A 248,440-nucleotide genomic window follows, 5' to 3' on the forward strand; every position below is an offset into this window, starting at 1 on the left:
GAGTCACTTAGTACCCTAAACTCACTTGAGCCCTTACTCAGCAAAGCATATGGTTAACTTTTTAAGCAAAGGAGTAGTCCTGCTGAAGTCGGAATGAAGTATGTGCATGTTCAGGTGCTTCAGAGAAAGGCAGCAATCTAGATCGGTGAGGATGCAGCACACTGTCAATGATCTGGAAGTCCTGAGATGCTCTCTGGCTCCTCGTATGGCTGAACTGTGCTTGCCAATCCTGACACTGTTCTTGCAGTCATGCTGCTGCTTGTCTCTTAGCTGCGTGAGAAGCACAGATGAGTATCGGTCTGAGTAGGGTTGCTTTTCAAGCTTCTGCCAAAATGCTTAAACTAGTAGTTTTGTGTCTGGGCTTACAAATCAAGTCTGAAGGGATAGATTTTACTTTTCTTTTTTTCTTGCAATTGGACTAGTGACAACACAGACGTCAGCACAGCACATTTGGATTGGAAAAGCTCTTGAAGCACCTCTACCAGGATCTGAACAGCTCACGGTTATTTACAAAGAGTTATAGGAAAGTGAAGTGCTCCTTCAAACTGGAGGAAGAGGTTAACCCAAAGCCCCAACCAAATTAACAACCTTTGCTTTGCTCCCTGAGATTGCCAGACTGAGGCTCGGGTGCACCAGCAGAGGGAGTGAGCCTCAAAGGCTACAGCCTACTGGTGGGGAAAAGTCTTGACCTCGATCAAGGAAACTACGCTGAGGATGAGGTGTTCTTGCTAGCTAGTCCTCTCTTAAGTGGTCTCCTAGGCTAGGTGGTCAGAGCTCCAGCACATTAAAGACTAAGCAATGTGTACTATTACACCTGAGGAAATTTAGGCAGACATAGCAGAGATGGAGGAGGAGCAAAGGAGTGTGCTCGTGAGTAACCCTATTGAGAGAACAGGTCTACGTGCAACCCTGAGAGGTAACCTTGCTGCTAGTTTACCTCAAGCTGATGAAAGCATGGGGTTGAAAAGTTTTGTGAGGATGAAGGAAACCCTCTGTGATAGCTGAAGTGTAGGAAGAAAGGGGCAGCCGTGGCAGTGATGGATCCAGTAGAACATAGAAACTAGATGTGTCTGGCAGCGAGGGTCACCCGCTATCAGCTGTTCTGGTGACACCTACATCAGTTCCATTTACACATCATTGCTGTCTAACCTAAGCCTGTGCATATGCTGGAGTCTTATTTGAGTGCAGGTTTGAGTTGAAACTCTGATTTTTACTTTTTGCCTCTCTTTAAGAGGCTACCTAAGTTCCATCGTGATAGACACCTGCAAGTAATCTCTTGGCAATGGAATATGCATTACAAAACTGGCAGGAGAAACGGAACAAACAGCTATGGATTCCTGGAATATGGTTGGTCAAAGTGGCAATTCAAGGAAGGAATCCTACTGCAGCCAGGAAAAATTATGATGCAGGAACTGGAAGAGGAACATCAAAAGGCTGCCTAGGTAAACACATGCACCGATTCCTTGAAAAGGCTTTAATTGACACAAGCATTGAGAGAAAGTGGCTAGGGCAGGCACACAGGCACGTATCTGGGAGAAAACGAGCAGAAGAGCCAAGGCATGATGGTGACCGTTTGCCACGGTGACCCGTTGCCATGGCAGCCTGTTGCCACGGCGACCGTTTGCCATGGTAGCCCTTTGCCAGGGTGACTGGTTGCCATTGTAGCCTGTTGCCATGTTGACCAGTTGCCATGTTGACCCGTTGCCATGGCGACCGGTTGCCATGGTAGCCTGTTGCCATGGTGGCCGTTTGCCATGGTGACCCGTTGCCATGGCGACCGGTTGCCATGGTAGCCCGTTGCCATGGCAACCGGTTGCCATGTTGACCCATTTCCATGGCGACTGGTTGCCATGTTGACCCATTTCCATGGCGACTGGTTGCCATGGTAGCCTATTGCCATGGTGGTCGTTTGCCATGGTGACCCGTTGCCATGGTGACCCGTTGCCATGGTAGCCCGTTGCTTTAAGCAATCTCAGTGTGTCATTTTAAGTGTCAGAGTACCCAAAAATGTCAGATGACGCTGGAAGTGCCGTATTACACAGTCGAGTCTTGTGTCTTGCAAGGTCTGTCCACGGGACGTGACTTTTCTAGTACTTAAGTAGCACACAGCTGCTCTTCCAGCAATGCAAGGCAGCTGCTGCGTGCATGACCACGCATGGACCCCGAATATGTCCCGTGTTCAATGAATCCGACAAGACGGACCTGAACCCCAGGAGATGGAGCCACCAAGGACTGACAAAAATAAAGATACTTACACCTCCTGGAGGTACAAGCAGACTTGGCGCCCCACTGGAGACCACAGTTACGGCCTCACTCCTGAATAATGAGCCAATTTTAATGGAACTGTTGTGAGACACGGTGCCCTAGGAAATACCAAGTTAACTGACACAGATCTGCAGCTATTTTGGATTTGTAAAGAACAAGCAGATATTAAAGTCTTACTTGAAATGATTGAGAATAATGTAAAAAATCCAGCAAATGAATGGCTCTCAGACAGATGTAGCTAAGACTGCTAACTGGTGGTCCAGCCCTGCCAGATGCTGTTGACAGCTGCTGAAAGCACATGCAATCATTTCCAAAGAAATCACCTTGAAAATAATCCTCCCTCAAGAAAGCTTATGATATTGAAGAAATATAAACCATTTTCAGACATCCGTAGAAAGAAGAGAACTGTAAAGATCTTGGAAAAGCAGTTATATAGTATGGATGCTGATCAGAGAAAAAAAAACAGTGAATGAAGACAAAGGCTGGGAGACTTGCTGACTCAAGTATGAGAAAGGGGCAAGCAGTCATCGATTTCTGAGCTTACACCACATTTAGCTGGCTTTTGTTGTGTGTGGCTGGTACTAGTTACCAGAGGATTTGCACTGTGTGTTGGAAGAAGAGCCAGCCCTAAATGCTATTATAGACAACAGACACAGAAAAGATCCATTCCAGACTGCATCTAAGCTGCTGAAGAACTGGATGTGAAGCTGTCATATCCTTTTAGGTGAGCAACTGATAATGAGTTTCTTTTGATCCGCCTGGAGCACGGAGAATTACCTTCAGTGCCTGCCTCTGACTGGCAGGGTGAGGCCTGAATGCAGAGTTTAAGTTTCCAATTCACTAGGAGTTGAAGAGAAAACCATTTCCATTATTAGAATGCAATTTTAGCAAGAAATTAGAACTTTACTGCTTAGCACACTGATTTCTTTTCTTAGTTTTTGCATTATTTTTCTGTTTATAATGTTTTGTAGTTAAGTCTGAGCAGACAACAACTACCATGTACCGTCTGGAACGGTAAAACATATACATAGGTCAAGTAGCTCCCCAAAACTCATGCTAATGAAAGACAAAGGTTCCACTGCAGTTAGCAGCAGGGAATTGCTTTTGATTTGGAACAAACACGCTGTTGATATACTGACTGGGAGGAGGGGACAAAGACATCCACAATGAAGCTATCAAAAAAAACCCCACGGTCATTGGAACCACCTCAGAAGTACCTGCCTCAGGAAATACACAAATAAAGGGGTAACTATAATTAGGAGAAATACATAGTTGTTTGGTTGTTTTGGTTTTTTTCCCAGCAGCAAGATGCAAAGAGCAATGGGTTGCTTACAAGCTTGGAAGGATTTTTTGGAAGATGGAACAAAGCCCCAAGTCCATACGCAGGGTAGCTAACAGAAATCTTTGCTGTTGACTTTGAGACAGGAATAAGACCATATAAACTGCTTTTTAAAAATTCCAACTGCAAAAGATGTCTGTATTGGCTCTGACCTGGCTTTGGAGCGTTTAACTGAGAGTTCTGGTGTTCTAGGACATACATTCATACATGTGGAAGGCAGAGAGGGTGCATTTTCCTCTTGGGTCCACACAGTGAGTTCTTAAATGACTGCTGAGAGGCAAAACTGATCCACTGGCCGATTATCCTGCAGTCTATCCTACCTGGAAGAAGAGTCTGACTGGGGCCACATACACAGGGCACAGTAAGGTTGACAGAGTAGCCAGTCCCTACTCCTGCACCTCTCTACCTGTTCCCAAAGAACTCCCCCACTGAAACTGGTGGATCCGGGCTGAGATGGAAACATTTGATGAGAAGGATGGACCAAAGTCAGAACTTGGGTTCAAACATGCTCAAGTTTCTAGCAGCATTTAGGTCTAAAACACGGATCCATTTTCTGGGCTTCTGAGCCTTAGACACAGAAACTGGAATCCAGATCTTCACCCATGCCTTGCACACGTTAAGCCTCCCAGCACTGGTCCAGATAATAGCAAAGAGTCACCATCTGGCTGGATTTTACGGTTTGATGAAGTGCTCAGTTTTAAGGCAAGCACGTGTCTGGCACCTGGGGAGCGCGGAGTCCTGATCCCAGTTCTGGCACAGTCTTTCTGTGGCCCTGGGCAAGTCACGTCCTCTTCAGAGGAGGGAATTCATCAAGTGCCCCATGGCCCCGCTGAATCGGCAACGGGCTGTAAAACAATCCTCAGCTCCAAGTGGAGGAGAGGCCGGCTGGAGGGGCCTCTCGGCAGCGCTGAGCCAGCTCTGTGCCACGGCCCAGAGACACTTGTGCTGGGACACGGCTGAGGAGGGCTTGCGCTCCCCACACCGCTCCTGCCGCTCACTGCGGGAAGGCTGCAAGCCACGCAGGTCGATTCAGGGCTTGTGCTCCCTCACGCTGGGGCCATCTTAGCCCTCATGAGCCTCGAGACAGAGGAAGCACAGACAAGTTTTCAGCCTCTCTGGTTTGGTTTTACAGCTGCGCGACACCAGTTATTCTTACCATCAGGCTTTACAGGTGTGTTCTGAGCAGGGCTTGCAAACACATTTTCAGATGCGCAGCACTATTCATTAGTTTGCCGTTTGTTATCATTAACCGGTGAAATATCCTTCGGTCTTTTTAGGCTTTTAATTATGGTGTACTCCCATTTTGCTATAAACCACAGGTATTTTTTTTTCTATTTACCATCAGAAAACTTGAGAAAAGACAGACGGTAATTTCTCATTGTCAGGGGTCTGGTTTTCATTGGTTTTCCTCCCTGTTTAAGCAACAAGAAGGGAGTCCAAAGAATCGAAGGCTCTCTTTGCTGCACATTGAAGCTTCTTTGTAAGTGAAACTTTGAACAGATACGGACATTACAAACAAACCCAATGTGCTTAGTGGGAGCCCTTTACTTTCCACATCTTAAAATTATTAAATCTCAGTACGCCTATATTTCATATTATAGCCTCTCTGAATGCCAAAATTGGCCAGTCTGGTTTCATTTTTCCTTACAGTTTGTTTTTCTAGTTTCTATGTTTGGAAACATTTACCTTAAAAAAAAAAAAAAAAAAAAAAGTAAAAAAATCATAAGGGTTATGTGAATGATTTGAAGTGAAGCTGTTTTTCTGAACAAGTGACCTACCTTGTCCACAGTTCCAGAACTGGCTAAAAGACACGTGCTTTGCTCTGCCCCATAGCATCCTGCAGCCCATCCCCGGCTTGATTCTGTTTCTCACAATAGAACAGTAGAGCTGGACAGGTATAGTGTTTGAAAGGGTAGCTTTTAATTAATGTCTTTGTTTTGCAGTGAAATAATAGACTTGATTACCAAATTCTAGGCCTGTAAATGCTTCTACCTTTTAACAGCATCTAATCCTTTATCTGCAAATTAAATGGCAACTTAAACATACTATATGGAGTTAGATATCTCTTCCAACAGCAGCATACACCTCTAGCTTATCTCGGAAAGTGGACCGTATTTGGCATTTTAGCTCAGACTAACGCTAGTGACCTCCATGCTGAATAGCCGTTCTAGAAAGCCCCTCTGGACACTAAATACAGGAGATAAAGGAGTTACAATGGAATGAAAACTTTATGGCAGTTTTCTAGCCACAGCTCCTTGTACCAAAGCCTTAAGATGCTGTCAAGTGCTGTTCAGAATATTGTATCTCTTTCAGCAATTAGAGTCATGGCAGGGTTGATTTGGGCAAGTCTGGTTACAGCAGTACAGCCGTTAGCTGACAGAAGACCTCTTTGTGAAGGCATTCACTGGATGAAAAAGGGGGGAGGGGAGGTTGGCTAGGAAGACAACTCAAGAGCTGCAAAGATGAGGCTCACCAGAGGAAAGTAGTATGGCAGCTCTGGGGTTCTGAGAAAGTATTTTACTTCATCAGCCCTTGCATCTGTCAGCATCACGCTCCCCAAGCACATACACAGAGTTGATTCCAGAAGTCATCTGTCAGCTTACTCCATATCCTGTCCTTCACCTATACGTATAGCTTCCTCAGGGGTGTTCATATATGTAACATAAAGTTAACATTTCCTGTTCTGATAATAAAGATGAGTAAGTGGGAAAGGGAAGCCAATACAGAAACAAGATCCTTCTGTTTCTTCCACGGGATTTGCCCAGTAGATGAAGATGGCAGAAACAGAGCTGGGAAGGAGGGTGGACAGAAGTGTGGGTTTATTCGGAGAGGAGGAGGCTGCTGGCTCAGGCAAGTAAGAAAATATGGAACCACTCACAGACTGCAGCCACTGCTAAAATATTCACTGCTAAAATACACTCACTGAGTGTTTGGCTGCTCCCAGCAATCTTACAGTCTGCGCAGAGATACATCGGATCCAAAAGGATCCCGAGATGCTGAACTCAGTCAGGTCCCTGGTATGGCAGACAACCGTTGTACATGACCCCTTTCACGAGCCATTCACGCTCGTTCCTAAAACTAATGCAGGTTCTTGTCCCTGACAGTCTACGGGAAAACTTCCCTAGAACTTCAGCCTAGTTAAATTCAGTCTAGTTAAATTACTAGGTAACAGTTTATACTTTCTTGTTCCTGTGCCAACAGTTTTCTGTTGTTGAAAAAGCTCTTCTTGGTGTTTACCCCCAAAATATTTATGTCAGAGTCTAGTACTGATATTTAGAGTCTGGTACCAGCATAAGGTGCTTTTTATGGCAAGGAAAGTTTGTGTGTTCACAGCCTATGGGCACAATCGACTGCAGAGTGAAAGACGATCATAGAAATGTGTTTTTGAAAGAGCTCAAATTATCTGGGTGGTAAGTTGATATTAACTGTCATGCTTCCACTCTGCCTCTGCTTTGCTAAACCATCAGCAGAAACTCATTAGCAGTCACCTAAAAGGATACGACAGCTTCACATCCAGTTGTTCGGCAGCTTAGATGCAGTCTGGAATGTGTCTTCTGTTCCCTTGATGACCCTGCTCTTCTCTCCATGCACCAGCACAAGTTTGTATTCTTTCTTGAAAAAAAGGTGTTCTTCCTTTCACAATAGCAACAGAGTCCCTCTCCACTAAAAATACATCATCTGATGCAGTGTAGGGTTATACTGTTTATTTTATGGCTTGTAGGTGTTCTGCGTAGGCAGGAACCTGGAGTGAAAATTCCCAACTGTATATTTTTTGCATCCTTGCTGAGACCTGCCCTTTACTCTGTCATCAAATCAAACCCTGCAGCCTACACGTGAAAAAAAAAAAAAAAAAAAAGGCGAGTGACTCGCAGTGCTTCCATCTGTAAGCGGCCAACCTGCTGTACAGGAGGAGGTGCTCCACACGTCCAGAAGAATAAAGTACTTTATCAACTGTCACATGGGATATCCAGGAGCATGAGATGTTTTTTAAAAAGGTAAGCAAAACCCAAACAAGTAAGGATGGCTGAGCTATGGAAGTCCACCAGGGCGATCTGACACACTGAGGGGGGATTAGGGAAGCGGGAAGACAACAGCACTGACGTATTCCACAAGAATGTGGGGAGAGGAACTCATCTGGAGGGGCAGGGAGTAAGCAGATCGCAACAAGTACCTCTGGCCTCACAGAAGCGCTGCCGATGATCCTGCCCATGCACCACCACCTATAGAGAATGTACGTCTTTGCGTCATGTCAAAGAAAAGCCCAAGCCTCTAGACATCCAGGCTGCGCTAAACCCCGTCCTTCTCCACCCCCTAGAAAGAACATATCCCTACGTTCACGCATCCCGTATTTTTATTTTGCTCATCTCTGGGACACCAACCGCACGGAAGCAGCTCTCCGAAGCTTTAACCTGGTGCAGACCCAACTTCCAGGAGCACGGAGTGCCTGCAGCGGAGGCCCGGCAGCTGCCCCTGTCGGTCTCGGACGCTTCCAGAGTCAGGCCCCTGCCTGCCGCTGCCCTCCTGCCCGCAGCCCGGCTTTGGCTGGTGTCTGCCAGGGCTGGGTGCCTCAGGCCCAGGGCCGCGGCTGGAAGCCCTTCGTGCACCAGGTAACCTCCCGGCTTACCGACAGCTCCCCGCAGCACGGTCAGCACTTTCCTGGTTTTATTTTTTTTTTAAAGTTAATGCTGATTTCAAAATCCCTCCGAGAAGAGCCCCGCTCAAGGCCAAAAACGTCCCTCATGTTTTCACGGGTGCCTACCCCAAAAAGGGCGGGCAAGGCCCAAAGGCCCCGCACCCCACGGACTCCCCTCGGGGCTCGCGCCACTCCACGGTAAAACCTTAAGACGAAAGGAAGGAAAAAAATTTAAAAAACCCAACCCTTAGAAGGGAGGGGGGCGGGAAATGCCCTCGGTTTGGCGGCGGCAATCAAAAATTTCCTCACACTCCCACCCCCAGGGGCGTTTGGCGGCGGGACCGAGCGTGTCCCCCTCACTGACAGGGCGGGACTGCCGGTCCCTGAGGAGGCGGCGGGAGCGGGGTGGGGGGGATCGGCGGCGGCGGCAGGCGGTCCCGCCGCGGGGCAGGGGCCCGGGGGAGGCCCGAGGAGGCGGAGAAGTGCGGGGCGGAGGCCGGCGGGAGCGGCGGGTCTCGCCGTCGAAGGGACGCGGCGGCCATAGGGCCCGGCCGTGCCCGCCCCGACGGGGGCCGCGGTCCGACGGCGGCTGGAGCTGAGCCAGCCCGGCAGCGCTCGGGCGGTGGAGGGAAGGGAGGGATGGGATTTCCCCGGTGGGAAAGCCACGGCCGTCGGGAAAAAGCACAGCCCTTGCTTTGGGTTGGAGTCGGGTTTGGGTGGGTTTGGGGGGGGGGGGGGATGTGTCAGCCTCCCCGGGCCTTGCTCCCGCCTCACAGGGCACGTCCCCGCGGCGGTGCAGAGCGGGCCGGCCGGCTTCCCTGCCGCGACCCCCAGTCCTTTTCAGTCGCCGCCGGCCGCGGACTCGTGGTTATTTTTTGCACCGTCTCACCCCGGTGTTATTTTTACCGGCCTACTCTTCAGGCATACTGGGCTCCCCGCGCCAAAACTCGGCCGGGGATGGCGGGGGGGGGGGGTTGGGGGGGGGGTTTGCACCGCCCGCCCGGCCCCGTCCCGGTGAGCGCGGCCGGCCCTGCCGCGGCCGGCCCGCCTGGGGATGCGAAGGCGCTGCGAAGCGCCGGGTTTGCTCTTTAGCAACTTCGCCGCTTGTTTTGCTGTGTGGGGTTGGTGGTTTGTTGTTTTTTGGGGGGTTGTTTTTTGGTTTGGTTTTGTTTTTTTTTTTTTTCCCGAAGGGGAGAGGGAAGGGGGGTAGTCTGGGTGTAGGGAGGAGAGAGGGGGAGAAGAGTGGAAAACGTTGGCTCTGTCCATGGTCAAAGTAATTCAGCTATAATCCCCCTTTCTCTTCCTCTCCTGGAGCTCTATTCATATTCTAATCACAGCTTTTCCTTCCCTAAACCAGCCACTTTTATCAGAGCCCTAGCTTTGCACTTTTACTTCCACTTCCAGCACATACAACCGCATGCAGAATAAGCAACTTTTTTCCAGCCTCCGTCCTGCCCCCCTCTCCCCCCGCAACGTGCTAACCCGAAAAGGGATCCTCGCATCCTCGGGCTAAAGCTGGAAGGGAACACGACTTTGCAAACGCACCCGTTTGGTTCTTCTCTTGGCAATCGGGATCTCCCCCCCCCCCCCTCCCTGCTTCCACCCCCCCAAGTCCCACGGCAAACTCTCCGGGCCAGCCGCTCTCCCGTGGGAGACAGGCCGGTGGCGGGGCGGCCCCCACCCCGCCTTACCCTCGCTCCCCGGGGCCGCGGGGAGACCCACGGGAGTCCCTGCCCGCCGTTCTGCAACGCCAGCACCGCTCGCCGAGACACTGGCAACTTCTCTCTCCTTCTCACACGCACCCCCCCCCCCCCCCCCGGCCCTTCCCTACCCACACACATCGCCCTGGTTTGTTGGTTTGTTGGGGGTTTTTTTCCCCCCAATAGACTAAGCTTACAAGATATTTGGGAAGCTGTGCAGCTTCCAACGCCATGTGCCCGCGAAGGATCCCAACCCAGAGCCCACCGGGAGGAGAAGGAGGAGGAGGAGGAGGAGGAGGAGGAGGAGGAGGAGGGGAGCTCGGCGGCGGTGCACGCACACCCGGCAGCCCCAAAGAGCACAACCCCAAACCTAGTGCCCGTTTGAAGATCTAAGCCAATTTTGATCTCGGGCTGTAATGAGCCAAGGACCTTGGGTGGGGGCTGGGGGAGGGAAGGGAGGAGTGGAAAGGCCGCTGGAACTTTAAATAAGAAAAACGTTTCTAATGCTCTAATAGAAGAGGGAAGTCGAAGTGTTGGGATTGCGTAGATCTAAGGCCCCCCTTTTTGGAGGAAAGCTTTTCTTATTCAAAACAGCATCACAATGGGCTTCACATTGAGCCTTGCCACATCCCCATCTGAGTAGCAGCCATTCATCAGGCTGGCTGGCCTATCAATGACATTTCTCCCATCAGGGCTTCTATAAAATGATGCTTTTTCCCATGAAACATCCGCAAACATTTTGACGGGTCTGGCTTTGCCCTGCTGGATTACGGAGTGTCCCTCTCTCCCGCTCTACCCACTCCCCCCCCCCCCCAACCCCCCAACTATCTGCCTCTACCCTTCCTCCCCACCCCCTCGCCGCCACCCTGCTCCTTCTCCCCCGAGCATCTCTGAGACAGGGGCTCTCCACACCCCGGGACCTTGGGGCTCCCGTCCCGTCCATGGGAAGAGCATGCATTGCGGGTTGCTGGAGGAACCCGATATGGACTCCACAGGTAAGTCCTGTGTCCCCGCGTGTTTGTGTCCCCGTCCGTCCGTCCGTCCGTCCCCCCCCCGCACACCAGGCAGGACTTTTCAACTTGACCGTGGCGGCCGGCGGCAGCCGGGGGATGGCGGGGGGGGGGGGTGGTGGTGGTGGTGATGGGGGTGGGCTGGGGTTAGGGGGGGCCGCCCGCCCGCTTTACCGGCCTCGCAGGCAAATGAGCCCGGGCGTGTGCGGGGGAGCGGGGTGCGAGGGGTGCGGGGGCCGCGGAGGGGGAGCTCTCGCTCCTGGGCTGGAGCCCTGCGGTTGCACTTTGCAGATACGATGGAGCAGAGGGTGGGTTCCCCCCCCCCCCTCCTTTCTTTTTCTTTTTTTTTTCTTTCCCTTTTTCTCCTCCATAGGCTGCCGGCCGGCGAACTAATTTCCGCGTCTAGTTTTAGGCGCTCGCTTAGGTTTGAGGCGAGCCTTTCAGAGGGGCGAGAAAACGAGGTTTAGTAGGGAAGATGGGTGGTGGGTTAGGGGCGAGCCCAGCACCGAGGTCGTCTTGTCCCGCAGGCAGAGCCGGGGCCGGGCTGCCTTGGAGGGGAGGGAGTTTGGGGAAGGGCTGGGTCCCTTCTCTTCCCCCGCAACCCCCAAACGATGACTTGTCCGGTCCGGTGACCGGACGGGAAAAAAAGGCGGCCGCAGTCCCATCAGCCACAGCCGCAAACGGGGAGAAGCCCCGGTGGGAGGCGAGGGGGACACGGGGGAGCGGAGGGGCCGCTCGCCCCGAGGGCCGCAGTCCTCGCCCCGACACCCGACGGCCGCCTCTCGCCGCCCGGTCCGGGACGCGGGGCGGCAGGACGCCGGTTCTCCCGGGGAATGGGGGGGGATAGGGCCCAGGCCTAGGGCTTCCCAGGGCGGCTGTCAGCCGGGCGGCTCCCGAAACCGCGGCCCCTTCTCTCCCGCTCCCCGCCGCCGGCCGTGCTCGCTCCCCCCCCCCCCCCCCCCCCCGCCCCCGAAACCCGGTTTCCACCGGCCGCAGCGGCCGCGCTCGGTCCTGAGCGCAGGCAACGGAGGGCAGGCAGCCGCCACAATCACCTCGACGCTTTTCATTTATTTTAGGAGCACCGGAAAACATCCCTTCTTCCTCCCCTCCCGCCCTCCCCCGACCAGGTGTTTCCCAGCCGGACGGGTCGCAGCCCGGGGACGGCTCCTGACCTGCCCCGTCCCCTCCCGCGGCCGCTGTGCCCGGCCGGAGAACCGGGAACCGGGAGCCGGGAGCCGGACTGCTCCAGCCCCGACGGAGCCCGCAGCGCGATCGGGTCCCGGCCGCGTCCCGGCCCTTCCCCGGGGCGTCCGCGGCTCCGTCCCGGCTCCAGTGGGGTCACCCGGCGCCGTGCCGGTGGGGACTGGTGCCGGTGGGGACCGGTGCCGGTGTGAACTGGTGCCGGTGGGGACGGTTCAAGGGGCGGCGGGGCAGGGAAACCCCGACCTCGGAGCCGCTGCGCTCCCCGACGCCCCGAGGCCGTCCGAGGGTTTTCTCACCCCCAGCGCGACCCGAAGGGCGTTTTGTAAAATTTAAATATTGATTTTAAAAGAGAAAAAAAAAAAAAAAAAGAGAGAGAGAGAAGAGGAGGGCAGGCTGCCCGGGTGCTCTTCTCGGCTGTGCCCGCCGCGGTCCCGGGCGGGCTCGACCCCTCGCCGGCTACCGGCGACACCAGCCGGGTTTGGGCAACTTTTACCGGCGAGTCCCCGGGACAAAACCCGGGGCGGGGGGTGTGGGGGGTCGTTCCGGGGAGAAAGTGCTCGGCGGGGAAGGAATCGTTGTGTTCAGGTCCGAGCGTGTGCAGGAGTGACTAGGGCGTAAAAGAAAGTTGCACTTCGGTCCGGCGGCCCCGCCGAGACGGAGTTGCGGGCACCGCTGGGAACTTCTCGTTGTCGCGAGTAACGGGTCTTTAGGGAAAGAAAAAAAAAAAAAAAAAAAAAAAAAACAAGCCAAAAAAAGCCCCGCGTTTTCTATCCCTGCATTCAAAATTGTCCATCCTCGGGCTGAGCCCCCGTACTATTCGTTCCTTAAATTCAGTATGGTTATAATAAATGGCAGCATGATTGATTAAGATAATATTAATCAGAAAACACTTTAGGCTTGCTAAACAGATGGCAAGAAAAGTGGAGCTTTGCAGTTGTCTCATTCAGACACCTTAACCTCCCTTTCAGAGGACTTAATCCAATTAGCTTTTCTCCTGAGTTTCAGTTGTTATGTAAAGATCCTTTTGCATTGTGGAGAAATATGGCTTCATTGAAAAAAATCGGTCATGTTTTAATTTATCCTTAACAGTTTTCCCCTAAACCAGCGGGATTAAAAAAAAAAAAAAAAAAATCAATCAATCACCCACGGCTCTAATTTTAGAGGCAGGGGAACGGTTTGGTTCCTTCCCCTTCCCCCAGCAGTGCTTCCATCGAGTCCAGCTCACGCTCCCCTAACCTGGGCAGTGACCCTCGGGGGGGGCCTGTCACCAAGCCTAAACCCATTTCTGGCCGTCTGGGGACCCGAGAAACCCCCAGCCCAGCCGCTCCCGGTCCAACACCGAGCTCCGGGGCGCTCGGCCCCGACGGCGGGGCCCGGACACGGCGCGGCCGCCCCGGCAGCGCTGTCGGGGAGCTGGGGGGGGGGGGGGGGGCAGCCCTTCTCGGGCGGTTTGCGCCGTCTTTCCTCGCACCCTTCGGCCACCGCCGTTAACTCCATAAGGCTCCCGGCCGGCCGGCCCCAGGAGCAGCGTCTAAAGCCCGTAACTCCCCCGAGCCGGGCCGGGAGAAGGCGAGCCGGCGGCAGAAGTTTGTAGCCCCCGTCGGGGTTCGCTCGCCCGCCCGCCCGCCCCTTCGCTGGGGGGGCCCCGGCTTTCGCCCCATACCCCCGCCGTCCCCGCAGCCTGCCTACCGGGGGGCCGGGGACCCCTGCACCGCCCCCCCCCCCCCCCCCCTTCCCCGTGTCCTCCCTCGGCAGAGCCCACCGGTGCCCGAGGGAGGGCGGCGGCGGGGTGGGTGCCCGGCCCCGGCACCCGGGGAGCCCCGGAGGGCGGCTGGGACGCGGGGTGGGGTGGGGGGAGGAAGACTTCGCGGGAGATCCGATCCCAAGTATTAATAACAGGTTTCCACAGCCGCAGCCCCCCCTAGTGACACCGGCCCGGTGGGTGCGAGGAGCTGCCGGCGGCGGGGGGGGGGTGCACGCCCGGGGCGGAGAGCCCTCGACCCGGTGCCCGGCCTCCCTCTTCTCCAAACCCCCGCAGCCCCGACGGAGCTCTCCCCACGCAGGACATCCCCCCTCTCCCCCCGTCCCTGCTGCCCGGCCCACGGAGCTGAGTGAGGGGACGCGTGGGGACAGGGATGTCCCGGGGGGGGGCTGCCACCCTCCCCTTCCCCGCGGCACCCCCGGGAGAGCTGCACCCCCTCAGGGAGCAGGAGGCGAAGGACACTTTTCTGCGTGACTCAATAAATATCCCTCGTTATTTCAGTGTCGGGAGCCGGGCAAAAACTCCGCTGGTTTCAAAGTGCTAGGTGGGTGGAGGAGATCCTTGGGACGTGAAGCTGAGACTTAGGAGCGGATCCAAACCCCATTAAAACCAGCAGAAAGCCTTTCAGTGCTGTCAAGGACGTTGGGATTAGGCCCTTAAAGCTGTTTGTGTGAACCACGAAAAGCGGGTTCCAGCGCCCGAGCCGAACGGGTCGTGGCGGTGGCCGGATTTCGGTCTATATTCTTATAAATACACGGGTCTTGCAGCAGTGGTGGGTGACCTTTACTATGAGCTTGCCATTTAAAAAGGATCTAGCGTATAAGTGCTCATTGAAGAGAATTAATGGCTTTCACATCCTGGTCCAGTTAATGAAGTTGCCAATATTGATCATAAATACTTGAATGCTAGTTGGGAAAGCAGTTGTGACGTTTCAGAACGTACATATAACGCTGAAGCGTGCGATCCTAATTTTTGATTTTTTGAGTGGTTGATTTTGCTGCCAAAAACTGTTTGCTTTGCTTCTTGCAACATAGTTTACTAATAGATAGAGGAACTTGCTATTGGCTTTTTTTCTTACTTTCCTGGAGTACTTTTCATACTCAAGCAAAACTGTGATTTATTTTTGTTCCAGTAAATAAAAAAATTCTTTATTCTTCCAGGATTTGTGTTTATGAAGGCTCTTACCTGCTGAGCAGTTAAGATGATCCAAGGATTCTACTGAATCCTAAATTTGATATGATATGGACATGCAAAAGAAATACCACTGGTCCTTTATATAATTGAACCTATTTGTCTTATGTCATTTCGTATCTTAAAAGACTTCGCACGTGAAAGAAATGGAACAAAACAAAACAAAAAAACCCAACTCAACAAAAATGTTTTCTTTCCTGCTGGCTGCGGAGTTCCTGCAGACAATGTTTGCGCAGTAGGGCCTGATCCTTGGCAGCTCCCTCTGCCCTCAGCAGCAGCAGAACTGAGATCTAAATGCAAGTCCCAGCACCGGATCAGGTCTTCATTCCTGAGGGGCTTTTAAGAACTTTGTAAAATCCTTAGGGATTTTTTAGAGGTTTGTAAATTGGTCAAAATTACCTTGAACTAAGAAGTTCCTCTTCTAAGTCTGACTCAGAGAAAAGAATGATTTTACAATTTATTAGTCTGCTAATGAATTAATTCTAAAATACTTAGGGAGGGGGAATTGTGACCTGCAGTAGAGAAAAGGTTTTTAAAAGGATGGAAGGAAAAAAGAACTAAAACAAGCTTTTGCATAAGAATAGCCAGACAACTGTAGGAAACTATTTCATTTATTTAAGTTACAGTTTACGATTTACAGTCCTCAAGATTTTGTTTGGGTAAAACCCTCATTAAAGAAGGGACTCTGGATTCAGACAGATAAAACTTTTGTCTGTGAGATTGTAAAGAAACCTGTAGCCTCAGTTGGTCTGTCGCAGCTGCACCTTTACTGTAGTAAATGTCTACCGAGCAAAAGATCTTCTTGGAATTAGAAGACACCATTTTGCGCTAAGATACTTGTGATGCCGTTTGAGCTGTCCCACAGAAAGTCAGCGGTACAGTACCATGCTTCCGTCAGGATCATTGGCTTGTCTGCTTTTAGAAAATAACGCTGGTTTTCAGCCACTAGTGCAGTGAGTGTGCAGGCAAGGAAGAAAGTTACCGTAGCCGTAAAATCTGCAGCATCTCCCAATGTAAACACCTTTGCATTTCTCTAGCTTAATTTGCAAGTGGTTTGCCAGTTAGGACAGCCATAAGGAGGTGCATCCCCTGGGATACTATTTCTATACATAGGATTTCACCATAGCAAAATAAAGACGAAATCGTGGGATCACTGAAATCCGTGCTGTGATGAAACATCAGTACCTCTTCAGATTAAGACTTTTGAAGAGGTGGCCTTAAATACAGCCGGGGCTTGATGGTTCGTGACAATGCCTTTAGAGCAGCAGCGGGCTGTCATGTAACTAATACAAATATAAGGTCAGTCCTTTGGGGATACTTGATGTGACATTCGAGTCCAAATAATTAGCTCACAATTCGGTGAGCACTGAGATTTGCGAATTTTCTGAGTTCACCCACTTGTCTGTTTCCCTGCAACTGTGCTGGATTTTCTATTTGTTTCATTGTGTCTGAAAATTAATACCCCGTACGATCCAACCCTGCTGGAGCCCAGCGCCCCGGCGGCCAAGGGGATTTGATTGCTAACATTCTAGTTAGGAAGATGGATAGCATAAAGGATATTTGATGGCTGAGCGATCCTATAGATAACAAGTACAGGACGGAAGACGACCTGGTGATGATTAAGCCAGTGGAGGCCCGTGTAGGTTTTTTTTAATACATCTGTACTAACAACATGTTTACACACATCTTTTAGGTCCTGTAGGATTGTATATATGTGTCAGGGAGTTTCTGTGAGCATTTAAAACTGTAACACAATTTGCCGTTAGAGACGGGTCCCGATCCTGCGATGGCTCCGTAAGGGAAGCACCTGTTGAAGTCCGTGTGGTGCCTCGGGGAGGGCAGGTGCCCAGGGTTAGCTCGTAATGACCCCTCCCTACGGTTGGGAATGTGTAATAACTTAATTGCAGCTATTTTACATGCATAACTAGCAGTCCTGGCCTGTCTTCATTCCCATTTATTTTCTCCCAGGAGATTTGCAGCAAGAGCAGTTTATTGGCTGTAAAATATTAGCCGAGTGTTAGAAGTGGTGCTTAAAGTCAGCGGCAGAGGCTTTCTGGGTTGCTGCGAGAGCTGGGCTTCCATTCTGTGTATATAAATAAGTGCTGAGTTAAATACTTTTGGCCTGTTCTTCCCTTCCTGATAAACTTGAAATCAGGAAAAGTGGTGAGGGTTAAATAGAGCCTTGGCTCTCGCTGCACCCCGTAAGGAAGAAAAAGCTCATTTGCAGCTTAAATTGCCTCAAGACTGAAACGCAGGGCTCAGCGCTGTCTCGTTTCCTTCGCTTCAGCTACAGTTAAGCACTTTGTTTTCTTTTATTGGTAAGTGAACTTAATTTCTCTGAGATGGAATTTGTTACAGAATCCAAGGAGTTGATTCACAGCTATGAATGATGGGTTTGCAATTAATTAGCAGCTTATCCTGAGCATTTTTGCGCAGGATCCCAAATATTATGGTAATGGGAAACAATTTTAGATAGCTGGAACATTGTCTGAATGAGCAATTCCCTGAAACTTACAGCCCTGGGAATTAGAGGCATTAATTTTAGAGCAGCAGGCTGGGGACATATGCTGGGATTTCTTTGGTTTTCTGGGCTTGCTGTAGTCTGATGCTGTGGTCATCGCTCTGACAAACTTCCTGCTGGAGCTCTGGGTGCTCATGAACCCCATGGCATAGACTCAAACACTTAAAAACACAAAATCCTTTCCTCTAGGGGTTTTGGTTTGCTTGCTGAGATTGTATCTAGAAACAAGGAGATTTGCCTGCAAGTAAGGACTACAAGTTTTGAGTGTTAGAAATTATTGCCTTTTTTTAAGCATACTGTCACTAGAAATAGAACTACTTTTTGTTGCTTACCTTCTCTTTTTTTTCTCTTTTTAAACTTTTAATCCTTAGAATAATGCTATTAGACTATCCTGTTTTTCTCAATGTGGCCATTTTTACTGGTTTGGCTACTTGGGGCAAGGCTTACACACGTGTTGAGTCAGGTAGAACTCGTGTGAAAAATGTCTTACATGCAAATGTAAGTTTGCAAATGAGACCCCTAAGGCCACAAAACAGGCATGAGCTTTCTGTTCTTGTGTAGGTCTGTAAATTCAGTTCCAGCTTGTGCTAAACTTGTACAGCAATAAAATAGCAGAAATGCAGTGGCAAGAGGAATTTAAAAGTAGTGAAAAAAGCCAAATGTAGGGGTAAATACAAGTACCACTAAATGCAAGGATAGAAGGGTTAACATTTTTTTTTTCCCCCTAGAATCCTATTAATTGCTAAACTATTTCAGAAGTGCTAAAACTACCTCAGCTCAGCTGGTCATCCACTGCCGGGTGGAACCACCTGTGTCCCGCGGCCGGGTCCTCCATGAGGCAGCAGTGCGTACCCAATTCAAAAGGCCTCACAGAACATCCTTGCTACAACCCATGACACTTTCCAGCACCCTGTAACAAAGGTGCAACCTGCTGCAAAAGACCAAAAGCTCCCGTGTGTCAGAGGACAAGCAGGAAAGGCTGTGTGTTTTGCTGATATTATAGGATCTTGCAGAAACAGGCCATTTGTTGATTAAAATTTATGGATGGTTGTAGGAAGTAGACCCAATCCTATCCTTCAAAGGGGGGTGGGGGAAAATAATCTTCAAGAACCTGACTTGTGTGGTTCCCACCTCATCTGACATTCAGTTTAACCATGAACATGTGGCAGATGTCCTAATTAAGCAAATGAGTATTTAATGCTGTTAGCTTCTGCAGCATAGCTTGTAGGTACCCTGCTCTTGGCTGTTGCCATCTGATGCTCAGAGGAAAGTAAAATTCTTCCTGTTCCTCTACCCCCTACAAAACTTAAGCAATATGGGGAAACAAAAATTCCTGGCTGGTCCTTAAGGTGACAGTGACCTGATAGACACTGTAAAAAAAAAAAAAAAAAAAAAAAAAATAGCGCAAGCAAATGTGGAATTGTGTCCTGCTCCACAAGTGCTATGTGACAGGGCGCAGCAGTAGCGTGCCGTTCTGTGATGAGAGATGGGTGTTCCCTGGGTGCATGGGCTGACGTGGTGGCTGGAGGGAATGGGCTTCTTTGCAGAGCCTCACCCACCCCTCCGCACAGCCCTTCAGCTCCAGGTCTCTCGATGTCAGACCTGGCCGAGCAGTGGGTTGGAGATTTGCTGGCTAACACGTTCGGCACCCCAGGGTCAGCAGGAGGGGAGCTGTGCCCGGTGCTGTGTGTGAGACGGAGATCCCGTCGGGGACAGACGTGGTGCAAGAGCCAGACCAGAAATTCTCATGCTGAGCTCGACAGGTCTGCAACATGTGCGTCCTGTCCATAAAAGGCTGCTGCTCCTGGGTGTCTCGGGGTCAAGGGTAGAATGAGATATATTTTAGTTATCAAGGAAAATTTGGCTTTATGAGAGGCTGTGTGCAAATGACACATTTGCGAACTGGCGCGTTGTGTTTGCATGCCAGCCTGTGGCCCAGCTGGGCCTCCTGGGCGCTCGCTGCGTGACACCGTAACACACTAACTCGGAGGAGGAGCGCGTAAGAGACCTCCGAGGTCCACGGCAGAACAAGGCAGCTGCCGGGTGAGATTTACTCTGTGCCTTGTGCAGGCTGAGAGCAGAGACACCCAGCAGGATGCTCTGCTCCTCTGTAAACTGCGTCCTGTTCTGCCGTCCTCCGGAGCGCTGGCAATAACGGATCCCGCTGGTGGGATTGACTGGCTAGCACAGGTTTCCCAACGTTGGAGCTCACATTCCTCTCCTAAACGCAGAGTCACGGGGACAATGCTGATGCGGGGGCCCCTCTAATGCAAACATTTTTATTTTTTTTTAAATGAGTTGTGGTGGGGGCAGCAAATGGCCTCCATTGTAAGGAGGTGGGGAGAACTGGGGAGGACTGCATTTACAAAGCGGCTTAATCACATGGATGGAGCAGCGTGTTCACCTCTCCTCCTTGCTGGGTCATTTCCACTTTGAGCTCTGCAAACAGACCGTCTATTGAGCAGTTAGTATTCAGTGCTGAATATTCAATACTAGACTCTTGTTTTGGTGAGTCTTAGGCAAAAAAAGGAGGAGGAAAGAAGACTTCTCTTTTTTTTCTCATGTTCCCTCCCTGAGTTTGCTTTGCATATTGTTCAGAGGAGACTGGAGGCTTCTCAGAAAAGCCAGGCTCCTAGTTTTAAAAGCACTGGTCTACTTTCATAGTACATTCTAAGGGGAGGGAAGAGACAGTGTGGAATGGACTAAATTCATACAAGGCTCATGAATCTCTAAGTCTAGGCAGAACAGGACTGAGTGAAGACTTTCTGACAAACATGTTTAGGTTGTAAAATTAATGGCATGAAATGCTTGCTCTGTATACACAGATGAGTTCTGAGAGGTACCAATCTTTGAGGGAGTATGTTATGATGATTTATTAATGTTCTCTCTGCTAGTTTTGGTATGCAGATATTCTCAGGGTGCATTGAGAGCCGAAAGAATCGGCGTTCTTTGTTTCTGTCTAGTTCATGCCATATTTGCTTACAAAATGGTTGTGAATAATGTAATGGCTGCGTCCTTTGACAGTAATGAGCAACAGCTAGATTTGGAGTAGATGTCCATAAAGTGAGGAAAAGTGGCCACCATGTGAGTAAATGTAGTATTTTTTTCCTTTGATTCACACTCTTCAGTCAAGTGGTTGTCTCTTTCTCGCTGCTATGATTATGTCCTGACACCTGAGTTTTCTTTGCACATACGTGTCTATCTGTCTTCTCTTGTTCTTTCAGTCTGCCTGACTGGATGCTGTTTCTAATGAGAAATATTTACTGTAGTCCCATTCCTTCAGGAGCTGACCTCTTTTCTCCTGATTTAAAAACAAACAAACAAAAAAACCAACCAAACCCCACTCCTCTCTATAGTTACTTTCTTTCCTCCTATCCTTTATTTCTGACCATGCCTTTTTCTTTGCCGTTTATTCTTTTGTTTCTTTTCCTTTTCTTTTTCACCTCCTTCTCAACAACCAGCCTTCTCCCTCTTCTCTTGCCTCCCTGAGCCCCACAACCAGTGTTTCATGTATCTCCCACCCATATCTCACATCTTTTTGTTTTGTCATCTTTGTGGCCCTGTCTTACCGATGTACTACCATTTCTGTGCCAAATTGGCCTCTCTGCTGGATTCATCAGCTCCTGAGGCAGAGAGAAGTGTTTTGTGGGTAGTTGATGCAAACCCCTGTTTCTCGTTGAGTCACAGACTTCCTATTCGGCCAAATGGCTGCAGCCTCATGCACTGGTGCAGTGGAGCTGAATTAAGGATTTGAGGACTCCATGCCTTCTCTGAGTGAGCTGAGGGACCATGGTAGCAGCTCGGAATGTTTAACCCAAAAGCTAGTGATCAGGGACTGCCACAGGGTATGAGCATAAGAGGTGTTGTGGTAGGTACCTCGAAATGAAGGCCCTGGGAGCTCTCTTGTGTGTCTCACGTTAATGCCATAGCATAAGAAGTTAATGAAGTCTGGGGCAAAAAGGCCATCAAGAGACTCTGACCTTTATTCTGGGAGAGAATAGGACTGGCAATAATCAAGGGTCATGTTTGCATTTCCTTGGAGGGAAACCCTGCAGCTAAATCGGAGGCAATGATAGCATTTACATTGGTTCATGCAGCAGATCCTGAAGGACTGAGGATCTATAACACATCATGTTGTGGAAGCAGGAGGGTGCACTTTGCTGTATGCAGAGCTGGTGCTTGGAAAGCACATGATGTGTGTGATTATCTTCCTGATGAAAAGATTGGCTGCATGTTGCACAGCCGTGTAAGTTAAATGCGCTGGAAGAGCTGAATCGGTCAGATATTGGTGCCGCTAGCTTAAATGATCCTAGGTAAAGGTGAGGAAATGTCACTGCACTGAAATGGGACCAGGTGAGGTTCTCTTTGCTGTTAGATGAGGAATGGCCTTGATAAAGCAAAAATCAAGTGGCTATTTACTGGTCTGGTGAAACTTAATTTTCAAAATAAAACAATAGATAGCATCTGTGTGTGACTGGGTGAGGCAAAGTGCTACTCCCATTTAACATGCATACTGAGTTGGAAATGCAATAGCAATAAGATATACGATTCCAGAGAGGGGAAGATAGGACTTCAGAAGTCCTGTCTGATCCAGGTTAGAGGCTGCCCTAAACGCTGGAATCAATATGCAGAGGAATCTTGTGTTCTAGGGTTCCTGAGGGTGCTTGATCTACATTTGGCATGCAGCTTCTTAAGAAGAATACTGTTGACAGAGTACTTCAACAAGAGTATTACATTTAGATGAACTTCTGCATAGTACGCAGGGTAACAAGAATGCAACATCTCATAAATTCCAGTTTTCCTACTCAAGTATTCTAGAGGAGTTAAAAGATGATGAATTATGGTGCTTCTTGTTATAGTAGTTTAAATACAGCATGCCATTTTTTAATATACCTTATCAAATGGGTTAGCAGAAAATCTTCAGGAGTCAAGACCTGGCTAAACAAAACAAAAGAGGTCTCACAGATTCAAGAGAGTCATTCTCTGCATTCTTATGATATCATGGCAGATCTCACAATGTTTTACCAGAATCACGAGTCAAAGAAAAAAGAACAAAAACATTCCTGCCAACATCTAGTAAGCGCCTTGGACCAATGTTCATTAACCCTGAAACAGTTCCAAGAGAACTGTATGCCAAGAAACAAGAACAAAAGAAAGGACTGCAACAAGAGTGCCCGACATTTTCCCCTCTTGGAAATGAAATAAAAAGTTAGATTAGCAAACAAAGCACCAAGGTATCTGGCAGCTTGTCAGGGTAGCGGCTCTACCATCTGCACCAAGGCCATGTGTCAGTGTCATCCCTGAGGAGCAGGTCTCTTGGAAGAACAGAGGATGGCTATGCAGGACCAAGGAGGACACCGGCATGATTTCCTGTGGAGCTTGAAGATGTTCCTGACAGCTCGCATGCACCGACTGAAGGATATGCGCCTTGCCAGCCGATGGCACTGTATGAGGCAGCGAGGAGCAAAACCAGGCTCTGTGTGGCAGGTCCACCTCGATGGTTGAAGAGGAGCTGTTCTGTGAACTAGGAGTGTCTATGTGATGGGGTAATCGGCGGGAACAGCGGTTGGACGATGGCCCTGATATGGTCTCATAAACTTTTCATTTGACAATGGAGAGGAGGGAGATGACATCGCTTATGAAAGCCTAAATCTTAGAAAATCTCCATGTGTGTGGTTAGCTGTCCCTAATAGCTGTCCCTTGTTGTGCTTGATTGTAGTTGATTTTAGTAAGTTTAATGCCCTCCATGGGAGCCAGTAGCTGCCGAGCCCTGTCGCGTTACAAGCACACAGTTGTTCGTAACGTTGTGCAGAGGCCAGGCTAGGAGATCTTGCTTGGGTCTTGGTTTTACAGTAGATTGAGGTTTCAGAGAAAAGGCGAATTTTTTTTTGTTTGCTTTCTTTCAAGCAGTGCGGTCCTTGAAAAGCTTTGAATGTTCTGCTGTAACCAGCCCTCCCAGCACTCCAGCAGCATTACACTTCTCAGGTGGCAGATGTACCCGTAACCAGCAGTGCTGTGCTGCAAGGTGTGTGGGAGATTCAGAACACGAATCCTCTGCTTCTAGTCCTGTGCAGCAGGTACGAGAGCAGGCTGTTAATAGTTTGAGGGCCAGACATCAGGTTTATCTCCTAATCGTTACCTCTGACAGGAAGGGATAGTCTCTTTTGCCTTTAAGGGACTGTTTTAAACTAGTGATTTGTCTTCTAAGTTGGCATGACTAATTGAACCAAGACATTGAAATGTTATAAGGTGTAGTTTTCACTTGCACCAGAGAAAATATTAGATGTACTGGCTCATTTTTTTGCTTTACTTTCATTCATACGGCAGTTAGAAATTAGGTTTGCAGCATGCTAAGGGATAGTCAAAGCAGACAGACTGTTCAGACATTATGAATTTAACATCTGTAGAGGTTAGAAGTTCTCTGGCCACAGCAATGGTGCAACACAGACAGCATGAACACAGGGTTTGTTGGGTGGTGGCAAGTCTCAGCCATGTTCAGCAAGATAAGCTCTGCAGAGAAAAGCCTCGATGGATCATGCAGACCTCAGCATTTATTCTGAGCCAGACAGCAGAAGAAGCTGTCAGGGCAGTGATGGTTTTCATAAAAAAGAAAAGCTATAGAATATCATCCCATCAACTCCACTGAAAAAATTTGTGATATATATGTTATCTGGTTAGTACCATAGGCTAGCAAGCTGGAAACAGGAGGTTCCATGACCTTCAGCCAGCCTCCTGAGCTTTTGAGATACTGCTTTTACCTGCTAAATCTGCTGTTTGCAACCACTTTCCCTTGGCCTAACAGATCAGATAAGCAGCTAGGCAGTATTGCTGGCCAGCTTGGTACTGAGACACTTGGCAGAGACACTGCAGGAACTGATGAGTAACTCTTCCCTCTGAGAACGATGAACAAATAACTCGGAGGGGTGCTAAGACTCCACATGCATGACAGGAGTTCCTCCTCCATCACAGGAACTGTAAAATTAAGTCTGTCATCAATTCTGAGTATTCATTTTTCCAAAAGGTCCTCCTGTGAAGCCACTGAAATTTGGTAGTCCCTTTATATTTCCATTATCTACATTTGATATACCTTTTCTCACAGTTACTTTCTACTTTTTTCTACATCTACCTTGAGAAACTGGGGGGGGGGAAATTACAAGAGCAGCCATGAATAAAAATAAGGAGTTGGACTGTTGCAGCTGCGCCATCCAAGTTGGTACTCAGGTAGTAGTTTGGGTCCTGGCAAATCTCTAATTCTTATTCCACAGGTAGCTCTATTTCAGTGATGAGCAAACTGCAGAAGAAATGCTGTTGCTTCTGCAGAGCACTAGGTAAATTGTCATGCTTGTTGGCAAGCTGCTTTAAAATGTGCAGTATAGGAGCCAGTTTAGAGCTGAAGGTGTATGAGAGGGATTTCTGTGCAACTGCTAGGACTGTGGTGAAATAAGCATATGGAGATTGTGCAGACTCTGATCCTGTGATTACTACCAGCCTTAGCTATGTTTCTAGAACATGGGGACTCTCCTCTCGTACGATTTCAGTAAAAAATAGCAATTCACAATTATGCCAGTGATATGACCACATCCAGATCAGATGATATGGCATAACTGGGGAAAACCAGTGTAGTTAGTACCACTGTAGGGTACTGAGGTCGGGCAAAATGCACCTCAGATTGGGTGACCACGGTTTCATTCTGTCTGTAAAATCTCTTAATCTCCCTTCAGGACTCACACACATGCTCACAGGGCTGCAGCCAGTGGCTCTGGGTATGCTCACCTCCCAGCTGTGCGGCACGGCCCCTCCAGCTGCTTTTGCCATCCTGCTTGGGTGCCGAGCAGGACACTGGGGCTCTCAAAGGCCAGAAGAGGCTGTGATTACGGGTTGTGCTAATACTGCAGCATCTCTTAACCCTCCTGGCAGGACAGCAGCTGCAGAAGCTGCTGCTGGCTGTGATCAAGCCCACCTCCTCTTCCTCTTCACAGAGCGGAGCCCAGGTGGCTCACTCGCTGCTCTTGCTATGGCCATGCACATGTGGGAGCAATGAATGCTTTCTTTTCTGGGCTGTAAATATGCTAAGCCAATAACCATTATACAAACAAGAGGGAGTAATTATCTCATTAAACGTACTGGCAGTACGCAGGCACCTCTGCTGTATTCTCTCACCTCAACTGAGGCTCCGTAGGGTGTCTTCCAGGAGCAAGCCCTTCCTTCTGAAGGAGATAATGTATCAAAATAATTTGTCAAAGAAACACTTAAAAACCAGTTCATGCTTCTCTTTTCTGATAGTTCATGAAAGCTGCTGCCCCTGAGCAGCTCTCGTGTGTTTGCCTCTATTTCGGGGAGTCCCAGGTCTGCCTTCCCAGCTCAGTGTTTGAAGCACCATACAAATAAAAATGTTTGTTGGTGTGAAGAGCCTTGGTGAGGACAAGGGAAAGCCACGCAGGCCTCCGTTCTGCCAGCTTTTGAAAACAAGCTCAATTTAAACTTCTGTTATTAAAAGTGTGGTGGACACTTTTAATGGAAGAGGAATACTCTCATGCTTGAGGTTCAGTGGATGTGTCAGTCTTAGCAAGATCAGGATCAAAAAGAGAAGAGGCAAAATGAGGACCAGAAGTAGTTCCATAGTTCTTTCTAATCCATCTTTCATTGGGAACAATTTATATTTTTTGTTTGTGTCATAAGTTATTCTGTCAGAAAACTGACACTGGAAAAATTACTGTAATTTGAATAACCACCTCCTTTCCCTCATGCTGGAATCCTGCAGAAGATAATACAATGGATTTGTATTCAGTGGTATACAAAATTATGTAACAAAAATTGAAAGGCTGAAGGACATAGTTATGTGCTTCGTTATAATTCACTTTTGATCTTTGTGAAATGAAACAGTTGGTATAATATTTAAAAGTGCATGTTCAAAATGCCATTAAATACACCTTATTTGCATTCTTTGCTAATAAGTTTGTAATAGTTCCCATACTGTGCCTCAGTACAGAGTTATCAGTATGTGGCTACACTACATTTTACTACTAGATATTAATTAATCTATTTATTGTGCCTGGATGTTTTTTGGCTAGCACTGATCCTTGCTCAAACCACTGTGCTGGTACAACTGAGGGTACAGTATGCTGGGGCTCAGGGTGCGAAGGAGTCCTAGAGAGCAGGCAGAGGATATGCCTTAGGACTTGATACACTGAAAATGCAGCAAGTAAAAATACATCCTGTATATGTATTTTCTTTTGCGCTCACAAGTGCTTCCCACTAGAAATTTGTTTTTACTACAAGTTGTGTTAATGATTCATCATTGTTATCAGGTCTGATACGCACTTCAGCTTAATCACCACCTGAACTCTCCATTATTCTGTGACTGTTCCTGATGTGAAATCCTGTCTATGAGAAGTTTGTAAGGTCCAATCACAATAATTTAGGCTTTAATCACATAAACCCTTCCACAGCATGTGACTCAATGCTTGTCTAGAACAGTGGTGTAGTATGATTGGCATCAGCCTTGGGAGCAAGTGGTGAAACCTCAGCCTAGAGACACCAGGGGTTAGCCATGGGTCTCTTCCTCCGGCTCTGCAGCCGGAATGCCTGGGAGAGGCCGCAGTGCAGCCGGGTTGTACACCCGCGTGTCGTGAGGACAAGAGCGTTTGATGTGTACAGGGCTCTACCCAGTGGGTTTGTTGTGCTGGGGCAGGATCTAATGGTATTAACTCTGAAAGAACTTCTAAAAGTCAGACTTAGTTTTGACTTTATTTTGTTTGTTCTGCCTCTTTCTCTTTTCTTTGTTTTTGTTTTATTTTAGGCAGGTGCTATCATATCTGGGATCTGCGGGCTCCTGAAGGGAATATTTTAAGTTTCTGCAAAACTGTGGTTGTAATTTCTTTTAATACCTGAAGGCATTCTTATTAATATTGGGAGTTTAAAAGCTTTGTAAAAACTTTTTTTCTTTATACAAACAGTAAAAAATATCTACTTATTCAGTGAAGGTATTTATTAGAATACTTATTTATTTATACCCACATCACTCAGTTTCTGAGATAATACAGCCTTTAAATAGCTAGTTGGTTTTGTCACATTTTGTCACCTGCCAAATAATTTGACAAATTTGCCATAAACTCCCTGACATTTTCGCTCAAAAGAGTTAGTTTTCTTCATTCTTTGCTGCCAGACAGGTCATGTATCTTTTCAGGCTTGAAGAATTTCTATCAGCTATTTAAATGCAAGACCACAAAGACAAAGCCAGACTCAGGCTGCAGCGAGTTGAACCAGGGTGATTCAGGACCAAAGGAGTTGCAGCACATAATTAAACAGTAACTGCACCCTGCTCCAGAGACTTTATATCTTGCAGCGTAAACTGCCTGCTTTACCAATGAAAAAGGGGTACATGTGCAGTTTTTGGAGACAGTAAGTGAACAGGGATGGTGAAAATTGTTACCGAGTGACACTTAAAAAGTTTTTTTCCTACTATTTAGGCAGGGAACGTGACTAAAGATGGCTGCTGCCAGTTCCCTGTTGCCGAGGGAAGAGGATGCGTCCCAGCTTCCCAGCTCTCAGTGCCGGGAGGAAAAGAAAGGGCAGAGCTGGGCATCGGTCTCTCCTTGGCGCTAATGGCAGCCGCCTTTGCTTTTACTCCCTGCAGCTGGGCTCAGAGCCAAGGGAATTATATACAGCCATGGCTGTGTGCTGAAAGGAGGAGGAGGTAGGGTAATCTTTCTCAAGGCTTCTCACACCTCTCTCTGATGTTGTCCTCAGCAGCAAGTTTCTCTTCACTTCGTAGTGATCTGTGAGGATCCAAGCTCCTGTCCCGCAGCTCGTGGTGCTAAAATGGGAGAGGAGAGAGGCTCTTAGTTCAGTTTTAGGGCAGTAAAAGAAATCTGGCACGAAGCAGCCATATTGTTGTGTTGGCCTTTAGACAAGGAGGTGATACACCCCCACCCGATGCAGCCGAGCAGCATGAGAAGAAAAAGCCTCGAAGTTAGAGTCACCGCAGACTTGTGCGTTAGTAACTGAGCAGGAGCTGATCAGACAGCACAGGCCTCTGGCAAGTTTTAAGTTGCGGTGTCAGCAACCTTAAAGTGTTTTTCTTGTACAAGGCTGTGTTGAATTTGATGGGAGAAGAAATATCCTGAAAAAGCTACTGACAAAAAGAGGTATTTTTGCTGATTTTCAGAGAAGTACCTCAAAGGAGCGGGCTATAGGGAAGAGGCAGCGTGGTCATGAGGCTCCTTAGGCACAGGACAGTTTGGTGGTGAGAGGAAGACGCATGCAGGGACATGCTTGTACTGATGAAGGCAGCATCGCCGCGTGTTCCTGCTGTGAATACGCGGGCAAACAGGCAGAGGGAAGGGAATGGCCTGGAGCCGCCACAACCTCTCTTACGCTGCCTGAAAACCAGAAGCGCACAAAGCAACGCTGCCTGGAGTCTTATGGCAGGGCCTGGAAATCGACTCTGAAGGGCTCTCGGCAGACCCCTTCTGAAGTCCTACACAGATGCCATTGCCCTTTTGTTTGTGTGGCAGTGGAGTGTGTGTACAGAGGAATATATGTGGGTTTGTGCAACTGCCTGGGTTTAAAAAGCATTTTTTCTGCAGGATGTGTTTGGCCATGACTATTCATATATTTATTTATTGGCATCTAGTGCTGAAATGAAGTCATACCAACTTTTACCTTCTATAAACCAGATGGCCAGCTTTCCCAAGACACTGGGCTTCTGCTTTCCCTTCAAGCCTGCTGCTGTGATGGGATTTTTCTGGCTGGTGGACTGCTGCCTGCCCTGTGCAGGTAGCCTGATGTGTCTGGGGGTGGCTTATGAAAAGGAATCTGCAGCCGTTTCCGTGTCTTTGAAGGTGTTTCTGGTTCTGGCAGTTTGCTGACAGTGAGGCCTGTTTCCCCTTATTTCTTGTAGATCTCTTCACTCAGTGGGGTTATTTCCTGTCATAACTTGTGGGGTTACCTTGCAGCCTTCCCACCTTTCCCTTCTTTTTTTTTGCTTTCACTACAGAGAGCTCTGTGAGCATAAGTTCATTTCTGCCCACGTGCTTGCCTTTGAAAAACAATCTTATGAGGGAGGTCAGTTTATTGTAGCAATATCCAGGGACTCCAGGCAAACTCAAGGACTCGTATTTCATACTTTGTCCAAGGAAACATATAGGAAGGTACAACTTTTGCCCTGAAGACCTGTAACAGTAAATTCTGCTGAGCCTGGTACCTCCTCTAAAGTAATCGGGGATGTATGTTATAGCTTCCAGAAAGAACAGCAGAGTCAAATCAATGCAATGCTCTCTCTCATCTGACTGGTGGGAATAAATTGGAAGAGGGAGGACAGGAGTGGTTGAGCACCCACCACGGGTTGATGAAGGTTCGAGTAGCTCAGTGGCTGCTGACTCGCTATGTTGGACTCGTACCAGCGTGGAAAAGATCTCGGTAGGGCCTGGGACTTCACCAGGGTGAATGGGGTTGTAGGACTGGACTTCAGAGAGCACAGTTTGAGCCCTGCTGTAACAAAAGTTCACACGAATGATTGATTTTACACACATGAAGAGTGCTTTCAAAACCAGTGGAAATTACTCAAGTACATAAGTCTGCCAGACTAAGACTCAGAAATTAATGCAATTTTTGTGTTTCAGTTGCCCACATGAGATGATTTTTTCTCTTTTAAATGCATCATGTGATGGGGAGGGGAGACACTATCCTGAGGAGCTTTATTGTGTGGATGGAAGTGTTTCAGCCTCTGTCGTTTAAAACCAACCAAACAAAAAATGAAACTAAAAAGCAACAGTTAAGTTTGAAAGCAAGAAAGGACTTTCTTTTTAAATAACCTCAGACTGAGCATGTTTTAATAGAAATGCTAAAGAACACCATCTGTTGAAAACCGGTTTAGTTTTATATGTTGGAACTTTATTTTTATGCAAAGACAAACACAAAAAAAGAGCATCTTTGTTCTTTTGCAGAGAGTTGGATTGAACGATGTCTCAATGAAAGTGAAAACAAACGTTATTCCAGTCACACCTCTCTGGGGAATGTTTCTAACGATGAAAGTAAGTAACTTGTCGTTCATTTAAAATGAATGTGAACATGTCCAAGTGCTAATTTCCTGCTATATAAGTTGCTACATCTTGGTGATATTTTTAGTACTCTGTAGTTTGAAGAGTCCACTCACTTGACACAACCAATAGGTTGTGGGTTTTTTTTTTTCTGGAATATTTGCTATTTTGCATTACTTAAAAGGAAGTAATGCTATCTGTTAGTTAAAACAACCAGAAGCATTTGTGTGTCACTGAGTAAAGGTTGGATGACCTCTAAAATGTGCTGTTAGTATTAGCTCATGAGTAAAACAATCTGTTTTCCTTTTCACTGGTGAACACCATGTGGCTGAAATACAGGAAAAATTGTGCTGTTTTTCAATACTATTATATGTTATCATACATATAAATCTTTCTTTAAGAATTAAACAAACGGATTGAAAAAACCCACATATTAAATAATGATATTGTTTCCTTTTTAGAGGAAAAAATTATAAACCTAGCTGATTTTAAAATAGCTATTTTTTCTTGTCTCTTCTAGTTATACTAATTTTAGATCTTGACTTTTAACAACACCAGGTAATTAAAAAGACCCCAAAATACCTTAAAATAACCTAATTTATTTTAAAATTATAAGACATTTTTTAGTTTACCATTTAGTTTTCCCTGTTTATGCAGTTTCTGTTCTACTTAATTTGCCTAAAACAAAATACTATTTGCATTTGTTTTCCTCTCTGTGCTTCATATATTAGTTCATGTTACAATATATTAATGTGGACTGAATTATTTAATTCATGAAGACTCACATTTTCATAATATTCAAGCATGTAAGTTAAGAAAAAGTATTTTTAATAACTTCTTAATTGCTGAATGTCCCTTTTACATTTTTTGCATTTGAAGAGAACTACTTTATTTTGATGTTACAGTAAAATGATATGCCTTTCAGCAGAGTGTTTTAGTGGATCATGAAATTTGCTATATTGGGGCCCTACTCTTATTTGTCCAGGGATCTCTTTTGAGGCAATATCTCTTCTGAAGGAGAACAGAGGTGTTAGAAACATGGTATTTATCTGTGACTCCCAAGCTAAGAACAGTGGACAAGAATCCTTAAAGGCAGACAATAAAACTTGGACAGGTTTGGGGGTTTTAATTTTTAAAAATTAAGGAATTAGAACTTAGTTTCTCTTTAAGAATAAAATTGTACTGAGAAACAAAACCCATCTGCTTGTTAATCTGCATTTTACAAGAACCTGTGAGACTTATGGAATTCATTTCATTTTGATGCTACTGAGAAAGTGATGGAAAGAATCTGTAATGAATGAGATGTGACTTCAGACTCTTAATAGGGTCAGAATTCAGGATTCAACCCTATTGACTTTAGTGAGCTTTTCCTTAGACTCGCAGTTCAAGACAGTATTGTCAAGGTACTTATTTAGCACCACTAGCTATATTAAAAAAAAAGATAATGTCATAATTATAAGTCTCCTTCTATGTTCTGTTCTAGATCTGTTACCCTAAATAAGTTGTAGCAAAACTAGGGGTAGTTTGTTATATGTGCTTTCAGTTTAAATGCAAGCATGAGAAAACTTCCACATACCTAGGGACAATAAGAAGTGGACTTGCGTGGGTTAGCAAGAGCAGAGCAGGTATTTCCGACAATGCCATTGAGAAGATGGGTGGTTGTTCATTCTGTTTTCTGGTACTGGAATTAAGGGGCAAGAAATGATAATGAAACGTGGCAAATTTAGAACTGATAAAACAAATTTATAAATTAATTTATCCCACAATTTGTGTGCAGAAGACATTGTCACAGTATATAATGGAAACCCAAATGAGAATGAGTTGATTTCATCTAGCTTCCTTCTTAATAGCCAGTTCTTCCAGATGCTTCCTTTGCACTGATGCCAGCATTTCTGCAATGCAGATAAGAGAATTAATCCACCTGAAAAGTCATCCTTGTTTTGGGGGGTGAGGGGGGGAATGGGAGAGGGTGAAGAGGAAGGAGTAGGAAAGAAAAATAAGCCACTTGCCCAGAAGCAAGAAGACCAATAATCTGTGAAATCCAGAACAAACTAGAAGTTTCACCTTGGAAATCATTGCAGTATGTGTTCCTTTCCAGCCCTTGAGTTCTTTCTAACATTTCTCTAACAGTGCCCACACACCAACCAAGAAATTTCCAAACCATTGTGTCACTTTGTCCAGCCTCTGTCATACATTTACAAACAGCAGGAGGCAAAATGTTTTGAGAAAACCTATGTAACCCTATTTGATTTCTTCAGAACAGTGGTCAAATTGCTGTTGTCAGTGGAGCTCCAGTTTCCATCTGTAGCCAAGAGAAGGCATCATCCATCTTTCTCCTGACTAGTTTTTTTGTCTCTAAATATATTAGGTAGCTGTTGGCTGGACTCTACAAGAGAAAATGTGCATTTGATGGGTTTTTTTTTTGTTGTTTGGCCTTGCATCCAGTGAGGACTATGAGAATTTGCACTGTGAACTGATAATGTTCTTTCTTGTTATCATGCTTGCTCTCGTGACTATGTTTTTCCTGGGTGTGTTAGAGTTCATAGGGTTTCAGAACAAGAGTAATAGTTTTGCGGGTCTCCTTTTCTACAGTTGAAGTATGCTACAGAACCATACTTCAGGCCACAGGGGTCCTTTGCAATCTTCTATTCTCACTGAGACACCTCCAGGCCTCTTGAGCCTGTATTACATTGTGAAGGGAAGCAATGACTCATAGCTGTGTATTCCCATGGTCTCGCTGCTTCTTGGGGTGCTTCTTACGCTCTTAGAACCTTTTATGACCTCTTCCAAAACACAGCTTTTGCAGTCTAATATAGAAATTCTAGGTAAATTTTATTTCGGTTTCCAGGTTTTTAAATGTTTTTCCTTCCACCACTTCCATGCTCTACGTGTTAGTCAAAGGATCCACATGAAAAGGGAATGGTACAACCTCATATCTAATAATTCCACCCCGCCCCGTGTGTCATCCTTCCCCCCCGCCCCCCCCCCCCCCCCCCCCAACATTTTCTGTGTACTGTGTGTTGAGCCAGGATTTCCAAATTGAAATAGGGGTCTGGAAGAATACAAATCAAGGATAATGAAAATTTCAGCTTCAGTTCCATGGGGAAGGAGTCATGACGTTACATGATGAAGTGGAAGGGTTGCTTGTCCAAATTTTCTTGCATATTTAGAAATGTGAATGTGTAGACAGTTCATATGAGATAAAAGATTCAGACCACTTCTTGCACTTAAAGCAGTGTTCAAAAACCATGTTCGAACTGGCTGAAATGGAAGATTTATCCAATAGTTTTTCTTTTTTTTGTTTGAACTAACCTCTTATTCTTCCATTGGGGAAAAAAAAATGTTTAAAAAAGAGCTACATGATTTCATTGAAATTTTCCTTAGGGAAAATGACTTATTTTTCAATCATACCTACTCAATTAGAACTATGTTCCCATGTTTCTCAGATGGTTTTAAAAAATCCCACTATTTTAAAAGCATGGAATACATGCTAATGAGCCTGAATCTTATTTGTGGCTACATGTAAGTAAGAGACAAGGTAGCTTCTTACTATCACTTAATTTTAATTAAGGGCAAATCACTTTTAAGAAAAGTCAGAACCTGGACTGCAGGGGCTGCAGAGGAAGAGGCTATTCCTCTGAAAGGTGTGGAGCTACCTGACCTAAGGGATGGATTTTATCCATATAAAGCTACTAATAACATATTAGCTCCTCAGGGGTTCTCTGAGACTCACAGAGGCAGCGCTGGAAAGTATGGGACTGTTCTATTATCTCCACAGTGGAAAGCGGAGGTTTAACTCCACTTTAGTTACGACAAACAGACTAACATCAACATTTTAGAAAAAAGTGTACAAATGCAGGGTCTTCACTTTGTGGATGTTCCACTTACTGTGTTTAAGGCAGCGTGCTTAAAGAGGTGCTGTACATAGATCCTATTGTCTTCATGTCTTGCTCCAAGAAGCAAGAAATCCCTTGAGCTGTACCTAAAAACAGACAGCAGAAGTTAGAGGATACTACTAAGAGTTCGGGGAAAGCCACAAACATATGCACAAGGTACAGACAGAACTCTGCTCTGGTGGCTTTGAAACAGAATTTTGAAAGGAGAAAGATGGAGCTGTTAGCAAAGAAACTTCCATGGAGTTTGGGAAGAAAAAGATTCTATGATATCTCTGGGAGCCAAGAAATAGTATTTTTCTAGTACATTGTTGATCCCAGTTTTTAATCTTTGAAGGCCTCTTCTGTGCTGAGATTTTACTTGCAACTGTCTAAGCTATTACGTGCTTTCAGCTTGCAACAAGTACCAAGTTTCCCACCTAACCAGGTACCTTGAAGACACCTTTTCTTGGAATGCTGGGAGTCCTCCTACTGGCAGTGGAGTGAGATCTGGTCCCAGCAAATGGTATTCTCCCTGAGGTGCTGTGCAGCTGCTGTGTTAGTGAACGCTTGCAGCTGTGCACCAGGAGCAGGATTTTTCCTTGAGACTGCAGGTCCTTTTGGATTTGTCACAGAAGAATTGTCAGCTCTGTTCTTTGACAGTACCTCGAAGCGAGACTTCTTTTCAGTGTCTTTATTTCCTTTCTTTACAAAATAGATTGGATTTTAAAAGTATTGAATTTCAAAAGGTATGGGTTCATTTTAATCTACAGTGTTGTTCTGATGGGGACTGATAAAATATCAGGCCAAAAAGTAAGGGAAAACAGCATTTCTTACCTCCTTCATGCTGTACAAACAGATCTGGGATCAGACCTGCGTCAAGAGTTACACAGGACATTCCCAGATCAATAGGGAAGCCATTAAGCACTCTGCTACCAACTAAAATATAAGGAATAGGGACATTTATTATTTTCTGCTAGTCAGTTATCTGATGAGATTATATTGTTAAAACTATGCAAAGTAGAATAAAGTGCTTGTATATGTAATACTGGTAGTTTGTATTTCTAGGTTCCCTCCATTCCTATACCATGTGCAATTCTTTCCATCTATTTAACAAAAAAGTGAAAATAAATATTGTTTTCTGAAAATAAATATTGTAGCCAACACTTGGTGAAAATGAGAAACATTTTGGCTGACAGCTGGTCCATTGGCAGAAAACAAACGAATGAAAAGTTTTGTTTTCTAGTACAGAGGCTTGATTTGGGGGGAGACAAGCACTAACTGTGAAAAACTTAGTTTTGTTGAAAATCCAGTTGTTGAATGGGTAATATTTTGATGGAAAATGGTGCTTAAAGAATTTTTTTTTAATAATTTCAAGGTCCATCATTCTCCTTCTTGGTTTTAAGGGACAGTAAGTGGAGGATGCTGAAGAGTCTTGAAGAAGGAAGCAGACATACCTGAGGCGTGAAATTTAAATTGCAGTTTATGACCTTATTGTTAGTTTGTGTTGTTAAAACATATCCTTACATGGGAGGAGCTGAGTATGGCTGGCTTGCAGTGTGTCTGAGGGCAGGTTAGGTAAAGCACCTGCTCACAGGTGCTCACTCTTAATGCGAGTGAAAAACAGCTGGGGGAGGGATGGAAGGGATGTAGAGACTCTAATATTGTATAATTTAGATATTGGCTTGATGTCTGATTGAGTGCCACATATCCAGGGGAAAATTAAGTCTAGTTAGGGCAGGTGAAAGCCATCTAATAACAGACCTTTGAATATTAGCCCCCTTAAATCAAGATAGATAAGAAAAACTTTTATTCCAGGGAGGGGGGAGTTGTACCTCTTGGTTTCACAGGCAGAGGTTTAGGATTTCTGCATCTTGGTTAGACAAGGGGTTATTTAGTTCAGTGGCTTTCAGCCTTTCCACTTTGCACCCCCCTAGCAATTTCCAGCGAGGTAGAAACCAACTGTATACTGAACTTAAACCAGTGGATGTTAGGCTTTGACACTGACATAGAACATACTGATTCAGAAAACAGATGACTTTCACCTGGGGTGCAATAGTCTTAATTTGAAGAAGATGGGAGTGGGGTACAGGAGGAGGACTGGGACCCCACATGCTGCTGATGCCTAAAGGCAGCGGCTTTGGTGGTTGTACCTTGCCATGGTGTCTCCCTCCCTGCAATGGCGAAGGCCTGAATCCCTCTGGTCGGTAGAAAGGCGCTGCAGTGTCCTGTGTTATGGGTCCCTGTTGGTGAGAGCTGTGTATGACTGTCAGCTGTAACTTTCATGACTAAAGCAGGGGAAAGCCTCCCCTTCCCTCCCAGCCAGTACTCAGTACTGCAACGCTGCTGAGATGAACTGTTCATGACTATCGCCCTTTCATTTTTACCTCAGGAATGGTTGGGAGGCCACCAGCTGCTGGGCACCCACAGGGCTTTGCCAGGCCAGGCTGCTCATGGGTGAAGGAAGCTGCAGCAGCTTCTGTGCCCCAAGCCTGGGAAGCCGCCATAATTCCTGTGTGTCCCTCCCAGCCTATTTTTTCCCTGGCTGGGCCGGCCAGGAAGACACAACAGCATGAGGGACTGGACTGGGGTCTGGTCAGGCCACCTGCGGCTTGCCCCTCCATGTCAGGGGGCCTTCCATGCCAGGGCTCACTTGCCCTCCCAGCAGGTGCTCTTGCCTCTCTGAGCCAGGCTTCCCCATCCCCTGTTGCCTGGAAAACCGTGAAACTCAACCCAGAAGGCTCTTCCCACCAGAGAGCAGGGCAGACATGGCTGCCCCCTCCTCCCCAAGCCTCTCCTCAGGGAAGGCTGGAGCTGGGTGAGCTCTGCTTAGGGTGTCTGTGCTGTCAATTAAGGGCAAGAAGGGAAAAAAAATGGTCAGTGTTGTGAGAAGGGATGGCCCCGACTATTTTATCCACCCAGTGGTTTAAATCTGTGCTGCACGGCTCTGCCTCCTGCCATGGAGAAGGCATTTGTCCTGTGACGGGCGAGGCTGGGGGACATTGTTGAGCAGCAGCGGCCTGCGGCAGCCACGGCAGCTCGGCATTCAAGCCCTGTGTGCCCAAGGTTTGTTGCACGCCGACCGTTTGTTTAGGAAAAACAAATGAAAAACACAATTTAAAAGTGATTTGAAATGTGTATGTTGGTCCTATGCGCTGAATAAAAGCGGGCCCCTGAAAGGGAGGGAAGGAGTGTGCAGTCCAATAATTAGAGGCCTATTGTCATGCAGATGCAGAAGAGGGGCTGTGCACAGTGTCTGGGGTAACTGTAAATCTGGATTTTCCTGACATTCAGGGGACCGGCCTCGCAGGCTAAAGGGTGTTTGGTTAACACAACTTGCCTTATATGTAATGGAAGAAATATTGTGGTGTGAGGACTGAAGACAATGTTTTCCAAAGTGGGGTTTTGTTTATGTGCGTTGGTTCTTGGGACTGCACAAAAGGCCTCCCAACAGGGTCTGACATTCAGAGGAGGTAGCCCGGCTCCCTTAAGATTCAGTATCCTAAAGGGTCACTTTAATAACTTCTAAAAGTTAATTGTATGAAGAAATGAAACTTGGAGCATGGTGTACAGGCACAGTGGTTTACCTCATCGTTCAGGTACCAAAGCCTTCTGCACTTACTGCTTTCATCAGGGACAAAGTTGTTAAAATACCAAACTGTGTTTGATACAATGGTGTTTCCAAAACTATACCCTTCTGGAGATGCTGGTTGTGCTTCGCTCCAGCTTTCACCTAGGTACGTTTCATATGCTTCACAAATCACCCTTTAATAGGAATTACTCTATACGTACTTTCATATTGTTTCAAAAGAACTAATGGGAGCTAGGAAGAATCCAATATTTTAAGAGTTTTATTTTAATTATCTTTATTCATCTTTTTTTTTTCAAATTTTTGGAAAGTCGGCAAATCAGAGAGTTACCCTGGAAACAGTTAACGAGGAATACGATCAGAAACATTATCTGAAAAGGAATAAAGTATATTATAGAATTTTTTAATTTCAGTTTTTCTTGTTTAGAATTAATCTTTGTAAATTTATAAACATCTAGTATATATCATATGTTAGAATCACAATAGTGGATGAACCCCATTAAATGCCTTATCTAATATAAAACTTGAGTATGGCAACTGTTCCCTTAAAGCAGGTGAAAGTGGTTTATGTTCTGATATGCTGCTAGAGGTCTAAGAGTTGCGCTTTTTTATATGAATTTATCCTTTCCAATGTCATTATTCCTATGCACCGCTCTGGTCCTGCTATCAGTGATGTTGCATGGTTTATTGCCTTAAGCAGTATCTATAGATGCTAGCTTAGGGAATATCATTTTTACATTTCCACAATTTAGCCAATATTTTGAGAAAGTTTTGGCACTTGAGAACTTTTTTTTTGTCAGATAATTCCTTACCATTTCATAAATGCCTGAGCAATTCCCACTGAAATTACATAGTATTTTTTTGTTTCTTAACAGATGAGGAAAAAGAAAATAATAGAGCATCGAAACCACACTCAACTCCAGCTACACTGCAATGGTAAGATGCCTTTTTTAAAAAAAATCAAGAAAACTTGTTAGTGTTTTTTCTTATACTTTTTCCAGCTGAAGTGAATAGAGGTCTTGGACATCTTACACAATTCTAAAGATACTTTCACTGTATGTGTTTAATCTGCTCATTAGTATCCTGTACAGCAATTCTCAATGAATGTCTTACTCTTACGGGATTGTTTGAACCTAGGAAGTCTCTGATATAGTTTAAAAGATCTACTTGGTATATTTGTTTGCCGCCTTGCCAGCTGGTGATTTGTGGTTTGTCATCATTGTTATATCTATAACAAAAAGAAAACTAGTACTGAGAATTTTTTTCAAGACTAACATTTGTTTCAGTGTATGATGAAGCCTACCTTTACTGACTGTTTTACTGAAGTGAGATCTCTGTAATTTAACGTAGAAGACAACAAAAGAAGAGAGTATGTTTGAGATTTGCTTAATCTGTCAAAATCCCCTTGCAAATTTAGTGAGGGGAAAAAAGGAAAGGTAATTGGGACGAAAGAAAGAGGATGGGGAGAAGAAATTTGTGAGTTAGTCTACTGCACTATGAAAAATGAACAAGTGCTGTTCACTGTGATTTAAAGCGGTATTTTAGGCTGCATGTTCTGTAATGTTGCTTATCTTCTGACATCCCTTTCTATAGGTTATCTTTTAGACTTTTGTTGACTTTCCCTTAATTTAGGTTTTTAATTCTGGTTTAGCTTTCTTAATATTGTAAGTGATCAAGCATCTTTCAGGAGGTTCCTTGTATCTGGCAGAGCATAGCTCTGTTACAGAGAAGCCTCGGAGCACGCTTATCTGGAAACCCATACTCCTTACCTTGTTTTAAGTCTTTTAAAGAAAGGCCCTTACTTCACCCCGTAAGTATTTCTCATAGTTTTCTGGATGAAAAGATAAGGTTATTGGCAAAAAAGTGGGGTTTTTAGCAAAATGTTAGAAAAATAATTTTTCTGCTTCTGTCAGTCTCTTGAGAGATCTAACTGAACAAACAGCAAAGAATAATTCATTCAGTGAATTCTACTCTTTTTCTCTGAAATTCTATGATTCTGTGAAATATGCATAGAGATGTGGATTATTTCCTCTATATTTTCTTTCTAAAGTTGATCAGTTAAATTTTAGATTTAAAAACCCCTTAGACCTGTGAGTTGATTTAGAATAGGTTGCTTCAAGTATTCAGTGTTCTGCCTTGCAGAAACTTGCAGACGCTTCCAGTGCAAATAGAAATAAAGACATTTAGTTCTGAACTATTGCTTCTTTGTACCTATTTGTATCACAAAAGTGCTGTTTTTCAGAAGTTCAAGAAAAGTGAATAAAGAAAGGGAGCGACTACAGACAGCGAGAAAAATTATTAAAATAATACTGAACTTTCATACATGTATTTTATTATTTTCCATTATTCACCCACACAACTTCAACACAGTTCAAACAGGATAACAAAGAAATATCTAGCTAAAATAAAACAGCAGGCAGGGTTTACCAGTCCCAATTTCAGAGCAGTGCTTATTTTGCAATAGAGTCAGTTAAGAGTCTTTTCCACAGGAGCAAATAACGTAGTAGCCAAGAAGTCAGAGTTAATTAGAACATGCCAATGATACTGTTCCCAACAGAAAACATGCAAATACTGTAAACAATCTTTTGCCAAATACTTTCAAGCTTCCTCGGTCATAAAGGTTAGTAAATCCCTAAACTCCTGGGATATTGAGCCCTGCTGGAATGCACTGTGCACACTAATGCTCATTCAGCAGTGTTTGCAATAGAATACTAGAATTTTGATTCTGAAAAGGCTGCTTACATCATCTTCCCTTCCCCCTTTCTAGTGTACTGGCTTACTACCTGTCTGTTCTGTTATTTTTCTTACATGTTGAGGTAGGTCAGACATTCTCCCTTTTGAGTCTTTTGGAGCATCTGCAATTTCTTCCATTCAATTTTCCTCCCCAGAATACATGAGGGAACAGAAAGCAATGAAGTTTTCAAGTTTAATTTCTTTAGCTGGCATCAAACTGAATTATATGATTGGCTCATTTGTTAATAGATCTGTAGGTAAAAGTTTCCCAGCTTAGTAGCCATACTATAGAACAGTTTTCTGGTGGTTTGCATATGCTTTTCAGCGTATGTACTGCAGCTTTGAATTGGTATTTCCTGGAAAACTGTGCTACTAGGTTTGATACACTAAATAAAGTTACAAGCTCAAAAGTTGTGGTAAAATTGCTAAAGTAGTAAGATTGCTTTGTGTGAAGATGTCGAGTTTCCACTGTTCTGGAAAATGGGACCCATTAGCATCAGGTTATTTGTACTGTGGTGGCACCTAGCAACCCATGGATCAGCAAACTATTGTGCTCAGCAGTGTACAAACGCTGTACTGAACGCTTCCTGTAGGTTTAGCTTCACATGTTTGACAGTTTTGCCTGCTCAGGCCTCAGACCAAGTTTTTGCACAGTCAGGAAAGACAAAAGACTAAATTTACCTGCATATGCCTTGGGTAAGCACGTGTCCTAACCTTTTACAGGCACCTCTGGGCCAGATTCAAGAGGTGGAATGGTGGGGTAAATTATTGCCCAGATTTCAGGATACAGTACCAAACTTGCCTTGTTCTGGCAGATAGAAGCACCACAATTGTCTGCAGTGTCTGGTGTCTGCCAAGTTAAAGCTGGTCATGTTTTTACTGTTAGGTGCTACTATCATTTACAGCTGATGAAGGCACTGGAGTGTTGGAGAACAGAAACAGAGGAAATGTCAGTAGCAAGGAAAAAGACAAGGAAGAAAGTAGTAGAGAAAGTGAAGCAAGGGAAATATGTAAATTTTGTCACATGGTTCATATTGCCATCGACTTTGTTAGCTATTCCTTGTCTGGCATCTTGCTGAAAAGAGCAAACAACATCAATCCTACAGGGATCTATCCTTAATGCTTACGCCCCTCCAAAGGCGATGTACGTTGAACGCTATAAATGAGGAGGAGGAAGAAGTAGCTGAAGATGCCAAGAAGCATGTCTGGATGACTGTCAGCCTGGCTAAATATCCTTTTCCTGGAAACAGGAATGATGTTTTTGTTTTGTTTCATTGATGACACAAAATGAAGTGAAAGGCCTGGTAAATGTAGCATTACTGCCAAATACATCATAATTGGGGAAACTACATGAGCTTGAATTTAACCATTAAGGCGTGAATGTGTTCATTATCATCTGTAACGCTATAGCTTGCTAAACACTTGCCTGTGAAACATTCATGATTATTTCACTGGTGAACTGGTTGACCAAACTAAGTGTGAAACTTAATTTTACGTCAGTTTGGGGGGGGGGGTGTGCGCGCACATGTGTGTGTCTACTTCTCCAAACACAGAATTATTCAAAGCACGGACAGCCTAATTCCATGCAGTTTGGTGGCTTACAGTGTAGGTGCTCCGAATAATAACAGTATTGTGAAGCTAAAGTCAACAAAACTGTTCCATTTTATGCAACATTTGTAAAAAGAAGTAAAAAAAACAAAAACCAAAAAAAAGAAGGTAAAGCATTGCTAGGTAATGGATTCTCCCTAGATTAGTAGTTTCTCAGAAATTGTTATAATGCATCAAAATTAATCTGTTCTAGAATCCTTTATGTGATTAGCAATGGTAACACCACAGCTGCTCTGTTGCCTTCATATCTAAAAACAAGTCTAACAACACTACAGACCTGACTCTGCTATAGAATAATTTCATTTAATCTAGAAGCATATAAGTGTATGAAGGGAGAAACAGTAACAGGGACAGATAAAATTGTCATTCCTGTGGAAGGCTTAGGGGGTTTATTGCTATACTGTAGTGGTACAAAAGGTCTCATTGTGAACTACTGGATTCCACATGGCTTTACTAGGACATTTAAAATGTTATATATATATTATTTCTGATAATGATTTGTTAGGTAGAAGATTGAGTTCATTATCTTTCTACAATACTGTAGAATGAAGCTGAATTCAAAATATGATAAAGTTGTTAAATAAAAGACAGGAAAATAAAAGAAGTGGAGCAAGATGGGTTTTTGATCATTAAAAAAAAAGTTCAGGTATAATGGAGCATTGTTCAGTGTCAGACTAATGACTCTCTGTGAAAGAGAGGAGAAAAAGAGAAAAATTCATCAGATATGAACAGAAATAATTAACTGCTTTTCTTTCTGTCCTGTCTTGGTCACGGAAGCTGACATTCCAATTAGCAGCTATAGTATACAAACGAACTCTCCAGGTTTTGAAAGGAGGTTTTGTTAAAGCGCTATGAATTTGAGGAAAGATGCCGTGATGATATTTCTGTAGAAACCAAGGAAGAAAAGATGTTGCCCATACAAACTGCTTCCATTCATCTAGCCGGATCTCTTATTAAAATAGTTTGCAGTCACAAATGATCATGATAACTGAAATGGAAGGTAGGTTGGTCCTGAAAAAGGCAAGAAGGGATAGAAACTAGATATTTGGAAGGTGTTCTACAGCTATCAAATGACATGGGGTTATTTACTGTAAAATTGGAATTTTTTGAGAAAATGTATTAATTTTCTAATATGTTTAAGAGGAAGTTGCACCTACATTCTTTTCCTAGCTAGCAGGGCAGACAAGCACACATGTAACTGTATGCGTATGAGTGACACCACGAATGACAAGATTAATTATGGTTTAAAGTTAAGTGTGTATGTAAATAGCTCTTGAACTTTGGATCAGCAATCATAAAAATGTCATTTCAAAGGAATGTTAATTCTAACCTGTAGACTTGAAATGAGCCCAGTTTCAGATTTTAAAGACGAAGCATATGCCTATTCATATATTTGATGCATAATTTAAAATTTTATAGTTGTGTGTTTGCATGTGTAAATGAATAATAATAATTTCTACAAGGCAGAGGAGGATGTTATTTCACTATTCTATTCAGCACTGTATTCAGATCATGGACTCTTTTTTCACTTTGTCCATCAGCAATAGCAAGAAAATATTATACAGGTAGGATTTTGTGCACACTCTTGAGTATTTGCAAATAACTTGCTTTAGCTACCTCTGCTTCCTCAAGGTACAGGATATTGCAGCTGGACAGGAGTGAAAAGACTGTCATGAACTAAAGGTGACCTGTCCTGTAAATAAAGAGAGAATGCTTCCCCTCAGTGAATGTTTTTTTGTTTTGTAGTTGTACATATATTTTTTTTACTGCAGGACACTTGTAGGGTCTAACAGACTACTAGTATATTTTTTCCTAAAAATAGCACTTTGGAGCATGGTAAAACCCGATATACCTTTGTGTTAATCTCTACTTGCCTGAGAACTCACAGCCTATGCTTTTGATAGCAAGTGTAAACCAAATGAAGCAAGTAAGTGTTATGGAAGTGAATTGGAAGGAGCACTTGGGAAGAAAGCAGAGAAAATTTAGTAGAGATGCAAAAGTCAGAATGTTTGGTTTTGAAGATGCAGCTTTGCACACTGTTTACCATACAGGACATCCAACATACTTGCAGTTCTCTCTGTTTGATATTTGCTTTTTAAGGCTAGAGGAGAACTATGAGATTGCAGAAGGTGTTTGCATTCCTCGAAGTGCTCTCTACATGCATTACTTGGACTTCTGTGAGAAAAATGACACGCAACCTGTTAATGCCGCCAGCTTTGGAAAGGTAAGTCTAAACAGCAGTATGGTGCCTTGATTTTAAGTGTTTTGACAGTTGGAATAATTGCTGATCATGACTAAGCTCCAGAATACACAAATTTTTTTGATGACTTCCATCCCCAGCCTACCTGACAGTGACATGATATACAATATTGGCAGCTTGGAAGTCGAATACAAGCCAGTGTAAACACATCTGCATTGTGACCTCCACTGCTTTAACAAATATACATTTTTTAAAAAATAGAAGGGTAAAATATCAATCATTTAATTCTGGACCCTGTCTATGCCATTCTTGTAAGCATGATATGGAGATTCCTGAATCAACAGTATCAGCCCAGGCTGGCAAATTCACATAGTGGAGTTCAACGCCACCAGATGTGAAAGTCCAGAAAGCATCTAACAGCATTTGTGTGGCACTGCAGGTACAGGCTGCCAGGTTATCTTTATGCTGTGATTCCTTGTGCCTCCACTTTCCAGCCCAGCTCTAGTAAGAGTCACTGTGGTTACCTCCAGACTCACAGTGGAGATGCACTCACAGATGCAGCTATGCGTTGTCCAGATGTGAGCAGTAAAGCTCTTACACTATACATCACTAGCAGATGTTAATGGCTGGCTAGGATGTTACATAAAGTTCTTATTTTGGATTTGCTGGTCAGGTGATGTTTTCCTCTCAGTGAAAATGAGGATGACTTTTTTTTATTTAAAACTGAAATTTTACTCTAGAAGGTGTCGCAGGCCTTTAAAACTTGTAGGCTGTGAAAAAAACCAAAGTGCAGAGTTTGCCACTGTTTATGAAATGCTTGCAAGCATGAATCTGAAGCTGGTTGTCCTGCAAGCTGTTCTCTTCTAGTGTTTGCAACATTTATTCTATAGAAGTGCTGGGTATTCAAAGAAGGAAAAATGTTCCCAGGGTAAGTGCCTGTGTAAAGAGTAGGTGAAGGAGAAGAATGTATTTAATGAGGTGTCATTTTCTATAATGCATCTTTATGTAGGCAGTTTAGCAAGGCAAGTAAAATGTACCATGTTGTAACATTACTATGTTTGTTGTGTTTTAAAGACCTGCATAGCTCAGTTGATTCTGTTGGGTTTCTGTTTAAACACACTGTGTAAGTTTGAATGAAGTCGCTTGTTCTGTATGTTGTTGCTACCAAGTGGTAAGTATAGTGGCAACATGTAATTTCGGAATAGAACAAGAAACAGATGTCATGCAGGCTAACACATTTCGAATATGGGTAAAATTTACATGATGCTACTTTTGCTGCTACCGAAAACTTCTATAAATTGTAAAGTGTAAATACTCTGAAATTATTTTATTGGAACATAAATTTACCAGCGACTTCACTGATTCTCAGTATGCAGCAGTGTTTTTACACTATATATTACTCCATCCTCCTTCTTCCCTGCCCCTTGTACCCACACACACCTGTTCATCAGTAGGAATACTTTGACCTAGCAGGACAGGTAGAGTGTCTTTTCATGTGCTGTGTTCCAAGTGTTTTCCACTTGATTGCAATAAAGTTCTGAAGTAGCGATGCATAAAATTTGTTTCTGCTTTTTGTGGAGATGTCATACAGAATCATCCTAGTACTGTCCAAAACTAGTGCTTCATGTGGCCATCACTTTTGGATCTGGAAACTGAGGCTTCTGCACAGGTGTGTCCAGGCACCTCAGACAACACTGGCACAAATACTGAAGTGAAACGGGATCCTGCATCTGCAGAACCTGGAGCAGACCCCAGTGATTCTGTCCAACCTATTATTGCCAAGAAAATGTACTGCACAGTCATGAAGATCTGCCAGGCAGACACCCACTTCATTCAATCAATAGCTTGCTGTCAGCTTCTCCTTAGGAGCAGGCACATGGACAAAGTTTTAGCCCACACGCTTGTTATCATAGGACTTAAATACCTTATTGGCAGTATGTGTTGCATAAATGCCTTGGAGGCAGTGCAGTGAAATAGGTGCTATTTGAGGGCTTCTGCACTTAGCTGCTGAAACAAGAGACCCCAGACGTGTTTGTCCTTGTTGGGAATCATCAAGAGCCCTGCAGCTGTCATCTCCTCCAGAGAAAGGAGTTAGTTGTTCTGTGAAATTGTAGACAGTTCGCCTTTCAATAGGCCACATTGAATTTATGATTCATCTTTGAACTTTAGCTTTGTGGGCAATGTTAAACATTTAGGCTTTTTCTTTAACAGACTGGTAGTTTTTAGAAAGAGACATGGAGTTCAGCACTTTAAAACAATCTGTAATAAGTTACATCCTAATATATTGTTACATACTCATTTACATCTCAATTAACAGAACAGTGTTGATTTCACTTTTAAAGATACTACTGGAGACATATGAAACTTTCCTGAAAGTGATCTCTCCAGATTAAGGTTTTGTAGACAACACTTCAGCCCATGTGTACTTCTTAAACCCGATGTAAGTTGAATGTATCCACAACAGAGCACGGCAGGGAGAACAGAGAAGTTGTGAACAGCTGAACTAATGGATCTTGTTTCCTACCATCTCCTCCGTTCACTAAATCCATAGCCTTACCTAAATCTTATATAATATCCCCATGTTTCCCTGCAGTATCTTCAGTTATTTCCAGGTCCCAGTCACTACATCAAGGTCTTGCTTCTTTCAGTTTTCTCACATCTGTTGCACCTTCTTTCTACATTACTTTTAGATTCCCTTATGTCTGTCTGTCTGCCTGTTTCTCTTTCTCTCCTCACCCCATGCCGACAGCTGGGCAAGACGCAGCACATGGGGTGGCTGGTTCAGAGCAACAGAAGTGTTGACTGATTGCCTCATGCTCATGGTTGCCCAGTCAGGCAGTGCCAAATGGCTCAACTAAAGCCTGAGCTTTCTTCCCTGTCTTGTCCTCAGCATTAGCATCAATATGTTCTCCCCACTCTCCAGCCAGTGTTTTCTGTTAAGCTTCTAGGACATGGAGTGGACCTCAGCCATTTGGTAATATTGGATTAGCGAAACAAAAATTGGTCTGGGGGTGGGGAGATGAACAGAGAGACAGTAATATCTCATAGACTGCTTCCCGAGGAAACCAGGTTAATAACAAAAAAAGTGACAAGAAGAGGAAAGAACAGAATTACTGTATAAATACCTTTTAAAAGCAACCTATACTCCTAAACCACTTAAATTACATATAAAATAAAGAAGACTCTAATACGGTTATTAATGTGATATATTCTTATATGACAAAGGTAGCTGTAGCTTTAATATGTTACCCAAGATTTTAGTGCTTTACTCACCCAATTAATATGTGAAAATTACAGGCAGCTTGGTCTGTACTAGCATTTGCCAATCTGCTAATAGCTATGCTACCTAGTCTGTCATTACTGAAGGTTTTCCTGCCTGCAAAAGGCAGGACCAAGCACTCTTTTACCCATATACTTTAAGTAACAGTGACTAGGGAGGGCCATGTATTTGCTGGTTACAGCTCAGCATCAGCAAGTGGAGACTCCAGCGTTAAACTTTTCACCCAGAAATGAAGCAGAATTGGTAAAAATGTTCCGTGCAACTAGTGAGAAGACAGGGAAGTACAGTGAGGAAGGGCAAGTATGTCACTGAGTCATTAACAGTAAAATATCACATATGAGAAAAAGCTTTCTCATGGTGAAGATGGTTGGACTGTGGATTAGTCTTCAAGCAAAAGGAGTGAAAGCCCTGTTGCTGAAGTCATTTAAAAAAGATGGCAACCTTGTGCCCCTCAGCCCTGAGCTGCAAGCGCCTCGGGCTCTGCTCTGGGACCCTGTGGACTCAGAGAGCAGCTTAAGGTGTTTCCCACTGGAAGTTCTGCTGCTGCCTGCAGCAGGGAGGGCTGAGCAGGTGTGTGTTTTATTCTGAGAGACATGTTAACATAAAATGCCAGTGATAATTAATACACTGAGCTAGGAGTTATAGTGCATGAAGGCTCTGACTCATTCTCACAGGGTTTAGTTGCAAAAGATATATCATTATGAATTGGGGCCTTCACTGAGTCAAATAAAAAGCAGGAATGTTTTGAGCATTTCCAAGCCCCTCAGTAGCTATTGTGTACGGATGGGTGCCATAAGGCCTGTTGGTTCTCTCCTAGCTGCAGCATGTCACCCAGCTGTTCAGCTGGGTTGGCAGGTCTTTGAGATTATCTTTTGCTTTTATTTTCAACACTGATTTTTGTTCTTGTTTCTTTTGTAATGCTGTATAAACATAATTTTCTTAATCAAGCCCCTTGAAGATGTAATCTTCCTCCTCTGCACCAGTTTCCCCTGTCCTCCATGTCCTCAGTACACTGCTTTAAATTTACCATGCAGTGCTAAGTCATCTCCTGCACCCTGCCATATCTCTCATACAGAACCCTTGGTTTCTTGTGGTGCAGCCTCTTTTGCATCCTCATGAAGTGTTCTTCCCACAACTCCCATATGCCCCCTGGAGGTTAAATACTTTCCCCTTGTTTATTTTTTTTCCTTTGGTGCTTTCCTGCCATGTCTTTTGACAAGCAATAATAAGTTAATATTTGAGAAGGAAAACGAAGGATGCTGACACTTTGCAGGGTGGCTTTCCCCCAGCCTGAGGTCCCCTTACATCGTTCTGGCAGCATAAAGAGGTTTAACATGGATGCATGCTCACACAAATTTTAAAGCCTCTTTGTTGCTCCCTGACTGGCTTTGCTTAAGTGAAAATTAGATTCCAATAAATTTATTTCACTAAATAAAGAAGGGTGAAGTCCACAACAGATTTGTAGTATTGGTTAGGAAAGAGATCTTTTACATTTTTGACCAATATTTCCACCCCATTTCCAAAAAAATGGGCTGAGGCACAGTTATACCAGCAGAAAAGTGCTTTTTTTCCCCAATAGTTTGCTTTGCTCCAGGGAGGTACAAGCTGTACCAGCCAGAGTCCTCTTTTATCACTATGCACTGTCTCTATGCCCAGAAGTTTTGCCAGCAGGACTACTCCTCCAAGCATGATTAGCATAAATAGGATTTACAGTTTCATGCTATCATACTATATATATTTAATGTTTAAAAAGGACAGACAATAAGCCTTATTGAAACCTCTTTGATAATGACATTGTAATGTGACTGCATTCTGATTTGTCCTTGTATTGAAATGCACACATCTGGAAATTGCCTGCTGTGCATAAGGAGATACTTCTCCTGAAGATGCATTTTTTTTTTTCCTTTACTCTCAATTTACTAAGTAGCCTCTATAGTAACTGGTATAGCAAAGCCAAATTTACGTTTAGTGCTTTTTTCTGATAGACTAAAACAGCACTTGCTTTGTTATGAAAAATTACTACATATGGAATAGTTTTTTATTAGGCTTTTTTTTTTCCTAGTCAATATAGAAAGGAAAAATAGAACTGAGGAAAAATCAATCTAAAGCTGAGGATGTGGTTTCTGTTATTGCATTGAAGGACTGTATCGGTCTGTCAGCGCTGTCTGAGCAGTCCCTGCTTTTCCTTCATCCCTTTTTAAGAGCTAAGGTTCCTGACTGTAGGACAGTTAACACCAGTATCACTTTTCTTCCCGATTCAGAATCTTCTAGGCCAAGCTCGTCTGAGGAGGCCATAATAACACAAGTTCTGCAGAAGCAACAGTCATGCTGGTGTGGGGAACAGGGGTCCTACAGTGTGGTTGGAAAGGTCTTTCCCCCTTGGCTCTGCTTCACTGATCCCTTGTATTACTGCAGGTTGCCGACTATTGCCTTTTTCTCCTTGAGCTTGGGGAGTAAGAAAACCAGCAAGGACACCTCGGTTTCCCTGGAGTGACTTTTCCTGTCCTAAAGATTTGCCCTCTAGCACAGAGATTTTTACTGGCTTTGCCAGTTCAAGCATCTGGCTTCTAGTTAGGTCTTCAGCATGAAGCAGAGCGGCCTCTGGGCTGCTTTACCTCACGCCTTGTCAACACGTCCCAGAGGCTGTTCTTACAGCACAGGGTCTGCCAGAGTGCAGGGATCCTGGCGCTCAGCCTTTTCCCACAGATATGCTGGGTGACGGCAGTAAGCATGCTGGCACCAGTACAGAGCAGGGGGAGTTGTGCAGGGTTTTAGATCTGCTTGGCTTCAGCAAGTCAGCACCAAAAGTGGCTGCAGCTCAGCTAAGCATCTGAGTCAGAGCATTCGATGTTTGTAGCTTTGTTGGGATGCAGTAATCTGTTTGATCATGCCTTAGGTTGAGTAACATCTGGCCAGAGGAGCTACTGAAGGAGGATATTGTTGTACATAGATGAATTTGAGGAGAGGTCTCACAAGCTTCACTAAAGGGCCCCGTTCAGTTGGAGTTCCCCATGGAGTCTAATCTCCATAGCAGGCAAAATTGGGCACAGGCATTAGAGAAGCTGCCAACAGGCTTTTCTGACTTGCTTTGCAGTATCAGTTGAGATGTATCAGTGCTAGAAACAAGATCTTAACCTACAGCTAGACGATACCCTGTTCCACAAAATGATGAAAGTGGGTGGAGAGAAATGGGAAGGTTATTGAATCTAAACTGACGAGAGATCTGCGGTCAAAAATACTGGACCTGGTCACTACAGTCTTTTCTCCTGGGCCATGCAAGTAAGTGAGCAAGAATTAGAGAGGGTATAGACACAGTCACACCTATCCTTTTCTTTGCACAGTTTTGTGGATTTGGGGGACAGGAATGATATTTTGAAATGGACTAATTTGATTATGCTCTTTCCTATCAGTGGGTATTTCTTAGGGCAAAGCTTTCTTGACCTTTTCCTCCAGGTAATGTGGTGTTAAGCCAGCCCGCAGCCATATTTGAGCCAAAAGGTACCTGTTAACACAGGTGTTAATAATAACAGATTGTCTCAGTGCAGTGCTTTTCAAAAGCACTGAAACAGATGAGGAAACCCCAGAATGATCCAGCTGAAGCAGTACAAGGCCAAAGATGAATGAGCCTAAAAATCATACGCTTACCATATAAGATTAAGGATATTGGCATTGTTTGTGTTTCACGGCAGTGAGAATAAGGAAAGCATAGCTGTGTGGGAGTACAGTTATATTTGGCATCACTTGTTTTTTTTTCCTGCTGCTGTGGCAAAGAAGTTTGAAATGCTACAATAGAATTTGGTAAATAAACACAAATCTTCTGTACCTGACTTCATAAAAGAAAAGCATGCCCTCTAGATATGGGATGTGAAACTTGAATTGAGATAAGTAGAGCCAGGGCCTGTTATGAAGAATTGTTAACAGAGGAAAGAGAATTTATTCCACTGTATTTAGAATCTCTCTAGAACCTACCAGAGCTACAGAGCCTGGAGCCTGAAATCCGTTTCTCATTCTGGCAGAGTGCAAATACTGGGTTGCTGTGAGCAGCTGTGTGGTGCTTAGTTGCTGACTGGGGTTAAACCATGACAGTTGCAACTTAATTTTATTTCATTAGTCTGGGAAGTTCTAGAAGCACAGCTAGAATTATTTAAAATAGTAGAAAGGAACAGGAATCATGAATAACAACATCCGTCCCTCTAGATCACATGCACTAACAAAATGAACATGCCTTTTGAAAAGTAGCACTTTAAATAATTCCAGGGAAAAGTCTTCTAAAAGTCATCCTCTGCCTATTGCCCCCAGAGCAAAATTTAGTATTTTGACACGGGGAGGGAGAAGAAAATTACTTTAGAAGTTTCCAGACATCTCTGGTTCCTTCCATCCTTATTTGTTTGCATGAAGACAGACGCATAAGAAGGTTTATAAGATGGTTTGGGCTTTTTTTTCCCTGATTTGTTTTGGCATCTCATATCATAGAAGAATTTAGATGGAATAACTGGGAAACAGAAAGTTCATACTTTGATAGTGAATGCAATGAGGAGTAATGAGTCACTGTACAGAGATGAAGGCAGAATAGACAATACATTCCTCATTTTAAAGCTGGGGCTGGCTCTGCTTGTGTTGGAATGTCACAGTGCTGGAGATGTGAGGAGAGATGCAGTAGCAGAAATTACAGCTGGCAGTAATCAGGACGAAGGAATGCACCTTTGCAGCCATTTGCGGGTAACAGAACAGCTCCTGCAGTTAGCCATGTCTAAGGTTAATAGGTTGTGCAGACTACAATACAGACCTTTACAGAGGAAGTGCATATTTCTAGTTGTTGCCCATAAAGCTTTCTGTCTTTTGCATGGATGCTCAAGTAACTTATTTTTTATTGCTCTATTTTAAGAATGACCAAAATTACAAGTAACTAGATACTTAATTCAAGTTTATTCAGACACCTCTACTAGGTTTAAAAAGCTGAAACATGATAAAAATCCTGTTAGCTCCAAGATCTGTGCAATATATGTTGGTTGTTGTACTACTAGCATTGTAACCTCAGTGTGAGGGAATGATATGAGAAGACTTTTCTTTCCTGCATTCACTTTGGCTGCCCCAGACATTCAGAGTGGAAAGATTACTGCCTGTCTGAAAGAAAAAGGTCCCCTTATGTTCTACCTGCACAGGCATTCCTAAACCCATGTATTGGGATTGTCTGCAAAGGTTAAATGCTGTCCTGGATATGCTAAGTCCCCTGAAAAGATGTAAACCAAATATATGTTGTTTTACAATGTAATGACTTCTGCCTGGCTCTTACATATACAGAAGGCAGTCAACAAAAGAACTATGGAGTTGCAAAAAGATAAGGCAGTTTTTTTTTTTTTTTTAATTAAGAAAGGCATAGAAGATCTTCTATAGACAGAAGGCAAGATCCGATCTTGAGCAGGGCACAGAGGAAAGTGAGGGAGGACACAAAGTGTAATAACAGAAAGAAATAGAAGGACCATTGGTTTCTGAGGCTAATATAGTAGGGACAGAAGTTATTTGCACGTGAAACTCTTGGTCTACGTCTGTCTCAAACCCCAAAAGCCAAGTAGCATAAAATAATGCCTAACAGTCAAAACTGCCACATAATTTAGGTGGAATGTTACTTGGAAAATTTAAAATCTGTACCCTTTTAATCAGCAGATTTTGTGGTCATTTCGGAGAAGTATGAGATGAAATTTCAGTTCCATTGAAGGACAATGGTAAAAGGCCCGTTCATTCCAAAATTCCCTTGGATACCACCCATGAGATCTTTTTACCACTGCTTCTGTTGAGAACGGGGACTGGGTTCCATTCAGAAAGCAGCTCAAACTGTGTGATCTGGTCTTGATTCGTTTGCTTGCACAACCCCACTGCGGTGATGAAAGGAAAATGATCTAACTTGGCTTTTGGACCCAAACCTGAATTTTCATGTCTAACAATTAGGAACCCCCTTCTCTCCTCACCTAACTGTAAGATTAACTCATTTTCCATGTAGGTCTTTAAAATTTAATAAACATGAAACACAATGACTATGTATTTTGTAGGGTGACTTTTCAGACTGAAAGTCTGATTTAAAATCAACATTTTGGACGGTCTGCTTTTTCCATTGATTTCAGCACACAGTGCACTCCACTTGTCCTGTCCAATCTGGTTTCCTCTCTCCTTTCAGGGAAATCTCACTGCCTTTGGCAATATCTTTGCACAGGGATTCGCATAAATGTAGCTGAATATAAACATTTATATGAACAGCTAGTTCATTTAGTACTTGACTTGTTTTATTCCAAACACACTCATAAATACCCATGCTCATGTGTATGAGCACCCAAGTGTGAGTATGCCATGTTATACATATTTTACATGTGCAGCATTAGATTAAAAAGCCCTGACTTTTTTTTCCCCCAAAGATTTTCTAGATTTTTTTTTTTTTTAATTATTGGTAAAGAGTATTTTAAGTGATGCCTACTTTTCAGCTGTATTCTGAAAGGTGTATCTCATTGTTTAAAATGTGCTGGATTTAAAAAAGAAACAAACAAAGAAAAGAAAAAGGGATCATCTGATCAACTGCTCCATTATTCTTCTCTTTTCCTGATCACCTCTGCCCTGGTATGTAGAAATTGGCTGATTTATTTAAATCCCAGGAACTCCCACGGCATATGGTTCATAAAGTAGTATTTACAGTGTGCATTGTAACACTTCATCACTACTAGAAAGACTTGAAAGTAATATGGGTTCATGTTGTTCCAAAAGAAAAAACAGGGTAAAAATATCTGTAATATTAAGATTTACTTTTGAGTCTACTGCTGTAAAATCAACTTTTGGAAAGGAATGGTGTTTTCTGAGTGATAACTGCCACACACAGGAAAAAAAACAACAACAAAAAAAACACCCTAGCCCAAAAAAACCATCCTCAGAAAGTAGTTCTTCAACGCTGCCTTTTTTTCCCACAGCCTTGTGGAGCCCCCAACCCTGTCTGCAGAAAATGAAAGAGAGAGGGGTGGGATTAATGTGTAATTAAAGGGAATTTGGAAGGCTGAGATGTTGCGGAATGTTAGATCAGTAGCTGGAACAGCATGTGGTGTTCTTTAGGCAGGCTTCATTGAATCCATACAAAAAAAGAAAGAAGGACTGCTTGCCTGTCTGCTCATTTATCAAACAGCTAGGCTGAACTTTCACAGCTCCACAAAAGTGTTTTACTGTTTGCTGAAGTTTTGCTCCAGAAATTAAAGCTGAACAACCTAGCCACTCTGAGTCTATGCTGCATTTTTGACATCAGCCACGTTGTGCAAAGCTCTTGGAAACCAGTGCAGGTCAATTTTTACATGATACAATGGGAAGATGATTGTACATTTGCTAAAAAAGAAAAAAAAAATATTACTGAAGAAATGGTCAAATATGTGACATTGTAATGTCTTTATTTATATAGCACCTTTTGATCCAAATATGTGTTCCAGAGCTTTCAGTCATCAATCAGGATTAAATATTTATCATGATAGCAAAATGGCTAATGGAGAAAAAAAAAATCTATATTATTTAATCAATTTTAATTGATGTTTTCTTCTAGTTGAGCAGTTATATTTCACCTGGTATGCCTGTTTTCCTTTAATATTAGTTAGTCCCGTCCCTGCCCAAAGAAGAAACATTTAGCTATTTATATAATGAAAACACAATTAAAATAGATTATAAATTAAAAAAAGGAAGAAATTCCTTTTGCAAGTGAATCTTCACAGCTTACTGCAGTCTTTCTTGCATGACTGTTCTGCCAGAAGAATTTTCCTCCTACTGCAGACCACACTGAGAATCAGGTTCAATCCTGTGAAGTGCTGAATGCTGCCTTCCCAGCAACTACAGCAGAGCTTTTTCATCAGGACTAGCCTGGTTGATAGAGGCTCCGATTACTGAAGGCACAATCTACATCCATTAATCCATTTCCTTAAATGCATCTGGCACTAAAGAAGTTTTGTTTTACAGTAGCAATGTTCTTTTAATCTCTGCTGACAGACCAGATTTTTTATGATACCCTGCTGTTTCTGAGATGCACTTGTTTTCCACAGAGGATAGATTGATTCCGAGCTATCTTCACAAATGCAACAGTGAGTCTTCCCTGGTAGAAGTGGTGTCCCTGTCAAATACCAAAATCTTTTCAGGGAATCATCTTTTAGAAAAAGGAGTGTTTAATGGCAGGATTGTGAAGGTCTGTAAAGAACTGTGGCCTCCAAAACTCTCAAAAAGGAGAGTTTCCTCTATTTGCAGCAAAACCAGGTTTGTTGATCCTGCCAACTGACATAAATGAATAGTAGGCCAATTCGAAGTACAATCCTCCTTAGTTTAGAGGCAGAACTGATCTTAGATTTTTAAGGAAATGTATTCTATTCCAGTAACTTCTGAAAGTCTTTATTTAAATTAATGGTAGTTAATGGAATTATACTGAATTTTAAAGTCTCTTTGCCCTCTTTCAGTAATGGAAAAAATCAAAAGCTTTATTTCTGTTTTCTCTTGCCATGTATTTTGCTGATGTCGCAGTACAGTTTCTCTGCTTTTTTGTCTTAACAGTCTATATTAAATTAAGTATTAGCAATGTGCTTTTCAACTTTTTCTAATATCAGTTCTACTTATTTGTAGATAATAAGGCAACAGTTTCCACAGCTAACGACAAGAAGACTTGGAACCAGAGGCCAATCAAAGTAAGCAGCGTATGGTATTATTATCATCTCACCCAGGGCCCCATATGGCTCTGGCTTTACTGAATAGACTACTATAAGATCAGGGAATAATTTGTCCAGTTGGGGACTTAAAACCCAACTTTGATGGAGGTTCCATTGTAGTCTTTACATTGTGTTATTGATTCAGTGGTGATCCTGCAAACGTAGTCTAATGGAGGCCTTTTACTGATTTCATCAGCAATGTTTTTCATCTCAACTCACTTTACACAACGTAAAGGACATTCACACCCAGGAGTAATGGAGCTACTGTCGGAGGCTGGGAAATAATAGCTGGTTAACATCATGTTTCAGTTTAGAGGACAAGTGGCAGAATGCTATCTGGAATTTAGGTAGGAACATACATTGGCCTAAACTGAAATTGTCCACAAACCTGGATTTAACCACCATTTTTCCTGTGTAATGAAATCCAATATATCTTTAAGTGATCAAGGAATTAGTTTATTGACTTACCTAAAAGCTGGTACTTCCTGAAAACAGTTCATCCTAATTTCAGAACGAGAAATTGATTCAGAAAGAAGAATGCATTTCCTGGGGTATTTGACTTTTTCTAGTTGTTGACAAGATGTGATTCTACTGATTTATTAAGAGGATACAGTGATGTTTTATACTTTTTTCGGCTTGTGGACTCCATGAATTTTTTCCAGTGGAGCTTTGGATCTTTTTATTGCAAATATACATATATATTGTTAGGGAGCTTATATATATGTATCTATCTGCTTTTGTTGATTAGCTTTCACAGAATCCTACAGGGTAGTCTAAGGGTAGTCTCTGTAGATCACAAGTGGAAAATTACAGAGGCGGAAATGAAAACCTGGGACAGCGTTACCACAAAATTTTGCGGGTAGAGCTTCTCTTTCGAAACAAAGCCTAGAAACAATATTGCTAAATGCTGAGAAACAAACATGCTGTGAGAATTGAACTTACATACTAAAGCTAGAATGACCTATTCTTTAAAAGAAAAAAGAAACTAAGATGCTAAAAGAAATGCCATTATAATTAACCTTACTGTGCTCTTCTAACAAGTGGTCCATGCTGAGCAGTCTCTCTTTGATGGGACCAAATGTCCTTTCCCCATCTTGAGATTCTCCTAATTTTTATAACTAAGCTTTCTTTTTCTAGAGCAGCCATATTTAAGCAGCTAATTGAAGATTTGAAATCTCTTCCCAAATGCAAATTCAAAGCTACCATAACATCACTCATAACAAAGCTACCAGATGTTTCTCACATGCAAATCCTAGGCTAGTCCAACAGCATATTAGGAAAGCATGATAGGTCCGGACTCAGAGAATCAGGATTTAGGACTGAATATAATTTCTGTGGAGGTTCATAAAGACAGAGTGAAAGCATGCACAAGTTGCTTTATGGAAACATTCATATGAGAGTACCCTCTGTCAGCCATCAAATCACTCTGACATTGGATACAACTTTGTTATTTGTTTTCCTTTTTAATGAAAGGAATGAGCACCACTGTAATTCCAAACTGGAGCTCAGGAGTCTCTCAGAGGGGCAAGATGCTCTTGATTTGCTAACTGAAGGTATCTTGCATCTCCAAAAGCTGTGCCTCTTTACTCTCAATGAGGCTAAAAATCAATGAGACTTAATATTTCTTGCATATTTTCCCCCCTAACCTGCATGCCTATCAGAGGAGCTTTCAGGTCACATACTCCTCTTGTGCCACCTTTGCAATGGTTCTGCTCCCTATCTAGCAAGTAAGAAGGGGTTTCTGTAAAGCATGCTGTCTGTGCTCGGCAAAATCCTTGGCCCTTGAGAGTCCCTGGTCATCCCTATGAGGGAGATCATAGTCACTCAAATTTCACAGCCTCAGCAGGTGTGAAATTGAGTTCTTCTGCTCCAAAAGAGGATGCCTAAATCTTCATCAGTGGTTAACACCCCAAGAATTATAGCATACAGAGGAGTCATTCTCATTTGATCCAATGAAGAGGAGAGGTATAAACACACATGCATACATACTACATGCAGACTGTACTTCTTTACAATAAATACACTCCTTGCTAGACCCAGCACAGCTGTAACAGAGCTCTGGTTTTGTTTTCAGAAACATCTGACTGCATTCCAATTAAGTTTTACGTAAAGAAATTACTTTAGACATTAACGCTTCAGTCCCTTTATCGCCAACTGTGCTGAGTGCTGCCAGTATGATTTTCATTCCACTCCCCTGCTACTGCCAAAGCAAATTCGGCCACAGAAGTGGTTAAGATTACCTGACTTCACACTGTTCTGCCTTCAATTTTTTTATAGCATGGCTGCCTTGTAACATTACAAAGTTCAGAGCTACCATGGTGCTATACTGTTGGTCATCAGTTGTGAGGCTTTCTTTTTTGCAGCTGGGTTTATTGCTGTAAGCATGCAGCTGTTCTCTATCACACCAAGCTTACAAACAGTTCCAATACAGGTGAGCCATGAGAAGGCAGCTAAACATAAAAGCCAATTTCTTTCTGTACTGTAGTTTGAAACTCTTCAATTATGTACACAAGAGGTTAGTTAAACTGATGGAAACTACATGGTATAAAGGGAATTTTGCTTCTTTCTTTAAAGGAATGCTGCAGATGCTGGATTTGTGAGAGTAAAAAGCATTCCACTATTTACCACAAATATGATTGGGTTGTCTGCATGTTATTTTTCTACAGTTCAAACTTTCAAGCATTGTTTATTGACTTAAGTTGGGTTTTTTCTGGTAGAAATACACAAGAATCTTTGTAAACTGCACCGGTGAGTTTTTGCCATTTGGAATGGTAAAATTACTGAAGGAGGAAGCTATCTAGAAAAATTTTGGAGTTAATTTGGCTATTGCTGTCTCTATGATTTTGAAGCTACCTGGAAAACTCTTTTCTGTAGTTTACTGCCAAGTGCAATATACCACAAATTAAATAATGCACAATGAAATTCTACTACATTTTCCAGGCTTTCATTCATTTTTTTCTTGAACTGATTTAAGCTGAAACTTGACATAAGACCAACCCCTGTTTAAATTGCACAAACCTCTCAGTCCATCAAGAACTTTTCAGTCCTGCTTGCTGTGACCTTTTTCCCTTCCCCCCTCCCCCTTCCCTCAGCAATTTGTGGTGCTAGCTCCCTGTAGCATTTCCTTTTGGTTCCCCAACCTCAGACATACTGCACAGGATGCATGTGAGCTTTATAGCTCTTATGTGCAGTGTGTGCATGACAGCTGCTAGAGACCAAACTGGGGACTTGAGCTGCAAGCTGGAGTTGTCACCGTTCAAGCAAAAAAGCCAAACTTCTACAGCTGGTGTTATAACCCCAGTGTAAGCACAAACTTGCCATTAGCTAGCTGTAACAGCTTAGGACCAATCTGGAGCCTGGTTTCTTCTGGTGTGGAATACGCTTTTTGGCCTAAGCCCTAATGGGTTTAGGAGCTGATAGTGTGGCTTCACAGGTGTTAAAGCTAGGAAATCCCATTCATACCAAGACAGCTTAATGTTTTAATAAATCTCACTTGGATTATTCAATACTGAGTTCAAGATAGCTTTTATTTTTAATGGACAATATAGAAATGTCCTCAGTGGGCATGGCAAGGGAGCCACACGCTAGAAGTTTGCTACAACTCCCCAGGCCTCCTCTCAGCCCATCTGTGCTGGTAGACAAGATTAGAGCTTCCAGCTCTTTGCTACGACTTTCTGCTGGAGATTATGACACGCGTTTATCTGTCAGTAAGTGACTGAGAGAGAAAAAAGGAAAAAAGTCACCTGAGTTAGTTTAAACTACCATCACTTAGATACAATTCTTTCACTAATTTAATTGATGACCTTTGTAAACCGAGCTGATATTGCCTAAAGCAAACTTGGGTCCATTCAAGTGAACAGATCTGCTGGTAGCACTCTGAAATCAGTAATGTCTGGGGAATACAACAAACATCCAGCGATGGTAACTTCTCCTGCCACCATAGTGGGATCCAGAAGACAGTGTCTCATAATGGTCTGATAGGGTTTTGATAGACTGTAAGGAGAGAACTAGAAGGTCATTGAAAATTCTCTCTAGGAAAGTAGGGTGAATCAAAAGTATATGAGCAATACAATCTTGTGATGCCTTTTGTAATCATTAAAAATTTAGCTGATGGGTTGGTAGTGCCTACAGTTGAGAAACTGAAATAAAAGTTAGCAAATTATGGAAGGAATAAGATTACCTTTGCTGCTTTGGTGCAAGAGTTAGACTGGATAATGAGTGCTTCCATTAACACCTATAATAAAGCTAAGCTGTAGCACAAACTTGTGCCATAAGGCCACCAATCCTTTCTTATAGCACAGCCACACTGTGCAATTCCCACTGTGGTCTGCACAGAGTTAGTGTTGTGTAGTATCCCTCAGTGATATAAGCTCAGTGCTGATGCTAAGTTATGAAGCAAATAATTTTGAACTGTACATTTCCTACCATTCATTGCTTTCCAGCACAAGCCTTTTTTGCCCCTCTTTTCATTGAAGTGTTTTCAATTTTTGAAACATTTCTGATCAACTCATTTGCAATAAAGACTCATGCTTTTCAGGGATCAAACCAGCCCTCAACAGTCTGAGAATCAGGGAGCTGAAATAACAACAGAAGGGCCAGTCCAGAGGGTCTGTACCTCTGCTTATTGCTAAACTGAAGGAGCAGCTGCACAGCAGAGCTCTGCCAACAAGTAGCTTTAGGATGCTTTTTTTTTTTTTTTTTTATAACAAGAAAAAAATAATGGAAGTCCATTGTTCTCCTGCCCTGCAACAGAGTCAGCTTTATTAACTCTGAAGAGAGCTACTCTTACCAAAAGGAATGAAAATTGGAAGCCCAATATATTACTGCAATGTTCTGCTACTGAATCAATGCTTGTTAATAATATATAAATTATTCCACAGTCTGTTTTCTGTAGAAGTCATTAGCATTATCAGTTTCTCTTACACCCATATCTTTATTTATTTTTTTTTTCAATTTCAAACAATCTGCTTTATAAAATATACATCTCTATGTATCAGGTACCATTATTATGGAATTGCAGTGAAAGAAAACTCCCAGTATTATGATGTGATGTATTCTAAAAAAGGAGCAGCCTGGGTCAACGAAACAGGAAAAAAAGAAGTAACCAAACAGACAGTGGCGTATTCACCACGATCCAAACTGGGAACATTACTGCCAGAGTTTCCAAATGTCAAAGATCTAAATCTGCCAGCCAGTCTGCCAGAGGAGAAGGTAACACTTTGGAAATCTTTTCTTGGCTTGTCTTGGTTTTTTTCCCCTGCTTTGGATGAAAGCTTTATCTAAAATATAAAGACTTTAAATTAGAATAAGTTTAATAATGCTTTGACTTTATTTATGGATGACTTAATTACTTCACATAACTGGAAGAAATATCTTCCCTTAAAATAGGCAGCTGACACTATCAGCTGTACAATATTTCTAAAGCCTGTGCACACTTTTTTTAAAGTTACATTACATACAGAAGGTGAGGTTTGAGGGTAACTGGTTTTAAATGTGTTATAGCTCTTAAATCTGTGAACACATTTGATGGCAAACTGAAAAACAGTTCTGATGCTTTCTTGAGCAGAGAGGGACTTAGTGTATTTCTTATCCTTCTAGACTAGAAATTAAGAGAATGCTATCTACGCATATGACAAAAGTGCTCTGGCTGCTCTTGGTTGAGCTTGCTAGTTTTCTGATGCTATTCACATGTGTAGTATCAATGTAAAGTGGACAAAAGAATAGGGTTTTATAGTTCTTTATGTCCTAATTAGGGCCACATTCTCGTCTTTGATCTCACTGAGGCTTTTTGCTCCTCTTACATTTGAAGAATCCCCATTGACATAGAAAAATCCATGAATTCAAAGGGAGAATTTACTTTTAAGAAGAAAACTCATCTTAAAGCTAATCTAACTAATCTAACTAGACTCTAACCGATTCCATTATTTTTGCAATTGTGCATAGGTAAGATAAGAAAATCTTAATTTTGGTGCTCTATATTCTGATAGTTTTAAAAGTGAATTTCTTAAAGTAGAATGATCTTTTGTGTGTCTCCCTCTCATTCTTTTTCAGGTTTCTACCTTTATTATGATGTATAGAACTCACTGTCAGAGGATACTAGACACTGTAATAAGAGCAAACTTTGATGAGGTATGGTTAGAAACTACAGTTGTAGTTTAATGATACATAAGGTATTAATGGTTCTGAGAGCTTATTTTGAATGTGATATTACAAATTTCTGGTTTTGTGGTGGCCAATCCCTTTCATGAGTAATGAACAATAGCTATACTTGAGAATATAATATGTGACTGATAGCGTTAAATCTCACTTAGGACACTGTGCAAGTTACAGGAACGAAAGCAATGGGAATGTTTTTGTCTCTCCGTTCACCAGCAGGATTAAGGTAGCAATACCCCCTTACAAGATGTTGGACAATCCAGTTCTTACAACTCAAGAAGTGTGTCCACCACCACTTTTCTAAGCTTTGGGTTGGGACTGAGCTCTGTCTGAAGGAATTATTTCTGAGCTTTCAGCACAAACCGAGGGCAGGTGCCACAGCCAAAATGGTGGGCTCTGCTGGTCTATTAACAATGGTGCAGGGTGGTGGTGGGCTTACAGCCTCCCGGATATCCCAGAAAGCTGTAGCTGCAGTCTCCAATTCCTCAGTTGTACTGCAGTGCAGCTAGGAACATGCGCACTGCTCAGCAGTTGATAGCATCCACTAGAAATGGATAAGGTTTCTACTTGCTGCATATCTGACTGAATCTGAGGGTTTTCTGGCAGTGCATGCAGACAGGTCTATAATTAGAGCCGAAAAATAAAACATTACTGGAATGCAATCAGTTTTATATTACATGTAGAGAAGGCCTCTAGTCCAGGAAAACAAATCTGACTATAGAGATGCTGAGGGCCTGATTCAAATGAGACAGGCAGGTCCCAGAAAAAATCAAAGGGAACAGGTCTTTTGACTCCACCTTTTGAACAATGGCAAGAAATTCCCTGCATTTCTTCCTCTCACTGTTTAATTCTTACAATCTTCTGGTTTAAAGCTGAGGCTCTTTTAAGTCATCGTACCCAGTCAAGATGTTTCCATGTGAGAGAAATATGTGACATATTCAGGAAGTTTTGCCGGATGAGTCTCAGAATACTTTCTTAAGAGCAGGATGTTATATTTTGTTAGGGAATCTGTTTGTCAGGATCAATAGTGGGGAAGGGGCTGAGAAGCAACAATATATAATGGCAAATATTCTTTACTGCACCTGGTGTGGTTACTTATTTTCAGTACTGATTGCGTGCAAAAGGTTATCACTTCTGAATGCCAGTGTTCTGACCCCTGTAGAACTGATCATATCGTTCACTGAATAACACCTCTATTTCCTACATGAAAATTTTCAGAGGTATATTTTGCTGTGTCTGAAATGCCCTCCCCATTTTCTTTTTTGTCCATTCATTCTCCTCTTTCCTTCATAGTGGAGGAAAGAAGAAATCCAGAAGTGTAGTGTTTCTTTCCAAAATGAAGACAGAAAATGGTATATTGACCCCTGTAAGCCATGTGCTATCCTCTTCTCCCTCCCTACCCCAAGCCCTAGATTGCATACCTTTGATACAGGGACAGAGAGCAAAGAGAGAGAAAAAGGTTTGACACGTGGAAGCCAAAGAGTTACGCTCACCAGCCACTGATGGAAGGTAAAAATATGGTGGTTCCCATGGGTGTCTCTACTGTAGTAACACAAAGACACCCTGTCACCAACTCAGAATGTCTCCTCGCCCTTTGGTTGATTATCCCATTGTGTGCTGCGTTACAGTATAAGCCTGTCTAGTTAAGGAGTATGCCTTGCCTGCATTGTGTGCCATCAGTCCAGCTCTGGGGCTGAAACAAATGCTGTGTAAGCAGGATCATTTAAAGAAAATGGTATTTGTGGCCTTTGGTTATTTCAATTTAAACATCCCTGCTTCTTCTCGTGATTGCAGGTTCAAAGTTTTCTTCTGCACTTTTGGCAAGGGATGCCTCCTCATATGCTGCCTGTATTGGGTTCTTCAACTGTAGTGAATATAGTGGGAGTTTGTGATTCAATTCTGTACAAAGCGATTTCTGGAGTTTTGATGCCAACGGTACTACAAGCATTACCTGACAGGTCAGTATAGCTAGCAGCACTGACCACTTTTAGCTCAGCTGTCCTTGTTATATGTCTTTTCTTCAAGAATGGCACCAGTTGTCAGAAAGCTGCTTGCTGCCTCCCACTTCTTGAGTTTAAATCACAGTGCCAATTCAAAGGAGTTGAAGAGCTGACATGTTCCTGAAGAAATGTTCAGATTTTAGCAAGACTTGTATTGTGAAAAACTTGTTATTTTTTGTGTGATAAAGGATACCACCTTCTTGGTTTACTAACATCAAGCTGATACTCATGTCCCAACTTTCAGGGAATATCGGAAGGCTGCGGGCTACAGAGTGCCACACTGTCTTCTGAAACTTTCAGACACTTTTCTGCTAGTAAGGGATAACAACATAACAGTATTCTGAATTATAGTGACAAGGGGAGTTGGCCTGGCTGCTTTCTTTATCAATACTCACATGCCTACTCAGGCATTGCAACCTAAGCATTTGTCTCCATATACGCTCTTGGAATCCAATTGTTACTCTGCTTGCCTGTAGTATAAAATATGAAGATTGTACTTGTGAAGTCTTGGACAAGCTAGTTTAAATACTTTCCTATGAAGAACAGATGCTTATTTTAGAATTGATTTATTTGTATTAAGAAATATTTCCCTCTTTTGTTTCAAAGTTAAATTCACTTTTCCAATCCATGTGGTAGATTTCAGCTGTTCTCTTCCCACCTGGAGCTCATGGAGTCCAAGAAGTCCTGTTTATATAGGCAAAGCAGGACAGAGATCAATAGTTCACAGGAAAAAGTGTAATCACTGAGTGCAGTCAACCTGTTTCCCCCTTTGATTTTCCTAATATGAGCATCAGGAAAACTCTCTTTTTCTAAATATATGTGTACACCATTAGTATTATTTGACTGATGTATTCCTGAGGTTGAGCAATTCGTTAAGAATATTGCTCTAGGAGTTTCTTATTGGTGCTGTATATTTGGCCCTCAAGATTTTAAAGTGTCTCTGACCATGGCAAATGTTTTCAAGATGTTGTTCTGCTCTCCTATGTGCACTGCATGACGGCTACAGTACAGGCAAAGTATTTTTTCCACATGAAAGCTGTTATAAGCATGGGCTTTCCTTGATAAGACATGTACATTTTTACAGGCTTTGCCCTTCACCCCCCCCACCCCCCCAAATCTATTTCATTGGAAGGATTAAACAGAACAGCAGTCCTTTTCTCAAGCTGCTTAGTTCTTTCATAGCAAATAAGGAGAGACTTGAGTGTGAATATAGACTTTTGTAATGCATATAAAGGGCCAGATTGTGGCTATTAAGCCATAGCCTGCACTGGAGGGGGTGAAGAAGGGTCTCATTGCAATGGAAGCTCCTGAAGGAAATCTTGCTGACTCAGCCAGAATCCTCCGAGGGACTTCCTGGGAACAAATATTGGCTGTCCAGAAAAGCCACTTTGCAGTGGGTGCAGCAGTTGTCACCCATCCCCTGTCCTGGTAAGGTGTCTTTGCGGAGCAGAGCAGGCCTATGGCCACGTTTATTTTACCAGCTCTGTTCTCAGCGCAGTGTGTTAGGCATGCAAACAGAAAAAGCTGCCCAGCTGGAAGAGGGGAAGTTCCTTGCATCTTTCCTCTCTCTCTCATCTGTGTATCTTGACTATTGCCACAGGCAGTTCAGCTCAGCCTGGCAGAACCAACTGTTAGGGTCCCCTGCACAACACTCTGCAACTTTCCCTGGAAACTGACATTTTATACCGAGCAATTCCAAGAAGAAGGGCAGAATGAGCTGCTTACCAAGTTTAGCAGGAAATGATGGAGCCAGCAGGAAAGGGTAGTAAGGGAGAAGAGAGAAATCCCACTTGTCTGGGAAAGTTCCTGTCCTGTGCAGAGCTAAGCAGGCAGGTCCTGCTCCGCCCCCACTTCCCCCACCTGTGTGGGCTTGCCTGGAAATTCCTCCCCACCATCATCATCCACTCACTGGCTCCAGCCTGCAGCATGGTTGTCGCTTCACTTGCACATCCCTGCGTACATCTGTGTAAGTGTGGGCACAGCTGAGCTGAAATCCAAAGTTTGATCTATTGTCTTCTTTAAACAGTTGTGATTTTATATTTTTATGTTTGTACAGAGTGGGAATGATTTTCTTTCAAGCTAAGAATACTGTTTGTAAGTATCAAAGCAGTGCAGTACAGAGGCTTTCATTCATTGTGAGGTTTTGAACATGGTGATAAGTTTTCCTTTTTCTGCAAATGTTTTCAGAAGTTTTTCTTCACGCCTACAAACCAAAATACGTCAGCAACTCTGCATAATAGTGAGTTGTAAATAGCTGATTCATAGTCATCACACGTTCACAGATTTTATAGTGTAAAACACAGAGTGAACATGTTCTGATGTAGTGAATTCTCTTTTCAGTTTGACGCAGGTAATCCGAAAGTTTGCAAAGCAGCTGGATGAGTGGCTGAAAGTAGCTCTCCATGATTTACCAGAAAACCTACGAAATATCAAATTTGAATGTATGTATTGCCCAATCTCTGTCCTATTAACCTGGGATGTATATAGTGTTTATTGATTACAAATTAATTGGAAGTAAGACTAGTGTTCTTTTAGGAGTTAAAACCTGTCAGCATTATAAATCTTGCATTCACTTACAATCTCCACTTGTTCATGAAAACCAATTTCATTTAGTGAAATGAGGCACTGCTCAAAATGAGAAGAATTGTTTTTCCGTTCTTGTGGATTCTGATAAGAAATTAATTTTGTTGATAGTAAGCAAACATTAGGGATGATATTAGGCAAAGGAAATTATTAAACAAACCTTTAGGCTAGCACAATTTGAATACAGCTTGAGGCCCTTGCTCAAAAAAGTGCCAGAGTTAAAAATGAAGGAGATCAAATTACCCTGTCACCACAGGAAAGGGCACTAGTCCTTTTCAGATGTGCTTTGTAGATGCCTGCAGTGCACATCACCTATTGATAAAGCCTGCTTTATTTCACGGCTCTCAATTCTTTGCCTTTCATGAGCACTAAATTCCACACCACAAAGTTAAAGGGGGGAAAAAAAAAAACTAATTTAGGAGAAGGATTAACTATTTTGATCAGCATGGAAAATTAGGTGTATATTTTACTGAGAACAGTCAGGATGTAAGTTGGAACAACTAAGTTTAGGGTTTTTTTGTGTTGTTTACTAATTTATTTTAAAAGTAACACAAAGTCAGAACTGAAAATATGCTTTATCACATCTTTGTCAGTTCAAAATATCAAGAATCTGCAACAGCAAAATCTTTTCCAATCTTACAGGGAGAGAGAAAGAGGTGGACAATACACTTTCTAGTCATTCTCAATCTGTACTCTTTAACTACCTCTATGTGCAGTACAGAGGGAAAACCTACTCTGTGGCCATGTCTAAGGCCTGTTTGGATAGATCTGCAAGTCTTTGGTGGTTTTAGTATAAGGAAAAACTTGAGTGTATCCTACTTTTTACAGGAGCCTTTGTTGCTTCTGCAATTGTTTCCTCCTCGTCAGAATTTGTGATAGTGTAGGCAGTCAGTGGCGGTACTGACAGGAGTAACTGCAAGCCTTGGTCATGTTTGCAGTTTCCAAGTCACAGGTTCAGAAAAAGATGCCCAATACAACATTTTAAATGTTCATTTTCCAAGTATAGGAAATACCTTAATACAAGGTCCATATCGCTTGGAAAGAGCTAAAACAGGAGCAGAGGACTGGCAAGTACCTCCTGGGCCATCTTACCCCATAGCATATTAGTAGATCATGTAATCACTTTCAGCAACTTTGATCAAATTCTACCTGAAACTGTATCAGATTTGAGCTCCTATTAGTCCAGTCAAAAGAATCCTCCAAAGTTTGTTTGCATTAAGACTTAGCAACCTTTTCTGATTTCCACACATAATGTAGCTATCATGACTTTATGCCCACTTGTTCTTGCACCAACATTTTTCTTCCTATTAAATAGTTCTTTCTGGTCTTCAGTTCCTTTGTATATCAAGAGAAAATTTGCTATGCTGAACAAGCAAAGCTCTTCCATTGTCCTCTACCTTTCTCTTGTCATCTCATTATTCACAGCATCTATAAATCATTGCTTGTAATATGCCTCTGTAAAAGTGATTGAGCATTCAGATTTAAGGTTTTAGGTCAAGGTTTAAACTAAGTTAAAACTGGGCTATTTGAATGCACTTTGTGTAGCCACAATTGTATATAGGGAACTGGATATACTTTTTGGTTCTTGTTTTAATTTAGTATTTTCAGAAGTAACTTTCTTTAGCACAGTATGTAAATATGTATCTCTTCTTTGCTGCAGTGTCCAGAAGATTCTCACAAATACTCCGGCGACAGACATCACTAAATCATCTCTGCCAAGTAAATATTTCAGTTACCCAAGTTTGCTGAATGCCATTTTTACTGACTTTTCAAATAATTTTATGAATTGGCAGGCTGAACTTTTCTCAGAGAGGAAGAGATCTTGTTAGCAGTTTGTCTCCAATATTTATTGTGACTATCTTTACAAAATCAAAAAGTAATCAGCAAAAAATGCTTTTCTAGATAACTGGCAACCCCTGATCATTACGTTCAGCAGGGTACTTTTATCAAACAAATTATTATTTGATTTGAAGAGATGGTTCGTTTCCAGGAAATAAATGAGAGATATTCCATTGATTTCAGAGCAGTTTGTATTAGGCCTATTGCAAAGCAAGAAAAATTTCTATATGCCTGACAATAAATTCTATGTCTAATTGTATATTATAAATCAAATGCAAATTAGTAAAAAATAAAACAGTTGAACCACTGGGGTTTTAAATAGAAATATTCTTGCAACCGTAGGAAGTGAATATAAAACCTACTCTGAAGTGTTTGTTTTTCACCAGTTAGTTTAGATAATAATTTATCAAAAAGTCATGAGATCAAATTCTGTGTAGTATAAAAAAGGGGAGAATGCATTGAATTCATTAACATTTCACCCATGTATTGGAGCAGACAGTTTGTTTTCCCTGTCACACTGAAAGCTCTGCTTTTGGAAGGTATATCCAACACCCCAGGTTAACCCTGTGAGTGGTGAAGCCCGCAGGAAGAAGCTCTGGGGAAAAAAACCTCACTCCTGCAAGGATTTCTTTGGAGATCTCTTCCTCCATTATTTTAGTGGTGGAGGCAGAGATACCAGTGCTACCTTTCCCCAAACATGGTGGATCATCACTGAACTTTGGAGGTCCACAGGGCTTCAGAGGAAATCAAGATACAGAGACCACAACCTTCTGCATCAGACCTGGGATCAAACAGTTTACTTACATGAAGGTCTCTTCAAATGCATCATTCCCTTGGGGAAGCTGATAAACTTAGTGTGGGTTATCACCTCTGCTTAACTTACAGAGCTCTGGTGTATGTTATATGACCATGACCTTGTGTCACTTCCTTTCCTCTCAGCCCATCCTCCCCATTATCAACAGCAGACCACTGTCTCAACCAGCCAAGAAGTAGATCTGATGTGGAGGCAAATGAGCTTTAACTTTTTCATGTGGCTGAGGGAAGAACGAGAGTCTTCATAGTTTGGGAGAGGGTGCAAACCTGAGTGGGGTTTGTTTGGTTTTGGCTTGATTTTTCTGGTTGCTTTTTGGTTTTGAACTGAAGCTCGCCGTGAAAACCAACAGAGAGCTGTTAGAGATTGAGGAGTCTAGCAACTGCACCACCAGATTAGGGTTGCTCATCAGGGTTTGTGGTGGGTGCAGTTGAAATACTTGCAGTTGATTAAAGTAGGCAAAATGACTTGGGAGTTCTTTGTGGTTAGAGGGCCCTGTAACGTCCATAAGACATCAAGCTGGTGGGTGGGGGTCCAGGAGGAGTATCAACTTAGTGAGCCTAGCTAAGGAAGCGTAAAAGGGGATAAAGCCTATTTTTTAACCTAATAAACCATGAACTAATGAATAGATTGGATTGGATTACAGGCATCAAGAACGGTGATCCACAGTGCAGACATCACATTTCAAATGCTGGAGGACTGGAGGAATGTGGATCTGAATAGCATTACCAAACAAACCCTCTATACTATGGAGGACTCACGGGAGGAACACAGAAAGCTCATCATACAATGTAAGAGCAGAACCCTCAGATAAAGCCAGGTGAACTTGGTTTCCTGCTGGAAACAAAGCTCAGTGAAAATAACACTGGTTTTGCAGCCATTGGTTTGTTTGGAGGCTTAAGATAAATATAGAGGCATTTATCAAAATGTAAGGCAAAACCCAGTCAAGGTCTTCTGTTTTGAGGCATAGATCTGGGCACTCTTCCATTATCAAGTTTGTTTCTAGTATCCAGAACAGCTCGCGGCACAAAACTTGCACCCAAATTCAAAAGGATTTTTTTTCCATGAACTTGAGGAAATGAAATCTATGAGTCAACCATTGAATGTGATAAAGTCCAATCTCTCCCACTGTAGAATTGCAGGAGAGTTGTCTTTTGAATCGTTTTGACACTGAAGTGCCTGTGTATTTGAGCCCGTTGTAAACTTCTATTTGTAAAAATATCCATTTTAGACACTGTTTTCATAAACAAGATCATTGATGGGGTAAGCTTTCACCCTGAACTTTTATGAGTAACTAGAAGTCCCATATCGAGCAAGCTCATTGGCTAATTTAGATTCTGCCTAGTATAGTGAAGGGCGTGAACTGAAAAGTGACTTTGGGGATGTTGGCAAATTGGTTTTAGAGTCAAAGATCTTTGCAAATATAAAATTTAACTTGCATTGTCCAGCAAGTGTGCATGGTTGTAAGCTTAGATGTAACCTTATGCACACTGAGTTTGTCCCTCTGAGGCACCAGAGGTGACCAGCTTTGTTTTTAGCATCATTCATAACCTCACTTCCTTGTGAACCCACTTGTTGTATTGCCATCTCTTTCTTGAGGAGGACCAGTCATCTTTTATCCAGAACCAGCCTTAATGGGGAGCAACCTGGGCAACCACTTGTGGGAGCCCTGCAAGGGTAGGTTTGCTAGTGGGGTAACTCTTTCAGTGAGTGGCTGGGAAGAGGAGGGGTGACAGCTTCACTTGTACACTGGACCCTGCAATGTTGACTTTGGCACTCATCCCACCGTGTTAACACTAGAATTCTTCTCCTCAGTTTAGGGATGGGCATTGCATTCTCTGTTAGCTCTGTTTTCCAGCAAGAGGTGCTTGGTACTCTTTCCTCTCCTTTTTAACCCTTGACTCATTCCCTGACATGGCCCTCTTCCCTTATGAGGAGACAGAAACTTGATGTGGCAGCAGGGAAGGTAGCATACAGCAAGACTGGAATCCAGAAGCTGGGTGCATCCTTATGTAATCTGTTATGTTTTCAATATCTACCCAACATGCTCCTGCTGGCCAAAAAAGAGAGTTCTCAATGTTGTAATCCCTAGTAGCAGCAACAGTTTTGGTTCTCACTCAGAAAATCCTTACTGTTTAGGAAAGCTTTTTGTATGTGTGCTAACTATTTAAATACAAGCTTAAGTGTAATAAAATCACATGGAATTTTCCTGAATGCTAATGGGTTTGAACACATATTCAGGCCCATATAGTCCAAGAAGCAATTGCTCAGAAATGGTAACCTAATATGAATGTTCATCATGAGATGGGATTCCACTGAGATGTGCAGATATGTATAGAGATTACTCTAGAACTTAGATTTTATCCCCCCCCCCCCCCCCCTTTGATGTTTATTCTACTTGGCCAAAGATCTTTTCAAAGATCACACTCTGTGTGACTCCTACAACAGGGAGGTAAGGTAAGGCCTGCTTTCACATTCTTAGTTATTGTAACTGGAAAAAAAAAAAGTTTACAAGCCTATAAGCAAGCTTAGAGACAAAGAGAGAAAAATCACTAGGTATAACAGAACCTCTTTCCTGCTCTTCTATGGTAGCTATCTCTGACATGGTTTCTTCTTTATTCCCTCTTTCTCAGATCCTGTTGAGGTATTTTTAACAGTCACTAAAGGCTAAACAGTTACTTTTCTCAAATAGGTCGTTGTACACCGTTTCATTACTCCAGCAGCAAAGCAGACAACTTATTGTTTTTCCACTCTTGCTTCCTTCTTTGCACTGCATATGAATTACTTCATGTGTTGTATCAGACAGTTTTTGTCCAGCCAAATACTCGGGTAAGGAGACAACATTTAGAGTTCTCTATGATCCTGTTCTGAATAAAGGGAGGTTGCCCATTCAATAAAACAATGAAACAAGATAAGGGTGGCCCAAACATCATTATTTCCTTTCTTCCCAAAGTAATGTTTCTGACCATCCAGCCTTTGCAAGTCTAAGGTAAATAAAGTTATAGTCAGGTGCGAAGCAAACACATTCCTGCTCATCTTGTTAATCCAACTTAAGAGACCAGGGAGCTTGTTCTTTGCATTATTGTTGAATAGTCTCTCTGGCTCACTTCTCTAGCTATCATCTCTAAGCTTTGCCTCCTCCACCTCCCTCACTATCTTTCCTATTGTGGGAAATCCCTTCCTCCTGTTATTTATAATTAAACATAAATGGAAATGCATAGCACATTGAGATCATCCTGTAACAGTAGGTAGGAAGTATCTTTCGTCTTGACTTACCGGGCTTTTTATTTTAGCTGAGTTGAAGAATAGTTTCTTAAGGTGTCAAAGCACATGACTCTTTGTCTTCCAGCCATTCATTCTCATAAATAGAGACTTGCAGTTTTAAGAGCTGCAGTTGAAAGACTTGATTGTTTTTACTTTCTGTATTAAAATATGAATATGTGTACTTAGGAGAGGTTAAAAAGTATACAGGTTGCTTTTTGAAACTCTTCTTGATAAATTAAGTATAGCATTTGTGCATTGGTAGCAATTTGTTTTGAAGAAGTAGAAGTTTATGGAAATTCTTTGTGTGTGTGTCTGGCATTGCAAATAATAGATGATTTGCAGCAGTTAAATCATGTTTTTGCAACTAAAGCATTATACAGATGAGAGTCCTATCAACAATACTCATCCACTTGGTGCTTAGAAGATTCTTTATGCATTTCTAAATCAATTTCATGCATGACCTTTTTTCATCACCAGGGTCAAGGCCTAGCTTTGCACTCTTCGTAGAGAACACCATAAATGTTTCACTTCCGGGCACACCAGACAGCTGAAGCTTAAAACAAAAGATTAATTTTAAATAATAGGTCCTGATTTGCTCACATTAAAATACCACTTCCAATGACTCCATCACTTTCAGTAGAAACAAGATAAGAGACCAAGCAAACTTACAGGGTCAGCATCAAGAATGATATATTTGTTATAGCTAAGCAATTTATTATAAAAACCAAGCAAACTTGTGATGTTATTGACAGCTTTTTGTGATTTGTTTCTCTTTTGTTCAAAATGGACTCCAAGTACTGAGGTGGGCTATTTTTATTTTGTCTGCCAGTGTATCAGGAGTTTGATCACCTTCTGGAGGAGCAGTCCCCCATTGAGTCATACATCGAGTGGCTGGATTCCATGGTGGACAGATGTGTTGTAAAGGTTGGTAAGCAGGAGTAAAGACCTGACTCACTGATGTGCATTATGAGCTCTATTCGGGTCATAGTTTTTTAGCAAAAATAGACAAACAGACCCCCCCCACCCCACCCCCCCACCCCCCAAAAAAAAACCAAAACACCAAAAAAACCCCCAACCCCAAAAAACCACCAGGCATTTAGTAATAAACAGGAGTAAAGCAGCAGTGGACAAAATCTCACAAATTTTTATGGAGAACTGCTCACATTCTGGATTCTGCTTTATTCTGCTCTTGTCTGTTCTATCCCAAAAGATGATTTTCAAGAATGGAACAGGGCTGAGGTTTCCAATCAAATAAATATTTCAGGGATATGGAGAGATGAGTTCAGAGTCATCCTAATGACTTAGTGCAAATAAAAGCGGAATCTAGTCTGGCCTTTTAAGATTTTAATGAAAAGGTTATTTAGGCTATCTAATTCATTTATATACATTCAGATATAAAGATGAAAGTCTACATTTCCATTCAGTCAAGGACACATTTATGTTGCCTTTTGAGCTGATTTGAGATACCAAGGACTTGTATTTTATTTTCATTTAAGTGCATCCAGAAACCTACTAACAAATCTTTAAAAAACATTTTCAGAAGTGATCAGGCATCGCCATAATTTTACATAGAGTATGAAACTATATGACTGACTATTTTAACTTCTGTCACTAACTATACTTTGTATTAGGATGTTCTATTAGAATTTCAACTCTTCATTACAGTTGTTAGAGCTAAGAAGTAAAAAAAAAAAAAAACCCAAACAAAAAAACAAAACGCCTGCCTCTCTGTTGCAAAAGATCCATACAGAAAACAGCAGGTACTTCCCCAGATTACTTGAAATACTTTGATTGTTTTGGGGAACTTTTCTTTTAGTCAGTGGAATGCAATTTGAAATTCAGGCCATAACTTTTAATTTTCATGAAGAACTTGACATGAATTTTATTAGCTGATTGGATGAACCTAATTCTTTAACTCACATATGGCTATAGTAAATACATTTTTGAAGAGTTGATGCCCAAAGTGGGTACAATATGTTTTTTTGTGTAAGGTTGGTTTTTTGTTTTTGTTTTTTTTTTTTTTAATTTTTAGTGTGTATTTTAATGTGAAGGCAATGGTAAATAGTTTTTCAGTATAAAAAAAGAAGACGGTATGTGCATCATTCAGCTGTATCAGGCAGCCAAAATAAAAGTTTCTCCATGACAGATATATCTGTGTTCTTGCAGGTAGCTGCCAAGAGACAAGGCTCTTTGAAGAAAGTAGCTCAGCAGTTTCTCCTGATGTGGTCCTGTTTTGGCACACGAGTGATTCGGGACATGACTTTGCACAGTGCACCCAGTTTTGGTACTTTGATTTTGTTGTAATAATTGCATGCCACAGTAAAAAAAAAATAAATCTGTAGCCTGGTTTGTAATGTAAAGTTTAAGTGAAAACATAACCAGTTTTCACATGTCAGTAGCCCCAACTCTTTTTTTAATAGAGCCCTGGACATTTGGAAATAATGCTCAGACAGATGTCTGTCTTCAAGATCTAGCCAGGGGAGATGGAAACATTACTACTTCCTTCTGTTTGTTGTTAGCCAGTAGCTGGAGTTATCAGTCACAGGTCAGCTGGAAGAGAGGATTACAGGAGCATTCCCTAATGCACTTCAGTGCAAAGTGAGCCGGTTACCCAAACCACTCTGACCACGTGTTATGCTAAGAGAGATGACTTTGCGCTGAAGTGGATGAAAAGGTCTCCAGTGAACCACTTTGCCAGCTCTGCTTTTAAAGGACATAGCATTTTAAACTAGTCTTTGCAAAATGAGCGTGTTCCTGTACCCTGGACAGATTCTCTTCCATTCTCTTAGGAATCAGTCAGGGTGGAAAAATAGACTGTTACTTTTTAAATGAAAAAGCATATTGCTATTCGACACAGTTTCAAAAGGGGTTTTGTCTTGAATCCTGGGATACAAACAGTTCAGATTAAAATAAGTTAAAAGGATGAATGATTGAAAATGGACTGCTGTGTCATGAGTGTGAACATTCACAGTCACTCGGGACCAGATTTTGCATGAGGGATGGTTTTTATAAATGCACATTTTTCTGAATATGTTAGTAGAAGATTAATAATGAATGAATTTATGAAGGCACTGCATTGAACAACTGTAAGTTTTCTGCCAGCTGAGCTTTGATGCCTTTATGTTGTTAGAATCATCTAATAGCATAAATTCAGATACCAGTCAGAGATAGGCACTACATGGTCTGTATTTATATTCTAATCTGAAAAAACTTCTGTTGGTTTCCCATTGTAAAGAGTTTTCCAAAGAGGTATTAGTGAGTCACCACTAGACATCAGGATAGTGAGCATCCCCAAGATGATCACAATTTCCATCTGCTAGCTTGTTTTCAGCACCAGTATCCTGGTCACATCTATTTTCCACCTCCTCTAGGACTCATTTTGTTTTGAGTCAGTGACTTGAATCACTGCAGCTTTTCTTTTGTTGTGGGCATAAAAGTAGCTGATACTGCTTAACAGTATACTTTCTCCCAGTGTTCAAAAATCCCTTTGCATGAGTGTTGAATAAATGCTGAATTTTGTTTTCTAGCACTTTGGGTTGCTATACTTCTCTCTGCAGGCATAATCCCAACCTGTGAAACACACCAGTACTCAACAAATGAAAAAACATCCTGCATTAGTGCAGTGTTGAGGTTATGCTGTCACAAGTCATGAAATGCTGACATTAAACTGCCCCTAAGGATACGTTATTGCTACTGAATTTCATATTACGACAGTATTTTTATTCCTGTTCAGGATATGTTTGTAACCTAATCAAGCCTTCTCTGTTCCAGAGCATCAATCACAAAACCATCTTTAATCAAAAGGGGATTCCCCAAACAGATATTAGACCACCAGTTGTCTGGACTGTCTGTACAGGGATCCTCAGCTGTGATTTCTTACTTATTAATAGAAACATTTATGAACTTGCCATGTAGCGAGTAAATGAGAAGATTGAGAATTATTTGTTGGTTCGAGTTTGGGACCCGCTACAATATAATATGTCAGATCTACCAAAATAACTTACCTGTTGTCTCTGTTATAAATTTGGCTCTTGAATGTCTCATTTTTGAGAACTTTAACTGCTCAGCTAAGTTTGCAGTGTTTGGGGTGTTTTTTTGTCTTTTTAGTTCACTGAGTATATTTGTGTATACAAATGCATGATTCTCCTTCTTCAACAGACACACACCTTTGAAAATGAATTTGATACATTTATATGTAACCACAGTCAGGAAAAGAATGTGCTGGTCATAGCTGATGTGTTTTTCATGGGTATGTGGTGGTATAATTAAACAACTGCTTTTCAATTTGGTAGCAAAGCAAGAATTTAAAAAAAAAATCATTATCATGCTCAGTGTGATGCTGAGATAGTTTGGGACTTTCATCAAATTCAGAAATCTTTATTTTTAATAAAGTAAAATCAAAGAGAATCCTTGTGCACCTGCCACATTTTGGTGCTTAGACCACAACAGTTGCCTGCCTCAGCAGCCTTGAAGCAGTGTTAATCACTGCCAGAACAAGATCTCTAACCAAAGGGCTAGAGGAGTTGTCCTGCGGGAAGGTTCTCTCATCTTTTCTGTTGAAACTATTTTACTTTGTACAAACCACATAACCGTTTGTCGAGCTGCAGTGGTCTGCAGCCTGCTAGGTGGGTTCTCTCCTGGGAGGTGATGTGACAAGTGTTGGTTCAGTCCCTATTCTACCCCTTATTTATACAGGGTGGAGGTTTCCCTGCTCAGGTGCGACTCCAGTGGAGGCAGGAGATCTGAGCCTTCAGGTTTTCAAAGGGGAGAATGATACAAAAACCATATTCTCATCCTATCAGGCAGAAGCCTGGGTTATCCCGTTTCCCGCAAAATGTCCCAAATGTTATTTAGCCACGGACACAAATTTGTAGTAATTTGTATTAATGATGCTACCCTTTCACTGCAAGGCCATTTGACGCATTGCTCATTAATTAAGAGTCGAGCGCGTTCCAAAAGAATAACCCCTGAATGTAAACAGCTCAGAGCTAGATGGCAGAAACTCTTCTGCACTTAATTTTGCACAGTTCCTTCTAGCTTTTCAGAATAATGTATATATTTAAGTGAGTTCTGTGGAGAGAAACAAAGACTGATTTACTATTCTAAATATTTACATCTATATAGCTTTGTTCTTGACTTAGATAAAATGTTCTGCATTGTTACCGCATTGGAAACAGTCTCAGTGGATGGATTTTTAATTATTTTTTCCACCTCGAGCAATATATATACTCAGATGCTCACAATGTAATTTTTTCTAAAGTAAAATAATGTGTTAATGATGGAATCTTGACTATATACAGGATGGTATATTTTTATCTTGGAAATATATGACACAGAAATCTGATTAGAGGAAGTTGGAATACCTGCCACTGGACTGGCAAGCACAGAGATTTGATTCTGCAAAGCTTTTAAGCATGGTGGCATGGGCAGGTTGAAACAATCCCTGGCAGAAAAAAGCTCCTCTCCCTCTCCCTTTTCCTCTCTGCCTGCCTCCTTCCTTCCCTCCCTCCCTCCTTCCTGTCTATGCATATCAAAGGCACAGTTGGTGGCAGTGTTTGGGTAATGCATCCAGTCTATAAAGTAACTAATTAGTAATAGAAGCTCCATGATTTTCTGCAGATCTGGAAATCTCACTGTTGTTTTGCTACTTACACATCATGGCCATATCTGTTAATAGCTGCTGACACTTACTGTACATTAGCTGGGTAATCATTGCCATGATTTCTGTTACCTCCTGAAAATTAGAGCCAAATGCTATTTCTTATTGTAACTACAGTCTCTTGAATGCCTTCTTACCTCTTCCTAAAGAAGTGTATGGTTTACCAGCCACAGTTGGATGCGTTTCAGTACTTAAAGATATACTTGAAATCCAAATAGTTTCATGTGAAAAACAGTAGCTTGCAAACACAGAATAAATTATTGTACTTTGTGCTGAATAGCTATTCACTGTGTAGCTGAAATGCGTGCCCTGATATTGGTTTCACTCTATAGCTTACATTTCATTTGACTCATTTAAAAATGTAAAAATATTGCATTCATTCAGTACCAACAACTTGTTTGTCTAGTGTCTTTCACGCAAATTCTGGGCTCAAAAACCCTATACAGAGTTTAAAAATACACAGTGGGAGAAATAATAGGAGAGGAAGAGACAAATTCAAAAGACTGACAAGGGCACTGGAGTGTTTTTAAATGCTGCATTCAGTATTGCCAACCCCAAGCTTTCAAAATAAAACATTAGACCCCCCAAAAACAAAGACATTTTTTAAAAATAGCAAATCTTGGGGTTTTGTTGTTTGCTTGCTAGCATTTTAGTGTTTAGGGTTTGCAGTTCCAAATATCTTTATGAAACTACAAGCAACTTTCCTTAATTTTATTTTATTTTTTTTCATTAAAGGTGAATAAGGAGTTTGATGGGGAACACTAAATAACCCCAGTTTTATACCACCACATGAAGTTTGCCAGTATTTAGGCCCGTTTTTCTTACTTGGAAATACTTATCAGTAGTAACTGCACAAAAGTCCATAGAAACTTTCCACTAAAAAACTGCAGTCAGAAGAAGAGTGAGCATTTTGTGGAGGTTCTTGGTAATCTAGTTTTCTACTGGGGAAATCCTAGGTCAGTAACAAGGTGATCAGCCAGGTTTGCTGTCTTTATTGTACTGCTAAATTGAATAGAACTTTATTTAAGACTTTGAGCTCAGAAGATTTCTAAAAACAGATTCTCTGCAGTAGTTAAGATCTTTGCTATTTACCCTTGCAAGGCTGGGCAAGCTTGTTACCATTTTGATTTGCATGGATACGTGAAACAAATGAAAAACTGAGTGCTTCAGGTTCACCGACAGCCAGATTTCCTCCCCATAGCAAAGGTGTTGCAAACATGTATGTCCTTTTTCTGTGCTGCCTTGCCCAAGAACACAAAGGCGTACGTTCACCTCCCAGTGTGTGTGCTCAGCTTGTATCAGTGACGACAGAAGCCATGCTACCGTGGAGTGAGAGAATGAAACACAAAGACCATCCAGGTCACAAAGAAAAAGAATGTGCTCAGAGCTGCTTTGAAAGCTGAATTGCCAGCTAGAATTGTATAAGGATATAGGGTCTTTCAAACCACTTCTTCTGCCCTTCAACAGTATGTTTGAGTAGAGAAGTTGGAGTAGGGGTAGTTATGCTTTGTTGTCGTAAAAGCTAGTATCCCAAGATAGACCTAACTTTCCTGTGAAGAAACCAATCATTATGAAATTTGATTGAATTTGAAACTTGTTGCATTTTTTCCCCAGGGAAATGTTTTTCCTCAAAATGTAGTAATGGAATTTTGAAAGGAACACATCAAGATGAGGCAGGGTTTTTTGTCTGGCCGTAGTTGATCTCTGTTTCACTTTCAGCTAGTGATCTTTCTCTGGCTTAAGCCAGGTGCTGGACTGGCTATTATTTTAACCTGACTGCATTTGCAGTTGCCAGAGTTATTTATTGATTATATGAACATCCTATAATATTCCATGCAAGTCTAAATAAACATAGGAGCTTTTAAAAAACAAACAAATAAACAAACATTGTAGGATCAAATCCTGCCTGGAGCTATTACAGGTACTCTGTGTCATGGAGTCTATTGCATAAACTGACCAAACTCCACTTGTCTGTCCTTCCCATGCAGATGAATGTTATTCCTTTTGGGAGGACACTACACAATGTCTTGGCTCTGATGTTTTGCTCCTCTAATTTTCCTCTGAAATGCACCTATGTTCTCTTCTTACACATCTATTTTTGTGGCTATGAGTGCTCTAGAGCAAACACTTCTTCACCATCCCTGACATCTATCCTTCTTTATAAATTATGGGAAGCAACTCACTCCCTTTCTGCAAAATGAAGCCAGCCATGTATTTTTAGTCATTTAAAATCTATTATCCATTCCCTGCATCCCCCGATAATCTTCTCCATACCAGTTTCAACTTGTACCAATTTTTCTTGAACATGGGTGACTAGAATTATATGCAATATTCTAAGTGAGGTTTCACCAGTGCGTTGCGCAATAACATTAATACTTCTGTTTCTATAGGGGTGGTATATAAATCAGAGGATAATATAAATCTCTAAGGGCAGAATTTCTTACAGTGTGCTATTAAATTTCATTTCCATTACTCTAGTCCATAGCATCACCCAGTCCTTCCTTCTAACAACATTAGCAAGTTCTCCATCTGTACTCAAATCTTGTTTAAGGATTTGTGGCCGATAGCTATCCATATAATCTCCTTTTACTATTAATTTTCAAAGTATTTTTTGACTCCATCCCCCACATTTTCTTTTGTCCATACTCTTCCCTTAAGTCCTTTAGCCCTTAAGTTTTTCACATTCCTGTCATGGCAGTTAAGGCATAGTATCTATGGCATCTTCAGAGGTAAGCACAGAAACAGGCCAAATGTTATGCTGCTGATATGATTCAAACTGATAATTAGGAAAAGCTAATGTGGTAGGGGAAGTATGACAGAGCAAAGCTTTGGCACAAGTCTTTCCATTTAAGACACCCACAACTGCTGCTAATGCCTCTATGTTTGGCAGTTAATGGATGTCTCATCCAGTCCATGTAACGCGCTGGAGATATACCATGAGGAGATTTGGAAGATTGTTTCTACTTTCCTATTGATTACTCTCTGATTTCTTTGTCCAGTGACACATGTGTTCAGAAAACATACCAGGACCTGTCACTAAGGCAGCCAATTCAGGATTCTATTTCTGACAGAAACTTATACCTGGTCCTTTAGATAAAAGGAAATAATTCCACTCTAGTGTAATGGTCTAAATGGTTCAGTACTAGTGTAGGAGAATAAAACTCCATCAAGTCCCATCTCTCAGCTAGGCAGCCTCCTTGCACCCTAAACCCACAATAATTCATTATATAAGCCTGTATAAATCCAGGAGTGAACAGAGTTTGCTAGTACCCAGTTTTACTTTGACCTCTCTTACCTTGAGTAAGAAAGATACTTCAGTGACAGTAGTATATGGAGGCAGTCTTATTCAGTACTGTTTGTGTTGAATACCATAATCATTGGTTTAATGAGTGTATTGAGACAGTCAATGGCTTTTTTGTTTGTTCACTTTATTACCAGGGTCTTTTCACCTTATTCACTTGATGTTCGATGACTATGTATTGTACCTGCTAGAATCACTCCATTGTCAGGAGAGAGCTAATGAGCTAATGAGGGCAATGAAAGGAGAAGGAAGCACAGGTGAGTGTGCTTTTATTCACCTTTTGTTGTTTTGTTCCACTGTATTCACTATTTCCTACATGAGGACATTTCTGTATCGTCATCTAACCCAGTGATGCTTATCTAGGAGCAAAGTGGGTTTCAATTCCATCATGATTTGAAATAAGTCATTTGTGAGGGGGGTGTCCCTGGTTAATACATTCTGAAAGAGGCCTGCCTGGCCTGATGTAACTCTGGGTGTCTGAACCCTATTCCTAAGCACACACTTGGTGTTTCAGTAAGAGATTTTTTTACTGAGTCTTTTACCTCAGTTAGTCTGTCTAAGCCACCATTGTATTTCAGTGAACCTGGTCTTGATTCTCTCTCTCACCCTGGTTTAACACTAAATAAGTTCACTGATATTAATGGATTTTACCAGTCTAAATATGAGGGAGAGACAGGAGAACTGAGCAAAGACAAAACCCAAAGCTATCTTTTCTGGTACGCTTATGTTCTAAGTACCTGTACAGAAGTAGCTTTCGAGTCCTACTCTACTCACTCTGCCCTGCCTCGCCAGAACAGAAGTGAACGCAGATTGCCTTTAGTCCCTCTGCTCAGGGCAGCCCCTCGTATGAGGGATCCTCAGTGATCTACCTTCCTTGCATCTCCCATTAATTTTGGAAGTTAAACCCCTCTGTCACCTTTGGAAAGTTCCACTCTTCATTTTAGCTCTGGCTTAGGTTGTCGCCCTGTAGATTTATGGGAAGAACATTTCAGTGATTAGGGTAATATCTTCTATGTGTTGAAAGACCTGGATTTAATTCATTGCCCTGCCATAGCCTCTTGGGTTTTTGACAAACAAGTTGCTTATCCCTGTGTACTTTCCACATAGCTTTAGCAGCTAGAACTATCCAGTGTCGTTCTCTTTAGGCCATGAAGAGAGAAGGTCATGGCCAAAAGTCACTGGAAACCCCTGGAGATTCCTGTTTCTTTCCAATGTCTCTAGAATGTGTAGCAGTGCCTGACTCAGTCTGGACTCCTAGTTTTAGATATCTAATAATATATTACAGGAATATAAACCTTAAGTTGTCTGTGCATGAGTTTCTTATTTATACAACGGGAAAAATAGCACTTTCCTTTAAGAGGTCTTATGAAGGTACACTGAAGGTTGTAACGCTGAATGTTATAGAAGTACTCTTCCAAAGAGTTGCAATTCCTGCAATGCATTTCTTGAAATACAGCCTACAGAATTTAACTGCTTGCATTAATTTTTTTAGTTTCTCAGTGTTCCTTGACTCTACCTTTAACTATGTATGACAATTTTTCTCTCATCCTGCAGCAGAACTACGAGAAGAAATTATTCTGAGTGAACCAGCTCCTCCAACTCCCTCCCCAGTGCCGTTCTCCCCAGCTAAATCTGCCACCTCAGTGGAAGTGCCCTCTGCCCCCTCACCTGTCAGCAATCAGTCCCCAGAGTATGGTGTCATAGCAGCTACAACAGGTAAGTAGGCTTATAGCAGCTGGATCTGCTTCAAGATGACTTTTGCACATAGTCACCTGAAATTGAGCCTGAGAACACCACATGCTGTCTTTCAAGAGCTGAGAAGCCTTCCCAAACAGAAATCTGTTTAAAGTATCAGTTATGCCTTCACACTGTATCCAAACATGATGTGCAATCTAATTTGGAGTCCAAAGGCCTAACAGGAGATCCCAGACCTCAGCATACCAGTATCTGTTCAGTAGCTGAGGTCTTCAGAAGAGCAGACCTGTCACTTTATTTCCAAATGGTTTTAAAAATCAATCCAATTTTTCATATTTCTAGCAATGCCTCAAAAGAATTATTTATGAATAGCACATTTGAGCATCTTCAATGACTTTAAGAGCAATCAGTCTCTATGAAAAATTTTATATAGTTCAAGGAAATGTGCCAGGTATTTTAAGGTTTAGTGAGGTTTTCAAAATACTGAACCACTAGTGGTAGTATCTTTCAACATATTGAGACCCAAATATGTTTAAATAGCTGCACAAATTTCTCTTGGGAATGTTTTACGCTTCATTGATAACTTTCATCTTTTAACGTTAGAGACTAGGAATTACATGTCTGAAGCCTATCTTCAGTTGCATGCTCTATTATGGCAACTCATGAGGTTGTTGTATACTGGTGGGCCCACAGATGAAAAAAATTGTGCTTAAACGTATTCAACTTGTGGGCAGGATTGTCAGAAAACAATAAGCACAAAACTGGCTTCTTGTTTGTTCTGTATAAATGGGTAACCATCCATCCTCTGTGTTCTAATGTAAAACTCACTCTTTACCTTTTGGATGTGGGTAGGATTGTCTGTATGATCAAAAGACAGTGTTTTCTTAACTTGGGGGGGGGGGGGGGGGGGGAGACAGAAATGTGAATGACTTGCAGAAGGCATTCCAGGCAGTGAAAATCCAGCTTTGCTGCTCCTCAGTGAAATGGGTGTATAATCAGAATGTGGAAACTATCACTTTTGTGACGTACTAGAAAAGTTACAAAATCTTCATGAAAGAATGTCAGAAAGTGATGATTTACCACACTGGAGAATTTGGCAGTGGCTGAAGGACTAATAAATCTTTCTGACAAAGGTTTTTCATGTTTTCAAAGGCGCCACAGGGAAGCACAGTGCATAGTTGTGGTGGAAAGAGATTTAAGAGCATTTGTCCCTACATCGAAACGTAAGGTTTTCTCACTGTTGGAGACTATACCATATTTAAGAGGGAAATAGAATGGTATTACCCCCAGAACAGTTAGAAAAGTGACACATGATTCCTAGACATGGCAGGTAAGCACACTGCTTTGAATCAGACAGCACTGGACGTGGTGTATATGTTTGGGTCTGGAAACGCTGATTTTGTGGGTAACTTGCTCTGTAGACCTTGTGGCCCAATGGGATCTTTGTGTTGTTATAACCAGGACTTAGTATGGTGCAGAACTGTACCCAGAAGTAAAAAGACTGAAAAGCAGGGAACTGTGTGCTCTCCAGTGGTATTGACAGGAATGGAGCTTTGATGGACTTGTGTTTAGGCTGCAGAGACTGCAACTCTATGTGACTATCATAACTACTAACCCAAAGCTTATTCCATATTTATATAATAGCCTGCTTGTCAGCTATGTGGGCTTCCACCTTCAGATTACTTATTGACTTAGGTACTTGACTTAGGCACAGATCTGGGCAGGCCTGGGAACTGCACGGATCTTACATATACCTCCTGAATCCCACCAGTAATGCAAGGGAATGGACTCACACAAACATTACAAACGCAATTCCTTCTTGTTTTCATGTTTTTTATTATCTTATTATAGTCTGTTTTATTCTCTCACTCTCTAATTTTTTATGTCCTGGTAAGGCCAAGGTCAGCTAGTTTGAAGTGTCAAGCCAGAAGCAGGATCACTTGGGAAAAATGGTTGAAGGACCTGCTCCCACAGTACAGGCAACAGAACTTGACGTAGTTGTTCCCATAGCAGAACTTCTTAGGGAAGAAAGCTATTTCTGATTATTTTAGCTGTTTTTTTCTCAGCTTTTCCTTTTTAGGTTGTTTTAAAAACTTTTGGTTTGTTGAATTGAATTTTATTCTTACAGTCTGGTGCAGTCTCTCTTTTGCAGGCGTGAAAATCATTTTTGCCTAGCACAAGCCAAATTTGTCAATGCAAGTAGTGGTCTTGTTAGGATTAAATACAAGTATGTCGCTATTTCCTGGTCTTAATTTGGGCAATTAGTAATACCTCCATTTCCCATGTTCATCATGCAGATGAACTGATCACCTTTTTAGTTTGCTAGCCATTACACATGGAATGCAGGGTTCATTGACATGAAGTAATATAAAATAACAACCATGTTTCAGCTATAGGAAATTGCTATACTTTAAAATAGGAGTGCTGAAGACGTATTACATATAATCAAACTATTCCATATACAGATTTGTGACATTAATGTATAGAATATTTTGGAACAGGAACCTCTGTTCTGGAGACATATATTTAAAGTACACTCTATTGATTCTCTTCTGTGTCTTTTATGAGGTAAATGTAAAACTCTGCAAATGCTTTGCAAATATTGAGAGCTAGTTCCATTGGTTACTACTAGCTCTCAGTTCCCCAATTTAAGGCATCATTAACTCTTTCCTGCTTGTGGCATTAGCAATAAAAGTTAACTATTAAACTTGCATTTTAACCTTTTTTGCCTTGAGTCAGTGGTCAGCACAAAACCAGCAAATTAAACTGATTAAACATGATACCGAGCAAAAGAAAGGTAAATTCTGTATATAGCATTCTGTGGTAGAACATCTGGCATGGCTCAGCTAACATTTTATTTAAAACTTTTTGTTAAGTTACTAGACATTTAAAAGGATAATTAGCCTCCATCCTTTCTAAATCACAAAGGCCAGATTAATGATTGTTCAAACTGCAACAATATTGTAATAAAAGTGATAGCTATATGGCTGACTATGCTATTCTCTCTTAAAGCCCCTCTTAAAGCTGTGATTACTCATTTGCCAATGCAATGGTTTTTAGACAACCTGAAATGAACTCTGAATTGTAAATAGTTCCAAATATGTTAGTAAACTAATCTATGCAGTTTACTGTTTAGTTTCAAGAAATGTGTGTGTGACATAATTCCTCAGGTCCTCATTTAAGGTCACTGGTCTTCCAAGTCTGGGCTAGGTATTAATGTTCTGGGAATCTGGCACAGGACATACTTGCACAGAGCTACCACCTCTTATATTTGTGTGTGTGAGTACAACAAATCTCTGGGTTTTCCTTAAAGCTTCAGCTCCTGGACTCATATGAATATGTGAGAACATCACCTCTTATTCATCAGAATTTAATTCTCATAGCTACAGAGTATAAAAGTCAAAGTTTCCAATTTCAAAAAGCAATTCTCCCCTTCCAAATGGAAGGGCTTGTATTTTTTCTAAAGCTGAAAGTTAAGATAATCCCTTTGCTGTGTGGGGGCAGAATGGGGGTCTGACTCCAGATTTCTGATTGCCTGAGGTTGACAGTACTGCTTACTATCAGACATAATACACAGTGCTGCGAGTGTCTTGCTTGTACCTGGGTGGTCATTTACTTCAGCATAAAGTAAATACAAAATGCAGCATCGTGAAGCAACTTTTGTTTCTTTCTGCACTGTACATGATGGCACCAATGACAACAGGGCTGTTGTTGGACTGATAGTTCCATTTATACTTGGCTCTCCTACAGGTCGGATGGCCTCTTGGTTAGTATCCTCAAAATCAAATTTTTTGTTAAAAGAGAAAAGAAAAAGGAGTGATAATAAATTAACTTCCCTATTTTAATCAAACCCTGCATGTTCAGAACACAAAGCAGAGCACAATGTTGCTCAATCACTATTGTTTTTGCTTATTTCAGAAAGCAGTTCAGTTGGGTTCAGTCATATCTAAAAGAGACTTCGTCTCCTGGAGTTAATTCTGCAGCCAGCTGAGGAAATTAATCATATAGGACTGGGACATAGGCGGGTATTAAAAAGCTAACTAGGAAAAACTTTCAGACCCTCCTTATTCTTCTTTGTACACCCACCACAATGTTGGCAGTATCCTAGCTGACCCGATGTATACATTACACACATCTGCAAATCTGTTGTCGTCTTCTATCCTTCCTCTCTGTCTTTGTGACTAGGTCACTGAAAATAATGGCATCCCTTCCACAGAGGCAAAGAGAAGTGAGGCAACTGTAGATTCCCAAGAACATCCTGAAAAAAATAATTTGAACAGCTTTCTGTCACTCTGGAAATCCAGAGTAAAACCCAACATACATTTGTTTCTAAATCATAACCTCCAAAAGAAAGTGAATATTTCCTAGAGCAGCTGTGTGAAGTACTATCCCGTAGTACTGGGGACAATTCTTGGTTAGGAAAATTAAACAAAGATATTCACAACTCTTCCACTGCAAGACCTAGTCTCTGTGTTTGTTTCTGTGTTGTCTGGACAGGCACAAAGCATGTTACACCCTGAACGTTTATTTTAAAATTGAACTGAGGTAGCTGCCAGTTAGACTTGAATGCCAGGAGTGGCCAAATCTTCTCATCCAAGGAGTCTGACTTCCCGCAGGGAGCACATGAAACAACTTGCTGTCCTGGACTGACTCATTTTCATCAGACTGAGATAAGATCCCCACTATTTTTCAAAAAAAAGAAAAGGCGGCTGTCCCAATGGCTGGGTCCAGTCAAATTAACCATATTTGGTAAAATGCAAAGGATCTTTTGGCCCTGTTATTATTGCTTCTTGTTAGAACTAAGAAGGTCATGTGATTTTTGGCTCAATGGTGTTGTGGTTTAGCCCCAGCCAGCAATGAAGCATCACGCAGCCACTCACTCATTCCCACCTGGTGGGATGAGAAGGGATCGGGACAAACAGTAAAACTTGTGGGTTGAGATAAGAACAGTTTAATAGAACAGAAAGGGAGAAAATAATAACAATAACAATAATAAAAAGACAATGACAATAACAACAACAACAATAATAATAACAATAAAAGAATCAGAATATACAAACCAAGTGATGCGCAATGCAATTGTTCACCACTCGCTGACCAATGCCCAGTTAGTTCCCGAGCAGCAATCTGCCCCCCAAGCCAACTCTCCCCAGTTTATATACTGGGTGTGACATCCCATGGTATGGAATACCCCTTTGGCCAGTTTGGGTCAGCTGTCCTGTCTGTGTCCCCTCCCAACTCCTTGTGACCCTCCAGCCTTCTTGCTGGCTGGGCATGAGAAGCTGAAAAATCCTTGACTTAGTCTAAACACTACTTAGCCATAACTGAAAACATCAGTGTGTTATCAACATTCTTCTCATACTGAACTCAAAACATAGCACTATACCAGCTACTAGAAAGAAAATTAACTCTATCCCAGCTGAAACCAGGACAAATGGTGGATTTTTTTCTTAGAAAAAATAAAAATCAGGTCAAAGTAAAACTTTTGGTTTATGGCGAATTTAAAAAGCAAAAAAGTGAAAAAAAACCCAGTAATGTTACCTAAAAATGAGTATCTGGGTTTTTTCACCATCTCTGTTGTCCTTCTTTTCTTTCTTTTGCCTTTGTTTTTGCCTTTTGGATTTAGGCCTGTTTTGAAAAAAAGTTTCAAATTTTCTTTTGGAAAATAACACTAGGAAAATATGTTGACCTTTTGAAATTGAAACGTTTCACCAAAATACTCTGCAGACAAGTTGTTGATATTTTCAAAACAGTTTTTCTCTTGTTTTCACATGAAGCTTTTTGGTGACCGCGTAAAGAGTTTTGGCCCCTTCCACATAAACTGTATTTTCTAGTGAAGGTAGGATTCCTTAAACACTTTTCCTCAACTCAGGGAACCATGACTGCTCATAGCCACAGCAGCACTGATGTGCTAGCTCAAATGTACGTGCCTCCTCTTTGCCCTCAGGGATTTCAATGGCCCTCTTCAATGGGAGGACACGAAAGACTGAAAATTCAAGAGTTGATGACAGAAAATGCAGGCATGTGAAAACCGGCCTAGCGCAAATATCCTTGGTCGTAACACATCCAAGGTTGTCTCTACCGTTAGAGCACCAAATGACACCCCGCTGGAGTGTTTCAAGCTGGAGTTGCCTCCTGAAGCTCAGAATGCCTTGGTTCACACCCAGAATTAAGCATTTCCCATTTCAAAAAATTATTTGTCTGATTTTGCCAAATAAAATCACACACACCTGAAGAAAATTATGCACATCTGAGATGATAGGCTTTTCATTCCCCAGAGCCATGGAGTGGACACAGACCGGGTAATACAATCACTTCCCTCTCTGAATTAAGCCCTTTCATACTACAGGAAGTCCTAGAATCCACGCTGAAAAAAGCGAGTCACCTCCTGCAATTCCTTTTAGCTACCGAAAAAGAGTCAAGAGTGCCCAGAGCCCCCCAAACTAGTGTTCGCGTTGGGTTAAATTCAGTGTTCTGGTCCTCATTTGCAGGGTAATCTCAGCCAGTATGGTCGTGACCTCCAGCAAGAGCTATGTTATACTGGAACAATGGATCTGTCAGCCTCCTGAGTGAAAGGGGTGTGTGCAAGGGACAAAGGTTTCTCAGCAGCTGGCTCATGAATCTGGAGTTCCTGCCTGGAAGGGATCAGGATGATTAAAAAACTCAGCACCTTCCAAGCAAAATGGAAAACCCACTTCTTTGCTTTGCTCTTCCCACAAATGCTCTACATGAAAAAATAAATTAAGTCCAGTCCCTGCCGCCTCGAAAGAAGAAAGAAACATTATTTGCAGGAAGAAAACGGCTAGGCTATTTCTGTCTGTGTAGTCGTTATAATTTGGAGATCTACCACTGTATTGCCACTACAAAGGCTGGTACTAGTTGGGTGCAAGAGATACAAACTACAAAAGGATTCAAGAAATTCATCTGTGGAACAAACATCCATCTTTTTCTAATCCTTCTTTGTTCTGATCATACCTCCTGCCTCAGTCCAGGCCTGATCAGCCTCAGAGCTAAAGAGACCAGAGCCCACTCCACGTGAGAGACCTCAGGGTTTAGCACATCATGCCTGAGAAATATTAGCACTGGTCTTGCTCTATTTCTAAGTCCTATCCTAGTTTTTCTGAAAAAATGATAGCCTCAAATTACAATACCAGGCTGAAAGTTCAGGGTCTGAGCTATTCCAGATACCTCTCTTACCTCTGGATCTTTGCACACTCCTGCTGACCTATTTGTATTTTTGTTTATGCCTCAGACATAACTGTTTTGTTCACTTTGGTTGATGCTGTTTCCATTATCAGTGCCTATTGGGTTGCTTGCCTGTAACCATCTCAAAGCATAACACCTTTATGAATGACAGCCCGTGTTAGCTGTATTCCTTTAATGCTTGTTTGTCTGCAGGAGCTATGCAATCCTATACATGGTCACTCACCTACACTGTGACAACAGCTGCTGGGTCACCTGCTGAAAATTCCCAACAGCTGCCCTGCATGAGAAGTCCACATGTACCATCATCATCTGTCACACACAGGATACCTGTGTATCCCCACAGAGAAGAACACGGGTAAGTCACTTCTCAGTGTCTTGGTGGTTTTTTATGGATTTTGTATTAACTTATGCTTAGGGGCTTTTTTGGAAATGCAGTGAAATCTGTTTCTTGATGTAGTAAGTCTGTATTGCAAAGATGCTGGTATCATTAATTTTTGGCTGTTATTATTGTTGTATGATTATTTTATGTCTCAGTTTTATAATCTCAATTAACTCTATTTAAAAACACAGTAGGCTTGGAGAATATTTTATAAAAGTAGATTTCTCCTCTGATCCCTGTTTTCCTGTGCCATGTTCTATCCCAAAGGCTAGATGTGCCCAAAGAACGACCCTACTATACCATGTCTCAGGAGGGGTGAGCCTTCTCCTCTGCTCAGCACCACACCTGGAGCACTGGATCCAGTTCTGTGCTCCCCAGTACAAGACAGACACAGGCATACTGGAGTAAGTCCAGAAAAGGGCCACTTAGGTGATTACAGGACTGGAGCATCTATCATACAAATAGGGGCTGAGAGAGCTAGGATTGTTTATCACCAGGCAGAGAAGGCTTAGGGAGGGTTTTATCAATGTGTGTAAATACCTGGTGGAGGATGTAAAGAAGATGGAGACAGATTCTTCTCATCGGTGTTTAGTGACGGGACAAGAGGCAATGGGCACAAGTACAAATACAAGAAAATCTGTTTAAACATAAACAAAAAACTTGTTTTACTGTAAGTGTGATCAAATACTGGAACAGGTTGCCCAGAAGGGCTATGGAGTCTCCATCCTTGCTGATACACAAACCCCATCTGGACACGATCCTGGGCAGCCTGCTCTAGCAGACCCTGCTTTGGGCAGGGAGGTTAGACTAGACAATCTCCATAGGTCCCTTCCAACCTCAGTGTTGTTCTTCTGTGCCATCCTCATTTGAGCGAGTGTATAACTCATAGATATCCATAACTAGAAAGAAACCATCACAAAATAATCGATGGAGAAGGGCCAGGCACACAGCAAGATTAGCAAATACTCAGATGCTGACATGCAAGAGGTTCAAAAGACTTTACTGCTTTCCTCAGTCTGCCTGCATACTCATTAACCTTGCAGAAGTGCTTTCTGAGTGTGGAAGACTGTATACTGTTTGGAAGGGTTACTGTAGATCAATTTGAACCCTGCATCTCCTTCCCTCTTAGATGTGGTTAGGTTTGGACTTCTTTTTGAATGTCACTGCTAAGCCCTTACTGGTAAAACCTGAATATGGAGATATGGAACATCTCCTATCCAGCAGTATGATTGCTTGGTGGAGGCAGAAATAGGGCAGCAGGGAGGTTCAGGAGCTAACAGGATGCAAGAGTTGGAACAGACCATAGTAAGGCAGTATATATATATCTATATTTGTATATATGTGAAAATTCATTGTTCTAAAGGAACCTCTTTGAGGAAACTTTCTAATCTAGGTGAATCAACTTTTCTGAAAAGCAACAAAGAATTCTATAATCTGACTTCTTTTGCCATTTGGTTTTATGTGTGACAAATGGATAGAAAAATTATGGTGACATTTCTAAACATTTCAGTGACATCTGCCTTCTTGTCTGGAATTGACTTTGTAAGCTTATAGGGTTAGGGCCTCTGTTAATCTGCGTTTATATGGCTTCTGACACAAAGATTTCCTGATCTCATTTTCCCTCTATATAGTACTATTAAAACTGTTTTGATTCATTACAATTTGTACTTATTTTGGCTCTACAGCAAAATCAGTATATTGGTATTTCAGTTTTTATATGATTTGAGTCTAATGTGACAGGCTATGGAGACATGTTCCTGAAGAAATGTCTGCAGGGAAATCTACTGACTTCACACATGATGTTTTGAAGCACAAGACTCATTACGTAGCTTTTATGGAAGCTGCAGTCACAGATTAAAGACAGAGCTTGTTTAAAAGCATTAAAGAACCATATCTTCAGAGAAGAAAAGAAAAAATAAGAGACCTTGTATGCAAGATTCAAACAGATGGCTGCCCTAGAAAAAAAGAGAGAGAGAAGATCAAAGTCTGCACTAAGATTTCCAGGTTTCTGAGGAAGCGACAAATGGAGTGAGCAGCTGCTGTAGCTGCAGAGACTGACCCTCACTCCCATGCAGAGGGCCCTGCAGAGAGTATAAGCAGTATGGAGGGCACGAGCCATTCCCTTGCTGCATTTCCCACCAAATGCAGACTCTTAGCCACCCAGCATACCTGAAAGTTTCCTAACAGCAGTTCTGCTGGGGTTCCTACCAATCTTGCACGCTAAAGATGATCCTCTGTGAAACATAAAGGCTCCAAACCATCTTGAGATAGAAAGAGAATACCTAAAAGATCAGAGCGCTTTATACCACAATATTCCACAATGTAAAAACATTTAAGAACTGAAGCCTTGGAACAATGTAAAGCCCTAGTAGTTCCCAAGAGAGAATTGGATATAGACTGTTATAGACTGAAATATAGACTGTTGGATTGATTTGTACAAATACTTCATTTGTGCTTCTGGCCAGTTATAGAAAATAAAATGTAAGTTAAATAGTAAAAACTGCTCCCTCTAAAATAAAAATTGATTAAGGCCAAATGCATGTTACCAGAAATGAAGAAAGGGCTACATGATCTGTTCCCCATTATTAAAACAAGCCTTATAGCAAGCAACACTAACACAGATTTGTGAAACTAGAGAAGAGCACAAGGTCCATAATCTACTCTACCTCACTCCAGTAAATCTTCTTCAAAATCCACAATGGTACTCTCCACGTGTGGGGTCTCAGGAAGATCTGTGGTATTTATAGAAGAAAATATCCTTATATATACTTGGAATTTCCCTTGTTCCAACTTGCGTTGTTGCCTCTCACTCTGTTACTGTGCACCTCTGAGAAGAATTCGGCTCTACCTGGTCTATACCCTCTTGTTAGGTAGTTGTAGATCATCCCTTTGCCTCTCTTCTCTTAAGGCTGGACAAACTCAGTTCTCATCTGTACGCCATGCACCTCAGTCCCCTCTCTGTCTTAATGGTCCTCCACTAGACTCGCTCAAGTATGTCAATGTCATTTTTATAGTAGAGAGTCAAAAACAGGACACAGTACTCCAGGTGTGGTCTTCCAAGTGCCAAACAGAGAAGAATAATCAGTTCTGTAGGCCTGCTGTCCATACTCCTGCTAATACAGCCCAGTATGTTGCTGGTCATCTTCATTGCAAGGGCATGCTGGTGAATCATGTTCAACTTTTTGTCCACCAGAACTTGCAAGCAATTTTCAGCAAAGCTGCTTTCTCTCCAAGTGGCTCCAACCCATACCGCTGTAGGAGTTATGATGTTGCAGATGCAGGACTTTGCATTATTGTCTGTATTATCAACTGACCATTCTTTCTGAATCATAGCTGCTATACTCCAGAGTGACTGCCAATTCCCAGCTGGACCTCCCCAAAGGCATGCCACCTATGTATTGTCCCCACTACTCAATGACTATAGATGTGGTTCAGCAGTCACTGTAAGATATGGTACTTGGCAGAAGACATTTTTGTTGGATTTTTCAGGTACACTTTCTTCTTAGAGAGATGTAGGGTTCCTCAGCCAAGCACTTTCAGATAGGCAGGAAAATATTAGCCTCAAAAGAGCATGGCCATCTCCTTCTCATGTCCTCGGTGCTCTCTCTCCTGAAGTTGAAGAGACAGAGGAAGCTTCCTGGACCAAAAGTACACAATGAAGATTAGGATAAGAAACTTTATAACTCCATGCTCAAGTGAATTAAATATTTTAGCCAAAAGTGATGAGTGTCTGAATGAAGGAGATAGGATCAATAGCTTCCAGACTAGGACATAGCATCCTTAATGACTACAGAAAGCACGAAGTGCAAACACCACCTTACAGGACTTGGCTTTGTTTGGGAGTCCAAGGGCACCCAGGACTACAGGAGGGACTAGATAGGCCAGCATCTTCTTCAAGCAGAGAAGGCTGCACTGTGAAATGCCAGGCTTATGCAGATCTTGCAGATCTTGCTTACCAGTCTATTGCGTTGAAGGAATTAAAACACAAGATGTCTGCCTACCACAGTGTGAAACAGCTCCATGACACAGCCATTCCTCTCTCCCTTACTCTCCACAGAGATACTATCTATTGTGAACACCAGCTTGTCTGAGGTAGATTATGGAAACCACTCGTATTTACAGCTAAGCACAAGTGAATGTAAGAATGAGAGCTCCATGTTGAACAATGATGATGGACATAGGGCCTTACGTCCTGAAAATGTTTTTGGAGCAGGATCTCTGCTCTCATTTTGAAGCTGCTGTTTTGGCTGGTGTAAGGCATGACATGCTGTCTCTAGAATACCGTCATAAAATCAAAAGACTATTAGAAGTTTAAACTCTACCCAGTGTAAAAATGACATTGAACTTTCCAGAAAAAGTCTGTACAAATAACTGTCTTCCCTTTCTCACAATGAATTGGTTACCCTGTTTGTTTTATTTATCATGGTTTGTGTTTCATTTCAATAGCATATATTTTAAGAGCCTTTAAACTTCTGATGCTGAATTAGCATCAAATGTTCACATGGCTACGCAAAGATGGGGAGGTTGCAAAAAGTGGCACGCATCTTCTGCTAGTGAATGGCCCAGATAATGGTGGCCAACAAACACTCATCCTGCAGTTTCTTATAGCTAAAGAAACTGCTTCCTTCTTTACCCCTGGCTGTCCCTAGGCAAGGGGTTGGGGTAAAAAAAAGAAAGTAGGCAGGTTCTCCAACCTCAAATCCCACTCTATTCTTGAGTCAGCTGTGCTAAAGCTGTATGTTGTATGTTTCAGATGCAAAGTAATACATATTTCTCTCTCCTAAAAAAAGGAACATCTGACCCCAGTGCAAGGAGATACCTGAACTCCACAGCGTAGTTCTTTAAGACAAATCTTAGCATACTTCCTCAGCCTGGATAGCAATTTACTAGGAACATGGCAATAAAATAATAGGGAAAGACACTTTCTCCTTGGAAAGTGCACAAATGAGTCTGCAATTTAAAACTAGTCAGAGAAACATGCTGAGTCTCTCTATTTGTTGTTGTGCTGAACACATCATTTCACTAAATGGCATCTGCTTCCCAGATGAGCTGGGAAATATCTTTTTTAAAAGGTTGTTTAAAATATCATTCTCCTATGCAAAAAAGTGCAAATGTATGTCTCAAAGGTTATAGAATTATTAGTGACAATACAGTTATTATGCATACTAAGTAGTGTTTTTAATTGTATTTTAGATACACAGGAAGTTACAACTATGGTAGCTATAGCAACCAGCATCCCCATCCAATGCAGAGTCAGTATCCATCCTTACCACATGATACTGCTATTTCTGGACCACTTCACTACTCAGCTTACCACAGAAGCTCTTCGCAGGTAAGTTGGATTTACTACTTGACAATGCTTGCTATAGCATTTTAAGTAAAGTTGTGCTTGTAGATTTCTTATCAGCATATTAGCTGTCTGAATCAATAAGCTGTCATCAGTGTAGTCATTGATGGTCCCTAATTTTTTTCTTTTCTAATATTACCTAGATATCTTTTCATTCTGGTGCGGATTCTTTTATCAGAGGTAGCTTTAGATTGTACTAAACTCTAAAATCCAGCAGTCTGGATCACAGAAAGTGTTTCTGTGTTAAGGAGTAAACAAAAATGAATATAATTAGTTGTATGTCTCTATGGGTTGGGAACAGGAACAGATTCCTAACAAGAAATAAGTGGTTTTATGCTGTTGAAAGAAGATGCAGAGACTATAGTGAATTCTTCTGGGGCATCTGCTTTTGAGAATACATATGTTTAGGAATTTGCAAAAAATGTGGGTTCTGAATACAGTTTGAAGAGCTTCAGGATGCCATTGCAAAGAGGTTCTGTTTAATCTGTATGCCATAGTCTCCTATTGTAATGCTGAGAAATTATGTCAGTAACTATTTCAGGACTATTTCAGTTCACAAAACTGAGGCAGTAGAAATCAGCACAGATTAAGTGGGAAGATGATATTTGACTACAGTTCAAAAGTCGTGCCACTGTAGGAGGGCTGACTTAAAATTGGCTCACCAATTTTCTTTACTCTCTCTTATCCTTTACTGTAGAAAACGCATGAGTGCTGGTTCTGAAATGGTCTGTAAGGTCATGAAACTGTATGAGAAATGGAGAATTAGGCTCTTACTGTTTAGAAACACTATTACCTGCACAAGGAGTTTCTTTCTACCTTCTGACAACTCTCTTTGTCACACTGACATAGACGGACTAAGTTAAGCAAGAAATAAATGAAGCAAAGCCAGATCAATACATTTGTCGTTTACTCATGTACTGGTTAACATGTTATATGGAAATAGTAACAAACATTAAAATAATGAAAGTATTTTTTATACTGTAACAGGCTGTCTCTTCAAGTGCAGATGTTAGATCATTTCTTCCTCTCTTGCTAGCCCTTGAACTGTCCTGAACACACATGACGAACAGCTGCACTTTAATGATCACACTTCAGAGTAAAATGATTTCAACTTGTATTTAGCATGTTCTTTCTCATGTTTCTTGTAAAATGAGATGGAATCTCACAGCAGGATGCAGCTAACAAAACCCTATCAATGTGCTCATTCTGTATTGAAAGAAGCTACAAACTGAAAACATGCTTTTAAAAATAATCTAAAAGTCTTGAACCATTTTAATATGGAATTTGCTGACATTCTTTTCAAAGTTAAGTGAGCTTCTGTAAAATGCCTGCCCTGATGATAGATCCTTTCTTAGCTACTTTTAACCAACAAAAGTTCATAATGTACTGTTGCCTGCAAAGCCTAATAAGATCTTAGGGAACTACTCTTTTTTCTAGTGGACTTTCTAAGAGGAACATGGTGCAAGGAATTGCAGTAGGACTCATGACATTGCAAAATCAAAATACAGGATGCCAAATTTGCAATGAATATATAAATAGCTGCCACTATACTGAAACCAGAGGAGATGCAATGTGTATGGCTGTGGTGATACAATCAGTCGAGAAGAGGAGGCATTGACCATAACTCTTTAAAAGAACTCTTTGTTATAATCTACATTCAGTCCAAATATAGAACTCTGGCTCAACTTTGGCTAATATTCTATCATGCTCTTCAGGATCATGTCTTGGGATTAACTCCTAAGAAAAAAACGGGGGGGGGGGGGGGGGTGGTGGTGGTGGTGGTGTAAGTTCTCCTCTACAGACACGGAATCAGAGAGAGTCCTTGTCCCAGGCAGGGGTCTGAGCCGAAACAGGCAACATGTAAAAGAGGTGGGGTTTAGGCTGCACCTATAAATTACTTTTTTGGTCTCAAAGAACACTAACCTCTTCATGTGGAAGAGAGCAACATAGTCCAGGTTTTATCAAGTCTGTTATTTTGTGGCTATTTTCCATCCCAGAGCAATGTACCTAAAGAAAAACAGAGAGTTCTGCTTGATTTTTTGTTTGTTTGTTTGTTTAGCAGAACTAAAGATGGATCATTTCAGATCATTTCAGAAACAAAAAAAGTGGAACTGGAGCAAAGGGGGTGGAGGGAATAACTTTTATTTTGTGGAAGCGGGGAACTGAACAGCTGGGAAAGGGGAAGGGAATGAGTGACCCTTTAAATTGTATTTGCCAACATGTAACATGTTGATCCCAACTTGACAATACAATGATGGTTGCATTGCATTAATTTTAGGATGTCTGCTGTGGTTTTGTCATTGGAATCCTTGCAGTGGGGCTGTGCTGGGGAAGAAGTCACACAGCTGTAGATCTTGTACTATGCCCAGCTCTTGAAAAGTGCAGGTGGGGGTCCTTATGCCAAGCATATCTCACCTGACCAGCGGCAAGTCCATGTTAGTGAGAGGCTTCTGGATAATTTGAATCCCCCGGTGTTAGAAGAAATGAGACAGCGGTAGTTGCTAAGGCTGATACTGCTGAAGCACCATTTGTCACAGCTGCATGCTCATTCACACCCCATCCCATAACAGACTGGTGAGAGCCCTCGAGGTTATTGTTATCTCCCATCTCTGAGACAGTCTTGGAGCTTACCTTGGCCCACAGAGGAATGTGATGTCTTGCGACTTCAGGCTAAATAGAAATTTTGATAAGTAGCTCATAGTTTCAGAAAGATCAGTGACTCTCAGATGGACAAGAAGGCAAAAAAATGGAGGAGGAGGCTTGTAAAAAACTTTATAGAGGAGTAAATGTTCTGCTGAAGTAATATCTGCAGATGCAGCATAAGCCTAAAACTGGCTCCTTCTGGCAGTATAGGCTGACTTAATTCCCACTGATGGCTACGAGTCTTTTTGTTGACAGGCACAGTCTGTTCAAACCTTGGTCTTAATCCGAATTTTTTTTTTTTCTTTCATCAGCATCTGTGAATAGTTCTCAGAACAGTTGCTTCCTTGTAACTCCAGGCCTGATTGCTCATTTCTTGACTTGGCTTACTGGCCAGGAGCCTGGCACACAAAAAAAGAAAAATGATCTGCAGATTGATTTGTTACTACCTAATTCTCTAAGCCGTAGCGCAGAAGTGCATACAATCCTACGATGCTACTCCAGCATCATTCAGAAGGGGACTGTGTAATGTGTGTACATAAACACATCTATAGTGAATTTATTTTTCGTCAGTTCTCTGCCTCTGCAGTTTCAGGTACCAGATGCCAGGGTAGAAAACAGACAACTCTGCCTAAAAGCCTCTGAGCATTCCTATCAACCTTTGTCAAGTTTAGCAGAGGTACCCCCTTCAAAGGTAACCCCTTCACAATGTCACCACCTAATCCGCTTGACTGGCTTTTGATCACAGCTTTTGTCTGCAAGTTTCACCCTGGTTGGACAGGTCTTGATCCTCTTTCAGGCTATCCATAAATATTTCAATTCCCGTCATTCCACCTCTTCCTTAAACACAAAGTAATTCATGCTGCAGTAATTTTTCTTTGTAAATCACAAGGATAACACTTTTAGTAGGAAGAGTAATTAGAGAAATCTGCAGCAGTATATATTTTCATATTGTAATATATCTGGTAACATATAAAGGTGCACATATGAATGTGCAACACTGTATATGCAGTACAAAAAATGGCAAACATACAATGTCTGTGTAAGTACTCTAATGCATGGCTGCAGAGAATAATATTGCAGGTCCATTTGTCCAGGTTCTGCCTCCAGCAATGGCCAGAAACAAACACGTGGAAGAAAAGTCTTAGAAATAGTTTAGGTAGAGAGTGGTCCTTTCACCAGCATAGCCATGCTGTGTTTGGCAAGAGCTGACCTAGGGACATCCTCAGTAAGAAGCAGTACCTGGACTTTTGTATTTTGTAGCAAACCGCTGTCCCTTACCCTGTCTTTGAGCTTTTTTGCTCTTCGAGCTTTTTTTGTACATATAGACTTCTTAAGGGTGGGTTGTATGAAACATATTCTCTTGTTAATTTTAAGCCTGCTATCGCATAATTGCATTGGGTGCCCTATGTTTTTTCGGTGATGAGGAATGGGGAATATTCATTCCCTATTTATCTGCTCTTGCCATTTGAGGCATAGATCTGCGTCATTCCTCCCACTTCCTTCCTGTCATCTCTTTTCCAGACTTAGGAGTTATCATCTGTTTAGTTTCTCCTGTGATGGATGCTCTGCACACAGGAGTTATCTAAGGACTGCAGGTGCACTGCAGGGCAGTTGTAGTCTGGTGGGCACACAGACATCCAGTTCTCCCAATTGTGCTGAGCAGGGAACCTGCAGGAGCTGCAGCTCTCCTCCAGCCTTTCTGCGCAAACCTGATCTCAGACTAGGAAGGAGGGATTCAGTCAAGAAGCTGCCAGGTCAGCCACTTAGACTTGGGAAGCACTCCTAGATCCTTCACTGCATACAGCCTTATTTTACCTTTTCTTCCTTTGCTTTTCCAAGATGGAGTAACCACCTCCAAATGGTGTATCTCAGGTGGAGGTACTTTAGCAGAGAGCCACAGAAGTGGCATAGCAGTCTTTCCCTTTTTGTTCCTTGAGATGCAGTTCCCACCTTAAAGACAAGCATTTTTTTGCTGCTTTTAAGCTATCTCTTGTTGCAGTCAGGAACATGGCCAGGGTCAGCTGTTCCCAAACTGGGGCTCTGTCCCCAAGAGGCACTAATCAACTTCTAGGACTGGGAGGGGAGCACATTTGTAACAGCAAGTGCCTGTGCTGCTGTTTTGTTGTTGTCTGATTTGGTTTATGAAGAGCATAGTTGACTTCCATGGTTTGGACAGAACAAACCAGCCTGGAAAACACTGCAGTAGTACAATCTGCTGTTAAGCGGTAGGTTGGGTCTGCACCTTTCAGAGGCACAATATTGAGGCCATAGTTAAAGGAGCTTTAAGCAGTGTTTGTACTCTGACTCTCCTAAACTGCTCTGAGCACTGTGGTCATCTCACATAACTTCCCAGAAATGTCGTATGAGTTGCAGCACCACTTAGTTTCTCTGTTCAGTGTTGCATGCCACAATTCTACCCAACCGTAGCTTCACTTCCCTTCATATGCCTCTACAGCAGGATTTACCTAAGGGCAGTACTGGAAGAAAGTAGTAACTGGTTTTTGTTACAGTGGGGGAGCCAAAGAAATCCTCTTCCAGACAGAGCTCAAGCTTTAGTGTCCATTCAAGTTGTTCTGGCCCATCTACGTCGCAAAAAAAGGAAGGGGAATAGTTCTTGTCCCCCGAGCACATATACAGTATAAGCAGTAAGAATAATATGCCCTTCCCAATAACCACTCTGTCATCAAACAGCTAGTAATGACAGAAAGAAAAAAAATACTGTCCAAATCCCACCCATGCAACAAGAATCATTGTTCCTAACTGTATGGCTTCATAACGGACTGGAGATTGTTAGAATGTAATTGAAGTAATTTTGTATTGAATGCAACAGGAAACAGATGTCTTAACTTCTTTTTAAATAATTACAAATAGCATTTTCATAAGGGTCCAAATGCCACTCCCAAAAGTACCAAAAGCACTTAGATTGACCGGAAAGTTTCACCCAACCTATTTGACAGACTAATATTCAATAAGCTTCAATTTGTGGAGGAAAGGATCAAATTAAGAGTCATAAAGATGCAATCAATCCATAGTTTTGATTATGTCATTTTTTGAGATTTTAAGCATATTTTTATGAAGTTAATTTATAGCCAGTTCTTCACAATTGCTGTAATTTCTGGTATGAGTTATTTGCAAGTCCTAACATAGTGGCTAATGTACAACAATAACTTAAAGCACTCTGCAAAACTGTGAGCTAATGCAATGTAAAGTCAGAGCCACATTCATAAGGAAAATATTTTGCTGTTTGGACAGAGACACCTTTCACCTCCATGCATAATCCGTCAGTGAGTTGAGGATAAGAATAAAGAGATTATTCTCCATGCTCACGCTGCAGGAACTCAGTCTTCACTTCATGGGAGGACATATTTACCATTGTATTTTCTAAAATAATACTAAAAGAAATTGAATTAATTTCACTTTTTTGGGCAAGGCCTTAACAATAATCTGCTCAAAGTCTCCTAGACTTAAAGGGCTTCTTGTCTAGGTCTGATGGCAGCAGTAGCAGCAAGTGTGAGTTAACCCAGAAAATGGTAATTTCCTGTCAAGAGCCCTCCAACAAATGTCGCTTTTATATCTGGCAAAGATCACTAGGCCCCAGTGTTTTGAGTTCAGCATGCTTAAGCACTCTTCATTAAACCGGATGTAGAGTGTGAAAGGTGATTCAGGCAGCATGGGCAGGCATCCGCCCAGATGGCTATGCTTTGGACACTCCAACAAGGCTGAATAGATGCTTCATTGGGTGAGTTAATAGTCAGGCAGGGGCCAATGAGTACTTTAAAAATATTGTCTTTCAATAGTCTCTTCACTGTAGGGAAAAAGAAGTCACTGACTCATTTGCGATTAGCTGACCTACCATTACAAAACTTTCCATCTTGCATTCAGTCATAACAGAATTTATTGTAAAATACTAGATATTTAGAGTCCATGTTATTTTCAAGCAATTACTCTTTTTACATTCATGACACATTCATAAACACAGCTGCATCGGGTGCGCTTGATGAAAAGGAAAAGCAGCACACTGTATCCTGTCTCCTCATGCACAGCCATTAGCCTGCCTTCTTAGTAAGCCTTAGCATGGCCTCTTGACTGCAGATAGGAGGAGGACTATCTTTCCTTTTCAGTGCATCCTGAAGTTCATTCTGGGAGCCAAGGTTTCATTCCCCCAACGGCACAGGTTTTGTGGTTCCAAACTACCTAAAAGGCATGATGTGGATTCCCCACATAATGCCATGTACAACCAGGAGACCCACCACAATATTCCCAGAGTTTGTTTCATTCCTCTTGCTTATAGATTTAAGTTTTGCAGTCTACAAATTATCAAGCAGCAAATTATCCTGGCTGAAGCCGGGGCTTTCTCTTGGCATTTGTAAGGGGTATGACGGCAAGTAATTCCCCTGTTATAGAAGTCACAATCTCAGTTTCACAGCCTCAATGGAAAATTGCACTGGGTCAGGATGGCAAAGGATTCTGTTATGGTTAACAACAGAATAGATCAATTATTGCATTGGGCATAAGACAAGAGATAATCATTGGTGTATTATCGCAAAAGTCTAGATTAATCTTGTGTAAGTGTATTCTTTAATACAAGAATCTACAGTGACTTCAGGTATAGATCAGTTGGTAGTTAAGGCAAAGGCCATGGTAACTGGTATCAAGTAAAACACTACTCAAGACAAAGAAGAATGTTTCTAGCTTGGCTCACATCTTGCGGCTCCACAGGTAATATACAGAAGACAGAAAGTTAAAAATGTATTATTTGTGTGGTGTGTTTTTTTCCCAATGATCCATCCTGGTCCTGACTCCTACCATCTCAAAGCTTTTTGTACACAGACATTAGTGGGACATTTGAGATCAGCCAGGAAAAACAAGTTATGCATCTGACAACTATGGAAAAGGGACTTTTATTTAACTTGAGCCAACTTAACTAATGGATTACATCATGTAGCAGGAGGAAGAAAAGAGTCATCTTCTGAGGACTGCTCACCTTCTGTCTTAAATATTCATCTCAAGGTTTGGTAAATTCTTCTGGTGGCTGTAGACAGAGCAGAGATGACTTACTTTTACTAGATGCCTGACTTTTTGATAACTAAATTTAGGTGAGATGAATTCAACTCTGAAGCTATAGCGAATCACAAGACAACTTGTTTCCTCTGTATTCATTATGGCAAAAACTTTGTTCATGAAGATGTTCAGGCAAAGGCAGTCAGCTGGCACTAGCATGAAAATGACTTTTGTGTATTGCCAGTGCAGATCAGGAAAGCAGCATCCTAAATCTATTAGCTAGTCTCCCAAACATTGAAAATATGAAAATTGTTCAACTTTTTCTGGAACCTCTTATGTTTACTTAGAATAACTGCAGGTTGGCTGTTTTTTTGGCAGAGTGCCCTGTCCTTAATTAATAAGTTAAAGGAGAGAACCATAATCCTAAACTCAAATCACCTCATTTAAAATATCAGAGCTTGAGTTTCATTGTTGCTGGGCACTGGCAGCTCTTATCTTCAGCAAAAGCTTCTGGAAAGCCAAGAAGTCTGAAAACTTGATTCTTTTGCAAAGGAATATAAGGCTTTCTGTGGTCAGTGCCTAAGCTCTGCTGAGTTTTCCTACTGAAAAGCCTTTCTCTGGCTGTATTAGCAGTACCAGCTGAAGTGTTGATGTTCCAGTATGATGCTACCATTTACCAGCCAGTTTCAGCAGCTGATGGCACAGGTAAATCCAGTCTCTGTGGCAATGAGAAGTATATGCTAAATAACACATCGTACAGCTTTGATGTTTTCCCTCTCATCTGCTAACTGGCCTGTCTCTTCAGGACACAGTGGAATATGCTACATCACTAACTGCAGTATGTTGATCAAAAATAGTCTTCTCTTTCTCCTCTCTAATTAGGAGCGGCCAGCGTGCGGCTTTTGAGCTGCCTGAGGCTTGTGAACTGTTTGAATATGTTTGCCAAGGCAGGGCTGCCTTCCTGGCTGCGGTCTGAAGGGAGGCAGCAGAAACTCCTCATGGAGACATTGCTGTAATTGCCTTGGGGACCCACTTATGCAACTGATTAACCCCAGCCCCATCCGGCAGTGGAGTAATGTAATGAGACCTTTTGGGAATCGCTGCCATCTCCCTCCTAGGAACAACCATGGCAGCTCTTCTCTCCATGAACCTCCAAAATACGGGGGAGGGGTTTTACAGTCCTCAGCCATATAAAGTTTTGGCATGCAGCTTGCAAGGTTTGTAAGCATCAGAAGAGGTGATAGTCCTACTTTAGTGACAGCTTTCTAGTTAAGGAGATACCACAGCTTCAAACAACCCAAGATAATGAAATTCTAAATTATGATGCTTTTTGTAGAAAAAGTATACATGTGTAAAATGTAGAAGCTCTGAAGATACGTGGCTGGTCAAGGGGAACAGGGATCCTAACCATCTCTGCGATGCAGATGGATAATAAGAGGGCAAAACAGGGAGAGCCATTTCTTAGCCAGAGCATGCAGATGATCTGCTCCTGTAAGATAGGCAATAAGATAAAATAGACGTTAAGCAAACACTCATAAGCACAGTTTACTTTCTGTTGCTGGGCAGCCTGTGGCTAGAGAGGGCAAAAGCTGTTCTCTGTTTTCCTGCCTATCCTATCCTCAGCGCATCTTCTCCTTAGTGGGAGGCATTTGTTGAACTTCTTTGATTACTAATTTCCAACTGTCACTGTGAACAGCTGGGGAATAGAGAGATTCTTCTTCTGCCTGCCTCTTTTCATAAGTTCTCCAATTAGCTGCTCGGTCTGAGGCCAGACCATAATATTTTTTCTGCAGAAACTGGCAGGATGGCTTGTGAACACTTAAAAAGGAAGGCACCTTTCCAGTAATAAAGATCCTTTTGCTCTTCTCCCTCAAAACTTAGTTGAGTGAGCTGGAGTCGGGACATTTCATACTCTGTTTTTTACTGAATTGCAAGTTTCCAAGTAAAAGCTGTGAGAAAGAGAATGGATTAATTCACTTTATTTTTCTGCTCCCCGATAAACCTGTCAGTACCTAGCTCTTTGATAAATTAATTCAATATTTAAATGCAGTGACTGCTTTGCAAGGCTTTCCCTGACACTTCGGTTTCACTGCAAGCACTAGTTATGTGATATTCCACCTTCAGTATGTTACCTCGTTGTTGGAGGGCTGCTAATAATTCATATGATTTTGGTTTTGTTAAACACGGAATTCTGATACCACCAGCCCTAATTTTAAAATTAAGTATGTGGTAGATAATTTCTTTATTTTTGGTTTTATTGTAGTACCCTTTCAACAGCCCAACATCAAGAATGGAGCCCTGTTTGATGAGCAGTACTCCAAGGCTGCACCCCACACCAGTGACTCCTCGCTGGCCGGAGGTCCCGGCTGCGAACTCCTGCTACACGAGCCCATCCATGCACTCCACAAGATACGGAAATTCTAGTGACATGTACACCCCCTTGACTACGCGCAGAAATTCTGAATATGAGCACATGCAACACTTTCCCGGCTTTGCCTACATCAATGGGGAAGCCACCACAGGTTGGGCTAAATGAAAATGACTCGTATCAGCTAAGCCCATGTAATTAAAAGAGTTATAAAAACTTCATGTTATGTGGGACTTTTCATGGACGTTCTTCAAGGGAGGTGAAGATGGAAAAGATCCTGGGCAGATAAACGTAGTTCATAACATGGGCAGATTGCAGACCAGTATGACTGAATGTTCCTGTAGCTGAAAAAGATTTTTGTGCTGTTCTAGACCACTTTTTGGGCCAATCTGTGCCTTTTTTAATTCTGGCATGTGGGCCAACCCTGTGTGATGTCAGTTTGAGTGAGCCATTTTTGCCCCCCTCTCTTATTGACAAATGTTAATGAGTCTTACAAAAAAAAGTGCTGGAATGGGATCTATTTATAATTTGAGTTAAAGACAGGAAATGCACCCTTAGCAAAACTCTGTCATCTGTTCTTCTTTTAAGCTCTTAATGCATTGCTTAAAAACCATTCTGCCAAGTCATCACTTGTTCATATCAATTACTCTGTCTGGCTCCTTGAAAGACATGTGGTGTTGTAGGTTTCAGTTTACACCTAACTTTGTGTATTGATGCACCTTTCTGTTGATCCAGTAAGTTTGATCTTTACAAAAGAGAAGAAAAGACATGTAGCATTGAATTATACACTGCCTTAAGTTGACTATTGTTCTTATTATATATGTATTTGTGTTAAGTTTGCACAATCTGGAAAAATCTAACTTCTCTGGTCAGTAATGACAAGGTTAAGAAGGGACTTGGGGACTGGGAAGATTTTGGATTCAGAGCCACATATGTTAAATATGATGATATGAAGCAATTATGTAAAGAAAATGACAATGCAAACATGATTATTCGTTTAATTACCTATTGACAGGTATGAAACTGTTCTCTCAATTCCTTCACGTGGTGATAATTCTATATCCTTCTACAAAAGCAAAATTCAAAGCTGTGCCTTTGAACTTATTCTGTACTGTGTATGTGTGGAAGAATGTATTGTATTTTGGGGAGAATTTTTCTTAGACATTTTCTGTCAGATTTGTAGCTATTTGTGAGTTTTTGTTAGATTTTATTAACATAGCTTTTTCTTCTGTATTATAAAATGCACCAAGCAATTATGGTGGACCTATTACCCTATGGGTAAGAAATAAATAAATGGAAATATGACATCAGGCATTTTAGTAATTGTTTTGTAAATAAAATCTTTGATAGCACCCAGTGTGATGATAACCATGTTTATGCCTAAAATGGACATAAGTGTTATTTGTACAGTTGTGCAAGATATATGAGGGATTTTCACACTCAAATAAAGCTCTTGAAATTAAAGAGATGCCATTTAAATTTACTTAAATACAGAAACTTCTACAAGCTGCAAACCTTCAAAAAACCTTAAATGTGACCATGTATGTTTTTACCTGACAAAGGACTTGAGAACATATATAACTCACAGCAAATGAGTAGTCCTACACCTATGCTTGCAGCCACAAACTGCTCAAGGCTGTGACTGGAGAGATGTGACTGGTTTGGTTTAAGCCCCACTGCCGTTGCTCACCCAAGCCATTGTATTCACTGAGGCAGGTAAGATGTCCTATCTTCTTTACAGTACCTTGTAACAAATGTGTTGCCACTGGAATACTGGAAATGGAAGAGTCATTTTTCCTTAGGTATGTAAATAAAGTGGCAAAATTCTCAGACTTTGTATATTCAGCTAGTGGGTAAACTGGTGAGAGTTTGGGATCTAAAGTAACTAGAAGAACGCCTGGAAATGTGGAGGGACTGAGGGAGGAAGGATGTTCCAGGCCAGGTTTGGCAAGTGTCCAGGCTCTTAAATATTCAGCCAAGGTCCTGGTGGGATTTTCAGAAACGCATCAGGAGCCTATCTCCACATTTAGGTACCTGATGAAAATCTTGTTTCCTGGGCTAGTGTCACAGACCTTCTGAAATTTTACCCCTGTCAGCTGGTGTTATTACCCAATATGCTTTTACTTTTCACTTTTATTAAGGACAGGAGAGATCAGGCTTAGGCTAACTAACTCGTCTATTTTATTCTTATTCAAGTCAACTTCAGGCAAAATTGCCTACACATGAAGAAAGTAAGTCATGTGAGGAAGTTTTTTTAGTGGCTAGTCGTTAGCAGCTGGAGTTTTGATGCGTTTGAGACCAAAATCCTACTTTGCATGTTATTACTGAAGATGTTTAAATCAAAGCATTGATTCTGGCCTATTAATTATTAACAAGCATAGAAATATCTGCCTCATCAAGACTGTGAGAAATTAGTATGAGAAAGGCGGTGCCACTAGAATAGAAAAATCCACTTTCTCTTCTCCAATGAGTTCCAAATCCCTGCATTACACTGCATCTGACAGGAGCCTGCTGTGACTCCGTTGACTCATGCATTATTGCTGGAACATTGATCAATCTCTAGTTACCTGCTGGACTGCTGACCACAACCTGCCGTGGTCCCTCCACGGACCAGATGCATCGGTGAGACATTTGTGGGCAGGACTGACTGGGTCTTTGGAAGGATCAGGATGGAGGTGAACACCAACAACACTCAAAGCAAGCCAGAAACACTTCCTACGTTTTTTACAAAAACTACTAAACCCAAAAAAGTCTAATCCCCGTTGAGTGAAAGAGGGGAGAAAGATGGGACTATTTTGGTATACAAATGTGCCATAGCCTTCAACACATCAGTTACCCTGACTTGAAGAGCCCAGGGAGACTGTTCAGGAAGGAGGATGGATATTGGACATGGTGTCAGCCCCAAAAAATAATAAAGAATTTCTGAGTGGAGAACTGCAGCACCGTGCGCGAAGTCCTGGGAGACGGAATTTTGACCAACAGCAGCGCTACAAAGCTGCTCATAACAAAGAGCCACAGAACATTGTCAGTCAGATAGGGCTTTGAAAGTCTTTTGCAAAAGAACCTCCACGGTCTGTCTTTTTTTTTTTTTTTTTTTCCTCATTCATCTAGAAACTTGTGCTGATGCCACAGGAGCCTGAACGTGCACTTCCAACTACCTTTGAACTGCTTCCCGATGAGGGCTTTGAAATTTAAACTGGACAGTCATGGGGAGCAATATATAGATTACTGAACACAGCTCTACAGAGGTCACCATCACCATCTGCATCAGAAGTGCTGCAAGGGAAAGCAGGCCCCCTCCTCGACCACCACAGGTCAGAACCCACCATATTAATATAAACTGCTGCAGCTTTCAGGTCACAGGGGTATATACCAGGCTGTGAAGTGCAGTGGCTCATGAGAGGATGATAACCTCTGGGTAGAATGCCTGGTTAGGGGCAGGAATCTCTTAAATCATCCTAGTACAAATTGCCAAACCTCCCGAGTCAGAGCCTGAAGCCTGTTAATTAAGCCCTTCCCTTGACCATGGTAACTGAAACTGCTGTTTCTTGCCTAGCCACATATTTTTATATATATATATATATATATATATATATATAAAGTAAATATGTGACTATCCAAATCTTTCTAAAGAAGCTTTTACACCACATGCCAAAATATTCAATCTCATTTTCACTTTCCCTTCCTTTTTTCTTTTTTCTTTTTCCTTTTCTTTTTCTTTTCTTTCTTTTTGCTTTCTTTTCCTTTTCTTTTTTCTTTTTCTTTTTCTCTTTCTTTTTCTCTTTCTTTTTGCTTTCTTTTCCTTTTTCTTTTTTCTTCTTTTTCTTTTGTTCTTGCTCATTTTCTGTCTTTATGCTTTCTGCTCACAACAAATAAACATTTTATTAAAAGTGTGATCTTTTTCATGGGCTAAAACATATAACAAAAGATAGATGTAATATATATATCATATAATATATTGTAAATTATATATTATAGCATAACTAACATAAAGTTTAATATTTTAAAATAGAGGTATACACGCACAAACATGTATGTATATATGCATATAAAAATCTATTACAATTCTTCAAGATTTTTCATTACCAGGTAGAAAAAAGACTCAGCGGGGGAAGAGCAGTGAGAACTCCATTCACTAGCATGAATCCTGTTTTTGTCAGGCTACCTCTTGCTGCTAAGGTCACTACCCTTTGACAAAAATGGCCTCTGACCTCCCCAGCCCCACAATTCTGTTGTGACTGACCCTGAAACCCATGAAATTCAGGGGCAGACATTGCTTTGGAAGGTTTAGATAAAGCTGACTAACATGGGAAGGGCTCGTGGTATGCACCCATCTGAAAAGGTCTGGCAGTTCTTTGGTAGAGGATGCAATTTATTCTGTCCCCCTCTTTCATTGAAATCCTAATCCTTCATATGCTACCTAAAGTGGAAACTAAAACGCACTGATGATGAATAACAATGTGCCTTTAAAGGGCAGTAACAGTTTTCTAGTCTTTATTTTTTTAGGGTTTTTTAATTAAAAAAAAGTAATTGGCAATATACAAGTAAAATGAGTGTTTTGCTGTGCTGTGTAGTAAATCTAAGCAGGCTTATGCTTTATGCTAGAATCATAAATCACAACAAACAAAGGATTATTTTTACTCTCAAAAGCTGCATTAGTGTACACATGGACCTGACTCAGAAGAAATGGTTACGCACTTCAGGCTGGATTTTGTTACTCCTTGCTGTCCAATGACTGTGTTGTTCCGGTTTTGTATCTCAGTTCAACCCATTGTGGCTAGAAACCCCTAACCAGAAAATTCAGATCCTGGTTTGGGTCTGCATCTTGAACATATGCAGGCATACACCGACACGTCTTAGCACCTTCAGTGTTCCTTGGAGCCACCGTCCATCTGCAGATGAAAGTTCCCTGCCCCGGTGGTATTTTCCACCATGGAGCCGATCGTTTGTGAGATGAAAGGTTTCTCTTCGTGACCACGGAGTACCTCCTGATTTGCTGCTGAAGCAATAAATACTTCAAGGAGAGACTGACCACAGCTTGCTCTGAAGTTTTATTATCATGGGGTTTTTTGTTAACTTCGATATATCGTTTTCTGCTATCTGGACAATGAATTTTGATTGTAGGGCACCCTGAGTATGGAAACACTACATGTGTTCTCAGCGTAGTTTAAACCTACGGTCTTGCAGAACACTTCAGAGACATAGCTCACCTTTGCTCTGTCGCCGCAGGCTCTCGCCCAGCCGCGCCGGTGCAGCCCACGCTCCCCTCCCAAACAAAACACGGCGGCACCATGGCACCGGCATCTCGCCTCTGCACTGCCCTGGTTGTTCACACCCACAGCAACACCCTCCGAAAAATACATCAACCCCTCTGTGAATGGATACGCAGGCAGTTTTGGGAAGGTGGCCACACTGCCTCGTGGGGGGTGGTTCTTCATAGACTCAGCATCATTTAGGTTGGAAAAGACCTTTAGGATCATCGAGTCCAACCGTAAACCCAACACTGCCAAAAGTCCACCACTAAACCATGTCCCTAAGCGCCACATCTACACGTCTTTTAGATACCTCCAGGGATGGTGACTCAACCACGTCGCTGGGCAGCCTGTTCCAGAGCTTGACAACCCTTTCGGTGAAGAAATTTTTCCTAATATCCGATCTCAACCTCCACTGGCACAACTGGAGGCCGTTTCCTCTTGTCCTGTCGCTTGTTACTTGGGCGAAGAGACCGACACCCACCTCACTACAGCCTCCTTTCAGGCAGTTGTAGAGAGCGATCAGGTCTCCCCTCAGCCTCCTTTTCTCCAGACTAAACAGCCCCAGTTCCCTCAGCCGCTCCTCACAGGACTTGTGCTCCAGGCCCCTCACCAACTCGGTTGCCCTTCTCTGGACACGCTCCAGCACCTCAGTGTCTTTCTTGTCATGAGGGGCCCAAAACTGAACACAGGACTCGAGGTGCGGCCTCACCAGTGCCCAGTACAGGGGTACTTCAAATGGACGTGGAGAATATTCGTGTACTCCCCCGACTCTGGCGGGTTGGACTTGAGAAACAGGGTTTTGTTTTGCTGCCAGACGTCAGGCGAAGCCAAACCGACACGGCGTACGTCGACCAACCCGAGGGCGCTCTCCCGGGACTCGAACCGGTGGCACTGCCCACCCCGCTCCGCCGCCCTTCTCGCCCGGCCTCGCTCTGGGCCTCCCGGCGCGGCCTACAGCACCCATCGTGCCCCGCGGCACCAAAGCCCCGCAGCTCCCTCCGCGCCCCTCCCCCCCTCTTCGCTTGGCATGCTGGGACGCGTAGTCCTCTCGCCTCAATCTCCTGCCGGCGGGCTGGCGACCAATAGGAAGGCTCAGAGGTGCACGCCACCGCCCCCTCCAGCCAATTAGCGGGCGACCGCTGCCTGTCAGTCAGGGCGGTTTCCGAGGCGGGGGGGAGCGGTGCGTCACGCGGGGTAGGGGGTCAGGGCGCGGCGGGGCGGCGGCTGCTGCCGGCGGAGCGGAGCGGGCGGCGGGCATGGAGCTGGGCGCGGTGCTGGAGGCCGTGGAGGGGCGCGGCGGCGGTGGCCCCGAGGCCGTGGAGCGGGTCCTGGCGCGGTACAACGAGGAGGTAACGGGCCGTTGGGGAGGGCGGGCGTCTCGTCTTGTTTCCCTCTTTCCCCCCCCCCCCCCCCCCCCGGCGGTGTCGCCGCCCCGTCCCGCCCTCGGCAGCACCGCCGGCACCGGGCCGCGGGGGTCCCGGGCTGGCCGGGGTTCTTGCCGCTGCCCCCCGCCCTGGGCTGGGCTCTGCGGTGGGTCCCCAGCGGTCACCGCTGCCGTTCCCCCAGCTAGCGGCCTGCGCCCGGTACGGCCTCGGCGCTTCGCCGTGCGGTACCGGGGTGGCGAGCGAGGGCAGTGCCCAGGGGAAGGCAGACTCTCCCGGGAGCACAAAGCCAACCGTGTCGCCGGTAGAACAAGCCCGTTGCCAGGCCCCCTCCTCCACCCCCCCCCAAGCCTCTTGTCTTGCCTCTGCTTGACCCCGCCAGCCGGGTAGGGTAGCGGGTTGTGGGTGACCAGGCTTTTCCACAGCCTTAAGTTTGCCTCAGAATTCTCTCGACCTGCCTAGACCTCTTGGAAGAAGCCAGACAGGATAACGCTGGAGCCTCCTGGATGCCATCGTCGGGTACCTGCTCACCTGCCCGAGGCAGGCCCTCATCGCCGGGTCTAGCCGGCCTGAGGGAGAGCGGCCTTCGGGCCGCTTCGGCGGTGACCGTGTCCTCTGCGGTGGGAGGGGACCTGCGTAAAACGGTGTAAAATGGGCCAAACCTTACTTGCTGGTTCCGCGTTTCTGGCCAAGCAAAGGGGAAAGGGGAGATGGCTAAAAGCAGGGTTACAACAGGTTGGGCTTTTAATGCTGACAGGCATTAAAGAGTACCTGGTGTCTGCCGCCATTACAGCGTGATTTGTGTACGCTAAGTCAAGAAGTGAAGGGATTTCCTGGTAATGTTGGGAAGTAGAAAATGGAGTGAAGCTGGGTGTTGGGTGGAATTTTACCTATTTTTGTTTTCTCCTGCTCTGATAGGGACATTTTGACACCTAGATTTTAGTAGAACAGTATAGTCCATTTCTAAAGATCATGTCTCAACCCATCAGGTGTCTGTCCTTTGCGTAGACGCTTCTGTGACTGGTACACGTCTCTAAAGCTGCTACTGGCTCAGAGTTTGGCCTTGGATGTAATTTAAGTGCAGTTGTGTTGACGTAACTATCTGCTGAAATTTAGCAATCTGTTACAGGAACAAACATTCAGGTTTTTAGTTAAAGATTCCTAGCCCCGTGATTAGGGGAAAAGCCATATGAATGTGGATTGGTGTATGGTTATTCTTCAGCCTCCAAGAGATGGCTTGAAGTTTGCTCTCTTGCGTGCAATGTGTTTTAAGTCTAACAATGGCAGTAACTGATATCTTCACTCAAACTTGAGCTTCTAGAAGCAGCTTGAGCAACAGTCTCGACGTAAGATGCAGTTGTGCAGCTGCAATTCAAATGTAGAGATTGATGCAGGTGCAGGGTGCTTTCTCTGAAGGATTGGTAGATCTAGAGTTCATTAGACACATCTAACTGTTTTAACTTGCTGACCTCTAAGGTACAGAAGAAAGATTCTGACTGAGGAAGCCTTTTATCTCCTGTCTTTACTCTTGAAAGTGACCCTTTGTTAAATGTGTTCGGTCAAAAAGCGCACACAAACATAATTTCTTAATTTTGCTCTACTGGATTTTATGCCTTCTCAGCAGCTTCCGCAGATGAATTATTTAGGCTTAAGTTGAATTGTCAAGGATAGAGTGATGGCTGGTGTGGTTTCGATTCTGGCATTTCAAGTCTTCATATGAACCCTTGGAGTTACATGTGTAGCTAAATACCACTTTTGAAGTGGGATGGGAATCTCAATATGACATTTCTCTTAGTGTGTTTCTTGTTAAGAAGTTTGCCTGAATGTTTCCTACATCACTTTTCCTGTGCAATGCATTACTAACTCGGATATATTGCCTGCGGGCCAGCAAAGACTGGGAAAAGTGCTCCAGGTTCCCAGTCTTTACCCATGCCTCTTCTGGGGTTTAGGTTTCCTTAGGTTATTTTCCAAATAACAAATTAAATATGCTTTAATTGAAGAGAAAGGATGGACTAAGTGTAGTTTTAAGGTGCAGGTGGCTATAGAATAACTATAATGTGAGAAAGTAAGAGGTCTGTTCTTGCTTCTCTGTGCTGTCCTGTTTGCAATGATTGTTCCAAATCTCTGCTCCTCCAGGGCTTAGACTACTTATGCTGTCGCTAGATTTCTTTTGTAAATTTCCAAAAATGTTCATGTGCAAATGCAAAGATTGCCTTCTCTTGGTTAATTGCTCATCATTTAATGTTCACTTGCTTTTGGCTGGCATTCTGCTGAACTTGTGTGTTCAGTGGTGTTACAGGGAGCCCTGTAAGAGAAGGGCAGGGAATTATTTTCCTACCATCCTCAAGGATCTAACTGATATTGGTAACCCTTTATGGTAGAGTAGATGTCCAAGGCTTTTCTGTGAATTGTGAGCCTGTGTCATGAAAGGTGAGAGGCCCACTAGTGTGTTATGGAGGGTCACTTTTGTTTTTCAGTCACTTGCATGATGTAGCAAGTTGTGTATTAGAAATAACAGAAATTGAGGTTTTAATTTTTTTTTAGAAACTGTTCAATCATGCTTAATCATTTAGCTTGGAAGTTTTAAAATGTCATTAAAACAACTGTGCTATTACTGCTGTTTTCTTTGACTGGCAGAATGAACTTCATGTCGTATGAGTAATATTTCACTAATAACATACTTCAGGATACTAATGTAGAACTAGAGTCAATTACTATTTGAAGTGCTTAACAGGAAATAAGTATTCCTTGTTAGACCATGTCTATCTTGTATTTAACTGTACCAGAGAAACAAATACCTTGGTAATGTGTTTTGGAAATTGCCACGATATGGAAACAGGTAGTTTTTGTAGTAAGGCTTATTTGATTTGTACTACTTGTTTTCTGGGCAAGGTTATACCATGGTTGTTCTGGTTTGGGATGCTTTAAAGTGCAGTCAGAAGCTGGTAAACAAGAAATGCTTGGGGAAGAGTCTGAGTAATAAGGTATTTGTAAAACACAAGGCTATAGCTAACATTTTTCACCCTGTGAAGTGCCGTGTGTGAGGTTGTTACATTGCATCAGAAACACAGCCCGCAGATAATGCCTTGCTCTGCACCAGTAATAACTGTAGAATTGTTGGTTGGACCTACTTATTAAAGCTCTTGCTGTTGGGTAGAACGGGAAAAGGACATGAGTTGGCATGGTTATGGCCTCATTTTCTGAAGCTGGTTTTAACCAGACTCCTAAAATTTTATAATAGTTTTGCAGGTGTTACATACTTAGCAGCTGATGTTCATGTAACAAATCCAGACTCTTCTCTTTCTTTACAGAATCGGACTATTTTCAGATTTGATCCAGCAGATGAAGACAAAAGAAAGGTAAATAAAATAGGCTATCGAGCTTCATACCTGCTCTGTTTAGAAGTATAAAAAAGTAAAAGCAATGCCTTAATTTAGCTGCCATTGTGAAATGGTGCAAGTAGTGATTATAAAGTTCTGTTTTAATTTTTGTTTCTTCAGTGCAAGAGACATGACAACTACCCATTCCCCCTTTTTCTGAACGAGAAAAGCAAATTCCCCTAGCAAAACCCCTTGTCTTGAATAAAAGTAGTAACAGAAGAGCCCATAAATAATTTTGTTGGGTACAGATTTGGGATGGGGAGAAGGGATAAAGAAACTCTTTTGTATCTACTGAGATAAAGATTTTGCAATACATTTTTCCATTTTCTCTCAGCAGGTAGCAATATCACAGATGTATTTCTTGTGTATGTTAGATACTTAGATAATATTAGAGATTAAGATCAAGGGATAAGTACAGAAGAAAGCTATGGAGCTGTAAGGGAGACAGAGCTACTAAAGAAGCCTGTTAATCCAAAGGTAGCTGTAAGCAGCAGAACGTGGACTGTCCACGTCAGGTTACAAAGATGGGAGGTGTTTGTGTGTTATAGCATGGAGGTGTACAGGTGTGTCAGGGCTTAACAGGTCCCTTGAGATCCACCCACAGCCTTGCATTTAAAGCTTGGGCGTTTATTTTTTTTATTCTTTTTTTTTCCTGTTGTTGTTTTTATGGCATAATATCTAATGATAAGACCCTTCTTTTCTTTTCTCTAGTTTTTGGGCTGATTTGCATATTTTTTCAGAAAATGTCCATTAGTGAATGAGGCTGCATGTTTCTGCTATTTGCAAAATAAACTCGGAGCTTGAAATCAGAATTGCAAGGTTCCTGCAAGGATACTTTGTCTCAAATTGGACACACATCGATTCATTCCATGATTTTGTGCAAAATCTAAATATTTTCAGGTATTAAGTCTTTTTCTGGTAGAAATGGGTGGGATGATAAATTTCTCTATCCTTTGCATTTACAAAACCATCAGTTGTGTACTGTAATCTTAAATTACAATTCTTCATTACACAGATGACTCGAAGACCTATTAGCTTCGCTTTTTGGCTTTACTTGAAGCTGATGTTCAGTAATGTGGTGATGGACTAGGTGTGTCCTTTTTGATCTACAGAAGAACTCAGATGGGATCTTGATTTGATTTTTCTTATTGTGATTTTGTTCTTCCCTCTCTTTCCTCCCCATCCCTTCCACCTCTTTTTACATTGAGAATGAGAAAGTGTCTTGTCTGGAAAACTGAATACTAAGTAAAGAACATAGGAAAGGAGAATAGATCAGAAACCAAATTGGCAAAAGCTAAAAAAAGACAATGAGTGTTGAGGGGTGTGGAGGAGTGTATGACTTTGTGTGTGGTTGGGTGTTTTATTGGTTGGGGTTTTTTTAACAGCTACTCAACTGCACATGCTCAGTATCCTTAGTATCTGTAAAATATTGAGCACTCTCATTCTTCAGTTAAGGTAAGAAAGAAAAATGCTTTAAATTGAAAGGTAAAATAGTACATGCTCTTGCTAAGAGCAAACTGCTCAAGTTGTCACCAAAATTAATGGGGGTTGCTCAAAGACTGCATGATGTAGCCTTATGCTAATTCAGAAACAAGTTCCATTTTTTGTTTAGTAAAACCAAAATTACCTTAATTTGACAGTATTTGCAGTTCTGCTGCTGGTAGCTTGGAGTGATTGCAGTGAAAGAGTCTAGACAAAGGATCACAATCCATGATGAGTCATGTAGTAGACTTGAAGTTCATGTATGGGGGCAAATACAGAGGGACTTCAGGATTTTGTCTTTGGTTTCTGGTGCTACTGGAAATTTGTCATGTAACCTGATGAATGCAATACATACTTCTTACCAGGCTCTTGCTGCATATTGGGTTTCTTCATGCCTAGGAGTAAATATGCTTTTAGTTATTTACTCCAGCAAGCCTCACAGACTTTCTAAGTCATTCATGTCTATGCAAGAGTGCAAGTAAAAGATCAACAATAGCAATGGAATTTTTTTCTCTGCCTCACTGCACAGCTTCAGCCATGACCTTAGAATTACAGCAGGGTTGTGTCTATAGTGTAATTGTATCATAACATAGGTGTAACTGTGCTTTACGCTTTTCTAGGTTAGGTACTACAGGTAGGAGGCTGTAAAATATGAAAGACAGAAAGGTCAAAACTGTGGCTTGACTATAGAAGCTGGGTAAATCACACAGCAAAAGTTGTAATGCCATAATACAGCTATCAAATCATGATGCTTTAGGCTGTAAACTAATGAAATCACCAGTGAGTTTGGAATACTGAACTCCAGGAAGAAGGTAGGTTGTGTCCTCTAGAAGGCAGGAAGAGGTAATTCTATCAAGCATGTTTATCTGGATATAGCCACAGGACTTTAATAAGTCACAGGTTGATAAAACCCACGAGATTGTAATGTGAGCTGTTACTTGTCCTGGTTGTTTTGTTTAACGATGTATGTGTCTGCATTGGCTATATGATGGGTACTATGGATATAAATCAGTTGGCAACCTGTGTTGTACTGAGTGATCTACTCGGATACCAGGCAGATCAAGTTGGTGCCATTCCTTCTTAACTTGTCATATACTAATAAAAAACCAGGAATTCTGAAAGCCTGTTTTCAGTTTGTGTGTGTAAACAGCACAGAAATTGCCAACCAGAGGTAAATGTTTTTTGGAATAGCAGCTGAAATTAAGGCAGTGTGGTTGCTTCAGAGAAGCTTAACCAGCTCTTAGAAATCTAAAATAATTATTTGTCTCAGCCAGCCCAGAAGTTCTTGACAGTGTTTTGCTGGAAAAGGTTGAGTCTTCAGAACTGCAACACTTCACAGCAGGGTGGCGTGGTTGACAAAAACAGTTGGTTCTTTAGTTCTATGCTGGAATCAACTCCAGAAAACGAATGTCTGGTAGCTTGACGGGGCAGTCACCTTGTAGAGTGAGGTGTAGTGTCTCCCTTTTGATGTGGCACAGCGGGCACTTCAGCTCAAGCCTCACATGTACTAGTACAAAGAAGAAAGGTTTTTTTAGAACCACTTTCTCATAATTTAATAGCTTTGTTCTCCATTATTTATACCTTGACGTGTCCAAATGCTGCTCCTGAAGTAGCAACACATTTGTGCTGTTTACAGACTTAAAATGGTAAGAAAATCACAGCACTGTTGGTGTCCTGGAAACATCTATCAGTACTGATTCCCCTAGTTAGCCATGGCATTCCACAACTGGAAGGAGCTACAGCACCATTTGCCTAGGTGATATCACAGAAAAAGTAAATCTATCCAAGATAGCAAGCAAGACTGACTTTTTACATTAGATGAAGATGCTGAGTTTGGAGGAGGAAGGGAAGAAAAGGAAGCAGCAGCCAAATGTAAGAATAGTACTCATAAGCCATATTCTTACCTGAAATGGTAGGGTCTTCACAACTGACACAATTCCTGTTCAACTCCTTATGTTTTGTCTGCTTCACCTCTTGTAGTACTTAAAACATCTCGTTTCTACTCTGCTGGCTCCGGCTTACTGTCTTGGGTCAGTCCTGTAATACAAATCTTTAAAGTTGAGATCAGTTTTCTTGATTTATTGTTCAGGTTCAATTTGAACATAATGGATCAAGGTCTCCTCCTTTACTGTGAAGAAAATCACTAAAACAATCTTTTCCCCTGCATTGCTGAATGTTTTAAAGGTGTTGAAATAGGTGATGGTAAATCATATCAAATGTGTTGCGGGACTTTTCTCTCGTAATTAAACTCATGATGTAGAGAGATTCCTTAAGGCTGTGGACTGTACCGTATTTGAACTTTGGAAGGATAGAAGCAGTAAAGTATGTTGATGGAGCAAGATGCTGTCACGCTTTAAATCTCAGAAGAACCTTGTTATTAGATAGTGCTGTTGACACTGTGACACTTCTGGGAGGTCTGAAGGTTCCTGCAGCCACAAAGGCACAGAACTTTTCTCCTCCCAGTAACTTCGTTGCAAGCTTGTAAAGTCTTTTAGTGAATGTCCTATAAAAATATTAAGCTCAAGCGCTCCTGTGGGCACACTGTGTGGTATCTTAGTATTAATTGTTGTTATTGTTCTGACTTCATTGAAGCCCCTTAAGGGAGTACCAGTCTGTAAGAGAAGAAAAGTTACTGAGTGTCCTTCATTAATACTAAGCATTTGTTCTAATTCCCTCTGGTCCTGCCCACTCCAGTCCAGCATTTTTTAGTTTTTACATCTCTTGAGGTTTATGTCAAGCCAGTGAAACCCATCTTTCCTTTTAAAGCCCTTCTTTCACCACTGGGTTACAGAGGTTATAAAGGGTTTTCCCTCTCCCTGTTCAGTGGGCAGGGCAAGGAGGGCTGCTGAGAGTGCAGCTATGCAGAATTTCACCTTTCTGTGACTCTGAACCACGTGTTTATCCCACCGGTTCTGACATGGGTTACTGTGCGTGCTCCTCCCCTTACCTGTGGAGTGCCGTCTAGCCTAAGCTCTCACACGTCCAAACCTGCGACTTGGAACTCTGCCATGTCAGAGCTGGCAGGTTCCTCCCAAACAGGCCACCCTCCCGCTGTCGATACGGGCTGAGCAATGAAATTCTGAAGTGAAGCAGACTGAATCCTCAAGGAATGCAAGTGTGCACCTTCCCTCCCTGCCCACATCTGTCCAGAAAGACTAGGCAAAAGTTGAGCATGGCCTTTTCATAGGAGGTTATCTAATTGTCCCATTATTCAGCACAGTTGATAATAAGCGTTACATAAATGTTGTCTTGACTTCCAGAGAAAATGAAATCTTGAACTAACATTTCAAATACTCTTGGGCTTACTTTCTTAATGCCTTGGATGCTTAACTCTGAAACCTAATAGCAGAATAAAACAATTATTTTGTTATTTTAATGCTGCTCCTGTTGGCAGAAATGATCAGCCAACATTCTTATTCAGCATTTCCAAGTTATGCCTCTTTGCTCCTGGAATCTCTTATCTCTGACTTGCCGAAAACGTAGCTTCTCTTTGGTTTTTGGCAACATTGATTTGCATAATCTACTGAAAATATAAGAAACATGTTAAGTGCCTGATTTTTGCCTTATATGAAATGGAAAGGGACTTGTGTTTTTAAGAGAAGCTTCTGAATAACTTTGAGGGCCACGGAAACTTAAGAGTTGTAAAAATTCATGTGCGGTTCATTGTGGTTACTGCTAACATTCCTTTCATCTACCTGAAAATTGGGCAGAGTCTGATATGAATCTTCATGTTTGAGTAAAGTATAAGGTAAGTTTGAGGAATAGATAACAATACAGATGGGGTAGACAATAGCAGACCTATACGACCTGTTGGGGAAATACAGTTCCTTGTGAACTTTGTGTTTGGCAGTACCGCTGATTTCATTAACCATTCTCACCACTGAATGGCTGCAGAATTAGGCTGAATTGAATTAAGAACGTACTTCTCTTGAACCACTAGAGACAATTTAATTAAAATTGAAATTTGAAAATGTTGAAAAACGTGTCAGAAGACAAAGTGAACTAGACGGACTTAAGCCAGTGCAGGAGAAGGAAAGCATAACCTGGTACCACTTATGATGTTCCCATTCTCCTAAATAAATTATGTGCTCTGGCACGTAATACTTGATGAGGCCAAAGATATGGTGGCTTCTGGTTCACCCATGCTAAAAGAGTGAGCAAGCACTCACTGTTAGGCCTATGACTTTCCTTTCCTAGCTATTAAAGAAGAGTGGGAAGGACACATTTGATTTTTGTGGATGGTTCTTTACAAAGCTTGGGTTTTGTTTAAGCCTAACAAGTACGGTAAGAATTTAGTTAAGTCTGATGTACTTGTATTGCTTCCTGTGTGCTAATATCACTTGCTGTTCGTCAAGAGGGATGTATTTAAGCCTTGAGGTATACAAAGAAGTCTTAAGAACATTGATCTTGAGAAATGAGTGAAGGCAATACAAAACCAAGCGCACCTCCTGTGTTCTGCTGTTGTAGAATTTCTGTTCCTGATGGACTTTGCTGGCAATTTGGTTACTAATATGCTCTGTCACCGAGGTAGATGGAAAATGGGAGCAATGTGGTAGCAACTTGTATTTCCAAGTCACTTTGACAACAGTTTGGGGTTTTTTCCCTTGTTTTAGTTTAAAATTGATTGCTAAGAAGCGTACCTTTCCTGGTACTTACGGCATCTACAGCATAATTCAGAAATAAAGGTGCAGAAAAAAAGAGATAAAGTAGGCATTCTATTTCTGTAATGTTTAGCAGAACTTTTGTTGTTCACCTTTGAATTGCAGCTTCTCTAGCGCTGAATAATCTGTGTCTAAATTAAATGCTGTATTTAAGCAAGCGGTGGTGTTTGCTTGGATTTGAATACTTGCAGAATGGAGGCTATATTCTCTTGTTCCTCCTCTAGTCCAAAGGCCTGTATAAGTAAAGAGAATGATTTGCCAAAGAGGAAGAAGCAAATAAAGGGAAATTGTCTCCTTTTCTCACCAAGACATTTATTACTCTGGTGTTGAGAAGCTACAGTAAATTCAGCTGACGTAATGCAGCCAAAGTTTAGTGGTCTGTGAATTGAAAAAAGTGAATATAGGTCAAGTGTGCTTTCTAAACATCTTCAAACACAAAGAGAGGAGGTGGAAGAGGACCTCACATGCAGACACCCGAGGACCAAAGAGCAAGATCGTGAAGTACCCTGCTTTGCACAAGCAGCTAGTATCCCCAGCTGAGGTTGAGCCTGGAAAATATAAGCCAGTAAATAAAGACGGTGAAAGAAAATTGGAAGTAAAGAGATGATACCTTTTTGCCTAAAGCCACACAATAGGTGTGTGGCTGAGTAAGGAAGAAAACGTAGGTCTCTTGTATCTCAGGATATTGCTTTTTCTATAGGACTGTGTTGCTTCTCAGCATCAAGCATTTATGCTATCAGGATAAAGGACCAAAATAGATTAATATTTTACTCATCGAGACAAGATGACAAATGGGTGTTTCTGAGCTTCCGGCTTTAACATGCAATAAAATTTTAAAATGTTTTACTGTTACACTACGGCACAGACAAAAGGAACGGTGTGTATTGCTCTCTCTTAACCTTACTGTTAGCACGAAAGCTGAGAATTCTTGAATTTCAGAGAAGTTAATGTATTTTACAATTAAAAAAAATTTTTAAAAAGACTAGAAACTGCCTTGATTCTGTGGAAAACTATATGAAAAAACCACTTCTTGCTGTAGCATGACTGATGAAAGTTGAACTCCCTTCTGAATGTTGAAAGGGTAGAACTCAAAAAAAGAAATACTAAAGTCATACAGTAATTTGGGGGATAGCAATAAAACCCTGGAACTAGGACAATCACCATGTATTTTGTGAAAGGGGAGGTACCTTGCTGTCTGAATTCTTTCACTTGCTTTCATTCCCAGCCAAATAACATCTGTGCCCCTTAGTTTATGCCATGCTAATGGCCTACAGGGTGGTAGAAAAAGCACCACCTAAAGAAAATGAAAAGGTTAATAATACTTTTGTGGTCACATCCTTTCCTGCTTCTCTTCTGTCAGTGCATCACTTCCCTCGCACTGTCAAGGAGAAAGCAGAAAATGTGCTGTATAGCATTTGGTTTTAGTTGTCTGCCAGGCAATTTCCTAATAGGATGAATTTTGTTTCATTGCTTCAAAACTTTCCATGGATAACTCTTCATCTATAATCAGATGCTCTATTTTTTCCTAAGCTCCTGTTGGCACTTGAGATCAGCCAGCAGTCGTTCACTGTCACGGATATCAGCAGTATTGCAAGTGGCGGTTTCATAACTGAATGCTGGTTCCTGTAAAATCACTCTTGATGGCTCACCAGGGTCTAACTCCAGCGAACTTTGTCAGCAGTTCCTACGTGTTTTTCACTTATGTGAGTCTTACATCTTAAAAAAAAAAAATACTGTATTTTGCTGTAATGGCTAGGAAGCTTAGTAACCGGTTCTTAAGTGTGGATGGCTTAGTTGTTAATATAGGATGCATAACACTATCATTAATGCTTTTAAAAATAAACTTTAGCCTTGCTTGTATTGTGAAATCTTTTGTATAGCCAAGGCTTCAGGAATATGTAGGAAATGAAGCACCTTACAAGCACAGGGATGGTTTGGGTTTTTTAAGTTGTAAGTATGTTGCTAAATCTCAAAAACAAATGCTTGTGTTCTATTTAGTATCTATCTTTAGTACAGCTGTTCAGAGTTAAGAATCTTCTGTTGCTGCATTTCACTAAGATTTGAAGCCATGAGATGACGGTTCTTATAATTTTTAATTAAATTGCAGGGATAGTCTTCAAATATATGGAGGGAGGGTTAGGCTTCCACCTCCCATGGCAAGTCAGTGGGAGTTTGGTGCCCTTTGGGATCTCCCCTGCAGTGCTTTTGACACGTTGCAGTGACACTTCCATGGCAGCAGGTGGGTGCAGCTGGGGGGGGGGGGAAATCAGTGTGAATTTGGGAGGATTGGTCTCTTTGTAGTCAAATGAGTGTTCAGGTTTTATCTGCCTGAGATTAAAGACCAGAGCGCCAGATGCAAGATGCGTATAGGCTCTGCTGCTAATAAAAATGAGTGGAAAATCCCCTTAATTTCAGTGGGTATTGATCAGATAACTTATGAAGTGATGCTTGGTATTCAAAGTCCTAGAAGAAACCTTCAGCACTATGTTGTTATGAAACAGTTAATGAAAAATCAGATAGGTTTTTATGCTGCATTTATTTACTGATAAGGCAGTCTGTCTGGCCCACTGTGTCTTTGAAGTGTTCGTTCAGCATCTTGGTTTGGGGAAGGCTGGTAACTTGGCTTCTTGTGGTGTTGTTATGGTGCTGTTACAGAGTTCCTGAAGAGAGGGGAGAGTCCAGTTGGTGAACCAGCTGTTGAAGTCGGGTAAATTATTACAGACCATGTTGTAGCAGCTGATGTCAACAAGGAAGACTTACATGCTAAGTCTAATAGAAATGTGCTTAAACAGGGAACAGAATACACTAGCCTTTTTCTGGAGTTCTCTGAACTGTCCATTCAATTCTGTGCTGCTCCTTAAAACCAAATAGGCTTTGTGACTGTTGCTTCAGCTTGCAAAGCAAAGTTAATTGTATTGAAAACTCTTAACAATAGAAACAAAATTCTTGTAAGAAGTTGAGCTGCAACCAGGTAATTTGGCTGTGGATCTAGACTGGTCATTTTTTGTTTCCTAGGCATTTTATTAAAAAATGCTTCAAAGATGCCACCTTCAGAAACATTTCATGCATGTCTAGCGTACTAGCTCAAGTCAGGGGGTATACAGATTGGTGGGAGCAGCGTTAGGTTAATGTTGAAGAACTCTGAAAACTCTGTACTTGAGTATCGTTTTCCAGGTACTTGTCTGTGAAATTCCCATGGTAAGTACCTATATGCCTGTACAGGTGGTCAAATATGGATTTTTACACTGTTGCAGTGTCTAAAATAGTCTGATGAAGGTTTCTCATGTTGCCTGTGTGATAATAAGAGGTGGAGCTCACTTCTTGTTTTCAAACTCTTACTGGATTAATCTAGTCAGGGCTGTGGAGATGTAGACAAGGTCTTGGTTGTCTGGGTGGTGCTTTTGGGTGGGCTTCACCCCAGGACAAGCATACTAGAAATCATATTGTGAGTTCCTACTGTCTGAATTTGTTTACAGATTGTCTTTTAACATTGTTGAAGACTTGTGTTGTTTTCTCCCTTATTCTTCTGGAGTGTCTGTTCTAGATTTGCTTTAGACTTAACCTTTTTTGTTGTTGTTGTTGTTGTTTTGGCTTTAATTGTAAGCGAGCACAGTAACAAAACTTGCTTGGATGTCCCAAGTGGAACTTTTGTTTTGAACTTTGGGTCAGGGTGGTGGGCTGCTGTGCTCCCCGCCTTTTTGTTGTGGTGGTGGTGAAAAAAGTGCAGTTCGAGAGACCATTCCTAAAGAACTATTTTTCACTTTACTAGTATTCCCATGCTTTTTTTATCACTTTCTTATTGACATATACTGCCTGAGATCACAATGTGAATTTGGGGTCCTAAGTGGACTTCTGCACTAGGGCTGTTAAACTCAGTTGCTACTTTGGCTTTTTTGGTAATTTATTAGTGTCAATTGTCAAGACACAAAGCTTGGGGGATGAGAAGCAGGGAAGAACTGTGTCCTGTGAGGTACAATGCAGTTTGTATTGCTGCTTATCTGGCACCGTCTTTGTAACTATACTTCTGGCTCTCGTACCGATGAGTAGTGTTCTCCTGAGCTTAAGGTGTGAAAACCCTATGGAGTCCTCCCATCAAGCAGTCTCTTCTGTCCTGTCTTTTCTTGCTTTTGATGGATCATCCGATTGTCCGTTTCTGTCTTATAAAAGGTAATTTTTCTGTAATTCAGATGTTATCATTCTGACCTGCAGGTTCTTGGAGTGTTGTATTTTCTCATGCTGCATTTATACGATTAATGTTTACCCCTGCAGTCAGTATAAAGTATCAGTGAAGTATTTCAACTTCAAGAACAAGCTGTGTTGACAGAGAAGCAGTTTTGCTGGTTTGGTAAAAGAGCTACAGCCTAAGTCTTCCAATAAAACTGCATTATGTTTCTGTCTCAGAGGTAGTGTTTCTAAGAATCTTAGTTAAGATGGGAGAAGTCCATAGATTAGGTTGAAGTGGCAACACAAATTATAGCTGTTACCAAACATGGAGTACTAATATTTGTATATTGAGCAGCAGTTATCTTGGTTTGGTTTCTTTTCTCCCAGCCTCTTCACTGAAACAACCTCAGCTTACGATCTTGCAGGTACTGTAGTTGTGACTGTTGTACCTTGACGAATTTTTGAAACCTTTCACTTCTCTCTAGCCTTGTTACTCTGGCTACTCAAGTTTTCAATCCTGATGCTGAGAAAACGTCCTAACTGGCAATGGTGGATAGCATCTGCCATTTTGGCTTAATGCTTTTGCCTGTGTTGACGTATTTGGATTGTATCCATGAGGAAAACTGCTTTTGATGATCTTTGGAGGTCTTTTGCAGTAGTTTATCTTTTGAAGAGCTAATACAGAATACCTAGTTTCTCAGGTCAAGTCAGCTGAAAACTCAAAAGTTATATGAAAGCTTAGCAAAAGTAGTTTCCTATTGCCACCAATATTTTGATGCTAAAACTGTTCCTGTTTTTGTTTGTTTGTGTTTGCGTAGAAACTGTGTGAGGGAATTCTAAACATCCTTGAAAAAGACACAAAAACGTCCTGTCAAGTTGCCTGCCTGGAGGCCCTCCGGATTCTCTCTAGGGACAAGAAGGTTTTAGTGCCTGTAACCACGAAGAGGAACATGCAGATCCTTATGAGGCTAGCAAAGCTGGACATTGTGGAAGATCCTTTGGAGAGAGTGTCTGAATTTCCTGTTATAGTAGAAGCTTTAAAATGCCTCTGTAACATAATTTTTAATAGTGCTGTTGCACAGAAGCTCAGTTTGGAACTGAATCTTGCAGCTATGCTCTGCAATCTTCTGGAAAAGTGCAAGGACCAACAGTTCGTTGATGACATTAAATGCTTTGATTTGCGTCTCCTCTTCCTCTTGTCGCTTCTGCACACAGATATTAGATCGCAGTTGCGTCAGGAACTACAAGGGGTGCAAGTTTTGACTCAGGCTTTGGAAAGTTCCCTGAGTGTAAGGTGGACGGAAGAATATAAAGCAGCGGAAGATCGTGACAGGCCTCCACTATCTTTGCAAGAGACAGACTGTGCCATTGAGGCACTAAAGGCTCTTTTTAATGTAACACTTGACAGTTGGAATGTCCACAGTGAGGTAAGGCTTGGCTGAAGTGTTTTTTACATTGGTTTTGTTTAGCCTGCAAGAGCCAGAATGAGCAGGCAGGTAGTCAAAAGGCAGTTGTTGTCCAAGCCCCAGGGCAAGGATTTTAATACTTACTTTGATGGAATATGATTGCATTTTTCAGAATAGCAGCTAAGGTAGTCTTGAAATTTTGCGTCACAATTTCTCTCTATATGCAAAATCAGTCTGAGAAAATTTGTCTGAATTCTGATTGTGTCATGTATTGATGATCTTTGGGCTTTCAAGAGGCGTTGAGTCTTTAATGCTCATTGCTTTGAATACCAAAATAACTTTTTTATTCTTGTTACTACTTAGACAAAAAATCTAATCCATACATTTTCTGTGTAATGGGAGAATAACCTGGATTATATAATGCAAATTAGAACTCTGTGTTTTCAAATAGCAAATGCAAAGAAGACTATTTTATAAGAATGTTAGATTTCCAGAAGAAAATAAATGCTGTTCACTAATCATTAGCTGGCTGGGAAAAACTTTTTAATTTAAGTGTATCAGAGGGTTACAGTTCTGGAGATTGTGGACTATAGCAATAGGGTAATAATTAGAGCTGAGAAGTCTTCCTAGTTTTCTTCTGTTTTTCTGGGCATGATGATAAGCACATCAACTCTAATTTTTAACAAATAACTGGAGAAAGAGTGGTACTGGTTTTAGTACCTTTATCTCCCACCCTCCCAACACCAGGTTTGGACTTAAATGTGATCTTTTAAGACGAGGTCAAGTATGAGAACCAAACGCCCTTTCATTGTTATGTCTTATGAATAAGATTTATCTTGGTTTTTTCATTATAACATCAGATCTATTTTTTTCTTAGACAAATATGATTCCTATGTGTTGCATCCCTAAATTTATAAACAGAGATGGTAACTGTTTTTGTTGAATAACCTAAGTCTGTGCTACAGTAATAGAATTATATAGGGAATCTTTCTTTTTAGTCCACATCGTATTGTCTCTAAAACAATGTTGTTAACTTTTCACTGGGCATTGTAAGTATGCAGCATATAAAGCTAAGCAGAAGTTTACAGTAGTTAAAATTGACAAATAATTGTTCTCTTTAGTGCATTGGACTAAACAGCAAATAAAACATTAATCATAACATTAAGGAATGTAAAACTTGAGAAGAGTCTGAAGCTTATCCTTTGCTTTAATGTCTCAAGGATATGCTGAATAAGAAAGCCTGAAATTTAAGATTGGGTGTGGGTGGGGTGGAAATCAGAGAAGCTAATACTTTGACTATCAAGGAAATATAAAGAAAGTGAGGGACTTTTCTCTTGTCTATATTCCTGACTTAGACCTTTGTGAAAAATATCTTTAACTTTGTCAGAGAAGGTTCTTTGTATAGGCAAGTGATTGTTCTGGAGGTAGGAACTTGAGTGGAGGAAAATTACCCAAAGTCAAGCGTGAATGTTTGCTAGTTCAGAGTTTGAGAAATGTCATCTTTGTGATTAAGTTTTTCTGTGTGGAGGAAGTCATGTCAGGTATTAAGTTGGAAAATGAAGCTATGGTACATGTTCACCTCTTGAGAAGTAAGCTCTTGAAATCTGAATCTTTAAGTTGGTGTAATCTTACAAAATACTGGGAATCTTGAGAGATGAAAAGCCCGGTTTACCGCAGAATGGCAGACAGCTGTGGTGTTACCTGATGAGGTTTTGTGTGGCTGCTGTCTGCGCAATGTGGGAGGTTTTGTCCCACAAAACTTTTCCTCCCTAAGGAGCCCAAGCATGCAGCTGTCAGCAAAATTTCCTTCAGATTGGAGGAAATTCTGGTGTTAGTAACCTTATTTATTTATTTACTTGAATGAGAGTTTAAGACATTCTAGGGTGGGAGAAGCTTATTTTCTGTTTTGAGATAAAGCTTACGTAATAACTCTTTACTAAAAGTTCCTAAAAGCAAGGAACCTTTAAATTAAAGAGCTCTTTAATAGTTGTAAACCGTTAGCCAGATAAGTTAGATGACACTCTGCTTAGCAAGTATCCCTGTGGAAATATTAATGATCTGTAAGAAGAGTAAACAACATGTTAATTAAGTGGGCTGAAGATGCAGAATTTGAAGAGATTGCAAACAGTAGACGGGATGGAAAATAAAAGGAGAGCAGAGAGGTTAGGCGTGTGGGTAGAAAACTAAATGAGATCCATCCTAATGGGGAGAGAACCATTTGAAACACCAGTATTTAATAACTGGAGATGCTTTCAAAGTAGCAAAGCCAGACAAGAGCCGCAGGTGGTACAGTTGGCAGGTTTGGATGCTGACGTTACAAAAGATGCATTGGGACGCTTTGTGCTAGGTCAAACACACCAGAACGTATGACGGATGCCAAGAAGAGCTAATGAAAAAGGACGAGAACAATGATATACACAGTTAAATGATTGCAGTTACCGGTGTACTTTTGTGCGGCTGCTGTCTGGTGGGAGAGTGGAAGGGGGGATTGCTTGGAGAGAGCAGAAGCAGGGCAAATAGGGTTGCTGAGAGTAGAGAACTTATTAAGGAAGTGGAAAAAAGGTATCAAGGGAGCAGAAGCAAGTGAATTAGAAAAAGAAGCAGACTGGGTGGGGGAATCAAACTGTTGGCAGCAAAAGGTCGAAATGAGGAGGAGTCAAATTAAATGAAGAACATGTGTAATCTAAATGGATGAAGAGGTGACCAGGTGTAAATACACGAAGGAAGATAGTAGTGGTACATTAGGAATAGTGGTATGAAATTAAGTAAATGCTTGTAACAGGGTTTTCTAGTAGTGAAGGCTCATTTGACTGGAAAAAAGTCCCCAGCGGCTTTTACAAGGCCTAGTTAAAAGGCCAGCATGTGACAGTTACGTTGCATTAAGCATTCAGTGAACTCTAAGGTACAGTCCTTTTATTGATAGGGATGGATGTTATGATCTAATAGGTATTTTCCATCTTTAATTTTTATTATTCTAGTGACCTGAAACCCCCACTTGCAATCTTCAAAATGAAAAAATATCTTCATAATTTATATTTATATAGAATGAATCTCATCAATTTCGTTACATGGCTGCCATCCTTCGACACTGCTTATTAACCACGGGCCCTACCGAAGATAAAACTGAAGAGTTGCACAGGTTGGTAGAATTGCAGAGCCAATCTATTTTAAAAGGTTATTTACTTTTTAAAAAAAAAATTACTTTGACTAAAGTGGAAATCTGAGAAACAATGAAAATATTAATTTTGAGTAAAAATATTATTAATCTTTTTGATAAAAGCTGTTTGCCTGAAATGTAGTTAAGCATGTCCGCTATTCTAGAAAGTGTCTGGCAAGATAGTTATTTTTGATCAATAATAATGAGGCTGACCTTTTTAAAATCATTGTGTGTGTGTGTGTATAACTGAGGATGAAAATACATACGGAAGTTGTAGGGATAGTGCAAATTGAAGTGGAATGCAACTTCTGTTGTTTTGCACAGAAGCTGGTGGAAAAACTGCATTTTGAGATTTTTTGTGTGTAACTTTTGAAATTCTGATGGATTGGGATGGAGGTAACAAGTTGATATTTTATCTCTGATAGTTATAGGCTGCTTTATTAAAAGTACAAATATCAGTTCCCAGGTAATAATCTTATTTTCTTTCAAAGATGAGTGAATCATCTTGCAGTTTTAGGTGCATTGGGTTATTTTCCTCAGTCCTGCACCAAGCTGTACTTGCAGCCAATAATTCAATAAAAATTAAGAGTCTTTTCTGTGAGGTGGTGGTTCTCTGTTCAGTGTTACTGGATTTTTTTTTCTGTGAAACCCTTATTTTTATCCAAGTAGGTCAGCTGTTCATAGGGCCTGACAGAACGGTAGCTTCAAACACTGTCCCATGTTATCTCTTCGCAATGAAAGTTAGTGTTGCCATTTTCTTTTTCAGAGATGTCCGTATATCTAAGTGTAGGATCTTTGAAGATCTTCTGAACTAGCAGTCTCCAGGAAGAAGGATATAGCTTTTCACACCCAGCAATCTTGAAAGTGTTAAATGAACTTGATTAAAATCTAGGAAAGCTCCTAGAGATCAACAGTCTTAGTAGGTGACCACTGAAATCCTACATCAGAGCCCTTCTCAGTTGGTGCAGACTAGTTTGGAATAATTTAGGATACCACTGCAGTAGTTGCCATGACTAAAGTTAGTGCTGAGTGTGTCGTAAAAGGCAGTCAGTGTTTTCTCTTTGCTCCTGCTTATGGTGGGTGTTTTGTGCTCTTATCCTTGTTTAAGGGAGGGACTGGTGAGAATAAGTTCCCCACTGCTGGGAAAATTGAACAGATTTGGATAAATTCAGCAACTACAAGAAGACAGAGATCATCCTTTAGCATTTAAGCTTGTACATAGTCAGCAAGACTGCCTGATATTCTTGTGAATTATTATACAGCTGATGTTCTTCCTGTGAAAACGTGTTCTGTTTCCTTATCCAGGAATCTGACTAGTCTAATCACCCTGTAAAATATATCACCCTGTAAAATTTAATTATCTTGTGCTATTGCAAAAGGATGCATGTTATGCAGGTCCTTTTGGTTTTAGCTTTTGCAAACACTTGCAGATGAGATCCAAAAAGGGCTTTATAGAAGTAGGCAGCTGTGGAGAATATGTAGTATTGGTATGATTTCTGTCCTTGCTTTTTTCAGTCAGAAGGCATATTTTGTGTAGAGGTGTTGCCCACATGGACCTTAGGGACACACCAAGTCAAGGCAAGGCAAGGATTCTCCATAATTCCAAGTGGGGGAAGCAGAAAAGAAATGAGGATGGCTATCGCTGCCTTGTGTCACTTCAGTTGTTTCCCCTTCTCCATCAGACTCAGTATAGCACTGCATCAGTCTTTCTGTTACGCTGGGAAAACAACTTTCTCCCTCTGTTAGCTAACTGTAGCTAGTTTGTTTAGCTCAAGTTGATAGAAGAAGGAATGCAAGTATAGTATTGCTGCATGTCGTACTCAATCTTGATTTATGTCATATTTAGGGGGGGGTTTAACATGCTAGAAGAGCACTGCACAGGTTTTGACTTTTGTGATTCAAGTATTTCAGCCCATTTGCAGAACCTGAGTTTTGTCTTTGAATGCTACAGGATGCAATAAAAGCTGAATAATATAATACACTTTTCCACCAAGACTATTCATCACAGGGCAGCTCTGGAATAGAAAAGGTACAGTCAGAAGTAATGACCCTGCAAATCCTCAGAGGGATCAGGGGCATGGATCAGAGGGCCCCACTTCAGTCCCCTGATATAATTTGGTGAAGCAAAAGTTCCATTCCTGATAGGAGCTTCAGTAATGAATGAGTAAACTTGTGTTAGCGGTCTATACCTAACATAGCATAGCTAAAAAAATGAGGCTGCGTCATCATTTTGGCTGTTCAGTATGCTAGATTCTGACCGTGCGATCTTTATTGCTAGAGATGAGGTGTGAGTTGGAGAGCAGAGTGCAACTTCTCGCTCTGCTTTCCACCTGGAGCCTATCAGTAAGGCAATTATGAAAATAATGTTAAAAATGGAATAAAATATGAGCAGTGTTGAATGCAGAATAAACTTTATGAAGCATCAGGGAGGCATAAGTATGTTTCTTAGAGTTGCTGATCACTTGCACTTCTCTAAGTTTGTAAATGTGCAGAATGTAAGATGCTTAAATGAAGGGTTCGGGCAGCCTGTTAAAAGCACATTGTATGAATGCTTGTGCTCTGAATGTGTAAGTTGAGGATTTATTTTATGTGAGCATCAGGTGTTGGATACATGCCCTGAGCTGTAATGTACTGATAGTCAGCGTGACTCTATTTCTAATAAATAAGCAGAATTACCTATAAAAATATCTTAACTAATTTAGTACCTGGTATTGTTGTCATTATTGTGGTTCTGTCATGTCATTACTTAACGTTTGAATATGGACAGCTTAAAGCACCACATATTAGAGTGAGTGCCATTTTTGCCCACTAACAAGGTTTTAATCAAGGCATTCAGCAGCTCTAAATAGGCCTTTGCTTCTGAATTTGCATATCAGGAGGGGGCTGGGAGCATGAGTGGGTGGATGTCATGTCCCAGTGATTAATGATCTCTAGGAAGCCGAAAAGGGGAGAGTAATATACGCAGTATTTCTACCCCCTGGAGTAGGAATGCAAACACTATTGTGCAGATCTGTGCATAGTCACTGACTTCCTGGTAGCTGGAGAATTTCATACACTCCTCTACCACAAATAAAACTGTCAGTGGAGTGACAAAGATCAGAAAGCCGAGCTTCATTTATTGAAAAGAATAGCTCAGACACAGTGATCCAGAAAATTAATTTTGTAGGTGTTTGGGAACTTGGTTGTTTAATAAGAAACTGGTAAAAAGAGAACTTTTGATGAAAGGCCTGAAGCCACCAAATATTTGTTGAATTTCAGTCTGTTTTGTTCCTGACTATTCCTGAATTATTGGAGAGGAATAACTTCCATGATATAAAAGATGTATCTTAAACAGGAATTAGAAACAAAACAAAGAGAACAAGCTTTCCAAAACGTAGAAGTTGTCTGAATGTCAATTGCTAAAAGAGCAAAAGGGAGATGGCACAATGTGGAACAGCCACCCAGTCTGATCAGACCAAAACCAGCACATTTGTTAGAAATCCTGTTATGTTTGATTGCCATGATTTGCTTTCTCTTTAACTAATTCTTTGATAAAATTGTATTAATAACATAAAAACTGAGGGCAGCTCCTAATTAGATTATTAAAAGTGTTAAATGAAGTTGTTTGAAAAGTTTGTCTATTCTTGGAACACTTCGCCAATCCTTGAAACATCGGTGCTCGTAGTTTTGGTGATAGCTTTGAAGTCTGCTTACATAAGCCTAAATAGTTCTGTAGTATTTCTGATTATATCCGTTTATAAATTTAGTTCGGCATCAGCAAGTAAATAATGACAGAATTCTGATTTTTGCAGCAACTGTATAATTTAGCCCCATATTCAGGGAGAGTATGAACACAAGTCTGTATAATGAGGACAGGATAGATAGCAAACTCCAGGGATGTGTACCATACAAGAGACCCTTGCAAAGTAAGTTCCTTCTTGCTCCATTAAAGAGGAGGGAGGGACCCTGTGGTTTAATTTTAATCACTTAATGGATATTTGGGAAGTGCTCCTCTTTGTGCTTTGTAGAATGCAAAGACTGCCCGTTACTGAAAGGTAGTGCTGGTAAATAAACCTGAATCTTTTTTTTTAATGTGTTGAAAGCCTTCTGTATTTCCTATACACTACAAGCTAAGTAAAAGTGAAAATATTTCAGGGAACCTGAAAAATTGCCACCACGCCCCGCTGTTATACGAGGAGGAGATGTTTTCTATGGTGTACTTTGTCACATTAATGATGGTAATATGGATGTGTTGTAAAATGTTTTACGTTTCAAGGAGGAAAAAACTCTGACCACTGCAAATCAATGTGAGAGTTCCCCCTGCTGTCCTGCAAGATCAGCTGCTGTAACACACTGCTGGAAGCTGTGCCTTATCTGTGGGATAGGATACTCTGGAGGCTAGAAGTAATAGTGCACTACTACAGTATAGCTTTTGGAGCTTTTGTTTTTCTTTTTCCTTGTTTGTTCCAAGAGCCAGCACTCGGGCGATAATGCATGCCACCTTCTTTAAAACCCAGAGAGTGGAAAATAAAGCATTGTTTGAGTTGCTGGGCCTCTTTCTGGTTGCAGTTGTACAAACAGTTTATGGTGAGTTGTACTCTGGTTTTAATTCTTTCTTTCAAATGAATAATGAATTTTTAAAATCTGTTTCAGCAATGCAGTCAACCTCTTAAGCAATGTTCCCGTTTCTTGCTTGGATGTTCTTATTAGTCCATCATCGCAAGAGGAAACAGATATAAAATACAATGGTATGAATATGGGAGCAATTCAAGTTTTACTGGATTTCATGGAGAAGAGAATAGACAAGGTATGGGCTGCAAAGATCCTTCACAAAAGGGGCATCTTTCATGACAGCAAAATTGTACATACGTAAAGCTTCTTGCAAACCTTTTGGATAGTATTTAGCACAAATATGGATGTCCTTGCTTCTAGATTGTGAAACGCCTCAAAACCGAGAACAAATTTCTGTGAATATGTGAAGCATACTTGCTTGTGTGTGTGTGAGGATGAGCATTTGGCTCTTTGTTTATATCTGTGTAAAATTCATGTTTTGGCTGTCATATGGGCCTTCATTGAAGGGTTCATAGGATTTGAAAAGGAAAACTTGCTTTTAAAAATGTTTTATTTGTGTTTGGTTTTATTTTAGGGAAGCAGCTATAGAGAAGGTCTGACTCCAGTTCTCAGTTTATTAACTGAATGCTGCCGAACTCACAGGCATATCAGGAAGTTTATCAAAGCTCAGGTAAGTAAAATATTCATCAAAATTTGAATATGAAGCTAGTGATAGCCGGTGAGGCTACGGGTGTCTTCATGGTTTCTGCTTGAGCTTTAGTTTGACTTCAGCAGGCAGGAGTCATTGGAATTGAAACTTGCGTATCAGCTGTTCTGTCAGAGTAGAACTGTCCCTGGACAGAGGCAAACTTTGTCACTTGGTCTCTTAAAATAGCTATTTAATACAGTACAGGCTGTGGGTAGGAGGAAAAGGAAAAAAGATTTCCATGCCATGGTTAAAGAACTAAAGGATCTGTGTGGCTTGGTGCTTGGGGTGTTGTGTTTTCTGTTTGTTTTGCTGCTTTTCCTGAAGTCAAGTGGTGAGAAGTTAAAAGATGAGCAAGGGAGAGACAACTGAAACCAGCTGAGAAATGTTCTTTTTCCTAAGCTACGGTGATTTTTCAGGTTGCATCATAGATGCCACTCCCAGATCAAAGCTGCGCCTGAATTCATAAATGGAGTTTATAATGGAAAAGAGCATGTATTTTTCTGCCTCTTTCACCTATACCAGAAAAGTGTTTTTGAGGAATTTAAGAAACTTGTTCTTGCTGTTTGGTTTTGTTCGCAGCAGTTATTTCTGAGGATACTCTTCTGATCTGTTAAGTAAAAAAAAAAAAAAAAAAGTTGCAGAGCCAAACATTCAGAAGTTAGAAAATGAAGTTGTCTGCACATTTTTACGACATCTCGGTGTCTAGATGTCAGGATATAATTGCATGCTGTCTCTTACCACAGGACCACTGCCTCATATAGTGCACAGAATAGATGGATGCTGCTAACTGCCTGACCGGATGTTTGATATTTTCAATTACCCTTATTGTTAAGTGTTGGCCTTAGGCTTTATTTGTTGTGCACTATTCAAATTCTGATCTGAAGACAGAATGATTAATTTCCTCATGGACTGTCCTATGGCACTCATCACTGTATTAGTATTAGAGTATTCTAAAAACATTAATTCATTCTTACAACACTCTGTGAAATGGCAGTCATGGTACTATCCCCACTGGGGAAAGTAAGTAGGGACAAAGTAAAATGTTTTTGTTAATTGTTTGAATACTTAGTTTGAAAAAGATGGGGTCTGTTTTTTTCAAAGCAGTCAATACTGTAATCCTCATTTGTTTAAGTCTCAATTCCCTGTGAGTCTGATTTCAGTAGTAATTGAGCAGTAATTTTGCACAGAACATGACATTTTTACGTTAGACACCTAGAAGACAAAGGACCTGTAGTTTCTTATGGCAGTTAGTGACACTAACTGAAGATCCAGAATTCTTGCAGGAGTCTTCAGACCATTAAATATTTCATATTACATCCCAGATTTGTTTGCAGATCATATCATATCCTGTGAATGTGAAAAAATTAATGTAGGTTTTGAGTCCAAAGGCATACGCACAAGGAGGCAGAAGTTAGGTTGCAAAACCAGCCATATTTCAGGCACCTCTTGCTTTTCTTGAGGGTTGAAGTTAACAATATTAATGACATTTAATGAGAAAATAGTGTGTTTGAGGAAACGTTAAATAGTGTTTTCTCCAAAATCTTTTTGAAACATAGCTTCAGCTTTTAAGAGTGTTTTCTGGGAGAAGTATGCATTTCCTCTATACATGTAGAGCCAATTTTTGAAATTCATGGTAGTAGAACTTGCAATGTGACTTTATTTTCCTGCTTTTTCACTATAAGTATATTCATTGTTCTGTATAAATTACACATCATGTTAATATTGTATGCTGCCTTAATCTGGTATTTTTAGTGCTTTTGCCAGATATTTGAGCAAAACAGAAGAAACAGAGAACACGAAGCTACTGCTGCCACTGGGCCAACTATTTTGGGACACTCATTTGTGCTTTTAAACACCTAATAGTTGTCTTTTTTTAGGAAAAAAAAAAAAGTCTGTGTTTGTGACTGAGTACTCTTCTGTCCAGGATGGCAGACCGGAGGGCCTGAATGTGTTAAGAAGCAAGAGTCATTGCTAGTGCATGTAAGCATAGTTAGGTTGATTTTATTCCTTTTTTTGAAGGACCAAAGCTTTTACAGCATTTTCACATTCTGTTGACCATGTTTGTTTCTGCAAGGATTGGATGGGTATTGCCATGCATTCTATGCTGTTTTTCTGGGTGTTTTGTGCTGCTAGGTACTGCCTCCATTAAGAGATGTATCAAACCGTCCAGAAGTTGGCACAACAGTGAGAAACAAGCTTGTGCGCCTTATGACACATGTTGACCTTGGAGTAAAGCAAATTGCAGCAGAATTTCTTTTTGTTCTTTGTAAGGAGAGAGGTAAAAATTACTTTTTCTTCTCCCTTTTGTATAAGGTCCTGCTGTAATTAGTATACTTGCCTCTTGCTGCAACTCTCGATTCTTTTAACACTATGCTGTGTTTTGTTTTATAGCTGAACATAGCTGAATAATTTTCCTGTATCTTTCTTTGCAGTTGACAGCTTGTTAAAATATACAGGCTATGGTAACGCGGCAGGATTGCTGGCAGCAAGGGGCCTGTTAGCAGGAGGAAGAGGAGATCATTGGTACTCGGATGATGAAGATACAGATACAGAAGAATACAAATCTGCAAAGCCAAAGTATAGTATTGTTTTCAGTTCTGCACATCCTGTTGCAATTTAGATGTTTTAACATAATGTTTTTGTTTCACATTCTCCAGAGAGGCCAGTTTTGGAATTACACATGCTTGTATTAACTACTGTGTCCTGTTGACTTAATGGTCTAATTATTGAAAAACCAGCCTCTAATGGTGACCATCATATAGTCAGATGGCACCAGGGGAAAAAAAAAATTCACTATGAGAATGATTTAACTTCAGTCTGAATATCTATTTAAAATACAGGTGTGAGAAGACATTTTTGAGCAAATTTTAGAAAAAAATTATAGTAACAAACTTAGCAAGGATGGCTTTAGCCCCAGGTTTTCCAGGAACTCACATGAAGTTGCCAAACAACTCACTATTGTTTCTGGGGTATATCTCTGCAACAGAGAACATAAAGGTGTCAAATGTGGCTTAAGGTTTTAAGTGCGACTTTGTAAAAAAGGAACAAACCAGTAGGTCTAGTTTCAGCCAGTCAGATTGCCTGCTACTAAAATTTTCCTAAAAAATTGAGTAGGTCACATAGGTAAATATGGAAGGAGCAAAATAACTTCTGTAGAAGGCATGCATCAGGAATCCAATATATTTGTATGAAGAATTCAATGATCATATAGAAGGTCTCTCTGTTGATTTTTATTAATTATAATTGATTTGGTGTTAGAGGTTTCAGTTTGTCATGTTACATCTATGATTTAATGCCATTTTAAGTGGGTTCTGAAATTGTTGATAATGGGCATCTGAAGCATGTTATTTTTCCACTTTACTCCATTTTCTTTGAATTACACAGACATGATTAGGTATATGATGGCGGGTTGTGGCTTATTGAAAGATTCTTACTAAGGAACATGAATGAAAGACAGGATTAAATGTATGAGAAGTTACAGGATTTATCGCTTCTATGCCAAGAAATGAACTCTAAAACAGGAGGTTTCTTTTTCTTTCTGCACTTCAGGATTTTTTCTTCTTGCTCTTTTCTCTATGCTCTTCTTTCAAAAGCCTAACATCGAGTTATATACATATAAGTAAAACTATAACATCTATTTAGTTAAAAGCTGACACTTAAATGAAACATTCAAGACAACTGTCAGTTGATTTATGCATCTGATTTTCTGTATTGCTGTTAAATGTTTGCGATCAAACTGCGTGAAAAGATAATTTGCCCTGTAAGTGTTCTTGAAAACTACTACTCTGCTTTTGTTACCATTTCTGTATTGCCGTTTGCTTGTTTTAACAGTGAAAATAAAACTGGCATTGTAAATTAAAGTAACCTTAATTTGGTTTGAGCAAAAATCATCATGGGAAGGGAATAGTAAACTAATTCAGAGGTTCTTCATGAGTAAGAAAATGTAACTGGAACCTGTCTATCTTTTTAAAATTAAACCTGCACGGAATTAGTTTCAAACATGTATCTGCCATTCTGTTCCCCATCTATGTCATTATTACTAATGATATTGTCATTATTACTGTCATTACTCCCCTGCTTTCAAACTGCTTCTGTAGGGTTATAACATAACAAGCACTACTGGACTGTGTATTTCTGAGTAGCTAACAAGAAATTAATACAGCGAATCAACACGAAGACAGTATCATGATTCATGAGAAAAGGCTACAAATATGGAAGTTGGCTATTTATAGTAAAACCTTTCATGTGCAGTTCAGACAGTTTGAGTCTTGGTGGTTTCTGTTAGTGTGTTCCTCTCTCCTCCTATCAATAAGATAGAAAATTTACATATTTCGATAGAAACGTGAACTGTATTGTTTTTCCACCTCCAGCATTAACCTTATCACTGGTCACTTAGAAGAACCAATGCCCAATCCGATGGATGAAATGACAGAAGAACAAAAAGAATATGAAGCTATGAAGCTTGTCAACATGTTTGATAAACTTTCCAGGTATTGTATTATAGCTGCTTTTGAGGGAGGCAGCTCATATCCTGGCTCTTTACTAAGGTCTAGTGCTTCAAAATAGTGCTATAATCAACTTCTTTGCAGGATTAGGACCACTTTAACTGCAGAGAAAAATGTTTAGCACTTCAAAGAAAAGAGTGATATGTAACAGGACTTCAGAGGAAACGTCTTTTGGAGAGGATTGGACAGAATCAGGAAGATTTGGTGGTGAGGGGACCTGCCTCCTAAGAGGATAGGCTGATAATAATGAAAAGAATTTCTCCTTTTAAAATATGGGACACAATCCAAGCCCAAGGCAAGTGTACTCATTTTCCACAAGTCAATGAGCAGCATCTCGTGGTAACTACTTATGTCTGCTGCTTATATGGAGAACAAATACAGTGTGAAAATAGTTGTCACCAGAAGCAATAAATTATATAATGGAGCAATTAAAAGGGAATTTACAATTAAGAATTATTGTGGATTTATGAGAATAAGTGTGGACTGGATTACAAATGAGCCTTTATAATTTGTTTTAAATGACTGGGGTAATGCCATAAAATAAAAAAGTACTTAATGTGGCATAAAGGTGTATATTGTTAATACAGAAAGTTGATTTTTATTTTATAACTTTCTACACACAAAAAGGGAACAGACCTGTGCTGTTGGCTATAGCTTTCTTTCTCTTTGACTCAATAATCCTGGAATTTGCTGGTTTTTCTTCCCCCATACTTGTGGCCATATTGGAGTGATTGCTTGTAGTTTGTTTTCTGCATAAGCAGAGTTTTACATTCTTGAGGAACACTTAATGTAATACTAATGTACCATTAAACTGATCTGTAGGAATTTAGGTAAATATGCAAGTGGATCATTCTTCAAACATGGGAAAACTCAGCAGCTACAAATGTGTTTGTATTTTGTGAGAGTGCATAGATATTCAAATAACAAGTATCTATTTGAGAGAAATTCAGCAAACCAAGTATTTTTACATCTCTGGTAAAGATTAGGAATACAGCAAAAGATATGGGAGAATCTGGATTTTATATTAGCTGATAAAGACTGAATTATAAGCAGGGAAGGATCTTGGAACAACTGATCTGAGACTGTCAGTGAAGCAATTGGATACTTTCACATTATTTGCATGGAAAGCAAGTGTAGCGTGTTACAGTCTTTTTAATAAAGAGAAGAAAATGCAATGCACATGTAATCTTAATTGAACTGCTGTAATGACTGCTATGGAAGCTAGAGAATTAAGATGCTGAGCATTAAGGGTACCACAATAAAATGACTAAATGGCCTAAAACTTTTTTTAAAGGAAGATTGAGACCGGAGATAAACTGAGACTGAAGACAAGTCAGTTGCTAACGCTATAGCAGTTACACAAAAAGTCCAAATGGCCTTACTGTAGTGTAAGAGCCTTTTCAGTCTGGAGGACTGGAGGCACCTGCTGTGTTGCCTGCTCCGAACTGACAATAACTAAGCAGCTGGTGCCCTGTGTCACTACTGATCCTCTTGGCCAGTGGTATTACTTTCACCTTGGGCTTTCTGTGTCAGTTACATCCACCTGCAGTTTCTTCTATAGTACTTAGACTGCAAACTCTTCAGGGCTGGGACTCCTTTTGTCGGAAGGTTTTTGTTTGTTTGCTTTTTAGTGTAGTGATTACTGTGGGACAGTGTTGTTGATGTGACCCCTTTAGGTGCTGCGATAACATGAATAAAATCACTTGACTGTTCTTCCCACCCTTTTTGTTTTGCTGAAAATTGGGGGAGGGGGGAAAATGCTGGCAGGAAGGAAAAAGAAAGTAAGACCTGGTTTTGGGAGGCTGTGGGATGTTTTTAATTAATGTAATTGAGTGCAATTGTGGGTTTTGCAGATGTTAAATCAAATGGGAAGCTGCCAGTCTTGGCAGAAAGCGTTGGTAACATGCTAATAGTAGTGGGAGTCCCTTCATGTTTTTGGAATTGAAGAACACTTCTGCTTCCAGCTTGAGCCCTTCAGTGCTGGGCGTTTTCAGAGACCTAAATCTACCACTGGAATGCACTATTTTTCCCTTGGTTTGCAACCTACAAATTTAAACCTAAGGTTGTTTTGATGGGAGTCTTCAGTTGATTCTAGGTTTTGAACCTTGCCTTGAGGCAGACTGCTGGTGGCAGGTTTTCTACTTCTGCTGGTCTTTGTTGTTGTCACCATAGGAGGGGACATATACCATGAACGGTGAGCAGTTTGTTTGGTGCAGTGCTTTGCTTATAAGAGGGAAGTTGGACAGGGAACGAACAGCTCCTTCTAATCTTGAACAAGCGTATATAACTTTATCTGTGTAACTTGGACTAGAGCTTAGAGTGGTGTACTGCAGAACTGGTTTGCCTAGTACGCTTGTATTGTCCCAGTAATGGAAGCTAAGCTTTAAAGAGCTAGCATGCTTTTACTGAAGAAAGGTATGAAGGAAAAAAAAAAAAAAGTTGAAGGAGTGACAAACTTGCTTCCTTTCCTGACCGATGAGGATAATCAGGCCGGGCTGTCACTGGGGTGTTCTAGATTTGGCCTTGACTGGCTCTGTATCGTTTTTGAAAAGTTACCTAATGACAGATTGAACTCAGAAAACAAATTTGCAAAACAGTACTACTTCATTGAACAGTTATAGCCTTCGTTAATGGCTGCTAACTGTTTACACTTTACCCTTGTACAGATTTTTTGAAACTATAAGTAATAAAGTGGCATTTTCTCCCTTGTTCCATAAAATGCCAGTGGAGTTTTGCTCTCCAGGTTTCTCTTTATTTTCAACATTGGCATCAAAGAATTGAAACTGCTTTGAAGTGAAGTAAAGCTGATCCATGCTTTTGATCATTTCAGGTCTTCCAAAGTTTTTCTGTTCTCTTAGGTTGTTGGTGTTTAGGCCTGTTCATGGGGTAATTGACCATTGACAAGGCTAAATTAAAATTAATCACCCAGTTTTGTTTTATCAAAATGTATTGAGGAAAGCTGAATATTGTTTGTGAACCCATTTCCCCTGCCCCGATATTTTAACATAGACTTGGCTTCTACAAAAGCTTTTGTAGAAATTAATATTTTGCTCAAATTTGGCTGGATGAGATTACTTTTTAAAATCGTTAATTATAAATAAAGTGTAAATGAAGGTGAAAAATCTTGATTATTGCAGCTCTTGAGAGATGTAGCTGTTACTTAGGTAGTTTGCTGGATGCCTGAACTTGGCCTTGAAGTAACTCTATGGTTTTTGTCTGCAGTAAGGGTCGATAGTATCTTGTTGATTCATTGAGAATTGTTTGGTGACCGTAAATTGGTGTCTTCTGTATGTGATGCACATCTTTGGGCTTTGAAAAACTTCCCAGATCTACAACAAGATTTAACTCAACCTTTTTTTTTTTCTTTTTTTTTTTTTTTTTCAAAATATCAAGTTAGGCACCTGAATCAGTGTTGTGTATGATATTCTGTTTATATCATAGTTTATTGGAAATACTCTGTGTTAATTAAAATGTCTGGAAAAAACGCTAACACTTTTTCTATTATAAATGGTAGGTAGAATTGTATATTAATTGACTAATTTAAAATGTCAGGATGCTTTTTCCAAGCCAACCTTGTATTAATAGCAAGAATCCTTTTGCTGATGAAATGGTCTCCAATTATCACAGCTTGGGTTTTGTTGTACATTGAACAGAAGTCAACAAAACGAAGTATGTAAGAGAACCTGTCTAAATAAGCAACCATACTCATTAAAAACACAAAATTAATCATAGGATGAATGAAGAAGGCAATGTTACATAGATTATTTTTTTTCCTCCCCTTTCTAATCATAGAACAAAATAATGTTACATGAAAGGATCAGAACTATTATGTAGTACTCAATTATAGGGAGGTGAATAGGTCCCTAACATGCCATTTTATCAAAGGAGTAGACTGGTGTTTACATGATGGCTGTTTCATTACAGACACCGTCATTAATTCCATGTGTCAATACTGCCCTATAGCACATAGAGCAGACAAGAAAGAGTTACCCTTCAAAACAAGGGAATGATTTTTGAGTCGTTATCAAGCTAAATGGCAAGCAGGAAACTAGAACTTGTATAGACACATTTGAAGGGACTCTTGGGAGATCTGGAAGTGGAAGAAGAGAATGCGTTTTACCAACTGTTTAATTATGGTGTGTTTCTAAGTACACTTGAATAGAATGCTTTGTTTGCATTAGAAAAATGAATGCTGCAAGAAGGTGTATTTGAGTATATGGGAGGTCACATACGGATGTTCAAATATGTATAAATACGCACACTGTGTACTTCTGTATATCTTCGTGGATACAGAAGTATTCCCACTGCCACCTACTGGGCCAAAGCGATCTGTCTTCTGCCCTGTAGATGTACTATAAATACCCAGTTTCTGGACAGTGAACTGTCTTCTGAGGCTATATGTGCCAGTTTCTGGTGCTTCCCTTGCCACCTTGTATTTCACCTTAAACAGTAAGCACATTCTCAGCTAGCCCAAGTTGTCAAAGCTCAGTTGAGGTCTCTAGGCAGCCAGTGTTAAATGGGCAAATTGCTGAGGCTGGCAGAGCTGAGACCATTCGTACCAGGTAAGGATCAGCTCTGTGGGCTCTTGTGTGGTACTGAAGTTAGCCGAGTGATGCCTCTTGCAATCCTACCCAAAATTCTGTGATTTAGCAGATAGTTAGTTGTTCCAAACTTCTGTAGCCAGCTTTCTAGGCAGCCTAGATCTTTCCGTCTGTTTGTCTCCCTCTGTATTCTTCCCCTTTGAAAAACAGGAGTAAGTTTGTGTGGTATTAGAGCTTGCAGTTAAGTTTTCACAGTGAAAGGATGCCATGTGTTACACCATTTTAGGACTAAATTATGGTTAGGAAAAAAATAGGCTGATCCCTGCTTCTCCTCCTTCTTCTTCTGGTGGCCTACAATATTTCTGTCTTCATACAGTTCCGTTTTACTGGGTAGCATTTGTGTGAGGAAGGATATATGGAGTTCAGACTCCTAATGCAGAGAGAACAGCAAACTTGTAACAACCATCTTTCATACTGCTCAAGGACTTGCAAAGCAGGAAGCTCATGCAGGAATAGAAAGGTAATTGATAAACACGCTGTTATTCTATGAAATGTGAGATCACCCTAGCTCATAGCTAAAGCCTGGAGAGGAGGAAATGCATTGGGAATGAACCTCAAATGCAATACAGCACAGTTCGTAATGGTGCACTTTGAAACCAGTACAGTGAGCTGAGAAACAGGCTTTTGGGCATTGCGAAAGAAGACACAAATGCACGTCAGTGACTCAGACTTCTGCATTGCATTGTCATGCAAAACTTGGTGCATTTATCCCCAAAACACCCGACAAAAACCACAGACCAAGATTTGTGCATGTGGGTTTGTCACTGGGAGAGAAAATGTTTGTATCAAATTCTGAGTGTGTGTAGCAGGATGTAAAAGTGAAGCATGAAAGTGGAGTTGCAGAGAAAGAGCTATGTCTTTACATTTGAAAGATGATGAGATTGGATTTCTTGACAGTATTTACAGATAAAAGTATTCTTATGTGAGGAGAGGGAGGTCCCCACATAAGGGAACCTTGGGACCTTGTTTTCCCATGTTTCTCTTTCCCTTTTCTCAAACTGTTTCTTTATCCTTTACTAGCCATTATAATTTATTTATTACCAATAATAAATTGTAAATTACTAGTAAATGATGTAATTCTATGACTCCTGGCTGCAGTGTTAAAGTTGCAACCTAAGAGTATGCATTGTGGCTTTTAAAACAAAAATCTAGGATCCTCTCAGCTTAGAGGGCAATCAAAGGTGATTTCATTCTTTGTGGCTATCTTTTTAATTTTAGGACTTAAAAAATATGAGCAAGGACTTATTCTTCAGGTTATTCTTCTCCAAAAATAAGTGTAATAGATAACGACTGAGGCTTGACTTGAGTAAATGGTGCTGAAGAATTGTTGCAAGATTGATTATAGATTTCAAAGGGCAATTGTTTTGTATTGTGGTGTTTTAAAGTTTAAAAGGCATTAGATGTATAGGGTTTTTTCCTGTGAAAAAAGGCTTTGCTATTAGATGCAACTCAAAAGCACTCCAGCTTTGCCTCTGGGGGGACTCCTGCAGCAGGCAGGCAGGGTTCTGGTCCTGTTTGGACACTAGATCTGCAGTCTGCATTTTTTGAGCCCTCTCGAATCTGGTTTTGAGTATTCTTTTGATCTCTTCTTGAACACATCTCCAGCAGATACTTGAAAACTTAGGAGTGCTCTCATTTGGGCAGAATCTGCATACGATAGATGGGATTGCCTGAAGGAAGAGGACTTGCTGTCAGTCCTCAAGTATGGCAAACTATCTCCAGTCTGATTAAAGATAGATCCTACTCTTAGACACACACAAAGAGGAAGAGTCCAGCCTGTGCTCTTTGAGTATGTTCATTACAAACCTCCTTCCCTGGCCCCCAGCTTCTCACCCAGACCTGGTTATCCAAACCACAGCAGTGTCTCCAGGACCAGTTTCTCGTGTTTTGAAATGCCACAGGCAGTGGGATTCATGAGCTTATCACTTGCCACACCTGTGCAAAGAACTGCATTTCTCTTGTTGGTCTCTGCTCTTCCTGAGCTAAAAAGACTCTCGGAGGCTTAATTTAACTGCTGCTCGACTGTACAATATCTAGTGTACGCATGCCATGTAATTCAGATGATGTCTTTCTTGCTGTTCCTATGGTTGTGTTAAGGTTAGACTGCCAGCTGTGTACAAGCAATGTTTGTCCCTTTTTTCAGCCAAGGCAGTAGTGCGGACCAGGCAGAGAGCTGGTGAAATGCCTTCGCTTCCCCATTGAGTGATGGAGTTTTATTGTCTGTGGCTCGGGAGGGTGGTATATGTATGTTAAATTGGCAGTTTTACTGGGCTGCCTTTCAAGCAAGGGGTAAATTGACATCAAGCCTCCACTCCTTTATTTAAGGTGACTCCTGAATATTTAGAGGTATTTTCCACTGTCTTTTTTTTTCAGCAGAAAATCAAAATGTTATCTTTGCCCTTACAGCTTTTGCCATAATCCACATATAAATGAGGTGATAAAAAGTAAGGATTAAATAAATCTTTGCTAATACTTTTTGATTGGCTTAATCAATAATTAATCATCTCTTAGATGAGGCTGTAGCTTGTGGAGTAGATATAATTGGATTAGCTGCTGAGAGGCCTTTGGAGCTTTGAAGAGATTAAAATGGCTGTCAATCCTGTAATTAAACTGCCACAAACAAAAGCAATAGTATTAGAATCAGTCAGCTTTTTTTAAATGAATCAACAAGTACTTACACACCCCTAGTAGTGGGGTAGACGGAGTCTGTTCTCATAACTGATTTATTTCCTTCAACAAGATAAATATGTATCAAATCATTGTTTTAATTGCCTGGACATATATTGGCCAGAATGGCAGGTGAAATTTTAGGAAGAAATGGCTGTCGGAGAACTCTTAGGAGAAAAGCTAGTTTGCGTATCTAAAATGGTGAACCTGCTCCTTGTCTTGAGCCTATTAGGCACTGACTTTTCATGGTGTCTTTAATTGGCTAAGTAGGTTTGGCCTACATGAATGAAGTCTTTATCTGTCCTGCTCTTTCCCTCCCACCTATTTTGGAAGGTTTTTTGTTCCTCTTTCTTCAAAACAGAGGACTTTAGCAGAAATAACTTCCTTTTAAAGGCTCATTATGTACTAAAGCATATACTGTATGTGACTATTATACACATGTGAATTGATATGTGTGCATATGCTAATATATATTCTTTTTTTTTAAATCTCTTACAGAGATGAGCTTATAAAACCAATGGGAGTGCGGCCGGATGGTACAATGGCTCCTTTGGAAGAAGCAGTCAGCCAGTACCATACCAACAAGCAAGACAGTTCAGATTCAGACTAAAGCATCACCTGCTTCACTCTCAATTCTCCTCTAATCCACACTTTTCCTTAGAGCCATGACATCTTTTATCTAGGCATTTTATCCTCACATTAGCCAGCATCACTTTAACTGTTCTATTATTGGAATATTTAAATGATGGGTCCTGTGGTATAATGTCTGAATTTTTATTATGTCTGTTTAAAGAACATATCAATTTATTAGTTTATGATCTTTATTAATTTAAAACTAAATATATTTCAAAGGGATAAAAAGTGAAAGCCTAAAATGTAAAATAAAATACAAACACTTTAATTTTCCAGAATCCTGTTTTCTGAACTCTGTAGGTTTTCCCATTCTTGATATTTTTTTTTTTGTATTATCTTGCCAGTCTCTCCGTTTATATAACTGTAATTAAAGAAGTGTGTTTGCTTAATGGCATTAGGAGCAGAGGGTGTTTAAACTTAGAAGTCTGACCTTGTGAAGCTGCTTTAACTGGCATTCAGCAGTGATTTCAGAGCTACCCCTTTTAAAATCTCATTGGGTTTGTTACTGCTACACACTTCTGTGGTTAAGCTGCTGCTTAAGATTTTACCAATGTGTCAGTCACTGGCTGCTGCTAAAATTACCTTTAAATTGGGAACAAGATGATGTATGTTGTATGTCCTCCATCCCCCCCTCCCCCATTAAGACCACACAAATATACACACCCCCCCTCCCATCTTTGGTTAAGTAAAAACATCCCTATTCAAAACAGCATTCAAGTATGTACACTTAAATGTTGCCATGAATGGGAGTGGACTGAAGTGAAGTGCATGTGCAAGTGTTTTACTGAATTGGGGCCTACTTTTGGAGATTAACGGGTATGCCTCACTTGAAGGGAAGTCAAACTAATCAACAAAAGAATATTTCCTTTTAGGGAGAACTTAGGAAGCGATGGGGTAGAGTGGGAAGGAGAAGAAAGTGTCACTTTCAACTCTGTACTCTTTAAAAACAAAGATTAAAGTTTTAGGCGTGCTGCACTGCTGTTGTTGCCTTTTTGCCTGCTTGGTTTTCTTTCTCCATGTGTTTCTCCCAGCATGAATTACGTGAAGAATAATTCATGTTCTAGTTTGTAATTTATTTTTTTTTTTCTCAGAAGCATACACATGCCATTCTTGTGAACCTTTCAGGGGTTGGTGAAGGTTCTCCAGTTTGTTTCCTATGACTTGACACTGCTTCCCTGAACTAAGGAAGGTGGTGTTCAAAGACCTTGTAAAGGGAGGACTTGGTATGAAATCATGCTGTGGTTTCCCATGTGAGGAGCTTCCACAGATCTCCTTAGCCTTCCAAAAGGACTAAAAAGAAATAATGGACTGCTGTCTTCCTAGCCATTAAGTTTGTTTTCCCAAAGGATACTGCCTAGCAGTGTAGCAACGCCCTTTTTTTAAAAAGAAACAAAACAAGGGAACTTAGGGACATTAATTGTGTATGTTTCTGTATGCTGGGACCTCTCTGAATGTTAAAATTATTGATGCTTTGGGTTATGACTTGATTTGGGCTATATTGTCTGCTGCATCCACCTGGAGCATCACAATTGGCATAGGGGGAAAAGGAAGCTGGGTACTGTTCCCACACAGCAGTAGCTAAAGCAAAACCCATCAATGTATTTATAATACTGTAATCATATCTATTATGTATGAATCCAAGAGGGGGTGGGAGGGGTTGTCCAGGAGCAAGAAGTATGCTTAGCTGCATCGAAGCTAGGTCTCAAAAATGTAATTCTGGCTTTAGCATCATCCACTGATGACTATGAGCCCAGCCCAGGCAAGTATTGTGTGCACTGCAGGTGCAAAGAATTTATGAACCCTCCCTGAGGAGCAAAACTTAACTAGCTCTGTTAATGAGGAACTGAGTCCTGTCTTGGTATCAGCTGAGGCTGTTTCTTGGGGCTGGAGAAGCAGTTATTTCAGTAATAGGCTTCTATATGGGTTGCTATAGAGAGATGATTACAGAGCATGAAAAAAAAGCAAAATCTCAATTTGTTGCTTTAAAAGTTGTAGAATATGCTCCTACAATTAGCTGGCTAACGAGACTAATAATAATGGGTCCAGGGACCTTGTTACAAATGGTATAGCATGAGGCTTTTGTGGTCTGGCTCCTGTCAATTGCAACAGGGCAAAAATAGCTGCAATAAACAGTGTTCTTCTGTTTAGTTTATCATGGAAAATACATGCTTGAATTAGGTTTTACAGACAGGAGATGCTGCTTCAATTAAAAAGAAAAAAAATGGAGACCAGGTATAGAAGGTTCTGCCTGAATCCTCTAGCTCGAGTGATTTTCATAATTGCGTTGCCTGTAGTGCAGGTTGATGTAGATAAATTAACAACTTCCACTACTGCAGTATCCCAAAGCATCTCTTGTTCCAAGATGATAGTTTGTGGAAGGGGTGCTGCAAGTTTTTTACTTATCTTTGAAATGTAACATAGGTCCATCCTTAGCTGCACCAGCTGGAGATCTGGGAAAATCTTGGGACAAAGTTCCTCCAACACAACAGTGCATCCGCTTCCTTGTGTGCTGTGTGATGTTTTCTCTTCAAAGTAACCATGCATATGTTAGGATTTCTCTTGGATTGGGAGTCTGGAGAAAACAAAAGTATTTTTTTGTGGTTTTTTTTTTTTAAAAAAAAAGCTCCCTGGAATTCTTTGTTTACTGTGTAATTAGGATTTGCTCCTGAGTGTCTTTTCAAAGCTGAACCTCCAAAACTGGAGGCTTGGGCAACTGAACCTTATTTAGACTGGCAAACTGGGCAGTGAGCCTGACCAGTTTGGGGAATGCTCGCTCTCTCCTCCCCAACAGAGCACAGAGGTGCCGCATCTGCATTTGAACAAGAGCCTGAAGTTCCCGTTCAGATGCGATCATGAGAATCTGCTGCAACCTGCAACGTTTTAATACCTGGTAGTCTGAAGCCTGGAGAGCAATGAAAGGTGTGTTGCTTGTGCTAGCAGTAGCTCTGATAGAGTCAGTATATACATATTTAACTAGTGCATTTCATTCCATATGGTACGAGCTACTCTGTATTATATGAAATAATGATATTTCATTATATAAATACATGCTTTCATTTTTCCTCCAAAACATTTGAGTGTAGTTGACACAGAAAATACTGTAATTGGAAAAAGGAAATCTTCTGAGTAAAATGTCAATAGATCTTCTTGTGGTGACTAAAGGTGTTAGCCAGTGGGTTTCAGAGATGTGTACCTTTCATTCCCAAAAAGCCTTTCACAGTCAGTCCCAAATACAAAAACTTGTGTTTCGATCTTTATTTTGGCATTAACCGTCTGAAGTAACACAGTTCTCATTAAAGCTCGTCAATGATTTGGAAGCTTTGCTTTTCTTTGTTTCCCATTAGAGTTATGAAACAAAAGATGATGGGAAATTGCTGAAATTTGTCAGAATACTTTGTTCTTTTGCAAAATAATGCAGACATATTTGTTTAAATGTTCATGAAAACTTCCTGGCTGGTATTCTCAAATACTAATTGAAACTTTATGTGCCCCAAAAGTGGTTTTCAGGAAAAAGGGACATTTACAATCTGTTAAAAATGTTGTTGTGAGAAAATTACCAGAACTTTAAAGAAATTTGCCAAAGAGGAAAACCACATTAGCTTCAATGTTTTGAATATACAACATTGCTGTATATGCGTGTGGCCAAAGTAGATTTTTCACCCTATATCTGGAGTTTTTCCAAGTACCTGAAAGCCTGTAATGGCTTAAAAAAAAAAGAGACAGACAGAACAACTGGGCCATAGTATATTTCTCTTATAGTTCTTCAAGCAATAATTTTCCCCTACCTGGGTGAAAAATTGGTTGTCAAAGGTGGCTTTAAGGAAGAGAACATTACAATGAAGCTGTCGTATTAGTTGGTTGCTAAGCATCCTAGTCCGAAGGAGGAAAGTAAACCCCAAAGTATACAAGATCCCAAATCTCCTGAAGGAGCATTCCACAACATTGTCCTTCACCTTATTACCACAAAACAGCTAATAAAATCCTGTGCTTTAATAAGGCTGGCTGTAAAAAGACTGTTCCACTGTTCAAACAGTTGAGAGCCAGACTTTGCTGGTCTTTGATGAGCAGCGAGTTAAACAGCTGCCCAGGTCAGATTCTTTTCTGGTCAAGCATGGAAAAATGATGATTTAGTGGTAGTGCAAAGATGCAGCTCACTTTCAGACAAAAAAAAAAAGAGAGCGAGCACAATTTAATCCTGCAAATAAAAATCTTCGTTGCATTAACATCTTAGTTACTTGGATGGCTCTGGCTCTCATGAAAAGTGATAGGGAACGTTCCTGGTTTCTTCGTGCAAAAGCTGTTGCTCATCCTGAAGTTGGTCCTCTCCAAAATACATGTTCTCACTCCGGTGATGCAATATCTAGACCAAGAATTTGGGGGGGGAAGTGATGTCCTTTTAGCTTTGCCATGTATTCTCCAGCTGAGTATGCCTGGGAATGTGGAAGCGGCTCTCTCGGCGCTGGCTGAAGAGCCTGGAAAGGTATGCCGTAACTCCTTACCGAGCTCCGCTGCCAGCCAGCTGCCTGGGGGTGACCTGAGGGCCACCGAGGCCCTGCCTGGTGGACGTGGGACCTGGGAGGTCACCCTGCCCATCTCCTACTGCCTGTGGGTAACCAGGGCAGGCTCAGGGCTGCAGGGCGGCCAGGCAGATGGGGGGGGACAGGGACGGGACACAGGTGGCTACGCGGCATGGGAAATGGTGGTACTTGCCTACTTGCAGCGAAGCTGAGTTTTCCAGAGCTCCTCCTCTTGCCACCAGCAACACTGTCTTCTGCAGGTGAGTCTGGTGAATCCTCTGCTTTTACCTGTTACTTGGCCCCATGGGAGGCTGTGCCTTCGTTAGGGTATTGCCTTCTATTGCAAGGATCGGTAATGCTTTGGCTGTTGCATGTCTGTCCCTCGTTTTGGAGGTGTGCCGTACCTCTGTGACTTGCTTTCCTTCTTGAGAATGAGTCCCCCTTCCTCGCTCTGTACAAGCAAGGATGAGGGAGTCCCACAAGAAGGGACCAAACTTGTTTGTTGGGAAGGGGGTAGGAGCAGCCATGTTTCCTGTGTATGTGGCACAGGAGCCACTTTCAATTCCACCCTGAGGCATCTCTGAGGGCCAGGGCTGTCCTGCAGCTAATCCCATCTCAGTGGCCTTGGGCCAGGCTTGAGGATAGCAGATGCAGTCTGACAGGTAGGGAAAAAAAAAATAATCCCCCAAACCTGACCATTACCACAACGGGTCCAACAGCATCATCTGACAGTGCGTGGCTCAGCTCAGCTCCCTGCCCTGGCTGGGAGCTACAGGGTCCAACAGGACCAAGTAAGCTCCTTGAGCATCCCAGCTTTCTCTAGAGCGAGCGTGAGCACAGATTACTGAACTGCTGACGTGCTTGGGAATTGATCCCTCCGACGGCATGCCAATCTCTGTGGGGTACCTAGGCAGGCTTTTAGAGGTTGGTGGGGAAGGAATTATTCAGACCACCCATCTCAGCTGGCTAAATTACCCGGGTAGTCTCTTCAAACCCCTTCTCCAGTCACGGATGAGAGAGAGGACAATTCAGAGTAAGGCTAATTTGGGTGCACTGAATGACCCTCTGCAGGAGCTTTGCTTTCCCTCCCTTGACTACAGAGGGAGCCTGGGGAGACCAGCTGGTTACATTTAACTGCTAAATTGGTTGCCAAAAGATGGGTGGTGAGAATTCCTTCCCGTTTCCCCTTCACCATGGACCACACTCTTCCCAGAGCAGGATGCTCGCTTGCTCTTTCCTGCAGATTCGGAGAGCGCTTAGTGCAGTGGCCTACAGGGCCCCAGGAACCACTACAAGACAGATGCTCCATTGCAACAGTTGATAAGTACTGTATGATATTGTGTGTAGGATTCCATGGACTTTTGCTTAAATAGATCCTTTAAAGCAGCTTTGCTTTTGGGAGCCTGTTTAACAACTTTCCTTGGTATAAGCCAAGTTTTACATATGTTCTGAAATTTAAAAAGCAAAGTGAAACCTTGAGCAAAAATTGTAATTAGAGAGGTATAGATAAGAGAGAGAAAAGGCTTACAAGTTCTCCCCAGATGTTACAAATGGAGAGGAAGGTGAAGCCATCAAAATAAACCCTGCTGAGATTGCCCCTTCCTCTTTGCCTGATAAACCCATTACAAATTAAAACAAAAGCAGCCAAGATCCACAGGCTTCAGGGCATCTGTAAGCCCTCTTTTACCTTTCAGAGCTCATAACAGATGCTGACTGTGGGCGTTAGTCCTCATCTAATCAAGAAGGCCAATTCTTCATCCTGGAAGCTTAAAACACAAGTTTCTGTCCTATAAAAGCCACAAGGTATAAGAATCCAAACCTGAACCTAAAATACCAGAATTCTAAGGCTCCCGGATTATTTTATGCTCGAGAAGTGATCTTGCCTGGTAAATCACAGTGCTGCGGCACATCACGCTTCCAAAGGCATTTGAAAAAACAGTAGTGTTTTGGGGGGCTTGGTGGGGTTTTTTTGAGAAGAGAGTAGTGACTGCCTGGATTCCCTCCTGTTTTCTCAGTCCCTAAATGTTCATAACACCCTGTTGGGGAGGAATAATTCCCATCCAAGTTGTAAAACACACTTATAAGTAGATGGGAAAAGCATGAACAGAGCTGTACGGAAAACAAAACCGCCAGGAACAAGATCTTATTTTGCATGCTTCTCACTGTTGTATTTTTGCCCCAATTAGCATATTTTAAAGACAAGCCTTTTTTAAAAAAAAAAATTCTATCTGCCTGAACTGTTCTCAAGCTTTGAACTTTTCCATCCTTTCTATTGATTATGGCCAAGTGACCCATATTTAAAAAGCATTTACAATAAAATTATAGCACTTTCTTTTGTGCTGCCAGCTTTCCCAGTGAAAAGCTAAAATGTTTTAAAATTGTCACTTTTTGACAGAGGTAATGGCTGTAATATATTTAGTCTCTTCCCCCTTGTTGTGCTTAAAATGGCTATGCTAATAAAGGGCACAGCTGTCGATACTTTATGGCCTGCTGGGGGAAAGAGGGGGAACGAAGGCAAAAAACAGATTGACTGTGTGTCAACAAATGCAGCTGGGAAAGAAAAAAAGAAGCCCCTTGAAGGCCCCTGCAACTTAAAGTCCAAGATAAATGATGTCCCTATGCTTAAAAAAAAAAAAAAAAAAATGGAGGTTGGAATTCAATAAAGGGGAACTGAAAAGGAAACTGCTTAAAACTGAAAGCCTTTTCTCTGCCTCTAGACAGCTTACAAGAGAAATGAGCAAAACTGACCACAGAAAGAGGGTGAGCAGCCAAGAAAGAAAACAAAAGCCTATCCTGGAAAATATATTGCGTCAACGAATTATCTGAAGTGCATTATCGCCGGCGGGCGGAGAGTGTACAGTTTAATGGAGATGCGACAACAAACTTTTACATGCCGCTGCCTTTTGGGGAGCGGGCTGCTTTGTGCCCAGGCCGGAGGGGAGGGGAAAGGGGAGCTGTAATTATTCATAACAAATAAATAAGGCCAGGACAAAACGTCCAGCGGGACGCTGGTGAACGTCGCTCCTTGGGGAGCCGGGCCGGGCTGCCCCCGTGGCTCCTGCCCGGCACAGCAGTGCCCTGCTCCCTCCCTCCCTCCCGGCACGCCCCGCTTTAAGGTTTTTATTTTCCCTGGGCCGCTCTGGTACAAGCCTCTCTGGCCTTTGCGAGGCATGGTGGAAAACAATGATGTTTTTGCATTTCCTGGGGACAGCAGCCGTAGGAGGAAACGCCATTTTGTGTCCCGGCAGCCCTGCAAGGCCTCCCGCCAGTCAGCCGCGGTGAGCCAGGCCCAGGCAGCAGACACAACATGGCAGACACGGCCCTTCGTGGGCCCACCTGCGCAAGAAGAAACGAGGCTGGCAGAGACCCACGGCTCTACCCAGGCCCTGGGGCAGGGAAAGCCAGTGAGAGCCATTCCCCAGCAGGCTGGGGATGGCAGAGGGAGAAGGGCCGTTGCCATCAGGCATCCCCCCAGGGTAATGGCTGGCCCGGCCTCCCCACCCTGGCAGCACTGCAGCTGAGTTGACAGCAAGACTTGTCCTCTCCGGAGACGATACACCCCAAGGATGTACGCAGATGCTTTGATTGTGATGGTTTTGTTATTTGTTAACTAGCGGCCTGTCTTTGTTTTATTCATAGCAATGTATGTTAGGGCCTACCCTATGCTTCAGATAGAAATGACCCCTCAGATGGCCAGCTGAGAGGCAGAAGCCCCCCGGGCTGTCCCTGTGAGGGGCTGTGACAGGTCCTGTCCGGCCGGCCATGAGGGACCTGGGCACACCGTGGAAAGGCTTGGGGCCCTTCTTGAGGCACAGCGAGAGGTGCGCCAGGGTTGCAAGAGGTGTAGGGATGGGCAGCTTGAATTACTGCAGTGAGGAAATGGCAATATTGGGTGCAAACCTGCAAGAATCAGGCGGTTTTCATCCCCTAGGTCATGACGCAGCTTGTTCGCATGAAGGCAAACCCATAACAAAATAACAAGTGACAGGGAGCCATTTATTCATTGTCATTTCTTGGACAACTATGGAAGATGAGGACAGTTTTTCCCAGCCTAAGGCAAAATGCCTTTGTGAGTATGTCTTGTGTTTCCCAAAGGCACACCAAGAGTACGGGTAAGGCTGCGTCAGTGCCACCATAGCTCCTGCATCTGCCTGGTGAGAACCAGACGCTCCTGCTACCTGTTTTGGGCCTGGAAAGAGGCTTTCTGGGAAATAAAGGCTTGTAGCAGGTAAGGCCAGGAGAGCTGGTCAGCCTGCGAATAACCTCTGCTTCTGCAGTTGGAGGGTGAGGAGGTCTGGGGTGGGATGTCCTGCTTTTAGGAACCATCTGCTTCTTTCACCTTCAACTTCTATCATTCCCCACCCCCACCATTTTTTTAAAAATTATTTATCATTCAAGGCCTTTTTTGGCTGGTTGATTGTTCCCATTCAAAAACATCTGGAAAAGGTAGTCAGATGGAAAAAAGCATTATCTAATTTCTTAGTTTCCCAATTTTCGTGTGCGTGCATTCTTTTTAACCTCTGCAAATTCTCTAAGAATGGGAGGAAGGAAAAATAAGTAAACAAAGACAAGGCAAAATCAGAAAAAATCCTGAAATGAAATAAAAGTCATGTCAAATTTTTTACTAAAACAGCAGGACATTAAAGTGGCACAGAAAGTTCTCATTTCCTTCTGTAATTGTTTGGAAGAGTTTAAAAAGGCCATAATTTTTACTATTTCTGTTAGATTTTGCTTGGTAAAGCCCTTGCATCAGTAGAGGTCAATACCTCCCAGAGTTTCTGTGTCTGTGGGATGAGCAGTTTGGCTTTGCTTTTCTTTAGAGAAGAGTGGAGTTTGGTGTGGCTGATGTGTGAGAGGAAAAACTGGAAGGTAGCTATTCCCAAGGTCAGAAGAGGTAAGAGGTCCCCTGCCTGCACACTCGTTTCTCTGATGCTGCCCTGTTTTGACTTTGGGAAGCAAACTTCCTAGCCTGTGATGATGATTCTGTGCGAGGCCCACTGCCTCTTTGTAGTTGATAGTTGGAAAAAAAGGAGAAAAGCAGGAGAAAAATACCTGAACTCTGAGTGTATGGTACAACCTAGATGTTCACCAATGTGGGTTGGTATGATTTTACAGATAAAGGTTCTCCTGAAGCTGGCTTAAAGGTAGAAATGCATGGTCCTTGCTTAAGTAAGAAGTAACATTATGAGAATAAGTAATGCTAAAGCTGGTGCAGTGCCTAGAGCATGATTGTAAGTAGCTCTGCAGGATCTGAGCTGTAACTGCTGCTGGAGAACATTGTCCAAAGGAAAATGTCCAACAGGTTCCTGGAAGACCTGTGGCCCCGAGGGACTCAGTGTCTGCATCCATGATTTGGAAAACAACCTGAAAATGCTGGAGGTAGCACAGAGATGGTGTGTAATGGTCAAAGCTGATGAGTTACGCAGAGGCTCCATAATCCCTGCGTAGGGAATGTGGAAAAGCGCTGTTAGCCATAAGGAGTTGATCCCCTCCATACGGTGCTAGTGCGACCACAACCATGGCCAGTTTCAGTGCCACTATCCCACCACGTATCTGCAGAGGCCTGAAAAACCCAGTGAGATGATTTATGATTGTGCTGCTTAGCACACTCAGGGGAAGGCTAAGTGGAGGCTGTGTGGGAGCCAAAGCAGATGGTTTTTGTAATTTCTGTTTTGCAGACCACCACAATTTTCCATGGGAGGTGCAAACCCGGGATAGTGGCTGTTGAGCTCATAGACTTGCTTTGTTTAATTACCATTCACAGACTGTTTAATAAGGGCCCAGAGACCTCAGGAACCACCAAGAGCCAGAGACTGACAACCACTGAATATCTCCGTAGGAAGAAGGTATGTAAAACTTTGATTTATTTAATGAAGCTGAAAAAAACCCAGAATAATATTTTATGTGCATAATTGGACATTGAAGCAACAGACTGTGAGGTCTGGTGGGCTTGCTGTCACCTGAAGCTCTTTGGTTGGTCGACTTGCGGTTGAATCTGGACAGCCAGGCTTGCTGCTGTCATTGGTGTTTCATGTGCTATTGTGGGGCTGCAGGCCCTCAAAACATCTGTGCTTTGTACCAGTTACTTGTAATGCAGGTCTTCATGTCAAAGCCTTTTAGGGATAGTGTCTCCCATAGTCCTTTTAAACAAAAAATTCTCAGCAAGGTCAAATTTTACCTCTTGTTTTTAATATTTTTTTAAATTTCAGGCACCTTTGTACATTGTCTTCATTGCTTGGTCTATCAGTTTTAATGGTTAATGTCTTAAATATCTTGTGTCTCAGTCAGACCCTGGTCTTTGGGGCTGGTGTTAATTGTCTTATTTTCAACCTGCCTGATGCACAGGTCCCTCTGCCTGCCTCCCAGGCTCTTGTGGTCTCTGCTGGTCTCCTTCCACCAAGTGTGGGTGATGGGTGCATTTCTCAGAGGTATCAGGTCACCTAAAACTTAACTAAAGGAGGCAGGGAGAGTGGAGAGAGGGGTTCAAGTGTGCACTCAGCTTCTATAAAACACTAGAGGATCCACGTGAAAAAGAAATGAATAAATACCTTACTGCAGTTAAGATTTTGGGCCAAGCCGGCACCTTCTTAGGTGCTGTCAGCAACTGGGCACAAATCCACAGCAAATGGGTTTCGCTGGTTCTTGTCTGCATGAGCAGAGGGACTTTCTCAGCAATTTCTTTGATATTTGTTTCATCCTTCTAATAACCCGTTTTCCAGTCATGCTGTCAGTGTGTAGGTACACACGTGTTTCCCTCCTTTCCCTGTGTCCCCTCTAGTAACTTTTAAACCTGCTGGCCGGTTTCAGATGTATCTGTCAGCGCAGTAAAGGTGTCAGAGACATGACACTCCTACATGTTTAATGAAAATCTGTGCCCTAGAAGAAAAGAGAGATGCAAAATGGGCCCCCACCAAGGGAAAGGCTGCAGTATATCCTTGCAGTTTGCTGGAGAATTTCCCATGTAAATACCCCAGCTCAGCCAGCCCCCGGGTCCCCATCAGATGCACAGCTGCAGCAGGCCAGACGTTAACCCTTCCAACATACCACAGTAGTTTTGCTGTAGTGCCTCACACTGCCTCCCTGCTCCTTTTCCTCTCCCATCACCTTCTCTCCCAGAAAGACAGCCCCTGGGTTTACCTTGCCAGCTGACATTTAGAGGCGAGTTTAGGGATGCTTAGGGGACTTTTAGGGGATGTGCTAGAGCTCAGGGCTGCATCTAAGGTAGGCATCTCCCTGCTTCTCCGTTCCAGAGAGCAGCTCATCCCACCTGTGAAACCTGTCTCGGGAGGCATCACTTGCCCTTCAGAGGTGCCTGTCTCTCCTCTGACTCGAGAGCAACCTGCAGCAGATCAGACACCTATTTTTCAGACAGTTAAACCCTTGAGTTTAATTTTAATACTGCCTTTAATTCAGGCAGTTAGATCCTGAGACTTGCTCTAGGCAGACCTGGTTTTCCGAGGGGACAAGGAGGGCTGTTTTATCTCCCTGCCATCCCTGAGCTGTCTAGTGAGGTGAGAGATGCTACAGCCCAGGAGCCTGGAGTGGCTGTGCTGTCTTTGCCCAGACTGTGACCACAGCCATTCCGTATTTCTGACTGGGAAGGGGGCTCCCACACGGTATGGCAACTCGCCGGCTGAGTGACATGCACACCCATGTGTGGGTGCCCATGTGTATTTTCAGCTCTGCTGCCAACATTTCAGAGTGAGTTATGAGATGGCTGGGAGAGATGGGTTTGGTCCAGGCTTGTGTGTGTACCACAAAATCGGGCTGTGGTTCAGTGCCAGACAGGCTCTTTAGCCTTCTGCTTGCCCTTAGGTGGGGACACAGCAGCTACTGGAGCAATTTGCGGTGCGAATAACTGCAGAGCACAGTCTCGAAATTACCTTCTGCTTGCAGACACTTGCATTGCCCCAAATGAATCCGAGCAGATTTGCAGGGAAGGATGTTACAGTGCACAATCTGGGCACTGTGAAAGGATTTAATCCAAACATTTGAGAGTGTCAGAAAGCCAGTTAGATCCTGACAGGAGGGACATTGGTGCAAAACCCTTGCTGGGTTTCTGATGCTCAGAAATCTTCCTAGCAATCCCCATGTGATGAGCGCTTTGGTGAGGAACTATATAAAAATACCAAAAGTACCGAAAGTTACATGATAAGGTGTTTGGGATCACAAGGGAGACCTTGCAAATCTAGCCACGAGTTATTTGCACGTAAAAAAAGTTGCAGCTTCTTTCAGCTGCAACCTAAACTTTGTGCTGAGTTAAATCTCCCCCGCCCTGGGCTGATCCCCGCAGCCCCTCCCGGGTTTTCAATGCATCCAACAATGAAAGTGAAATCCAATCCCATCCAATTAGAGGAAAATGAATGGCTCATCTACAATAAATGGGCTCTGAATAACAATAAGCCAACAAGAGAGCAATGAACTGGAGACAGAGTACAATCTTCCTGAATGTTAATCGGCAACTAACTCCACAAGCTTCTTAGAGGTGGAAAGAATTGGAGGAAAATAGATTAGGGAAGCTTTAGAGCACATTGCCTTTTAACTGCTTAGGCCTCACATTTTAACCTAAATACAAGAATGTTTCTAATGCTGCCTTTTGCAGGGTGAAGGGGGGGGGGGGGGGGAGGTGATGGGGGTGTTTGTTCTCAAATGTTTTCAGTTTATTTATAATTTGACATGGTAGGTCCTACTGTATGCCCTCTAGTATTATTTCATGGTTTTATTTATTCCAAAGTCCCTTTTAAAAATTACAAAGTAAAAGGGCAGAAGCCTTGGAAAATGTTTTCTGTAGATCTGAGGATTTGGGGAATGAGGCCGAATGAATCCAGAAGTTAGTCTGAGACTGAAGAGAAGCTGGAGAGGCAAAAGAGAAAGGATAAGGAAAACTGCAGTTCAGCAGCTGAAGTGCTGTCCGTACCCAGCAGGGTCCCCCGATGCTGCCCAATCTCTGCTCCCACATATACACCTTTTCACACTCTCAAGGTTAATAATACCTGAAATACCCACAGAGCAGCCCAGCTGCTGCTTTCCACTGCCCTCAGCCCCACAGGTAATATTTGTAAAGCCAGGGAAGATGCAGGATTCCTGACCCATCACTACAAGAAGTCCCTGCAGCCATGCAGGCTCCATATTCAAGGCAACCGGTTCTCACCAAGCTGAGCTGGTTGCCCATCCTCTTCCTTCACCCTATTAATTTCCAAAAAACTTTTTTTTTCCCCCTCCCTCCAGGCAAGCAGAGAGGTTATTTAGCTCATCCAGCGCTGCCATCCCCTCCTGCCTACTTTCATCCACAGGAACGCAACTCAAGGGCCACGGAGTCCCACTGGCCAGCGTGGGCATCTGGTCAGGCCCCATTAGGTGAGGGCAGGTTAACCTCACTGCAGCCTGGGCACCCACCTTGGCCATGGTAGCAGAGGGTGAAGCAGCACTTTGGTCCTCTGGGAAAAGAAGTGCTCCTGCACTGGTGATGTACACTCATGGTGCCGTGGCAAAAGAGAGCACGCAGGGAGATCTGGCAGCTCACCGCACTTATTGCCATGGAGAGCCTGCGCCTCCCTGGTTTGCAGCGAAAATGTTTTTGACAATCCTACTATCTATAATAACATATACAATATACATATATATATATACACACAAGCTATCCCTGCTCACTCCTGAAGAAACCTGCCAAGAAATTTCTTGCAGAAATCATGAAAGTAAAAGGCCTTCAAAAAGTGTAGTGATGTGAGGGGAAGGTGCCATCACTGGCTTTGAAAAAGCCCTGGAAATGTGACGCATGGTAGTGCATGCTGTGATGCCCAAATTTGCAAAGAGGCTGAGACGACGTGTTCCCATCTGTGCCAAGGGCGGTCTAATGCCCGTGAGGGTGCTCTGCGCCCCTGCCCTCCTCTTCTCCTCTGGTGTCTGCCTATGCACGCTCTTCACAACGGCTCCTTGAGGAGGGGGCCCTAATAGCACCTGGAAGGGCTGCAGGGACAGCATGCGTGGCTTTCCTTTTCTCTGTGGGAGCTGAGCACTCAGCTTTCAAGTTCAGCTTGTGCTGCCAGGACTGCTCTTTACCTGCAGGAGAGAGGGAGGCCCCTGGGCAAACCTGAAGCTCTGGGTGAAGGTGGTGGGGTGCAATGCAGTGGAAGGAGGTAAGGTCAGCTCCCAGCTCCTGAAAGAGGTGGTCCTGAGCAAACTGTTTTCTACAGCTTACCTACATATCTCCTCAGGTAGGGCAAAGGCTGCAGTGTGGGGGCCGTTAGAGTGTGAACGGATCCCCATGAACAAGAATCGTGAATGCATAAAACAAGCAAAAAAAAAAAGAATGGAGTAACTTTTAAGTTAAATGATACAAAATATAACTTATTCTTTCAGCAGGGGTTATTGATGCAAATATGTTTCCTGTGTTGCATTCCTTACCACAAATGTCTTCCCAGAGGCAGTTCCAAATTTGATAGCTCATGGCCAAAAAAGCTGGCAAATGTGTCCATAGAAAACCAAAGTGTGTTCTTTCTCTGTATGGCAAGATGGGAACGAAGAGAGGAGCCATATCCCTCTTTCTCTCTCCTCATCAGCTGTACAAGCAAAGAGTCGCTCATTGTATTCTTTCACAGGAGCAAGAGTTTGATAGGCATATAGATAAGCTATTAAGTAATATACATGTGGAGCTAAAGGGGATTTGGAAGGGAGAATTATTCATTTGTTAAATTAAATAACAATTTGGTCTCGGCAGCATTAAAATAAATTTCCAAAGGCCATTGTTTGTTTGAACAAAGAGGGGAAAGGAGCTGTTAGAAGCAGTTTACACAGTTCAGATATGAGGGCTTGTGTGCATTAATAAGACCAGCACTGGTGCTCAGCATGTAGCACAGAAAACACATTTGCTGTAGCATGCTGGACATGCTCTGGCCAGCACTTGGGAACGCAGCATTGCACCCTGCCAAAACTTAGCATTGAGGGCAAGGGATGCCAAGGGGAATTTAAAATTTCACAGGTATGTTTTTTCTAAAAACTGCATTAGACTGTCAGACCAGGACAAGGCAGTGGCAGTAGCCAGTAAAAGCCCCAGGCTTGGACCATTTAGGGCAAAACAGTGTTCCTTTCCCTTCCAGCAGCCTTGAAGCACCAGGATCCTTCCCCCATCTTCCCTCGTCCCCTCAGCAGTTAACATGGCGGGGTTGATGGAGCTTCCCACCTTGACTGGTTTCTTGGCTTTGGTTGTCACTAAACCTACACCTGCGATTCTTTGGTTAGTCTGGGACTTTCAATGCAAGAGATTTGCTATGCAAGTCTTGGGAAGAGTTAGGACTGCTTCGTTTCCCAGTACAGGTGCAGTGTTACATTTAGCTCAAGCCCAAGTATCTTAAAAATATTGAGGATCTTAGCAGTATAGCCTTGTTATGCAAGAACTGCAAGGGTTTATGCTCATTGCATGACAAAAAAGGGAGTGCCACAAACCAGTTAAATTGTTGGACCAAAGTTTTATAAAACCAGATTCTGGGAACTTGATTTACCCAAAACAGCACCATCTGTTCTTCAGAGTTATGCCTGTGGAGACAGTGGTACTGCTCATGTAACAAGTTGCTACTTATTGTCAGGTCACAGTGAGGGTACTAGGTTGGGTAAGGGGAACAACTTTAATGGATGAAAAAACAACTTTCTGTGAGAATTTCAGAGTGGGCATTTTCATTTAGAAGAGCGATATCCTGTAAAAACATATTCCCTTTTCACAGGTGCTCATCACATTTTCATATTTTAGCAGAAAGAGGAACCATGTCTGCTTGCTCCTGTGACCATGATGCCTCCAAAGAACAGCAGTCCGAGGGATGATGTCCTCTTTCCTTTTGGTGCCAGACCATCACTCCCATGAAGAGCTGTGCCAGAAGCTCCTAGGAGGCTCCTGCCCCTGCTCCACATGGCAGGCAGCTGAAATGCCCAACAGATGGATCACATTCTCCTCGCCAGGAGACCTTCCTCACTGGAGACCTCAACAATGGTGCTCACACATCAGCCCTGAGGTAAGGTGGCTGTGGTCTGGAGACTTAGGGCTGCCCTCATCCCTCTCCCTCATCCTGGCTCCCAATCTCCCCGTGCCTTCTAAATTGCAGCCTAGCCTGCAGCACGCTGGCTCTGGCACTGCAGGAAAAATACTTCAAGAACTTGCTTATGGCATAAAGCTAAGCCTTGCTGGGCTACAGAGAGGCGTCACTGCTGAAATCTTTGCTCACAGCAAACATCTCGGCGCCTCGGATGAGGTCTGATGTCCCTATGCCAGTGGCCATGGTGGGCTCCCCCAGATCCAAAGCAGTTTGGCCTCGGGATCTTGCATCTCCCCTCAGATCACTTACCAAGCTGAGGAGCCCCATGTTCATGTATGCCCCAGCCCCGGCCGCCCTCACCACGTCCACAGAAAATGCTTGGAAAGGTCTCTTTTAGGTGTCCCATCAGATGCATCTCTATTTAGAAAGTAAGAGTTGAAAACCTGTCCCTTTAACTTTGGCAAGTTTTGCTGCTTACTTTTACCTTATTTACTAGGGATAGATTTGCCCTGTCATATTTTGTATTCCCAGCCTGCCAAAGAGGCCGATCCCCAGAGCAGAGAGCAAGGCCAGCGCTGCCCTGGCTCTCGCGCAGGGCTGCTCTCTCCACAGCCACCTGAACAAAGCGCCGTTTGAGACTGGCTTTGGCGGCCCATGGCTCCCTACAGGGATCTCTTCCATTTCTGAGAAAAATCTGGCAAACTTTCGCTTTTTCTGTCTAACGCTTGTGACTGTTCCCACATGAGAAAGGGGTAAGTCAAGGACTGAACGAGTCAGGTCCCACAGGCTCCCAGCAGAGCACTGAAGACCAGACACTTTTCCCTCGAGAAGTTTCACGGATGTTGCATAATTTGTGGGTTGATAATTAATGACTAACTCCTGCTACGTTCATCTACTTTTGCTCTCCTCTCTGTGCATCCACCATCTGTGAAATCGCATTGGGGGAAGAGAGTGTTACAGATAAGGTAAAAATTATGCCCAGGTAGTTCTTGGAGGGGAAGGTTGCCCAGACGACTTTTCCAATTATTGACATGAACAGTTTTACTGACTCCAGGGGTATCAGTTGTTTGAAAGGGAGTGCTTACTGAAAAGTGTTTTGTTTATTAAGTAATATTTTAAAAGAAAAGCACCTATTTTAGGAGAATAATCGGCTGGAAGGAGACTTGTTCTGGCAGTGCTGAACTGCATCATACACATAGAGCCAAAAGTGGCCTCAGGTAAAGCCACTGTACCATGAGACCAGTTCTACTTATCATGGCACCTATGCCCAGGAGAAGGTGGAATTTAACACAGCTTTCTCTCTTCAGTTACCCTGCTGAAAAATGTAGGCAGAGCCCCATTTTTTGTGACTCCTGTTCTTCAACCAACACCCTTGGAGGCTTTACAATAGGAATGGAGGCTCAGGCCAGAGCTGCAGGTGGCACTTCAGGTTGAGGTGTCATTGCAGCACCCAGCTCCTACTCTAGCTTTGGGCACTCACCATCTCCTACATTTATCTTGGAAACCCATGTTGTTTAAATTCAGATTTATTCCTGCTTTTCAAAGCCTGGATAAACCTTGCTGCAATCCACCTGCTTTTATTTGAGTGACTGACTGTATCAACAGTGGCAGATACTTTGTTCCCCTGAATCTCATAGGAGACCTCAGTCCTCTGGCCCAGCATTCACATCCAGCATGTCCACCACCACCCCAAATTCAGGAGGAACTGCCATAATGCTGTAGCACTCCCACAGCACCGCCATCAGCAGGAAGCCCAAAATCAGACCCACCTTTTCTAACATGCAGCCCTCCGCCACATGAACTCAAGAGTGCATCGTTATTAGCTGTAGCACTGCAGGAAGGACTGGCTTAGGTCTTCATGCATACCTTCACTCTGCTCAACTTGCCCAAAAAACAGGTTTTAGAATATCTTTGCACTGGGGCAGCAAGTCTGTAAGCTCCTGCCACACTCTCCACTTTCTGAGGGGTTGCAGGCCTGCCACATCCCTAGAGGCTGCCAGGCTGTAGCACAGTTCATTTGAATTTGAATAAACTACTGAACTTTATTTTGAGCCCTAAAATTCAAATCAGAGTGTGATAAACACACACCTGGTGGATGTGAATTTAAAAAAGAGCCACTAAGCAATAGTAAGCAGAGCTGCCCATGTTTCCTATCTCTCTGGTTTTATCATCGGGAGAGCAAACACTGAAAAAAAAGCCTCAGCACTGAAACATTTCCCAAAACCTGGACCTCACTGAAAGATTTTCACTAACATTTTTCTGTGAGAGGAAAAAAGTGACTCCTTAGGCAATATAGCCTTGTTTTTCATCAAAATAAAATTTTGGTTAACACAGATGGGCTACCCTAACTGTCTAGGGTTTAAAAAAAGGAAAAAAAAAAAAAAAAAAAAAAAAAAAAAGGAAAAACTGGGGAAAAATTTAACTAAAACACTGAGGTTTAATCTCAGCTCAGTTTTTGTCAATTTGGGCAGAGTTTTGTTGTTTTGCAAACACAGTCGAAACTGAAAGTTATCTCAAAGTTTGCTATAGAGAAATGGCTGCCACATTTAGTGGGTCTAGCAAAAAATTCTCAATAGATTGTCAGAGAGAAAGAAAAACAGCCAGCCTGTCCCTGGAGTTACACAGGGCTCCAAACTGGCAAGACTCACCAGGTAATCCTTTTTCAGCAGAGGCTTGCAGAGAAACTATCAAACCAATCCAAGAATAATAAAAATGTTAATTATAGGCTTTCTCTCCCTACAGAACACATGGATTTTAATGCTTCTTGCAGGGATTTAGCATACATGAGAATGTGGTATATTTTTTACTGCTCCATCTTGCTCTTTTACTCATAAAAACTGGAGTTTTCCAAACATGATGCTCCCCTCTCAAAGACTAAATCCTTAGCTGGTAGAAAATGGGATAACGCAGCTAATTCCCTCTGCAGCTATACCGATTTGCACCAGCTGCCGATCAGCCCCGTTATATTACCTAGGTGCAGAGTGGAGCTGCTTTAATTCTTTATTCTTGTTTGATATCAGTTTCCAAAATAAAACTGTCTTAACAAAGTGCATGTTTACAAATGAGTCAAAACCCATTACACTGAAACTATTGAACTGTAAGCAGGTTAGATCAGCTTTCTTGTGATAAGAGCTTCTGATATTGGTGTCTCTTTCTTGTGCAGGCTTAAAACTTTACTTGCAAAATCTCCTTGTATTCCTTTGAACTCACTTGGGAGATTAAAAAAAAAAAAAAATACTCCAGTTAGCACTCCCTCATTTCATTTTTAAAGGTCATGCTTAGAGCTGGCAGTTGTTATAGGAGCTGTCCCCTGTAAAGAAAAGTCTTAACTAGCCAGGCACAGACTTAACCTCACCATCGAAAAACTAACATTGTCACTAGGATATGGAGAAACCATGGTGAAGAACTAGCAACAGCTAGACCACGGCAGAATGAGCAGTCGGCATCTGCTCGGTGGGCCTTTATCATGCAGTGTTGTATGTACGATTCAAAATGCACAGAACGATTGTTGAAATGATGTAGACAAATTGACTCAAATTAGTTTAGCATGGGCCATGCAAAGTTTAAGCTTGTTGAGCCCAGACACATAGCAACAGCCGCTGCCGCACTTTGGAAGACGGTGCGTTCGAAGCGCTAGCAGAAAAGCAGTATTCCAGCCCATGTTCGCGGAGTTTGCTTTTGTGCCTATGTGCTTCTTTTCTTTTAATTTTGCCTGGCTCTAGAAAGTCTTGGCAGAAGTGATCCCTGCTGAAGACTACACTAGCACTGATAATTTTATAGAAGTACTTGTGAGCTTTAATGTCATTTTATACTTCCTTAATCTTTTGACTGTTACTTAATGACAAACAAATCCCCAAAGAACTACGGGGGGAAAAAGATTAAAAGGATTTTGAGATTGTGTTCTCTGCTTTCAGTCAAACTGTCCCAAATCCTGCCAACACAATTCTCCAGTGCCCTATGACACCCCTCCCCAGACCACCAGGAGTGAGTTTCTTATTGTATTTACAGTAATCTAATTACAACAGTTCTTCAATTCACAGCCAGCTTTGGTATACAGACTTTAGCTAGAACTCTCCTCTCAGTGCAGATTGCAAACTTTAATCTTTTAAACTAACACACTCACAGAACCCCCCAAAAAAGTTCTGAAATGCCTGTGTAAGCTACTAAGATGTGTTCCCCCTCCCACGCCTGCCAACGCTTCTCTCATCTTTTTGTTAAGTTCTCTTTTGTGCCAATTTACTGCCTAAAGGTAATGCAAGAGTTCCTAAGAGAGAACATTCGGCAAAGTTATAAAATGATGGTCAAAACAGGTTGCCTGCCAGGAAATTTCTTTTAAAAAAGATATTTTTTCTAAATGTATGTAGTTCCCTTAAAATTGTTTTAATGTCTGTCTGTGTTTCTGCAGTTGAAGAAGCGTTACATAGAGGAAATAAAGACTGAGCATTTTACTTAAAGTTGAGCATTTTACTTAAAGTTGAAATAAGATCTCCACTTAAAATTGCCATTGCCCAAAATCTTTTGATACAAATCTTAAAGCCTATTAACTTTATTTAGAAGAATCAGATGACAAAAGTAGATGGAGTTTGTACATAATAAAAATGTCAAGAAAATGAAGATAGAAAAGATTGTTTTATATGAAGCAAAATATAAACCAAAAGTAGAATCCGTAATGAATTAGCAAATCTGGATATTCTTAGTGTGTCATTGCAGCCATCTAGCTATACACACAAGTATTGCACTATTCAGTTTTATTTCCATCACAGGTTTCCCACTTAAAGCTTTTACAATAATACTGGGTTTACCGATACACACCTTCTGGAATTTTGAGGAAGCTTTTCTCTTCTTCCAATCTGGCAGTTGACTCTCTGAGCTGTGCTCACATAAAGTCTAATCCTGAACTCACTAAAGTTAATAAAATCTTCACTCCCAAAGACATCAGGAATAATTTAGGTCCAACATTACTGTAAAACTTAGGTCTCCCCCATTACCATGTCCTTTAGAAGATGTACAGAAGGCAGAAATACACGCATGCTCTTATTTCATTTATGAGTATTTCAAATCCTCAGTTTGGCCTTTGTTATCCATTTGGTCGGTTTCTGTGAGGCTCATCAATCATTTTGCTTTCTAGTATGTACCAGCATTCCTTGTCATGTCAGAATTGTTCTAATACTTAATTCCTCCTGTCGAGATTCATTGCTATGCAAGCTGAAATGAGCTGGACAGTCAAACCTCAGCTATTTCCTACTGTTTTCTGTGAACCTTGAAAAACTGGGAACATAGCAGTGTCTTTTCTGGTCTCACATCCACTCTTGAAAAACTACTTCTAACGCACCTTTGTGCTGTTTTCCTCTGAGCAAACTGGCTGTGGTAATACTCGATAAATGAAGCAGTTATTCAGTTTGTAAAATCTTTAGGTTTCTAGATAATGTGTATGCTCTGCTCCATCCAAAGAACTCAGAATAATAAAATGGCTTTGAAAAGGTCGTATGAAAGAGTAAGAGACAGCAGCTGCTTGGAAACCTTCCAACTTTCATCAAAGTGTTTTGGAAATGACAGATTGTATGTAGTGCTTTATTTCTGTGAGATCTAATTTAAATGTTAATCTCGGGGATAACATATCTAATCCTCACAGTCCGGTAATCTATCAGGTTGGACAATGCACAGGAAATACTCCTACCTTTATAAAAACAAGTTCTTTACCGATTTGGGAGACATTCTCGTGTGAGGGACTCGGGCTCCCCTAATAAAGGGAAAACATATTGCATTGCTGCAAAAGGTGTAGAGCAGGGAAGCCCGAAGTGTACCAATGCCATCTGCTGGCTTGATTAAAAGCAACCCTCCCGCAACCGCCGCTGCTGTCTTTGAAGGTAGATGTGGAGGGCCAGATCTCATTCCACGTATTGGCATGAGTTATTCCATATCTAACTCCTGTCACTAGAAGAAGAATCAAGCTGAGACTATATAAGCCAAAACTGCCTTAACGTGTATGTCTGTGCTTGAGCTTTAGGTTTGTTTAGTGCTTTATGTCATCGGGCTTTACTTAGATTAGGAAGAAAAGGCATCTGTGCTTGCAGTTTTGCTGAATATCGTGTTTAGGTGTACTAATCCTCGTATAAATTTGTACCCATTAGGCTATTGTTTTATTGTGCAATGCTGCACGGAAAGGGTTCTGCACAGCAAAGCCAGCTTTAGCCCAGGTGATTTCACCTCTCTGGGTTTGTAACCAGCTTTCCTTTTCAGGGCAGCAATCTGGCTGGCTCCAGAAGGGATTCTGGAGAGAATGAGCTGCCCAGGAGGGCCTGGGAGTGAAACATAGAGCAAGCCAACCCGGCACAGAGGAACCCACATCTCTACAGCAGCTTGTAGCCTCTGTGAACTTTTCCTTAGGATTCAAAGTACAAACAACTGCAAAAAACGTGTATTTTTAAATTAAACCATAGACTACCATCCAATCATTTGCAGGGGTTAAGCCATTATGAATTGTAGAAATATTTCATGAGAAATTTAGGGTTTATCTTCTCAGCACACTCCTACAGAAACTGGTAATTCAGCCTGGAGTATGACGCTAAAAAGCAATCTCTTCCTGAATATGGTCAAGCCCATACCTTGTATAAGTGCTAGCAGAGACCCGTAACCCATCTACCCTTACTGTGATGGGCCAAAGAATCAGGAAATAAAAACTAAGTATGGGCCTTCACCATGGCTTGTCCTGCTCTCCTGGGCTGAACTCAAAGTCCAGGTGGGGAGGAGAACGGTTCCTTGCTAGGCTCAACCCTAGGTTTCGGCAGAGCCAACTAAGTGTGGGCCCTGCCTTCTCTGAGCTGTTCGTGTCTGGCAGAAAAGCTGGCAAGAGATAGACCCAACCTGTCCTCTCCCTTCTTTTTTGTGAGACTAAACCAGAGAAGCAGCTGCTGCTTAGGGACTTTCCAGTTCACACATCAAATTCTTTGAGGAAACACCAGATCAGAGCCAGAGACAGTGCCCTTTATTGCAGCAGTGCAAGGCACAACCTTTCCACATTTGACACAGACCTCCAGATTCACAGGACCTAAAAAATGCCGGATATCAAAGGGGTTTAACTTGTCCTTACTTGCCTTCTGGCTCCTGAGCTGTTAAGATTTACAGGCAACTCATTCTCTCTCCACAGCATTGCTCCAGACACCGTAAGATGTCAGTACAGATGGAACAGCACTGACCAGGGTGTATGATTTTACCTGTATAGAGATGGGACTGATTTGCATGTTTTTGCTTAGAAATATTAGGGTGTTTTTGCAGTTTATAATCAAAATTATCATATTGTCATTTTATAATCAGCAAGTAGTCAGAACATTCCCTTTCTACATGTTTGATTAATTCTATTGGGTCTACGTATTAACAAATGGCACCTTCTCCCTCATACTCCCCATAATGCCCAGTGAATTTGATACGCTATGTTTCTCCAAGGAAGATCCAGTCTTGTGAGGCTTTACCCATTCCACGGTTCTACTCCGAAAAATGTCTTCTTTTCTTTAATTTTCTATTCTAGGTACTTCATGTTGTTCAGAAATGACCCACAGCCAAGCAAGCTGAGAAGGCTGTCATTATTTAGTGCCTGAACTCTAAAGCAGGTTCAGAGCTGACAGTGTAGCTAATGATGGGAAGCAGTTAATGATGGGTCAATGATGGGATATGACTAATGAAGGGGAAAGGATTGCAGAACTGCAAAGTCACCGAGTGCACTGTACAGCAGACAAAAACTCTGTAAGTCGTTGTAACCCCAAGCCTTACAGCCACCTTTTCGCCGTCCCACTCCCCCTCCTGGTAGCACAGCAAGAATTTCCAAATCACCCGTGGCAGGACCTTGCAAAGCTGCAGCTCCCACCACGAGGGTTCAGGCTGACCACACATGCCACCTCTGACACCCAGCTTCTGCCCGCTCCACAGGATGTCAGAAATGTACTGGGATGTCCCCTAAGCAAGGACAGCAATCCCATCACTTCTTTCCAAAAAAGGAGTTCTGTGCTTTCTACAGACTGTTAACTGCATTATGGGAGTGAGTCAGTGCCATAAAATGCAAGTCATGAATTATACCATCATCATCCTCATCATCACTGTTATTATTTTTATTCTTTCCTTGAAGAAAAAGAGGAATTAGAGGAAATATAGGGTTTGATTAGAAAAATGGGGAGAAGGAAGGAAACTATACTCCACATAGAGGAGAAGGGTACAAAACCATTGTGCAGAATTTAGATCTAGTTGTCTACAGGATTGTATTTGACGGTGTTCAGAGGGTTCGGTCCAGGGTTTATGAAACCATGTGGCTTCCTTTACTTTTGAATGTTCCTTTCATCCCCTCAATATGCCAACTGTAAGCATGGAGCGATCAGGCAGAGATCAGGCACAGGTTGTAAAGTATTCCCTTCTTAGCAGCGTCAGTATTACCTTATTTGAAGTGTTTGATTTCTAGTTCAAAATTGAAATGAAGGTACTTTTTCTGAGTATTCCCACACCTGTTTTACAACTCTTTGTTTCATATTTGTCTTTTCATTTTTAGGAATAAACACAATAACAGCAAAAAGAGTCTCTGGCATGTCGCTACTGCAATATGCACACCTTGAGTACCAGTGGTAATCTGTTGGCTCTCCTGATTAACAGCTAGCAATGATCAGACCATTTACTAGACCTTAAGACAGATCGTGGAGTGTTTTATTGTTACACTGCCACCTCTGGAAGGTACCAAGATTACATAAAAGCATTTGATTATCTATAACCCAGTAATTAAATAACTGTAACAAAGTATGGAGATACCAGCCTGATTTTCCAAATGCTTAGATGTCTCATCAGTCCACTGGGAAGAATAAGGAAGCAGAGCAGGGAGTTGAATGTCTAATTAAACTGACAGAAGGTATGTACTCAGCTCTGCAGAGACCCCTTGGGAGACAAAAGCAAGGAAAGAGGTGCTCAGAGCCCTTACAGGCCTGGGTTTCACCTTCGCTTTGTTTGTAACCTCAAAAACAGGGAAGGATGTCTTGCTGTGTAGACCTGGAAATCTGATAATGTTAATGTTTTGTTTCATAACAAAAATGGAGACATGGTAGAGATAGACTTGAGGAGTGACTTCACGCTTAGCACAGCTTGTTATTTTAAATGTCAATCTCTTAGGGGAGGTTCCCATGCCAACAATTTTCTTCAGAGGTTAGACACTATGAAAGTGGGTGAACACACACCCAACGTGTAAGTCAGTCAACCTTCCACCTTCATAAAAAAGAGCAAAAAGCTTACGAAAATGCACTAATAAGAGCAAACAGCTGGGAAACAGCAAGAAGGACATTTTATTTAAAACTGGATAAAAAAAAATCAAACTCACAAAAGAGTTGCTGCACTTCTATGCAGCATGCCACACCTAGGAGACCAAACAGCAATATTATCATCTATACCTATTTATTCAAGGCAGGGATCTGACCTTTCCAGGCTCATTTGTTTCCGCAAACTTTGGTCATGCTACTCATGACTGCTCATATTCATAAGACTTGCAGGATTGGAACATCAAATAATTGCTGATAATGTAAAGAAAACGTGATAGGAGGAACAATACTGTTTCTTACTATGTGATCATCTGTTTTTCTTTAAGACTCTGAGAAATCACTTCAATTATTTTGATCATTTTCCTGTCAAAGGTACATTTTTAAATTGGCCACTGCAATTCCACAGACTGAAAGCTTTTCTGTGATCTTTGCAACAAATCTTAATGAATACATTAAACCGAGTACTATAGTTCTCCTGAATAATATTATTGTAATTATTTTGTTCTAGGTTTGTCAATGTCCACCCAATCATCCTCTCAGTTGTACGGAGGAAATGCCACCCTGCAGGTTGAACAACAGATCAGACTGCTTCACGGGCTGGGTGGCTTCAGTCTTGTCACTTGACCCCAAAATGACACCGTGTCCTGACCTATAAAATGAGGACAATAAAATCTATTCACTTTTGTAAACACTGGTGCAACATATGGTTGAATAGCAGTACGTAAATTTAAAATCTTAATTAAACTGAGGCAGAGCGCCAAGTAAGCACAAAGCATACGCTACTTGAAACAAGCTCATTAATAGTTCTGCTGCTGGAACCAGTTTTTTAATGACTCGGTAATGAGCTGACAGTACAATCTGCAAAACCACGGCTCTTGATAATTTTTTTAAAGTATATAATTATATTGTGATAATGACTTGAACTTGTGTGTGCACATCTAACAAAAAAGATACCTCCAAACAGTTAACAGCCTAAGACTTAAAATCTATTCTTGCTTATTCCCAATTTGTATTGGTATAACTGCAGTCAGCTGTGTTATAAAAAGGAATGAGGATACTCTGGTCTTTCTGTTTGTACCCAGCACTGTAGTGGTACTTCAGTAGTATGTTTGATCTGTTACTTTCCGAACCATCAACCAAAAATGTTGTACAACCAACTCATGTATCTGACTTTCTTCCCTTGTATGCTACAGTCACCCAGTACTCCTAGCAGACAGACAGTTTCATTTTCTGTGAGACGAGATGCGTCTGCAGGTAAGGCATCACGCTTAATTAAGCATGTCTCTCCATATGTAATGAAGACATTATATACATTTGAGCGGCTTGTGCTGCTCTTTCATTCCAACCTGGTAAGGTAACATAGGCCAGTGGCCTCACTACCAACAAATGTTGGATATTAATCTCCCTCCCTCCTCCCTTCCTTCCTTCCCTCTTTCCTTCCAGCACACTATTAACCTAGGTTATCTACTCAGGTAACCCATTTGTAAGCCCCAAGGTAGATTTATATTTCTGATTTGCAAAAGCACAGTTCTTGCCTAATGTCTCTCCATTACACCACAGGCACGGATCTGCAATAGGGACCTATTCACATCCATGGCATACAAGTTAGGAAACGGCACCCCATAAGGTCTATCTCTGGCCCTCACCCTTGGCTGCTCTACTTCATTATCTCTAGAAAGGAACCAAATAAAACAGCACATGCAGTATCTCACATGCTTTGCTTTCTCGTTGTGCTCCTTGTTCAGGTCTCCTGTTGAGCAAACGGTTGAGCTGTAGTTTGCTGTCCAGTCACATGCCTGTTGACTTCACCAGACTTAAGAGCCTGATGCTCTCCCCACAGCTTTGACTTTTCAAAACAGCTACCTACAATGGGAAAAACGGAACTGCGAGGCCTAGGAGTTCAGGAGACACACGTCACATTTTAAATGAAGTTCTGCATTGAAAGAGAACGACTCCTTTCAGAGCTGTTTCCTAGGTCAACATTGAACCCAATACAGTGAAAATCCAACCCTGGCTGCCATTCCCCACAGCTACTGCAGCACTAGAAGTAACCACACTCATCATAATGGAACACAAAATGTATATATTTTGACCTTACTTCAATTATTTTCTGCATCTGTAATCATAGTGCATTCACAGACAAAAATCTAAAAACCTATAATCTAAATGAAGGAACCACTCCTCCATGGGGGAAGACTGAATGTTGTATTTTTTCCATTTTAAAATTGTTAAGAAGCTGCTTATATGCTACTTCCAGTGAAAGAAGGTTATTTATTTCTCATAAAGACTAAATAATATTAAGGAAGTCTTACATATACCAACAGCGGACCACCTTTGAGACTATGAAGGAAACATTCAATGCATGAAAAATGAAATGAGAGCAAAAATAGTCACAATGACGACACCTCTGCAACCAAAGTCTTTTCCTCAGCTTCAAGCATTGGTTTAGCAAAGTAACAGGGATGCTGCTCATTTGTTTTCTGTTGTTTGCAGGATATCAGCCTGAAGTTATTTCAGTTGTTACACCTGCCAGTGAGACTCCACCACCAATGGCTGTGGTTTTACGGGGAAGTTGGCTCTTTCCGTTTGCTCAGCAAACCACCAACCCAAGTCCAAGTCCTTCTGTGCCACCCTAAGTCTTTCAGAGTTTGAAAAAGAAAAGATTTTAATCTCTGCAATGCCTTTCATTTTCAGTTACTAGGAGGCAAAACGTTCTCTGATGCCTCATGCTGTAAAGTTTATGGTGATTGATTAACTCTTTTAGAGAAAATACTCAAGCAGCAACTCTTTCTGCTGCCACCAGAAACATGAAGCTACAGGCCTTGTGTTTGAAGCAGAGCACCGCACGTAATGAAAGCACTGTGTACGCCTGGGCCTTAGGGCAAGGGAAGAATAGCAGCTATAGCAAAACCCCCTTATCTCGAAGACCAAAAAGATGGTAACAGTGGCAGGTGTCATCTGTTAGTACCAGGGAGGTAAACTCCGTTTGGAGAGCCACAGACCTGTTCTCCCAGGTGGAAATCAAGACCCCAGCGTAGGACTCCTGTGTGCCTGTGCAGTATTTCCAAAGAACATGACCAATTCGTGCACCCTGTGTGCCTCCCATGTCCTGAAAGATCCCAAAGCGTGCTCTCGACCAGACACCGCCCTCGATTTTTCACTTGGATTCTCCCGCACTCGTGCTTTCACCCATTTGGTGCCAAACTAAAGAATATGGCTGTCTGGTATTCGTTCAGCACGTCAGGAATGCCGAGTCCCTGTTATCAGCAAACCCCTCCGAGGCCCGTACAGTGTTTGGTCTCATGGGTCACATTGACGCTCCTGCAACTGCCCAGTGATGTCTGACTAGATCTGCACGGTCTGAGGAGGACAGATCTCTTTCACCTTCATCTCATACCTGCGTTACATCCCTCTGTGCTAATCCAGAGGTAAACTGCTGAAGCAGGGGCTGATAAAGAGCCTGGAAAAGGCCTCTTTAGACAGATCACTGTGGAAACAGGGTGCTCCTTTGTATTTTCCAGGTAAGAACTGAGTTCACGCTTCAGACAGGGATTAATGATTTTGGAGGCATCCAGAAAAGATTATTCTCAATACACACCTCTTCGTAGAGAGGAGGGTGGAGCAGAAGGGCGCAGTCAAGCATGAAGCCGGGCAGAGGAAGCAGGGGGTGGTATTTTGCCTATGCAAGTTTTTTAATCTTGTGAAGCATTTCATGGGGCATTTAGTATTTCTGTGCTGAGAGTTCTGTTTCTAAACTCACAAGGCACCTGGGACCTCCCTCTCTCCCTTGGCCGCCCAACACTTCCTTGTGTAAGAAACTTGAAAGTCATTGTTCATCCCCAAAGATCCTTAGAGATGCACATGGAGCGGTCCCAAAGGAGGCAGCGAGCGCCAGAAAACTTGTCATTCCCCAACCATCCCCGTTAGTGTAGCTGCCTAGAAAGCCATGCCCTTAAACCATCATGACTACAACTTTATTCCCGTACAGGTCGCATGGGAGTAGCTCCGCTCACTCACGTAATAGCTGGGATAAAGGGTGTAATGCCAACGCTGCTCAACGCAAACCCAGATCCTCTGGCTTACCGTTAGCGGCTTCACACCACGCCGCTGGCCCCACACCGGGCGGTGCTCCTCGCCACGGCCAGGGCCCCCCACGGGCACCTCTATTCACCGCCCAACCGAGTGCCTCAAGCCAAACCCCAGCGCCCCACAGCATCTCGGTCAGCGATGGCGAAGCCGTCCTCCCCTTCCTCCTCTCCCCTACCCTACCACCCCCTGCCATCTTCCTCCACCTCACTGCCCGCAGCCACGGAGGCCTGGCTCGGCGCAGGAACCCACACTGGGCCTGCCCCGCTCCCCGGGACAGGAAGGCGGCCTGTGGGGGCCATGAGGGTCGGCCCGGGGGACCGCAGGGACGTGTGGCGGCAGAGGAGGAGGCCGCCGCAGGGGATGGAAGGGGGGGGGAACGGGACGGAGAAGAGGCGGGAGCGGCGGCGCCTGCGCGCCCCCCCCCTCCCCTCCCCCCGGGCGCTGAGGGGGGCCGCGCCGCGCCGGGCGCTGGGGCGGGGTCTGCGGGCGCCGACGGGGCGGGCGCCACGTCGGCAGCGGGGAAAGGCGCAGGAGTAAAGTCTGCGGCGGAACCCGGGCGAGCCGAGCCGTGTGGTGAGTGAGGGCTGCGCGGCTTGCTGCTGCTGCCGCTCCGCCGTTAGCCGATGGAGCCCGGCGGGCGGGCAGCCGCCCGAGCGCCCTTCCTGCCTCCCCCTCTTGTTGTTCCCCGCGAAGGAAGGGAAACTTATGCGGGAGGGGAGCCGGCGGAGCTCGCCGGGGGGGGGGGGGGGGGGAGCGGAGCTGCCGCCGCCACCACCACCTGCCCCCGGCGCCTCCCGCCGCGCAGCCCGCCCGCCTTTGTGCTTCCTGCCGCCGCACCGGGGGGGGCGTGAGGGAGAGAGGGAAGGGAGGGAGGGCCGGGCCGGCCGTAGCGGCTCCGCCGCGGCCTTGGCTGCCACGTCAGTGCCGCCGCCCTGCGCCGAGGTGCCCGGCGGTGTCCGCGGCCGGCCCGGCGGCGGGGCTGGGGGGGGGGGGGGGGGTCGCTTGCTGGGCCGTCCCCTCAGGCCCGCCGGGGAGGCAGGTAGCCGCGGAGGGGGCTGCGGGGTGGGGCCTTGGGCCGCCCCGCCACAGGGGGGTTGTGGGGCCTCGACGGGCCGGAGTCGGCGCCTCCTCGGCTGCGGGACCGCGACCGGGACCGGGGTCGGCTGCCGCGTCCTGCCGCTGCTGGGCACCCCGGGCCGGGCGCCGCGCTCCCCCGCCTCCGCGGCGGCGCCTCCCGCCGACCGGGGAGGGCAGCGGCGGAGGCCGTGCTCGCCGCGGCCTCGCTCCTGGCTGGGCTCCTTCTCCCCCGTGAAGTTCTGCGTGCCGGGAGAAGCTTTGTTTCGGGTTTTCTCTTCTTCTTTTTAAAGTTCGCTCTGTTCGGATGTCGCCTGTAGCGAGCTGCGCCTTATTTCATCCGTTTCTCTCAAGTCCGGCTTGATGGAGCAGAATCTGGAAGAGTTTTTTGCAAACTGTTCGGGAGCAGGTTAGCTTTCAGCATTTGCCTAGCCTAGGCGTTTGTGTGGTGTGGCTCGAACGTAAATCCAAGTTATTTTGGCCGTGCAGCTGGTTCTGGTCATTGTGCGAAGCACATAGGCAGCCTCTGCAGATGCGATTAAATGCTTCCTTCTGCTCGTGTAACTGGGCTGAAAACACGACTGCTGAATCAGGACGTCGCTCCGTGAGGAAGATAAATACCAAGTGCACGTAGTCTGCTTCAGTGTGTCCAGAGCATTGCTTCGGGCGGTGTGTCTGTATAATTGGAAGGGTGCATACAGGATACCTTAATTTAGTACACAAGTACTGGTTTGTATGCACATCAATTTTAAGAATTCTCAGTAAAAACTATCCAGATGGGGTTTTTTAAAGCTTTCTGTTAAGGTGTGGTTAAACATTCAGTAGAGTTGGTGTTGCCTCCTCAGTATAGAAATGGACCGTGTCGCAAAAGCGTTCCTTGTCCGGCAAGTGAACAGGTCTAAATGTCAGCCAGGAGCCAACAAACAGGTGGTGGGTGCTAGCGAAAAAGTTCATTATTCCATTAGCAGGGGTGGCAAGGAAGTTCTGCAGCTACTTTATCGCCCTGGCTGTTAGGCACTGTCAGGTTTTGTCTTTATAGGTCTCCTGGAAAAAGAGATCTGAGGCGGGTGTGGAGCTCAGGCATCGGGAAACTATTAGAAGAAATGGGGAAGGCTCTGCTTTGGAAAGCTGAGCTAGCAGGAGGTAGAGGATGACAGGACTGATAAAATGGAGCTTCTATGACCTTTCTGAAGCTGTGCCCTCTGCCTTACTGGAATCTACCATTTAATTTCTAGAAACCAGTTCTGGAGGACTAGAAAAAGGGGAATTCGGGTTCCTGCCACCTTTGATTTGGTATCTTGCAAAACCTTGCGTTGTAGAAAATTTGATTTCCAACATCGGGTTGATCATCTGATCAACTTTTTGTTGTCTTTCCCTGAAAACTGTGTCTCTTTTTCCTCTGAAACAGGCATGCTCACTTCCAAGCCAGTCTTGCTTTGTATATAAATCTGAATTTTGAAACTTGGCTCTTAAATAGAAGGCTTGTTGAAATGTCAGCTATGCTCTTGGTTTTTAGCTATACGCTTTCTACGTGCCTGGATTTGCTTTTTACTTCAGCGCTGTTGGCGTTGACTCTTTCTTCTTGCAGAAGCTCAGTCAACTGTCTCCCTTGCATTAACTAACTGAAAAAACACACTTCCATATCGGCTATGCTCTGAGGGTTATGTCTGAGAGAAGTAACAGCACTGAGCACTCTTACCTGTAACATGTTACAAGCCCTAGTCCAAGGTGTAAAGCAGGGAAGCTAATAGTCAGGGGTCGCTTGTGCAGCTTGAAGGAGTACCCCGAAGAGCAGCCATGGGTGGGATTACCTCTTTGGCTTTGTGCTTATTTCCTTGTTTAATTTAGAGAGTAGAACACTATTACTCTTTCCAAAATGCATTTCTTAAATTATCATCCCTAAAAATAAATTTTTTTCATGTATGTGAAAGACATCAGGTTCACCTTGAAATCTGCTGCAGCTGCTGAAAGAGTGGAAGGAGAGCTGTGCATGTGGCAAGGATTGTTTTGTTTTCCATCAGCTCTGTAGCTGAGCTTTCTAACTGCATAGCTGGTGTGCAGAAGGAAGATAATTTTTTCGTGGTGGACTAAGATGAGGCGATTGGTTTGTTTGCAGTTTTGTCAGGTGAATAGTTCCAGCACTGTCTGCTGCTGCTGCAGCCTTCTGGAGCAGCGTTATGCTGCCAACTGAAATTGGCCCCATCCTTGGGTAGTTTCATTGCTGCCTGCAAATATCTGAGTAGTGGCATTGAAACCAGCCAGTTTTTACTGGCTGCTGCCTGGGCCAGGTTTGCTATGCTGAAACAGTAGGGCTTTTTGTCTGTAAAGTCAGAAAGACAAGAGCATCATCTGAAGCTCGGGAAGCTGTGCACACGTCTATAATGGTTAGACCCCACTTTTCGATGGAAGGCTAAAATTTTATATAAATTGCTGTCTGAGAACTGCAGACTCGTTAAGGAGAGGTTGTGTCTTAGCATTGATTACCACCCTTTGTAGTAATCCTCATGACAGCATATGGAGCAAGTAGAATTATCTCCATTGCCCGAGAACACAGAAGGAATCTGTGTTTTGGTGAGAGAAATTTCACAAAATTTTGGTATCTTAAGGCCACACCGAATGTGCTTCTCCGATACCGTGGAGCTTTGTATTTATGATTCCCACCGTACACCCAGGGCAGGTATGTGACAGTAGCACTGTTCCATAAGATGTCGTTAACCTTCTGCTTTTCTCGTAGGTGTATGCAGAATACTTTTGTGGAAACAACTAACTAGAAATCTTCACAAAGGAAGATATTTGGTGAGAAAGTTTTATTTTTATCAGCTTTGATGTGAATATATGTGTGGCTGTACCATTACCTCCAGAGCTTCCTAGAGCTTTCATTCAGGGTCCTATAGCAGTGTTAATGTTATAAATAGCTCTTGAATTAAAAATTCTCTTCTAAACTATTTCTTTCTTTACAACTGTGTAAAACTTTGAAGCTTCTTGTATATTTCGTATTCTGACAATACAAAAGTGTGTTTTCTTTTTTAAAACCAATTGAAAGAGTGACTTCCACTTTTATTTTGTTTTAGTGTGAAGGTTGATAACATATTTTAATGTGTTGTTAAAAAATTATGAGAAGTTGCCCCTTATAAGTGCACAGAGGAAAAAAAAACCCAGAAAGTAGTTTACCTCTGTTTCTGTTTGAAATCTTTTTTTTAATATCTGGCTTTGCTTCCACTTCTTGACATAAGAAAACACAAAGCTTACATATTCGTCTGCACAGATGAAGAAAGAAACTGGAGAGCGCTGCTGATATACTAGATGTCTGCTTCATGAATGTCCGTATGAGTTCTGCCAGGACTCAGAGAGATCCTACCTTGTTCAGTGTGATCATACAGTGCAGGTGTTAAATGAAGCTGGAGGCTTTTCACCAGTGATGCAAGACACTGAATTTGGCATCATGGGATGAAAATGCCAAAGAAAGATCTTTTTCTTTCTTTCTGTCTTTCGCCTTCTTTCTTTCTTTCTGTCTTTCGCCTTCTTTCTTTCTTTCTGTCTTTCGCCTTCTTTCTTTCTTTCTGTCTTTCGCCTTCTTTCTTTCTTCCCTTTTTTTTGGCCAGTCTTAGCATACTTTGAAGAAGATTCTGAAAAACATGTCAGAGAAGTTCCAAAGTTCAGGCTTCTGATAAGTCTTTGCCTTGTTGCATGTGCTTGCAGTAACAGTAGTAATTGTAACTAATGATTCAGTGCATAGGGGACTTTGAATCTGCAGCTTTCAACTTAAGTTTTTAAAGTTCCTTAACCAATACCATGTCTGAATGACCCAATTCTCTGCACAAAAGTCTTATCCTTCCACCTCCGGATCGGTGCCTTATGTGTTAGTTGAGCTGTAATCTCTTTTGGGTTTCATGAAATTTTGCTTTCTTCTTCTCTGTGGGGACACACCTTCAGCAGGGAGCGTGAAGAGGAACCTCCCTTAGGATACACTGCAGTCTAGTGACCGGGGACCCTGTCGCAAAGTGGGACTTAAGAGCTTGGATCTTAATAGGCAAAGGAGGCATTGAATTATAGGTGAGTGTTTTCACCTTGGTGGTATTATGTAAAAGATAGTGAGTGCTTTCTGCTTTTCTAACTCCAATTTTTGAAGAAAAAAATTATATTCCTGCCTCTTCGTCTGAAGACTGGATGAAATCACCTGCTGCCAAGCTGTTGTTCCAGGCCTTCGGCCTCTGGCCCTTTGACCTCCAGTCAATAGAAATACCTTAATCTCTGGAGGAGAGCCAGGTTTAAGACATGCTCCTGTGTGTAGTATTTTCTGTTTGCCAGATATGCTACACCCTGTTTAGCACACGGGATTTTGGATCTTTTCAGAGGCTCTTAAGTCTCCTGACGTGTTAAATTGGATACAAGGATGCATGATGCAGGCTGTAACCTAGATACCTGAAAGTTTCCTGCTGAAGTGCTTTGTTGGATCTTGGTCTTGATACTGTGATTCACTGGAGAGCTTCTACAGAAAAACGAAAGGACTTGAATTGCACTTTGTGAGCTCTTGTGTGCTAGGTTCTGGTTTTGGTTAAGCTGTGTGCCTTTTCTGACAGTGATGAGATTCCGTTTTCACTTGCATTGATGTAGTAGTAGGAGAACAGTGAGTAAAACCTAGCACAAGCTGGTTAGGCACATCTTTTGTAGGTAGCATTCCTAGAGTGCTTCCAGGCACCTGTAGAACTACACATCATACAGTAGTTCTCAACTTTCTGCTCTGCAGACCCCTGAAGGCTCCCTTCTGTGTAGAACAAATTCGGTCCTACCGACAGTGACTTATTTCCCTTAGCTGCTCTTCTCAGGCCCGTGTAGTACTCCATTGACTTCTGGAGTCTGGTAGCAGCAGGTGCCTGGGCTGTAGAAGATAGACCGCTGTGGTCCATGTAGTTGTAAGAGAGCGAAGTATTTCTGTGGTTTAGAAGGAGTTGCAATTGTGTTAAATCATTGCATGTGAGTGATATATTGTGTAATATTCCTGTCTACCTTTTAAAGAAAAAAGTAGCTTGTGGTCACGAATTATGTAACCTTGAGGTTCTAGGGAAGGTAGCAGGGGAGGGAATGCCTGATCTTACCACTTCTTTTAGGTAGTGCTGTGATTTTACACTTGTGTTTTTCTTAAATACTTCATCACTAAACTAGAAACTCTGCTGTGAAAGTCCCCTGCCAATACATTGCTTTGTTCATTTAGCTTTGCAGGAACTGCAAGCAAATCTGTCAGTGGCCTAAACTAGATTACGGAGAGTTATGAAAGCATCTTTTACCTGCACTGTTTGCCAGCGTTACTCTGACTCTTTCCATTGGACAGGTGTCATCTTAAATACTTGTATGATGCCTAACACAACAGATCCTCGGTACTTCATCAGGGCTGTATCTGCTGTCAGTGCTGCTGTGTCCAATACCTTCTTAATAGCAGAAAATACTAAAACTTGTGTGGAGCCTTGTGATGCTTTCTAGAGTTCTGCCACGTTCAAAATTGGTAACTTGCTCCAGTTCCCCTCTAAACTTGCTGATAATCCGTGACAGTATTTTGTCTGATTAAATAACTTTTCTGAGCCTCTTATCAGGAATTGTTGGCAGAAACTTTTTGGGAGCTCAGACAAGCAATTTCATCTGAATTTCTTTTGGGAGTTACATGCCAGCTAGATACAAATACATTAGCGGAGGTGGTTTTTATAAAAATTAATTTATCTCTGGCTTAACTCATTTGTGTCTCCCTTGAGTCTGCTTTAAAACTGTTCTGGTCACTTTTTTTTATTCCTTTGCTTGAAGTAAGACTTGCTAGGTTGTGACTTTTATTTTACTTTGTTTAGGACCTTCCCTAATGCAGTGAATAAACTCTTTCCAAATTCCTGATAGAGTAATCATCTTAACGAACAAAATGGCCAAATGTTAAGTAGGAACGTAATTGCTTCGTATCTTTGTACAGATGTTTTGATCAAATGCCAGGCCTCTCAGTTTGTTACAGCATCTGCCTTCTCTTTCTTATACTGCTTGATATTTTTGTTTCAAGTTGGAAAAAAGCAACAACCTACATGTAACTTCACATAGTGAGGACAAATCTTTGCATTTCTTCCAGCTTGCATTAGATGAATGCAAAGAAGTCGTGTAGTACCTGAATCCAGTTCTTTCTCAGAACCTGACTGCCCTTGGTTGCTCCCTGTGATCAATTGGGCTCTCTTGCCTTTCTTTTTTTTTCTTTTTTTTTTTTTTTTGGCTTGCTGACCTGTGATTAAATAAAGTAACAAGGAATTCTATGATTGTTACTTTTTCAAATTGCCTCTTAGCCCTCATGTATTGGGTTGTCCATCTTGATATGTTACTACTCAGTTTCCTATTTCTTAGCTTCCATGTTTGTGTTTCTGGCTTTTGTTAGGTACTTGTTCAGTGTTACCATCAAATCAGCCACCCTGGTAGTAGGTTTTTTTGCTTGCTTTCTTGTTGAGCTTCTTGTGTAAAAGTACTTACGTTTTCTGAGTCATGAACTGATACCCTTAGTGCTGATTGTGAGGACTCAATATTCAATTTAGGCTTGCTTTGCATCCAAGGATCTATTATTTAGTGTGTGGGTGCCATTTTTTACTGTGATGTTTTGACTTCATAATTATACGAGGGTTTTAGCTGTTGTTCTCCAGGTGAGTCTTCCCACCCTCAAGTTCTGCTTCTGCCTTCTCATCCCTTCTTCAGATCCCAGCCACTCCTTCCTCGCCCAGAGGAGGCACAAAGAGATCTGTGCATGGCAAGACAAGCTGGAATTATTTTTTTTGGTGGTCAGTGACTCCTGGAAGAAATTTAAATTATTTAAAGGCTTGCCTATATGTGGAGGGAGAAGGGAACTAAGAGGTCACTGGCAGGAAGATAGAAGGATGCTTAGTGCAACTTGTTTTTCTTTTCCTGACCTCAGTGCCTGCTGAGGAGGGAAAGCAGGATTGGCAGGGAGGCTCAGGAAAGGAGGCTGGACTTAACACCAAGGCACATTTTGGTGGGGGAGGAAAGCAGGAGGGAAACCTGGGCTATATATTGCTTTCTTCACCCCCAAAGGGGAAATGCAGTAAGCAGAACTGCTGATTTGAGCTTTCTCCTGTGCTTCCCCTCACTGTCAGGGACTGCTGCTCTAGAACTGCTCGAGGAAACAGCTTTTGATGTAAAGAAATCTCCTTTCTGAAATGTTTTTTCATTGGAAAGTTTGTGTAGAGTTAAAACAGTCTAGTTCTGCTGCTATCACCACACTGTGTATGCAGTACTGCTACAAGATAAATGGAGTGTTTTAATAACATTTCTTTCATCTTGTTTTCATGGCATTTATTTAAATTCTGCTGCAAGGACTTGTTTCTTTGAAGTGCTGCTTTCCAGGTACTAACAGATCTTACAGGCATGCTGCTGTTGTTTTTCTAGTGCCCACCACCTCTGTGATCACTGGGCTTTGCTTTTTTTAATACATAAACTATTGTATGAGAGTGACTGTTTTGTTTTTCATACTGTTTTTCTTCCTGATTGCTTTTTAGCAGTATGAAATAGCAGTAGTTTGGCAGGAGCTGCTAGTGTATCTAGTAATGAAAAAGAACTTCCTTTTCTGTGGAACTTAACCTACGTGCATTTTGGATTCATGGATTACATTTATGCGTTGCCAGAAAAGATGTACAGCATATGTGAATTTCTTTTTTAGGCAATAATGAATCAAACGGACAAAAATCAACAGGAAGTCCCATCATACCTTCATGATGAACCACCAGAAGGTATGTATTAGTTTTCATAATATCAAGTATATTCACAGAATTTCATCAGAAGTTCAGATCTCTTAAAAAAATAAATAAAAAAAAAAATCTGCCGGCTGAACACTTTAACTTTCATTTAAGTTAACAGTAAGCAAGCCAGCCCTGGAATGGGACGGGCCTGGATTATTCTTCACTTCTGCATTATCCCAATAACAATAAGGCTACTGAATATAACTCAGTGAAGAACTGTACTGATAAATTATAGAGAAGATGGGCAGATACCGAAGGACATAATTTACAGATTAGTTTCCAGAGATGTGAATTGGTCCAATAGGTATTTATTTCTGCTGTTCATTATGCGAGATGGAAAGAGCCCAGCTTCACTTTTGGAGTCCTTGCTGAGTTCATAGTGCTTGTGACTTTTAAACAAGAAGTGTTTAAAAAGTACATGGAACTTTATTACTACTTTTGGAGACCCTTTTCCATCATACAATTAACTGTGGTTCTAACTGTTGCCTTACTCTCACGGTTTCCTAAAAACAAACACACACTTGACTTCATTAATGCAGTGGCATCTTGATCTCCTGAATCAAATGAATCTTAAATCGGTTATTGAATCTGCAGAGGAAATGCAGTTGCAGATGAGCAGAGTTCCCTTCTGGGCTGTGGAACAGCAGGACTGTGAAGAGTCCTGTTTGCCTAATGTGACTGGAAGCATACTAGATCAGAAGCCATTCTTGGCACACAGGTTGTCTGTGTTTTGTCTTCTCTTGCTTTAAGACCAAGTGTGTTGGATGTAGAGGTCGGTGAGTGCCGATTCCTCTCGGTTCATTGCTTTTCAATTTATGACGACCCTTTCGAGCTCTGTTTGTTTGTTTCCTCAGCTTCTGTATGTTGTATGACTGAACAATTTACTTCACTTGAACAACAGTATTATCCACTAACTGTAGCAGAAGGGCTTGAAGTGGAATAACTCACTCTATTCTTAACAACTATTAGGCAGGAAACACAAGTATAAGAGTGGAAAGGGAGAAATAGATTTTCATGGCACAGTGGTTCTTAAGCTCTACTTGAACTTGTTACAGTGTCCTGGTGTGACAATCTTTCTTTTTAAGCTCTTACAGGGTTGTCAAGATCCCAGAAGCTTTTCTGAAAGCAAATGCTAGGCTGGAAACTATGCCCTAATGTGTGTTATATTCAAGTCGAATTTTTAAGGTGCCTTTCTCCCTCACCCCCCTTAAAGATGGAATTGTGTTTTATTCGTGTTAAACCTTGCGTATAGAAAGTGAACAGTGTCTGACTGATAAACTACAACTGATTCTTTCCTGAGGAAGGCAGTGAAACAAGTGGGCATTTTTAATCTTCCTAGAATACTCAGTAGGTTGTCCAGATTCAAAGCATAACAGCAGAGTCTGATCATCACTAGTTATTGCAAGGTTTTATTTAAAATTTGTGAGCATTTAAGACTGATATTCTTCTGCACAGCATCTTCTTTCAGTATGACAAGAACCAGTTTGAATATGAAATCTAAATAGATGGAGAAGGTTGGTGTAGTTAGAGGGAGCAGAATGAAACACAGCTTGCCTTAATGGAAACTCCGTCCTTAAAGAGGCTTTTTCCTCTTGATTCTGTTTCACGTGCACTCTTCAAGCCTCATGACTTCAGTTAAAATGTTGGAATACCCTTGAAGTACATCCCTGTTTTAAATGTCATACAAGGCCTTCATATGCAATACACTTACACCATCATAGAAGGATGGCCAAATGGGGATGGAAGGCTACCAGTTCGATGTTGGCAAGAAGATCTGAACAGGCTCTCTGAACAGGCTGCCAAAAAAAATCCTTAGAGGAAAGGCTCGATTCCAAAACAAATTTGCAGTTTTTCATAAAGATATAAATAGTTCCAGTTTGTCGAAATCACACTTGACAAGCTTGGTGCCCAAAGGCTTTAAAGAAATACATATGTAGAAGAAGCTTTTGTGCTCATGCTTTCTATAAGTAGTGCTATTCTAATGGTTTATTTTCTGCTTTGCAAGTGGTGCCAACCTTTGCAGCCTACATTCATTCAAACTCTTGTTGGCTGTTGGACACTTTTCAGCAGGAAGCTGGCTGCAAGGTAGCATGGTAGAGCCAACCCCTGAACAGGGAACTTGTGTAATTTTCTCCCTAGATTTAGAAATGATCTGTTTTACCTTCTTTCTCATATTGGTTAGAAACAAGGAGACCAGGAATGTGTATCCTAGAATAGAAATCAAGCGGCAATAAAAACTCTTTGCATCTGCAGGCGTTTACTAGATCTCATGGACAGTGCAAACAGGAATGAAATGGGAATGTGTCAACCGTCACCAGAAGTTATTAATACACCAAGTCGCAGTCAGTATTTATACTTGTGAAACAGAGTATATGTTGCTGAAGGATTGGCTACCTGAAGTAATGTGAGGAAAAGCATGTCAAGATTACTTTTGTTTGTTTCTCTTCTGTAATTTAAATTAGCTATGATGGGTCCTTTCTTGCTAACATCAGATCTAATTCACTGAAATCAACTCTTAAAATTCAGTGTGATAAAACTACTCCCTTTCACCCTGATGATAGTGATCCAGTTACGTGGAAGTGAAGCACTTCCTAACCAAATTTTTTACAAGGTCTGTGAGTCTGGTCACAAGAATTGTCTAATGAATAATACCTAGACAGTGGATTTTATACCAGGCTGTATATGCTCCTATCTGAGTGCGATTCTTTAGGCTTTCTTTGTGTGAATAGAAATTCTGATATCTGTGTGCTTGTGTTGGCAATGCATTTTTGCTGGAGATGTCCAGGTTGAAAGCTGCTGGCCTAGAATGAACCAGCAAGGGTATTACTTGGCTTTAAGTAAAAGGCTGTCACTTACATTTCTAGTTTCCATGACACTTTCTGTTATCTACATCAATTTCTCAAATAAGAGAGACTAGTGTAAGCTGGAAGCATTTTTAGTATTTTTTTTGCTCCCTTGAGCTGCACTGTTCCTCTGTATACCTTTTTTTAAATTTTTGTCACACTTGTAAGAAATTCTCACATTTAGATGACATTTTGTTTTAATTATTCCAGGCATGCACATAGGAACTCCGAACTTGACACTTTTTTAACAAATTCCGAGTCCTGGGTCAGTCCTGGCATTATCACAAACTCACTGGAGGTGCATGGGAAGTTGTTCACCCTCATTTTCATCTTGTAGATGAGTGCTGGGAGGTGACTCTTGGAAATTGTCCTCTGAATGTGAGTTGTCAGCAGTCAGGGCACTGGAGAGAGAGACCTGTTCTACTCGTTCTCCTCAGGCACGTCTGCAGTGCAGAGCAAACGGGTTGACAAGGGCTAGGTAGAGATCTCTGTTGGATCTAGATCTGATTTTTCTTTTCCCCTGGCTCTTCAGACTCATTGTCCTCTTCCAAGCATTTTCTTTCTACTGCTGACTCCCTCACCTCTTTATTTCATGTTTGTTTCTTCCCTACCTCTGCCCACTGTGGTTCCACTTGCTCTGTTCTTGGTTCCTCCTCTTGTTTTTCCCTAAGAAAGGGAAATGTATCTGTTAAATCCCATACATTATCTACAGGTAGCTAGAAAATACAAAAACTCTGGGACTCACCCTGCTTGTGTTAACTGGCTGTCTCTTGCCATGGTTCTCTTTGAAACTTTTTTTTTAAGGAGTGTTTGGGGTTGGTGAGGAATTGACAAGGCAGGAGCTAAAAAATGCTTACCTGTAAATTGTTGTGAAGACCAGAGATTTCTCAAGGTTCACACTGAAAATACCTTGTAGACAGACATGTCGGGGCTATTGGTTTATAGGTGCAGTAGGTGATATTTTCTTGTGTGCTTAAATAAAACATTAACATACTGTTTCATCTTCCTATTTCTTTTTTGAAGATTAGATGATGCTTATGCAGTAGCAGGGCATGGAGTTGCAGTCTCCGTTGCCTTTAGAGGCAAGGTGCACGTATCTAGGATGTTGAAGCCTACATTTAGAAATGCAAAGTAATTAGTAAACTATTGGAAGGCTAAGTGGCTAATTCTGGGAGTCTTTCTATTACTCTAATAGGTTTCTATTATGCTGAGGCTATGTATTTGTATCATAAATATGGAATAGGAATTGACTTCTACAGTATATAGGAAGAAACTGCAAAACAGGTTAAATATAACATTAAAAAGAAAAAACCATATTAACATCATCAATAATATGCAGAAATCCTATGGTTTGAGATTTGGTTTTGTGCGTCATATTGGGACTTCCGTTGGGAGCCTGTAACTCTTGCTATTGTTAATGTCTGTCGGGACTACTTTTGGTATTTAATGAGCTTATTTGGCCATTGGACTTCCGTCCCTGCCCCGCTTCCCTATCCAAATTACAGAAAAGGCCTTTTTGGAAGAAAATTTAAGTTTGTGTACATGATGAAGAAAGGAAGTGCTACAGTGAAGAGTTGGCACCAGTTTTGTCCTTCTCGTGCTTCTTTTGACGACTCTGGTTGCTCTTGTTTGTAACCTTCTTTCCTTCTTTCCTGACCCTTTGCACACAACCCCTGTAAGCATCTTCAGAACAGTAATTACTAAGGAAAGAAGCAACTTTGTCTCAAGGCGAGGTCTTTTCAAAGAATGCCTTCTTTTTTTCTTTTTTTTTTTTTTTTTTTTTTTTAATAAACCTTTGGCTCTGCTTCTCCAGGAAACTCCTTCCAGTCCTTCCTTAGAGATTTGAACAGCAAGTAGTCCTGCTGCTTTTGGAGGTGTGTTGTCCCGTGTCCCCCCCCACCCTGTGGGTTAACTCTTAATATTAAGATGGGGGAAACAGGAGGGTGTGTTGTCCCCTCCCGTTAATAAAGTCCGGAAATTAGGCTAATTTGGCCATGAGACTTCCCAGAGTCTAGGAAAGTAGTGGTGCGTACAGAGGACAGAAGTTTAGCATGTAAGACCGTATGGGAGCTATATGCCTGATATTTGTAGGCTGAGTATTGACTTGCATTTTAGAAAACAGCATTGAGGTGTGTGTCGCTGCAGAAAAGTGTCTTTTCTTACTTGGAACTATGGTTATGTATGAGCATCCAAGAAAAGCAGCCTGCAAGGTAAATATATACTGTGTGCAGTGGCCGTTAGGCTAGAACAGAAAAGCAAATACTTATTAACAACTTTTTCTTTTGAAAATGCTTTAATCATAGCACTGTGATTGATTTGCTTGTTGTTTCCTCCCTTAGGTTCATTAAAAGACCACCCGCAGCAGCAGCCTGGCATGCTTTCTCGTGTGACTGGTGGCCTCTTCAGTGTCACAAAGGGAGCTGTTGGTGCCACGATTGGGGGTGTTGCTTGGATTGGAGGGAAGAGCTTGGAAATTACCAAAACAGCGGTCACATCTGTGCCTTCAATGGGAGTGGGGCTAGTCAAAGGAAGTGTTTCTGCTGTAGCTGGAGGTGTTACAGCTGTAGGATCTGCTGTTGCAAGTAAAGTGCCTTTAACAGGAAAGAAAAAGGATAAGTCTGACTAAAACCAAAACTGAGACGTACTCGATTCTTCAGAATATTACATCAGTGGCATTAAAATCTGCTAAGATTTGGACCATGAGAAGCCATGTGTCTTAGACACTTTATCTTCTAAAGAGTTGTGCAAGTAACTCGATTTCATCTGAAAAGGACAGAAGCAGCTTGGCTAGCACAGCGTATGAAGATTTATTAGAGCCTAGATTGAAGCTTTGTATCTGGTGAAATGTTACACTTGATAACTATAGAAGTTAAGTGTATCTGAAGGGATAATACGTATTTGAATATTCATTTACTGTAAGTTTTTTGGAGTTTTGGACTAAAATGTGAACATAGAAACTTGGTAGTCTCTGCTGTACCATCAATAGGATGAGATGCCATTTACTGTTCTCAGTGGTTTCCATATCCTCGTGCTAAGGATCCTTCAGCTGTCTAACAGCATTGTTGGATGTACCCCAATAGTTTTGGTTATGAAACTGCATTTGCAGGCAGCCTGTAAACTATCGGGGACTGCATTCTACCAGTGCGGACTGGAGCAAATAGAACTGGAGGTGTGCAGAAATTGGAAATGAGTGGGAGATAGAAGTGAAAAAGTTTGGCAACATGGTAGAAGGGATCATAAAGAGTAAACTAACTTAATGCCTTATTAGAAAAAATATCTTTTTACTAGGTGAAGCTGTGTAAAGAACTGTTCTGTTGTTTCAGTGCAGTGCACAGAATGAGCTTTAGACTCTCTTTACAAATCCTGGTATCTGAAACCTTGTCAGTTTTTACTGAAAACAAGATTGCTCCATCTCAGGTGTATTTAATGATGTGCATCTATCTCCTGCAAGTGAAAACTTGCTTCTAATAAACTTCTTACAGACACTAGAAAAAATGATGGCTTAATGGAAACTGGGCTGATGTTTGTGGTCATCTAGCACAACTGTCTGACTTGAAAGAAACTCCTTTGTGTAGTTGGAAACCACTGAAGAACTAGCAAAGCTGTTGTCTCAGCTCCATGATGCACCAGGTTAGCTTCTTGCTCTGTTTAATCAAAGGCAAGGAATTTTTCACTACATCTTTCTCTCATAGTTTGCATTTTGATTGTTGAGTAAAATGCAATACTTTTATATAAAAAACAAACCAAAAAAGGTAGGTGAGGCCTTATTAAAAAAAAAAAGAGAGAAAGAAGCATCATCCAAGTAAATTGTACACTGACAGATTCCAAACGTTGACACACCTCAAATGGGAACATCTGTAGGTCCTCTACAGCATGTGAGGCAAAATGCACTTGTAATGACACAGCTTGAGGTTGCCTTAAAATAGAAGCTGTTGGTGATCTCTTTTTTTTTTTTTTTTTTTTTTTTGTTGTGTGTGTGTGTACTGACTTTGCAAAATAAGTAACCTCTTTGGAAGCCCATAGAAGGCTGTGAATGTTGTGTATGCAGTATTTTCTAAAAGCTTGTGTTGCTATGGAGAACTTCTAAGCATGTAAGCTTACTTTTTCAGTGGCTATGGTTGTACAAGAAGGATACATAGGGAGACTTTTTAGAAATATAAAAAAATGAAAACATATTGCTTGGCTAAAACTTAGTCCAATATTCATGGGTGTTGAAAGTACACTATGTGTAAATTATGGTACAGTAGTCACCTAGTCCCTCTGAGCCATTGGTACTTCAACTGCACTCTGCAACAACTTTATTTGGTATCAGTAATTGTATATGTTGGTAGTATAATATTCGTAAGCATGGGGATTTGGGGCAGTGGGGAGAGCAAAAACCCAGCAAACGGCATTGTCTGCTCCTTTTGTTAGATGCACCAGCTGCTTAGCTCCCATGTGCTGCAAGGGTGTGATGAGGTAAGTTTATGCAACGAATGGAAGACTTTTAACTTTTTTATAGCCCAAAGCTAATCGCATAGAATATAGTGTAGTTTAAGGATACCAGTTAGCTCTAGAAATGAGCTAGCTTGGATATCGGAGGCAATCTAGCTGCAGCAAATAATTTAGTATGGTCTGCTCCCCTGCAGTTTCCAGTGTAGACATATCCCCAGAGGGCTACCACTGAACCCTTAAGCCGCCTGTTTGGAGCATAGTGGCATTTGTGACACTCCACCAAACCCTTCCTAATAGTTTTCTGAAAGCATAAATGTTGAACTGGTCATACCCCTTTTCTACGATATTCTCTAATTTTTATACTACGAAACTTGCTGCAAAACAAGTGTGGTCTGAGATAAGCAATGTCAGATCTGTAAAGAGCTGCCAACACTTCATTATGTTTTGTTATTAACATAACCTGTAGTTATTACTTCTGAGTCTTGTAACTGAAACACTTTAACATGGCATATGGTTTTAGTTTTTGAAGAGCTTTGTCCTATATCCTGCATATTTTCCGTTCACTTGTGAAACTTGCTTCATCTTAAAAACTTGTTCTGATTCTGTCCTGACACTTGTGAAACATTAAATTGTTGCTGTTTCAGACATTTGAAAGCTTCCTTAGTTAATTTATGGAGAAAGGCATTCTTAGGTATAAATCGTCCCACAGTATCATGCCCCAGTGCCTTTTATCTGCACCGACCAGCTCTTAACAAAAACTAACTTCACTATGGAGGCTGTGCCTAGACACAACACAAAATCCCTCATACCCTTTCCTCCCCTGCGTGAACTGAGGCTTGGGGATACCCACTTTTAAGATCGTAGTGAGTGGAATGGAATACGGACCTCAAATTTTCAGGGGAAGTGAGACTGTTCTTGTGTCTTGGGGTTGTTTGGTTTTTTTTGTAGTGGTTTTATTTTACTCTCCATTTCCCAGCCCCCATTTCAAAAGGGGCAATGTTTATGAAGACTATTTGTATGCCTGAGAGCTTGCTGTGTAATGAAGGTTGGTCTATAGGCTTTTATGTGCCAGACTTAAACAGTTTAAACTGGTTCATGTTCACTGCAAGTAACAGCAAGAGAAGACAAAGCAGATGTCAGCAATACATTTTGGTAATTGGGAGCTTCCGTGAGGCTTTGTTATAATTGAATATTACAAATGTGAAGAAGAGAGAAGTGGGTCCCAGGCACAGAGTTATGAATGAAGGATTGAATGAATTTGTCTGCTGGTAGAAAAAAGGAGTCTTTCTGTTTATGCTTTTGTTTTGAAAGGGGAGGAGGAGAAATTGAAACAGTCAGAATGGAAAATGAGTTTGTGATAACTCAGGCTGTGACTCAAGGAAATATGTCACTTTCCCATTTTGTTCATTGCCACTGGAAATACTGTAAGTGATGGAAATAAGCTGTTTCAGGAACTTTTGAAAACAGATATATGCAGAAATGCTGAAACTAAATTTTCAGGGAAAACACTGTTCTACATCTTGGTTTCCTTTTCATCTTAAACCATACATCAGATCTGTGGTTCAGCATTACAGGTTGTATTATGAATAGCCTCAGAGAGCTGAAGGTGTCCCCTTGTGTCTGAGGGGAACGATGCTTTGAAATTCAAGTAATACTGTGGTATGCTTAATAGCTGAGCAGACAGTCAGAAAGTGATAAAGGCAAGTTCCTGTAAATTTTTAATATGGCTATCTTCCCAGTTTCCTCCTAAAAAAACCCGATAATGTGTTTTGAAGAGTCAGCAAAGACATGGCTTAGTAACACAGCCTGACTTTTATCACGCTGGTGATATGTGCCCCTTCTTGAATTCTCACTGCTGCCACACGTGCTCCTAGAAGAGCCGTGGTTACCCCCACAAGCTGCCATCACGTCCCCACTCGCCTGCATGGTGGTGAGTTTAAGACCTTCAGCTGTTGAGATCTTGGCACTGATCTAACCAGATGTTTCTAGCCTTTTTCCAAGCTCACAGCAGATAATGTGGCAGGCTATATAAAATATAACCTTGCAGCCCACCACCTAAGCAAGTAATTCAATACCAGCTTTCCTCAGCAATTTAAAACTTTTAAGAAAAGGAACCCTGGACTTGCTGCCAAAATGTCTGTTAAAAATGACCTTGAAGAATGGCCTAGAGCGAGGGGGGGGGTGTAACTGTTTTTTCTCCTGCTGTCAAGAGGGAATGTGTATGGAATACTTGCTTAGCAAAGTCTTTCTGAGGAACAGAATCACTGATGATCCTAATTCTCTTGAGATGATTGTCGATGCTACTATTTTATATTCTCATTCACAGCCTGTAAATGAAAATAAATAAAATCCCCTGAGAACTTAAAACACTGTCAGATAGTTACTATTTTGAAAGCCAGCACTTGTCAACAATTACTGTATGGTGTTATCTGAGAAGCAGTGTCACCCATATATTTAGAAACTGGCAGCTGTTTGCAAATCTAGTAGTCATTTTTAATCACCAGTGGTTTACAGACTAGAGTTTTGTTACTCCTAATATAAAAGCATGACTTTTCCTTTCTCCTGCGGTCCTTCTAAGACTCACTTCAGTCTCTCCCTAACCTTTTCTCTCCCTAAGCTGTGCTAGAAAAGAAATTAAGAACTAGACAATGGCAATAAATGTATTTCCTCCTGCCCCAAACCTTTTGAAAAAGGAGTAAATTTTGAAGTCTCAGAAATGTAAAGGAGGTTGTCTCGTAGTTTCTTTGCATTGTGGTTTGCACACAAACATACTAGGGCCTCACTGCAGCAGTCACTAAATAAAAAAATATTATGTCCTGCCCCTGTTCTCAGACTGCTCTACCTACATTTTCCTATTCCGGAAGTGAGGTCTGCTGCAGGTCAGGATCCAGGAGCTAGAGCTACTTACTGCAGCAATAAGGAATGGAACTCCAAAACAGCCTCCAAAATTCAGTGAACCAGTGGGTTGAACACTGCTGGAAAAATAATTGTGCTAATCACTACCCCAGGCTGGAATGTGCAGTGACAGAGCTGAAAATCCAAAGCGGTTAACGCCCTGTTAGATAAGGAAATGTAACGGAACCAAAAAACCATGTGAGGTACTCCCTGGGGAAAAAAGGCAACCTTTATCATAACCAGCTTCTATGATATTATTTGAAAGTATTGGAAAGCTACAACTGTATAATGAATTTGTGCCCAAGACCCGCTCTAGGACAAAGTACAGTATAAGACTACAATCTGGGTAAGATTTCTTTTGGCTCTTCTCAACCACCCAGCATCTCTTTTCTCTTTAATAATTTTCTTTTGTGTAATTTGAAGTACAGCATTCAAATTATTCTTCAATGTGTACAGGAGCAACGGGATTAAAAATTGGTCTCTCCTTCTTTGATTGTATCCTACCATAATTGACTTCAAAGTCCTTCTTAGTGCCATTCAAGCTTTCTAGAGTTCCACTCTTTATATCATATCCCAAAGCAGAGAGTTTTTTAATTCGGTACTGAATAATTTGCGTTGTCAACTCCAGCACCATTGGTGTGTCTCTAATCTGTGCTACAGAAATTCCTTCCTTCAGTAGTCCTTCAAGTCTTTCTTCCAAAACTGGAACAGAATAGTAGAGAAGGGCTGGGCATTTCAGCACTAGCTGTTTTAATTCTTGATCACTGCACTTAAAGACGTTTTTGGAATAAAGCATACTCCTCTGCATAGTAGTAGGAGTAAGCTGAAAAATAAAACCTTTAAGTTTGGACAGCAGCTGTAGAACTTCATGGTCACTGAAGTCATTCTTCTGCAGAAATTCCAAGTTCTCCTGGATTGTGGTGGAGGAATTTAATAAAATAAATGGATTTTGGCTCAATAGCTTCAGTATCCAGATCTTCATATTTGCATCAGAACCTCCTAAACTTAAATAATTTCTTTGTAATGTTTCTATCACATTTTTGTTTTTCTCAACAGGATTATAGAATATACTGGGTGCGCTTGTCAAGAACCTGGTGATTATATTATTCTTAAGTCCCAACTCTTGAAAAAACAGTATATTTGCCTTCTGATTCTCATGATACTGAGTACTAAAAAAAGACTCTGGAAATTGCTCTATTAATTTAATTAACTGATTTTCATTCTGGCATACTAGTTGCCATAGAGTTCTTTGAGAGTTTATCTCTGCAGGGGTATGGAGAATTGCCTCTGGGCAGCGTTCTAAAATGTTGGCTACAGTGGTCTCATCTGCTCCCATTTCTTTTAAGATATCAGCAATTTCTTTAACATAGGCCACATCCTGGAGAAGGACCCATTCCTTTAGTCTGCGTATTTTCTTAATGTCAACTGACAATCTGTAGAGACTCTCAATGGTTTTTTTATTTTCCTCTCTTGATTTTGTATCCGTTGTGTAAGTGGAATGTATTAGGAAGCTTCTCTTGATTACTTCAGTCCATACAGAGGGAAAATTCAGTCGTGGGTTACGATACTGAGATCTTGCCAACAGAAGAGTAAATGTATCTTTTGCACTGTGAGCGACTCCTCTCAACATCATGGAACACAGTCCTATGCAGAGAGAACAGCAACTACAAGAAAACACATTTAAGGCATAAATTATACCTTGTAATGTTCTCAGAGGCACTGATATTTAGACTGAGCTGGCATAAGAAACCACTCTCAACAGTGTTTTGTTGTTACTAGCACAAAATTCAGCTTTCATGCAGAAGGGGGAGGGAGGAAAGACTTTTGAAAGGTTAATATTCTGACAGATGCCTCACTGCAACAATAACATGCGGATGCAACAGACCTGATGTGGGGGCAGCGCTCTCTCTGTCCATATGCTTGCAGTCATACAAAAAACAAACTGTCAGCCGTTTCCTGCAGCTAACATTGTTACGTTACAGCTCACTCGCACTATATTAGAAAAATGTTTCATGCAATTTAATTCGACTAATTCTACTAAATGATTTTTTTTAAAAGCTGCTTAAATATCTTTCTTAACTCTTCTGAAAGTATTTGCTTAACTTCTCAAGCGTTGTTTGGAGCGTGACTTGTTCCTTCAAGTGTTGGAGACCCACCTCCAGCGCTCCTTCAGCAGCGGTTCACAGCCTAACTGCATTGTGAAATCATTCTCGTTATAATTAAGGAAAAAAAATCATCAAAACCTTTATGTATGTGTTTTTCCATGAGCTGAGTCTGTTAATTGGGTTCTGAATAAGCACACTGGTATTTTGGGGGAGGAAGCAAGTACACTGTAACATCTTCAGGCCTTCACTTGCCTCTTCCAGCACCTACTTTGCTACAGCTGCCCTTCCCGCTGTTTTGCCTTATTTCTGTTTCCAGGTTGTTTCTGTCATTGCCAGCCACCCCCAGTAGGCAAAGGGTCCTTGTGCACCCTGTGGAATAGGTGCGTGGCTGCGCTGGGGTCCGCACAGCAACCACAGCAGCCGCAGGGTAGTTGTGGGTGACCCCATACCCCACCTTTGCTCAAACTGACTGCCAGGTATCACCAATAGCACGTGCTGCTGCAGGCTCTGTAGTGGCCAAAGGAGCTGCAGCAGTCAAACAGAGATATCATCAAGTGTATCTTTAACTTCCTAGGTGGTGTTCTCATAACAACCTTTTGGAAGCACAGAGTGTGGAAGGGAGAATTGCTGGTCTGTGAAATACTTGCACAAATTGCTGCTGCTGGTAACATGAACTCCTCAAATTGAAAACAAGAAAAAGAATACTATTTGTGCATTTGACAGTTCTATTTATACAGTTGCTTTCACCTCTCCCAAAGTATAGCATGCTTCAAAAAGTACCTACGTGAGCATTAAGTTAAATTATTTCGAGGTGGTTTTTTTTTTTTTAGGAGAGAAAAGACTGTTACGATCATGCAGTCTAATCTACATAACAGACCAAGAAGCCTATTGCAGGAACAGCTATGCAAGACTCCCAGAATTTTCTTTATAGCCCATCTATTAAGAAAATACATGGTTTGTTTAGAGAACTTAAGTGATAGAGCCTCCATCTAGCTGTCAGGTAAGGTTAAATATTTTTCCAGGGGTAAAATACTTCATCTCAAGAAAGTGTACCTTTAAGTTGATGTTTTTCAGCTTCTAAAAGCTGGACTCTTGTTATGTTACTACATCATAAACTAACAGAGTAAGACATAATTTCCTACATGCAAGCTTATGTTATTAACAGAAGCTGTTTATCGGTAAGTTGTTTTTTAGTATTACTTCAAATCTCCAAGGCAAAATCTGATTGCCTAATGAAGCTGCTTGTGTCATAACCCCAAGGCTAATGATTTTATCTTCATAAACTTTGTGACGCGAGAAGTGCTGTCCAGCAAGCTTCGCCGCCAAACAAGCGTTTTTTCCCAATAGCCCGGGAAGCAGTGTGAGTGTAGGTAAGTCACAGACTTTTCATGTGCTGACCTTTCCCTGTCCTGAAAAAGTGACTGTTTCAAGGGGACTGCAAAGTGAAGCCTCTCCTCCACAGGGAGTGACACAACCGCCTGCATCTGAGTATTCTGAGTAGTTCTACTGAATTTAGTGGGTCCAGTCAAAAGTAAATCTCTGAAGCATCATGGCTTTCTTCATTAATGCTTCAGCTCAGCTGGAAGCTGCCGGCAAAATGAAGTATTGTTAAAATTGTTTGGGATGTCACATGATACTTCTAAAGTACGAACTGGAAAAATAACTAACCATGACTTTTACTTCAATGTGTAATCCTGCTGTTCAACAAAATTGCCTTGTGAGTAATGCAGTCACTTAAAATACAGTCATTTTATCTATTATAGTGCTTTTAAAAAAATCTGATAAATTGTGCATTTCCAAGATCTGACACGGAAAGGATTGTTATGTTCACTTAAAAGAAGCTTTATATTGTCTGAAAATGTTTGACATCATAGTCAACTTTTTTCCTGTTAGCGAGGATCATCCATGCAGAAACACAGAATATTATAAAAGGAAAGAAAACTTTATTTGCTGAACCGCATTTGACTGGGGTACTCAGGAGCCCTTGTAAAGCACTAAGCAAACTAGAACACGCAAAATAAGATGCATGTATTTTAATGTCATGGTGTTTGTTCTATAGAAACTGAAAAGATGATTAAGAGTTATGATTTGGTGTATTTCAGAGTCCATAGGTGACAGTATCACATTTCCAGGGTATGTAACCTATTCCAAGAGTTCAGAGTTCTCTTAAAGCTCATGCTGGACTACTGTTCTAATATGCAGGTCCCCACTGTAACTTTTTACATACTTATATTGCGGTGGGGATTGTAAATCGATTGAGAGATTAAGAAAAAAACCAGCCAGCTTAGACGACTCGTTTGCTCTCACTGCCAGCAGCACCCTCGTATCACCAGGTGTCATTACAGCAATAAGAAAGTGAACTAATGCCTGCCTGGGAGTTACCCGTGATCCTGCTTGCTAGCACACTTGCGGTGACCTGTATCTACAGAGTAAATGGGTGTTACAAGTTTCATTATTTAATGAGATTCCTATGTGTATCTTCTATAGGAAGTGGACACTAGGTTTAACTGGCCGATTCATCCCTCATTTTATTCAGAAATTTCTGAATGTGTATTTTGAGACACAAATCTCACTTTTTGAAAATCAGCAAACCAACCTCTTGCTTATGTGGTATTTTTCACAAAATCTTTCACTAAAGAGAGCAACAGTGTATCTACTGTATGCTGGTCACTACCATTCTCATTACAGCAAACTGTAGCCAGGTCTTAGTAGGCTGTAGGAAGTTAAATGAAACTATTAAATGCCTACATTGAACTTTGAAATAACGTGGAAGAGTAGGTATCTACATAGAAGAGAGCAGTGTAGATAGGATTTGAATAGCTTGTGGAGGAATTTGGACTGGGAATAGGCAGCAGTTTTGTAGATTAACGCATAGTAGAGGAAGCATTCGCACTTCTGTGCTTACAGACAAAAAATGAACCCCTGCTTTGCATCAGTAGCAAAAATGAGGTAAAGAAGGATTACAAAAATACGCTAGACCGACACAAAGCTTTCTAGAAAAAACTACAGAGGATCCTAAGATAATCCAGGTTGGAAGGGATCTCAAGACCTCAAAGCGGGGTCCGCTATGAGGTAAGACCAGGCTGCTTTGTCCCATCAAGTCCTGGAAACCTGTGTGGACGGAGCCCACCCAGCCTCCCCGCCTCGGCTGTTCTACTGCTTGACCGTCCTCGTGGGGGAAAAGCTTTTCCTCACATCTAGGAAAGGAAAGACATTTTTAAAAAAGCTTAAAGAAGCATAGCACTATTTAAACCAAAGGTCATCAAGTGGTGCTTTTAGTGCACAAAAACCGGAAAGTTCTCCATCGCAGCCTGGCCGCGTAAGCCCGGGTACCCGGACGATCCCCATCCGCACCCCCCTCTCCCTCCCTTCGGACTCCGCTTGGCGGTGGAGGGTCCGGAGGAGGCTGTTTTCCCTCAGCCAGCACGGGACCTGAAGGTGGGAGGCCCGGCAGGGCTCTCCCCGTCCAGCCCCGAGCTCTCCCCCGCCGTCAAAGCACGGGAGGCCGAACCTAACGTCAGCCGGGCCGCTAACGGCTGTACCCCTCCTGACGGCCGCCACAAGGCTTCCCTCACCGGCCGCGGGGCCGGGGCTGCCTCAGACGGCGGCGCGGCCGGTGTGAGGCGGTCGGAACCGGCCGGGACCGGTCGGAACCGGCCCGTTCCCCCCCCCCCGCGCCGCGCCTGACCTGCCTCGCTCGCCGCCGCTGCGCCGGGCCCTACCACCTGTACCGCCCGGGGGGGGGGAGGGGGGGGAGGGCGGGCGGAGGGAGGATGTACCATGTGGCGGCGGCGGCGGGTGGGAACGAAGGAGAGTGATTAAGTCTGAATTTGCAGGAATTGGGGACTTTGCCATCCTAGGATGGGACCCAGCGTGCTGTAGGGCTGTCTGGGTGCACCCTGGGCTTAATTAGCGCGGTAAATGAGCTTGCACGGTCTCTTCATCGTGCGAAATCACCTGAGGTTCCGGCACTTGTTAAAATAGACTTCATTATGAGAAATAACTAGTTAAGGGTGGTTGGATTTAAACAACTTTCAAGAGAGAATTAGTGTAGCAAATAAACAAAAGTCAAAATCATTTGAAAATGAATCATTTCGAAGTATTACGATGGCAAAGACATGAACATTTTAAAATCAGGCTACTTGAGCGCCTGTCTTGTGATGGGAGGCAAATGATCCTTTTGATTCAGTAACAGAAATGGTCTGTTTCTTGGATTTATCCAGAACTGAATCTGAAATACTGGTGCTAGTGAGGCCTTGCGCCCTGTACACCACAACAGTTACAGTACACACCAGCTGGGAATTAAAGCTCCTGTTACCAAACGTGATAACCTCTGCAAAGACACTTCCACTCTTTTTGAAAGCAGTACCCTGAAAAATCTCTTCAGGATCAAATTTGGATGAGAGGAGACACCGATGTGTGGATGGGAGGCTTTTCTTACATCAGTATATTTCCTTCCATATGATCACTGCACTTACTACAGAATAAAAGACTAGAATTCACATACGCAGTTATTGGATTTACAGTGTTTTGCTGGTGGTAGTTCAGAAGTTAAATGAGCTGTGATGGTGAGAATCGTCTTCCTCGATCATATTTTTTTCAGCTGTATCTACTTTCTCTTCTAAACTAATCAGTAACAAATCAGCAGAGACATAAATGATTCCTAGTCCAGAACGATTTTTCTAGGCGTGTTAGGACTTTTTCAGCTAACGCTGGGTCTGCACAATCACATCCTTCAGAGAGTGAAATTCAGTCCTGTTCCCTCTGGGAACACTTCTTTTGTCAGCTACATTTTCAACGGTCTGTGCTAGATCTGTGAAAAAGATCTAATAAAGAACTGCTATAGAAAGAAACTGTGCTTTATGAACACAGTTCAGGCTTGGTCTCCTACATAACTGCTGTTTCAAGAACAGTTAACAATGTTTGTGACTATAAATGACATACAATGATGTTAAAAACATGTATCTAAAAAATGCTTCTAATTTGTAATACACAATGTATTGTATACTTGCTTCTTTATGTTTTTGTCATTTCATGCCTTCATGTTCTTTTTTCCTTTCAAATGCCTCCCACTCTCTTGATTTTTGCGATCACAGTCTGGGCTAAATTAGCAATAATGTTCTTTAAAAAAGTTATCCACAAGAGAACACAGTAGTGAGGTTTACTTGTACGAGTTCCTTGATTAACTGTGATTCTATTTTCTTTTTTCTACTATACTTGGAGAGACTCTTCCCTTGAGATTTGACATTTTAATTAATGTATTCCTTACCTTCCTTCCACTTCTAAATCAAGAACAAACCGTCTAGCATGGAAGGTATGGCTAGAGCCAAATGGTGCTTTGACATAATGCTATGCTAATGATATACTACAGTTGTTATTTAGCCTGTAGCGACAAACAGCTTATGGACTGATGGTTTTCATGGTTCCAATTTGGTCATGAAACTGTAAGGTCTAGTGAGGAAGAGTTGCTTCCACCTCAGTATTCCCAAGAAGGCAGATCAGATGATGCTGGACTTTATTCAGGGTCATCTTCAGTGTCGCAGCCTTGTAAGGAGCTAGTGGGGAACATAAGCAGAATGAAAAAGCAGTTTAAAAGTTTGAAATAAAAAACATATTGTGAGGTGACTTTCCTTGAAAATAAGGAACCTATTTTCTTCAATGTGCTCAAAAATTAGAGAATTAAAAGGAGTTTGATGGAAAGTGGTCATTAACCACAGGATTTCTTTTTCTATTTCTTTGAAAATTATTCACCAAATATTTGGTATTTCTTAAGAATAAAAACAAGTAAGGAATAATGTACTTTGTATTTATAGAGAAAACAATGCCCTACTTTACAGTGACCCAACTACTCCAGATTTGAGTTGCAGCAAGGGTATATGACAGGATCCCGTATGTTCTTCCTGGTCCAGAATAATGAGCTGTGGAATATCATGTTCCACAGGTGACAAAGTAATAATTGAAGAAGTCATAATAATTCAGGCTATCGTTAAAGTCAGTGCTTAAGAACAGTTCGGCCTCCACACTTTTTAGAAAGAAATTTTGTATAAAACCAAATAGAAAGGGATTCTAATCATGGCTGGGGCTTTTGCTGGTAGCATGCCTTGATCATTTGTGACATTTTATTACATCAGTCAAAGCGAGGCAAGAAAAGCATGAAGGGAAACACGTGACGCATGTATCTTTTTGTTGACTTTACTTTTACATTCTGTGTATCTTAGCAAAAAAAAAATATATTTTAGTAGAAAGACCACCTACAATTCTTAAAGTACTGTCCTGCTCTGGTGTGGTGGTGCAGCCCCCCGGGGCCACTCTGTTATTTCAGGATAAGCCATGCATGCTTTGGGAAGAACTCTCATTGTGCTGTTATCTTGGTTGCAAGTCCAGTAGCCTGGGGCTGGGGTGGCTGGGCATCCCCTGGCCACACCTGGGCCGTCTGCTGCCTGAGTTCTCCATCAGAACAACTCTGCATGAATTGTGGCCAGAATGTAAAATAATGACCAAAGCCAATCATCTCGAGACCCTATAAACAGCGATCCAAGGTGAGACCTTTGGAGCTCTCCGCGACCGCAGAGGGCTGTGTGACCCAGTGTCTCCCCCTGAGCTGGGACACCTCTCAGGGTAGATTTCGCGAGGATTGAAAGATCATCGGTTGACGATTTCGCAAGGATTTAAAGGCCTGATTTTGCAAGGTTCGCTGACCCTCCGGTGATGAATGCCAGCACGTAGAAGTGAGTAATTCATGAAACTCAGGAAAGGGAAATTTTAAGCATAGGTTAACCTCTCTGTATTGGGGGGGGGGGGGGGGTGTGTGGTGTGTGTAAATTTGGTTCAGAACTGTTTTATCTGTGCATATTTGCAGTTTGGTTCAGAACTATTTTGTCTGTCTGTGTGGTTCAGAACTGTTTTATCTGTCTGTGTGTGTCTGTGATTTGATTTAACCTGTCCTGGTTTCAGCTGGGATAGAGTTACTTTTCTTCCTAGTAGCTGGTATGGTGTTATGTTTGGGTTCAGTATGAGAACAATGTTGATAACACACTGATGTTTTCAGTTGTTGCTAGTCGTGTTTAGACTCAGCCAAGGATTTTTCAGCTTCTCGTGCCCAGACAGCAAGAAGGCTGGAGGGGCACAAGGAGCTGGGAGGGGACACAGCCAGGACAGCTGACCCAGACTGGCCAAAGGGGTATTCCATACCATGGGATGTCACGCCCAGTATATAAACTGGGGGGGAGTTGGCCAGAGGGGATCACTGCTTGGGAACTAACTGGGCATTGTTTGGCGAGTGGTGAACAATTGCATTGTGCATCACTTGTTTTGTATGTTCCAATTCTTTTATTATGATTGTCTTTTATTAATTATTATAATTATTATTTTCTTCCTTTCTGTTCTATTAAACTGTCTTTATCTCAACCCACGAGTTTTACTTTTTTCCCCTGATTCTCTCCCCCATCCCACTGGGTGCGGGGAGAAGTGAGTGAGCGGCTGCGTGTTGCTTAGCTGCTGGCTGGGGTTAAATCACGACACTTCCATGTGTGTGTGCAACCCTGCTGTAAGTGTGGGGTGATACTTGCCATTTTTGAATCTCAGCAACTAAGTCACAAATTTGATTGTAAAAAATTCCATTGAATCACTCTGTTAAACTGGCTGATGATTAAGTACTGTTAAAATTATACAACCTAATCTTGTGATCTATCTCAAAAATATTAATAAATCCTAAATTGCTGCTAAACCAAAGCCAGGTAACAAAATCTCATTTACGATACCTGGCATTCTGGAAGTCAGTAGGAAGGTCAGTACTGCTGATGTGAGTCCTCTCTCTGCCTTTTACTTGAGAACTGTTATTTCTAGTGAGACTCCTCTTTCTGTTGCTATCCAGTTGACTATGAACACTCTGGAAGTTGTAGATTTGAGTTGCAATCCACAGGTGGAGGTTTATTTTCAGATCTGCATCTACAGCTGCCCTGTTACGACTTGAAATTGCTCTACCGAGTCCTATCAGTGTGACGCCTCATTCAGTGGTTAGCCATGCCTAGTGGCTAACTTGAGAGAAGGTATAAGGAAACCTGCTGTGTCGGCAGCAGGCAGAGGCTAGTTTGAACTCTGTAATTAAAAGAAAAGACGTTAGATATACACCATTTACTAATAATGACTTTACTGACAGTGCTAGAGGGACCATTTTAACTCGTTCTGCTGCTCAGAACTCGCTGGAAAGCATGTTTGCTTTCTGCAGCACTGCACGGCCGAGCTACTCCCTCTTGCTCATGGTTCTTCCCCAGCAATTTTGACACCACCTCGGGACTGCAGCAGACAAAAAAACCACGCTCCGTTTCATAAGCAACGGCACTCATCTTAAACTAAGGGGGGGGGGGGGAAGGGGGGGGGGCGGGCAGCGTGGGCAGAGGGAGACGTGCGAGGCCTAAAACGGGGGAGAGGAGGGCGGCCGCCGGCCCCGTGCCCGCCCGGCCCAGGCGCGCCTCGGCGGGGGTTCCCCTCACAGACCGGTACCGGGCTGGGCTCCCTACGCACATCCTTACATAATCGGCCCGTTTCTGCCCCGCGGCGTACGAGCAGCGGTGGGATCGGACGGGACGGGCCCACGGGCGACCACGACGACCCCGATCCCGCCGCGGGCGCTGCCCGGGGCTGAGGAGACGCGCGCCGCCGCGCATGCGCAGCCCTCCCCCCCCGTGGGCGCTATACATAACAGGCCGGCGGGTGCGCGCCGGCAGCGGCACCCCCCCCCCCGCGCGTGCGCCTCCTGAGAGGAATCGGCGTCTCCACGAGCCTCCTCGGAGCCCCGTGCTCATCCGGGTCTCGCCGACCCAAGCGAGGCGGGGGGGGGGGGAGGGGGTGGTGGTCTCCACCCTCGGCGCCCCTCCTCGCCGCGGCCCGTCGCTTCTGCTCCGCGCCGGCGGGCGGGATTCCTGCCGAAATGGCGGGCTGCCCCGGCCACCGGCAGCCCCGCCGCGGGAGCTGGACCGGGACCGTTCGGGCCCCAGGCCGCCGCCCCCCCACCCCCCCCGCCGGCTCCGCCGGTAGTAAACACACTTCAGAAACGTGAGGGCCGGCGGTCACGTGGGGGAGGGGCCGGCCAATCGGCGGCGGGGGGCGGGGCGGGGCTGCCGGCGGAGCCCAGGCGCCCGGCGCAGAGTCACAGGGCGAGCGGCGAGGCGGCGGCCGCCGGCTGGGAGGAGGCGTGCGCGGCCGGTAGCGACGGCCGCTTCCCGCGGGCAAAGGCCCGCCGTCCCGGAGCGACCGCCGGATCCTGCTCTTCCTCCTTCCGTCTACCTGCTCTCCCCGGCGCGGGGGCTCCGCGGGGTGATGCTTCCCCGCCGGGCGGCCGCCCCCGCCGTCTCCGCCGGGTCCTAGAGCCGCCCGAGGCGAGGCCCCGCGGGCCTTCCCCTCCGCTCCCCCAGCTCCCCGTTGCTCGCCCGGGCGCCGAGCGGCGGCGCCGCGCCATGAGCGGCCCCGCGGGCGGCGGCGGTTCCCGCTGAGCGACAGAGTGTCCTGTCCGTCCCCCCCCCCCCCGGGCCCGGCCCGGCCCGGCCCGGCGGCATGGGGGTGAACGCCGTGCACTGGTTCCGCAAGGGGCTGCGGCTCCACGACAACCCGGCGCTGCGGGAGTGCATCGAGGGCGCCGACACGGTCCGCTGCGTTTACATCCTGGACCCCTGGTTCGCCGGTTCGTCCAACGTGGGCATCAACAGGTGGCGGTGAGTGCGGGGCGGCGGGGGCCCTTAATCCCCGCGTTATGTATGCGGTCACGCTGCCTCCCCGCCATCCCCTCCCTTCGCCGCCCCGTTGGGCCGCCGCCAGCGCCGGCTTCCCTCGCCCTCCCTCCTTCCCTCCCTCCCCGCGGCTCCGGTGGCCGTGTTACATATCCAGCCCCTGCGCCGAATCCGGCTGCGGCTGCCGCGGTGCGGAGCGGGGAAAGAAGCGGGGGAAACCTCTTGGCGGAGTGCGGGGCGGGGGGGGGCCGTGGTTTCCCGGGGAAAGTCGGGGCACCGGCCGGGGGAGGGGGGGGGGGGCGCGTCTTTTTCCCGCTCCCCAACGCGCCCCCGATGGAGGTCGGGGTACGGCTGCTGCCTGGCTGTAAGCCCCGGGAGGAGCAGCCCAGATGACTTGCTTCGTTCATCTCAGGACCTCTGGGCAGCCAGAAACCCCGCACCGGCCCAGGGTGACTTCATTCTGGAAAAAAAGCCCCCAACAAAACCACTGTGAAGCTGCTTGCTTGGTTCAAAAGTAATTTCAAAACTAGCTTTCCTGCAGAGAAGGGTAGGTAGTGTCCCTTTGCAGAGCCTGCGGATCTATTCCTACACCTTCAAGTCAGGTGTGTTCCTGCCTAATACAAAAATGAACTTTACTGTGGAGTGGTGACTGACACTTCCATGCGAAATGCGTGCCGTAATACGCAGGGGTTAATGGGGCATGTGTGCGTACTTATCTTGTGAGATTTGGTAAAACATCACTAGGCATCTGAAAGTTATTACCCTTTTAAAAAGGCTTCATAATGCAGTAGAGCTCTTGTTTCATCTGACCATCCAGTGTCAGGAACTTGAAACACTTGTGAGTTTAGCCTGCCCGGACTATGATGCTGAGAAGAGTTGCCTAATTATGGAACAAGCACAATGAAACTTGGCTTAACACCACGTCACAGAAGAATGACAAAGTTGAGATACTTTGGGTTTCAGTTCCGTTTACTTATCTTCAAGGATTTTTTCTTTCAGATTTAATAATTTCTATCCCAGGTCATTAGAGTACTTTACCAGCAAGGTAACTTACCTTTGGAAGTTTTTGTTTTTTTCAAATTTTGAGAGGTTTTCAGAAGATAGAAATACTCAGAATGCTTTCCATGAACTTTAACTTGATGGTTATTACATTTTCACTGACAAAAATAATGTTCATACCACTTAAGAATAATAATTGTTAGATACTTCCCTTATATGAGGTTCATAACGTACATTTCTTTTATAGAGGCTTCTTAATCTTTCTGGTTTGCTTTGAAGGGGATAAGTGTGTTTGTTTCTTGGGTTTTGGGTGTTTTTTTTTTTTAAAACAAATCCTAACTTGATAAGGCTCAGAGGTCTTTGTTATATGGATGAATCATGAACAACTAAAGTTTTAAAAGGATGCAGGCAACTGGCACGAGTCTAAGTGTTAAGGAAATCACATGTCTTAAGAGTACTTCATGGGTTTCTAATGTGGTTTGCAATTGAAATGCTAAACGGTTTTTGGTTATATTCTCTGAGCTAGTGTATTATAGACAAACGTGAACTTTGATTCTAGCAAAAGAAGTTCATGTCTTCAGTGCTACTGCCCTGGTTCTTCAATGACTATTGAATATGATTGTTAACTAATACAGTCCTTGGGTACATTTGTGTGTGATATATTTGCTAGCTGGTTTAATTTAACAGTGTTCTCAGCGTTCTGAAAGGCATTTTGCATTTGAAGAAAACCATCTATTTTAGTTGCTGGTTAGAGGGGCTGAGTTTTTGGTGGTGTGGATTTATTTATTTATTTTATGAAGAGGAGCATTTTTCTTTTAGTTCTTTGTTTTTGTGTCCTGCTTTCCCCCAGCCCTCAGTGAAGATCTTCCAGAAGAAGGGTAAATTATATCTCCCCTATCCAAAGCACTTCAAACAATCTCCTGGGACTCAAATACCCTCAAGGCACATGCTGCACATGGACTTAAGTAGGAAATCTCACTGCCTGCATAGCCCAGTTTTGTGAGATCTTCCATTTATTTTTTCAAGTTTAAAAGTACAGTAACTTTATAGAATAACTGGCTGCTAAAGCTCTATGTTTATTAGAGTGATCTCAATAAATTTTTATGTAAATGAACAGTTACTAGTTTGGAATGAATCCATTTTAGGTTCCAGTGGTTTTAATGAGCTATTTTTAACCAGTGGTAACACACACATTCACAGTATGCGTGCACAAGACTTATGATGCAGTTTTTGGTTTGCCAGTCTCATTTGGCACTTGTAATTAATAGTCAAGCATTTTATCTCCTTAGTGACTTGATGACCCTAAGCAAGATCCTTGCTTACCTGCCTGAGGAGTAGGGTGTTGAATTAGTCAAAAATACTTATTTGAGATTAGGAGGAGAAGCCCTTCAGCCTTTGGAACATGAGTCAAATTTAATCTTCTGGTGTGAATTTACAGTGGTCCTTTCTTAGTTTGAGTTGGTTGACACTGAGAGTTTATGTCTGGTGAGTTTATGGTCCTAATGCCCTGGGCAAAACTTTTGTCTGTCAGAGTTCAAAGTATGACTAACACAATGAGGAAAAATGGTGCAAGAATACAAGGAGCCAGGAGGCTTAGTTTCTTGTTAGAAGTAATATTGTTCCTCTGCAGAGTCACCAGTTATGGTTCATTTTAAAAAATGTGTGTTAAATCTGGCAAATAGCAGCCTTTAATACATAGGTGCTTTCTGATTAACTTTTTTCTTTAAACAGTCATGTAACAGTCATGAACTAATATTTTTGTGTAATTGCACTATTGAGCAAGTCTAATTACTAAGCAGTCACATGGTCTTACTGACCTCCTTTCTCCTGGCATTCAGCCTACCTGTTCTAAAAATCACGAATGCTACGTAACAAATGCAAGGGCCTTCCTCAACTCACTTAATTTTTTCTGGTTCTGATCTGTTTCTTCTTATTGTTCCTTCTTTCAAGCAGTCAAATAAATCAAGATGTGCTTCTGCTGAGACATGCTTTTTCCATATAATGAGTTTTCCAGTGTTGTTCACAGATCAAGGTTTGCAAGAGAGAGGTTCTTTGGTGCAGTAAAAGGTGATGGAGAAATGGTGGAGGGAGATGCTAAATGGAAAATCACTCTAACACTCTCTTAAAGTTTTGTCAATTGCTCTTAAACTTTTGGCACCAGAATTAGAGTGCATCTAATTGTGTCAACAGAGTAGACAAAGAATGTAACTTACGTACTCCAACAAGTAACCATTACCTACTTATGAAAAAATGTGTTCATATGTGCTCACAGACTTTTCCATATTAAGGAGAACGGGATCTCATGTTTGGCAATATCACTTAACGGGAGGGTTTCTTTTAGCTCTGGTTTTAGTACAGAGTGGCAATTGATCACAATACCTAAAAAGAAATGCAAACATTCTGTTAGTTGCTGCGTGAGAATTTACTTTGGGTAATAATTTACTTTTTTAGTTTGTCTTTTTGAGTGTGTGTGTATGTTTTTGATATGCTAGTTGAAAGGCTGGCATGCAACTATTGACTTTAAAAAGATGGATAGTCTAATCTTGCCAATCCTTGTATTTCTTTTTTTAGTCATTCCTGAAGAGAACAACTTTCACTTTTAAAATAAGAGTAATATAATTTGTTTTGTTTATCTAGTAGGTTTTGTGAGAATATTGATGTGATAACATTCTGCAAAGTTAGCTGCTGTTATGGCAGGTAGTCCTATTGGTGTAGGAGAAACAAAAGATGTGATTTTTTTTTTAACATAACATTTTTAACATCATTCCTGAAAGCATATTAAAAATTAAAAACTTGAGGAAAAAAAAAATTCATTTCCAGGACAATCACAGCAATTCATGGAAGTGGGAGCTTGTTTTAAAAAATTAATACTTAGACATCCTTCTGTAGCATCTGTTAAATTTTGCTATTCCGTGCATCTGGTTTTGAAAAATATGCTTACAGTTTCAGGTTATGTAGGTAATGATTTATCCTATAGAGACCTGTTTGTTGGATATGGGAATGGTGAAGAAAGAAAGATCGGTGAAGAAAGTTTGTCAGTGGAATTATTCCATGAATTATTTCAGTTTTAAATGATATAATATGTGTAATTCAGGCAGGCAAAATTTGTGTATTATACTTTGTTCATTTTGGTGACATGCTTGGTATGTAAAAAGGAGTGCACCAAAATCATTGTGGCTTCCCTGCTAAAAACATCCCTTTAAGTTTGTTTTCATGGTGTAGCACTTAGGATGAAAATCTGTTTGATTTATGACATATTTAACATCAAAAATCCAGAGATGATGCTCTTGGTTTTTCATATACGAAGCTAGACATACATCAGGTTTGGGAGTAACATTAGTTTTGTACGTGTCCTGTAGATACTTCGGGGTTTCTTTTACAGGGTAGGTAGCCTGTGCTGCACTCCGCTGCTACAGCCAGGGTGTAACAGGTCTGCAAGGGAACTTCAGTGTTGCGGTGTTCTAGACGTACCCGCCGTACTTTTTAGTGAGTGGGATCGACTCCAGTGCAGCCTGCAACTTGGAGCACTTTTGTCCAACCAGCCCACTAAATCGAGGGTGATTAATCTGTAAATTTCGAAATCTGTTATCGAAGAGTGGTAACTTGTTTTCAGAAGCCGTGTGTTCAGGTGGGAGTTCTGTGGTACCGATGGTTAGATTGGAGAAACCCTCCAGTGCTGCACACCTAGACTGCCCCACTCGTCGTCTTTCACCAAAAGCCCTGCCTACCTGCAGTTCAGCTATTCCCTCTATAATTCATCATGTTATATGATCTAGTCCTATGATTTACAAAGTACGTCACTGAACCACACTGACGTATGTCCTCATGGTTTTAATCCCGCAGCGTTAATGAAAGGGGTGGTTCCACCCTTTTGTGATAGCACACAGTCCTGTGGTGAACCAGGTTAGCTCATCAACCTGTCCGAAAGAGATTAGTTACCGGTTTTGGTGGGGTGACCTCTGTGGTAGATTGTGCCAGCAAAAAGGTCACGTAGTAGTAGTGAAGAGGCGAGAGTGGGAAGGGCAGGTGCTATTTCTTTCAGTGGCAATATAACTTTGAGCCAGATTAAAATGGCCATATAACTGCAGCCTGCATTGCTTGTGTGTGTAGCAACCACTGGGTGTTTTTTGGAAAGTGATTATTGGTTTCTTCCGTGGCTTGCCATTTGTTGACACCCTTTGAAGTTATATTGTCAAAAATAAGTCTGGGCCTTTTTACTGTGTGAGGGGAAAGGCCTGATTTATTTTTTTTTCCCAACTGTCAGAATATGAGAAATAACCCTGCCAGCTGAGAAATTATGCTATGCTTGTTTACTTGTTTTGGTGAATGATCTTGTATCCCCAGATTCTGTAATGTAACTATTATTAAATTGGACAAGAAGTCTGTACTGGTTGGTCCAGAGGGAGCAGGTGGTACTGCAAATTCAATTTTATACAAAGTGTTCAATAAGTTGTTTTTTTCCAAGTTGCAGTTGTTATAGGCCAGAAAAATTCCAGTGAGCATTTATACAATTTGCTTTTTGACTGCAAGATTGTTCTTGAAAGAATTTAATTCCTCAGGTTAAGAAGTTTGGAGGTTTTAGAGACCTGGTTTTACATCACTAATCTCCAGGTTTGAGGATATCAAAAGAACTGGGCAGAGTGTTCTTGATATGTAAGAGTAGCATGTGGACTTTTGAGTATCAAGGGTCAAACTTAGTCTTGAAACAGCTCTGTAGGATTATTTCAGTCTTCCTTCTCTTGGTACCAGAAATGTATTTTTGTTTTATTTTACCCAAGTATCAATAGATGACATTCTTTATTTGAGCAGGGGAAGGTAATCTGTCTGCAGCTTGTGATGTTACCTCCTCTGGTGATAAAAGGAGAGGGTGATAGCCCCCAACAAACACCATCTGTGATGAACAGGAAAGCAGCTTTTTTTAGGCAATCAAGAATACAGATTTCCCCCCCTCCCCAACTGATCACTGTGTGGCAGTGTCAATGAATTCTGCATCAGCTCTTCAAGGCAAATTACTTAATATATTATCATCCTCTTTTGGCCATTTTCATGCAATAAAGTATATTATCCTCCAGTTTATGAAAATGTCTTCATTGCTACTAATGGCAGCTACTCTTTAAACATATTTCATTATGCAAATATTGCAGAAAAAGCTGTTTATCATTGTACCACCTGAACTTTTTGGTTTCTGACAGTTTATCTACAGCATGGGAGCCTTTATTTTCAAGGAAAATGATTCTTTTCCATACTCTCTCAATGCCTGGCAGGTTTTCAGGTTAGTTATATAACCTGTGGTAGGAGGAAGGTCAAGCTGCCAGCAAAGTCGGCTGTTTTTTCAGTGTAGAAGTCATACTAAAGTCTGTGATGTATTAATTTGTATATTGAAAGCAACTCTTTGCTTTAAGGAGTTTTGTGACCTTCCCGTAGTGACCTAAAAAGGCAAAAGTCAGCTTGAGAATTGGTTGTGTAAGTAGTGTGGGAGTATGCGGCTTTGTGTTTTATAGGCTTAGTAATTTGCATATCACATTTTTGCAGGTTTAATAGCTGTGCCTTTGGTTACCTCTAGGAAAGGACTGGATTTGATTACCAGGGTAAGAACTTCATGGTATTTAGGTGCAATACATTTTACTTAGATTTTTCAGAACTCCAGTTTAAATGTGGATGAAGGTTAGTTTGTGTGCTTCTGTATGCTTCTGGCTTTGAAGTTCTTTGCAATGTAGGTCAACAGGTGAACTATTATTGCCATGTTCTTCTAACCCCAAAGCCTCCATATATTTTTCAGGTCACCATTAAGCGTTTGCTTTCACTGCTTTGGAGTTTTGTGTATGTAAATGTTTCTTTATGCAGGAATAAAGCTTCAGTGGAGCTGAAGGATAGACTGGAAAGGACTGGGGAAAACAGGTCAATATTGCTATGTTTTGTCTCAAGTGTGTAAATGGAGACAGCTGTGGCAAATGTCTACATGTGTATCTGTACTTTTGGAACAGTTATGAATCTGAGAGCATACCAATTAGTAATGGAGAGAGAATAAAAATTAACACATGAGCTTTGTTAGCATTGGTTCAGACAGCTGAGCTGCAGTGAACAGAGCTTCCTAAAATACACATTTTTTTCTTAAGTTCTGTGCTTTGTTTCTTTTTTTTTTTAAATTGCACTAGTATTTGAAAGGTCTCAAAGTCTATATGGGTAAACCTGGGTAGGAAATAAGAATTTGATTTCTTTCAGTTGAACGTGGGTCAGCACGTATTCTGCAAGTCTAATTTCTGTGTTGGCAGGCACATGATGTCATGTACACCTGAGCTTTTGTGTTATGCGTTGCTTCCTCCTGCAGCTAAACTAGAGAAATTTTCTGGCCCTGCCTTTGAAACTTACTTTATCTCAGTGTTTCTTCCTTCGTAGGAAAGCATTTCCTTTCCTGTTCAGTCACATGCATTCCTTTTTTTGACACCTGTTAGTATGTTTGTGACTCTTGCACAGCCGTGAAAAGTAAAGGCTGCAAAATTCTTGCACTGTAAGGTTGATTCCTTTCATAATATAAACTCCTATCCTTTCAAAATGGAAACCAGAAATGTTGCAAAAAGTCTGTTTAAGCTCAGATGGGGAAGTTGTGAAGTATGAATATATGTTGTTATTGATTCTTCAGTGATGGCGATGAAATATCTACAGCACCGGCTACTTAGGAACAGCTCCTGTAACGAAAACTTGGATTTTTCTCTGTTATCTATCCAAAGCGTGGAATCCATGACTTAGGAAATGCTTTACTTTTTATAGTAAGGAACCTGTGGAGTTCAGTGCTTGTAGATATATTTTTTTTTTTTCCTTAGTGCCAATATTCTATTTACCCTGTTGGCGAAGGGTAAACTGTGCTGCAGTTGAGAAAGAGGGGCAAAATAATGATCGAGAAAACAGAAATAGGAGGGCAGTTTTCATCAGAAAGATGAGTAAACAGGTAACTCCTTCATGTAGGTTGCTTGTTACTTCACGCTTTGTATGGTCCATAAAACATGATCATGGTCTGCGTGGTTACAATTTTTCTATGTACTAAAGATACAGAACACCATGGCAAGCTTTATCTCTGTTTTGCATCTGTGCTGTTCTGGTACTGGAGAAGTGTACAGAGAATTGTGAGACTCCATTTTATAAATCAACTGGCATTAAAAATAATTAATGATTTGACCTCCAATATGTTGGATTAATTGAAGTATGGTGTAAAATTTTTCTTTCCTATGTTCTCTTTTGAGTTTCCTCTGAGTTGAAATTTTCTGTCTGTAAATTCTGTGACATCAAGTGGTTTTCTTTTTTTATTTTTTCTCCTTCATATTTTGCATTCTTGAGAATAAACAAACTCTTTTTCTAGGAGTCCTAAAGTAGAAAAAGAGAACAATACAGCTTTTAGCAATTGCCTACTATTGTTTCACTTACTACCTGCTCATGGGAGTGGCATGACTCTATCATCTGTAAAAGTTGAGATATGCATTTAAAATAAAATATTCTACAGAGTGATTTTATTTTTTTTTTTGCCACCCAGGTTTCAGAAGGGTCTTTGATGGGGAGGAGGTTGCATTTTGGTTTTGTTCTTTGTTTTCCTAAGTCTTGCTATGCGTGAACTCAAGAAGTTGAAACTATCCAAGTCTTAATGAGGGTGATCAAGCAAAGGATGTCATCTGAATTATTTGTTTTATTTGGGTCACCTAGGGATAATTCCTGTGACTTTCCATAGTTATTTTTCAGCAGATGACAGGCTTAGTAAGATCCAGTTTACTGTGCTTCGTCTGTGTTTCTTTTTAGACAGTGTAGCCATTTGCTGTTTGCTGCTATTATGCAGTACATCCTAAATCCTGTGAATGCTTCTTTAAATGACTTGTTATGAGTGACTTTTTCAACAGGTATGACCTGGAAACATCTACTGCTGTGTAGTTTCTTCAGTTTATGACAAAGGAAAAACTTGTAAATTGCTGTGATATTGATAGTTCAGCTTTAATTGTGGTATATTTTCCCCTTTCATTTCAAGGCTTTCATATTCTGAGGAGATCTGTATAAAGATTAGGTTTTTATCATGTAGTCATGGTGTTTTTCAGTGAGCAGGGTTTTTTCATTTGATTGACATTTCCTTTCTGTGAGCTAGTTGCCAATAAATTTACTGGTGAGAAGTGCTTTATTTGAGCAGTTGTGTGTTATTCTTCTAAACCATGAAGAAAATAATGGGTTTGTGGGGATAATGTGGATCTTCTTATTTTTACATTTTAGATTTTGGCTTTCTGCATTCTTTCAAATATAGCTCCACCAACCTCTCTTTTTCAATGATAACTCTGAAACATTGTGTTAGTTTGCTGAAGAAAAGTTCTTCAGTGCTACGTCTACTATAAGTTTTACTCCAGTTCTTTACTACTTCCGTATGAGACAGCACAATGGAGCTTGCGTTTTTGTCCCTGGAGGTCACGCTTTCAAACTGAAAAGTGTTACTAGTGATCAGATGTTGCTCTTGCAGTAGCAGCCTTTCTGATTTTTTTTCATAATTCTACAATCTTTTTTCTTCTGCTAGTCCATCTTTCTTCAAGAATCCTACCTATGCAGTTGCTTCTCTATGGCTTGTCAAGTGCAATGGTAAAGTAAAAATAGGTTTTTGCGTTGGTTTTTTTTTTTTCTGTTCTCTTTGAAGAGTGAGAGATTTGCAGGAGTAATTACCTCATTAAGATTTGTTCCCAAGTGAAAGTGTGTGGGAAATTTCAAAAACTTTTCAACTTGTAGTACTGTATTGTCATTGATTCCACTATTTTTCCTGCTGTACTTACAAGTTTTAAGAAGACTTAAGGTAAAGTAAGCTTTGCTGCATGTGCTTTGTTTTTCTGCTTTCATAGTATGAGCTGTATCTGTCAGAATCTTTCTGTTAACTCAAGTTTTAATTAGGATGCACTATACGGTAATGCATAGCATGCCTTTTGTTGGAATGAGTTGTCTTTCACCTGGAAGTGTTAAGTCTCTTGGGCTTGCTTCTTAAATTTCACCCTGAATGAAAGCTTTTGGGTATAGTGTTTACATAAATTGATCAAAAAATACCTATGCACAAGTCAGTGTGCTTGATGTTTGAAGCCTTGTACGCTTATTTCTACAGAGATAATCTTTATTTTCTTCATGAGGTTAAGATACAGTTCAATGAAAAGTTGCACTGGTGATCCTTTTTCCTTTGTCATAAGGTTAATGGTCATTAACAGCAATGGTAAACAGGAAATTAAGTTAATAGTCAACGTTACTTCCTGGGTTTGTGTGGTACCTTTTTATGTCCCCGCTCCACCATCCACGCAGTGTTAAATAGGGTTTAAAAACGTCATTCATGAGGGTTTTTCTTTTATGCAGATTTAATGTTACTTAGACCTGTAATAAAGGATTATGCCCGTTAGCGTGTACTTGGATGGTAGCGCTGGAGCAGCCTGTTTGCGCTGAAGCGCGCTGCCAGCTGTTGACCCTGGCAGGGGACGCGTTGTTCATGAGCTGCTGTTCGTTTTGACACCTTCCCCTTCTATTTTTTTATCAGCTCCTCCGGTTTTGAACATTGGCTTGGTACTTTTTGAACCCTGTGCACATACTAGGTTTCACTTAACCTTTAGCAGCTAACACTTCTAAATACAACACAGAGGAGCAGAACCGACCCGCTGCCTGTACCTGCTCGAAGCCTTTCTCTGTCCCGGTTAGGAATAAAGTTCGGCCGTGGTACGGGAATCCTCTCGGAGCGGCTTGGAAGGGAAGCAGAAATTCGGCTCCTACTACAATGGTTACGTATAACTGGAAAAGTAGGTCATTGTGGCAGGGAGTAGTCCAAACAGCCGCCTGGTTGCTGCAGCAACGACCTACTTTAGGAAACTATTTTTGTTGATTCATATTGAAACGTTCTTCTTACAAATGGTAGAAGGAAATGATCGGGTTATGAGACATGTAGCAATGAAAGGTGAAGACTTTGTAGGCTCCCCCTCCCCTTCTCCCCCCCCACCCCCCCCTCCTTTGGTCTTGCCCCTTGATGTTGGACGTATGGGGATTAAAGCAATTAAGGTTTGTTTTTCTCCAGTTTGACCTCTAGTGGGGAACATCTCTTCTTGCTTGAAGGCTCTGCATAGCAATAATACTTACAAATGGTGGTTAAGTTTCCAGAGTTCAGAGCCTAAAAGTGCTCCCCTATCATTTTTATCTATAGAAATAACTTTGGAGTTTAAAAAAATTTTTTTAAAATCTTCTTTTTTAGGAGTGTCTCTTTACTGGAATGCTAACAGTTTGTCTTGATATTCAGCTGCTCTTATTTTAACCGCTTTGCCTCCAACAAAGTTCATCCACCTTCAGGAGGGTGGGCTTCATGCCACCCCTGCCCTTTCTTCTTCTTTTTTTTTTTTTTAAATTGGCAGTGTTCCTGTCTGTATCTTCTACATTGCTATTAATTCTGATCCTGGCACAAGCAAACTGGAAAAAATAAAGTTATCCTATGTAGGATGATCTTTTCCAGTTGTCTACACCTTTATTCTTTCAACAAAGTACTAAAAAAAAAAAAAAAAAAAATCTGTGACTGGTGTTGAGTAGGCAGCGAATTTTGGTAATTCATTCCCATGTTCTGAAAGGAATGGGTAGACAGGGAAAACAAGGAAAATATAAAAATACAGTTGTTCTAATAAAGGTTTCATTCTAAATAAAATAATTCTTCATCTGAACTACTATCAATTCTGCAGATACGATTGAATATCACTTTTTAGTTATCAGAATATTCTACTTTACTATGTAACTTCTCAAAATTAATTTAGCTACTTCAAGTGAGGTACCTTCTGTTGGTCCTGACCTTCAGTATTGCAGTCAACTGCTGCAGTTGTGGCACATGAGGATACCATGTTTATCTGGAGGTTATTTAGATTTTTTGACGTATTATATCTTGAGCTATATTTCAGTTTTGTTAACCAGGGCTTACGTTACTGAGCTCCGTGCACCTTTTTTGTCAGCTCTAGACTTTGAGATGGAAGGCCTCTGCAGCTTGAAGTGAACCTTTACCTCCAGTAGTCTACTCATACGCTAAGGAAGTTTGGGACAAAGTAGAGTTTTTCTGGATTTATGCAGCTTAAAAACAAAGCTGTGTTTCAGTTAGTTGTTTTTTTGTTTTCTAAAAATATTCTTTCTACATGATTATCACTCAAAAACCTGAACAGATTTTGTTCACATTTACCTTGTATTCAGATGTAAATGACTCAGTTTTGAAAGACCAGTTCAGAAAATTTTGGCCGCCTTGATTCATAAGAGTAGCAATGGGAAGTTAGGATAATGCTGAATGTTTGACCACCATAATGCAAGCACCACAGAGATGAAATCCAGTCAGTTTTAATTAAGATTTTTCAGGAATAGCTTCAGGGGTTTTTTTTTTCTGTTTTCCAAACTTTCTACCAATTTCTGTGCTTGCTAATAGATTTCAGCTCTGTCCTTAATTCTCTTCTATTAGTTTAATAGACTGTTCAGATACAGAAAGCCAGAGACAATGGAGTTATACCTTAAGGACTTGCTATTTATACAGTATAGTTGAGAAATATATTTGTTTTACACATTGTTTCATTTCTGGGAAACTTAAAACTGTTCAAAAGCTTATTAGTAGTAATTATAACCTTAGGGTCATTTTAATGTAAGGAAAGTAAAAATTTACTTATTAAAGTAAATAAGGGGCAGTATAAAATTTGTCCTTGAGAATCAGATTGCAAGACTGTATCTTGTTATAGTGCTCTTATTGCGCTTGCTCTTTTGAAATGAGCCATAGCTGTTACTTTCTCATGGACAGCTTAGATTGCTGAAAATAACATGGCTGAACTATTTTATAAAGCAGGCCAGGTCTGGTTTAATTACATCAAGCCTTATGAGCTGCCCATTTAAATAAGAGAACTTGGGTACATGAGAATAAGGAGTTTTAAATTTGTTTGAATACAAGCATGTCTGTACTCTGAAGTAACTTAGTTGTGTAATTTGCTTCTAGGTCCTATTTCCCCAGCTGTCCCCACTGCAAATACTTTTGTTTGCTCTTAGGTTTTCCTCTTTGGATCCAACTAGTTTCTCTCTGGAAAGAGTAGGCATAAGGAATTTTGGTCAAATAATAAGGACTTTGATTTATCAGTTTGGAATTAGAGGATTAGAGAAAAATAAAGACAGAATATGTACGTTAAAGAATGGAGGACACTGAGAGAGATATTTAGGAAACTGTGAGCCTGTTAGTCTCCTATCACCAGAAGGCTGACCTTTGTAATAAGCAAGTAATTTGAGATGTTTGTTGCTAGTTATATGGGAATAGTTTAGATGAATAATAGGTGCCCTTTGAATGTGAAGTCAAGAACCAGATCTTTGCAGAAGCTAAATAAGCTATTTGCTGTGACGTATGGCTCACAAAAGAGGAACCAAATACAGATTGCTGTTTGGTGGTTTTATGAATGTCTTTTGAATAGGACAAAAATTTTGTATCTTTCCTTCCTTTGGGGAATGCTAACCTTGAAAAGGTAGTTCAGTTGGAAAGAAATTAATGAGGAATGATACGTAAGGAAATGCTAGCTTTATGTCCAATGTAAGTGAAGCTAGATTCAAATACTTTTGTTGTTCTTAATAGGGCAGTATTGCTTGCTGTACTTTGTATTCTAGTCCTATTCCATATGTGAAATGGTCTTTACTATTTAGCTTCAAAGATGCACCCAAAAGGACTCAGCTTGGAGAGATTAAATTTTAAACATCGCTTTCTCTCAATTATTGTTCAAAGCCCTTTCTTTCATCCTTTTTCAAAGAGTTCAATTTATTCTTTAAGAACCTCTTTTACAGCAATTACAAATATTTCAGCTGTATATGGGCTTGGGTGTATCTTGCATTCTTCCCCCATCACAGCTCTGCTTTGGCTTGAAGATTATAACAGTAGTAAATATTAGAGGAAAGAAGCCAAGTGACGCACTTCATGGTCTGTGTTTGGTTTTGTTTTTGCATGTGGATCAGCTCTTACTAAGTTATGAAAGATGCTGAAGTCCTGAATTGCACTCTAAAGGAGCTGTTTTTTCTCCACTGACTGTAGAGCAACCCTGCAGGAGATTAGCTAGCTCCCACAGCCACTTCACTTAAGTATCTAGAGTTGAATAACATGAACTTTTTCCTGCTCTTGTGTATACGTTTAAAGGATAATACCTCTATGAAATGTATTTTTGTATACCTTTTTAGGATGTGGAAGTTGTATGTGGTATTTGCTGAAACAATGTAATATGATAAGGCATGCCTCTGTGACCTTGATTTGGTAATAGGAAAATATTACTATGGCTTGCTGCCAAAGGATGCGGTGGAGTGTACATAACACTTAAATCCTGTCTGAGCTTAATCTTCTTAAAGTTTCATAAGAATATACTGCTTGCTCTAAGATGCACTGGTTGGTGGCAATCAAACAGGAAAATATACTGATAAAATGTTAAATATTTGTACATAAAATTTGAGATACTTCTCAGTGTCTCATACTCTGTTTTGGTATTGGATGAAATCTGCCTTATTATTCCTGTAGAAGCTAGTATGAGGAATATGTTTACCTAAATGGTACTGGTCTTTCATAATGACTTAACAGAACATATGGCAAAATAGCAGACGTATGAAAGAAAGGCTCACTCTCTTCCCATGAAGAGAAATAAATGTTGCATAATTTATTAATACAGTCAGGGTCTAATGCTGTAAGCTAAAATAAAAAAATGTAGTTGTCATACAGTATGTAAAATTCTTTCTTTTTTGAATCCAGCTCTCCTAAACTCTGAAAGACAAAGGAGTAATACCTGATAGCAATGTTGGGGGAAAAAAAATTGAATGGGAAAATAAAACTAGCAGATGTTAGGCTGCTTAAGATAACTCTGATAGGCAAAGTCTGGGTGGCAATTGGATATCCATGACATGAGTCTCTTGTTTGACAGTGCTGCTTTTCTTTCACTGGAGAGATTGTGATCAATGGCTTGGCATGAGGACTAGTGGGTAGATAGAAGGTATTTAGAAAGGTTGGTTAAACAGAAGTTTGGATGGATTGCTGGAAGTTGACCAGTCATAGGTAAAAATATTAATTAAACTTAGGAATGAAACAAGTTTTAGCACTGTTCTTTTTCACTCAACTTCTTAAACTTCTTTCTCAGAATGAGGAAGCCTGACTAGATTCCTTTCTTTTGTGTGGTACTGGCTGTGCAGTCTAACACTGCTGCCTTGCCTAATGGTTAAATTCAGAATCTGAATCAGTTCAGAAAAAAACCCTGAAACTCAAGTTTCTTCATTCTTAATGGCTTAGCACCGTCATTTTCAGATGTGAATGATGCCTGAAAGAGAAGTCATTGCATTTTAAGTTCCCTCAATTCCCAGCAACTATCCTCATTTCATACTAGAGAGGATGGTTCTGTCTGTTATTATGGTTTCAGGGTGTTTATTACTCCTAAAAATAACCCTAAACAAGATTTAAGAGTAGCCTTAAACAGCATGTCTGTAAGTATCCTTCTTGCAAATCTCCTAAATAAAAATGCTACCTTTTAAACAGACTGCTCCTGACTTCTTCCCTGGAGAAAGTCTTTAATCATGTTAATAGTGCAGTCAGGAAGGCTGCGTGATATAGTGCTTAGTTTTGTTCATTTTGTTAATGGTTAACTGCATCAACAATTAGCTATTTAACTTTTTGAATTTCTGCCTTGATGGTACCAGTTTATTTCAGTTGCATTGTAGCTAAAATTATGATCTGTATTATGCAAACCGGTTTCTGGCAGTCACTCCTAAGATGCAGGGGGGCAGAACATTTAGTTTAGATTTCAGACCCCAAGCAGACTGCGTGATTGGCAGCAGGGAAGACTGTGGAGTTTATTGGATTAAACAGCTAAGATTTTACATGCATGTCTTTTTAAAGAATGCGGTTTTCAGAAGCTTTCATGAAAATGTTATCGTAATTAGATGACCCTGAGAAAAATGTGTGCAATGCCCTCTAAGAAGGCAGGTATGCTTTGCATTGGCATCTTCCCTGTGTTAAAATAAGTAGGTCTTTTCTGCCTCCCTCCATCACCTTAGCTATGTATGTACCTCACATGGTTTGCTACTGTGAAATTAATGGTGAACTTTTCCTTCCTCTGGTTTGTCCAAGGGAAGCTGAAGACCAGATGCAGAAACCTGGGCTGATGCTCTAATCTGATAAAAAATATCCATGCATCCTATTTGTGTCTTTTTAATGAAGTCACGTCATGCAGTTTTTATGTTCATTCAAAGTGAAAAAGAAAGTGCTTTCCCATTGACTGTGAGGTTGAGAGGAAAAAGTTTTAGATCGCAGACTCAGAAGCATGACCTGTTACTGTAGGGAGAGATTTAAATAGCTCCTAATTGCCACACTTTGGTGTAAAGTGTAATAGAGTTCAAGCCTAGTAGCTTTTACTTTGTAGCTGCTGTGAAGAAACTTTGCCTCAAGAGCTTATATACTGAAAAGAAATTACATTTTATGACTTGGAGGTTTTATACTTTGTTTCAGTTCAGACTAATACACCATTCATTTTCATTTGTGTTATACTGTGAAAGGAATGTGTTTGTGAGCATTTTGGTGTATTCGGAGAGAAAGCTCAAATAATTTTGCCTTGTCTGTGCTAGAATGCTACTCTTAACTATGTTGAAACGTCTGCACTGAGCAAACACCTGCATGTTCCTGTGCTGCAGTACGTGCCCATGCATGGTGTTAGTCATTCAGAACTATTTTCACTTGCGAACAGGTGTTACCAGTCAAAATGATACCTTGGAAAATTAAAAACTCTTCTCTTCCAGATCCGGTAATAATTCACTGTGACAGTGTGTTGGATGCTGAGAATAATTTTATTATTTTTCTATTAGTATGCTTAATATGTGTGGGGGTGTGCATGTTGTGAACATGTTATTACTCTTCCCTGATGTGTATGTTATAGATGAAATGGTAATTTGCTAGGACAGGTGATAAATGCAATACATTACTATGCCATGCCAAAATTGGAGAAAGTGCTGGAATTAGAAGTTGTCCCAGGGAGTTGGTACAATTAAAAAATTTCCTTTCATGTAGGCCTATTCACATAGACATATGTTAACATGTTAGATGAATGCAGAAGTTCTGAAAGGTAGAATTTTCCTTCCTTAAATTCAGACTAATTTTTACCTGGATATACCTGAAGCTAGGTGTTAATTAGCATGTATTTAACCTTAGTAAAGATGCTGTGTTGCTTCTGCAAATTCTGAAGGTACTCATGAGAAAGAGGAGGTGAAAATTTTGGTTATGACAAGCAGTTGATTCAACTATAATCTTCTTGGTAGTGGTTGTGTCTAGAAGTAAAGATTGAGGAAGGTTCATTTTTAATTGAGGAAGGCAAATCTGTGAAGGCGCTGCTTTTTGACAAATTTTATTAACACATTAATGAGAAAATGCCTTCAGATGTAGTGTAGCATAAACATAGTTGGTGACAACAAAATAGATGAGTACTTACTTGCAGCACATTTTGTTAAAACACATTTGGTCCAACTGAAAGATTCCAATATGCTTAATAAAGTGCATGCTTATTCCAAGTAACCACTTGTAATCTGAATTTGTGTTCTGAAAGTCAAAAGCATTATTCTTCTGCATTGCTGTTACTGTAGATATTGCAGGGTCACTAGGGTTTAATTTGGTCAGTTATTTTTGAACAATATGCTTTCAGTGACAGCCTTGCAACTCAGACTGTGGTTTGGCTGTTTTTCATTTGTTCGGTTTTTGTTCAGGCAGGAGGAATGTGTGTCTTCCTGGCCACTCTACTGCTGCCTTCCTACATATATTTAACAATTTGTCTACAACATTATGTTTGTTAAATACATGAAAGAGTTTTATGAAGATTGAAATGCTGGAGTGTGGTAAGAGATAGTTAAGAGAGATAATAGAGGGGATTTGGGGAACCAACAAAATAGAGATTAAACAGTATTAAGGGCAAGTTTAGGGGTCTTGGATGTGAATTGAAGACTGGGTCAGTGCATGTAATCTTCTTGAATAGGATTTGTGCCAAGTCCAGGCTATAAAATGTATGTTAGGCTTGTATGTATGTTAGGTTTGTATGTTATTGAGAAATTAGAGGCAACTGAGATGCAAATAGGAAAAAAACCTAACAATTTCCTGAAAGACAGTTTTTTTACTTTGAATAGTTATGAGCAGTTTGTCGCCAATTTCTCTTCGTACCCTTTCCCTATATTCTGTGATACAATGTTAAAAAACCAAATAAAAACAAAACCAAAAAACCACCACAACAAAACCCCAACAAACAAAAAAACTCCAACCTTTCCTGGACTGTTCCAAAGGCATCCAGGATGGTATTGCAGTTTGTCTTCATAGCTCTTTGTGAAGTATATGTGAAGGCACATGATCTTTGAAAGCAAGATTCAGGTGGATAAGATTACTGATAAGGTCTGTCATTCTAGCTTTCAAAAAAAGAAAAAAAGACAAAATGAAGCTGTACCTTTCAGAGTCCATCTGGAAGTGACTGTGTCCTGGGAAAGTGGGGCCCAAATTCTGATAGAAGCATATGTGATTCTCATCTGATTCTTAAAATGACTCCTCCGTGGTTTTTAACTAAATGAGTATACGCAAGTTTCTTTTTACATACAGCATATCCTTCATGATCTTGCTACTCCGGAGGTGTTTTTTGGGGTTTTTTTCAAAATAAAATTTAGCAAAATGAGAGAATTAGACATTTTTGGCTTGTTCCAGTCATTAAACATATAAGCATAGTTGGCAGCCAGGAAACAGTTGTATTCTTGTACACTGGCTTCCTCTCAGACTTGCTTTCTGTTAGCCTTTCAGGTCAAGTGAGCCATGCATTTTTGTCATTTAATAGCAGCTAGGGGGTTTTCCTGCCAGCCTTCTGTATGTTGATTTTTATACTTCTTTTCCATATAAAGTTGGAGGCGCTGTGTGTTGGGCAGGCATCACTTGCATATTGCTAAATCTCTAGAAAATATAAAAAATGTTGGTAGCTTTACGACAGTCATGTACGCTATATCCCTCCTAGGAGGTGTAGCATTTTCATTGTAACTGGTTATTTTTTAGGAATCATTCTTAAAAACCTAGGTGTGTTATGAACTCCTGATTTTAGTAAACCTGGTTGCTTGGTGCCTTTGTCTTTATAACGCTCTGGGCACTTGCAGTGGTGCAGCCTGCCCTTCCCTGGTAGCTCTGCACCTTTTCACCCAGGCTGCAGGCACAGTGTCTCCCGGCCTCTGTGGCGCTGCTTTCCCTTGCTCCTGTGGTGCTATCCTTGCTAGAGCAGGCTCGCTTTCTCAGGAATAAAGGCCTGCAGTGTGGGAATCTCCTCTCTTTTCCCCCCCTTTGGGTGTAGCTTTTGGTTTATGGCAGGGGATCCAATAATGTGTGTGCACAGAGGCTAATGACAGGCAGGCTCTGACTCATCAGCTGTCCTGATCAAGGTGCGCTTTGGTGAGTGCCAACAGTGTTGTAAGTAAGCACTGCTGACAGGGTTTGAGCAGCTCCTGGTGAAAACTGTATTGCTACTATGAGGAAAAATATTGTGGAGAAGCCACTTGTTACACTGGAGGAGTCCAGGGGAAGGCCACTCATCTGGAGACCCCCAGCATCTCTCTTTCTGGCCGGTTGCAGGGGAGAGTTTTCATTTTTCCTCTCCTTCCTTTTGTTTTTATTTCTTCCCCCAAACAACTTTCACCATTGGAGTTGTTTGTAGTTACTGTACCTGCCAATAAATCTTTGCACGTGTGAACCTGCTTCAACATCCTTTGTGCAACTACCTGTTTCTCTTGAAGACCTGCAGATTTGCAGCACCCCATTTTCCCCCCCCTCCTTTTTTTTCCCCCTTATTTGCTGATTTGCTCATTAAATAATTGAGGTGAGGTTGGAGCCAAGATGCATTAAACTGTTATATAGGGGGCTATTTTTATAAATGAAAGCCAAAGGGATAGTTATGACCATGTAGTCCTCTGGTATGCTGTTTTTAGTAACAGTTCAGGCTGCTGTGTTGTAAGAAGGACTTGGATTAAGTTTAGCAGCAGTATGCCAACAGCTGATTGTTTGGTTTTTTTTCTGTGGTGTGCTTTTTTTCTTTAGAGTGACAAGATGCTTCTAGTTTTCGTTCAGACTTGAATATGTTATAGTCCACTCCAGAGCTGAATAGTGTTGAGGTCAAAACTTAAATGACAGTGCAGTTTGGTTTTCTGAATTATGTATTGTTGAATATATTATATGATATTGAATTACTGTAAGCTAAGTGTAATTAGGATCTGAACAGCCATGCATCACCAAAATATGTGCCAAATACTGAAGGTCTGATAATCTTTGTTGGATTGTTCCTCTTGGTTCCCTTTTTCTATTGTAAAATTGTCTGGTTTTCCTCAGAAAATTAAATATTTCTTTACAATTCCTTGCAGATTCCTGCTTCAATGTCTTGAGGACCTTGATGCCAATCTTCGGAAACTGAATTCACGTTTGTTTGTTATTCGTGGACAGCCAGCAGATGTTTTCCCCAGACTTTTTAAGGTAAATGCCACCTTGCAGTTGTTGTTTCTATCCATAAATATGACTGACAAACTAATTTCAACTAGAAATATTTCTTGTACTATATACTTCAGTGCAGGTTGTTATCCATGCAAATAATTAACTATCCTTGCAGTTTGTCTTTAAGGTAGTTTTTGTTAGGTTTGGGTTTTCCCCCTCTGTGCATATCGCCAACTGAATTGAGTTGCTCGTAGACTTTACAGGTTTTGGTTTCTTTATTTCCAGAAATTGAACTGATTTCTGATGGTTTGCTAAGTGTAGGTACTATATATTACTAAATTTTCCTTTCCAGGTTCCATTTGAAATGCTGAAATATAATTCTGTGTACATGAATCCAAGTTCAAAGCCTGACCTGTAAAGCAATGTTTTATTTAGGCCAAATATCTGCTGTGGTTGCTTTTTGGCCATTAAAAGTGATCTAATAAGCTTTTTGCCAGTAGTAGACTTGGTAAAAGCATAGTACAGGTAAAAAGCAATTTCTATTCAAAGAAGTTTAGGGGGTTTGTGGGAAAGGGTCTTATTGAGCAAATTAAAGCTGTGAGGGATTGTTACTGATACTGATTTGTCTTCCATGGATAATAATGTATTTAAGGTAACAATACTATAATAGGGTAGTAAAAATGAACACTTTGTAGATTGATTTTAAAAGTTTTTACAGAATGACTGGATTGAGGTGACTGAAGTGAGCAAGACTACTCGGGGAAAAAAAAATAAATATCTGTTTTTCCCAAGAGATCATCTGTTCAAGATTTTTATCCCCAAGTCTCCAACACCAAGCTGAAAACTCAACCAAAACTCACCTTTCCATCTTCATTCTTGTGCTTTAGTTATGAAATGACAACTGGATGATACTCTTGACTGGTCTTTGCTTGATTTCCCCTCAGTGAAAAATTTCCTGCAGGAACACTGTGGCATTAGTTGCTGCTTTTAACTCCCCAGATACTCAAACTTGTTATACCTACCTACCAAATTTGGTTTGATTGCATTTAAATAGGGGCAAAGATCTTGCTGTCGTGTGTGTTGCCTTCTGGATTTGAGTGACCTGTGACAAGTTTTTTTAAACACTTTAATGGCTACTTTGACAATTCCTCTTTCAGATCTTGTTACTAGGCTGATCTTTCTATGCCTAACAGCATTGGAGTGCCACGTTTTCAGAATATTAATTTTAGTGCTGAGAAGGTAATGAAAATACCTTAGTGTACATCAATCAAAAAAGAACATTCACATCTGTCTGTCTTCTGGTTCTTCAGATTACCAAAAAGTGTCTTTATCATATATTTGTTCACTGAGGGTCTTTTCAGGACATCCTCTGTCCTTGAACAAATATGAGACATTGTTGAAGCTCTTGAAGACTTCAGCTTTTGGCTGAACACTACCTGGAACATGCATCTATCTCGTATCATTAACCTCACAGCCTCTTTTGCCAGAGCGGTAGCTGTACATCAGGCACTTACAGTGCAGTGAAGGGCATATAACACAGAACCAAGCTTTTCAGATCATCCTCATTAAATGTCTCAAAGGTGAGCAATGATCCTGACTCTGAAGAACACATGTAGATGTGTTTTGGCTGGGAGAAGATAAGTAAGTAATGGTAGGAGATAGTGGAACTTCTGTAGAGCCTTGTGTCAGGAGCCCTGTCACAGGTGCCAGCATCTGTGGATTTCCTGGGAATGAATGTTTCACAACTCTTTCTTGGTAGGGCTCTCCTTTTCACAGGCTGAAGGACAATTCCTTTAAAAGGCAGAGCGCTGATCTATCTTTAACCTTGCAAAAGGCCTCAAGGATCTTTAGGCTCTTCCATTTGTGTGTGTATATAGATATAAGATAATTTATATGTGTATGTCGTACATATATATGACTTGTTTGCTTTCCTTTTTCCAGTCCTTCAGAGCAGCTCTGCTTCCCTTAAGACACTGAATTCAGTGTCCCATGTTTTCAGCAGTACTAGCTAACAGTGCTGCTGACAGCTGTTGTCATCCTCTGGAGTAGTGCATAGAAACAGAATATTTTTATCAGTAGACTTTGCAGGTCTTTGCAAAATTCTTCTATGCTTTTTGGTGGTTTTTTTTTGTTTGGTTGGGATTTTTTAAAGTAACTGGAGGATGGTGGTTCCATCTGCCTGCAGAGATGCAACTTCACTAGTAGCAGGCACCTGTTTGGTGCCTGTTGGTTAACTTGAACCAGTCAAGTTTTGGTTGGTTCTTGCCTCACTCTCTTCAATTTGTCCTGCTCTGCATCTCTAGCTCTTTACGACTGGTTTCATAAAGAAAATAGAATTGGAACAATCTCTAATTCTTTGAATGCATCAGTGTTGCTAAAAGCATCCAGCAGTATGTGCAAAGCTATTTGTGTCCATGCTTCTTCTAAGTGCCTGGCTCATGCTGATGTGATCTGTGTGTATTCACATCACATAGCACTTGTCTCAGAGTTCCTTGGCTCCCTTGGGGACGTGGCTCTGGCTCTTGGACACATTTTTTATGGTTTTCTTTTTAATATGCCAGAGGAAAGAAAGATTTAGAAAAATATCTGCTGCAACTTGTCAGACAATGGTTTTACATTATGAAATGGGAAATAAATGTTGTGTGAGTGCATAGGAGGTTGCTTGAGGATGCAGGGCCTGCTGGGTCAGTCTTGGCAAACTTACTGATTGAAGAAGCCAAGCCTTCTTTCAAAGAGCAAGCACTCCTTCTAATCGCCTGTCCTCAAGGTTGGTGTACCTGGGCTTCATCTAGGAAAGCGCTAGAGTTCAGAAGTGAAACAGCACCCTAGGTGAACAGCGTAGAATACCCCTTGTCTCTTTGGTGTAAATCCAGTTCTCTGAAATAGTCTGGCTGGTGTATTTAAATCAACTGATTAAGATTGAAGGATTAGAAAGGTATTTGAGTTTGATTGGCAGGATGGCTTTCTAGGATCATTCTCTGGGTACCCTGCCTTTTCAATTTCTTGCTGTTGCAGAAGCCTTAGCCATTAGTTGATCCCTTTCTTCACTTCTTTTCCCCCACCTGTTACTGTTGGCCTTGATAGCAGCATCTGTGACATAAAGGATATTAGACTTGAAGTTGACTTCTTTTTAGGAAGCAGATTTATTTATTTTTAATTGAGAATTTGAAGATTGTCCATTCTGGTAGGTGAGGGATAGGAATTTGGAAAAGGTAAGGAAAGTGTGTGGTATTTGGGTTGGGGTATTTTGCTGTCCCTTCCCTTGAAACTTCAGTTCTGCTGTTAAAGTTGACAGGCATATGTGAAAAGCTTTTCTGCGGAGCAAGATACTGCTACTGATCAATGTCCAGAAGATAGCCTCTGTCATCTTTTCCTTCTGTTGTCTCCTAAGGTATATGGATCCTAAAGTTAGAGCTGAGTTTTCAAAATTTGCACAGTTGTCCCATTCCTGTGTGCTCCCACAGTAATGAGACAGAGGCTTTTTTTTACACCTGATTCCTACTTAGATGCCAAAACGTTGGACTTCTTTTTTTGTGAGTCTGGGTGTCTGAATGTATTTTGAGCCTTTGCGTATCTTTGGCAACTATCCACAGGTAATAGCTGGTGTTCCGTCTTGTCCTTGTCCTTCCCGTTCTCCTTTCCCTTGCCCTCCATCAAGCAGCTGAGTTGCTGAAGGGCCACATTTTTGTTTTGTGTTGCAGGAATGGAATATTGCAAAACTTTCTATTGAATATGATTCTGAACCATTTGGGAAGGAAAGAGATGCAGCAATTAAGAAGCTGGCTAGTGAAGCTGGAGTGGAGGTCATTGTTCGAATTTCCCATACGTTATATGACCTAGACAAGTAAGTTACCATTACCTCTGATTTTAAAAAGAAAAAAAGTAAAAAAAAGTATCGATTTTATGTAGTATTTGGTTAGATATTGTGTGCTACTTTCTATGTAGAGCACTTTATAGTTAGGAAGACTACAAATCTGTTTTATGTTTCTCTTTTATCCATCCATCCAAATTTTATTACATACTGAGTAGAACTTTGCAACTCCAGAAAATGATACACAACTGTGTCTGAAGTACAGTTTTGATTCGGGGTTCTTTTGAAAATAGTGGTCATGTTAATTATCTGTCTTTTATAATGAAGTTGCTCAAACATGCCTGCGATGTCTCCCAAATATAAGATCTGTTGTTGTTTAGTTGTTTTGTTAGATTTTGTCCTTATTTCACTTGCTGTACACAAGTTAGCAGAAAGTCCTTTATTTTTCAAGAACTCTTTCCTATCAGTTATGTATCCAATAAGTAATTGGGGATTGTTGCCCTTACTTAATGTCTTGTTGGTATTTTTCCACAGATCTATTTAAATGGATTACTATTAGCTCCCTATTATAGAAACATAATCTGCAAACTATTCAGAAGTATGACTTGGCTTCTGTTAACATTGTGTATTTATTTTGGTAGATGCCTATTCTGTTAGAAGCCAATGTATGAGAGGCAGCTAGAAATATGGGAGGGAAAGGGAATTATTTACTGTTTTGAAACCAATGCCTGTTTTCTTTTTTTAACCCTAAATTGAAAATTCCTTTTCTTCCATCCCTACCCAAGCACCCCCCCAAATGAACAGTTGGTTCCATCTACCATTTTGTAAATTATTTCTTTGACGTTTTCCTGTTTCCGAGATTCTAGATATATTTAACATCACAACACAAAATATGGAAACTGTGTTTTTACAACAGTCATTGTGTATAAACTACACCTTAGTTTTTCCCCGTGTTAAGACAGTTGTAATATTGACTACTGTTCTCAATACCAGAATAGAAAAATAGATTTTATTTTTTTAAATGCAAATAGCATAGTCTTGTAGGTGACTTGGGTGTATCTTCATATGTAGCTATGATCTCCCATCTGCTTTGCTGATCTGTATTTTTCTTTGCCTTGAGCTGTCCATATTCATTACTTATTCGTTCTTGAGGGAGTTTCCTCAACCCAGGAGTGAAGAATAATTGACTTGGTTGTAAACAGTTAATTTATGTCTCCCTACTGGGGAAAAAAAGGATAGTAATAGTAAAGTTCAAACTATCTGGATTACTATGTATATCTGATTTTATATAAGATGCTAAAGGCAGCTAAGAATATATTTGTGCATGTGTATAGGTGTGTATATTTTATTTTAAAAAAATAATTATTATATACTATTCTCTGACATACATCCTTTCTTCTTTTTTTTCTTCATTTTTTTACCAATCCAGAATAATAGAATTAAATGGAGGACAGCCTCCTCTTACTTACAAGCGATTCCAGACCTTAATTAGCAGAATGGAACCACTGGAGATGCCAGTGGAGACTATAACCCCAGAAGTAATGGAAAAATGTACTACTCCAGTTTCTGATGACCATGACGAGAAATACGGTGTCCCATCACTTGAAGAGCTAGGTATGTTCTAAGATTGCTTTGACATTGTGAAACAAGTGAGATATAATCTGTCACTAAAAGCATAACACTCTAAATAACCATGAGAAAGGTTCTACTTATGGTTAATTGCTTAACTGATGCCAATTATGAGATACAAAAGGAACAAAAAAGGATAATAAACTCTGTAAGTTTTAGTTGTTTTCTTTTAAATGGGATGTCAGATCAAACTACACTAAGTACTGTTTGGCATCTTGTAATAGAGCGTAGCCATTTTCCCGTGGTACCAAATAGTCATTAAGGTATCAATAGTCTTTGATACTTCATTTTGTATTAAAAGCATCTGGTGTCTTTGTGCTTCAGATCATTAATCTGTCATTTTTACAAATTAATAAAAAAAACCCCTGTAGCGTTGCAATGCCAAAAAAAGATAGTAATAAGGCAAATAATTATTTTAGAAGCTTCTTAGGTTGGGGTGAGGGGCAGAAAAGTCTTACGTGTCTATAATTTTAAGAAATACTATCAAGTTATTGTCCTGTGAATCCCTCTTCCCCTTTTCTTGTTCCCCCCACCATGAAATACAAGCAAATGTGGTGTGACCTCCAAATTGCTAACAAAAGGGTCTGGACAGATTTTGGCTAACCTCTGGCTGCTCTGTCTAGTCCATTTGAACTCTTCATACAACAGGCCTTGCTTTTAAAGCCTTCTTAAGAAGAGAAGATCTTTCCATACAGTGGTTAAACTACAGGCAGACATGTTGTCTTGTGCACCTGGTGAACAATCTTGGGGGAGGTGTGGGGGTGTAGAAGAAATCTTGTTACCTTCTTTTCATCTTTCTTTTGCAACTCAAGTATGTGTTTGTCATCAGACTGACAATAATGCCCATCTGTTATTTAAGTCAAGGTTAATGAAACCTAGGAATGTTCTGAAGATGGCACTCATGCTTTTAACTTGATAGAAGTTTTTAAATGTTCTGTAGATTACAATAGCAATTGTTGCTTCTTAGTCGTAATTTCAAAAAAAAAGAAAAAAAAGTTGTGGTTTTGGGATAGCCTACGTATTGCAGAGCTGAGAACTTGAAAATAATTTGAAAAACGATAGAAAGGTCACATTGTGCAAAAAAAAAAAAACCCAAAAGAAGTGGAATTGAAGTAAGACCATTCAGCATGTAAAGCTTGTAATGTAAATTAATATAAATGTAAAAGTAAAAAGTGGATTTTGCTGCAAGTTAGAGGTATTGAATGTGCTTTGATAAGACTTGGTTGCATACTGTTTTAAAACTTGTACTTTTGCTGTGTGTCCAACTTAGGGTTATTCTCAAGATACAATAAAATGTAGTCAAGTATCAACATGCTAGAATTTTGTTGATCTACAGTATAAGCAAACAAGGAATTTCCTTGTTTCAATTTGTTTTTCAGGTTTTGACACAGATGGTCTGCCTTCTGCAGTATGGCCAGGGGGAGAAACAGAAGCTCTCACGCGGTTGGAAAGACATTTAGAACGAAAGGTATGTTTCAAATCTTTGCAAGTTTGACATATCTGGGAAATGTAGTTGTTCTTTGCAATGAAATGTGAAAGGAATTGGGCAAGTCATTTAAGTGAGAGAAAAAATAAAAAATGCAAACTTCAACTCAGGGCCTTGATAAAATTATATAAATCAAATTGCTGTTTCTTACTTTTAAAAGGAGATAGGTTGTCTTTAATTTGAATTTTAGAGAAAGTCTGTATACTATATACTATAGAGTCTTTACTTTAGAGAGTTTAGTCTATATACTTTAGAGAAAGTAGTATACTATTTTCTGCTCCAAAAAATGTAATTGTTTTTTCTTTGGAGGTAATTCTACTTGAAACATACTTCTTGGAACTCTGAAGGGGAATTCCTCTAAAAGCTAACATATTGCTAGTTGTCTAGGTTTCCCGGTATTTAAAAGGAAGGGATAGGTAGTTCTAGAAGGCAGTACGTGCCTTCTGCATTGAGATAAATCGCCTTCTAGAGATTCCTCTGATTCAAAAGGAACCCCTAGATGTCGTAGCTAACATGATCATCTGTCAAATGTCTGGATTCAGTTATAGGCAGTGAGTGATTTCTCCCTTTATGTTGCTACCTAGCCTGTAGTCTGATATTGCTGTGTGGTTTGTTTTTGGTTTTGTTCTTTTAAGGCTTGGGTAGCAAACTTTGAAAGACCACGAATGAATGCAAATTCCCTTCTGGCAAGCCCTACAGGGCTTAGTCCCTACCTCCGCTTTGGCTGTTTGTCCTGTCGTCTCTTTTATTTCAAGTTAACGGATCTGTACAAAAAGGTATGATTTCTCAGCTACACATCTTAGATGCCATGATTTTTGCCTACTTCTTTGCCTAATAAAGTATTTTCCTTTAATGATCAGGTAAAAAAGAACAGCTCCCCTCCCCTCTCCCTCTATGGCCAGCTGTTATGGCGTGAATTTTTCTACACAGCAGCGACTAACAATCCACGGTTTGATAAAATGGAGGGGAATCCTATCTGTGTACAAATTCCATGGGATAAGAATCCTGAGGCTTTGGCCAAATGGGCAGAAGGCAGGACAGGTTTCCCTTGGATTGATGCGATTATGACGCAGCTTCGTCAAGAAGGTTGGATTCATCATTTAGCCCGGCATGCTGTAGCATGCTTTTTGACTCGAGGTGACCTCTGGATTAGCTGGGAAGAAGGAATGAAGGTATTGTTTCTTACTCTTGAATTTCTTAAAGTGCCTGTTAAAGTTTCAATTAGTTATTCTAGAGTTGTTACTGTGTGGTGTAAGTTGAATTTTAAACCTTAAATGAAAATGAAATCGCTTCTGATAAACCCGTGGTGCTGAAGTTTTGCCTGTGCAATGCCCCCTTTTATTGGAATATTAGAGTTTCTTGTAGTCAAAATAGGTCTGCAGTTCTTTTTAAATTTGAGATTTCTTCCTAAATTTTGGCAAATAAACATGGATTACTCTTGTAATTGAAACTTCATTCCAGTCCTGCTGTGTGAACAGTTTCTGTTCACATCTTGCATCTGCTTCCCTGTGAAGGGAAAGCACCACAGAAATTAAAGGGAGAAGAGTAAAAGCTGAGAATGTCCTTTCAGCAGTTTCTGTCCTTTTTTCCAACGATAGAAGTGTGAGTATGGACAACATGGTTTGGCTGAAGTTTCAGTGCAATTCATTTCTATGCAAGTATCCAAGAGATGCTGAAGATCAAATTAGAAATTTCAGTCTTTTAAAGAAAATCTCAGCCTTTGAATCAGTTTTATACTTTCAGAAGGGTATCACATCTTTTACTGAGCAATCATAATTAATTAAAAATAGTTTTTTAGCAAGTAATTTCTTTTTGAGATTTCAAAACTATCAGGATTATGACCTCATTTATATATGTATACAATTTTACAAAATTTCACCTTTCTTAACAAATCAGTTCTAAGCAAACACCTTTTCTTTAAAAAAAAAAAAGTCTTGGTTACAAAACAACATAAGCTGCTTTAGGAATTTTCCTTTTACAGTTCATAGATAAAGACATTGAAGATGCACATACATAAGTAATTCAGCCAAACAACAAAGATGTATATTACAGATAAATGCCAACTTGTTCTTACTTTTGAAATAATACAGAGATGTGGAGGGCCCAGACTTGTGCGGTGGAAGCATGTTTAATTCATACATCCATAGCTAGCAAAAGTTAATCTGGCCTTCCATGGTGCTGTTCTTTCCTAAGTCTTATTATATGGCAGCATCTAGTGGAACAGTTGTGTGCTAACACTTAATGTTCATCTAGAGATCTTGTAACTTTATTAGTCACCTTCTATTTAAAATGTTTTTTTAAAAGTGTTTTAAGATAAATCTTATTTTTTCAAAACAGCCTTTTCTTTATTTCCAAATAGTTGCAGATATTTAGACAAAGATACTTTTGTAACACTTATTCAGTGTATGCTGTAGAATGAATGCCTTATTGAATATGTGCAGAGAGATATCCTTGTTTAATGGTATTACCTTATTTAGAATTCATATTCAAATAATATTAGTTGAAGATGGGTGGCAGTAGTAAGATGTTAAGTTTTAGTGTTGGCTTGAAGAAAGGTGATGGTTTCTTTGGAACATTTGGAGATGATGCAAGTTTGAAAGGAAAACCAGAACTTTCAAAAATATGTACTAAGTATCTGTTTTGAAAACTACTTCTCAGTGCACCCTTTTTACAAAAGGTACTTGAATGTTCTCCTTCGAAGAATAAGGCTTCTCTTTATTTGTTGTTCGCCTGTATTGCTAGTAATCTGACTGAGCAGAGAAACTTCTTTTTATACAAGTTAGCATTGTCTGTGTTAATAATGAAAAAACAATCAATGCTGGCAACTTTAATGTTTTGCAACTGTTGAGCTCCAGATTTAAAGTAAAACCTTCATAAATCTTCAATTTCCTCATGGGTTATTTTTTATATAATAGGGGTAGCAATTACCAGAGAAGACTTTTTGTTTTCAGACCAGAGTTCATTATCTGTCCCACTGTTCTTTAGCATGCTTGGTGGTTCATATACCTCCAGGAATTTAAGTGTGCATCCTCAAAACTGTGACTTACTAGATTAACTGTTGGCCTTCAAGAATACAACTTCTGAATGTTTTTGATATCCTGAAGTCTTGAATTCTCCTCGTGGGACTCCTTGCATAGTGGAAGGGGCTGCGCAAGTTGAGATATTCAGACCAACAGTTTGAGTTTGAAATGTGCTTTGTATGTTCTCTGTTTTCTGGAAGTTTGCAAAACTTACTCAGTGGTAATGTGATGAAGCAACACTTTGAAAGGAACAAATGCCACTTGCAAGAAGTCAGGCTCCAGCCATCCTTTGGGGATTTATTTTTTTTAATGATGTATTTATGCAAGAATGTGTAACTTTTTGGTTGTAGCTTTGAGATGTCTACAAGGTTTTTTACACGGTAAAAGCCAGAGAGGCTATCACATTTTTCCTGAGTTTGGTGTTTAGGTAAGTATTTGCAATTGCATACTGAGCATTCTGTGAATGTTGCCAGATAAGAAAGAGTGTTGCTATGTTGAAGAGCTGGGTTTCTGCTGCTGAAATCAGAAACTTGGAACAATTCCTGAAAAAGTAGATGTCTCGAAGGTGTGCCATGTTCAGACTAACTTGTTGCTTTAATTTCTTAAGGTCTTTGAAGAGCTCTTACTTGACGCAGATTGGAGTGTGAATGCTGGAAGCTGGATGTGGCTATCCTGTAGTTCCTTCTTCCAGCAGTTTTTTCACTGCTACTGTCCAGTGGGTTTTGGCAGAAGAACTGACCCAAATGGGGATTATATCAGGTAACTCACAATCCAGAAGTTTCAGTGATTCCTGGATGTTGCTTAAACTGTCAAGTGGCTTTATACTCAAAATGACCTTTTAATATTTTTTTTTAAGACGTTATTTGCCAGTACTTAGAGGTTTCCCTGCAAAATACATCTATGATCCGTGGAATGCCCCAGAGAGCGTCCAGAAGGCTGCAAAATGTATGATAGGAGTTAATTATCCCAAACCAATGGTAAATCATGCAGAGGCAAGCCGTCTGAATATTGAGAGGATGAAACAAATCTACCAGCAGCTTTCACGATACAGAGGACTGGGTATGGTTATAGGCTATTGGCTTTATTTATTTGAAAACTTCTCTCACCTTCTAGCAATTAGTAATTTTGTCCCATAGCAGTGGTGTAATCAGGTGTGAGCTCAGTGTGGTGACCAGGGTTGTGTATCCAAATAAATTAAAAAATTAGATGTAATCAAGAAAGGGAAGAAAGGGTTGAGTGGAGTGCCTCTTTCCAAATCTTACCTGGAAAATTTTTTCTGTGGGTTTTTGGAAGTTTTTTTTGTTAAACTGGGTCTTCTGTATGTTCTGATACTCTTGTACAGATAGATTTTAATACCAGTGATTAGAAAATTAATGTGGTTCATATCTTAAATCATACTGTATTTGCACTTGCAAATGCTGTTGCTCAAAGAGAGACCAATGCAACCTCTGGTAGCATTCTTCCTATTTAGAAAAGACCATCCCCTTTGCTCCAAGAGGTAAACTACATGTGCTTGTATTGCTGAGGAAGGTGTAAGCAGTCAGTATGTTCAGATACTGGATATTGAATCATTGCATTCTACTTCAATGGAAAATAGCGAATACCTGTAACTAATGAATATTGGAAAAGTTATGCAGAACATTATGTAGAAAAAGCTTGTTAAATAATTGTGAACTAAAATTACTTGGCAAGATCCCAGAAGTAGGCAAGGTAGCGAGATGTTCTCCTGTTATAAAGGTAAACCCGTCAGGATGAGGCTGGAGAATTGGCTATCATGAGGAAGAAAGCATGCTACACTTAAATCCCCCCCCCCCCCCCCCCCCAGTCTTTTTTTTTATGGCTATATGTTTTACTTCTTTGCTTAGGTCTTCTTGCAACAGTGCCTTCTAATCCAAATGGAAACGGAAATGGTGGCCTAATGGGCTATTCACCAGGAGAAAGCATTTCTGGTTGTGGTAGTACAGGAGGTCAGTCAAATTCTTTCAATACATAGAATTATTGGAACTGAACTGCATGAACTTTTTATAATGCCCTTAGCATTACATATTATAAGAAAGAACTGTTTTCACAAGACAGTTTTCAGTGCAAGTCACAAACACTTTCAAATCTATTCACTAAGTTTGGTAGTATTTGTGTATAGATATCTTTAGATATTTTTTATCTCAAACGTGTAAGAATTTTTTAACATGCTTTTTTCTGTCTGAAAATTACTTACTAATGTGAATCAAACAGTTTGATTTCAGAAGCATTTGATTGTGATTTTCTTCTTGAAGTCTACAAGTGTCCTGATATTTGTGATGAGTGATTTGTGAATTTTCAAGTCAGAACTGTTAATTTTTAAAGTTTTCTAATGCTGGCATTAGATTGCTTACTGAAATTTAATTTTACCATAATGTCAACAATAATATGGTGGACAGTGTCTGAAAGAATTTAATATAGGATTTATACAGTTTTGATGAAAATTGGACTATTAAAATTCTTATTGTAACATACGAAGAGTAGCATTAACTAGTTGCTAAGAGAAAAATAATAACAGTATTAACATTGTGTAAATCCATAGTGCATCAACTTCTCAAATACTACATACACCTTGGACTCCTCATTGTAAAAGGATACAGCAGAACTGGAAATTTACTGGTTTTGTTCTCCTTAGGCTTTAGTCAAGCTTAGAAGCAGACTGTGGAGGAAGATGGACCTTATTCTCAGCCAGTATAGTTCCTCTCGAAGAATTAAAGTCTAGATCCCTTAAAGCTGGGTGCTTGAGCTTTTATTTCTTTTTAAGTTCAGAGATTTAGAAGACAGGAAGGGCTTAGTTTAAAAAATTAACATTATGTGCAGTCTTTTCTCCTTAAAATGTATGCATAAATACTTAAGTGTATACATGTACTTACACTTTTCACATCAAAAATGTATTCATTTTGTAGAAGGTTACTCTGTATTCATCTGAATTTGGAAAGACTAAAGCATTAGAGCTTTGGACATGTTCTGAGGTGGTTTGGGGGGGGTGGGGAACAAACCACAGTCAAAGCTCCTCTCTTGAAGAGGGGGAAAAACCCCAACATTTTAAACTCCAGAACTGGAATTGTATCTTCTGTTATGTTTAAGTCTTTTTCCTGCCTCTCTAGGAGCTCAGCTGGGAACTGGTGATGGTCATACAGTTGTTCAGCCATGTGCCCTGGGAGACTCTCATACAGGAGCAAGTGGAATTCAGCAGCAAGGTATTATGGCAGTGCCTGTCTGTAGAGGATCTCCAAATCCTTGCAACTATGGAAAAACAGACAAAACATCAAAATAACATGGATAGATTTTTGGTGACAGCTGCTGTCTACAACTTGAACTGGCCTTGTTTCTGTTCTTGAAACATAAAAGTTATTTCTTATAGTGAACTTGCTTGTCTTGTCACTTTTATCTCTAAAATACTCTTCTAGAATGATATTTGTATGTTTTGAGTGGGAGGGATCACAAGTGTGACTAAACAAAAATTAATAAACATTTTCCTAGGTTACTTTAAATGAAAGACACTGAAAGAAAAAAGTTCACTTTGTGTATTTGATAGCAAAACTTGCACGTCATCTTTTCCCTGATTTCACTACCACTCTTTCCATATATAATCAATTTCCACAGTTTTGTGTGGATATTCTCATATTGTGGAGGCAAATTTTTGTTACAGTAACTATACAGAAGTTTAAGCTGTGGTTTGTGATAGATCAAAGTTGCAATCAAATTTAGCACAACTGTTTGTTTCTTTGCAGTGCTAACAGGTTGTGTGTTTACTGATCATGAAAGACTGTAATATGAGTTTTATTTAAGCATCCAGAACATAACACAACTGACCAGAAAAAGAAACCTTGCAACTGCTTTTGCTAATTTGCACTTTTCATGCAGGGCGCTCAGTGTCAAGGTGGATAGTCTACATGAACCAGAAAATAGTCTGCATCTTTCTTTTACTTTTTTTTTTTCCCACAGCTTAGTTATGCTAAGGATTCGCTAGTATTGCTATAAAAGAATAATAAAATGGATGAAGAGACTTGGCAGAACAAATGTTAATTTATAACGACTTGGAATTAAAGTGTTTGGATATACAAACATTCTGCTTGTTGCAAATATAACGCATGAACATGTATGCACTTAATGTTGTTCACTGCGTGGATAAGTGCATATATATTTAACTGCTGTAGACTGCCATGAAGCCTTTTTTTTTTATAAGAACTCTTCTGCATTCAGTATGGTTTCTGGCAGGATTTTTCTTGATAATGGAAAATAATTCAATTGGCTCCTTTTTGTTGTTGTAAAGAATGTAGTTGTACACTTGCTTGCAGTTCTAAATTTTATTTAATAAATATCTACTGTATCTGAACAGGTTACTGTCAAGCAAGTAGTATCTCACACTATGCTCATGGAGACAATCAGCAATCACACTTATTGCAAGCAGGTAATTTAAAGAACAACAAAAAAAACTGAAAAGCTTTTCCTGAATATATAAAGGTGCAATAGAATCTTAATGTAAATACTGGTTTTAAATTATCAGGAAGAACGGCCCTTGGTACTGGCATTAGTGCAGGGAAACGCCCAAATCCAGAAGAAGAAACTCAGAGCGTTGGACCAAAAGTCCAGCGACAGAGCACAAATTAAACTGGTAAGATCTGAGACACCTTAAAGTTACCCTGTTAATGAATAAATTCCTGTACAGATTTTGTGTCTATGATAACATTCACATCACTGCAATACGAAAGATCCTGAATTACTGCTGTAAATATTTCAGTTCCCGGTACTGTACAAACAATACAAAATCTTGGCTCTAGAGAGTTTACAAAGTATGAGATACGAAGTAGTTATAAAAATAGAACCAGACCGAAGATTATCAGACAGAGATCAAGGTGTTAAAGAAAGGGAGATGGATAAACTGTCGTTTCACTTATTAGCAGAGCTGCTTATGTAGCTTCAGTTACTCTCTGCTCCCACATCTCATCTTAAGTTGTGCCAGCAGCACTGTTTGTGTGAATGTATGGTGACCTGAATCAGAAGACTAACACAACTTAAAAGGAAAGGCTCAGGGCCTGGATTAGAGTTATAGACATGCAAGTGGACTAAGCAGAACATGTTTAAGAGACTGCAGAAAACCTGCAAAATGCTGATGTAGTTAATTGCATGTAAAGATGTAGGGACAACAAAGATTTGAAGACTTGAGCGTTTGTCATTGGTCTGTAACCGAAGCAGGATGCTCAGAAGTTTGTCAAGAAAAGCTGTGGTGAAAAGTACTTGAATTTGGAGAAGGAGGCATTGCTAGATAGGTATACATGAACAGGTGTGAAGATGTGTAGAGAGAAGTAGTAAATTGAAGAAAGAGTTTGATGTGTGTGAAATCATCAAAACAGAGAAGGTAACTGGATTTTGTGTTTTGGATGAAGTTACTTAGGAGCAGGGTAGAGAAAAGAGAAGGCCAAAGATGTTATATCCCTTCCCCCAGTGAGCTTGATTTGAAAGGAATAAGGAAGATGACTTGAAAGACAAGAGTAATTAGGAGGAAATCCAAGGAACAGAGGGCTGTCTGAAACAAGAGGGGGCAAGATTTCAAGACCAGGAATGTAGCTGCATAGACTAAAGGCAATTGAGATGTCATTCCATCCTTATCTTTTACAAAAAACAAATTAAGAGTTGGTCCTTATGGAGTTTGAAGAGTAAGAATAGCACACAGGAGAGATAATAGCACATGGAAAGACTTTGAAGGAATTGGAAGATGGAGATTGATACAGCAAGCATAGAAGATGTATTCAGCATCTCTAGAGATAAAAAGGGAAATTCAGTCCACTTCATTTGGATTTGACAACAAGATCTAATTTTGCTTGTTATGTGGTGTCAGCACTTTGACAAAGTTATTGTGGTGCATTATGAACAATTGTGTTGTACTGATTTGATTCGGTGAAGAACCGCAGCATTGTTTCCATAATGCCTGTCACTTGAAGTAAGCTGAGACCTTAGCGATTGATCCATCTGCTATTTTCTCATGTACTGGAAGCACTGTAAACTGTGCTTCTGTATTCTCAAACTGATTTCTGGTACTCGGATGGGCCTGAGTGGAACATAATTCCAAGAGAGTCCATGTTTCAGTAGCTGTCTAATCCTTAGTATGTGTAGATTCATTCAGCATCCATGTTTTGTATTGCAGAATTCCTTAGGTGCTCGTGTCTGTGTAGAAGAAGTGCCTGCAGAGCGAACGTCTGGTTCCTGTCTAAGCTCTTTTTCAATTGAGAGACAGGTTGGAGGGGTTTCTAGTTTGGCAGAGAAGACTGATTTTGTTAGGGGTGTTCAAAGCATGCTGCAAAAGCATTATAGTCAAATACAAAAATCAGTCAAGTTCATACTCAAAAACACTGCTGGCAAAAGGATGTGCGCCTTCTGAATAGTAGTAAAGTATGGAGGCTGTTGGGTTTCTCTCTTTTTTTTCTTTTTCTTTTTTTTCCCTTCCTTCCCCTTTTAGCCTCTAAGGAGTAAGAAATAAGAATTCTGAGTGTTTGGGCCAATACAAATGGGGTCAGGGCTTCCTGCACTGAGAAGGGGGAAAAGAATATTGGTCCCTTGATTATTTCCGCCGCCTTCTTCAAAGACTCAGGACAAACTGCTTAAGAATAATTTGTTTTCTTTTTTCTTGCAGCGCTATTGGAAGAGAAGATACCACTCAACACACAGGACAAAATTCGTGCTACTCTGTATTGGAACTAAAGTGTTGTGAGAGTACATGTACTAAAATGATGTACTTTTTCATAAATTATTTTCAAATTTTTCTCAGTTGTTGTAAACAAGTCCGATTTTTGGAATGCATTCTTTCTAACTGGCATTTCTATGGTTTTTAACTTTTTAATGACTCTTTCACAAAGGGCAAATTGAGTTTTGTATATAAAGTATTTGGTGAAGAATTTGCTAACTTAATGTAAATACAAACATTCATGGTTAGTGATAGACCCATCGATATATTTTTGATAATCTTTCATGTATATGGTAGTAGGAAAAGCTGTAGTGATGTTCTGTAAAATGGATGGACATAGAAGGTTTTGAAGTTTTAAAATTGTTATTATTTTTAGATTCCAGAACTTGACCTCTGTATGATCAACTTCATATTTTCATATTATAAGTGCTTAGGACTGTGTCTAATCAAATACGGTAGAGTTGTAACCTTTATTAATCACATCTGTATATAAGTCATATGCCAATTTTTTGTCAAGCTGTAAAATTTTCATGTGTATGTCCAGTCCTTGTATTTCCCAGTTGCCTTGTTCAGTAATGACATACCTTGTTAATAAAACAAAATTGTATATATAGATACCTATGTCTGTCTTTTGTGTATGCTATTGCTCTGGTATGTATTTCCAAACAAAACTGTTTCAGGAAAAAGAGGAAATACAATTTTTGGACTTGATCTGGAAGCAACAAATAGTGAACTATATTACCTTCTTACCGTCAAATGTCTTTCACCAATGTATTAAGTGTTTCTTCAAAATCTAGGGGGTCTTTTTTTGCTGTAATTCCAACTTGCCTGATAGCCTGGTAGTCTTTTGTGTACTGCAGCTAATTTGCTGCTCTTGGAGGATGTTGATTTCTAAAAACAGGTAGAGTTTGCTGACTACTCAGTCAATACTGTCTCAAATGTTTAGGTAAGTTGTATGTAAATGTTTTTTCAGACCATTAAGATCTCTGAAGAAGCAGTCTGAATTACTCCATTTACATATAACTAGGTCAGTTACCTACTTGAGTGCATGCACAAATCTATTCTCATGTGGGAGGAGTGAATTATTATCTTGTTCTTAGTATCACATGAGTGACTTCAGTCATGGGG

General features: G+C 41.5%; 5 protein-coding genes across 14 annotated transcripts; 4 read left to right on the top strand and 1 right to left on the bottom strand.

Annotated features, from left to right (window-relative positions):
- Nucleotides 1–10,919: 10,919 nt before the first annotated feature.
- RFX4 (regulatory factor X4) lies at nt 10,920–107,071 on the top strand. Its single transcript, XM_049822304.1, has 18 exons — nt 10,920–10,932; nt 30,572–30,658; nt 39,001–39,061; nt 44,567–44,690; nt 56,569–56,630; nt 61,649–61,862; nt 62,703–62,780; nt 64,602–64,765; nt 67,148–67,248; nt 69,051–69,109; nt 70,687–70,831; nt 74,134–74,228; nt 75,471–75,588; nt 82,402–82,521; nt 83,819–83,980; nt 91,358–91,520; nt 96,738–96,876; nt 106,799–107,071. The coding sequence occupies exons 1-18, from the start codon at nt 10,920–10,922 to the stop codon at nt 107,069–107,071; spliced, it is 2,178 nt and encodes a 725-aa protein (XP_049678261.1).
- Nucleotides 107,072–113,384: 6,313 nt separating this feature from the next.
- RIC8B (RIC8 guanine nucleotide exchange factor B) lies at nt 113,385–150,410 on the top strand. 3 transcript variants are annotated; one of them, XM_049822341.1, is made up of 10 exons: nt 113,385–113,507; nt 116,852–116,899; nt 128,046–128,654; nt 131,678–131,772; nt 136,423–136,576; nt 136,916–137,011; nt 139,163–139,307; nt 139,462–139,606; nt 141,400–141,519; nt 149,301–150,410. In XM_049822341.1, exons 1-10 carry the CDS (start codon nt 113,415–113,417, stop codon nt 149,410–149,412), a joined length of 1,617 nt encoding a protein of 538 aa, XP_049678298.1. In that variant the 5' UTR covers nt 113,385–113,414; the 3' UTR covers nt 149,413–150,410. The 3 variants fall into 3 exon arrangements, with proteins under 3 accessions (XP_049678298.1, XP_049678299.1, XP_049678300.1); XM_049822342.1 differs by lacking the exon at nt 149,301–150,410 and adding an exon at nt 141,619–141,823; XM_049822343.1 differs by lacking the exons at nt 113,385–113,507; nt 116,852–116,899 and adding an exon at nt 117,718–117,820.
- A 29,399-nt stretch (nt 150,411–179,809) lies between these two features.
- On the top strand, nt 179,810–196,076 carry TMEM263 (transmembrane protein 263). 6 transcript variants are annotated; one of them, XM_049822350.1, is made up of 5 exons: nt 179,810–179,921; nt 183,157–183,218; nt 184,356–184,475; nt 188,110–188,179; nt 193,371–196,076. In XM_049822350.1, the coding sequence occupies exons 4-5, from the start codon at nt 188,116–188,118 to the stop codon at nt 193,655–193,657; spliced, it is 351 nt and encodes a 116-aa protein (XP_049678307.1). In that variant the 5' UTR covers nt 179,810–179,921; nt 183,157–183,218; nt 184,356–184,475; nt 188,110–188,115; the 3' UTR covers nt 193,658–196,076. The 6 variants fall into 6 exon arrangements, with proteins under 6 accessions (XP_049678307.1, XP_049678310.1, XP_049678311.1 ...); XM_049822353.1 differs by having other exon boundaries at nt 184,359–184,475; XM_049822349.1 differs by lacking the exon at nt 184,356–184,475 and adding an exon at nt 180,716–180,831 and having other exon boundaries at nt 179,858–179,921.
- Nucleotides 196,077–198,527: 2,451 nt separating this feature from the next.
- On the bottom strand, nt 198,528–205,324 carry MTERF2 (mitochondrial transcription termination factor 2). The gene is made up of 2 exons (XM_049822347.1): nt 204,154–205,324; nt 198,528–200,024 (listed from the first exon to the last, which is right to left on the bottom strand). The coding sequence occupies exons 1-2, from the start codon at nt 204,318–204,320 to the stop codon at nt 198,797–198,799; spliced, it is 1,395 nt and encodes a 464-aa protein (XP_049678304.1). The 5' UTR covers nt 204,321–205,324; the 3' UTR covers nt 198,528–198,796.
- Nucleotides 205,325–210,009: 4,685 nt separating this feature from the next.
- On the top strand, nt 210,010–247,927 carry CRY1 (cryptochrome circadian regulator 1). Of its 3 annotated transcripts, XM_049822338.1 has the most exons (14): nt 210,010–210,175; nt 230,597–230,705; nt 234,365–234,507; nt 235,904–236,088; nt 237,483–237,571; nt 238,225–238,365; nt 238,450–238,761; nt 241,217–241,368; nt 241,466–241,668; nt 242,475–242,576; nt 243,735–243,827; nt 244,970–245,041; nt 245,138–245,245; nt 247,262–247,927. In XM_049822338.1, the coding sequence occupies exons 1-13, from the start codon at nt 210,018–210,020 to the stop codon at nt 245,239–245,241; spliced, it is 1,863 nt and encodes a 620-aa protein (XP_049678295.1). In that variant the 5' UTR covers nt 210,010–210,017; the 3' UTR covers nt 245,242–245,245; nt 247,262–247,927. The 3 variants fall into 3 exon arrangements, with proteins under 3 accessions (XP_049678295.1, XP_049678296.1, XP_049678297.1); XM_049822339.1 differs by lacking the exon at nt 244,970–245,041; XM_049822340.1 differs by lacking the exons at nt 244,970–245,041; nt 245,138–245,245.
- Nucleotides 247,928–248,440: the final 513 nt, after the last annotated feature.

The sequence above is a fragment of the Accipiter gentilis genome, chromosome 18 (genome assembly GCF_929443795.1).
Source record: "Accipiter gentilis chromosome 18, bAccGen1.1, whole genome shotgun sequence".
Taxonomy (NCBI): domain Eukaryota; kingdom Metazoa; phylum Chordata; class Aves; order Accipitriformes; family Accipitridae; genus Astur; species Astur gentilis.

What these genes read in the sequence shown, in the direction of transcription:
- RFX4 (XM_049822304.1), top strand. An exon ending in CCAGTCTGCCAGAGGAGAAG is followed by an intron (nt 61,863 to 62,702) that starts GTAACACTTTGG and finishes ATTCTTTTTCAG; the next exon opens with GTTTCTACCTTTATTATGAT. An exon ending in TAAGAGCAAACTTTGATGAG is followed by an intron (nt 62,781 to 64,601) that starts GTATGGTTAGAA and finishes TCGTGATTGCAG; the next exon opens with GTTCAAAGTTTTCTTCTGCA.
- RIC8B (XM_049822341.1), top strand. Translation starts at nt 113,415, where the DNA reads ATGGAGCTGGGCGCGGTGCTGGAGGCCGTGGAGGGGCGCGGCGGCGGT. An exon ending in GTTGGAATGTCCACAGTGAG is followed by an intron (nt 128,655 to 131,677) that starts GTAAGGCTTGGC and finishes ATATTTATATAG; the next exon opens with AATGAATCTCATCAATTTCG. An exon ending in TGTTCTTTGTAAGGAGAGAG is followed by an intron (nt 139,308 to 139,461) that starts GTAAAAATTACT and finishes CTTTCTTTGCAG; the next exon opens with TTGACAGCTTGTTAAAATAT.
- TMEM263 (XM_049822349.1), top strand. Translation starts at nt 180,786, where the DNA reads ATGGAGCAGAATCTGGAAGAGTTTTTTGCAAACTGTTCGGGAGCAG. An exon ending in TGCAAACTGTTCGGGAGCAG is followed by an intron (nt 180,832 to 183,156) that starts GTTAGCTTTCAG and finishes CTTTTCTCGTAG; the next exon opens with GTGTATGCAGAATACTTTTG. An exon ending in TCATGATGAACCACCAGAAG is followed by an intron (nt 188,180 to 193,370) that starts GTATGTATTAGT and finishes TTCCTCCCTTAG; the next exon opens with GTTCATTAAAAGACCACCCG.
- MTERF2 (XM_049822347.1), bottom strand. Translation starts at nt 204,320, where the DNA reads ATGGCAAAGTCCCCAATTCCTGCAAATTCAGACTTAATCACTCTCCTT. An exon ending in AGCGGCGGCGAGCGAGGCAG is followed by an intron (nt 200,025 to 204,153) that starts GTCAGGCGCGGC and finishes GTTTTCTTGTAG; the next exon opens with TTGCTGTTCTCTCTGCATAG.
- CRY1 (XM_049822338.1), top strand. Translation starts at nt 210,018, where the DNA reads ATGGGGGTGAACGCCGTGCACTGGTTCCGCAAGGGGCTGCGGCTCCAC. An exon ending in TTTTCCCCAGACTTTTTAAG is followed by an intron (nt 230,706 to 234,364) that starts GTAAATGCCACC and finishes TTTGTGTTGCAG; the next exon opens with GAATGGAATATTGCAAAACT. An exon ending in TGGTTGTGGTAGTACAGGAG is followed by an intron (nt 242,577 to 243,734) that starts GTCAGTCAAATT and finishes CTGCCTCTCTAG; the next exon opens with GAGCTCAGCTGGGAACTGGT.